Source organism: Hypanus sabinus, chromosome 4, assembly GCF_030144855.1.
Source record: "Hypanus sabinus isolate sHypSab1 chromosome 4, sHypSab1.hap1, whole genome shotgun sequence".
NCBI lineage: Eukaryota > Metazoa > Chordata > Chondrichthyes > Myliobatiformes > Dasyatidae > Hypanus > Hypanus sabinus.
In genome coordinates this window covers 12,165,464-12,453,821 of record NC_082709.1, presented here as the reverse complement: position 1 = coordinate 12,453,821, position 288,358 = coordinate 12,165,464, and the positions used below count along the sequence as shown (strand labels likewise).

The following is a 288,358-nucleotide window of genomic DNA, read 5'->3' as shown; positions in this document are numbered from 1 at the left end:
TGTGCTTTCCAAATTGCTTTCAGAAATTCCAGCCATTGCTGCTTGGCTGTCATCCCTGCCAGTGTTCTTTTCCAATCAATTCTAGCACCTCCTCTCTCATGCTTCTGTAATTCCCTTTTCTCCACAGTAATACTGATACATATGACTTTAGCTGCTGCTTCTCAGATTTCAGGGTGAATTCATTCATATTATGATCATTTATAACACCCAATAGCTGATCCTCTAGCGGGCCCAACCACTGCTCTAAAAAACCATCCCGTAGGCATTTCCCCTCCTGGAATCCAGCATCTACCTGATTTTCCCAGTCTATCTGCATGTTGAAGTCCCCAATGACTATTGTAATGTCGCCCTTTTTGACATGCATTTTCTATCTCCCATTGTAATTTGTAGGCCACATCCTTACTACTGTTTGGGGGTCTGTCTACAACTTCCATCAGGGTCTTTTTACCCTTGCAGTTCCTTAGCTCTATCCACAATGATTCAACACCTTCCAACTCTATGTCTCTTCTTTCTAATGATTTGATGTCATTTTTTACCAACAGAGCAACATCTCCCCCACTGCCTTCCTATTTGTCCTTTCAATACAACGTGTATTCTTGGATATTAAGCTCCCAGCTACAATCTTCTTTCAGCCATGATTCAGTGATGTCTACAAGATCATAACTGCCAATCTGCAACAGTGCAGCAAGTTCATCTACCTTATGGCATATACTGTGCACATTCAAACACATCACTCTTTTTGAATTTGTCTGCATTTTATGTTGTGAATCCTGTTAACTGCAAACTTTGCCCAAATAACAGCCTCTCCTCAACTTCTTCACAAACAAGATAAAATCTGCAGAAGCTAGAAATCTGAGCAACACACACAAAATGCTGGAGGAACTCAGCAGGCCAGGCAGCATCTATGGAAAAACATACCGTTGATGTTTTGGGCCAAAACCCTTCAGCAGGACTGGAGAAAAAATGCTGATGAGCAGATTTGAAAGGTGGAGGAGGGAAGAAAGAAACACCAGGTGATAAGTGAAACTTGGAGGGGGAAGGATAAAGCAAGGAGCTCTGAAGTTGATTGGTGAAAGAGACAGAATGCTATGGAAGAAAGAAGAAAGGGGGGAGGAGCACCAGAGGGAGGTGATGGGCAGTCAAAGAGATAACATGAGAGAGGGACAAGGGGATGGGAAATGGTGAAGGGGGAGGTATTACTGGAAGTTTGATAAATTGATGCCATCAGCTTGGAAGCTACCTAAATGGAATATAAGTTATTGTTCCTCCAACCTAAATGTGGCCTTATCATGACAGTGGAGGAGGCCATGGATTGACATATTGGAATAGGAATGGGAAGGGGAATTATAGGAAAGATGTCAACGAAATAGAGAGAGTACAGAGAAGATTTACTAGAATGTTACTTGGGTTTCAGCATCTAAGTTATACAGAAAGCTTGAACAAGTTAGGTCTTTATTCTTTGGAGCATAGAAGGTTGAGGGGGGACTTGATAGAGGTATTTAAAATTATGAGGGGGATAGATAGAGTTGACAAGGATAGGCTTTTTCCATTGGGAGTACGGGAGATTCAAACAAGAGGACATGTGTTGAGAGTTAGGGGGCAAAAGTTTAGGGGTAACACGAGGGGGAATTTCTTTACTCAGAGAGTGGTAGCTCTGTGCAACGAGCTTCTAGTTGAAGTGGTAGAGGCAGGTTCGATATTGTCATTTAAAGTAAAATTGGATAGGTATATGGACAGGAAAGGAATGGAGGGTTATGGGCTGAGTGCAGGTTGGTGAGACTAGGTGAGAGTAAGTGTTTAGCATGGACTAGAAGGGCCGAGATGGCCTGTTTCCCTGCTGTAATTGGTACATGGTCATATGGAATTAAAGTGGGTGGCCACTGGGAGATCCTGCTTGTTCTGGCAGATGGAGTGTAGCTGTTCGGCGAAGCGGTCTCCCAATCTATGCCAGGTCTCACCGATATACAAGAGGTCACACCACGAGTACCAAAGACAATAAATGACCCCACTCACAGGGTCAGTCACAGGTGAATTGTCAGCTCAACTGGAAGGAATGTTTGACACCCTGAATGGTAGTGAGTGAGGAGGTGCAGGGGCAGGTGAAGCACTTGTTCTGCTTGCCAGGAGGGAGATCAGTGGGGAGGGACAAGCGGAAAAGGGAGTCGCATAGGGAGTGATCCTTGTGGAAAGCAGAAAGTGGGGTGAATGAAAGATGTGTTTGGTGGTGGGATCCAGATGGAGGTGGCGAAGGTTTCGGAGAATTATGCTAGACCCGGAGGCTGGCGGGGTGGTAGGTGAGGACAAAAAGAACCCTATCCCTGGTAGCATGGCAGGAGGATGGGGTAAGGGCAAATGTGAATGAGATGGAAGAGATGTGGTTGAGGTCAGCATTGATGGTGGAGGAAGGGAAGCCCCTTTCTTTGAAAAAGGTAGACATCTCCTTCATTCTAGAATGAAAAGATTCATCCTGAGAGCAGACAGAGGAATTGAAAGAAGGGGATGCTGTTAACTACACATTGCCTCTGTTTGTAAACCATCTATTTCATCTTCAGCACTATTATCCGCCTTTCCTACAATACTTCTCATATTGAAATATATGCAGCTCAGGACACCAGTCACACTACACTCAACCTTGTGGTTCCTAACTTCATCTGAGCTCTTACCAACATCTGCTTCCACAAGCTCTCCACTACCGTTCTGGCACTCTGGTTCCCATCCCCTGCAACTCTAGTTTAAACCCCATCATGCAGCATTCACAAACTTTCCTACCAGGATATTAATCTGCCTTCAATTCAGGTGCAAACTGTCTTTTCTGTACAGGTCCCATCTTTCCTTGAAGAGAGCCCAATGATCCAAAAACCCTATGCCCGCCTTCCTATACCAAACTCTTTGGCCACATATTAAACTGTATAATGTTCCTAGTTCTGTCCTCCTGAGATAGCAGCCCTGGAGGTCCTACTCTTTAACTTAGCACCTACTCCCTGAACTCCCTATGCAGAACCTCGTCACTCACCCATTTAAGAATACTGAGGACTCAATCCAAAAAATCGCAGACCCTGACGCCCAGAAGGCAACATACCATCCGAGAATCTCATTCTCACCCACAGAACCTCCTGTCCATTCCCCTAACTAACAAATCCCCTTTCACCACAACTTGCCTCTTCTACCTTCCCCCCTTCCTTCCTGAGTCACAGAGGCAGACTCAGTGCCATAGACTCACCCACTGTGACTTTCCTCAGTTAGGTCACCCCCCCCCCCCATATCCAAAGTGGTATACCTGTTTTTGAGGTGGATGGTCACAGGGGTGCTTGGCTCTTTAACCCCTCTCCCTTTCCCAGTTTCCTGTGTCCTGCACCTTGGGTGTAAGTACTCTATATTTTTATAATCTATCACCCCCTCAGCCTCCCGAATGATCTGGAGTCCATCCCGTTCCAGCTCCAACTCCTTACCGCGGTGTATAAGAAGCTGCAGCGGGATGTACTTCTGACAGTTGTAGCATTCAGGGAAACACACACTAAATGCTGGAGGAACTCAGCAGGCCAGGCAGCATCTAGGAAAAGAGTACAGCCGACGTTTGGGCAGAAACCCTTCGGCAGGACTCTCTTTACCTGCAATCTTTTCCCAGATGTTAAATTCCTCCGGCATTTTGTGCGTGTTGCTCGGATTTCCAGCAGATTTTCTCTTGTTTGTGTAGCGTTCAGGGATATTGAAGGTCTCCCTGCCTTCCCACATCTCGCAAGGGGAGCATCCGACTATCCTGCCTGTCATTTCTACCGTCCTAGCTGAGCAGATAAAAAGGGGGGGGGGGGGGGGGAATTGAGTTTTTCTTTCCTTTCCTTTCTCTGAGTGAAGCTGATCGTAGTTCCCTTCTCTCAAACTTCTGATGTCCGGATTGGCCGCTGGTCAAAACCCAAAAGTTTAATCTGTCAAATGCCTGTTATTTTATTCCATTACCGCTAGCTGCCCCGTCCATGTTATACCATCTGCAAACTTTGAGATAATACGGCAGTTTTTCCAAGTCTAGGGCATGAATGAATCTGGCAAAAAAAAACAATCACCAGTACAGATTCAGTGGAAATCCAACAAAATGCGTTCACGTTCCTGCGTCAGAACGTAGTCCCTAACATCCACACCACCCGTCACGTTCCGTCTCAATGTTGCATCCCCGCTACCGTTTGCCCTCTAGTTGGAGATGTATTGATTTCGCCAACAGATCCATTACTATGCCTCAAAAAATGCGGCGTCCATCGCTAAGCACCCTCGCCTGGGTCATACCTTGCTCCCATTGCAAGCATCAGGAGCCTGAAAGCACACTCCCAACAAAAGGAACACACTCAGGCACGGTTCCTTCTGCTCTGCCATCCAATTTCTGGGCTTTGAACCCACGAATACTTGTTTATTTCCATTTTCCACTATTTATTTAATTTAACTATTTCATATATATTCTTAATTCAATTTTTTTCTCTACTATTCTGTATTGTATCGTACTGCTGCCGCAAACTCAACAACTTTCACGACATATGCCTGATTCTGATTATTTTATAAAATTTTGTAAATGGAGCAGATAATCACACTTTTGCTGATTATTATGCTCAGATTTACGCCGCAGTCATTCATAGATCTCTTCGTTACAGAATCACATTTCATTTTCACTCTTCACGGCAATACTCTTTCACTGTTTCAAATACTCATTTCAAAGCACCGGGGTCCCTAAACAAAAGAAAGCTCGGAGTTACTGGTTTGGGTGTTTCTGATACTACAACGAGCCGAGCGTCAACCTCCTGGAGTAAATGTCATACTCGACTCCCGGTTGCTGGGACAGGTGAATAGCTGTGCACTAACGTAGAACTAAACCGTTTTTTACCAATGATCGCAGAGCCCATCATCGAATTGACGACGTTGAAGGCGGCTGTAAAAAGGTTACTTTTCTCTTCTTCCGTTGCGTTCCATTTCGATTCCACCGTCTACAAAAAAAAAAGCCGGTGTATAATTGATAATAGCAGATCAAATAAAATTATGTATTTTATTTATTTCAGTCTTACATGGCTTTTGAACTTTTAACTTTTTTAAGTGCCAATAAGCAGAAGTTCCCAATGTTCCAGGCAGCGCTAAGGCGGTTGAATGGATGTTACCTTAACGACCCGTTTTAATAACCGTTGCATCTTGCATTTTAGCCAACGTTGTTTCTGGGGGGTTTTTTTCGGTCTTGTGGATTAACACTGTTCCACTCATAAATCTTCGTTAACTTCTACGGCGAGGCTTTCAAAGCATCAAGTTATCGGATATCCCAGTATAAGGTCATAGCAATTTATCAGATATCAATATTGGTCGAGTCTTTTAAAAATACTAAGGCTCACCTTACCTCATTATGATTTTCCTGCACGATTTGTCTTTTATCCCCCATGTTTCCTGCTCGCACAAACTAAAATGTATTTGGAGGCTTTAAGTTTCCAGTGCTACCAAATTGAATTTACTGTTCCAAATGGCTGTACACACACCTTTCCGATGCCTCTCAAATAAACCCAGCGCCTCCCAATCACCTCCCTTTACGGATGCTGCTATCCGGGGTTCCAACCTCCAACGTTAATCTTATGACTCACTATTCCACAACACAAGGTGCTTTTCTTAATCTCCACGAGTTCGCGTTCAGTTTTGTTCAAGGTAGTAACACTGAACACGCTAATTCCATTTTCTCTGCACTGAGCTGAGTGTATGGTCTGTAAGGAGCATGGCGTCGTTTTCAGCTTCATATTTGTAGGTTGTGGAATTTTCTAGGCGTCTCGGATTACAGGACACAGCCCCAGAATTGAGGGGCGTCCTTTTAGAACTGAGATGAGGAGGAATTTCTTTAGCCAGAGGGTGATGAATCTGTGGAATTCTTTGCCACAGGCAGGAGGCCAAGTCTTCATGTATATTTAAGGTAGAGGTTGATAGGTCAGGGCAAGAAAGGATATGGGGAGAAGGTGGGAGATTGGGGCTGAGAGGAAAATTGGATGGACACAATTAAATGGTGGAGCAGACTCGATGGGCCAAATGGCCTAATTCTACTCCTATATCTTATGGTCTTGTGGTTTTCTAGTCATACAACAAGGCACATAGTGATGATGATGCATCATGTTCTGTTCTGTACATACTATAATTGGTCAGCAAATAAAACAGAGCATTCATGCAAGCAGCAGTTTGTAGGTATGGACTCTAGTGGCAAATCATATTGACAACACAGGTGAGAGGCATTGACTGCTTGCAGCAAAAAAGTATATGGCCATTTGCTCTCGACATTCAATGACACACAAGCACCGAGACTCCCACCATAAGCAACCAAGGTTTGGTTATCTCTCATCAAAATCTTAACAGAACCAGGCACGTCAACATTGTATCTATAAGCACATATCCAGGTCTGATATCCTGTAGCAAGTCACTTACCCCGATTCACCAAAAACTCTGCAAGCATACTGGGAGTAAGAACATACAGAATTCTCACAGGGTTTCACTGTCAAACCCTGTGAGAATGTTGTAATTTTTCCCTGGCTGGGATGTCTGGAACCTGTCAAAATAAGGGATCAGCCATGACAACCGAGATGAGATGAAAATTCTCCAAGTAGAAACTTTCACATTATCTACTTAAGTGGGCCGTTATGCTCAGGTACTGAGTGTGTGTGAATCAGAAGTTGGTAGATTTTCGTATATTATTTGGGATAAGGGAATAGTTTAGCGAAGTGATAGTGACATCATCATCATCACTATGTGCCATGTTGTATGATGTGGGTGATCATGGTCTCATGACCATGTTTGTCCTTGGCAAATTTTTCTACAGAAGTGGTATGCCATTGCCTTCTTCTGGGCAGTGTCTTTGCAAGATGGGTGACCCCAGCCATTACTAATACTCTTTAGAGATTGGCTGCCTTATGTCAGTGTTCACATAACTGGAACTTGTGATATATACCAGTTGCTTGCACAATCATCCAGCACCTACACCAATGGCTTCATGTGATGCTGACTGGGGGGCTAGCAAGTGTTACACCTTGTCCAAGAGTGAAGTGCAGGATAGCGGAGGGAAGGACTGCCTTACACCTCTCTCGGCAGAGATGTGTCTCCACCCCTCCACCCAATAGTGAGAGTGAAGGTCATAATCATATTGAATGGCAGAGAGGTGTAGATGGCCCAATCCTGCTTTCAATTCGTGTGGTTTTATGTTATTATTCTTTCGATGGGCTGTGGTGTTCTATGAATTCCAAAAATTCTATTCCTGTCCAAGAAAAAGCAAAAAATTAAAAATATAATCCCATATGATTCTTGAAGTTCGTCTGCAGTGCAGTATGTTTGTTGTGTACTGCCTGTAGCTTATTCTGAAGGAGATGGTCCATGTTCTCTCTCAACCTTTCCTGTTATACCTTAGCTCTCTTCAGCATACTGATTCTCTGCAGGAACATCTGATAGTGTTGACCCTCTGTGCAGAATACCAGCAGGACTTGACAGTGAAACCTTATATCCTTTCCAACTTACTGTAGTTTTCTTGTCCTATCTAGGTACCTATGCCAAGCCAACCATAATGGCGTTCTTAGTCCATCTTAATCCCAAATTTGAAACTTAAATCGACAATGGTTAATTTTTAAGTGGAAGATTATGTTAACTCTCCAGCGATCTGTGTCCCATGCTTTGAATAAACACGTTTGTATGACATTGTATCATTTCAATAAGATAATTAAGGTAATTAGGCTTTGATGTGGGACAATAGAACAAAGTAAGGATATATAGCATGATCACAGTGAATATAAGAGTGGCAGAGTTGCCATTTCCTGCTTCTAGCCCTTAAGTTTTAATTTGAATACTCTAAAACAATTATGCAGAATTACGTTGGGTGGCGGGGTGGAGATATGTCTCTACCAAAGGATTTGAATTAAGTTGACTTTATTATTGCTTATGTCCTTCTACATGAGGAGTAAAAATCTTTACGTTAAGGCTCTGTTCAAGTGTAAGGTGCTCCTTCCCTCTGCGAGCCTGCAGGTCACCCTTGGGCAAAGGTGTAGCATCTGCTTAGCCCCTCCTCATCAGGGTCACATGAAGCCATGGGAGCAGGTGGTGGATGGTCGTATGAGCAGCTGGTGTAACTCACAAGTCCTGGTTATGTGAGCACTGATACCAGGCAAACAATCTCAGAAGAATATTGATAATGTCTGGGGTCACCCATCTTGTAAAGACACTGTCCAGAAGAAGGCAACAGCAAACCACTTCAGTAGAAAATTTTCCAAGAGTAATCATGGTCACAGAAGACCCCGATCACCCATGACATAAATCATGGCACATGACAAATGAACAGTATTATCAGGAATGCCATGCTGTTTGTGTTCATTCTAATTGCTTTTCAATTGTTTTCAGCTTTAAACAACAGTGGCAAAGTAAAAGTTAGTTACTCTACAATATTTCTATGACAAATAATGAAGCAATATTGCTTACGGTATACCATATATACATAACATCCTCTTGAATAAGGTACTGATGAACCCAAACTGAGCACTGGTGAGCAGAAAAATTGGGTGAATGCAGAACTGATAATGCCAACAATTGCACTTAGCATCACTCTGCCAATGTTTCAGGAAGCAATGATGGCAGAGTACTTGAATTACATTATATGGCCTGCTTTCTTGTGGGAACTTCTTCATCTTGTTGGGTAAATGCAACAGTCACTGCTATTTTGGACCAACTTGATCTGAGGTGCAGTATATTTTGGACCATAACTCTTCCATATTATAACCCAATGGTTTCAATTCCTACGGCTATTCTGTGACTGGGCATTCAATCATTCCTTGAAATGGGAAGGAATTAATCACAATACTGGCATCTATGCTGGCAAGTAACTGTTCAGTACCTATGGATAAAGGTGCTGGCAGATGTTACAAACCTGATCTTTGCAGTATTTGCCATCACTGGAATGTTCTTGGGGTCTCCAAATGATTTTTTAAAAGTTGCCGTTCAGATTTCACTCATATTTTGACAGGGCGGCAGGTCTCTGAAGGAACACACAGCGTCAGATTGTAGGAAATATATCTGAAGGCAGTCGAGATGCGATTGACCATGGTTAATAGGATCTCATGGATATAAGACCATAAGATCACAAGATACAGGAGCAGAATTAGGCCATTTGGCATATCGAGTCTGCTTCATCATGGCTGATCTATTTCCCTCTTAGCCCCAATCTCCTGACTTCTCCTCGTATCCCTTTATGCCCTGACTATTCCAGAATCTATCAACTTCTGCCTTAAATATACCAAGTGATCTTCACAGCCGCCTTTGGTGAAGAATTCCCCAGATTCACCACTCTCTAGCTAAAAAAATTCCTCCTCATCTCCGTTCCTCATCTCCTCATCTTCCTCTATGCTGAGGCCGTGTCCTCTGGTCTTAGACATCGCCACCATCGGAAACATCCTCTCCACATCCACTCTGTACGGGGATGTGGGACTCAGAAGCACTGAAGACATACAATATTGAAGAAAGTCTGTCACAGTTGTTGGTTATTGAGTTTGCAAGAAACAAAGTGGAAGAGGAAAGAGGAAACGATATGTGGTGTTACGAGTTTTGAATAAATAATGGACTGGGCTGGAGAACAAGGTCAGAGTGCACTGAGAAGAAAAGATATTCAGCAGTGAGAGACATCTCTGAGTTTGCTGCAACTCCTTGCATCACTTAGGCTGGTTTCTATTATCATCACTAGGCAACTGCTCTGATACAAATGGCATGCCACATTGCACTTTGGCGAAACTTAATAGGATAGCTTGATGGCATGTTTTCTGACCACCTAATCTCAAAAACAGCTCTCTTTCCGGGCAGCTGAGCAAAGCCAATGAAAGTGAAGCACTAATTGCTTCTCTATTTCTCCATAATGCAGCAAGCCTTGGAAAATTAAAACTGAAATTTACTGCAGTGCATTTCAACATGAAGTTTCTGGCATTCAGTTTTGTTTCTCAATTGATGTTCATTCCATTTGATTGACTTTTATGCAGTGTAGAGAAAATGCATTAGCACGGCACAGAAACCTTGCAGATTGTTTGATTAATTCTGTTAAATGGGATGTGAAAGTCTTTTCAGTTTACTAGTACCACAGTCAGTCATTTTGATTGGGTGTAATATGTGTCAAAATAAAAGAAAAATAATTGATTGGTGTACTGCTGGGGATAAATCAAGACACTGAATGTATTTAAATAATTTGAAAGCTAGACATAATCAGAAACAGAATCACTTTATTGCCAACATGTGGAACATACCAGAATTGATTGCGGTTCAGTGCCAGGCATAAAACCCAGGATAATACAGCCAACAATTTACGAGATTTGCGGATGACACCAAGATTGGGGGTGTAATGGACAGTGAGGAAGACTATCAGAGCTTGCAGTGGGATCTGGAACTGTTGAAAAAATGGCCTGCAGAATGGCAGATGGAATTTAATGCAGACAAGTGAGAGGTGTCGAACTTTGATAGGACCAGCCAAGGTAGGTCTTACACAGTGAACGGTAGGGCACTGAGGAGTGTGGTAGAACAAAGGGATCTGGGAATACAGGTCCATAATTCATTAAAAGTGGCGTCACAGGTAGATAGCGTCATAAAGAAAGCTTTTGGCACGTTGGCCTTCATAAATCAAAATACTGAGAAAAGGAGATGGGATGTTATTATTGTATAAAACATTGGTGAGGTCTGATTTGGAGAATTGTGTGCAGTTTTGGTCACCCACCTACAGTAAGGATGTAAATAAGGTTGAAGGAAGATGGAGAAAATTTACAAGGATGTTGCTGGGACTGGAGGACCTGAGTTATAAGGGAAGATGGAATAGGTTAGGACTTTATTCCTCGGAATGTAGAACATTGAGGAGAGATTTGATAGAGGCATACAAAATTATGAGGGATATAAATAGGGTAAATTCAAACAAACTGAGGTTGGGTGGGAATACAACTGGAGGTCATGGGATGAGGGTGAAAGTTCAAAAATTTAAAGAAAACATGAGGGGAAACTTCTTCACTCAGAGGGCCATGAAAGCAGAGGTGGTGCATGTCAGTTGGTTTCAACTTTAAACAGAAGTTTGAATAGTTAATGGATGGCAGGGTTACAGAGGGCTGCGATTGATGGGAGTAGGGAGTAGGGATTTTAAATTGCTCAGCATGGAGGGCCAGTTTCTGTGCTGTAATTTTCTATGACTCTAAGACAATAGTGCAAACAACCATTAGCAATCAAAAATTAGCATAAGCATCAATAATCAAATTTAAATAAATGTGAACACATGAACAGACTCAATAATTATTAACAAAACGAGGAAAGCAGGAAAGACCATTTAACAGATGTTGTGCAAGGAGAATTATGGTACTATACCTGAGTAAGTTTTGTTGAGAAGTTGGATAGCTATGGGGAAGAAGCTTCAGAGATGATCTCTAGTCCTGGTGGTGATAGACTTTTAGCATCTCCCTGATGCCAATGTGGTGAATAGGTGACTGCCAAGGTGAATGGAGTCCATGGTAATTTTTCAACTGTTTTCTTTGCACTGGTGATGAGCAAGTCTTTTAATGTTGGTAGCAGACATTGGAAGATAGGTAGGAATAATAATTAATATTTAAAAAAAGATAAGTATTACAGTAATCTCTAATGAAATATCTTAAATCTCTTTACCAAGGAAGAATTGGAAGTGTTGACATCACTGCGCAATTGTTATAGCTTTAGCTTTATACTTTTGGGCCATATTTCTGAGTTACTATCTAATAACAAGAAGATGTTTTGGTTGTATATAAACTTTAGTTGCTTAACATTCCTCTCCAACTACTGTGGCAGACCCTAAAGACAAGGATCACTTGCTTCCTTCCATTTCTATGATACTTCAGGAGCCTGATGAGGTCAACATGAAATCTATATACCCTGCCACAGGTGGAGCAGCTGGTGGAGAATGAGATGGATGTGTGGCTACTATAGCATATGATGTCCTTCTTCTGTCACGCATTCTGTATTCTGTGTTGTGGATAGTGTGCAGGGCTGTCAGAGGTTACAGTGGGACATCGATAGGACGCAAAACTGGGCTGAGAAGTGGCAGATGGAGTTCAACCCAGATAAGTGTGAGGTTGTTCATTTTGGTAGGTCAAATATGATGGCAGAATATAGTACTAATGGTAAGACTTTTGGCAGTGTGGAGGATCAGGGGGATCTTGGGGTCCGAGTCCATAGGACACTCAAAGTTGCTGTGCAGGTTGACTCTGTATAGTGTTTTCTATAGAGAGTGAGTCTAGGACTGAGGGCACAGCTTCAGAATTGAGGGATGCCCATTTAGAACAGAGATGAAGAAAAATTTCTTTATCCAGAGAGTGGTGAATCTATGGAATTCATTGCCAAAGACAGTTGTACAGGCAAAGCCATTGGGTATACTTAAGTTCAAAAATTCAAAGTTCAAATTATATTTATTATCAAAGTTCCTATAAATTATACAACCTTGAGATTCATTTCCTTACAGCCAGGCACAAAATAAGAAACCCAAAAACACCATCAAAAAATACTTACAAATGCCCGTTGTGCAGAGAGAGAAAGAAAGCACAAATTGTGCAAACGAAGAAACAAGCATCAGCATTCAGAATGAAAGTGAATCTGTGGACATGAATCTTGGAGCAGCCTCAGTTCATCACACAGCGGGGCAAATTGTTGTGAAGCTTGCAGACACAAAGCCCAGAAAAGCTGGAGCAGGTTCACAGCCTCAGTGCTACGGAGAGAGAAGTGAATGTGACAGAGCAGTGAGTAGAACTGGCCGGATCCTTGCCTATGGGCCCAATTCTCTGCCTATTCAAACCATCCAGCCCAGCGTTTAAATCATCCAAATGTCTGGTCAACCCACACACTAGGATTCAGACCCTGTCACATCATTACACTCTAGGCCTCAACCCCACTGCCACATTCTGGCCCATACCTCACCTCTCCAAATCGGCCTGGTGCATAGTACAATTAAACTTCACTCTAGATTTAGGTGGATATCCTCTGAATATCCTCTGCTCTGACTTTTCTCCGACATGCATGCCCCGACTCACTCTTGACTTTACTCCGACCACTTATCCTCCAACATGCCTCTACCTCACTCGGACTTTGCATTGCACCCACACGCCTCAACCGTCACGTCAGCCTATTTTTACAAGGATCACCAATTAAATCTGTTTCACCAAAGATGTTGCAGTTTCCAGAAAACTTGAGGAACACACTTAAAATGCTGAAGGAACTCAGCAGGTCAGACAGAATCTATGGAGGGAAATAAAGAGTCAATTTTCAGGCCAAGATCCTTCATTGGGATCCATTCAGTCCTGTTGAAGGATCTTGGCCCAAAACTCCAGTTGTTCATTTTCCTCCTTAGGTGCTGCCTGACCTATTCAGTCCCTCCAACATTTTGTGTGGATTGTTCAACTAAATCTGTTTATCTTGTAGACTGATACCTACCTTTCAAATCATTTAAAAATATTTAGTATCATGACTCATTCCCATCAATACACCTATCAGTAATTTTTCTCGTGATTTGACACTGCTTTTCCCCGATTTATTTTCCACTATTACCTAAAGTAATGGCATATTTCTTTGAAATGCAATTGCCAGTATTAACATGATAGCTTTTTTTCCTGACATAAGGTGTCAGTTATTGGCTGGAGAACCCAAATAAATCACATTACTCTTCCAAATTCTTAAAAATTTTTGTACAATTATAATACATGCATTTGGACAATTGTTCATGGTGACGTATGACATTTAATACTCAGATCCAGAATATCCCCCTCTCCTATCCTTACTTTGCATCCTCTTTTGCCAACTAAGTCATCTATTCCCTTCTTCTATTCCACACCTTGACATTTTACCTTCTCTCACCTATCTACCACTTCCTTCTGGGTCCCCTCCTTCCCTTCCTCCTATGGTCCACTCTTATCTCCCATCCGATTCTTTCTTCTCCAGCCCTTGACCTTTCCCACCCATCTGGCTTCATCTATCACCTTCCAGCAGGCCTCCTTCCCTTACCCCATTTTTTTATTCTGGCATCTTTCCCCTTCCTTCTCAGTTCGAAAGAAGGATCTCAGCCTGAAACATAGACTGTTTATGTATTTACATAGATGCTGCATGACTTGCTGAGTTCCTCCAGCGTTCTGTGTGTGTGTTGCTTTGGATCTCCAGCATCTGCAAACTGTCTCATGTTTATATCTGGAGGTTACCTAGTTTTCTAGGTAAACATAGAACATAGAACAGTATAGCACAGAGACAGGCACTTTGGCAAATAATGATGTGCCAAACCAATTAAATTAGTCATTAGCGTATTAACTAAACTTCCTGCTTCTGCCAACACCACGTCTATATCCTGCGATTTTCCTCAAATTCCGATGTTTCTGCATCTGTCACCACCCCAGGCAGCATGTTCCAGCACCCTCTCCAAAGTCTTGACATCTTTCCTATAATGGGCAATACTCTAGATGTGGCCTGACTAGAGTTACATAAAGCTGCAACTTACGGTCTTGACTTTTGAACTCAATGCCTCGACTAAGCATGACACAGGCCTTCTTAACCACCCTATCAACCTATGTAGCCACTTCCGGGGAGCTCTGAGCTTACAGCACGGGACTGCTCTGCTCATCAACATCATTAAGGATCGTGCCCTTAACAGTGTACTGTCTCTTTACATCGGACCTACCAAGGACACTTCATATTTGTCCGGGTTAAACTCCATGTGCCACTTCACAACTGATCTGCATTCCATTGTGTTATTTGCCTGTCATATTTGCTATCCACAACACCACTAATCTTTGTATTTTCTGCAAGCTTACTTAGCTACCAATCTACATTTTCATCAGGTTATTTGTATACATCACCAAGAGCAAAAGTCCCAGTACAGATCTCTGCAGAAAACCAGTAATGATTGTTCTCCTGCTAGAATAAGTCCCTACAACAACTATTCTCTGTCTTCTATGGGTAAGCTAGTTTTGAATCCAAACATTCCTATTCATCATGTATCCCATGGACCTTAATCTTTTGGATTAGCTTCCTATGAGGGACCTTGTTAAAAGCTTCACTAAGATCCATATAGACAACATTCATAGCGTAACCTTCATCAATCACCCTGGTTATGTTCCAAACTTTACCTACCTACATACAGGCATAAGCAAAAGAACAAGGCTCCAGAAATAAAGACAACCAAGAGGTGGTCGCAGGAGGCAGAATATTGGCTATGGAGTTGCTCTGAGTTGGTGTTCTTGGCAGTGTACAGGGACATCAGAGGACGTGAATGAATACACTATTGTTGTCACAGACTTTATAAAAACAGCCATAGAGAAGTGTGTCCCCACAAAATCATTCAGGGTCTTCTCCAGCCAGAAGCCCTGGATGAACCATGAGATGCACAATCTGCTAAGGGCCAGATCAGTGAAATTCAGATCTGGCAAGCAAGTAAGATACAAGAGGTCCAGGTATGATCTCTGGAAAGACATCTCACAGGTCAAGTAGCAATTCTGGACTAACCTTGAATTATTGAAGTGTGCTGGACAGCTGTGGTAGGGATTGAATGCTTTCACTCTTACAAAGTGAAACCAAATAACATAGGCACCAACAAGGTTTCGCTTCCAGATGAGCTCAATGCCTTCTATGCTCAGTTTGACCATCAAAACATGGAGGAACCTTCTCAAGCTCCCACTTCCCCCCATAACTCTGTGATTTCAGTCCCTGAGGCTGATGTGAGAGCATTCTTCAGGAGGGTGAACCCACAGAAAGCATCCTGCACAAGTGAGATACTTGGCTAAGTACTAATGAGCTGTGCTGAGCAATCGGCTGGAACATTCACTGAGATCTTTAACCTCTCTCTTCAACAGTCTGAGGTACCCATCTGTTCAAGCATGCTTCAATTATACCGGTGCCTAACAGCATGGTAACCTGCCTCAATGACTATCATCCAGTTGCACTTACATCCACTGTGATGATGTTCTTTGAGAAATTCTTTGGTGATGAAACATATCAACTTCTGGTTTCTTTATAATCTTCAAGGACCTGTTTGATTTGAGTTTCCTAAGCATTACACACTTCTTTACTTAACTCATCACCTCTCTCGACATCCAAGGCTTTCTTACCTTACCTTCCTTGCTCTTCCTTCAGATTGGAACATATCTGTCCTTTCCTCTGTGCAGTTGGTCTTTAGACGCCTTCCACATGTCAGATGTGGACTTGCCCAAAAACAACTATTCCCAATTAACTCTCCTTAATTCTTGCCTAATGCTCTCAGAATTTCCCCTGCTCCAATTTAATATTCTCCCACAAGGTCCATTCTTATCTTATCTATAGCTATAGTAAAAATTAAGAAGCTGTGGGCACTCTTCCGTTACCGCTCACCCATTGGAAGGTCAGTCACCTAGTTAGGCTCGTTACCCAACACCAGGTTCAGTACAGCCCCTGCTCTTGTTGATTTAAGAAACTCTCCTGCATGCACCTAGCAAATTCTGACCTATCAAAACCTGTTGCAATGTTAAGGTCCCAATTTATGTTAGGGAAGTTGAAATCACCCATGACAACAATCGTATTGTTTTTACACCTTTCCTGAACCTGCCTACAAATCTGTTCCCCAATGTCCTGGTAGCTATCGGGAGACTGTAGTACAATCCCATCAGAGTGATTGCACCCTTCCCCTTTTCTGAGTCCTACACATATAGACTCAGAGCACAAGCCCTCCATTATGTACCCTCTGAGTGCAATAATATATGTAGTGCAACTACCCCCTCTTTTACTTCCCTCTCTATGTTTTCTAAAACACTCTGGTCAGACCCCACTTGGAGTACTGTGCTCAGTTCTGGTCATCTCACTAGAGGAAGGATGTGGAAACTATAGAAAGGGTGCAGAGATTTACAAGGATGTTGCCTGGATTGGGGAGCATGCCTTACGAGAATAGGTTGAGTGAACTTGGCCTTTTCTCCTTGGAGCGAAGGAGGATGAGAAGTGACCTGATAGAGGTGTAAATATTGATGAGAGACATTGATTGTGTGGATAGACAGAGGCTTTTTCCCAGGGCTGAAATGGCTAACACAAGAGGGCACAGTATTAAAGTGCTTGGAAATAGGTAGAGTGGAGAGGTCAGGGGTAAGCTGTTTATGCAGACAGTGGTGAGTGTGTGGAATGGGCTGCTGGTGACGGTGGTGGAGGCGGATACAATAGGGTCTTTTAAGAGACTCCTGGATAGGTACATGGAGTTCAGAAAGATAGAGGGCCATGGGTAACCCTTGGTAATTTCTAAAGCAGGTACATGTTTGGCACAGCATTGTGGGCCAATGGGCTTGTATTGCACTGCAGGTTTTCTATGTTTCTGTGTTTCTACATCATAACCCTGGAACATTAAGCAACCCCTTCCTGTCCCTCTCTCAACCAAGTCTCTGTAGTAGCCACATAATTCCATGTACTGATCCGTTCTCTAAGTTCATCACCGTTACCCATAATACTCCTAGTATTAAAATAAATGCACTTCAAACTATTCGTCCCATTGTAAGTATTACTTTGCCCCCACCTGTTTTTACTACCTTCCTCTCCATCCCTCCACTTTCTGACCTGGTGCTCTGGTTCCCAACCCCCTGAAAAACTCGTTTAAACCCTCCCAAGTAGCATTAGTGAACCTTCCAGCCAGGATATTTTTCTGTCCCTCTTGTACAGGTCATCCGTGCCCCGGGAAAGTTTCAATTATCCAAGAACCTGAAATCCTGCCCCCTGAATTAGATCCTCAGCCATTCATCATCCTCACTAACATCCTGTCCCTGCCCTGACTAGCATGTGAGTAATCCGGAGGTTAATACCTCAGAGGCTCTGCTCTTCAGCCTCTTTTCTTACTCCCTATACACACCACACAGGAACTCTTGCCCCTTTCTACCAATGTGCACCATGACCTCTGCCGCTCACTCTCCCACTTGAAAACGTTCTGCAGCCACTGACACATCCTTGACTCAACTCACCATCCTGGCGTCACTCTTGTGGCCTCCCAATCTGTTGTCTGTCCCCCTGACCATCAAGTCTCCTGTTGCTATCAGCCTACCTGACTACCCTTCCTTGCTGAGCCTCAGCAGCGGCCATAGTGCCACTGGCCTGGCTGCTATTGGTGCACCCGATGGGTCATCCCACCTCCAACTGTATCAACAGTCAAATACTTGTTGTTGAGGGGAATAGCCTCAAAATAAGGCTTACTCCCATTAGTTCTTTTTCTTTTTCAATCTTTGTATTAATGTCAACATGGTACGATTGATGCATAATTATTGGGATTACAAAATTACAAAATTAAAATGAGCATAAAAGGATACATAAGCAATAAGTGCAATATAGTTAAGTCTTCCCAAATCATACGTGATACAAATATAATATGGACAAGACAAAAAAAAACAAACTAGATACATCCATATAAAAAAAAAACAGAAAAAGAGGAAAAAAATTATTACCCCAAAAGACAAGATCTAACAAACTAACCGCTAATTAAAAAAAATGAAAAAAAAATGGGCTGTTTATAGTATCTAAGAAAAGACAAAGACTCATCAGTGTCACCAACTCCGATCAGAACCAGAAAAAAAAATAGGATCGGAACAGGGTCAAATTACATCGTGTGAAAATATTGAATGAATGGCCTCCAAGTCTTTTCAAATTAATAGAAGGGTCATATATGACGCTTCTAATTTTTTCCAAATTTAAACATAACATAGTTTGAGAAAACCAATGAAATGTGGTAGGGAGATTAATTTCTTTCCAATTCAACAAAATAGATCTTTTAGCCATTAACGTAAGAAATGTAATCATCTGACAAGCAGAAGGAGATAAATGAATTGACTCCATCATTGGTAAACCAAAGATTGCAGTAATAGGATGAGGTTGTAAATCAATATTCAATACCGTGGAAATAATATCAAAAACATTTTTTCAAAGATGGACATGGCCAAAACATATGAGTTAGAGAAGCTATCTCAGAATGACATCTGTCACGTATAGGATTTATGTGGGAATAAAAATGAGCTAACTTATCCTTGGACATATGAGCCCTATGCACAACTTTAAACTGTATCAATGAATGTTTAGAACATATAGAGGATGGATTAACTAGTTGAAGAATTTTATCCCAATTCTCAATTGGGATAGTAAAGTTAAGTTCTCTTTCCCAATCATTCTTAAGAACCATTAGTTCTCCTGGTGGTCACTCATCTACTATCTGAAGCCTGCACTCTGGGTGTGATCATCTCAGTAGAAGTCTCATCAATGAGGTTTACAGCCTTGTGGAGGATCCTGAGTACAGCCAGCTCTGGTTCCAGTTTCTTGACCGTCTCAGTCTGGAGCTGAAATCCTACAATCAATTAAATGATACCAAATTGACTCAGCACCCTTAACCTCTGCCTGATTTTGATTGTCTGTTGAGCCTGACCACTCTAACACTGGCCCACTCACACAATGCTCCCTCCCAAAATGGCTGCCTTGCTTAAACCTCACTTCTTTTTATTGACCCTTATTGAACCCTTAATAACCTAATTAATCTCCTGCTCTGTAGACAAGTCCTGACAGGCCCCAATCAATTTTTAAACCTGGCGAGTAAAGTCCACAAGGAACTGTCTCCAACTCACTCCAACCCACTCCATGATATCCTCAGACCAAATATATAGGGAATAATTCTATGATCTTTCCCATAGCTGATATATGAACCATTTTGAAGTCCATCCTTAAAATCTGGATTGTTAGGAGACTAGTGATATCAGCCTTGGAGGTAGTTTTGATAAACACCAAAGTTATGGTCGTTAAATTACTGATGACACCTAACTAGTAAGTTGTGATTAGGAGATAAGGATGTTAAAAAGGGGTACAGATAGGTTAAGTGCAAAGGCAAAAGATCTGGCAAAAATACTGTTACTTGTGAAATTATGAAGTTAGTTATTTTGGCCCAAACTATAAAAAAGAAGCATGTTGTGTAAATGATGAGAGGCCACCGGGAACGAGACTGATGGAAAGGGATCTGAATAATCTCATGCATGATTCATAAAAGATAAGCATTCAGGTACTGTATGCAATTAGGAAATGCTATTTCAAGTCAAGTCAAGTCACTCTTATTGTCATTTCGACCATAACTGCTATGTACAGTACATAGTTAAAATGAGACAACGTTTTTCAGGATCATGGTGTTATATGACAAAGTACAAAAACTAGACTGAACTACATAAAATACAACAGAGAAAAAAACACTTTTTTATTGAGATTACAGCAATTATGCTTCAGTTACAGAAAACATTAGTAAGTCCACATCTGGATTATCATTTATTGTATTGGTGTACCAATTTAAGGAAGTTCAAAAGTTCAAAGTAATTTTATTATCAAATTACACATATGTCACCATATACAACAGCAAGATTCATTTTTTGCAGGCATACTCAATAACTCTATAGCAGATATCAATAAAAGACTGCACCAACTGGGCGTTCAACCAGTGTGTAAAAGGTAACAAACTGTGCAAATTCAAAAGCAAATAATTATAATAATAATAACAAATAAATAAGTAATAAATATTGTGAACATAAGGTGAAGTGAGTCAATTGGTTGTGGGAACATCTCAATGATGGGGCGTGAAGTTGAGTGAAATGATCCTCTTTGGTTCAAGAGCATGATTGTTGAGGGGTAATAACTGTTCTTGAACCTGGTGGTGTGAGTCCTGAGGCAGCGGTACCTTCTTCCTGATGGCAGCAGCGAGAAGAGAGCATGGCTTATGTGGTGGGGGTTCCTGTTGATGGATGCTTCTTTCCTGCAACAACACTGCATGTAGATGTGCTCAAAAGTGGGGAGGGCTTAACCCATGATGGACTGGGCCTTATCCATTTTTGTGGGATTTTCCAGTCAAGGCCATTGGTGTTTCTGTATCAAGCGGTGATGCAGCCAGTCAATATACTCTCCACTACACATCTATCGAAGTTTGTCAAAGTTTTAGATGTCATGCCAAATATACACAAATTCCTAAGGAAGTAGAGACACTGCTGCAGTTTCTTTGATGCTTAAGTGCCGGGCCCAGGACAGGTTCTCCAAAATAATAACATTGAGGAATTTAAAGCTGCTGACCTTCTCCACCTCTGATCCTCCAAAGAGAACTGGCTCATAGTCCTCTGGTTTCCTCACCCTGAATTCAGTAATCAGCTCCTTAGTCTTGCTGGCATTGAGTGAGATGTTGTTATGGCATACCCAGCCCGATTTTCAACTTCCCTCCCAAATGCTGATTTGTCACCATCTTAGAAATGTTTTATTTATTTATTTTTTAAATTTTTGACAGTGTTGTCATCAGCAAACTAGAATATGGCATTGGAATTGTGCTTAGCTACTCAGTCATAAATTTCAAGAGAGCAGAGCAGGGGGCTAAGCACACTTCATGTGGTGTACCTGTGCTGCTGGAGATCACGGAGGAGATGCTGTTGCCAATCCAAACTGACTGGGGTCTGCAAGTGAGGAAATTGATGATCCAATTGCACAGGGATGTATTGAGGCCAAGGTCTCAAACCTTATTGATTACTTTTGAGGGGATGGTGGTATTGAATACCAAGTTGTAGTTGATAGAGCATCCTGATGTATGCACCTTTGCGCTCCAGGTGTTCCAGGGTTGTGTGAAGAGCCATTGAGAAGGAATGAAGTGTGGACCTGTTGCTCCCATAAGAAAAAAGGAGTGGACAACAGTGAACAGTGAATTCTCTGCCCTAAAGAGACATAGAAGCTTAATCATAAACTTCATTTATGACCTAGAAGAATAGACTTCTGCATATTAAGGGAATCAAAGGTTATGGGGATAGCAAAGGAAAATGCCACTGAAGTCAAGACCAGCCATGATGAATGTTGGAGCAAATGAAGAGGAAAATGACCTACTCTTCCTCTTTATTCTACTTGTTGTCTTTGTAAATCACTAATATTTTAATAATAGAGACCTGTCAATTATATTGTCCATTTTTATTAAAATTGATAAAATAATAATGCTTATATTTTTGGTCATTAATTGACTACTTGGAAAGTCTTGTTGCTTTTGGCTGATTTAGTTTGAATTCAAGCTTCTTGCAAATTCAAAAACTCTTGTCACAATGGCATAGCAGGTGGTGACAGTGTTTCACAGTTCCAGAAACACGGGTTCAGTTCTGACAATGGTGCCGTTTGTGCAAAGGTTGTATGGCTTCCATGTTACAGCACCGGTTTTCCCAGTGTACTTCAGCTTCCTCCCATATCTCAAAACAATGGTAACTGGCAGGTTAACTGATTACCAAAAAATACTGCATCGGGAGACTAGGGGAAGTTAGTGGAACTGCATCGGTGTGGGAATGAGATTGGCGTCCTCCAAGAGGACCTCAGCCTTGTCATAGAGTTTTGGAAGATTGTGTGCCTCAAGGAATTGGGGAGCTATGTTGATCTTGTGCTTTAGCTCTTGATCCAAACAGATCAAAAGATCAGTGGTTCGCCGGTCCTCCAGGTTCAGGGGTTCAGCTCAGGGCTAACAAACCTGGCTGGTCCAAAGAAATTGTTAGTAAAAAAACAGCAATAAAGAATGCTTCTATATCTGTGTGTGACGGTCTGGACAGACAGAGATCGAGGACCTTCATTGCTGCCCTAAATGCTAGTAAAAAAAATAAAATTGGGATGATAGTTCTGAGAGTTAGCATGAACTTGATGGGCAGAATGGCCTCCTTTATCTCATAATAAAAAAATTAAACAAAATATACAAAATATGCTTCAATTGCTTTGATAACAGGTAAAATACTGAAGTATGTATAAGGTAATCAGCAGTCAGTCTGTTTTTAATTCAGATTGTGTATTTTTTCAAGAATCCCACTTGCATTCAATAGAGGGCAGAGTAATATTAAACCAGATCCCCTTTCGAGCTTCAGAAACAGAATCAGAACTAGGTATATTATTAATGACATAGTGTGATGTGAAATTTGTTGTTGTGCAGCAGCAGAGCAATACAAAGACACAAAAATACATATTGACTCAATAAAGGAATAATGAGGCAGTGTTCATGGACCATTCAGAAATCTATCTGATCAATAAGGGGGACAAGATGTTCTCAAGTTGCTGAGTGTGGGTCTTCAGACTCCTGTAATTCCTCCCTGATGGTAGTAACAAGAATAAGGCATGTCCTGGAAGGTGACTTCAATGATGGGGAGGGGTTGTGCCCATGATAGAGCTCGTTGAGACTACAGCCCTCTACAGTATAATACTGTATAATTCATACTGTATAATGAACGGACTTAATGACTACAGACCAATTGTTCTCACATCTCATGTGATGAAGGTGCTGGAGAGGCTGGTCCTGACTTACCGTGGACCACAGGTGATATCTTCATTGGGACCCTTTACAGTTTTCCCTACCAACCTCATGTGGGAGAGGATGATGCAGAGCTCTCTCCCACTTGCATGATGCTGGTGGCATAGTGAGAATCATATATTTTTTTATTTCTCTAGTGCCTTCAAAACAATCCAGTCTCTTCTTCTGAGTGGGAAGCTGCAAAGGAGGGGTGTAGACAAATCCACTGTCTCCTGGGTTACTGACTATCTGACAGACAGATTCCAGTTTGTACAGCGGGGTAGTTCTCTGTCTGAGATGGTGGTGAGTGGCACTGGAGCAGCACCAGGGACTGCCTTGTCTCCGTTTCTGTTCACACCGTATACCTCAGACTTTCAGTACAAATCTGAGTCTTGCCACTTGCAGAAGTTCTCTGATGACTCTGTTGGGTGTATCAAAGATGAGCAGGAGTCGGAGTACAGAGGACTGGTGGACGACTTTGTGGAGTGGTGCTGGAGGAATCACCTGCTCCTGAATGTGGCCAAAACCAGGGAGATGGTGATTGATTTTAAGAGGAAGAGGTCTGTGTCCAGTCCTGTTTACATTCTGAGAGAAGAAGTTGCAGTGGTGGAGGAGTACAAATACTTGGGTGTTCACCTCGACAGCAGACTCGACTGGAAAACCCACACCAAGGCTGTTTACAAGAAGGGGATAAGCAGACTCTATTTTCTATGGAAGCTGAGATCAATGTGTGCAGCAGGATGTTGGGAATCTTTTACCAGTCTGTTATAGCGAGTGTGGTTTTCATTGCTGCTTTATGTTGGGGGAGCAGTATCGATGCTAGTGATGCAAAAAGACCAAATTAACTCCTCAAAAAGGCTGGATCCATCCTTGGCTACAACCCGGACTCTTCTGAGTTAGTGGTGGAGAGGAGGTCACTAAACAAACTGATATCCATTATGGACAATCAGGCACATCCTCTCCATGACCTACTGAATAAGCAATGGAGCACCCTTTTGAACAGACTCATTCAGCTCCGCTGTCACAATGATCGTTACAGAAAGTCTTTCCTACCAAATGTAATAAGCAGAGAGGACAGTTCATCTCTGTGCAATAGGAGAGCTCACAATAGTCTCTATTACTTCTTACATTTGTTACGAATGTGCCACAACTCTGAGGGGCCGAAGGGTACAAAGTCGCCTCCTCCTTTTTGAGAATCGCAAGATCGCTATTAATTTGGGTCTGGGACCCAGGAAATGAGAGGGAGACATGCAGAATCCACAAGGTTTGGAATGTGTCCTGGCCTCAGTGAAACAAAAACCCCTGATAACAGCTATTGTCTCTTGGAGACGGAATTGTGTATTGAGTACTGTACTATTCATTGAAACCCCTCAGGGGACAACCAGAGTGGGCTGGTTGAGGGATTGCATCATCCCAACCTGATTGACATCTGAGACCTCGTGAGTAAGGATAAAAGAGGGTCTGGGGAACACCCCTCAGACACACCAGGAGAAACGCTGGAAATCCAGTGACAGCGTTTTATAGCGAATGCTTGTGTGCGTCCTCCCTTGCCAGGGTGGCGGGCTCATCACGGAAGAACGGCTTAGCTAAAGGAGAGGCCACAAGGGAACAGCCACACCAACGAGACTCCGACGGATCGAAATCATAAAAGGAAGCCAGCAAGTTTTTCTCCCAAAACTCTCTCTCTCTCCAACCATTGCAAACCCACCGGTCCCCAAAGGCTGCAGCCTGCATGAACTGAGTGACTTTTATATTTCCATTGAAAAATACATTATTCCCTAGACAACAATAGAGCTTATTTCTTATTGATTATTATTATACCCGCACTTTTAGATTTAGTATTGACAACGTATATTATCTGTATATTTGCATTGATATTATTTTTGTGTATTTTTGCTAATAAATACTGTTAAAAATAGTATCATCAGACTTCAACAGACCTCTCTATCTTTGCTGGTAAGTGATCCAGTTACGGGGTTCGTAACACATTATTATTGCACATTGGTACAATTGTGTTTATTATTATTTTATAATATTATTAGTTAAGTCTGCACGCTGCTAAGTGTGTTTCTAAATATTGCTGCTGTAATGAAAACATTTCCTACTTGGGATCAATAAATTAAAGTTTATTATTATTATGGCCCCTTGCAATCCTGTGCATTACAGTTGCCAAACTAGGCTGTGATACAACCACTACCTTACATATTGTGTAATGACATTTGCAAGAGCCTTTAGTGACATGCCAAATCTCCTCAAACTCCTGGATTACAACCACTGGTGTGCCTCCTTTGTGATTGCCCAAACAACTAGTTATATAATCTGCATAATAAATAATTGTTTATGGGAGCTTTTTAGACCAGTGGGTGGCGCTACTGTAAATGTTATTAACTATTTCTAAACTTGAGTACTGTATTTAGCAAGTATGCAGCTGTGCATAAGTAAATGCAGTAATGCTGACTATTAATGTATGACTTGAAATTTGCTGTTTCCAGCAGCAGTGCAAAGGCATAAAAATCTATGAATTACAAAAAGATGTAATGAATTCAAAAAGAGGAATAATGAGGTAATGTTCACAGGTTCATAGGTCATCCATAGTTTATCTGATCAGTGAGGGGAAGAAGCTGTTCCTAAGTTGTTGAGTCAGGGTCTTCAGGCTCATGCATCTCCTCCCTGATGAGCCTAGTAAGAATTGGGCATGTTCCAGATGGTGAGGGTCCTTAATAGTGGATGCTGTCTCTCGAATTTGTTCTTGATGGTGAGGAGGATTGTGCCCATGGTGGAGCTGGTTGAATCTACACCCTCTTTAACTTTTGCGTTGGAGCCTCATGCTGACTGTGATGTAGCTAATCAGAATGCCCTTCACCCTACGTCCATAGAAATTTGTACAATTGTTTGGTGGTGTGCCAAGGATTCTCAAGCTCTCAATGAGGTAGAGCCACTGGCCTGTCTTCTTCAGCAATATGTTAGCTCTTGGAGAGATCCCCTGAGATGCTTATACCAGGGAAAATGAGTCTGCTCACCCTGTCCACCACTGACCCCTCAATGAGGACCCTCAACACCACCTCTTTGTTCAAAAAAGCACAGCAGTGTCTCCACTTCCTGCGGAGATCGAGGCGAGACATCCAGAGGAATGTTGTTTTGGTTGGCTGTATACATGGATATGGTTGAATGACGATAGGCTTGAACTTCAATTTGAGCTGGAATTTTTTTTGCTGTTGCTATCATTCAGTGTGGGGTTGTTGTTGCAATACCACTCAACCGGCCAATCTGTGTTACTTCTGTATGCCTGTGCATCGCCATTTGAGATTCTACCAACCGTAGTGGTGTCGGTGAAGTTGTAGATTGCTTTTGAGCCGTGCTTTGCCACACAATCATGATTACAGAGAGAGGAGAGCAGAGGACTAAGCATACATCTTTGAGGTGTGCCTGTACCACCTATAAATGTGGAGGAGACATTATCACTTACCTGCACTGGCTGTGTTCTCCTATTATGGAAGTTGAAGTTTCTTTTGCAGAGGGAGGTACAGAGGCACAGGTTATGAAGATGAGAAATTCTGCAAATGCTGGAAATCCAAAGCAACACTCACAAAATGCTGGAGGACTCAGCAGGTCAGGCAGCCTCTATGGAAATGGATAAACAGTCAACGTTGCAGGCTGAGACACTTTAGGACTGGAAAGGAAGTGGGGAAGACACCAGAATAAAAAGGGAGGGAAAGGAGGATAGAAAGGAGGATAGCTAGAAGGTGATAGGTGAAGCTGGGTGGGTTGGAAAGGCAAAGGGCTGGAGAGGAAGGAATGTGACAGGAGAGGAGAGTGGACCATAGGAGAAAGGGATGGAGGAGAAGATCAAGGAGGAGGAGATAGGCAGGTGAGAGAAGTAAGTGGCCAGAGTGGAGGGGTAGGGGAGTGAATTTTTTTTACTAGAAGGAATCAATATTTATGCCATTAGTTTGAAGAGTACCTAGACAGAATATGTGGTGCACCCTGAGAGTGGCCTCACCATGGCTCAAGAGGGGGCCACAGACTGACACGTTGAAACTGGAATGGGAATTGGAGTTAAAATGTTTGGCGGATGGAGCAGAGGTGCTCGACACAGGTACTGGTTAAAGAGATATTATGTGGATTGTAGGAGTTGGCAGAGATCATTTGAAACAATGTAATTATTCCTGCTCAATAGACTTAATATCATTCCATCCAACTTGATCTGAGTGCAAATATTACCTTGTTAATACTGTGTCTTTTTCTCAAGAGTCCACAAGTTTAGTAACTGATCTTCAAATAGCTCTCCAAAAATTTAGGGTACTCTTCAATCATCACTTCTTGGAAGCTGTATGTAACAAGGTAGTGCAAAAATAAATTTCAGATCTTCTCATATACTGCTTTCGGCTTCTATTAAAAACAGAAACGAACTCTCCTCAGAGCTGAGTTTGGTGGACTTTTTTCCAAAGTCAAGTTAGGTGAAGAACTACAAGGTGCACATTCTATTCAAGGCAGCTTAGCTATGCGAAGTGGAGGAGCCTGTGAGTCTGAAGTGCTTCAATAGTCATGCCCATAGCTGGTAATCACTTACCAAGACCTGTCCTGTTTTCATTTTTTTACACCACTTTGTCATCACATGACCACGGTTTTAATCATTACATTGTAAATAGGAATGCACCAGTTAAGAGCACACCTTTATATATAGATCTGTAACTCCAGTGAATAATGAAGCTGTATATAAATGCATCTTCTGTTATATAATATTAAAAAAACAAAGTGCCCACGTGGAGTATTATGTACATCCCTTAAGGATGTGTTCTGACATTGGAGAGGGTTTGAAAGGAGATTTCCGAAAACACTTCTAGGATTGAAAGCTTGTCATATGAGGAGTGTTTAATGGTTCTGGGCCTGTACTCACTGGAATTCAGAAGAATGAGGGGCGGTATTGCATTGAAACCTATCAAATGTTGAAATGTCTCGAGAGAGTGGATGTGGAGAGGATGTTTCCTATGGTGGGAGAGCTCAGGGCCAGAGAACACAGCCTCAGAATAGAGGGATGTCCGTCTAGAAAGGAGATGAGGAGGAACTTCTGCAGCCAGAGAGTGGTGAATCTGTGGAATTCATTTCCACCAGAGGCTGTGGAGGCCTAGTCTTTGGGGATATTTAAGACAAAGGTTGCTAGACTCTTAATTAGTCAGGCATGAGGAGTTCAGACTATTCATGAAGAAAAATGGCATCAAAGCTTTCAAGTCACCTCCTCACCAACCAGCAATGAATAGGTTAACTGAAAGGTATATCAAACCTTCACAAAACCCATTAAAGTTATTGACAAGGAGGATTTCTTTACAGCACAAGGTGGACAATTTTTGTTTAGCATATCGAAATTCTGTTTTTGCGATGACAAATTAAATACCTGCAATGCTGTTCGTGAGCCGGAATCTGAGATCTCGCATAGACCTCCTGAAACCAGATCTACAGACGGAGGCGCAGAATACACTGTTCAGCCAGTTCCCAGATAAGTCAGCAAGGAGCTTCAGGGTTGGGCAGGAATTCCTCGTGCGAGATTACTGAGCAGACAAGTGGACACCAAGCAGGATAGCTACAAGAAATGGACCAGATACTGGACGCTCAGGTGAAGAACACAGCTGGATCGATTGCATTCAACCAGACAGACAGATTACAGTCAATGGACTTACCTTCCAGTGATGAACAGGAATGTGACATTGGCAGCCATAGCGGTGTCTATGACAAGACACAGGCCAAGCCTGATGCCACTCCAGGTCCAAACGGAGTGCTGAGAAAAGACTGAATCTTTAGTATAGCAAAGTTAGTTATGAACTGTTATTGTGAAAGCACGTTTGTCTGAATATAGTCTGTTAAAGGGAAATTGAATGTTTCATTACATTAAAGGGAGAGGAAGTGTAATGTATGGATCTATTTCTTTTAGAGCAAGCATCCCCTTAGCACTAATTATTGACTGATAACTTCCACATGTGCATTGATTTATTGCTCTCTGCTAAGTAAAATATACACATTAATTTCTTCTCCAAGTGCATGCCTTTATTTGATGTATAGTTGTCCAGGCACAACACATTTAATATCAGATTATGTACACAGTATACAATCTGAAATTCATCCTCTTCACGGACATCCCCAAAACAAAGAAATCATACACAATGATAGAAACATCAAAGCCCCTGCCCCTCCCATCACACAAGCATCGAACCCCCCCCCCAACCATTTCAACAAGTGCTGCTTGACTTGCTGAGTGTTTGCACCATTTTTTTTCAACTTTTACATTTTTATGCATTTTGATCTAAATACCCTCTGCAGCCATGAATATACTTAATGACTCAATGTCAGCAGTCCTCTGGGTTACCATCCTATCCATTGGCAATTCTCAGAGAAAAAATTTATCTTCATTTTAGACTTAAGTTGGTATTCCTTTATTCTGATTCTATGAGAGAAGTTTTCTCTGATTTCAGATCAACACCAGGGAAAATATTGTTTTGATGCACCATCAATAACTCTGCGAGACGTGAGGCGAGATAATGGCTTTTATTGACTGGAAGAAAGAACAAGCAGCAATCGACCACCATGCTACATCCTGGAGACTGAGAGGCTGGGCTCAGGCCTCGATCGTCTTTATACAGGGGTCTGTGGGAGGAGCCACAGGAGCAGTCAGCCGGGGGCGTGTCCAGACAGGTATATGTAGTTCACCACATGTTTATTTACTATTTAAGTAATATTTGATTAAACTTGTATATATATTTTTTGATTAAGTATTCTTGTCTGAGTAACTCATGACAGGTAATATGTAAAACTACGTGACTTGCATACATCATGCTACCATGTGATACGTGCACGCCTGGCTGAAAGTAAACTCGAAGTTAGACCCACTTCTCAGACTCCTTTGAATTAACTTAATGTTTTGAAGTTACAAAACATAATCCCCATCAAAATCTTTTTGATAAATCAGCTTAATTTCCTTGAACTCCATCGAGAATATTCACACCTTTTTTGGACAGAGACACATCCACAAAAATCTGTCCAAAAATACAGAATGGAAATGATTAATAATTGCTGGCATTTACTTCAGTAGAAGTGGCCCTGGGTTCCATTTTAGGCCGGGTGAGTGTGTGGGCTCTGGTCAGGGGGTAAAGCAGTAAGGCTGGTACTGCAAAGCAGTAATGTTCTCACCGAAACTGAAAAAAACAGATTCCCACTATCACTGTAATGGAGGAGATAGATTCCAGTGTCAGTTTTCTTATATTATGTCTTGGGAATCAGAATCAAAGTTCAAAGTACATTTATTATCGAAGTATGCATGCAGTACACAACCCTGAAATCCATCTTCCCCGCAGACAGTTGCAAAACGAAGAACAACCATGGCACCAACCCATTCAATGACAACATCAAACCCTCCCCCATGCACAAAAAAATCTGCAAATGGCAACAAAGAAAACAAGCAAAAACACAGTATATAAAAGACAAAAGGTATATTTAAGTAACACACACAAAATGCTGATGGAACACAGCAGGTATATTTAATCTTTCAGGCTTCCTGTCACTGACATCAGTTATTAAATCTGTAGTTTTGTGATCAAGCCTACCAAGCAAAAAGCGAATCCGGATTGGGTGTTGTGCAATACATCAGAATTTATTAGGGAGCTGAAGGTAAGGGAACCTTTAGGAGGCAGTGATAATAATATAATAAAATTTCCCTTTCAGTTTGGGAGGTAGAAGGTGAAATCGGATTTAACAGTATTGCAGTGGAGGAAAGGGAATTACAGAGGCATGAGAGAGGAGCAGTCCAAAGGTGATTGGAAAGGTACACCAGAAAGTATGATGTGCAGCAGCAACAGCAGGATTCTCTGAGAGTAATCTGGAAGACACAAAGAAGGAGCAGCATTCTAAAGGGAAGATGAGGCAACTCTCGCTGACAGGGGAAGTCAGACAGCACAAAAGCAATAGAGAGGGCTGTAGTGTTCTATGGCTCCAATAGAGCAAGAATTACTTGAAATCTACAGGATTTGGAAGATTTAGTAAGCAACAGAAGGCAACTGAAAAAGCAATGTGGGTTAAAAAGATGAAATATGAAGGTAGGTTAGCCACAAGTGGATGCCAAGATTTCTTTCAGAAATATAAAGAGTAAAAGTGAGGCAAGAGTAAACATCAGACTGTTGGAACATGATACTGGAGAAATAGCAGACAAAATGATTAAGTATTTTGCATCAGTTTTCAGTATGTATGATGCCAGTAACATGCCAGAAGTTCAAGAGAGTCAGGGGTAGAAGTGAATGTAGTTACTTTGCTAAAGAGAAAGTGTTGGGGATGCAGCAAGTTCAGGTGGATAAGTCACCTGTATTAGATGGGCAATACAACAGGATTCTGAAAGAGGTAACCCAGCAGATTGTGAGAAATCACTAGTCATTCCACATCACAGGCAAATCCTTCCGCATCAATGAACCCATTTACATGGTGCACAAGAAAGTAGCATCAAAGAATGCTACCATCCAAGCCATGCTCTCTTCTTGCTACTACCATTTGGCAGCTGGTACAGAAGTCTTAGTCCCAACAGGATTAGGTTCAAGAACAGCTATTATGAGGGGTGAGTTTGTGGCCTAAGGTAGGAGTCAATTTTAGAAAACCTAGCACATTTATTTTTCAACATAGTCCCCTCCTACATTTACACACTCAGTCCAGCGGTCGCGGAGCATACGGATCTTGGACTTCTAGAAAGTGTCCACAGATGGGTGATTGATAAGTTTGTGTCCTAAGGTAGAAGGAGGTTAGTTATACAGCTCTCGTTACGTGCACATGCCGTCGACTCTGTGAGTGATTACGCAGAAAGTTTGAAGTTAATAACTCACCTCCTTCTACCTTAGGCCACGAACTTATCAATCACCCCTGCTGTAGACGCTTTCTAGAAGTCCAAGATCCGTATGCTCCACGACTGCTGGACTGAGTGTGTAAATGTAGGAGGGGACTATGCTGAAAAATAAATGTGCTAGGATTTCTAAAATCAACTCCTTCTACCTTAGGCCACAAACCTATCAATCATCCTCGTATACTACATCCATCAGGCTCCTGAACTGATCTGGATAACTTCATTCACCACAAATCTAAGCTGATTCTGCACAGTGCAGACTCACTTTCACAATGTTTTGCAACTCGTGTTGTCAATATTTTTTGTTTATTTGCGCAATTTATCTTCGTTTGCAATGTAATTGTTTATCAGTATTTATACACGGGCCACTTTCTTAGGTACTTCCTGTATCAAATAAAGTGGCTATTGAGTGTATGTATGTTCATGTTCTGCTGTTGTAGTCCATCCACTTCAAGGTTCAATGTGTTGTGCTTTCAGAGAGGCACTTCTGCCCACCATGTTGTAATATGTGGTTATTTGAGTTACTGTCACTTGCTTGTCAGCCTGAACCAATCTGGCCATTCTTCTCTGACCTCTTTCATTAACAAGGCATTTTTGCTCACAGAACTACTGCACACCGGATGCTTTTTGTTTTTCATACCATCTCTGTAAACTCTAGAGACTATGGTGCATGAAAATCCTAGGAGGTCAGCAGTTTCTAAGATACTCAAACCACCCCGTGTGCCTCAATTATCATATGGTAGGGAATGCCTACCATTCCGTGCCTAGTCCGCACTTTGGGATATCTGATCACTTGCTGTTGTTCTCCTACCTGCATACAGGCAGAGGCTAAAAAGCAAGGCTCCAGAGTTTACAACAACAAAGATGTGGTCGCGGGAGGCAGAGCAGCGACAGTGGGTCTGCTTTCAGTTGGCTGACTGGGCTGTGTTCAAGAACACTTCACAGGATCTGAACGAGTACACTATGATTGTCATGGACTTTATAAAAGTAGTTTCAGATGAGAGTGTCCTCACAAAATCATTCAGACTCTTCTCCAGCCAGTTGCCCTGGATAAACCACGATATCCACAATCTGTTGAGGGCCATATCGGAGGCATTCAGGTCTGGCACCCATGAAAGTTACAAGAGGTATGATCTCCAGAAAGCACCCTCATGAGTGAATCACTGAAGGATGCTGGGCAGGGCTTGTATGCTATTACCTCTTACAAAGTGAAATCAAGCCATATAGGTGACAACAGGGCTTCACTTCCAGATGAGTTTAATGCCTTCAATGCTTGCTTTGACCATTTGTGGTGAACTACATATACCTGTCTGGACACGCCCCCACCCCCCACAGACCCCGGTATAAAGGCGATTGAGGCCTGAGCCCTGCCTCTCAGTCTCCAGGATGTAGCATGGTGGTCGATTGCTGCTTGTTCTTTCTTCCAGTCAATAAAAGCCGATATCTCGCCTCACGTCTCAGAGAGTTATTGATGGTGCATCACCATTAAAACATGGAGGAGCCATCACGAACTCCCACAGTCCCAGATGGTCCTGTAATTTCAGACTCTTGAGGCCAACGGGAAAGCATTCTTCAGGAGCGCAAGTCCTTAGAAAGCATCCAGTCCAGATGAGGTACCTGGATGATTACTAAAGACCTGTGCTGATCAACTTGCTGGAGTGTTCACCGATATTGCTTTGGCAGTCTATGGTACCCACCTGCTTAAAGCAGGCTTCAATTGTATGTAATTGTAGCAGTTGTAAAATTGTACCATTGTGCCCAAGAAGTATTTGGTAACTTGCCTCAATGATTATCATTCAGTAGTACCTGCATCCACTTTGATAAAGTGGTTTGGGAGGTTGGTGTTGAAACACATCAAATCCTGCCAGAGAAGCGACTTGGATCCACTCCAATTTGCCTACTGGCACAAAAGGTCCACAACAGATGTCATTTCATTGGCTCTTCACTCAACCCTGAACACCTGGATAGCAAAGATACATACACCAGGATGCTCTTTATCGACTACAGCTTGACATTGAATAATATCATCCTCTCAAAACTAATCATAAGCTCCAAGATATTGGCTTTAATACCTCATTGTGCAATTGGGTCCTTGATTTCCTCAGTCAATTTGGATTCCCCATCTCCCCCACAATCTCCATCAGCACAGGTGCACCACAAGGCTGTGCGCTTAGCCCCCTGCTCTTCCTACTTTACACTTATGATTGTGTGTGTAAGCACAGCTCCAATGCCATATTTAAATTTGCTGGTGACACCACTGTCACAGTCAGAATGAAAGGTGGTGATAAACCAGTATATCTGAGAAACATTGAAAATCTGGCTGAGTGGTGCCATAACAACAACCCCCTACTCAATGTCAGCAAAACTAAGGAGCTGATTATTGACTTCAGGAGTAGAAAATGGAGGTCCATCAGCCAGTCATCATCAGGGGATCAGAGGTGGAGAGGGTCAGCAACTTTTTATTCCTCAGTGTTATTTCAGAGGTCCTGCCCCAGGCCCAGCACACAAGTTTAATTACAAGGAAAGCACTGCAATGCCTCTGCTTCCTCAGGAGCTTGCAAAGATTTGACATGTCATCCATAATGGACAAACTTCTATTGATGTGTGGTGGAGAGTATATGGACGGGCTGCATCACAGCCTCGTATGGAAACAGTAATGCCTTGAATGGGAAGTCTGTCAAAAAGTAATGAATATAGCTCAATTCATTATGTGAAGAGCCCTCTCCACCATTAAATGCCTACACCTGGAGTGTAACTGCAGGAATATAGTCAAAGACACTCCCAACCTGTGCCCCATCCCACCACTCCAGGCCCGAGGTAATGCTTCCTTCTTGCTACTGCCATTAGGAAAAAGACACAGGAGCCTCAGGACTCATGCTATCATGTTCAGCAACAGTTATTTCCCTTCAACAGGGGTGATAACTTTGCTCATCTTCACTTCCCCATCTTTGAACTTCCCATAACCCATGGAGTCACTTTCAAGGACTGTTCATCTCATGTTTTTGAAATTTATTGCTTATTTATTTATTACTAATTTTTCCTTAGTAATTGCACAGTTTGTTGTCTTTCACACACTTGTTGTCCACCATGTTGGTGCGGTCTTTCATTGATTCTGTTGTGGCTATTGGATTGACTGAATATGCCAGCAAGAAAATGAATCTCCGAGTTGTATGTGGTGACATATATGTACTTAAAAATAAACTAACTTGGAACAATCATTCTATGGTTAAAGTCACTTAGATCACATTTCTTCCCAATTCTAATGTTTGGTTTGGAAACCAACTGAACCACTTGACCATGTCTGCATACATTTATGCATTGAATTGCTGCCACATGATTGGCTGATTAGATATTTGCATTAAGGAACAGGTGTACAGGTGTACGCAGTGAAGTCGCCACTGATTGTGTATAGTTTGTTTTGTAAATTTGATTGTATTTCTTCATTCTCTTGTAAATACCTGCAAGAAAATGAATCTCAGTATATTATATAGAAACAGAGACATAATTTGACTTTAGATTCTACTTTGACTTTACAGTTCTTTGACTCTTTAAGAAGGCAGAGAGACAAAAAGAGAAATTTATAGGCCAGTTAGCAACATTTTTTGAGAGTCCATTGTAAAGGATGAATTATTGGAGTACTTTGATCTGGGGCTCCGAAGCTGGGGTCCATGGACTGTTCAGATAATAGTAGAGGTCCATTGCATAAAAACGGTTGGGAACCCCAAATTTGAAGAACGTGATAAAATAGACTGAAGTCAGCATGTTTTTACGTACTTGAGGGGAAATTTTGCCTGGTTGGAAATTCTTTGAGGGATAACAAGCAGGATAGACAAAGGTGAGTCAGTGGAGGCTGCTTACTTGGATTTTCAAAAGGCTGCACATGAAGCTGCTAAACACAAGAGAAGCTCATGATACCAGAATGGATAGAAGATTGGCTGATTGGCAGAAGGCAAAGAGTGGGGAAAAGCAAGCCTGTTCTGGCTGGCTGGCAATACTTCAGGTGTTCCCCAGGGGTCAGTGTTGGATGTGCTACTTTTCACTTTAAATGTTAATAATTTGGATGATAGAATCAATGGCTTTGTGGCTGAGTTCACAGATGATCTTAATAGGTGGAGGAGCAGATAGTGTTGAGGAAGTAGGAAAAGTGCAGAAGGATTTGTCTAACTAGAAGAATGGGCAAATTAGAGGTAGATGTGTGGGGAAGTGTATGGTCAAGCAGAAGGAATAAAGACATAGACTTTTTATAAATGGGGAGCAAATTCAGAAATTGGAGGTGCAAAGGGACTTGCAAGTCCTAGTATATGATTCTCTAAAGGTTAACTTGCAGGTTGAATGGGTAGTAATGAAGGTAAATTCACTGTTAGCATTCATTTCAGGGAAAGTCAAACATAAAGGCAAAGATGTAACGCTGAGGCTTTATAAGGCATTGGTCAGACTACACTTGGAATATTGAGAGTAGTTTTAGCTCAACAATACTCCCACTGTGGGTTGGTTAATGCCTTATAAAGACTCAGCATTACATCCTTGCTTTTATATTCTATTCCTCCTTTAAGAAAGGATGTGTGGACTTTTGAGAAGGCTCAGAGATGTATGGGAATGACCCTGGGGATGAAAGGGTTGATGTACGAGGAGTATATCAAGGGCTGATATTTGCTAAAGTTTATAAGGTTGAAGGGAGGGAAAAATAAATATTGCATTGAAACCTACCAAATATTGAAAGGCCTAAACAGAATGGATGTGTAGAGGATTTTTCTAATAGTGGGAGAGTCTAGGACCAGAGGGTACAGTGTCAGAATAAAGCTACATCCCTTTTGAACAGAGATGAGGGGGTATTTATTTAACTAGGGATGATGAATCTGCGGCATTCATTGACACAGAATCTGTAGAGACCAAATCAATGGATATACTTAAGATGGAGGTTGATGGGTTCCTGATTCATAAGGGTGTCAGACCTTGGAGAAAGCAGGACTGAATGACTGGCGTCCAGTTGCACTCACCTCAATAATAAGCAAATGCTTTGAGAGGCTGGTCAAGGACTACATCTGCAGCTTGCTACCACCTACACTGGACCCCTTACAATTCACCTACTGACACAACCGATCGACAGATGACGCAATAGCCTCTGCTCTACATACTGTCCTTACACATCTGGAGAAGAAGGATGCTTATGTAAGAATTCTGTTCTTGGACTACAGTTCACCATTGAACACTATAATTCCATCTTGGCTCGACAAAAAGCTCAGAGACATCAGCCTTGACTGTGCCTTGTGCAGCTGGATCCTGGACTCCCTGTCAGATCCCCGGCAGGTTGTAAGGGTGGGCTCCCTCACCTCCAACCCTCTGACTCTCAACACAGATGCCCCTCAGGGCTGTGTACTAAGTCCCCTCCTTTTCTCCCTGTACACCCATGGCTGTATTGCCACCCACAGCTCCAATCTGCTAATTACATTTGCTGATGGCACCATATTGATTGGCCTAATCTCAAACAATAACAAGGTGGCCTACAGGGAAGAAGTCATCTCTCTGACACAGTGGTGTCAAGAAAACAACCTCTCCCTCAATGTCCCAAAAACAAAGCAGCAGGTTGTGGACAACAGGAGGAATGGAGACAGGCTAACCCCTATTGACGTCAATGGATCTGGGGTTGTGAGGGTGAACAGTTTCAAGTTCCTCAGCATCCACATCACTAAGGACCTCACGTGGTCTGTACACACCAGCTGTGTGGTGAAAAAGGCACAACAGCACCTCTTTCACCTCAGACAGTTAATACATTTGTGCATTGAAAGATGTTGTCAATAATCTCTTGCCCCATCTTAAAATAAGATCAAGGCTTGGAAGTCAGGTGTCTTGATTATCTTGAATGTTATAAAGTTGCACCAGTGATGTACTCTGGTGCAACGTGACTGAAAATTACCATCCATAATGTGAACAGTTCTACAGCAAAAGAAACCTTGGTAAATATCTGATCATGTCTTCAGATCCCAGTACAACCCTCGTGTTAACTGTCTGCCTCTGCTGTCTTCTGCAAACCTCATTTGGCACTTGGTCTAATTTAAGCTGAACTGAGCAAAATTGCAGCATCAGTCATTAGAACTGTAATGATCATATAACAATTACAGCACGGAAAAAGGCCATCTCGCCCCTTCTAGTCTGTGCCGAACGCTTACTCTCACCTAGTCCCACTGACCCGCACTCAGCCCATAACCCTCCATTCCATTCCTGTCCATATACCTATCCAATTTTACTTTAAATGACAATACCGAACCTGCCTCTACCACTTCTACTGGAAGCTCGTTCCACACAGCTACCACTCTCTGAGTAAAGAAATTCCCCCTCATGTTACCCCTAAACTTTTGCCCCCTCACTCTCAACTCATGTCCTGTTGTTTGAATCTCCTCTACTCTCAATGGAAAAAGCCTATCCATGTCAACTCTATCTACCCCCTCATAATTTTAGATGCCTCTATCAAGTCCCCCCTCAACCTTCTACGCTCCAAGGAATAAAGGCCTAACTTGTTCAACCTTTCCCTGTAACTTAGGTGCTGAAACCCAAGTAACATTCTGGTAAATCTTCTCTGTACTCTCTCTATTTTGTTGATATCTTTCCTATAATTCAGTGACCAGAACTGTACACAATACTCCAAATTCAGCCTTACCAATGCCTTGTACAATTTTAACATTACATCCCAACTCCTATACTCAATGCTCTGATTTATAAAGGCCAGCATACCAAAAGCTTTCTTCACCACCCTATCCACATGAAACTCCACCTTCAGGGAACTATGCACCATTATTCCTAGATCACTCTGTTCTACAAACATCACTCTGTTCTATAATACTCGACAAAGAAGATCTTTACAACCAAAAATTTCTCTATTGCGTACCAAAAATCTTCTAGGAAATCCTGTTCAAAGTACATTGAATTACAACACATTTACAGGAAGGAAAGGGACTGCTCAATCCAAACAACGTGTATCAATATTTATGTTTCAACAATACAGAAGTGTCTTGATTAGGACAACACTAGCTACCCAGGTTCATTTCCCAACGCTGAATGCAAGGAGTTTGTATGTTCTCCCCATGGAATGCATGGGTTTCCTCTAGGTGCTCCTGTTTCTTCCCACAGTCCACACTGTATCTCATCAAAATATAAAAAGTCAATTAGGAGTCTCATCCAGCATAGTTTGTCCATCCCCGTCCCTAGTTGTTCGTCTGTTCATCTTGCCTGTATCTGTTTCCATTGTATTCAATTCAACAATTCTATTCCCTATTCTAATCTTTCTTTGGGTGAAGATGTTTCTTCCGAATTCCTCGTTAGAATAATTAGTGGCATCTCATTTTTTTAACAGAAGTTCCAGACGGAAAAGTTCTTTGCAACTTCCAGCCCACGATGCTCTGTTTTCAGATCCTCCAAGAGGACCACAACCTTGTCGTGGTTCGGAGGCTTGTGTGCCTCAGCAACCCACAGAGCTACCTTGGCTGCATTCAGGGTTTTATGCTTTGGCTCTTGGTAGGGTCACCCATGCCAAACAGGTTAATGGATAAAGGACAGACTAAGAGTGGTCCACTGGTCCTCCAGGTTCAGGGGTTTAGCTCAGGGCTAACAACAGTGATTGGTAAAACAAAGCTGTTATGGGAACAGCAATGAAGAATCCTTTTACATCTGCGTATGACAGTATTCCTACATCTCCACCCAGGTCTTGCATGGCTGACAAAGGGAAAACTGAGAAGAAGCTACTGACATGATGAAGGAAGCCCTGAAAACTGCCAGAGATGCAGGATCTTAATTGCTGCCCTAAATGTCTGGTTGGGTTTGATCGAGTCAGGTTTGCCTAAGCACCAGTGGTATAACAGGCAGTAAGTAACCAAGTTTTCAGAAGGAGTTTTCTATTACCAAATCTTAGCAAATTCGAAATGCATATTAAATTGTTTGCCTTGATTTCCAGCTTCCAATGCAATATTTACAGCACAAAGTCTAGACAAATCCTTCTGGGTTATGAAACCGCTTATAAATTAGTCCAATTCTAAACATTCAAGCAAACAACATAAAAAAAATGTTTCCATTGGTAGGACAAAATAGTCTAGCCATTGGCAAGAGTTTAAAACAATTACATGTATTATTTTGCTTACTACTTCGAGACAGAGCAAAAGCAGAAACTGTAAGAACTTCATACTTAGTGCCATATTGGTATGTAATATGCTTCATCAATCATAACAGATAAGATGAATGATTTCAAGACTGTAATCTAATCCTCAGGTTAGGGTGACATGCGTAAACTTATCATGTGAATCCTTGATTTGATTACTACTGTAATCGCACTCCCTGTTGTTTGTTATTATACATATTTACTGCAACATCACATCTGCAATACCATGCCAGATTATTGCATTGTTACAAAACTGCAATTAGCAAATCATTCTCTTTGATTGAAAATTTGGCTGAGTGGTGCCAAAACAACAACATTTCACTCGAAGTCAGCAAGACCAGGGAACTGATTATTTTCTTCAGGAGAAGGAAAGTAGAGATCCACGGGTCAGTCCTCAACAAGGAGCAGAGGTGAAGAGGGTCAGCGACCTTAAATTCCTGCATGTTACTATTTCAGAGGGCCTGTCCTGAGCTCAGCATACAAGTGCAATTGCGAGAAAAGCACTACAGTGCCTCTACTTACTTAGGAGTCTGCGGAGATTCAGCATGACATTAAAAACTTTGACAATCTTCGATAGATGTTTGGTGGAGAGTATATTAACTAGCTGCATCATGGCCTGGTATGGAAACACCAATGCTTGAATAGAAAATCCAACAAAAAGGTAGTAGATTTGGTCCAGTGCGTCATAGGTATAGCCCTCCCAACCATTGAACATAAAACACGGCTGTAGGAAAGCAGCGATCACCACTCGAGCATCTCACCACCCAGCCCATGCTCTTTTCTCACTGTTGTCATCAGATAGAAAATACACATTACCAAGTTCAAGAACAATCACTACCCCCTCAACCGCCAGGCTCTTGAATGAAAGGGGATAACTACTGTTGTGTCTTTGCAACTACTTATCAATTAAATTAAAAGCACGCACGCGGAAGATGGCTTTAACTGGTGTGTTCACATTACGGAGAGATGGCCATGAGTACTCACTGCTCTCATCCTCATTGATATCAATCTTGCTCGATGCTTTAATCGGCAAGGAATGCATTCGATCATGGGCTCTCACCCCCTCTCCAGGCGTCTTGGTTTCCAGACCACACACTCTAATCGAAACCTCACTGTACTCTCTTGGAGACAGAAAAGTTCCAGATCACACAATCAGCCCAAAAAAAAAACACCTTGAAAATATAAATGACAGTTGCCGGAAGTATTCCCCGAACTGCCTGAAGGGCGTCACCTTTGGTTACATTGCTCGCTGGCACCATCATCATCAGTTCATCTTCATTAACTAATGCCACCAGATCATGCCTGAACAAAATAAAATAACAGATGAGCTGCGAATCATTACACACGAGTTGCTTTCTGTACGAGTAGAATATTTTTTCTATTTTTGTGATCCAGTATCAGCCGTGTATAGCTCTACGTCAGTTGCAGCATGGATAGCAGACCTGCTTGAGGTCGGGGGGCAGAAAGGTCAGCATTTTTATTTATTTATTGAGAAACAGCGTGGAATAGGTCCTTCTGACTCTTGGAGCCGTAACGCCCAGCAACCCCGTGATTTACAGCGACCAATTAACATTCCCAACAGTACGCCTTTGGACTGTGGGAGGAAATGGGAGCACCTGGAGGAAACCACAGGGTCATTTGGAGAATGTACAAACTCCTTGCAGGCAGCTGCTGGGATTGAACCCAAGTCGTTGGTGCTGTTAGGCACCGTACTATCTATTATGCTACCATGCCACCCAATTGTCCATGCTCACTGCCCATGAGCCAGTTGTTTTTGTAATGCATTTTGGAGCAGAGCTCAGACCATGCTGAGGGCAGTCTTACCACCACCATATCCATAGGCTGCCAGAGGCTTCAAAATAAGGAAGTTCAAACATCCGGGCTTTCCAACAGTTAGTACTCAAGTTGTATTTACATCCAGTACTGTGACATTCTGGTGGGGGGGGGGGTGCGCTGGTCATGGTCAACAGATCACCCCTGCATTTCTAATGACTAGTACTGTTTATTATTCTTGTGTTAAAATGATTTTGTGGGATTATGGTTGGAAGTTCTAGTTCATATATTGTTATATTTTAGCTTGGGTTATACAGTTACTTGCTTGTGTATTTGTGGGTCACCCTAACTGTAACCGGGGTGTGCGATGGTCACCTCCCCCGTCTGTATGAGACTGACTGAGTGCACTCTCCAGGTCACGGTGCCCGGTCTGTTTTGTTTGTCACAATAAAACATTTGTTGAGTTAATGAGCTTCCTCGTCTGTCATTATGGACCAAATACTTGCCACAGTACCATGCAAAAGTCTTAGGCACATATATATAACTCGGGTGCCTAAGACCTTTGCACAGTACTGTATTTGTCAACATGAAGCAGAGAGCGAGTTTGTAAATCTGGCGGGATCAAAGAATGTTGGGAATAGCAAGTGTGGATTGCCGTGGGAGGGGTGTGGGACAGTTGGCAGAGAAGGAGTGCCAGGGGAGGGCGCTGTGGTGCAGGTGCAGAGACACCACACAAAGTCATTTCATTCCAAACAATTGGTTTACTGATCATTATGGAATATCTCTCTGGTGCTTTCTGCTCCCTCCTCTCTCCTTTCTTCTTTTCTAAACCCTGATTCCCCTCTCCCTACTCCCTTCCCACTCTCAGTCCACAATAGAGACCCATTTCAGAATCAGGTTTATCATCACTCACATATGCCATGACATTTTATTTTGTGGTGGCAGCACAATGCTATACATAAAATTACCAGAGTACTGTGCAAAAGTCTAAGCTATATTTACATATTGCCAATTAGAAGTATTCAACCCCCATTGTAAGTTTTCATGTTTTATTGTTTTACAACATTGAATCACAGTGGATCTAATTTGACTTTTTTGACACTGATCAACAGAAAAGACTCTTCCATGTCAAAGTAAAAACAATCTTCTACAAATTGGTCTAAATTTATTAAGATTATTAAACGCAAAATATTTGATTGCATAATTACTCACCCCCTTCAAGACAATATTTAGCAGATGCACCTTTAGCAGCAATTACAGCCATGCCGCAATTTTTCTCCATTCTTCTTTACAAAACTGCTCAAGCTCTGCCAGATTACATGGGGTTTGTGAGTAATAGCCCTTTTCAAGTTCAGCCTCAAATTCTCAGTTGGGTTGAGGTTTGGACTCTGACTTGGCCACTCCAGGACATTAACCATTTTGTTTTTAAGCTTTGGCTGTGTAGCTTTGGCTTTATGCTTGGGGTTGTTGTCTTGCTGGAAAAGAATTCTTCTTCCAAGTCGCAGTCCTCTTGCTGACTTCATCAGGTTTTCCTCCAGGATTTCCCTGTATTTTGCTGCATTCATTGTACCCTCTACCTTCACAAGTCTTCCAGGGCCTGCTGCAGTGAAGCATCCCCTCAGCATGATGCAGCCACACCAGCTTTAGGGATAGTGCATTTGGCTTACGCCAAACATACCATTTAGTCTGATGGCCAAAAAGCTCAATTTTGCTTTCATCAGATCATTGAACATTCTTCTAGCTGACTTCAGAATCTCACACATGCCTTCTGGCAAAGTCTAGCCAAGATTTCAAGTGAGTTTTTTTCAACAGTGGCTTTCTCTTTGCCACTCTGCCATAAAGCTGTGACTGGTGAAGCTCCGGGCAACAGTTGTTGTATGCGCAGTTGCTCCCATCTCAGCCTCTGAAGCTTGTAACTCATCCAGAGTTGTCATAGGCCTCTTGGTGGCCTCCCTCACTAGTCCCCTTCTTGCATGGTCACTCAGTTTTTGAGGACAGCCTGCTCTCAGCAGATCTATATCTCTGCCACATTCTTTCCATTTCTTAATGATTGACTTTACTGTACTCTAAGGGATATTCAGTGATGTGGAAATTTTCTTGTATTTATCTCCTGACTTAGGCTTTTCAATATCCTTTTCACACAGTTGCTTGGAGTGTTATTTTGTCTTCATGGTGTAATTTGTGTCAGGATTCTAACTCACCAGCAGTTGGACCTTTCAGATACAGGTGTATTTTTACTACAGTCAATTGAAACGCCTTGACAGCACACAGGAGATCTCCATTTAACAAATTTTGTGACTTCTAACACCAATTGGCTACACGACTGCTGATCTGGTGTATCATATTAAAGGGGGTAAATCAAATGGGATAACTTCACACAATTTCACAATGGTACAATTCAATCTGAGAAATACTGACCTTTCTGTAGGTTTCAACTACCTATGGTACCAACATGACAAGAATTGAACATTCCACTTTTATTTAATGGTTGTGTCTTAATTTTCCCTGGTATAGTCCTTTTAGTGATAGAATGGGAACTTCTCTTTGTCTTCAGGATGGTGTTACGAAATGTAATTTATCTGCATATTTAAAAATACTTAAAGCAGCATTTTCAAAAGCAAAAAAAATTCAGAAGGCCAAATGTTTCTTCCTTTGGAATGAATGACAGCTATGTTTATCCATACTCTGATGAATACTTGTGTGCAGAAAGTGGTAAATGGAACTAGGCACTAAAAAATTAATTCTCTGAAGCAAGGGGATCTCACTCTTACAAGCTGTTAGCTGCTCTTTGCAGTATGAAGGATTTCTGGGATATAACCTGCAGAATATGATCTTGGAGGAGTCAGCATTAAGTCACAGAGTCAGTGCGACTTGTGGGAAATGGGTAATCATACACAAGAGGAGAAAAAGACGCAGGAAATTCTAAGTTACTGCAGCTGTCCTACGGAATTTCAATGAACCAAACTGCTGGTTCAGCAGAGGCAAAAAATGGGGGCCTGTGTTTCATGATAAACTCTTGGCGCTGCTCGGGTGTGGTGGTTTTATCGTACTTTATCAACTTGGAACATCTAGCAATTAAGAGCTAACTGTTCTACTTAACAAGAGAGTTCTCCACCACGATCCTGTCTGCAGTTCACTTACTGCCAAAAGCTGACAGTAATCAGGCACTCGAGATATTGAATGCTGACACTTTTCAAATCATTGTTGGGAACTTCATTCAAGCTCGCTTTAAGGAATCGCTGCCCAATTATCATCAGTATATAACCTGCAGCAACAGAGGTCCAACACACTCGACCACTGTTATATTACCGTTCAGTAACAATTGCCTACCATTCCATGCCCAGACCACATTTCACGGAATCTGATCATTTGGCTGACCTTTTACCTGCATAAAGACAAAGGCTAAAGAGCAAGGATCCAGAGGTAAGGACAACAAAGAGCTGGCTGCGAGAGGCAGAAGAGCTGCTACAGGAATACTTTGTGTTCAAAGACTCATCAGAGGATCTGAATGAGTACACCACGGTTGTCACGGATAGTGGAAGAACCATTGGATATGAGTGTGTCCCCACAAAATCATGCTATCCTCCCCAACCAGAAGCCCAGAATGAACCATGAGATATGTAATCTGCTGAGGGCCAGATAAGTGGCATTCAGGTCTGGCGACCAAGTACGATACAAGAGGTCCAGGTAAGATCTCTGGAAAGCCACCTTATGGGTGACGTGGCATTACTGGACCAAACTTGTATCAATGAAGGTTGCATGACAGGCGTGGAAAGGCTTGAATGTTTTTGCCTCTTACAAAGGGAAACCAAATGGCATAGCCGATGGAAAAATTTCACTCCCAGACAAGCTCAATGCCTGCTACGCTCACTTTGACTGTTAAAACATGGAGCAACCATCAAACTCCCACAGCCCCCAACAATGCTAGACAGGTCCTCTGAAATGATAGCACCAAGGAATTTAAAGTCGCTGATCCTCTCCACCTCTGAACCCCCAATGAGAAATGGCTCATAACCCTCTGGCGTCTTCCTCCTGAGGTCAATAATCAGCTCCTTGGTCTTGCTGGCATTGAGTGAAATTGTTGCTGTGGCACCACTCAGCCAGATTTTCAATCTCCCTCCTATATGCCGATTTGTCACCACCTTTGATTCAGCCAATGACATTTGTGTCATCAGCAAACTTAAATAAAGCTTTGGAGCTGTTCTTAGCCTCACAGTCTGAAGTATAAAGCAAGCAGAGCAGGGGGCTAAGCACACAGCTTAGTGGTGCATCCCTGCTGATAGAGATTGTGGAGGAGATGGTGTTGCCAATTTGAAGTAACTGAGGAAATTGAGGATCCAATTACAGAAGGAGAAATTCATGCCAAGGTCTTGAAGCTTATTGATTAGTTTTGAGGGCATAATATTGAATGCTGAGCTGTAGTCGATAAAGAGCATCCTGATGTATGTATCTTTGTTGTCCAGATGTTGCAAGGTTGGATGAAGAGGCAATGAAAAATCATCTGCTGTTTACTTGTACTGGTAGGCAAATAGGAGCAGATCCAAGTGACTTCTGAGTCAGGAATTGATATATTTCATCACCAACTTCTCAATTGAATTTATTTTATTACTTACATCCTTCATATACATAAGGAGTTAAAATCTTTATGTTACATTTCCATTCAAATGTGCAATATGCAATTATTGTAATTTATAATAAATATTATGTACTACAGAATAGTCAATATAACATAAAAATACAGTTGCATCAGCATTAGTCTGATGGCCTGGTAGAAGAAGCTGTCCCACAGACTGTTGGTCTTGGCTTTTATGCTGCTGTACTGTTTCCCAGATGGTAGCAGCCAGTACAGATTGTGGTTGGGGTGACTCAGGTCTAAAATGATCCTTCGGGCCCTTTTTACACACCTGACTTTGTAAACGTCCTGAATGGTGGGAGGTTCACAACTACAGATGTTCTGGGCTGTCTGCAACACACTCTGCAGAGTCCGGCGATTGAGGAAAGTACAGTTCCCATACCAGGCAGTGATGCAGCCAGTCAGGATGTTCTCAATCGTGGCCCTATAGAAAGTTCTTACAATTTGCAGGGCCATACCAAACTTCTTCAACCGTCTGAGGTGAAAGAGGCGCTGTTGTGATATTTTCAGTATGTACAGACCACGTGAGATCCTCAGTGATGTTTATACCGGGGAATTTAAAGCTGTTTATCCTTCAGATCCATTGATGTCAATAGGGGTTAGCCTGTCTCCATTCCTCCTGTAGTCCATAACCAGCTCCTTTGTCTTTGCGGCGTTGAGGGAGAGGTTGTTTTCTTGACACCTCTGTGTCAGGGTGATGATACTTCATCACAGTGGTGTAAGTGCTACAGGACAATAGTCATTTAGGCAGGTTACCACATTTCTTGATTTCTTGATTGCCTACAAGAAAATGAATCTCAGGGTTGTCCAATCAAAAACAAGAGGAAATCCAAGCAACTCACACAGAATGCTGGAGGAACTCAGCAGGCCAGGCAGCGTCTGAAGAGAAGAGTGAACAGTTGGTGTTTTGGGCCAAGACTCTTCATCAGGACTGGAAAAAGATGAAGAGTAAGAAACTGTGGGGGAGGGGAGGAAGAACCACAAGGTGATAGGTGAAACCGGGAGAGGGAGATGGGTGAAGTGAAGAGCTGAGAAGTCGATTGGTGAAAGAAGTACTTGGCTGGAGAAGGGGGATTTGGCTTCAGCTACTTTCTGTGCCGGGGAATTCCAGAGGTTTATCTGACTCTGCAAGAAGAAATTACTCCTCAGCTCAGCCTTAACCCTTATCATTAGTCAGTGACCTGGTGCTGAAATCCATGGCCATTGAGAATATCCTTCCTGCATCTAATCTGTCCAGTCCTGTTAGAAATTTTTAAACACTTGGTGTACTTTCATGCTAATCTTCTGAAAATCATGCACTGGTGTAGTCAGATTCATTGGCACCTCAGAGTTCTTCAGTCTTTTACCATTTAGGTGATTTGCTTTTTTCATATTTTCCTGCCAAAAAAAATCAGTTTCACATGCTACTATGTAGGAGCCATATATCTAACAAGCCATGAAGCCATGGCTAACAAGAGAGGTCAAAGCTAACATAAAAGCCAAAGACAGAGCATATAATAAAACAAATATTAGTCAGAAGATAGAGCATTGGGAAGCTTTTAAAAGCCAACTGAAAGCAACTAAAAAGGTAATTAAGATGGAATAAAAAAGTAATCTAGCCAATAATATTACAGAGCATACCAAAAGTTTCTTCAGATACATAAAGTGTAAAAAAGATACGAGAGTGGATACTGGACTGCTGTAAAATGATGTTAGAAAGCTAGTAATGGGGGAGCAAGAAAATGGCTGATAAACTGAATAAACATTTTGCATAATTGTTCACTGTGGAAGACACTAGCAGTATGGTGGAAGTTCCAGTTGCCAAGGGTCAGTTCTTGGGAACTGAAAGGTCAGAAGGTAGATAAGTCACTTGGTCCAGATGTTGTACACCCCAGTGTTCTGAAAGAGGTGGCTGAAGAGATTTTGAAGGCCTTAGTAAAGATCTTTCTAGAATCACAATATTCTGGAATGGTTCCAGAAGACTGAAAAATTGCAAATGTCACTCCACTCTTCACAAAGAGAGAGTGGCAGAAGAAATGAAACTATAAGCCAATTAGTCTGACCTGAGCAGCTGGGAAGATATTGAAGTCGGTTATCAAAGATGAGGTATCATGGTATTTCATCAAGGGAAAATCTTGCCTGACAAATCTGTTGGAATACTTTGAAGAAATAACAAGCACGATAGACAAAGGGGAATTGGTTGATGTTGCGTATTTGGATTTTCAGAAGGCCTTTGACAAGGTGCCACACATGAGGCTGCTTAACAATCTACAAGCCCATGGTATTACAGGAAAGATACTAGAATGGTTGAATGGCAGAAGAAAAGGATTGAGAATAAAGGGAGCCTTTTCTGGCTGGCTACCAGTGTGTAGTGGTGTTCCATAGGGGTCTGCGTTGGGACCAAATTTTTTTACATTATATGTCAATGATTTCGATGAGTGAATAGATGGCTTTGTTGCAAATGTTTGCAGATGAAATGAAGATAGGTAGAGGGGCTTTGAGGAAGCAGGGATGCTACAGAAGGACTTAGACAGATTAGGAGAATGGACAAAGAAATGCCAGATGGAATACAGTGATGGGAAGTGTATGGCTATGCACTTTGGTAGAAGAACTGTAAAGATTGACTATTTTCTAAATGGAAAGAAAATACAAAGAACTGAGGTGCAAAAGGACTTGGGAATCCTTGTGCAGGATTCCCTAAAGGTTAATTTGCAGGTTGAGTCTGTGGTGAGGAAGGCAGATGTGATGTTAGCATCATTTCAAAAGGACTAGAATATAAAAGCCATGTTGAAAAGCAATGTTAATGTTGAAAACTTAATAAAGCGCTGGTGAGACCTCACTTGGGAGTATCGTGAGCAGCTTTTGCTCCTTATCTTAGAAAGGATGTGCTGAAACTGGAGAGAGTTCAAAGGAGGTTCACAAAAATGATTCCAGGATTGAATGGCTTATCATATGAAGAGCATTTGATGACTCTGGGCCTGTATTCACTAGAATTCAGAAGAATGAGGGGTGACCTCATTGAAACCTATCAAATAGTGAAAGGCATTGATAGAGTGTATGTTTCCTCTGATGGGAGAGTCAAAGACCAGAGGATACAGTCTCAGAATAGTGGGGAGTCCTTTTAGAACAGAGATGAAGAGGGATCTTTTTAGCCAGAGAGTAGTGAATCTGTTGAATTCTTTGCCACAGGCAGAAGTGGAGGCCAAGTCTTTATGTATATTTAAGGGTGAGGTTGATAGATTCTTGATGAGTCAGGGCATGAAGGGATATGGGGGGAAGGCAGGAGACTGGGGCTGAGAGGGAAAATGGATCAGCCATAATGAAATGGCAGATCAGACTGGATGGGCCAAAAGGCCTAATCCTGCTATATCTTATGTTCTGATCTATTTTTTGTCTGTATTGTATTTTGTTTTATGCTTTTATTACAGCCATAGTAATTTGTCAGGTGGGTTGAGCATGGTAGAAATGAAGACTATTGAATGCTATGTCTTAGGTTAGTTTTAGTCTGGTTAGAGCATGGGGTAGGCCAGGGGAATGATTTTTTTTGTTGACCACTTAATGCTAACATTTAAATAAGGCAAGATCACAAACACTTAAGTACACTTGAATAGGCCTAGGCTGCTTATTTTGTTATATCATTAGTTTTAATTTCATTAGTATTTTATTGTTACAAGATTGTTAATTGTTTCTGGTTTCTTAATAAAGGACTTTAACTTAAATCTTTGACTTAAATCTCTGTTATTTTTGGAACACTTCATATGGGAAGGTATTGAGAAATGTGGAGGAAAGACAGAACTTATGTCAAAGATCACTTAAAAGTAAATGGCAATGGGTGGTAGAGTGATTGAAAAGCAACAGATACTGTTCTTTCTTAATTGAGCCATCCATGTAGGTAATGTTGGAATTGTCTGCAATGCCAGGAGGCTGGGTAGAATGAATGAAAAGAATCTATTTCCTTTATTTGAAGGGGATAGAATTTTGATAATTGATTGATAGATTAGCAGAAAGATGAGGAAAACCCTTTCATCCAGCATGTGGTAAGATAGAAGAGACCAAGGCCCTCGTCATCATTCAACCAGCTGGGCTGTAGACCAGGAGCTGAAAGGTAGCTTAGGCAAGGTAGCTCTTTCTTGAATAGTGCAGATTTGATGGACCAAATTAACTTTTTTAGTGTTGTATCTTTATCATGATCTCTTCAACAAATATTTAAATAAGATGCCAACACTCAAAACTTGGCATTGGTACAAGTTATTTATAATTTCAAATGATAGTTGTAAAATGATTAACCAATTCATTTGTGATGACCAGAGAAACTTACTCTTCTCCAATATAATTTTTCTGATCTGAAAAATTCAGCAACAAAGATGCTTTGTGTGATTTTGCATGTCAACCATGGACACTCAACATATATATATGTTAACACAGACAAACTTCATTGTACCCAAACTATAAACTTTTTCTTTTTTGAAGGAAGCTTTCAAGGCTTGCACAAAGCAAATATAGTTGTTCCTTATTCAGATGGTTTGGTTTTATTTTCTGCCTGCTCCTGCCCCACTGAACTCATGCCCACATACCTTGACTCCATTTTATCTCCCCTTGGTTCAGTCTGTTCCCATCAACATCCATGACACTTCACATGTTCTTGATCTCCTCAACAATTTTCACTTTCCTAGCCCTGATTGCCTGGTTTTCACCATGGATGCTCATTTCCTATACACCTCCATGCCCCATCAAGAAGGCCTTAAAGTTCTCCACTATTCCCACTCTGGCCTCTTACGTCTTCTCACCTGGCTATCACCTCCTCCTAGGTCCCCTCTTTTTTTTCCCTTTCACATATAGTCCATTCTCCTCTCCTATTAGATTCCTTTCTCTCCAGCCCTTTACCTTTCCTACCCACCTAGCTTCACCTATCACCTTCTAGCTATCCTCCTTTCCCTACTCCACCTTTTTATTCTGGCGTCTTCCCAGTTCATTTCCAGTCCCAAAGAGGGGTCAAGGCTTGAAACATCGACTGTTTATTGTTTTCCAGAGATGCTGCCTGATCTGCTTTGTTTCTCTGTCATTTTGTGTGTGTTCTTTTGCATCTTCTGCCTGACCGGGGGGGGGGGGGGGGTCAAAGGGAAAACGTCTGGGCTGGGTGAGGTCTTTGATTATGCTGGCTGTTTTACTGAGGCAGCAAGAAGTGCAGCCGGAGCCCATTGAGGAGAAGCTGAGTTTTCCTCTGAGCTGACCTGTGCCCACAACTGCTGTATCTTGCGGTCTTGGGCAGAGTGGTAACCGCACCAAGCTCTAATGCATCAAATTAAGGTGCTTACTCTGAGCTTCATTCATCCAGGGAAGCAGAGGATGTTTCATTATGCTGCTGACTTGTGTTTGCAGTTGTTGGAAAGGATTTGGTCTACTTGGACAGAAGTCACTTGCCACAGGGTCCCACCCAGCCTTGAACCTATTCTTGTAGCCATAGTCCTGTTGAATTTTTGATCAATGATGATACTCCTTCCCCTACCTTCAGAATCTTAATGGTGGGGAGAGTTAGTGATTTTTTTTTTTGAAGAGGTGACCAAGAGGACTATAGAAAGACCTATAGACATTTTCGACATGGACCTTAGCAAGAACTTTGACAAGGACCTGAATAGTAGCCAGTCCTGCCAAAGGGTTCCGGGCCAAAATGTTGACTGTAGCTTTTTTCCATAGATGCTGCCTGGCATTTTGTGTGTGTTTACCTGAATGACAGGCTGGTTTGGAAGGTTAGAACATTGGACCCAAGGTGAGCTAGTCAACTGCGTACAAAATTGGCTTGGTGGCACAAGACAGAGAAGGATAGTGAAGGGCTACTTTCCAAAATGGTTGCTTGTGATCTGAGGTGTGCCATAGAATCAGTGCTTGGACCCCTGCTCTTTGTTAGAAGTATTTGGATAAGAATGATAAATGATCTTGCACCTTACTGATATTTGCACTGCACCTTCTAAACACTGATGAACTCCAACCATGGATGATGGAGACAGGAGATCATCAATGGCCTATGCTCCACTGGGACTAAGGACCCAATAGTTAAAACAGTATGATGTATAAAAATGGCTATGTCACAATGATAAATATAGAAAAATAAATAAGTAATGAAATAGCCAAATATTGAGGTAGTGTTCATGATAGTGTTAATGGATCATTCAGAAATCTGATGGAGGAGTGGAAGAAGTTATTTCTAAAACATTGAGTATGCATCTACAGCAGGGCTCCCAATTTTTTTTTATGCCACGGACCAAAACCATTAAGCAGAGGGGCCAAGATCCTAGGTTGGGAATCCTTGATCTGCAGGCTCTTGTAGCTCTTCCCTGATGGCAGTAATAAGAAGAGGGCATGCCCTGATTGAATTCTTGTTAACATAGAGGCAAAGGTGGTAGGTAGGCAAAGGTGAAGGTAATCCAACCCGGTAATATAGGTCTGTGCAGTGTACAGGTGAGAACATGGGCAAGTTAATCAGTACAAATAGATTAAAGTTCACAGTTCAAAGTGAATTCATTATCAAAGTACATCTACTGAATATCACCATATTCAACCCTGAGATGCTTCTTATTTACTTATCGAGATTCAACGCAGAAAATGTCCTTCTGGCCCTTCGAGCCACACTGCCCAGCGATCCCCCGATTTAATCATAGCCTAATTATGGAGCAATTTTACAATAATCAATTAACTTACCAACCGTCACATCTTTCAACTGTCAGAGGAAACCAGAGCACCCAGAGTAAACCTACATGGTCACAGAGAGAACGTACAATCTTCTTACAGGTACCAGTGGGAATTGGAGCTGGGTCACCTATACTGTATAGCGTTGTGCTAACCACTAGCCTACCGTGCTGCCAAAAGACCAGGAAACACAATAGAATCGGTGAAAGACCACACCCAACAGAATGGACTAACACCAGTGTGTAAAAGACAACAGAATATGCAAATACACAAATAAATAAATAAATAAATAAATAAGCAATAAATATTGATTATTACTATACTTTTAAAGTTGGCAATGTTGGCTATTCATCCATACTATTAAGAAACTTAAATTGTTGTGGTTGGTCAGAAGAGCAATAGGGAAGTCTAGAGATAGCAATTGCATGGAAGAGGGTTTTAGCTATGTATGAGCTGAGGCTGGAGCAGTCCTACCAGTAAAGAGATCTAGCTGATCCAGAAGTCTCATTACTACAAACAAATGGAATTGCGTTAAGTACATTTGCTCCTGCATGGTGATGTATCTAGTCCCTGTGGAAAGCTATTAAGTGCACTGATTATCTGTGGTATGCTAATATACGGAATTCATTTGGACTCCTTCCTCTCTTGTGTGGCTTCAGCCCGAAATAGATTTACAGAAACTGAACATTAACAGTGTATTTTTCTTTTAAGTTAGATATCTGAACAAGTACTCCTCATTTCTTGTTTTTAATGATCTATGACTTTTCCACCTTCCTGTTTATTGGATGTATAAATTCACAGATTTTTCTAAATCTTAACTACTCTATCACATATATGTATTTCCAGAAAATTTAGTTCAGTATTGCACCAAAGGGGAAAAAGTACCAAATCCATTTATAGCAAAATTATTCACCTCATATACTTTACCCTCCATCAACTGTACATACCAAAGCAGAAGTCAAATTCAGTATATAGTGTATATAAGTATATATAAAAAGAAACTTGGCTTCTTCACTTTGACCGAGTGGTAATACTGAATTTTAGGCGCAGCTAGAATGGTTCAACTAAACCCAAATGAACATCAACTGAACCATTCAAAACTCAACATACTTAGTTGGGTCCCATTGGCAGGTTCAGGCAGAAATTATGGAACCTGATGCTCAAACTCTGATTTCGCCATTAGAAGATGAGTGCCTTTTCTCACCAAATCTATCAGTATGCACCTATTAAGTGATTAAATCAGATTTGGAAATGATTATGTAATCAGTCTCAGTGGTCACTTTATTAAGTGCACCTGTCTATTTGCTGGTTACGTGCAGTGTTGTGTGACGTTGGCGATCATTGTTTCTCCATTACCATGCACCTGTACACCTGCTCATTAATGCAGCTATCTAATCAGACAATCATGTGGCAGCAACTCAATCTCTAACAGCATGCAGACATGGCCAAGAGGTTCAGTTATTAATGGATTTGAAACTTAACTTGGTTTTGGAATTTTTTAATACAATATGGGTTGAAAAGGTGATTTCCTGTAAATTAGCAGTTGCATTGAAACCTGGTAAGGATCAATCAGATCCTTCCAGTTATTGAATGATTACTATTTCACTAACCTCACATGTATCAGAATCAGGTTCAATATCACCGGCATATGTTGTGAAATTTGTTGCCAAGCAGCAGCAGTACAGTGCAATACATAATAAAAACTGTAAATTACAGGAAGAAGAATATGTACACTGAACAAAGTTAATTAAATAGTGCAAAAAGAGAAAAAAAGAAAAACTAGTGAGGTAGTGTTCATGAGTTCAGTGTCCATTCAGAAATCTGATGACGATGAGGAAGAAGCTGTTCCTGAATCAGTGAGTGTGTTTCTTCAGTACCTTCTTCCTGAGGGTAGGAATGAGAACAGGGCATGCCCTGGCTGATGGGGGTCCTTAATGATGGATGCCGCCTTTTTGAGGCCTCATTCCTTAAAGATGTCTTGGATGCTGAGGAGGCTAGTGCCCATAATGGAGCTGACTGAGTTCACAACTTGATCCTGTGCAGTTCACATGCCCCACCCCCAAAACAAACGGTGATGCAGCCAGTTTGAATACTTTCCACCATACATCTCCCGAGATTTGTGACTGTCTTTGGAGACATGTCAAATCTCAGACTCCTAATGAAATATAGTCACTGTTATGCCTTCTTTGTAACTTCATCGATAGGTTGGGCCCAGGATAGATCCTCAGAGATATTGACACCCAGGAACTTGAAATTGCTCACTCTTTCCACTTCTGATCTCTCAGTGAAGACTGTATGCAAGATAATGGAATGAATGACAAAAGCAAGGCTTTCTTATTTTGTGGAAATAGTGGAAAATTTAGCTGAATACATATCTGGATTTTGCAAAGGGAGAAGGACCATGGACTTGGTGTTAAGTCTGGAAGCTGATATTTGTAAGGCACAAGTTAAAAAAAGAACCAATAGTTACAGTTTTGTTTGATCTAGGGAAAGCTTTCGATATGTTATGAGCACAAGGGTTGCAGCTTAAACTGGAAAGGATGGGAATAGGTGGTAGAATGTTCAAACGGATTCAAGAATTTTATGTGACAGGACAATGCAAGTTAGGATGAAAACAACATTCTCTTAGGAGTATGAGATAGAGAATGGGACTCCACAGGGTAGTGAGTGTAGCCCACTCCTTTTTAATACCTTGATTAAAGCTATTTTCTTAAGTGTTGTCTGAGCCATTTCCAATTCATTATATGTTGATGATGTGAAAGAGAGTCAAGCATATAAAGCACATAGTTAGGAAAATTCAGGCAGCTTTTAATGAAGTAGAGGGATGGGGATTCAGCACAATCATTCCTCAGAAACTGATTGGAAAGCTGAGCTACTAGGAATGAACACCTCCCTCTGCAACTGGATCCTAGACTTCCTGACTAGGAGGCTTCAGTCAGTCTGGATTGGGAGCAGCATCTCCAACACCATCACACTGAGCACGGGGGCTCCCCAGGGCTGTGTGCTCAGTCCACTGCTGTTCACTCTGCTGGCCCACGACTGTGCTGCAACACACAGCTCGAACCACATCATCAAGTTCGCTGATGCCACGACCGTGGAGGGCCTCATCAGCAAGAATGATGAGTCAGTTTATAGAGAGAAGGTGCAGCGGCTAACGGACTGGTGCAGAGCCAACAACCTGTCTCTGAATGTGAACAAAACAAAAGAGACGATTGTTGACTTCAGGAGGGCACGGAGCAACCACTCCCCGCTGAACATTGACGGCTCCTTGGTAGAGATTGTAAAGAGCACCAAATTTCTTGGTGTTCACCTGGCAGAGAATCTCACCTGGTCCCTCAACACCAGCTCCATAGCAAAGAAAGCCCAGCAGCGTCTCTACTTTCTGCGAAGACTGAGGAAGGCCCATCTCCCACCCCCATCCTCATCACATTCTACAGGGGTTGTATCGAGAGCATCCTGAGCAGCTGCATCTCTGCCTGGTTCAGAAATTGCACCGTCTCGGATCACAAGACCCTGCAGCGGATAGTGAGGTCAGCTGAGAAGATCATTGGGGTCTCTCTTCCCGCTTTTTTTTTGTTTTTTGTTTTTTGTTCGCTTTTTGCACTACTTATTTAATTATATATACAGTACATATTTCTTATTGTGCTTTGTAGTAATTTTTATGTATTACACTGTACTGCTGCCACAAAGCAACAAATTTCATGACAAATGTCAGTGACTAAAAAACCCAATTTTGATTCTGTAAGCTGAACGGCCTGGCTGTGCAATCATGCTCGATGTTAATTACACCATTCTAGGGAAAGGATTCACAGAGATGATTTTGCACAGCTCTGCCCTTGGGATCATTAAAAATTAAAGAAACTGGGACATCCCCATTTTCAAATCTTTCTAGTTTTGTGCACAATGAGCCGACCTGTTGGCAGGGTTCACAGGTATATCACATGGACCAGAATTTAAGAAAAGGAAACATTTCCCAACCGCTGGGATGAATGATGATCTCCACAGGTCTTTCGAAAGTGTGCTTCTCTGCCAGGGTGATCGTCACGCTGCTAGCACATACTGCAGTGGGGTCGGCGTCAGCGCGGATCGAGTGCATCGGGCTTTCGACACCTGCCAGTAAGCACGGTGCTCGTATTTCAAGGTGAAAACTGAAGTCATATACGATGGCGATGGTGACCTCATCATCCGAGAGCTTTGCTAAACACAGCCGGCTGCCAGTCTCCTTGTGATGTTGGTGGTTTAAGCAGCAGTGGTCTCTATTCTTCCTTTTGAGCTGGCTTTCTGCCGTGGTCTGTGAACCGCTGCCAAGCGTAACCAGCATTGGGACGTAGACAGACGGAAGCACCAGCCGGATGGTGCCATTGGGCAAAGTCTGTAGCTCCAGCGAGGTGCTTATCAAAATGGTCCCTGTTTCCAGTGGAGTGATTGTCCCCAAATTCACTGCAAACACCGTCCTCTCCAAGTCCTCATCCAGTACAAAGTGACCTGGAGACTACCTGAGGAGCTCTTCCCACTATTATAGACATTTACACCACACGCTGCATCCGCAAAGCAAACAGCATTGTGAAGAACCCCACACACTCCTCATACAAACTCTTCTCCCTTCTGCCATCTGGAAAAAGGCACCAAAGCATTTGGACTCTCACGACCAGACTATAAAACAGTTTCTTCCCCCAAGCTATCAGACTCCTCAATACCCAGAGTCTGGACTGACAGCAACTTACTGCCCTCTACTGTGCCTATTGTCTTGTCTGTTATTTATTGTAATGCCTGCACTGTTTTTGTGCACTTTATGCAGTCCTGGGCAGGTCTGTAGTCTAGTGTAGTTTTTTTTCTGTGTTGTTTTACATAGTTCAGTGTAGTTTTTGTATTGTTTCATGTAGCACCATGGTCCTGAAAAACGTTGTCTCGTTTTTACTGTGTACTATACCAGCAGTTATGGTCAAAATGACAATAAAAAATGACTTGGCTTTACTTGAAGTAGTAAAGTTTCTAGGTATGTGGACGGACAAAAGGCTAACATGGAAAATGCATGTGAATAAAATTCTATAAAAGAGTAAAATATCTCTTAATGTGCTCAGGTGCACAGTTGGGTGTGATTTGGTGTGTGAGTGGACAGTCATTTAAACAAATGTTTATTTATTTAATCAGATTGGTCTTTGATGATCAATGTGTTACTTTTGGGTCGGCCTCACCAGTGGTCTTAAAGCCCCAAGAATAAACTCAAGCTCAAGCTCAAGCATGGAGATTATGTTGTGGTGGATGAAGTACCCTTACATCTATGCAGTTTACAGTTGTTAATAATAGTTCATTGCATTAATGTAAGAGGACCTAAAGTTGGTCACTCAATATTGGTAACATTAGTAGAGTGTTGAGAGCACTGTATTCATGACCTCTTCAGTTTTGGGTGGATGGGAAATGAATAGGCACAAATTCCTGGATTGTGTAATGTGGAATATGATCCCAGGGTATCCCCTTCTGTTGCTGCTCCATGGTTTTCCCTTTCCAGCAGTTTATTTAAGCTTTCAAGAAAAGATCAAGATCAAGATATCAGAGGTACAGAAAGTTCTGCAATATATGAAAGGTCAATGTTATGGCTACTTACATATCTACACTAACTATTTTGTGTTGGTCTTCACGGTTGAGGTCACGTCTAACATGGCGAAAAGATATGATATGGATGCGATGAGATGATGTCTATACAATAGCTATCACTAAAGAGGTAGTGCTGAGCAAACTTGCGGGCTTAAAGGTAGACGAGTCCCTGGTTCTGATGGAATGTATCCCAGGGAACTGGAAGAAATGGCAGAGGTTATAGTAGAGCTTTGGTAATAATCTGCCAAAATTCTCTGGACTCTGGGCAGGTCCCGGCAGATTGGAAGAAGGCAAATATCATGCCACTGTACAAAAAAGGATGTAGGCAAAAGGTAGGTAACTATAGGCCAGATAGTTTAACATCTGTAGTTGTGAAAATGCTTGAAGCTGTCATTAAAGAAGAAATGGTGAGGCATCTGGAAAGAAATGGATCCATCAGGCAGACTCAGCATGGATTCAGCAAAGGCAGGTCCTGTTTGACAAACTTACTGGAGTTCTTTGAGGATATAATAAGCGCTGTGGATAGAGGTGAACAGATGAATGTGATTTATTTGGATCTGCAGAAGGTGTTCAATAAGGTGCCCCGTAAAAGGCTTAGCCATAAGATAAGGATGCATAGAGTTGGGGGTGACGTATCAGCATAGATAGAGAATTGGTTAACCAACAGAAAGCAGAGAGTTGGGATCTTCTCTGGTTGGCAGTCAGTGGTGAGTGCTGTGCCACAGGGATCGGTAATGGGCCCGCAACTTTCTCAATATACATTAATGATCTGGAAGAGGGGGCGAAGTGTAGTGTATCTAAGTTTGGTGATGTTACTAAATTAAGTGAAAAAGCAAATTGTACAGAAGATATGGAGAGTCTGCAGAGAGATATAGATAGGTTAAGTGAGTGGGCAAGGGTCTGGCAGATGGAGTACAATGTTAGTAAATGCAAGGTCATCCACTTTTGAAGGAAAATGGAAGATCAGGTTATTATTTAAATAGTAAAATATTATAGCATGCTGCTATGAAGGAAGATTTGGGAGTGCTTGTGCATGAATCACAAAAGATTGGTTTGCTGGTGCAGCAGGCTATCAAGAAGACAAATGGAATGTTGGTCTTCATTGCTAGAGGGATTGAATTTAAGAGCAGGGAGGTCATGCTGCAACTGTACAGGGACTGGTGAGGCTGCACCTGGAGTACTGCATACAGTTCTGGTCTTACCTGAGGAAGGATATACTGGCTTTGAAGGCAGTTTACCAGGTTGATTCCAGAGATGAGAGGGTTAGACTATGAAGAGGAATTGAGTCACCGGGGACTGTACCCATTGGAATTCAGAAGAATGAGAGGAGATCTTATAGAAACATATATAAAAGTATGAAAGGGAGAGATAAGATAGAGGCAGGAAATTTGTTTCCCGTGGTAGGGGAGACTAGAACTAGGGGACATAGCCTCAAGATTTGGGGGAGTAAATTTAGGACGAAGATGAGGAGGAACTGCTTTTCCCAGAGAGTGGTGAGTCTGTAGAATTCTCTGTCCAATGAAGCAGTGGAGGATGCCTCCGTAAGTATATTAAAGACAACATTAGATACATTTTTGCATAGTAGGGAAGTTAGGGGTTATGAGGAAAAGGCAGGTAGGTGGCGGAGAGTCCATGGCCAGAGCAGGTTTGATGGGCCAGATGGCCTACTCCTACTCCTATTTCTTATATTTTTATGAACACAGTTGGTTCAAAAGATCCAGTGACAGGTCATTCAGGTGTTGCTGTATATGTTTTACATTTTCAGGTGACAATTAAGAAAAGATTATCAAATAAAGAATCAGTATTCACATCTGAAATAGTTGCCATCATTTTAGCCTTGGAATGGGTCAATGAAATACACCCTGATCATGTCTTCTATACTCTGAATCATTCTCAGTTTTTACCTTTATTAAAACAGGTGATTCAAATTGTAGGCCATACTTTCTTGTTGAGATTGGACAACATCTTTTGAGGCTGCAGGGTCTAGGCTTGTGTATCCATTTCTTCTGGGTCTTTGCCCATGTTTGGGCTGAAGGAAATGAGGTGACAGACATTAAAGCCGAACACTAAAAATTAAATATATAAATGTAGTTGTCCTTTTGCTCCACACTCCAACTCAGTAGGTGTCAGTAATGCACATAATGTTCATCTGAAAACCACTATTAAACTTTACAAGAAGAGGAGGAGGGTCAGTTGTTGTTCAGACCAGAATGGGTAAGAAATGTGATCTAAGTGACTTTGACTGTGAAATGCTAGTCAGCGTCAGATAGGGTGGTTTGAGTATCTCTGAAACTGCAGATCTCCTGGGATTTTCATGCACAACAATCTCTAGAGTTTACAGAGAATGGTACGAAAATCAAAAAACATTCAGTGAGCAACAGCTCTGTGGCAAAAAACATTTTGTTAATGAGAGAGGTTAGAGGAGAATGGTCAGACTGTTTAGAGCTGACAGGAAGGTGACAGTAACTGAAATAACTACATGTTCCAACAGTGGTGTGCAGAAGATCATCTCGGAAAGAATAATACATTGAACCTTGAAGTGGATGGTCCACAGTGACAGAAGGCTATGAGCATACACTCAGTGGCCACTTTGAATAATACAGAAAGTACCTAATAAATTGACTACCGAATTTAGAAATCATCTCCAAATTATAGTTAATCATTTATTCCATTAAGAATTGTGTCACAATGCAGAGTTTAGTCAATATATTGATCGATCGTTATGTGCTGTGTCGTATGATGTCAACGATCATGGGCTTTTGATGACCATGACTGTTCTTCTCAAATTTTTCTACAGTATTGGTTTGCCATTGCCTTCCTCTGGCAATGCCTTTACAAGATGGGTGACTCCAGCCATGGTCAATACCCTTCGGAGGTTGTCTGCCTGGTGTCAGTGAGTACATAACCAGGATGTGATATGCACCAGCTTCTCATACAACCATACACCAGCTGCTCCCATGGCTTCACGTGACCCTGACTGGGTGGGGTGGGGGGCTAAGCAGGTGCTACACATTGTCCAAGGGCGACCTGCAAGCTAACCGAGCGAAGGAATGCCTTACACCTCTTTTGGTAGAGACGTATCTCCATCCCACCACCTAATATAAGTTATGCCAGTTGTTTCTTGCAAGTTTACACAGAAAGCTATTTATACACAATGCATTAAAAATTTTATTTTTCACACAGCCAATAGGAAAAACACTGCAAACTCTCATTTATGCATATAATTTGCTTTTTATCAATTTGTCTTCTTTTTTTAACAAAAGTTTTGCTACAATAAGTGTATGGGACACTGGAAAAATGTTGAATTTCCCCTTGGGGATGAATAAAGTATCTATCTATCTATCCATGGAACGTGGATATAATAATGGTATCTCCTGTTCATCATTTTTCTCCCTCTGTGCTCCTCAATAAAATTATAATGTTGACCTTACTGCTATCTTTATTTAAACACCTTCCTGTAGATGTACACACGACATAAATTCCTCATCCATGATTTGCTTAAATGTGGCTTATATTACAAATGTGTTTTGTGAATGTTGCAATATTTAAATAAGTTTAGTAATTTAGGGTTAAGTCAGGATTAATAAAAATTCTTACAATTCTTACGTACTTACAATTATAAATTCTTGGCAATGCTATGTTAATTTCGGCCTTCATTGACAGAAGTCTAAGTGCTGGGCCAGATTGAAATGGTGAGTGTTGGGGTCGAAGGTGAGGGGTGGTCCAGTTCGGCTTGCTGCTCAGAGGGGTTTGCTTATCTCTGTGCTGGACGGAGGCTGTGACTTGCAACTAATGGACATCTGGATTGGCTGCAGTGAGGCCTGGCTTTGGGAACTTCAGTTTGCTTGCTTTTATTGCTTCCATGGTTTGTTTTTTCTCTCGTTCTCTGCACACTGGGTGTCCACAATCTTCTTTTGTTTTTTAATGGGTTCTATTGCATTTCTTTGTTTCATGACTGCCTGTAAGGAGACAAAATTCAAGGTTGTATAAATTATACATTCTTTGATAATAAATGTACTTTGAACTTTTGAACTTTGATTTTGCTTGATGTCTGCATTTTACGTGCTCACTATTGATGGTGACAGTTTCTCCTCAGTATTAATCATGACCAGTAATGCTTCATGACAGTGACATCGAGAGACAGCTTGACAAATAATTAAGGAGGCACTGGTCAGAAGAAACCTGAGGTGCAATTTTCCGAGATGAATTGTAGCACTATATATTTTCTTTCTGTTTGCTGTGCATAATAAATTTGAGAAGATGCTTCCCTGAATTATTTCATTCAGCAGGAGGAAGAGGAAGTACCAGTGTTTGTAGCCCTTGGGAATTATCCTTCTCTGAGTAACACTAAATGCTTCACAGCATTTCCACTGTAGAGAAGTCCAGGAAGGAGCTGCTGATAATTCAGTTCATGGTCATCTTGCTGTCATCCCTGTGAATTTACAAGAAATATGTGTTTATCTGTGTGCTACCACTGAATGATCCACAAATCACTGTATAATTCATTTGATTCTTTCACTGTTTCACTATTATTCCACCCTTTTTTTAAAATGTTAACCTGGAAGGTGATGACTTGCTTAATCAGGTCTTGCTAATCAATAGAAGCTAATGCATAATTGTTACAGGGAATGAGAGGAGGAGTGGGGAGGAAAGAGAGTATGTGTGGTGGGGGGAGGGTGGATTTTCACAGGTTTTCTGTTGATCATAAATTTGGTGGAAGAGCTGTGTAGGCAGATTTTCTAGGCTGTCTGCAGTCTATAAATAATTAAGAGCTCTTGATATTAACTAAATACAGGGCAAGATCTTGGAATATAACGGTACTGACAGAATGGAACATCAGAGGGGAGGTTTCAACCAACAGTTTCTGCCTAGGTGTCAATATTTTGTATCATTTCTTGACTTAAGGTAAGAATGGGATGATATGATAGTATAATGGGTGCCTGGGGGAATTAGTGCAGGGAGCATGGTTTCAGTTCTGTGGATCAATGGGATGTCTCATGAGGAAGGTATGACCTGTACAAAAGGGGCAAGTTACACCTGAACTCGAGGGGCAACAATATTCTTGAGGGCAGATTTACTCGAGCTGTTGGAATGCATTGGCGGTGGGGTAGGAGCCAGAAAGATAGGTCATACAGGTAGATGTGAGGAAGGACAGGCAGGGGGATAGGGCATCATTGCATTCAGTTGGATGGTTTGAAATGTGCCCATTTTAATGCAATAAGTATTATTATTATTGAGATACATTGCAGAATAGGCCCTTCGAGCTACTCAGCAATCCCCTGACTTGAGCCTGGCCTACAACGGCCAATTAACCTACCAACCAGTAGGCCTTGGTAGAAACACACATGGTGATGGGGGGAACGTACAAACTCCTTACAGACAGCAGCGAGGATTGAACCCGAGTTGCTGGTACTGTAAGACGTTGTGCTAACCACTACACTATCATGCCGACCCAAGTATCAGAAACAACCATAGAACCATAGAACATTACAGCACAGAAACAGGCCTTTTGGCCCTTCTTGGCTGTGCTGAACCATTTTTCTGCCTAGTCCCACTGACCTGCACCTGGGCCATATCCCTCCAAACCCCTCTCATCCATATACCTGTCCAAGTTTTTCTTAAATGTCAAAAGTGAGCCCGCATTCACCACTCCATCTGGCAGCTCATTCCACACTCCCACCACTCTCTGCTTGAAGAAGCCCCCCCAATGTTCCCTTTAATCTTTTCCCCCTTCACCCTTATCCCATGACCTCTGTTTTTTTTTCTCCCCTGGCCTCAGTGGAAAATGCCTGCTTGCATTCACTCTATCTATACCCATCATAATTTTATACACCTCTATCAAATCACCGCTCATTCTCCTACGCTCCAGGGAATAAAGTCTTAACCTATTCAACCTTTCGTTGTAACTCAGTTTCTCAAGTCCCAGCAACATCGCTGTAAACCTTTGCTGCACTCTTTCAACCTTATTAATATCCTTCCTGTAATTAGGTGACCAAAACTGCACAAAATACTCCAAATTTGGTCTCACCAATGTCTTATACAACCTCACCATTACATTCCAACTCTTACATTCAATACTTTGATTTATAAAGGCCAATGTACCAAAAGCTCTCTTTACAACCCTATCTACTTGTGACACCACTTTTAGGGAATTATGTATCTGCACTCCCAGATCCCTCTGTTCTACTGCACTCCTCAGTGTCCTACCATTTACCTTGTATGTTCTACCTTGGTTTGACCTTCCGAAGTGCAATACCTCACACTTGTCCGCATTAAACTCCATCTGCCATTTTTCAGCCCATTCCTCCAACTGGTCCAAATCCCTCTGCAAGATTTGAAAACCTTCCTCACTGTCCACTACACCTCCAATCTTTGTATCATCAGCAAATTTGCTGATCCAATTTGCCACGTTATCATCCAGATCATTGATATAGATGACAAATAACAATGGACCCATCACTGATCCCTGTGGCACACCACTAGTCACAGGCCTCCACTCAGAGTAGCAATCCTCCACTACCACTCTCTGGCTTCTTCCATTGAGCCAATGTCTAATCCAATTTACTACCTCTCCATATATACCTAGCAACTGAATCTTCCTAACTAACCTCCCATGCAGGACCTTGTTAAAGGCCTTACTGAAGTCCATGTAGACAACATCCACTGCCTTCCCTTCATCCACTTCCTGGTAACTTCCTCGAAAAGCTCTAATAGACTGGTTAAACATGACCTACCACGCACAAAGCCATGCTGACTTTTTCTAATAAGTCCCTGTCTATCCACATACTTGTAGATCCTATCTCTTAGTATTCCTTCCAATAATTTACCCACTACCGATGTCAAACTTACCAGCCTATAATTTCCCAGCTTACTTTTTGAGACTTTTTTAAACAACGGAACTACATGAGCTATCCTCCAATCCTCCGGCATGTGACCTGTGGATATCGACACAGGAGATGCAAGGGAGATGAACTTAGAGCATGGATCAGCACATGGAAATATGATGTCAGAGACTTGGTTGTCACAATGGCAGTAATGGTTGCTGGATGTTTCGAGGTTTCAATATTTCATAATGGACAGGGATGGAGGTAAAAGAGCAGTGGAGTGGTGTTACTAATCAGGGATAGTCTCACAGCTGCAGAATAGGAGGATGTTGCAGATGGATTGTCCACTGAGTCAATGTGGGTAGAAGTTAGAAACAGAAAGGAAGCAATCAATCTACCAAGAATATTTCATAGACAACCTCCCCAGTGGTAACAGAGACACTGAGGAGCAGAAGAGCAGCTTGGGAGGCAGATTTTGGAAAGGTGCAAAAATAACAGGATTGTTGACACCAGTGACTTCGATTCCCCTGAAATTGATTGGCACCTCCTTAAAGGGTTAAGTGAGGCAGAATTTGATAGGCGTATTTAGGAAGGATTCCTATCACAACATGTAGACATGCAGACGAGAGGAGAGGCCATATTGGATCTGGTACTAGACAATGAAGCTGGACAGGTGATAGATCTCTCAGTGGGTGATAATTTCGGAGATAGTGACCACAACTCTCTGATTTTACCATAGCCTTGGACAGGGTTAGGAACAGACAGTAGGGGAAAGTAGTTAATTGGGGGAGTGTGAATTATGATGCTATTAGGTAGGAACTTGGAAGCATAAATTGGGGAAATGCCCAACGGAAATGTGGAGATTGTTTCGGGAGCGTTTGCATGGAGTTCTGGATAGGTTTGTTCTTTTGAGGCAGGGAAAGGACGAAGGTGAAGGAACTATGGTTGACGAGAAATTTGAAACATTTAGTCAAGAGGAAGAAAGAAGCTTACTTAAGGTTTAGGAAGCGAGGATAAGATAGGACTCCGGAGAGTTGTAAGCTAGCAGGAAGGAGCTTCAGAATGGATTCAGGAGAGCTAGAAAGGATCATGAGTAGGCAAACTGAAGTGGATCCCAGTCATTCCTCAGACAGGAATTGATATGTTCCATCAACAACCTCTCAAAGCACTTGATCGTTATGGGTGTAAGTGCTACTCGACGGTAGTCATTAAGGCATGCTACCATGTTCATCACAGCAGGTAACACATACATTGAAGCCTGCCTGAACAAGGTGGGTACTCAGACTGCCAAAGCAAGAGGTTGAAGGTAGCGGTGATTGCACCAGCCAGTTGTTCAGCCCAGATCTTCAACACTCAGCCAAGTAAACCATCTGGGCCAGATGCTTTCATAGGTTCACCCTGCTGAAGTGTGCTCTCACATCTGCCTCAGAGACTAAAATCACAGGGTTGTCAGGGGCTGTGCGAGTTTGTGAAGTTGCCTCCCTATTTTGTCAGTAAAAGCAAACATGAATGGGAATGTAACAGGTTCTGCATTACATCCATAATATCTGAAAATCTGCAAGTCACATTGATAGAAAAGCCTGGCATTGCCAATACATGGATGTCTACTGCTGATAAATGAAATGAGTTCAGATAGGTACTTCAGGGTTAGCAGGGATCTACTGTGCTGAAGGGCCAACTGCTTCTTTAAATGGTTCTGTTCCTATAACTCAATGAGGAAAAAGCACGCTTGCCTAACTGGAATAATTAAGTCAAGAGCACTAATATTCAAAGAACTTAAAAAGCCACAGAGGAGAGTGCCCAAAGATTATAGCAATACCTATTTAAAAAAGATTCAGATTTGTTTTGAAAGATGAACTTCAGGTTAACTTCATTGTTCTGGACTTGGTTGATTGCTAAAATAGAGCTGAATGAACTTGCTTTATCTCATCAATAAGTGTGAGTAGCAGGTGTTCAGTTTTTTGCAAGTCAAGCTGATAATTTTATTGTTCCTTGTAAGACTTCCTTGTAAGACTATGAAGGAATAAAAGTAACTGCCTACTATAGGTCCAGACCCAGAGAGTCTCTCTCTCTCTCTCTCTCTCTCTCTCTCTCTCTCCCTCCCCCTCTCTCCCTCTCCCTCTGCCCCCCTCACCCCCCTCTTTCTCTCCCTCTTTCTTGTTAAGGAAAATATCTAATCTGCTAATCATATGGCAGCAACTCAACGTACAACAGCATGCAGATATGGCCAAGTGGTTCAGTTGTTGTTCAGACCAAATATCAGAATGATGAAGAAATGTGATCTAATTGACTTTGATCATGGAATGATTGTTGGTGCCAGACGGGGTGGCTTGAGTATCTCAGAACTACTGATCTGGGATTTTCACACACAAGTCTCTATAGTTTACAGAGAATGGTGCAAAAAAAAAGGAAAAAAATCCAGTGAGTGGCAGTTATGTGGGTAAAAATGCCTTGTTAATGAGAGGTCAGAGGAGAATGGCCAGACTGGTTCATGCTGACAGGAAGGTGACAGGAACTCAAAAAAACGTGTATTATCACAGTGGTGTGCAAATGACCATCTCTAAATTCACATGTTGAACCTTGAAGTGGATAGGGTACAGCTGCCGAAGACCATGAACGTACACTGAGTGGCCACTACATTAGGTACAGGAGGTATCTCAAAAAGTGGCCACTGAGTGTTGGCAGAAGTAACTGTGCTTTCGGTATTGTCTTTCACTCTGTTCTTTTGCATATTCTGTTATCGGACTGGCATACTAACTGATATCCAGATATGCCAGATGCAAATTTGACTGTACTAAACCCATAGAACATTATAGCACAGAAACAGGCCTTTTGGCCCTTCTTGGCTGTGCCGAACCATTTTCCTGTGGGAAATCGAACTCACTCTTCGCTATTTCAAAGCAAATATTCTCAAAGTTTGGACCCCGTGATAAGGGCTAATCGGGGGTCTACTTAAATAATCACAGAACACAGAAAACTTGTGCCATTCAAAATAAACTCAACAAGATTAAACAGAAAGTTGAAAGACTCTCATTAAGATGACAATTAATAAATACAGGTGCTCTGGAAACCTTGGCACCCAATCCTCTTTGTCTTCTTGCACAAGCCTGGAGAACTCATCACAGAATGGTTCAACATCCACAGAGTATCAGGAGGAAAAAACTCTGAGTACTTGAAATAATCAGAGCAGAAATTGTTATCGGATTCATGGCATCTCATAGTACACCCAATATGATGTATGAATACAGCTTGTAGAGTTGTTGATTGCTCTTAGGCTGCTAATTGTAATGTTATCAGTTTATGTTTCTTTGATGTAGCTGTGCAGAGTTATGAAGGTAATTGTGTTAAAGTTACACTTGCAGAACAAGATGTGATATCAGTTGTGTATAAAGTCTGTCTGGAGAAGTAATCCTTTGTAATTACTGTAAACTAGAGTGAAAGCATCAAAGATGTTGTGCAGCCTACAATGAAAAATTTTACAATTATGATGATTAGATGAGTGAGATAATTTATGCAGAGTTATGTATATATTTCACTGTCAATCAGTCAGAGGCCTCTGTTGGTCAGAGTTGACCATGGATATTGCATCCTAGCTGTCCAGATATGCAAACCTGGGCAGTACAATATGGAGAGCAAGCTACATATTTCACTGTACATATGTAATTTCTTATATATCATAAATGTGTGTAGTTATCAGATGGTATAATTTATTTGATAATGGGTTTGTGAGGAAAAAAGGACAAAAAATTCAAATATATGAGAAGGAATAAGGTACCTAATAAATGGCAAACACTTTAGTTTATTTTCTGAGCAGTGGCACTTACACTCAGTACTAGCAAGATCAAGAAATTAATTGTGGACTTCAGGAAAGGGAAATTGGGAGAATACATACCAATCCTTATTGAGGGGTCAGCAGTGGAGAGCATGAATGGCTTCAAGTTCTTGGGAATCCACATCACAGAGGATCTATCCTGGGCCCAACATGTTGGTGCAGCCCCAATGAAGGGATGTCAGCAACTCCAGTTTGTTGGGAACTTGAGGAGATTTGGTATGCCACCAAAGTCACTTACAAATTTCGAGAGATGTATGTTGGAGAACACTGAGTGATTGCATCACGGCCTGGTACAGAGGCACCATTGCCCAGGATTGCAGGAGGCTGCGGAGGGTTTCGAGTCTGTAGACTCAATTTTGTTCTGAAGGCTATTTGCTTACTTTTATTGTTTGCGTGACTTGTTTTTTTTCTTTGCACATTAGAGTTTGATGGACTTCTTTTTTAATGGGTTCTTTTGGGTTTCTTTGCTTTCTGGCTGCTTGTAAGGAGAAGAATCTCAAGGTTGTATAATGTATATATTCTTGACAATAAATATACTTTGAGCTTTGAATCCTCCTCACTATTGAGAACAGCTTCAAGAAGTTCAAGATTCATATGACCAATGAGCTGACCTCCACAGCTGCCTATGGCAACTTATTCAAATAATCCCAGCTGGAACTTTGCAGTTGGGGCCACAGAAATGCATTTTATAGGAAAGTGTGAATACAGGTGAATCCAGTGGTATGATGAGATTGTAAAGTTTAGGTCATGATGATAATTTGAATGGACTATGATTGTATTCTCCTAAGTATGAGGGTAAATTCAAGCAGGATTTTTCCATTGACGTTGTGTGGGTCTACAACCAATGGTCATGGGTTAAGGATGAAAGGTGAAAATTTTAAGGGGGACATGAGGGGAAACTTCTTCACTCAGAAGGTCATGAGAGTGTGGAACAAGCTGCCAGCACAAGTGGTGTATGCAAACTTGATCTCAATGATTAATTGAGGTTTGGATAGAGTACATGGATGGAATGGGTATGGAGGGTTATGATAGTGGGGCAAGCCAATGGGAGTAGATAGCTTAAATAGTTTTGGCATGGTCTAGATGGACTGAAGGGCCTGTTTTTGTGCTGTACTTTTCTATGACTCTATGATTCTATTAAGCAAGAATTCAATTAAGTGTTTAGGATTGAAATCCTGCATCAGTCCTGGAAACATTAATTCATTTCCTGCCAGAGAGCTGCTCCACTCATCTCAGCAGTTTGTTATGGAGGACATTTAAATAATTTTAAAAGGTAGATTTTTAAAAAAAATAGGTATTTACTCTGTAAAGGCAAATCAAAGCCGTCTAACCTGAAAGTTAGAATTGAAATATTTAAATACGATAGGAAATAGAACATTGGAGAGGGTTCAAAGAAGGTTCACAAACATTATTCTGGGATTGAAAGGCTTGTCATATGAAAAACGTTTGATGGCTCTGGGTCTCTCCTCACTGGAATTCAGAAGAATGAGAGGTGACCTCATTGAAACCAATTGAATGTTAAAATGCCTCAATAGAGCGGATGGATAGAATGTTTCTCATGGTGGGAGAGTCTGAGACCAGAGGACACAGCCTCAGAGGGGCATTCTTTTAGAATGGAGATGAGGAGAAGTTTCTTTAGCAAGAGAATGGTGGAATTCATTGCCACAGGCAGCAATGGAGGCCAAGTCATTGGGTATATTTAAAGCAGAGATCGATAGACTCTTGATTAGCCAGGGCATGAAGGGATACAGGGAGAAGTGAGGAGACTGGGGGATGAGAGGGAAAATGGATCAGCCATTCTGATATGGCAGAGCAGACTCAATGGGCCAAATGGCTTAATTCTGTTCCTATATCTTACGGTCTTACGGTCTTTTGGAAATAAAAACAAGAGCAGAGTTTTCAACCTCTTACACCCAACCCACTGTTCAATAAAAATCTGGCTGACCTCAGTACCTCAGAATCAGAATCAGGTTTATTATCACCGGCATGTGATGTGAAATTTGTTAATTTAGCAGCAGCAGTACAATGCAATACATAACCTAGCAGAGAGAGAAAAGAATAATAATGATAAATAAAATAAAAAAATAAATAAGTAAAAATTACAGTATATATATATATTGAATAGATTTTTTAAAAAAGTGCCATATTAAAAAACAGTGAGATAGTGTCCAAAGATTCAATGTCCATTTAGGACTTGGATGGCAGAAGAGAAGAAGCTGTCCTGAATCGCTGAATGTGTGCCTTCAGCTTCTGTACCTCCTACCTGATGGTAACTGTGAGAAAGGGGCATGTCCTGGGTACTGGAGGTCCTTAATAATGGAAGCTGCCTTTCTGAGACACCACTCCCCGAAGATGTCCTGGGTACTTTATAGGCTAGTACCCAAGATGGAGCCGATTAGATTTATAACCTTCTGCAGCTTCTTTTGGTCTTGTGCAGTAGCCCCTCCATACCAGACAGTGATGCCGTTTGTCAGAATGTTATCCACGGTACAACTATATAAGTTTTTGAGTGTATTTGTTGACATGCCAAATCTCTTCAAACTCCTAATAAAGTAAAGCTGCTGTCTTGCCCTCTTTATAACTACATCGATATGTTGGGACCAGGTTAGATCCTCAGAGATCTTGACACCCAGGAACTTGAAACTGTTCACTCTCTGCACTTAAGATCCCTCTTTGAGGATTGGTATGTGTTTCTTTGTCTTACCCTTCCTGAAGTCCACAATCAGCTCTTTTGTCTTACTGATGAGTGCCAGGTTGTTGCTGCGGCCCAACTCCACTAGTTGGCATACCTGTACGCCCTCTCGTCACCATCTGAGATTCTACCAACAATGGTTGTATCATCGGCAAATTTGTAGATGATATTTGAGCTATGCCTAGCCACACAGTCATGTGTATGTAGAGAGTAGAGCAGTGGGCTAAGCACACACCCCTGAGGTGTGCCAGTGTTGATCATCAGCGAGGAGGATATGTTATCACCAATCCACACAGATTGTGGTCTTCCTGTTGGGAAGTCGATGATCCAATTGCAGAGGGAGGTACAGATGCCCAGGTTCTGCAATTTCTCAATCAAGAATGTGAGAATGATGGTATTAAATGCTGAGCTATAGTCGATAAACAGCATCCTGACATAGGTGTTTGTGTTGTTCAGGGGTCTAAAGATGTGTGGAGAGCCACTGAGATGGTGTCTGCCATTGACCTATTGTGGCAATAGGCAATTGCAATGGGTCCAGATCTTTGCTGAAACAGGAGTTCAGTCTAGTCATGTCAAACTTCTCAAAGCATTTCATCACTGTCGATGTAAGCACTACTGGGCGATAGTCATTAAGGCAGCCCACATTATTCTTCTTAGGCACTGGTATAATTGTTGCCTTTTTGAAGCAGACAGACAGACATACTTCATTGATCCCTGGGTAATTGGGTTTCGTTACAGTCGCATCAACCAATAGGTAGAAATATAGCAAAATAAAAACCATAACTAATTAAATAATAGTAAGTAAATTATGCCAAGCAAGTGGGAACTTCTGCCCATAGCACTGAGAAGTTGAAAATGTCCTTGAATGCTCCCGCTAGTTGGTTGTCACAGGTTTTCAGAGCCTTACCAGGTACTCCGTCAGGACCTTCTGCCTTGCAAGGATTCACTCTCTTTAAAGACAGTCTAACATTGTCCTCTGAGACGAAGATCACAGAGTCATCAAGTGCAACATTTATCTGTTTTCCATATTCCATTGAGTAAGAAGTGAGGATTCAATTAAGGGTTTTGGATTGAAAGCCTGCATCAACTCAACCCATCAGTGATCTGGGTAAGTCAATGAGGTTGAAGAATTTCTGTCTCTTCAAAAAAGATGACAGGGATATGTTAACTGTAGATTTCAAAACGCCGATGAAAAACCTTGAGAGCCAAATTTTGTGAAGATTCAGCATACCATCTAAAACTTTGACAAGCTCCTACAGATTGTGGTGGATCAGTCCAATCCATCATAGATTAAACCCTCCCCAGCACTGTACACATCTACCCAGAGCACTATTGCAGGAAAGCAGCATCTATCATTACAGACCCCCAGCACCCAGCTCATTCTCTCTTCTTGCTGCTGCCATCAGGAAGAAGGTACAGCAGCCTCAGGATTCACAGCACCAGGTTCAGGAACAGTTTTTACCCCTCAACCATCAGACTCTTGAACCAGAGGGGATATCTTCACTCAACTTCACTCACCTCTTCACTGAACTGTTCCCACAGCCTAAGAACTCACTTTCAAGCACCCTTCATCTCATATTCTCGGTAAGTAATGTTTATTTGTTTATTTATTTATTTGTATTTGAACAGTTTGTTGACTGTTGCACGATGGCTGTCCACCTTTGTAAGTGATTAATTGATTCTATTATGGTTATTGCATTTACTGTGTATGCCTGGAAGAAAATAAATCTCAGAGTTGTATATGATGACATATGTACTTTGATAATAAATTTTACTGTGAACTTTATAAATTAGCACAGAACCAAAGATAAAGAGATGAAATATGGTGCACATTAACTTTAATCAATTTGCATGATAGAATACACTCAACTGGCTGAACAACCTGCTCCTGTTTCTGGATTACAAAGCCTTCTTGAGTTTGTCACATTTCTGAGAACATAAAAACAAGGTTATGCTTTTTAAGCTCTCAAGTATCTTTGATCATTCAGTCAGATCATGTTAAATTTATACCTCAATTCCGTTTGTCTATAAAAAGCACAAAATGCTGGCAGAACTCAGCAGGCCAGACAGCATCTATGGGAGGAGGTAATTATGACGTTTCGGGCTGAAACGTCGTTATTACCTCCTCCCATAGATGCTGTCTGGCCTGTTGAGTTCTGCCAGCATTTTGTGTTTTTTATTTATTTCCAGCATCTGCAGATTCACTCGTGTTCCATTTGTCTATATTTGATTTTGTCCCCTTAATAACAGTTTTAAAAGTCTGTGGATGATTTCATTGTATTTATTGATTGACTGATTGATTGATTGAGATACAGCGTGGAACTGGCCCTTCGAGCCACAAACCCCCAGCAATCCCCTGATTTACTCCTTGCCTGATCACAGGACTATTTACAATGACCAATCAATCTACCAACCAGTAAGTAATTGGACTGTGAGAGCAAATTAGAGCACCCAGAAAAAACCCATGGGGAGAGCATACAAACCCCTTATGGGCAGTGGTGGGAATCAAACCCTGGTTGCCAGTACTGTAAACTGTTGTGCTAACCACTATACCATTGTGCCACGCTAAAGCTCAAAATTAGCCCACGATCCATGTTCTCTTGTTCTGGGGATCCGCTTAATTAAGTTTAGGCAGTCCCGTAATGTTTCTCTAGAGCCCTGCTAACTTCATGGCATAAATGTGCAATACCAGATTCATTGTTGGCATGTCTGGAGGAAGGGAGCTGAGGGCAAAGGAAGTGCGTAGATTGGGCCTGTGCTGTTCTGTGCATGGGAGATCTCATTGATCTAATTGAAATATGCAAATTTCTCATGTGTGGCCAAGCAAGATAGATCAGGGATGATGTTTGAAGTGACTGGGGTATTTAGAAATAAGAGTCACAAAATGGGGTGCCAGCCATTAAGAAATGAGAAATTTCTTCAACTGGATCTTTGAAATTCTCACCCGATAAGGCTGTGGAAGATGAGCATAATTAGGACAGGAATCAATAGTTTCTCGTCTAATTTATCATTCCATTTAGAACACGGGTTCCCAATGCGGGGTCCATGGACCTTTTGGTTAATGGTAAGGGTCCATGGCATAAAAAAGCTTGGGAACCCCTGATTTAGAATGATATCTGGTCTCTGTAAATTACATTGGTGTTTATATTCCTTGAAATGTGAAATTTTAAGGAACAATGAATAGATTTTCAATAGGACAGATGATAAATAATTATATCTATTATTTGGGAATCCTAGTACTTGGAATTTAGTCTAAAACTAGAATTATTTTTTATGGGTGAAATTAGGAGATACTTTGACATGCCAACCACAATTCCCATCAAAGTTAGTCCGTAAGTTAGTCGGTCTCTGGCCCAGATCCTCTCAACCAATTCTATCCATGTAGCTATCCCATTACATTTTAAATGTTGTTAATGTATCTGTTTCAAACAATTCCTCTGGCAGCTCATTCCATATATTGTCCATACTCTCTCACTTCATCCACAAATCATAAGTTGTCCCTCATCATCATTGTTTTGTGAAGTGTCATATGACGTGGCCAGTCATGGTCTTTCCACAACCATGATTGTTCTTGGCAAATTTTTTCTACAGAAGTGGTTTGCCGTTACCTTCTTCTGGGCAGTGTTCCTACAAGACGGGTGATCCCAGCCATTATCAAAACTCTTCAGAGATTGTCTGCCAGTGGTCACATAAGCAGGACTTGTGATAGTCCTCAGTTTCCTATTAAATCTCTTTCCTCTCACTCTTCTTTTTGATTCTCCCACCTTGGGAAAAAAAAACTTTTGTAGGTGCATCCTATCTCATCATTTTATGTAACTCTATAAGACCACTACCTATTCTCCTATGCTCCAATGGGAAAAGTCCCAACCTGCTTAACCTCTCTCCAGAACTCAGTCCTACAAATTCCAGCAAATCTCTCCTGCACTCTTTCCAGCTTAATGTGGCATCTTTACTTTGGTAGGGTGACCAAACCCCAATGCAATATTCTAAATGTGGCCCTACCAATGTCTTGTACAACTGCAATATAACATGCCAATCCTTTCCTGATGAAGACTGGTGTACCACTGCCCTGTCTTCCTGTGGCAGCAATTTAGGGAACCATGTACATGTATTCCTCAGTCCCCCTGTTCAGGGGGTAGCAAAGTTTGTGCACCAATTGCAGTTTTTAATTAAACATCCGTAGACGTTGATAACAAAAGGCATCTGGGGTGAAGGTTGATTCGTACAGCAGATCAGATGAGATTGATGGAATTTATTTGTTTACTGAGGTACATTCTGGAATAGGCCCTCCCAGCCTTGTTGCCGAGCAATCCCCCAATTTAATCCTGGCCTAATCACAGAACAATTTACAATGACCAATGAACTTACTAACCAGTACGCCCTTGGACTGTGGGAAGAAACTGGAGCACCGGGAGAAAACCCACACAGCCAGGGGGAAGACATACAAATGTCTTTATTTATTTACTGAGATACAGCGTGGAACAAGCCCTTCCGACCCACCGAGCTGTGCCACCCAGCAACCCCCCAACTTAACCCCAGTCTAATCACAGGACAGTTTATAATGATCAATTAATCTACTAACCGGTAGGTCTTTGAACTATGGGAGGAAACCAGAGCACCCGGAGAAAACCTGCAGATTCCACGGAGAGGATGTACAAACTCCTTATAGAGGGTGCTGGGACTGAACTCCAGGTTCTGCCGCTCTGATCAGTAATAACCTCGTGCTAACCGCTGAACTACAGTGGCACCCCAATAAGTGACTATTGTAATTTGAACAATTTCCCTCCCTAGCTTTTGCTTGATTTAAAATTAGCCATAAACATCGGGGCCAGATTTACTTCCATTTAACATTTTAGCCTCCTTGAGAGAAACTATTACTTTTGGTACAAATGTCTGATACAGGAAATGGGACACGGTGAACTTTTTACTTAATTTCCTTTAAACCGAGTATATTTATTTAGTTTAATATTTACTGTTCAATTGGGAAGTAACTTAAATCAAACCATCAGCATTCTTGCAACACACAGAAAGTGCTGGAGGAACTCAGCAGGTCAGGCTGCATCTATGGAAATGAACAAAGAGTCCACATTTCAGGCTGGGAGCCTTCTTCAGGACTGAAAAGGAGAGGGAAAGATGCCAGAATAAAAAGGCAGGCGGAGGGGAAGGAGACTAGCTACGACGTGGAGAGGGGACCAGGGGAAAAGGGAAGGAGGAGGGGACGGGTATGAAAGACAGGTAAGGCGAACAGGTAAGAGGCCAGAGTGGGGAAAGCAGGAAGAGGGGAGTGAGAGGATATTTTTTTAAACCAGAAGGAGAAATCCATATTAATTTCATCAAGTTGGAGGCTACCTAGATGGAATATAGAGTGTAGCTCCTCCACCCTGAGGGTGGCACGAGAGGAGGAACGGGAAAGGGAATCAGAATCGAATCACATCACTGACTGGAATATCCTGGAGCAAACACTTGGAAGTGTTTTGTCTTTGTTACTCATTGCGGATTCCTTAGGCTTACCTGCTTTCAGAAGCAATACCTCGCGGGGTGGGGTTAAAAGCTGATCGCAACGGTTGTTTGTATGTTTAGTGGTTCGTGGAAGTTTAGTAAAGTCGAAGAAATCAATAACGTATTTCAATTCAGATAGATAGCGTTCTGACTTCAGCATCATCAGGATCACTGACGCTGGCACCGTAACAACCCGCACGGAGATCAGAAAGCCCAGCTCCAATTGCCTCGGCTTTACGTCTTCTAAGTCACTGGGACGTGAATTAACATTAAACATCCTCCCGCTCTCCCTCCCTCGCTCTCTTCGACCTATAAGGGTTTTTTTTTGGAAATAGGACCAGACGTGTTGACATGGAGATCGCGCACGTTTCCTTCACGGCTGTTCAGCGAGATGTGTGTAAAGTTCAGAGGATTCCGCGTCATTGTTACCCGGGAATGAATGACCGGAAACGACTCGGGGATGAAATTCGCTCTCCGTCTACATGAGTTGACAACACATTGTGCTGAAGACGGCAGACTTATAAATTGAATAGGCACGGATAATTTTTAAAATATATTGCGTATCAGTAGCTAATCTGCGAAAGTAAATTCTGTGAAGAAGCACATTGGGAAAGATGGTGAGTCCATTGAAGGGGTTGTTTGGGCTGCAAGGACTGGTTTTCATTCGGAGGGTGAAATCCAGGCAGGTACGTGTTGATATAACGATTAACAATTGAGAATAGGAAGAAAATGCTCATCGTACATCAGCAACACATGTGATATATAACGAAAACTAAAGAACTGTACATTATTTGCTGTACGGAGTGGGGTGTTGTTTCCCTATTGAATGAGACTTTTCGAGAATGCTTCGGGTGTGAGTTCAGAATGTTGCTGCTTCCCTTGTGGACAGTCGAAGTAGAAACACTGGTAGACATTCAATTCGTAGCTCTATTGCAGAAACTCGAGGATGTATTCATACGTGTGAGGTAGAGAGAAAAACATTAACAAATGACCGCAGGAACAATTGGGTTGCTCCTGTTAAAAGTAAGCACACTATATTGATGTATTTCTCCATATTCCTTTCAGAAGACAATTAATTTGGCAAAACATTTCGGCTGCAAGGTACCATATTTTAAATTAAACATATGAAAATACAAACACGAATCAAAATCGTATTTATTAGTTTGGTGGTTAAATATCAATATTCTGATAACTTCATTTTAACGCAACACGTTATAACAACTTGTATTAGTAAGGCGCCTTAAGCGTAGCAAAATGTTTTGACGTTTTTCACAAGTATATAATCCAACGAAATTTGATACTAAACTGCATAAAGACAGATTAGAGATGACCACAGAACTTGGTCATTGAGGAGGCTTCTTGGGGGAGGTTCGAAAGCTGGAGAAGTTCAAGCAGGGAATTTCAGAATTGAGTACTTCAGGGCTGAAGGCGCATCTGGCATCGCTGGCGGGACGAAACTTGGTGGGGGGGGGGTGCTCAAGCGCTGGGAATTAGAGGCGTCCAACTGTCACGAAAAAAATGGAATTAGAAATGGGCTTGGACTTCAACATTGTTATTTTGTTTGTGCAAACTTGAATAACTTTTCAGAATGCCTGGGCGAAACAGAATATTATCAGTTCTTATCAATTCTAAACAAGGTAGTCAAACGATTAGCTATTAATGTAACAATGCATCAAATAACCATCTGGAACATTAAATCACAGAATAGATAAAATAGAATTGGAGCCAGTTTTAATGTATGAAATGCGCGCAGATTCAACGGCCATATAGAAATGAAGATTACACGGTATGACGCTTGTTTATGTAATTAAATCATAAAATTAACAATCCAAGTATCAATATTGGCAACCATGCATGTCAATGAGTTTATTAGTAGGATTATGCAATTGTTTTCTTTCCCCTACGTATACAGTATGGTTCCTGGGGACTGTCGCTTGCTTGTGTGATGAGGCAGGGTGCGTGCGTGTGGGCAGGTTGGGTGGGGAGGCTGGAGAGGCGATGCTGGATTGAGCTGGGCGGCGATATTGCAGGGAGACAGACGCACCGACTGTGCGATTGAAATGGGGAAACCATCAAACATGGCGAAAGCTGCAGCCTGCTCCCCCTCCCCTCCTCAATAACCACAGCTGACTGACTGACGCCTTCGCAAACTGTAAGAAAAAAACACAGCTATTTATGTTTTTCGTAATCGGAGTTGCTTATTCATAAAGAGCCACTGATCCGTTCCCTGTCGCCGACCAGAGGTCCTGATGGTGCCGCAGGCTGATCAATATATCGCTTTGAATCCCAACCAACGTCGTGCCCGTCTGCCCCTTTAGGAGACGGACGCTTCCTATCGACCGTCTGTAAACATCTTCTTCACGAGGGTAGCAACTTTTCAGTCATTCTGCTGCTGAAGCTGTGAATTCAAACGGGTAATCTGAACGAGGTGTCAGAGCTGTACATCTTGTCTATTATTTGGATGGTAGCGTTGTCAGAATTTTTGCGGGGAAAAAAACCTATCAGGGATGCCACGCGTTTGATTTGAGGTTTTCGAGGTTGGGAAACAGCGCCCTGTTTTCTCTCTCAGCGACACTGCCACATTCAGTTGTGTCAAACATGGAAGATGTTTCTCCCCAGACTGTCTGTAGGTAATGATCGGAATTTACCGCTGCTATTCGCCATCTCGGTTCTGCTTGCATTAATGCGGTGTTCGTGCATTTTATTCGGCGAAATGCTAACCTTCCCTTTGTTATGCGAGATTCGTGAGTGAAGATTTGGATTGTTCAGAGTCTGTTTATGATTTAGGCAGATTAACACCAACAATTCATAACGCCTGTAAGTATCATTGGGTGTTTACCATTGTCGGTATGATGAGGCATCTGGGCACCGCGAGAAAATTGTTATGTGGAGCTGTCTACGTGATGCAAATTAAACCCTGGTGGTTCTGAGCATATTGATGTTTGTATGTTGTGAATGATCGCGGTTTTGAAATGGGCTTGTCGGATGTAATAGGTGTATCGTTCTCAGGCAGTGTTTAAAAAAAACCCACTGGTAATCTTGAGAACCAAAGGACTAGTTTAAAAACAAACAAGATGAGCTATTCTCCCCCCCCCCCCCCACACACCTTCCCAAACAAATGGTGATGTAAATGTATAAAGTTGAAATCACCACCCATACCTTTCTCATTTCGGGAAATTCTTGGGACAAATTGCGCCTAAAACGGTTGGGGGGGGGGGGGAATCAAGGGTGTGTAATTGTCTTCGATTTTTATGGCGATCTGTTAAGCGAGCATATTAAACACATTATTTAACGTTGAAGCAAATCACCTTGTATAAGCTATCGTCATCTACTGTGGAATACAGAGAGAAAATTCTAGTATAACCAGCTCCCAGCGACACGCATGGGCGGGATTCAAAGACAAATATTTCATTTGTATCTCATTTTGAGTGAGGTGGGTGGGGAAATTACCAGACTGTTGCTTGGTTCAGCAGTCCACAAATGGGAATATTTGGTAAACTTCAGGGTATTCTTGGGGTAAGAAACCAAAAACTACAGGGAAATGATTTGTATAGTGTTAGATAACACTAGATCTGAAATCAATTGATGAAGTTAATTAATCATTCCTTTAGTATAGGTCAGTTGTTATTTATCCGTATATTTTTAACAACAAGTCAGTCTTTGCAGATCTATTCACGTTTGGAATAGTGTTTACATAAAGGAAGGGTGTTTGGAACATTGAACATAGAACAGTACTGCACAGGAAGAGGCCTTTCGGCCCACAATGTTGTCCTGTATCAGCTAAAAGGTAAATTAAAAACACCCAAAAATGAATCCCTCCTACCTACATAATATCCATATCCCTCCTCACATTCATACACCTATCTAAATGTCTAATAAAAGCCTCTAATGTATTTTCCTCTACCAGCAAACTCGGTAGCACATTCTCATCCACCACTCTCTGAGTAAAAAACTTACTGCCCACATCCCCTTTGAACCGACTACCCCTTCTCACCTTCAGTTCATGCCCTCTGGTACTAGATATTTCTACCCTGGGAACAGACACTCTCTGCCCACTCTATGCCTCTCATAATCATACAAACCTCCATCAGATCTTCCCTCAGCTTCCACAACCCAAGTTTGTCCAGCCTCTCATCATAGCACATGCCCTCTAAACCAGGCAGCATCATGTTAAACCTCTTCTGCACTGTCATAGGCGAGTGAAAGGGTCTAAACGAATGAAAGCTTGGGGGATTTCAAGCCAGATTAGTTTTCTGCTGTGCTTAATGCTGAATTAAGAGTTGGTTTTGGATCCAGTAACAAAACTAGCCACATCCACAGAATGGGGGAGTTGAGGACCAGAGGACACAGCCTCAGAGTAGAGGGAAGTCCCTTTAGAACCGAGATGAGCAGGAATTTCTTCAGCAAGAGGGTGGCGAATCTGTGGAATTCATTGCTACAGATGACCATGGAGGCCAAGTTACTGGGTATATTTAAAGCGAAGGTTCTTGGTTAGTCAGGGGGTCAAAGGGAGCAGGCAGGCAAATGCGGTTAAGAGGGATAATAAATCAGCTGTGATGGAACGACGGAGTAGATCCGATGGGCAAGATGGTCTAATTCTGCTCCTATCCCTTATATGGTCTTATGGAAATAATGAGTGTGGTGAAATACCACAGATTGACCCTGTTTGCAGGTGTTTAAGGAGGGTCTTCACAGTGTCTCATTGCAAAAGCACTGGTGTACTCTGAAGAATGTGAGAGATAATTCAGTCATTGGTTTCAGTAATCTCTCCAGGAATAGGATGGGCTGAAGAAGGCAGCGTCTGCCAAATGAGAATGAAGGCTACTTAGTAGAGATCTCAGTAAACATGATTTGAACAAACTGGCATGAAAATGACACATTGCTGAATAAAGTTTACATTTCTCAAAGTTGTCAAGTAAAAGTATCAACAAGTTGGCAAATCAGATTTGACTATGACAAGCAAATTATTTGCATTATACAAATATTTAAAATTATATTCAACAAAATGATCTGATACTATGATATAAAATTAAACCCTTCAATATCACATTTAACTAGAATTCATTTCAAAATTAAAAAAGGGATTAATGAACATTTTTGTTGCTAGTTATGGTTCACAGTGGGAGAACTTGTGTATTTTCTTTCTAATGTAAATTAAAGTTGTTCTAACAGTTTGAAGATTTGAGAGGAAAACTTTTATGGGTTGTATTCAGTTTTTTTGCAAAATAGCTTTGGTGCCTAAACCTTTTGCACAGTACTGTATTTGTCAACATGGAGTGTAGAGTGAGTTTTTAAACCTGCTGGGAGCAAATAATGTTAGGTGGACTGCCGCAGGAGGGGTGTGGGACAGGTGTAGATACACCCAGCCCTGAGATGCCAGGTAATTTGAATATAAACAATTATGTTATTGATTGCTACTGAATGTCTCTCTGGTGCTTCCCACTCCCTCCCGTCTCCCCTCCTTTTCCCTTTTCCCAACCATGATTTCCCTCTCCTTGCCCCCTTCCCACTCTCAGCCCACAATAGAGACCCGTATCAGAATCAGGTTTACCATCACTCACATATGTCATGGGATTTGTTTTTTTTTGTGTGGCAGCAGTACAGTGCAATACATAAAATTGCTAAGTACTATACAAAAGTCTTAGTTACCCTAGCTATAGAAATGTGACTAAGACTTTTGCACAGTATTGTACTTCAAGGTGTTTTTGTATGCAATTAAAATATTGAAATATATTTACCAATGAGTCCAGTATGTTGCTATGTTGTATTCTGTGAATTAATGGATAATGTATAAATTACTGCATAATTTAGAAGCTTTGAGGGTCTTTCTTTAAAAGACATATTTTGTTTATCAATGCATTTGATCTGGGTCACGCATACAGCAGCTTTCGGAATAAAAGCAAAAATTATCAGAGATACTTCACAGGTTAGGCAACATTTATGGAGAGAGGAAAGTAGAAATAAAGATTCAGAGTGATGGCCTTTTATCAGGTTCTGATTAAATGTCACTAACATAATTCCCTCCCCTGATCAACACACACAAAATGCTGGAGGAGCTTAGCAGGTCAGGCAGCATCAATGAACATGAATAAACTGTTGATGTTTCAGGCCGAGACTCATCTTCAGGGCTAAGAAGGAAGGGGGAAGAAAAGATGGGGAGGGGAAAGATGTTGCCTGATCTGTTGAATATCTCCAGAAGATTCTGATTTTCTTCAGATATCCAGGATTTGCTGTTTTTTTTTGCTCTATAATTGCAAGTTTTTGGTATTTGTTCATAATCAGTGGGAAGTAATTCAATTATGCAACATAGAATAAACAGCCATCAAAATGACGAATGCTTGGAGAAATTTTTTTGTGGCTGTGTATTTAAAATGACCGAGGAGTATTAACTAAAATAGAGGCGGCATTATTTCCCTTGCTTCAAATGTAAATCACAAACTAATAATCAGTTTAAGTTTTCTTCTGTTGTTTAAGCTTCTAGTAATATTCCCAGATTTATTCATTCTTCCAAAGGCTTCAATTTAATAATTCTCAAAATCAAAGTCAAATAAATTTATGATCGAAGTACATATACAGTATTTCACCATATATACCTCTGAGATTCAATCTATTGCAGGCATACTCAGAAAATCTATAGAATAATATTTATAATATAATCAGTGAAAAGGCCACATCAGCTTGGGCGTTCAACCAATATAACAGGACAACAAACTATCCAAATACAAAACCAAATAAATAATCATTAAAAAATCAGCAATAAATATTGAGAACAAGAGATGAAGAGTCTTTGAAAGTGAAAGTGATATATATTACCTTGAGATTCATTTTCTTGCAGGCATTTACAAGAAAATAAAGTATGATTGAATTTATTAATAAATGAAGAAATTAATATCAGGAACATGAGTTGTAGCATCCTTGAAAGTGAGTCTATAGGTTAAGGAATCAGTTTGGAGTTGTGGTGAGCGGAGCTATCCATGTCAGTTCAAGTGCCGGATGGCTGTAGGGTAATAACTAATTCTAAACATAGTGGTGTGGGACCTAAGGCTCCTATACCTCCTGCGTGATGGTAGTTGAGAGAAGAGCGCATGGTCTGGATGGTAGGGGGTCCTTGATGATGGATGCTGCTTTCTTGTGGTAATGCTCCATGTAAGTGTGCTCAGAGGCAGGGAGGGCTTGCCTGTGATGGACTGGGCTGTACCCACTACTTTCTGTAGACTTTTCCATTCCTGGGCATTGGTGTTTCTATCCCAGGCTGTAACACAGCCAGACAGGACACTCTCCACTGCATCTACAGAAGTTCGTCGGAGTTTTATGTGACATGCTGAATCTTCATAAACCTCTAAGATAGAGGTGCAATTCTTTCAAAGAATTATTAAATCGCAGCCACATTTTAGTAAATAATTTTCATGAGTCTGGTGAAAAAGCAAATATTTAAAATATTTTTCTAGGTTGATAAACTCCAAGGTAATGAGTAATGGAGCTTTACGTATAGGAATGCAAAATTTATGTGGTTTAAGAAAATAAGATCTTACAAAAGTATTTTTGATGGTGTTGGATATAATATCTTCACTGTTCATTATTTTTCATTCTGTTCGGTTAAACATGCTTTGAATGTGTGCAAATGATTACACAGTCACTAATTGTTGTTCGTGTATACTCAAAGTAATATCAGCTGTATAATGTTATACAGACTCGAGCTGCCAAGAGACACATGATTCAGCATAAATAGATTACTCTAATTAAATAGTAATGTTTTCAAGAATATGGATACCACATGTGCTAGCTTAATACATTAGCATAATGTTAGTTATCTATCATCTATATTGTCGCTCACCTCTAGTTTGTTGGAAGTGAGTCTTATTCTTAAATTCATTGATGAAGATTGGATGTCCTATGCCTAATGATATTGATTATCACATGTAACCACATATACAGTACTGTGCAAAAGTCTCGGATGCATACACAATATATAGATAGGCTGCCTAAGAGTTTTGCTTAGTACTGTAGTAATCTTACGTTTTGCACTGTACTACTGCCAGAAAAAAGGAACTTCTGCCAGGACTCATGGGGAGGCAAAGTATGATCCTTTCAAGAGACCTAGAATATAAAAACAAGGATGTAATGTTGAAGTTTTATAAAGCACTGGTGAGGCCTCACTTGGAGTATTGTGAGCAGTTTTGGGCCCCTTCTAAGAAACAATGTGCTGACAATGGAGGGATTCCAAAGGAGGTTCACGAAAATGAATCTGGGATGAAAGGCTTATCATATGAGGAACGTTTGATGGCTCTGGGCCTTTACTCACTGGAATTCAGAAGAAAGAAGGGTGGCAAAAGACAACAGACAATAGGCGCAGATGTAGACCATTCGGCCCTTCGAGCCTCATTGAAACCTATTGAATGTTGAAAGGACTCAATATGAGTGGATGTGGAGAGGATGTTTCCTATGGTGGGTGGTGTCTAAGACTAGAGGACACAGCTTCAGAAAACAGGGGTGTCCTTTTAGAACAGAGGTGAAGAGGAATTTCTTTCGCCAGTGTGTGGTGAATCTGTGAAGTTTGTTGCCACAGGTGGCTGTGGAGGTTAAGTCTTTATATGTATTTAAGGCAGACATTGATAGATTCTTAATTAGTCAGGACATGAAGGGATACGGGAAGAAGGCAGGAGATTGAGGTTGAAATGGAAAATGGATCAGCCATGATGAAATGGTGGAGCAGACTCGAAGGGCCAAATGGCCTAATTCTGCCCCTCTATCTTATGGCCTTACGGTCCAGTTTTGTGAAGTTGTTTGTTGATTTCTCGTTCTAAGGAAGTGGAAATAAAAATACATTGTTGATGTTCTGTTCATCGTCCACCATGCTGTTTCAGAAGTGCAAAATCCAGCCAGAGATTGGATGGCACACACTGCTCATGCCTTTGTACATATTTTGAGGGAGAGCTCTGAAAGAGAGGCAGCCCCAGTGATCCGTACTAAAATTGATCAGCTGTTTAATTCAAGTAGCCACCAGCTGTGTACAGTGTTCCATGTTGCTGAAGTAGGATCTTTGTAGAAACTGGCTTATATTTTGCTAATTTAGTGCCTAGCTAAGTGCAATCTATTTCAGCATATTACATGAGTTTGACGTGCTTGCCATAGGTGGATGGAGGTAGTGGGGTTAAGCAGTACCACTGCTTAGAATCTGTGGATGTTGTGCATTGTGATCATGGTTAACTAACAAGCTACACAGAATGCAAAGAACTGGCCCATAAGCTGAGCAAACATGTGTTAGTGTCAGAAACAAGAGAAATCTTGCAGATGCTGGATGGCTTCTTTGCTGTTTTAACTCCTGTACTGTGGACATTGCATGATCGCCTGTGTGAGGTTCACTTTGAGTGTTCAGGTGATTTATGAATTTCTCTTGTGTTTACCTGCTCCCATTTTCAGGTTTGCTTAGTTATTGGGATACAACATGGACTAGGCCTTCCCAGCCCTTTGAGCCACACTGCCCAGCCATCCCCCAATTGAATCCAAACCTAATCACATGACAATTTACAATGGCCAATTAACCGATACATTTTTGGACTCAGGGAGAAAACGTCATGGGGAGAATGTACAAACCCCTTACAGGCAGCAGTTGGAATTGTACTAACTGCTACGCTACTATGCTGCCCTTTAATTCCAACTCCGTCTTGGATATGAACCTCAGTTCCAGCAGGACATCATCACTGCTGCCAAATGTTCAGTAGTTGACTGTACTGTAGACATACAACTCACTTGATAACAGTAAATATCTAAGTAGTGAACTCCCCATCGTTGTTCAGAACACCTTCGATGCTGAGAAACATCCTAGGTTGCACTGGAACACATCATCAGCGATGTACCCTGTGGTTGTCGGGGTTCCGGGGCTTTTAACATCAGATGCTGTTTCCCAGGCGACCCAGCCAGGGTTGGTCATGCCCTGGTTTGAGTCTCAGCAGCATCGGACTACCTCTTGACACATAGCCATCTGGAGGCTAATGCAGTGTGCAAGAATGTAAGTGACTTATTAATACCATACAGTTGCTTATTAGTTTTAGTTGAAAGCCAGCCCAAGAGGTCTGTGTCCCACAATTAATCTGAAAGAGCACTCAGGTTGTACATTATCAACCGTGAGCACTACGTAATCCTCAGGAGAGCCTTGTGGTCAGTACGCCTTCCTCCTCCTCACTGTCATGCATTATGCTTGTGCTGTCATTGTTGCTTTTTAAGTCTTACAACATCTTTATGATCTTCCTTCCAATCCTCCAAGTTATCGATGCTGGATTGACTTTGGCATTGCTTGCTTTATAAGTCAGGGGGTTAATTTCTACAATTGAAATTAGTTCAGAGATACAACAGGAGCTGTTTGTACAGGCAGACCTATTTTCCAGTAGCACTTGCATACACAGTGCTGAAGTGTTTTGAGAGTTTGGTGATGAAGCATTATCAACTCCTGCCTGAGAAGTGACTTGGATCTGCTCCAATTTGCCTGCTGGCACAACAGGTCAACAGCAGATGCCATTTCATCAACTTGTCACTCAACCCTGGAACATCTGGACAGTGAAGCTGCATACACCAGGATGCTCTTTATCGACTACAGCTCAGCATTCAATACCATCATCCCCTCAAAACTAATTAATAAGCTCCAAGACCTTGGCTTCAATACTGGCTTGTGCAATTGGATGCTTGATTTCCTCACTTGCAGACCCCAGTTCTTTTTAAATCAAAATATACTTTATTCAAATATAAAATTATGTACAATAAACCTTTCAATGACTCTCAGCCCTTTACAAATGTTTCTGTTACGGTCTTTATATTCCCACACTTTTGCTACCCACGCGGCACTCTGTTATTCCATATTTACATACACTTGTTCAGGGGTATACACCCCGCCTCCCTACCTCTCAATTCCTGCGGGACACTAGACTGTGGTCCTTCCCCACCGGGCCCTTGCGGTGGCTGCACCGAGTTTGAGTGTGTCCCTCAGCACGTACTCCTGCAGCATTCCCCCACGGACATCTCCGTGTGCTGGCAGACCATCAAGTTTCGGGCCAACCGAAGAGTGTCTTTCACCGAGTTGATGATCTGCCAGCAGCACCGGATGTTGGTCTTGGTTTGCGTCCCCGGGAACAGCCCATAGATCAGAGTGTCCTCTGTTACTTAGCTGCTGGGGATGAACCTCGACACTGTCGCTTCCATCCTCCTCCACACCTTCTCGGTGAACCCACAGTGTGCAAAGAGTTGGGTCACCGACTCCTCCTCACTGCAGTCCTCCCGTGGGCAGAGGGGTGTGGGGACAACGTTCCGGGCGTACAGGAGGGATCGGACTGGGAGGGCCCCTCTCACCGCCAGCCAGGTGAGGTCTTGGTGCCTGTTAGTGAGGTCTGGCGATGAGGCATTTTGCCAGATGAACTGGATGGTCTGCTCAGGGAACCACCCCACTGCAGCAACATCTCTGTGATCTCCATCAGCACAGGTGCAACAGTCTGTGTGCTTAGCTCCCTGCTCTACTCACTTTACACTTACAACCGTGTGGCTCAGCAGAGCTCCAATGCCATATTTAAATTTGCTGATGACAGTACTGTCCTAGGCCAAATCAAAGGCGGTAACAACACAGGGAGGGAAATTGAAAATCTGTCTGTGTGGAGCCACAACAAGAACCTCTTACTCGCCATCAGGAACACCAAGGAACTGATAATGAAGTTCAGAAGGAAACTTGATGTCCATGAGCCAGTTCTCATCGGAGGATCAGAGGTGTAGAGGGTCAGCAACTTTAATTTCCTTGGTGTTATCATTTCAGAGGACCTGTCCTGGATCCTACATGTAAGTGCAATTACAAAGAAAGCACAGCAGCACTTCTACTTACTTAGAAATTTGCAAAGATTCAGCATGACATCTAAAACTTTGACAAACTTCTATAGATGTGTGGTGGAGAGCATATTGACTGGATGTAATACAGCCTACAATGAAAACACTAATGTTCTTGACTGGAAAATCCTTCAAGAAGTAGTGGATGTGGCCCTGTCCATCACAGGTAAAGCTCTCTCCACCATTGAGCAAATTTACACAGAGCGTTGGCACAGGGAAGTACCATCTATCATCTGGGACCTCCCTACCACCCAGGTCATGCACTCTTGCTGCTCTCATCAGAAAGAAAGTACAGAAACTTCAGGACTCACAGCACCAGGTTCAGGAACAATTATTACCCCTTAACCATCAGGGTCTTGAACCAAAATGGATAACTTCACTCAACTTCTCTTGCCCCAGCAGTGAACTGTTCTCACAGCTCATGGAATCACTTTCAAGGTCTCTTCAGCTCATGTTCTCGATACTTACTGCTTATTTATTTATCATTATTATTCTTTTGATTAAACTTTTGTTTGCATTTGTATAGTTTGGTGAGTTTTACACACTGGTTGGCTGCCCTGTTGGTGCTTTCTTTCATTTATTCTGTTATGGTTATTTGCGTCATTGACTATGCCTGCAAAGAGTGAATCTCGGGGTTGTATATAGTGACATAAAGATACTTTGAAAATAAATTCTCTTTGAACTTTGGAAAGTCAGGTTGTAATTTTGTTCCACAGTGTCATCCAGTCAACTTATTTATTTATTTGATTGATTGATTGAGACAGTATAGGCCCTTCCAGCCCTTTGAGCTGCGCCAACCAGCAACCCTCGATTTAACCCTAGCCTCATCATGGGACAATTTACAGTGACCAATTAACCTTTTGGCTGGTATGTCTCAGAAACCAGAACACCCGGAGGAAAGCCGCGCGGTCATGGGGAGAACGTACAAACTCCTTGCAGACTGTGGCGGGAATTGAACCCTGATCACTGCTACTGTAAAGTGTAATGCTAACCACTAGGCTACTGTGCTGCCCATTGCAATTGGATGGACAAGCATTTTGGCATTTAGCCCAATTAAGCAGCAATGCTTTCATTCTCATTTACAAAATGATTTCAGAAGTTATGCATATGTCTCATGATACCATCAAGTTATAAATTCTAAAATAAAAAGGCTTGTCCACAACTTATTGTGCAGGTCCAGATGTTTCCTTTTGATTGCAAACATTGCTCCTGATTGTCTATGACTGCACTTTCCTTGCTTTTCATTATCACCACTGAACTAATCCCATCCAGCAATATCCCACAAGATCAACGATTTGCTGCCTGCTTGGCATTTGATAGAAAGCCTTTTGCTTTGAAATCAAAGTGAAATGTAGTATATTTATCTGGCTGGCTGGTATTTTGCAATTGGCAGAAAAGGGTCAGCATTCATTGCTAAAGCAAAACCCTGGCCATTCCAATAAAAGTGCCATATTTATTTGCATGAAAGTTAGAAACTGAAATATCAAACCTTTTACTTTAAAAGCCATTACTTTTAATATTTTTTCTTTGGGTATAAGATGACACACATACAATTATTTTTTTATATATGTCCAGAGAGGTTGTTGAGTAATTATGACTCAGTGTGCCTTTTGAAAACTCTCCATTCATGTTTAGCTTGCACAAAGGCTTTTCAGCAAAAATTACGAGTAAAAAGAACATTGACGTTAGCGTCAGTTTACTGATTCAGTGATGATTGAATCTGTGATTTCTGCAACAGGATATCTTGAGAAAGGTAGGTTATCACAAAGAGCAACTTCCAGATTTCTGGTCTAACTTGTCATGAATTGGAGGCTTGCGTGCCTCAGTCACCTGGAGATCTATGTTGTCTGGAGTTAGGGCTTTATGCTATGTCTCTTGGGAGGGTCACCCATGCCAAACAGTGCTCAGACTGGTCTACCGGTCCTCCACATTGGGGGGGTTCAGCTCAGGGCTAACAACCCTGACTGGTCAAACAAAATTGCTATGGAAACAGCAGTGAAGAATCCTTCTGGATCTGAGTGGCCAAGAACAGACAGATCATTGTTGTCCTAAACGCCTGTAGGCATCATGGGCGGTAAGTAAGTTAGGTACGTACAGTAACTGTTAAATATGTTTGTCAAAGGCAAATACTTGGTTAATATTTTATACTGAATACATTGATGTTAAGATGACTAGAGTCAAAGTATCTGACACCTATATTTTTAACCATCTTGAACTATATGAGGCTCAAATGTTTTTTGCAGATTACTGGACCAGGTGCAGATACTCACCGACTACATTTTTATCATAGTACTGCATCAACGAATTCCATGAGTTTATCTGCTCACAAGCACCACAACATGTGCTGTGGTGACAATCTTCCGAATGACTAACCATTCCTGCCCTAAATTTCTCATCTGTCAGATTAGTCGTCATTGTTACTTGTGTGCTGAAATATCCAGTGAAGATTGAACACTCAGTTGGAGAGCTGGTTCATTGTATGGTAAGGACCTTACCTGTACTGGAGCAGCTCGACGAGTCCTCTGTCCTGGGCCAGTCTTTCAATTTGCCGCCAGGTGTAGTCCATCTTCTTGGTGCATTCTTCTTCTTCTTCTGGGTGAGGTCTTTGGAGCTTGTGTTGGCGCTTCTCTGCACTGGGTTTTTATGGAATGGGATTGCCCACCCCATGCCCAGCCCTCCTTATGCAGCCGGGCTTGGGACTGTCGTATAGAACGGTTGGGAAAAAGAGGGACATTTAGGGGACTGACATATGGACATGGAGAATAACTGTACAGCTCAAAAGACACTCCCAGAAGTGGATATGTCAGCTAATCATTCACTACCAACAAAAGCAGAATGTATTTTCTTTAAGATCATAGAGTCTTAAAAGTACAGCATAGAAACAAGCCCTTTGGCCCATCTAGTGCATGCCAAACCATTTAAACTTGCCAGTCCCATTGACCTGCAACCCGAGCATAGCCTTCCATGCCCCTGCCATCCATGTACCTATCCAAACATGCAATGTTTTTCAACCTTTCCAAGATTCTAGCCAGGAAACATTCTCCTTAATCAGCAGAACGAGAAAGAAACTTCAAATGAAAAAAGTTAATTTCAACAAAACACCAATTTTCTTTGGTATTACCAGAAGATGACTTTGCCCAGTTCACCATGTGGGAGAAAGAATTTGGGGTGCAAGTTAGATGCAGGGAGATGATTCCCAATTGGGAAGCATTTACTTTGGATTCTGGATGAATGCCCATATGACATGTTATATTAAGCCAGAGACTGTCATCTTTGAGGTATTGTACTTCATGTAGTTCTTGTTCATAGTGTACCCAATCTGTGTTGTTGGTCTCAGCAAGGACCACAGCCATCATATCCTACACTTCCCTGCCTAAATTGCACTTCACTCTGACATCAGAGGGCATTGGAATGCTGATCCACCTTTCAGGGAATGCTCTATTCCTGTAATCAGGAAATTCCCTAAAAATTACATATTTCCTCTCTGGATAACTATTTGGTGTAAGGACCTTCTATCAGGGCTTTTCTGGTTCCAACGACTTCTCCAGCTCAACTGGCTCTACCTAGGAGTACTACTCTCCAAATTCTTGCCTGGGTTTGAAGTTCCCTGCGTCACTACATGGCATTACATTCCAAGACTGAGCCCCATGTACAGGAGTTCAGCTAAGGGCTAACAACCCTGACTGGTCAAAAAATTGTTATAGAAGCACCTTGTGGTTCTTTGATCAATTACTTTCAATCATATCTGCTGGTTCTTAACATTTCTGTCAAAGGGAACAGTTTCTGTTTACCCTGTACCTTAATGATTTAAAATACTCGCTTTTCCAAGGAGAACAACACCAGCTTCTGAAGTCTGTTCACATAATCATCGAATCATTTCTTAAATTTCTTTTTACGTCTTTACTAAGACAATGCCTTTCCTAATGTGTGGGACCCAGAATTGCTGTTGTAACCAATTCAGTGTTTTATAAGTTTCATTTATTACTCTTTATTCTTGTACACTTTGCTTCTATTCATAAAGACTTGGATCCCATATCTTTTTTTAAATTTCAAAGCTCAAAGTTAATTTATTATCAAAGTACATATGTGTCACCATGTACAACCCTGAGGTTCATTTTCTTGCTGGAATACTCAATAAATCCATTATAGAGCCAGTGAAAGACCACATCAACTTGGGTGTTCAACCCGTGTACAAAAGACAGCAAACTGCACAAATACAAAAAGAAAGAAATAATAATAATAATAATTAAATAAGCAAAAATATGAAAAACATAAGACAAAGAGTCTTTGAAAGTGAGTCCATTGGTTGTGAGAACATTTCAATGATGGGGCAAATGAAGTTATCCCCTTTGGTTCAGGAGCCTGATGCTTGAGGGGTAGAAATTGTTTTTGATCTTGGTGATAAGAGTCATGAGGCTTCTGTACCTCCTTCCTGATTACAGCGGCGAGAAGAGAGCATGACCTGGGTGCCGGGCGTCCCTGATGATGGATGCTGCTTTCTTGCAACAGCATTTCATGTAGATGTGTTCAGTGGTGGGGAGGGTTTTACCAGTGATGGACTGGGCCATATCCACTACTTTTTCGTAGGTCTTTCGTTCAACACTGCCATGTCAATGAACTGAGCATTTACTGTATATATCACCAATCATCCCGCTCTTACTCCACTTTTAGAATTGTGCCCTCAATTTATGTTGCCTTTCTCTTTCTTCCACCCAAAAGATAACACTACACATTTTCCAGCATTAAATTTCAACAGCATTTACCTGCCCTTCACAACAGCTTGTCTGCATCTCCTTGAAGTCCATTGAAGTTCAAAGTTCAACGTGCATTTATTATCCAAGTATGTATACTTTATACAACCTTGAGATACATCTCCTTACAGGCAGCCACAAAAGAAAGAAACAAATAGTAAAGAAGGTATAATATATAAATATATAATATTATAATATAATTTATATATTATGTAATATAAATATTTAATATATAAATATAATAATGTAATACAATATGAAAAATAGTAAACACTGAAAAGTCCATCAAACACCCAATGTGCAAAGAGAAAAAAAATCAAATTGTGCAAACAATAAAAACAAGCAAATAGCGTTTAGAATTGAAGTTCATGAAAGTGAGGCCACAGACACGAAGCCAGGCATCACTGCAGCCGATTCAGGAGCAGGCCACTAACTCAGTTCAGTGCAGAGATGAGTAAACCTCGCTGAGCAGCGAGCTGAACCGGCCCGTCCATTGCCTCCAGCTCCAACACCCTGACCTCTTCAATTTGACACATTGCTTAACTCAAACCTTGGATTGTTCCTTGTTGTTGGACCCAGGCCCTGCTGCTTCAGTACAGTCTCAGGCTCGGGCACCACTGCCTCGATTCAGCCCGGACCCAACTTTTCCAATTTAGCCCGATGTCTTAATCGAGCAAACACTGGGTCTTTACTTGCTCTCGGGCCCAGGGTCTACCTCAGCTATATGCGTGCTAGTTTGCTGTCATCCACCTGTTTGGAAATTCTGCTCTGTATATCAATCCCATCAAGTCATTGATAAAGAAACGGTGGACCTAATACTAACCTTTGGTGAACTCCACTGGACATTTCCTTCTACTAAAACCATCTGTTTCCCATCATTTGGGACATAAGTTACACCAAACAAGTCCATGCTGGCTTTGTCTGATCAATCCTTACTGGCCCAAGTAACTGCTAATTCTGTCACTAATTATTGATTTCAGAACATGCCCTTGTCACTGAGGTTAAATTTAATGTTCTGCAGTTGTTGGGCTTTTCTTTACAACCTGACTCATAATCAGTTCAGCTACAAGTGAATGTAAAAATGTATATATTTCTATTTTTTAGTTTTATAACTCAATCTGTGTACCTTTTAGTCAAACGTGCAAACTTACACTACATATTGAAACAATGGACAAAATCTTAAACACTTCCTGAAGGTCCATGGCCTCTATTTTCTTCCCTTACCAATTTGAAATCTTCCAAAAAACAAATTCTTGTTCTTGTTTGAGGCCAATAAATACAAACTTTTCTTTGCCTCCAGGAATGTAGAGCGGGAATGCAGATGCATCATAGACGATTTGGGAACTTACTGATGTATTTTTGATGTTGACAAGTGGTGGATAGAGATTTTTGTCACTTACAAGTAAATGGAAAATCAATCAGATCTTGTAATGATGAACTCAGACTAGTGAACCCAAGCGCGGACTAACTGGAGATTCAAGTATAGAACACTGACGAGGTTATTCACAGAAGAATCAACAAAGATACACAAGTCACTTGAATTGAATGTCACTATGGAAAGGCTAGTTCAAGAGTGAGCAACAAAACAGTACAAGAAGGCACAAGAATACTGCAGTTACCAATAAACAGCAGAGAAAACTTCAAGTAATTCACAGGTAAAACAAACCACAATTAGGTACATTAATGATATTCAATAAAGTATAGTGTCAAGATCTGGGCCCTCAAGGGTCTTCTGCTGATCCAAAGAGCTCATGACAGGAACCCCCTCCTATAGCTGGCTCCTGATGGCCCAGGGCGATCAGAATGGTGGTTGTGAAAGTCTGTTATCAATTCAGGGTCCAAAATATCCTGAGAAGCAACCCAGCATCTCTCCTCCAGACCATAACCTTCCCAGTCCGCCAAATATTGCATCTTTCCACATACTATTCAGGAGTTCAACAGTTGCCGAACTGTATGCACTGGTTGTCCATTAATAATATGGGGAAGTGGAGGAAGTTTTATGACTTCCTTTTGCTGAATACCTCAAGCAGGTATAAATATTGTGGAGCCACTCTAGACAACTTGGTTGATTTAAAGTCCATTTCTGAGGAGTCAGAAGAAAACTCAGGACATGACCAATGACTGATAATTCACAGTGGGTGTCTTGGAACCTGGGTCTGACACCTCTGAATTTGGGCTGGCATTTCAGAAACACAGGCATGCAACTCAGGAGATCTTGCAAGCAACTCGGGAGACCTTGTAGGCAACTCACGATGCAGGAGATCTAGGAAGCAAGTTGGAAGTGTTCTGAAGTCAACGCGGAAGGTAAGCAACTGGTCAGACATGAAGTCGACCAACCTTGGCTGGTGCCAGTGGGCTAATTGATCAGCGGGTTGTGGAAAGCCAGCCAAGGATGACCAAGAATGAATGGAATCTCAGAATGGATAAGATAAAATTGAACAGTTTCCACATGCTGGCTGAAAGTAAATTTGAGAGGAGAGGTAAAAAAGCAGATTTGCCCTGGAACCTGGAATGGTCTTCCATCCAGAGCTGTGGTGAAGAGTGACTGGTCAAAGGGCACTTTAAGTCTTCAGGCCAGCCCAAGATCAAGAAAATTCCTCATAGTACTGGAGTCAACAAATGCTCCAAGGGCATGCTGATATTCCCTCCAAGACATTAGGGTAGGTACCACCTCTCCTGAATTTGTAGAACCAGGAGAGAGACGAGGAGCCATCATCCTTCTTACGTTCACTGGACCATCCCAGGAGTCTCTGGACAACTTGGGACAAGGAACTCCTGAGATGTCAGGAACTAGCCTTACCTCAGTAAACACAACACTTCTCTCTACTTTGTCTCTCCCACTCAAATGGAGAGAGTCTGGTTCTGCCCGTTTGCGTTCACTCCTCAGGGGGAGGATTTGGTGGAGGCTTGGGGTTGAAGAAGAAACAACAGTGAAGGAAAGTTCTTTGGGAAAATTCACCACATCTTTCTTGCCTCCTTTTGGACAGTTGGTTATCAATCCAATTGCCAGGTCTGTATGACTCTCCAACCCTTCAACATGGCCCCTGGCCACTAAAACGTCCTTTAGATTGTTAAGACCCCGATGAATTATGGCAGCCAGCGCCTCTATGTTCCAACCGCTCTCTGCAGCTGAAGTATGGAATTCTATAGCATAGTCCGCCACAGACCGGACGCACTGGCATAAATGGAGAAGCCTGTTGACTGCTTCCTGACCATCAGTGGGGTATTTGAACCCCCTCCTCATTGTTCTACCAAAGAGGTCTCCATCGAAGCAGGTGGGTGAATTCCTTGCCCATAATACCACTGCCAAAAGAGGGCCCTGCCCGAAAGGAGTGAGATGAACTGAAGGGTACCAGGAAGACTGTAAATCAAATACTAGGAGCATTGTATCAAAAACACCCCAGCAAAACTCGAGTTTACCACTGTGCCACCCAGGGCTGGTAGGTTTAATGATCCTTCACAGGAGTGAAGGGAATCTGTGGTAGGAGACACAGGCAAGTGCTCAGAACTAGAACCAATCTCAGAACAATGTAGATCTTGTTTACCAGACTCAAAAACGTCAGCAGTGAGGTTAGTATCTCCTGGAGCATGAGTTCATGTATCCCAACGGTGTCTCTTTGACAGGCCAGTGCTGTACATAATTGATCCAATGATGCTGGTTTCTTCTGGGGTAAAAGTTCATGCTGTTCAGGTGCCTCTCTCTGGTAGGTTGATGCCGTTCATGATTGATTAAATCCTGCTGGGAAGGCTCAGTCTTGTTGCTACGGTGAACTCGGGCTAGCGAACCCAGGCACGGAGGAGAACTGGAAACTCAAGCATTAAACACCGATGAGAAGTTATTCACAGAACAATCAACCAAGACATGCAGATCACTGAGAACGAATGTCACTATGGAAAGGCTAGTTCGAGACTGAGCAATGAGTGCTCAGAGTGCATAACTTAAATAGGACAAGGTCGCATGAGGAACCACAGTTACCAATAAATACGATAAAACTCCCAGGAGCAATTAACAGCTAAAACAAGCCAAATTAGATAAATTAACAATAGTCAGATGAAGTAGAATGTCGAGGTCTTGAGCCCTCAAGAGCCTCCAGCTGATCCAAAGGGTTCATGACAGATCCGGCACAATTCGATTGAGGTATACAACTCTCATTGCCTTTGTTAGCTTATTGACATGGATAGGACAGAAAAAGAAAGCTTTACCAAAACATTCACTGCAATTAAATTTTGCAGATGAATTGCAATGCCATATAAATTAATACAGGTTATAGAATGCACAATTGCTTATTGAGTATCAGAGATGCCCTGTGACTCAGAGAATGATACAGCATTGGTGTTGGGATTGGAAGTGAAAGAAAATACACATACATTTCACTATTTTGTTAATTGGATCATTTTGTGGATCATTTGAGAATGAAGTAGATGTACTTTTCCGATAGGAACTGTTTATTTGAAAGACTCCAATTAGGCATCTGATGGTTTTTATGAACTTTTCTGTCTTATGACTGTACCAAGTGTGTTGGCTTGCATAAAGCTGCTGCAATCACTACTTAATCCTATTTTGATTTAGTAAATGAGGTCCTGCTTGAAAAATCTGGAGGATTCTGACTGTCTTACTGGCTGTATCCTGATTGACTTATGAAAGAATGGAAAAGCAATTCTGAAGAAAGTTAGGGATGGAATTAGATGCACATCAACTAAGGCAGGGTTTGCAGACCGTTATTTCCTACAAGACAAAACTGAACACCTTAAATGACTATGATCTTTCAATCCCTGCTAAGCTGGATATTTTTATGCACATTTTGAAAAGGAGAATTAAACTATCCCTGCAGCATCTGGTATCCCAGTGATATCTGTCTCAAAGGCTGATGTCAAGAGGATAAACCCTCACAAAGCATCAAGCGTCAATGGTGTTCCGGGCAAGGCACTGAAAACATTTGCCAGCCAACTGGCTGGAGGATTTAAATACTCACTGTTGCAGTTGGAGATGCCCTCCTGCTTCAAAAGAGCATCAGTCACATCAGTGCCCAAGAAGAGCAGGGTGAGCTGCTTCAATGACTATCACCCAACAGCATTCACATCTACTGTAATGAACTGCTTTGAGAGGTTGCTCATGTTGCCTAACTCCTGCCTAAGGAAGGACCTGAACCTTCTGCGATCTGCCTCCTGCTACAACACATCTACAGTGATACAACCCACTGACTTGGTCCACCTGCACAGCAGCAATACCCATGTCAAGCTAGTGTTTATTGATTGCAATCAGCGTTGAAAACCATCATCCTCTCAGTACTAAAAAACAGTTTCAAAATATGGGTCTGTGTATTTCTCTCTGCAACAGAATGCTCTTGGGACTGAGGAGGGGGAGAAAAAGGATCAACCATGATTGAATGGCAGGGCAGACTCAATGGGCCAATCAGCCTAATTCTACTCTTACATCTTATGGTTTTATGGTCTTATTGACTACAGCTTGGTGTTCAGTACCATCAACCTCTCAAAACTAATCAATAAGCTTCAAGACCTTGGCCTCAATACCTCTTTGTGCAACTCAATCAATTTCCTTATTTGCAGACAACAGTCAGTTCAGATTGGCAACAACACCTTCTCCGCAATCTCCACCAGGCCAGGTGCACCAGAAGTCTGTGTACAGAGCCCTCTGCTCTTCTGGCTTTACACCTATGACTGTGTGGCTAAGCACAGCTCCAATCTCATATGCAAATTTGCTGATGCCTGTGCTGTCATAGGCTGAATCAAAGTTGATGCTGAACCAGCATATAGGAGGGAGATTGAAAATCTGGCGAGTGATGTCACAACAACAGCCTCTTATCAATATCATCTGTAACTCCCCGGGTCGCCTCAGGCTCGCTCAGCTCGTTCTTGTCTAGGGGGAGCAGCCTTTGGCCCCGCCAAACTGGGTAATCAGCTGGTGTGGATGCTGTGTGATGTCCCCGCCTCACCCAAAACCAGACAGTACACCATATGCGATTAAATGAGTACAATTTATAAAGGTTACTATAACTAAGTGATTAATAACGATACAGTATATATGAAGAGAAAATTAAAGAAAAGGCGCCAAACTTATCAAAGTCCAAACCACTTGGTGCACAACCGTTGGAGCTCAATTACTGAAGTCTTCTGGCCACCATTCGATCCCCTCCGAACTCCTCGACTCGCAGCTCAGGACCCTCCGAACTCCTCAACTCTCCAAACAGCTCAGGACCCTCCGAGTGGTCAACCAAGCACATCTAGCTTCATCCCACCCCCCTCGGAGAATCTCCCGGCCTCGGACCCCCCTTTGGGGTCCGATCCTCGCCCAGCTTAGAGCATTGCGACCCCCTCGCGCCGATCTGCCCAAAAGCCCGTCAACAAAAGCTTACAGACTCAGAAGAAAGAACATTAATCCCCATTTGGTTTACAAAGGAATACCATTCTCGTTATCAGTAAATTAGCATTCCTGCTAGTTAACAAAAGGAAACCCTTTCCCAACAGTAACAAAGAAAAAAAAGAAACCCCCCCTTTACACACTTCCTCCACCAAATAAAAGTCATGTCCTCATGACTACTAAATAACTCGCCACCTTTTCTGCCAACACACCGTAACCCAAGCACAAACAGTGACATCTCCTCCCCACACAGTAACCCTCAGGCGCTACTTAGGCCAACTATCTGGGAGTTCCCTAACTCTTCTGAGGCCTCCGTACCCCCTCACCTAAACCCTTCAGGCTCGGACACAACTGGGGATACCTTGGGCCCACTACCAACTCCTCTCTCAACCTCTCACTCATGCCCCACACTGCACACAGCTAACCCTCCCCGCTACACCTGACTCAATGGGAGAAGGGCCAAAGGTCTCTTCCTCAATCGAGGGAAAGTCAGCAAAAGGCAGCATGTACCACACATCCAGCACATCATCCATCGAATCTGTATTCTTCCTCATTCCTGTGATCGGTAGCTGCTGTTTGATCTTCTCCAAACGGAAACACGTGGCCTGCACTGCTCCCGCAGTCTCTTCAGCCTCCTGTTCAGTATTCACTGCACTTCTCTCCAGCTTTTTCTTCCTCATGACTTCTTCCAGATCAACTTTCAGGTTTTGCACTTCATTTGAACTGTCGATGGTCATCTTCAGGTTCCCTTCAAGCTTCCGCTTCTCTCTTCTGAGATTCGTCTGTAATTTCTTCACCTCTGCAAACTCCCCTCTCCGGGTTCTCAGTTTGCTATTACCCTCAGTCAGACAACTTTCTTCATTCTCTCCAACTTGTAAGTCTTCCGAATGGTTCCAGATCACTTTCTCCAGTCTCTCCGTCTTCATTTCAAACTTGATTCCGTAGAGACAGTCTCTCACGAGCTGCGACCTTCGCCAGCCCTGGCACGTGTCCCGAAAACACTTTAACTCAGTAGTTCTCAGTTGCTCCTGCAACGACCTCACTTCATATTCTCCTGAGGCAAATCCAAATACCAAGAGATCATCCACATACACCAAAACTCCAAATGCCTCCACATCCCCTATGGTCTTCCACCTGCCCCGCAGGAAGGTTGCAAGGGCTCCAGATATGCCCTGTGGCATCTTTTCGGACCCGAAGACTCCTAGGGAATTTATAACGGCCGTCTTCTCCTTGTTGGCCCCTCTCATCAGGATCTGGCAACATCCACTCCTCAGATCCAGCACCTTAAACCACTTCACTCCATTCAGACAGGCCATCGCCTCTCTGGCCCTCAGGGCCATATTCTGGTCACTGACAGTGCGCCTCTTCAACGCAATATAATCCATACACACGCTGCCTACATCTTCCACGGCTGTAGGGGCCAGTCGCCGCAACCTCTCTCTCTCCGAGGTGTCTTCAGCAGTCAACTCCCCTCCCTTGTGGTATTTCGCAGCATCCACGAAGAGGGTCTCACCCTCAGATACTTCCCCCAGGCCGTACCACCACTGGCTCTTGTTTGAATTCGGTATCAGCCCAATGCTGCTACACACGTCCGCACAAGCAGCTCGAAACCCTGGGTGCATCGACAATGCCTCCAAACAGCGCTCACCCGCCTCCTCCGGGCAGGCTCCCAAGCGCACCAGCAGGATATTGGTTCTCTCTAGAACAGAAACGCTGCCCGTCTCAACAGGGTCCGGACACATCAGCATTAACGATTCATGAACCTCAGTCTCCTCCACATTTGCCTCTAAGAACTCCATTTTCACTGACCAACAACCGTTGTCTGGATAATCACCGGCACTGGTATCCCGAATCTCCAGTGTCCTCAATGTTGTCAAGGGTAAATGCTTCCAATAACGTTTATGAAACAAAATGTACAGCAACTTCACCGGCGCCCCGGTGCCGAGGATGGCTTTAACTTGACTTCCATCCATCCGTAACAACACCTGTGCGCATGGCCCCTCTAAGCCTTCAGGAATAGGGTCTGTTCCTTTCGGGAGTTCCTTGGTACATTGCTGGGAACGTGCTCCCCCAGAGACCCCAAGCCGTTCCCCCACTGGGCCTCCTCTAAGTTTCCCGACACCTCTCGAATCAACGGAACAACTGATCCCCTTGACAGATCCCCTTGGCACCACAAGCAATTTATCTGCCCCCCTAGGCAAAAAGGGATACCCTAAAAACTTCCCACCAATCTCCTGCCACAGATATAATAAGCCCCCCAGCTGCGGCATTTGACTTCCAGTCGAACCACACGCATTTTCCCACACTTTCCCAGAACTGGCAGCGGTCACTTCGAGGTAATTGAGCCTGACAGTTCTAACAAAGTCACCAGCCCGCCTACTCAAACTTTCAACCCGTCCCTGTCGCTTTTCCTCAGCCAAGCACTGCCACTCACCCAACAACTGAGAGGTCCGCTCCGCCCACGCCTCCGCCCCTTTAGGGCTGGACATTATTCCAATAACCGGGCAGAGCTCACCACTGCTGAAACATCCCAACCTGTCACTCCTCAATCTCCAAACAGTACGGACAACCCATGGTCCCACCACCATTTCGTCAGCACTAGTCGGAACTCGAACAACGACAATTGCTACCAACAGCAACCACCCCACCCAACACACACACAGCGATAACCAGCAATCGCACACCCACAAAGGCACACCAGCTCTTCGCTGCAGACACAATTTAAAGAGGGTGATCACACAGCTTCCACAGAAATCAATCCTGGACGAGCCCCCCACAATGTAACTCCCTGGGTCGCCTCAGGCTCGCTCAGCTCGTTCTTGTCTAGGGGGAGCAGCCTTTGGCCCCGCCAAACTGGGTAATCAGCTGGTGTGGATGCTGTGTGATGTCCCCGCCTCACCCAAAACCAGACAGTACACCATATGCGATTAAATGAGTACAATTTATAAAGGTTACTATATCTAAGTGATTAATAACGATACAGTATATATGAAGAGAAAATTAAAGAAAAGGCGCCAAACTTATCAAAGTCCAAACCACTTGGTGCACAACCGTTGGAGCTCAATTACTGAAGTCTTCTGGCCACCATTCGATCCCCTCCGAACTCCTCGACTCGCAGCTCAGGACCCTCCGAACTCCTCGACTCTCCAAACAGCTCAGGACCCTCCGAGTGGTCAACCAAGCACATCTAGCTTCATCCCCCCCCCCTCCTTGGAGAATCTCCCGGCCTCGGACCCCCCTTTGGGGTCCGATCCTCGCCCAGCTTAGAGCATTGCGTCCTCTCTCTCGACCCCCTCGCGCCGATCTGCCCAAAAGCCCGTCAACAAAAGCTTACAGACTCAGAAGAAAGAACATTAATCCCCATTTGGTTTACAAAGGAATACCATTCTCGTTATCAGTAAATTAGCATTCCTGCTAGTTAACAAAAGGAAACCCTTTCCCAACAGTAACAAAGACAAAAAAGAAACCCCCTTTACACATCAAGAACAAGAAGCTGATTATTGGTTTCAGGAGGAGGAACCTGGTGGACTAAAGCCAGTCCTCATCAGGGGATCAGAGGTGAAGACAGTCATCATTTCAGAGGACTGTCCTGGGCCCAGCATGTAAGTGGCATTACAGTAAAGACATGGCACCTCTACTTTGATAGGAGTTTGCGAAGATTTAGCATACTATCTAAAACATTGACAAACATCTATAGATGTGTAGTAGAGAGTATATTGACTGGCTACATCTCAGTTATGGAAACAGCAATGCCCTTGAGCGGAAAGTCTGACAAAAAGAAGTGGACACAGCCCAATCCATTACAAGTAAAGCCCTCCCCACCATGAGCACTATAACACTGAGCAGGAAAGCAGTATCCATCATCTGGAACTCACACCTCCAGGTCATGCTCTCTTCTTGCTGCTGCCATCAGAAGGGCGGTACAGGGGCCTCAGGACTCACACCACTAGATCCAGGAACAGTTACTACCCCTAAACCATCAGGCTCTTGAACCAAAAGGGATAACTTGACTCAATTTCACTTTCACTGAAATGTTCCCACAACCATTCAACTCACTTTCAAGGACTCTTCATCTCATGTTCTTGATATTTAATGCCTATTTATTTATTATTGTTATTATTATTATTATTATTTCTTTCTTTTTGTATTTCTACATTCTCTTTTGCACACTGCTTGAATGCCCAAGTTGGTGTGGTCTTTCATTGATGCTATTATGGTTATTACTCTAGTGTGCCCACTAGAAAATGAATCTCAGTGTAGTATATGGTGACATATGTAATTTGATAATAAATTTACTTTGAACTGGGTCCTTCACTTACTGGAAATCAGAGTCACTGTGGATCAGAAGTAACATCTCCTCCTCACTGGGGATCAACATCAGTGCACCTCAGTGTTCTTAGCTCACGGCTCTATTCCCTCTACACCTACATCTGTGTGGCTAGGCACAGCTCAAACGCCATCTATAAATCTGATGACATAACTATTGTTGGCAGAATTTCAGATGGTGATGAGGAGGTGTACAGGAGTGAGACTGATCAGTTATTGAGTTGTGTCACAGCCTTGCACTTAACATCAGTAATACCAAGGAATTGATGGTGGACTTTAGTAAGGGAAAGTACTCATTGAGGGATCAGCAGTGTAATGGGTATGAGCATCTCTGAAGGGCCCAACATATTTATGCAATTATGAAGAAGATACTTCAGTTGCTATAATTCATTGGGAGATTGAGGAGATTTGGTATGTCACCAAAGACTGCTATGCAGAACATTCTGACTGGTTACATCACCATCTGATATGGAGACACCAAATCACAGGATTGGAAGAAGCTACAGAAGATTGTAAACTCAGCCAGCTCCATCATGGATGCCAACCTCCCGACCATCAAGATCATCTTCAAAAGACGGGCCTCATTTAGGACCTTCACCATCCAGGACATGCCCTCTTCTTATTATTGTTATCAGCGAGGAGGTACAGGAGCCTGAAGGCCCACACTCAGCATTTTAGAGACAGCTTCTTCCCTGCTGCCATCAGATTTCTGGATGGTCCATGAACTCATGAACATTACCTCACTAACTGCTCTCTCTTTTGCATTACTTTTTCTATATTGCAATCTTTTTAATATATTGCACTCTACTGCTGTGGCAAAATAACAATTTGGAATCAACTCTACTTCTCATTTAGCTTGTCATGAATTACAAACATAGCTAATTAACTATGTTGAAAATTGATCTGTTAATAATTTTAAATCTTTCATCAATGGATGTTTGCTGTCATTTTAAGTGATATGGAACAATGGTGGGTGAATAAAATTAGGATATAAATTATCTGTGATTATGTTGAATGATGGAACTGATTTGAGGATGAAGCAGCCTTTTCTATAAGAGGTAATTGGGAATCAGAATCAGCCTTAATATCATTGGCTTATGCTGTATAATTTGTTGTTTTGAAGCAGCAGTACAGTGCAAAATATTATTTAAAACTATATACTATAAACTTTTAGTTTTTAGTTATAAAACTAAAAACTATATCATTAAATATGTAGTGCAAAAAAAGAGCAAAAATGATGAGGTACTGTTCATGGTTTGGATCTTTGTTCAAAAATCTGATGATGGAGGGAATGAAGCTGTTTCTAACATGCTGAGTGTGTGTATTTAGGCTCCTGTACCTCCTCCCTGATGGTAGCGATGAGAAGAGAGCATGTCCTGGAGGTGGAGGTCAGTCAACACCAGCACACCTCAAGGATGCATGCCTAGCCCACTGCTCTACCGTCTGTACACCCATGACTATGTGGCTAGACGCAGCTCAATCACCACTTGTAAATTTGCCGACAGGCATACAGGAGCGAGATAGCTCAGCTGGTTGAGTGTTGTTACAGCAATAACCTTGCACTCAACATAAGTAAGACCAAGGAATTGATGGTGGACTTGAGGCAGGGGATGTAGAGGATACCCACACCAGTCATCATTGAGGGGTCAGCATTGGAAAAAGTGAGTAATTTCAAGTCTCGGGTGAGGAGACATCTGGAATACTCTGGACTGCTTCTCTTCTGGCACATCTTGTTTCTTGCAAATTCTAGGAACAGCAATTAGATGCATGATGACTTTAGAAAAAGCTCAACAAAAGTTTTACTAACGATTTCTGTAGGACTTCAAATAATTTTTGAGTAATGTCAAATAGTTAGATTTGTAATTGATAGCAAGGTATGCGAGAAGTGAATTTTGAGAAAAGAGCTTGTAAAGTACAAAATGATTTGATAAAAAAAACACTAACATTTGATGTTATCCTCATTTTTAGATGGGTGCTATAAAAGCATTTGGAATTGAATGTGCATAAATGGAAATTTGATTTCATAGAGGAAGAGGGAAATGGACAGTTAAATGTTTGTCTAATGGTACCATGACTTTGAAGAAATCAAGTAAATTCAGTAATCAGTAATACAAGCAGGAGAAAATCTGCAGATGCTAGAAATCTAAAGCACACACACAAAATGCTGGAGGAACTCAACAGGCCAGACAACACCTTGGATAAGTCTAAAGAGACGACATTTCAGGCCGAGTCCCTTCATCAGGACTGATGAGTTTCAACAACATTTTGTGTGTGATGCTCAGTAATCAGTATGTTGCGGTGCAATTAGTAATAAGAATGCTTCACAGTTTTTCCTGATTAGTCCATTATGAATGTTGTGTCCAGTCCAGATTTAAAGGAAACATTCAGATGTTGAGGGTGCTCAGTGAAGAGCCATAGTCTGACCTCCAGTGTTTGTGAGAAAGGCCATAAGAAATGATTCAAAAATATCAGAATCGGGGTAAATATCACTGGCATATGTTGTGAAAATTGTTGAGAAAAAATTGAAGGTAATAAATAGTGGAGAAAAAGTTGCACTCTCAAAATCCTTGAATTTAAATAGTTGTACTTAGGCAAGGAGACACAAAGGATAAACTTAACCCATTTAATCAATATAAACCAGAATGGTTTTGCGATAGCACTCAACCAGCTGATCTCTGTATGCCTCCTCATCACTATCCTGATGTCATTCACCTGCACAGTTTGTTTTCAAGATATATGGGTGGACCAAATCACAGATATGTTTCCACTTCTGGTCCTGAGAGGATAAGACTATGTGTTCTCACTGTTAGATCTCCAAATTTGGAGGAGAAGCCAAGGAAATATTAAAAGGGTTCACTTTTCTTGAATTTCAGTTATGGTAGAAATACTTCTTTAGCTCCAGCAAAAAAAAAAGCATAGGACCCTCTATCAAAGCTCACTAGATCTGTACCATAGGTTATTATTCCACATTGCTCTTGGATGAAAATTATTGAGTTGTCTACAGCTTAAAGTGACTAAATTCAATAGTACTATCATAGAATCATAGAAATCTACGACACATTACAGGCCCTTCGGTCAACAATGTTGCACTGATCATGTAACCTACTCTAGAAACTGCCTAGAATAACCCTACAACATATCCCTCTATTTTTCCAAGCTTCATGTACCTACCTAAGAGTCTCTTAAATGACCCTTTTGTATCTGCCTCTATCACTTTCACTTGCAGTGCATTCCAGGCACCTACCATTCTGTCCACATGGTCAATGCCTCTCATCATCTTATGCACCTTGATCAGGTCACCTCCCATCCTCCGTCACTCCAAGCAGAAAAGGCCAAGTTCACTCAACCTATTCTCATAGGCACACTCTGCAACTCAGGCAATATCCTTGTAAATCTTCTTTGCATTCTTTCTATAGTATCCTCATCCTTCCTTTAGTGAGGTGACCAGAACTGAACACAGTACTCCAAGTGGGGTCTTATATATCTTTAACATTACCGCATGGCTCTTGAACTCAATCCCACGGTTGATGAAGCCTAGCATACCATAAGCCTTCTTAACAACACTGTCAACCTGTGCAGCAGCTTTGAGTTGTCTACACAGACCCCAAAATCTCACTTACCTTCCACACTGCCAAGAGCCTTACCATTAGTATTATATTCAGTCTTCAAATCTGATCTATTGAAATGAACCACTTCACACTTACCTGCATTCAACTCTGTCAGCCACTTCTCAGCCCAGTTCTGTATCTTATCAATGTCCTGCTGTAACCTCTGACAACCCTCCACACTATCCACAACACCCCCAACTTTTGTGTCAACAGCAAACTCACCAGCCCACCCTTCTACTTCATCATTCAGGTCATTTATAAAAATCTTGAAGAGGAGGGGTCCCAGACCAGATCCCTGCAGAACATCACTAGTCACCATCCACCAGGCAGAATATGAATTATCTACAACCACTTGGATCCCATGCCTCATTACTTTCTGAATTGAGCCTTGCATGGAGAACCTTATCATATACATTATATCCACTGCTCTGCCTTCATCATTGTGTTTTGTTACCTCCTCAAAGAATTCAATTAGGTTCGTAAGGAACAACCTACCCTTGACAAAGCCATGCTGACTATCCCTAATCAGATTGTGTCATAAATGCTGCCTCTAAGGATCTTCTCCAACAACTTTCCCACCACTGAAGTAAGACTCATTAGTGTATAATTTCCTGGGTTATCTCTGCTCCCTTTCTTGAACGAGGGAGCAACATCTGCAACTTTCCAATTCTCTGGTATTTCTCCTGTCCCTATTGATGATGCAAAGATCATATCCAGAGGCTTACCAGTCTCCTCCCTCACTTCGCAGAGTAGCCTGGGGTATATCTTGTTCAGTCTCAGTGACTTAACTAACTGAATACCTTTCAAAAGCTCCAGCACATCCTCTTTCTTAACGTCTATACACTCAAGAGTTTCAGTCCGCTGAAAGTCATTCCCACAGTTGCCAAAGTCTTTTTGAATGGTGAATACTGAGGCAAAGTATTCATTAAGTACATCCACAACCTCCTTCAGCTCCATGCACATGCTTACACTCTTCCTCCTGATTGGTTCTATTCTCACACAGCTCATCCTCTTGCTCTTCACATACTTATAGAATGCCTTTTCTTTAATCCTGCTCACCAAGGCCTTTTCATGGGCCCTTCTAGCATTCCTAATTTTATTTTTCAGCTCCTTCCTGGCACCCTAGCAATTTTCCAGAGCTGTAGCAGTATCTAGTTTCTTGAACCTTTTATACGATTTTCTTTTCTTCTTAACCAGATTTACTACATCCTTGTACACCATGGTTTGTTTACCTTATCATCCCTAAATATTTGTCAAATTTCAGCCATGCCTTTCTCTGAGAACATCTCATTCCAATTTATGTTCCCAAGTTTCTGTCTCATAGCTTCATATTTCCCCCTACCACAATTAAATATGTTCCCAAATTGTCTGTTCCTATCCCTGTCCAGCGTTGTGGTGAATGACATAGAGTTGTGGTCACTACCTCTAAAATGCTCTCCCGCCAAGAGATCTGACACTTGACTAGGTTAATTTCCCAATATCAGATCGTACAGCCTCTCCTCCAGTTGGCTTATCTACATATTGCATCAAGAAACCTTCCTGAACACAGGTAACAAACTCCACCCCATCTAAACTCCTTGCTCCAAGGAGATGCTAGTCAATATTAGGAAAGTTAAAATCACCCATCACAACAACCCTATAATTATTGCACCGTTCCAGAATCTGCCTCCCTATCTGCTCCTCGATGTCTCTGTTACTATTGGGGGTCTATAAAAAATATCTAGTAGAGCTATTCTCCCTTTCTGTTTCTGACTTCCACCCACAATGACTCAGTAGACAATTCCTCCATGACTTTCTCCATTTCTGCAGCCATGATACTATTTCTGATTAGCAGTGCCACTCCCCCACCTTTTTGCCCCCCTTTCTATTATTGATCTTGAAACATCTAAAGCCTCGCACATTCAGCAGCCGTTCTTGCCCCTGAGACATCCAAGTCTCTATAATAGTCACAATGTCAGAGTTCCACGTATTGAAGATTATTCCAAAATGGTGCTGGTGAGCCATGGTGACATGTTGCGGGCTGCTTACAAATTTCTATATATATATGTACTTCTGAGTTAATCTCAATACAATCTGCAGTCTGTAATTTCCCATGAGGCAATGTACCTTTGAACCATCTTAATGAACGAGCAATTTCATGATTTTCTGAAGGACTCAACAGACTTAGCTTAGAAGTTTACCAAGATTCCACATGTCATCTGAAACTTTAACAAGCTATTATTGCTGTGTGGTGGAGAGTATATTAACTGGTTGCATCACGGCCTGATAAGAAAATACCAATGCCCTTGAATGGAAAAGCGTACAAAAAATACTGGATATAGCCCAGTACATCACAAGAAAAGCCCAATCCACTTTTGAGCACACCTACACAAGAGTGCAGTCATGGGAAAGCAGCATCCATCATCAAGGACCTGCATCACCCAGGCTATGGTCTCTTCCATCAGGAAGACTGTACAGGAGCCTCAAGACCCACACCACCAGGTTCAGGAACAGCTATTACCCCTCAACCACCAGGCTCTTAAGCCAAAGGCAATAACTACACTCAGCTTCACTTGCACCATCATGAACTGTTCCCATAACCTATGGGCTGACATTCAAGGACTCTTCATCTTATGGTTTTCAATATTTATTGATTTTTATTTTTTTATTTGCAAAGCTTGTTCTTTTGTTTGGCTCATTGGTTGTTGTCCGTCCAGATGGGTGTGGTCTTTCATTGATTCTGATGTGGTTCTTGGATTTACTATGTATGCCCACAAGAAAATGTATCAAGGTTTTATATGGTGACATATATGTACTTTGATAATTACTTTAAACTTTAATTGATAATTTTCTTTAATCTTTTTAACTTCATGAAAATAACAATATGAAGAATAAATATACTTTTAAAATAAGAACTTTTTAACAACTTGTCCTGGTCCTTTAAAACGTTATAAAGCATGAAGATAATTGTACTGAATGAGACAACTTTTGCCCAGCAAGTTCTATCAAACAGCAATGTTAAAATGACCAGATGATTTGCTTAACCAGTGTTGAATGAGAGATAATTACTGATTCAGAGTACTGCACATGGCTCCCTTGTCTGTCTGCAAAATGGTTCCATTGGATCTTTCACATCTACCTCAGAAGGCAGATGAGGGTTTATCAGGTTTATCAGGCCAATTAACTCCTCCGATAATGCAGTACTTGCTCAGCCTAGTGAATCAGCCAAGGTGGCTCTGGACAAGTGGGTCTTCTAATGAGAGGTTTGTCTCGAAAATTTCTACAAGATGTACAGTGGAGAGCATTCTAACTGGCTGAACCATGTCCGGTATGGTGGGGGTGGGGGGTGGGCTGCTGTTGCACAGGATTGAAGTAAGCTGCAGACAGTTGTAAACATCGTCATCTTCAACATGAACACTAACCTCCGTAGTAACCAGGACCCTTTCAATGAGCGATGCCTCAAAAAGGCAGTGTCTGTCATTAAGGACCCCCATCATCCAGGTCATGCTTTGTTCTCATTGCTACCATCAGCAAAGAGGTACAGAAGCCTGAAGGAACACACTCAACAATTCAGGAATAGCTTCTTCCCTTTTGCCATCTGATTTCTGAATGCACATTGAACCCATAAACACTATTTCACTATTTTTTAAAATTTCTATTTTTGCTCTACTTACTTAATTTAACTATTAAATATATATATTTACAGTAATTCACAATTTTTCTCTATTATTATGTTTTGCTGCTGCAAAGCCAACTCATTTCACGACATATATCAGTGATGTTAAACCTGATTCTGATTTCTGTCTCAGGTGAAACTTGCCGACTGAGCCATATCTGATGCTCAGAGAATAAATAGCATGTTTGACTCGATCAAAAGTGAAAAGGTTATTGAAATTATTATAAACACAAAGACAACCATTGATTCTGATGTGCTGTTGCTCTCTATTTTTGGCATTTATCACCCTGTAAGCAAATTGAAGATGTATTATTTACAGCAAGGGCGTGGGAAGAGTGTGGTCATGCAGGGTAAATCTGTGAACACTGGGGATGCGGAGGCCTTGTCAAATCTAACTGGAGGATCTCATTATAGTTCTCTTTTGGTAGCTGGCCAAATTGACTTGTTTATTAGCTGCCAGGAATGAGAGCCAATGCTGGAAACCTGGAAATCTTTGAATACATTTTGGTAATTCTGAAAGGGAAGCCATGCTTTTCGGGTCATAGGGATCAAGAGATGGGCTATTTTAAGGTAAAAAGGGCAAGTGATTAAGAATCATAAATACAAGAAATTCTGCGGGTGCTGGAAATCTAGAGCAACACACACACAGAATGCTGGAGGAACACAGCAGTTCAGGCAGCATCTCTGAATAAACATTCAATGTTTTGGGCCGGTATCCGCCATCAGAACCAAAGGAGTATCCCAGTCTGAAATTTTGACTGTTTATTTGTTTCCATAGATGCTGCTTGAACTGCTGAGTTCCCCAGCATTGTGTGTGTGTTGCAAGTGATCAGGACTTATAGCAGGAGAAAGAGAAACTGGCAAGAAGCTGGGGATGATCAGAGAACGGTTCATGGGAGTGGGAGAATTGCAAAGAAGCAAATGGTGAGTGCCAGAGGATGGAATGTTGTAGAGTCAGGGGATAGGGGAGATGAGGAATTGGGCTGCAGGTGAATGGGCAACTGAGGGATTCTAGGCATAGTAATGCCAAGCTTTGGTAGGAAAGAGAAGGTGAGTTGGAGAGAGAGATTTGAATGGAACTGAGTTCAGGACGTCAGGACCAATGCAAACTAGAGGATTATATGTGTGTATATTAGCTGGATGGAACCAGAAAACCATAAGGTACAGGTGGAAACTACAACCATTGTAGTCTACAACCCAGTTCAGAGTAACAGTCAGCTCCACCCACTACTATCCACACATTTCACCCACACCCACCAGTTCTGAGCATATCTCTCCCCCTCCTCAACACTTTCCCATCTCATTCCAGTTCCATCTGCCCTTGTCTCTCAGCTAATGACTCCCACTATCATGTTCCTTATTTATCAGATTCTGTTTAACTCTCTAATAGCTATCTCCGTCTCCGCAACACTGTTCCTCACCTCACTCTAGATGAAACATTTGTCCACCTCTGTCTATTCTCTTTCTCCAAACTCTATCTCTTCCCCCTTCCTATCTGTCCATCATCCTTCGCTCCTCCCCAGTCTAACATTCCAGCTCTGCCTACTGTCTCACCACTCTCCCTCACTGGATGTCTTCCCTCTTCACTCTTAATCCTGATGCAGGGTCTCTCTCAACCCAGCTACTGCTTGGCCCACTGAGTTCCTCCAGTAGATTACTGGTTGCATTTAATACACAAATTTGATGTGTAAATTTAACCTGCCCTGCAAATTTAAAATTTAATATTTTGCATTTCCTTTCAAAAATTTTGCATGCTTTGAAACAGTGTAATTTTATAGAGACGATTAAAGATGTGTTCTCAAATCTTTTAAACCATCTCTTATCCACTGTCATAGGGAGCACCTAGGCCAAATGCTTCTGTTCATCTTTAAAGTTCAAAATAAATTTATTATCAAAGTACATATATGTCATCACACAAAACAGTGAGATTTACGGTCTTGTGTACTGTCTTATGGGCATACTCAATAAGTCCACAATAGGCGAGTAATCATTACAGAGTCAATGAAAGACCACACCGACTTGGGCGTTCAACCAGAGTGCAAAAGACAACAAACTGTGCAGATACAAAAAGAAATAATAATAATAATGATAATAAGACCATAAGACACAGGAACAGAATTAGGCCATTTTGCCCATCGAGACTGCCCCGCCATTTAATGATAATTAATACAATTTTTCTCACAGCCCCAATCTTCTGCCTTCTCCCCATATCCCTTCAGGCCCTGACCAATCAAGAATCTTTCAACCTCTGCCTTAAATATCCATACTAACTTGGCATCCATAGATTTACCACTCTCTGGCTAAAGAAGTTCCTCATCTCCAGTCTAAAAGGATGCCCCTCTATTCTGAGTGTGTGTTTGATGGTTGTAGACTCTCCCACCATAGGAAACATCCTCTCCACATCCACTCTATCAAAACCTTTCACCATTCGTTAAGTTTTAATAAGGTCACCTCTCATTCTTCTGAATTCTATTGAATACAGGCCCAGAGCCATCAAACAGTCTTCAAATGACAAGCCATTCAATCCTGGAAACATTTTCATAAACTTCCTTTGAATCCTCGCTGTTTCATCCTTCCAAGATAAGATGCCAAAACAAGCTCCAAGTGAGACCTCACCAGTGCTTTATTAAGTTTTCAACATTACATCCTTGCTTTTATATTCTAGTCCTCTTGAAATGAAAGCTAACATGAATGCTACATTCAAAAAACTAGGTAATGACAGAGATCTAGAAGATTATAAGGCCAGCAGGAAGGAGCTTAAGAATGAAATTAGGAGAGCCAGAAGGGGCCATGAGAAGGCCTTGGCGGACAGGATTAAGGAAAACCCCAAGACATTCTACAAGTATGTGAAGAGCAAGAGGATAAGATGTGAGAGAATAGGACCAAGTGTGACAGTGGAAAAGTGGGTATGAAACCAGAAGAGATAGCAGAGGTACTTAATGAATACTTTGCTTCAGTATTCACTACGGAAAAGGATCTTGGCGATTGTAGGGATGACTTGCAGTGGACCGAAAAGCCTGAGCATGTAGACATTAAGAAAGAGGATGTGCTGGAGCTTTTGTAAAGCATCAAGTTGGATAAGTCTCTGGGACTGGACAAAATGTACCCCAGGCTACTGTGGGAGGCGAGGGAGGAGATTGCTGAGCCTCTGGCGATGATCTTTGCATCATCAATGGGGACGGGAGAGGTTCTGGAGGATTGGAGTGTTGCGGATGTTGTTCCCTTATTCAAGAAAGGGAGTAGAGATAGCCCAGGAAATTATAGACCAGTGAGTCTTACCTCAGTGGTTGGTTAGTTGATGGAGAAGATCCTGAGAGGCAGGATTTATGAACATTTAGAGAGGCATAATATGATTAGGAATAGTCAGCATGACTTTGTCAAAGGCAGGTCGTGCCTAATGAACCTGATTGAGTTTTGAGGATGTGACTAAACACATTGATGCAGGAAGAGCAGTAGATGTAGTGTATATGGATTTCAGCATGGCATTTGATAAGATACCCCATGCAAGGCGTAGTGAGAAAGTAAGGAGGCATGGGATCCAAGGGGACATTGCTTTGTGGATCCAGAACTGGCTTGCCCACAGAAGGCAAAGAGTGGTTGTAGACAGATCATATTCTGCATGGAGGTTGGTGACCAGTGGAGTGCCTCAAGGATCTGTTCTGGGACCCCTTCTCTTTGTGATTTTTATAAATGACCTGGATGAGGAAGTGGAGGGATGGGTTAGTAAATTTGCTGAGGACACAAAGGTTGGGGGAGTTGTGGATAGTGTGGAGGGCTGTCAGAGGTTACAGCAGGGCATCGATAGGATGCAAAACTGGGCTGAGAATTGGCAGATGGAGTTCAACCCAGATAAGTGTGAAGTGGTTCATTTTAGTAGGTCAAATATGATGGCAGAATATAGTATTAATGGTAAGACTCTTGGCAGTGTGGAGGATCAGAGGGATCTTGGGGTCCATAGGACGCTCAAAGCAGCTGTGCAGGTTAAGAAGGGAAACGGTGCATTGGCCTTCATCAATTGTAGGATTGAGTTTAGGAGAAGAGAGGTAATGTTGCAGCTATATATGACGCTGGTCAGACCCCACTTGCAACACTGTGCTCAGTTCTGCTTGCCTCACGATAGGAAGGATGTGGAAACCATAGAAAGGGTGCAGAGAAGATTTAAAAGGGTGTTGCCTGGATTGAGGAGCATGCCTTATGAGAATAGATTGAGTGAACTTGGCCTTTTCTCTTTGGAGCAATGGATGATGAGAGCTGATAGAGGTGTATAAGATGATGAGAGGCGTTGATCGTGTGGATAGTCAGAGGCTCTTTCCCAGGGCTGAAATGGCTAACATGAAAGGACACAGTTTTAAGGTGCTTGGAAGAAGATACAGAGGAGATGTCAGGGGTACGTTTTTTACACAGAGAGCGGTAAGTCCGTGGAATGGGCTGCTGGCGACGGTGGTGGAGGTGGATACAATAGGGTCTTTTAAGAGACTCCTGAATAGGTACATGGAGCTTAGAAAAGTAGAGGGTTATGGGTAATACTAGGTAATTTCTAAGGTATGGACATGTTCGGCACAACTTTGTGGGTCGAAGGGCCGGTATTGTGCTGTAGGTTTTCTGTGTTTTCTATGTTTTCTATCATATTTGCCTCCTCACCACAGACTCAACACGCAAATTAAGCTTTAGGGAATCGTGCACAGAGACTCCCAAGTCCTTTTGCACTTCAGGTTTTTTTTGTATTTTCTCTCCATTTAGAAAATAGTCAACTCTTTTATTTCTTCCACCAAAGTGCATGACCATACACTTCCTGACGCTGTATTCCATCCGCCATTCCTTTGCCCATTCTCCTAATCCCTTGGAGTCCTTCTGGGCCTCTATACTTCCGCAAAACTATCTGCCCCTCTACCTATCTTCATATCAACTGCAAAGCCTTCAATTCCATCAACCAATCATTGACATGTAATATAAAAAGAATCAGTCCCAACATTGACCCCTGTGAAACACCATTAGCCACTTTGCAGCCAGCCAGAAAAGGCTCCGTTTATGCCTACACTTTGCCTCCTACCGATCAGCCACTTATTTATTCATGCTAGAATACTTCTTGTAATACAATGGGCTCTTAGCTTGTTAAGCTGCCTCAACCCAGATAAGTGTGAGGTGGTTCATTTTGGTAGGTCAAACGTGATGACAGAGTATAGTATTAATGGTAAGGTTCTTGGCAGTGTGGAGGATCAGAGGGATCTTGGGGTCCGAGTCCATAGGACACTCAAAGCAGCTGTGCAGGTTGAGTCTGTGGTTAAGAAAGCATATAGTTCTTTGGCCTTCATCAATCGTGGGATGAGTTTAGGAACTGAAGGGTAATGTTGCAGCTATATAGGACCCTTGTAAGATCCCACTTGGAGTACTGTGCTCAGTTCTGGTCGCCTCACTACAGGAAGGATGTGGAAGCCATAGAAAGGGTGCAGAGGAGATTTACAAGGATGTTGCCTGGATTGGGGAGCGTGCCTTATGAGAATAGGTTGAGTGAACTTGGCCTTTTCTCCTTGGAGTGATGGCGGATGAAAGGTGACTTGTTAGAGGTGTATCAGATGACAAGAGGCATTGATTGTGCAGATACTCAAGAAGCTTTCTCACAGAGCTGAAGTGGCTAGCATGAGAGGGCACAGTTTTAAAGTGCTTGCAAGTAGGTACAGAGGTAAGTTTTTTACGCTGAGAGTGGTGAGTGCGTGGAATGAGCTGCCGACGATGATGGTGGAGGCGGATATGATAGGGTCTTTTAAGAGACCGGTATATGGACAGGTATATGGAGCCCAGAAACATAGAGGGCTATGGGTAATCCTAGGTAATTTTTCAGGTAAGGACATGTTCAGAACAGCTTTGTGGGCCGAAGGGTCTGGATTGTGTTGTAGGTTTTCTATGTTTCTATGTGTGGCACCTTGTCAAAGGCCTTCTGAAAATCCAAGTACACAACATCAACCCATTCTCCTTTGTCAATCCTGCCTGTTACTTCTTCAAAGAATTCCAGCTGGTTTGTCAGACATGATTTACCCTGTTGACTATGGTCTATTTTATCTTGTGCCTTCAAGCACCCTGAGACCTCATCCTTATTAATCGACTCCAAAATCTTTCCAACCACTGAAGTCAGACTAACTGACCTGCAGTTTCCTTTCTTCTGCCTCTCTCCCTTCTTGAAGAGTGGAGTGACATTTGAAATTTTCCAGTTTCCCAGAACCATTCCAGAATCCAGTGATTCTTGAAATAATGCCTTCGCAGCCTATTTTGGCCACCGCTTTCAGAACCCTGACGTGTACACCATTTGGTCCAGGTGACATCTGCCTTCAGACCTTTCAGTTTCCCAATAACCTTTTCTCTAGTTACGGTAACTTCACATACTTCATGACCCCGACACCTGGAACATCCACCACACTGCTAGTGTCTTCCTTGTCTCCCATTACTACCTCTTCAGCATAATTTTCCAGTGGTCTAAAATACACTCTTGCCTCTTTTTTACGTTTTATATATCTGAAGAAACTTTTGGTATCTTCCTTAATGTTATTGGCAAATTAATTTTGTATTCCACCTGTATCTTAATGACTTTTTTAATTGCCTTCTGTTGGTTTTTAATATCTTCCCGATCCTCTAACTTCCCACTGATTTTTGCTCTATTATATGCCCTCAAACAAAGGCAGTTTGTTAGAAGCTGCAGCTGGATGCATTTCTCACGGTTGTATTGTCAGGGACACAGGAGGTCTCCCTGCCTTCCCACATCCCACAAGAGGAACATTCCACAAACGTGCCTGGCATCTCTGTCCTAGCTGAGCAGAAATAAAGAAGAGAAGAAAAATAAAACTTGAGCTTTTTCTTTGCTTTCTGTAAGTGAAGCTCTCTTCGCGGAAGCCTTGAAGAGCTAAAGCCTCAAGATCACAATTCTGACTCTGCCCACTTGTCGACAGACACTGCGATGATAGCAACTGTGCTTGCCCCTGCCTTCCTTTAATTTGCTCTTACTAATCAATCCCAGATGCCGACTGATAACTGGTCAGAGCTCTTTTCTGCTGCTGTCTTTTATCCTTGAGTAGTGGACCTGATTGAAATCCCCTCCGCTCCAAACTTACGATGTCCAGATTATTTATAATAAAGAAATAAGAAATACATATTGAGAAGATGAGATGAAGAGTCCTGAAAGTGAATCCACAGGTTGTGGGTACATTTCAGTGATGGATCAAGTGAAATTGAGTGAAGTTATCCCCTTTGGTTCAAGACCCTGATTGTTGAGGGGTAGTAACTGTTCTTGGATCTGGTGGTGTTAGTCCTGAGGCTCCTGTACATTCTTCTTGATGGCAACAGTGAAAAGAGAACATAGCATGGATGGTGGTGGTCTCAGATGATTGATGCTACTTTCCTGTGACATTATTTCATGTATTTGTGTTCAGTGATGGAGAGGGCTTCATCTGTGATGGACTAGGCCGTACGATTTTCCATTCAAGTGCATTGGTGTTTCCATACCAGGCAGTGATGCAGCCTGTCAATATACTCTTCACTTCATATCTGTGAAAGTTTGTCAACATTTTAGATTGCATGCCAAATCTTTGCAAAATCCTAAGGAAGTAGAGGCACTGCCATGCTCACTTTGCAATTGCACTTAACGTGCTGAGTTCTGGACAGGTCCTCCAAAGTAGTAACACCAAGGAATTCAAAGTTGCTGACTCTGTCCACCTCTAATCCTCCGCCGAGGACTGACTCGTGTACCTCTGGTTTCCTCCTCCTGAAGTCAATAATCAGCTTCTTAGTCTTGCTGACATTGTGTAAAATGTTGTTGTTGGGCAACACTCAGTCGGGTTTTCAGTCTCCTTCCTATTGCCACCTTTGACTCAGCCTATGTCCGAGGTGTCATTAGCAAACTTGAATGTAGCATTGGAACTGTGTTTAGCCACACGGTCGTAGCACTCAGCCTTGTGGTGCACCTGTGGTGATGGAGACCATGAGGGAGATGTTGTTGCCGATCTGAATTGACAGTAGTCTGCTAGTGAGGAAATTGAGGATCTAATTGCAGGAGGAGGTATGAAAAAGTTTTGGTATGCCCTTCAATGTCTATATATGAAATAAAAATGAAGCAATATACTGTTTATGTAATTAAATTATCATCATATTCCTTGCTCTACTTTTTGTAAATGTGATCAAATTTCTAATTTCTTTGGAATATTCTTAAGGCACAACCTTACAGTAATTGTACTAACAGCATCAGAAGGTTTGCTGGCTAACTGGAACCTGCCAATTCTATGATTTAGTCTGATGCTCAATGCTTTAGAGTCTGGCCAAAAAATATAGCTCTTGGCTAACAGCAAGCCCATGGTCTTTCTCATGGAGTAGAGCTAACACCTCATTTGCATTCTCTGCTTTGTTGACTGTGACCTGTAAATGTAAATTTGCTTCCATCGATGATGATGCCTTTCCCACCCAAATCTATGACTTTACAAATATGTAAGTCACCCTTGATGCTGTCAATAATCTAAGTGTCAGAACACTGTCTAATGACAGTTGTTCGAGCTAAAGTGCTCCCAGGCTGACTCAGACATTTTCTTTCTGAATAATATCAATACTAATCCTGAACTTCCTGTAACCAAATTTGCATCTCATAGACTTTATCCTGGACTTACCTTTTGCTGTACTTGAATTTAAAAATCACATCGCCGGAAAACTGTTGTAAAAAAACAAATGCAAGGAATAAGCACTTTGCTGAACTTGCAGGACCCATTTTGAGTGCCAGTTCTTCCACACAATGATTCCCTATTATCACTTGGGTTATTCAGCAGTAGAACCTATTGTACCGATTGGATCCATTGATTGCACAGTAAACTAGCTGCAGAATCAGGTTTATTATTACCAGTATACGTTGTGAAACTTGTTAACTTAGCAGCAGCATTACAAATGAAACAGATGATAAATAAATATAGAGATAAAGACTGAATTACATTAAGTATACTTATATGTCTACTAAATAGTTAAGTTAAAATAAGTAGTGCAAAAACAAACAAATAAAAAAGTAGTGAGGTTGTGTTCATGGGTTCAATATCCATTTAGAAATAGGATGGCAGGAGGGAAGAAGCTGTCCCTGAATCGCTGAGTGTGTGCCTTCAGGCTTCTGTACCTCCTTCCTGACAGTAACAATGAGAAGAGGGCATGTCCTTCATGGTGTGGATCCTTAATGATGGACTCTGACTTCCTAAATCACCACTCCTTGAAGATGTCTTGGATATTATGGAGGCTAGTTCCCACGATGGAAATGACCAACCTTACAAGTTTCTGCAACTTACTTCGATCCTGTGCAGTAGCCTGCTTCCCATACAACACAGTGATGCAGGCAGTCAGAATGCTCTCCACAATAAATCTGCAGAAGTTTTTGAGTGTTTTAGTTGACAAACCAAGTCTCCTCAAACTCTTAATGAAATATAACTGCAGTCTTGCCTTCTTTATAGCTACATCAAAATGTTACATCCAGGATAGATCCTCAGAGATAATGACACCCAGGAAGTTGGAATTGCTCCCTTTCTCCATTTCTGATTCCTCTATGAGTTAAGCTCTACTTCGGGTACAAGCATCAGTAATGTGGCACCCTGTCACCTCTCATCTCAGAGAAAAGTCCTTTCTTCCTGGTGTATTAGGAGAATGGCCAAAGAAGTGACAGATGGAATACAGTGTCAGGATGTGTATGGACATGCACTTTGATAGAAGAAATAAAAGAGTAGACTGTTTTCTAATGGAGAGAAAATTAAAAAATATGAGATGCAAAGGGACCTGGGAGTCCATGTACAGGATTTCCAAAAAGTTAATTTGCAGGTTGAGCCAATGGTAAGGAAGGCAAAGCAATATTAGCATTAATTTTGAGAGGTCTAGAATATAAAAGCAAGGATATAATGTTGAGACTTTATAAAGCACTGCTGAGGCCTCATTTGAAGCATCGTGAGCAGGTCTGGGTCCCTTACCTAAGAAAGGATGTGCTCACTTTGGAGAGGGTTCAAATGAGGTTCACAAACCTCATCCAAATCAACAATCTATGAAATGTTGAAAGGCCTTGATAGAGTGGATTTGGAGATGATGTTTCTTACGGTGGGAGAGCCTATGACTAGAGGACACAACCTCAGATTAGAGGGTGCCCTTTCTGAACAATGAGGAGGAATTTCTTTAGCCAGAGAATGGGGAATCTGTGGAATCCATTGCTACACGTGACTGTGGCGGCCAAGTCATTGGGCATATTTAAGGCAGAGGTTGATAGATTCTAATTAATCAAGGTGCTAAAGGTTACAGAGAGAAGGCAGGAGATCGGGGCTGAGAAGGAATTGGATCAGCCATGATTAAATGTTGGAGCAGACTCGATGGGCCAAATGGCCTAATTCTGCTCCTACATATTATGATCTAATGGCCTTCTGGTATTATGGCACATTGCAACCTCTAAAACAGGGAATCCTAATCTTTTTTAATGCTATGGACCCTTACCACCAACTAAGGGGTTCATGGATACCAGGTTGGAGCTGCTCAAGATGTCCACTTCACACTCTCATGACGCTTTGATCTTCTGTTATTAATTAGTGGCATGATGGCTGGCCAGCACAAAAATAAATCAATAAACCGTTCCATCATCTCTGACCTTTCAAATGGACAAGTTTATTGTGCCTCAAATCAATATCAATATGCTCAATGACTTCAAATCCCATTGTGGACCAGTTAAAAATAGTGCCCCACATGCTGTCTTCTGACAATGTACTATGTAAACTGTTGATCCTTAAACTAACATTGGTTTTCGATGGTTGGTAGAATATGCTGATATTGAGCATGCTAAATAAATAAAACAGCAGGCGAGGCTCTGATGTTGTTTCATCTGATGAGCATGCTGCATGTGTTTAAATGTTGCAAACAAAAGCCATCTTTTCAATTTTCCTCTTCATCCCTGTTTACTTTTGCTTCATGCCTGTCCACCTGCCTCTTTCCAAGCTTGTATCTTGAAACAATAGAGTCATGCAGCACAGAAAACAGGCCATTCAGCCCAACTGGTTTATGCTGTCCAAGATGTCCATTCAAGTTTATAACTTCCCACTGCAGCTCTCAGAATTTTCTTCTACCTTTAAATGAACAGCAGTCTAATGTCTACTTTTATCATGGTCCCAATCATTTATTCCCTATCTTGCTCCTAATTTCCTTTGATTCTGCCATGGTCCCGATTGTTAATTTCCCAATTGCTTCTAATTTTCTTTGATGATGGTAAACGTGGTTTCCATCAAGAACTCAGTATAAGAACCCCGACATCACAGCCACTAGTTGCCAGTTCGTTGGTCTTTTTCCTGTGAGTAACTATGCTTCATGAAGGCTTAGAATGGTTTGTTCTAGGTTTAGCTCCAGTTTCAAGGTTTACCTATGAGACTCTGTTTCTCTGAGTCAAGGCTCTGTGTCAAGGTTCCATATCAAGACTCCATGTCAAGATCCCTCCTGCCTGCTGTTTGGTGTTTACACCTGTGTAAACATCCAAACTCAGTCTCCGTGCCTGTGTCCTGCACTTGGGTTCGCTTCCTTCACTTGGTGTAACACCTTTTTAATTTTACCGTAATCTGTCCACTCAGTCTGGTATGGGCTAATTTTAGTAATAACATTTTTCATACCAGTTACTTATCTAAAGCCGACCTCATAGACTGCAGTGGACATATTCCTCTTCTCCTGTCAGGGAGTTCTTTCACTTGTCTTCAAAGATGTTGCCTGTTGTGGTTTATTGTCACTGGAAGAATACCATCATCACTGTTTCCGGTCAATCCTCCAAATTCGCTGGAAGGATAAGTGAATCTAAATCGATCTTCTGGCTTATCCCAACATTCCCAATTTTGAGACTTTAGTTTTCCTTGGGTTCTGAGCACTGACTCCTGGGGACCTTTGGCCCCGACTGCTCAATTTGGAGAAGGAGCCTTCAGGATGGTGTTAATAATCTCATGGCTATATTTTGAGAGCACATAGTGTATAAACAGTGTATAAACTATCCACCCACCCATCCCATCTCAGAATCTGAATCACTTTATTGCCCATATGTGAAACATACCAGAATGAATTATGGTCCGTTGCTAAGCATAAAGCACAGGGCAATACTATAAAAGACAATACAATAGCAACCAACGATTTACAGGCAGTAGTGCAAACAACCACAAGCAATCAACAATTAGCAGAACAGTCACATGCACAAATGTCAATAATCAAACTTAAATAAATATGAACATATGAACAGGCTCACTAATTACCAACAGAACAAGGTGAGCAGGAGAGATCGTTTAACGGATGTTGCGCAGGGAGAGTTAGGGTATTATTACACCTGAGTGAGTTTTGTTAAGGAACTGGATAGCTACAGGAAAGAAGCTTTGGAGATGACCTCTAGTCCTGGTGGCGATAGACTTGTAGTATCTCCCTGATGGCGATTTGGTGAGTGGGTGACTGCTAAGGTGGGTGGAGTCAACAGTAATTTTTTTCAGTTCTTTTCTGAGCTCTGGTGATGATCAGGTCTTTTAATGTCAGTATTTGTTAGCATCTCTCTCATCTGTGGAAGAGTCTACATTTGTCACACCAGCCTCCTTACACACATCAGAATTCCAGGACAAGCCATTCTCAGTCACAGAAGAGGAATAGGAAACATGACAATGCCCGAACATATTTTTGTTACGAATGAAGCTTCCCCCTCACCCCATGCTAAAATCTACATCAGCCTCCGACACAGGTACTCCCAACCGTCCCGTCAGCTGCGGTATGTCTGTGGCTTGCTCAGGTAAATTGCCCCCAAACCCAGTTTATGTTGGCATAGTTCCTATTTGTCTTGCATAACCTTCTACTCCTTCAGGCAATTTTATTTAGTTCATTGCCTCCTGGTTGCTTAATTAAACTTCAGTTTACTAATGGTTATCCACTGGGATGTAATGTAATGCTTAGCACAAAGCTTTATTGTACCAGCGGCCCGGGTGAATTTCCCACCACTGCCAGTAAGAAGCTTGCCTGTTTTCACCGTGACCGCGTGCATTTTCTCCCAGAGCTCCAGTTTCCTTCCACAGTTATCGTAAATTGTCCTGTGATCGGGGTACGATTAGATGGGGGATTACTGGGGGGATTGGCTCAAAGGGCTGGAAGGGCCTATTCTGCATTTTATCTTAATTGATAGATAGATAGATTAATTCCCTGCCTATTTCCCTCAAACCATAGACCACCTCAGTAATTTCCATCTCTCTATCACCTCTTCTTGTTCCTTCAAGTTCACTTTCCTCCTTCTATTAATAAATTTCGTCTCCCTGTAAATTTAACGGCTGTGGAATGAAGCCCTCTCTGCCATCCTCATTCTCTTCTTGCATTACTTTGGCATTTCCTGCAATTGATTGTAACATTTCTATAGCTAAATGACACTTCAGTTTCCCTCAGTTACTTTGTCTTCATTACTTTTTGTCCATTAGATGTATATCTCAATTGCTAGAATTGGTTGCACAATAAAAAAAAGCATAAAGCAACACACTCAAATTGCTGGAGGAACTCAGCAGGTCAGGCAGCATCTATAGTAATGAGAAAACAGTCAATATTTCAGGCCAAGACCCTTCTTCAGGACAGGCAAAGAAGGAGGAAAATGTAGAATACAAAGTGGGGGGGGGGAGAGGAAAAAGGATAGCTAGAAGGTGATAGGTGAAACTGGGTGGGTAGGAAAGGTAAGGAAGAAATTTGTCAGGAGAGGAGAGTGGACCATAGGAGAAAGGGAAGGAGGAGGGGACCCAAGTGAGGTGATAGGCCAGAGTGGGGAATAGAAGAAGATGGGAGGAGGAGGGAAAAATTTTTATTGGAAGGAGAAATCGATATTCACCATCAGGTTGGAGCCTACCAGAATGGAATATAAGGTATTGTTCCTCCACGCTGAGGGTGGCCTGATGTGGTACAAGAGAAGGTCATGGTCCAACAGGGTCCCCCAATTTACAACGTGTCTCACCAGTGCAGAGGAGGCCACATTGGGAGCACCAGATACAATAGACAGCCCCAGCAGATTCGCAGGCGAAGTGTTGCCTCACTTGGAAGGACTGTTTGGGACACTGAATGGAGGTGAGGGAGGAGGTGAATGGGCAGGTATAACACTTTGCCAGCTTGTCAAAATAAGAAAAATCGGATCCTGGTCAACTTTGCTAAAATGTTCACTATTTGAAAGAAATTGCAGGAGCTTTAATATAACTTCCATCAACCTCTACATTTCCCGTGCCTCACTGGAAACAACAATGAAAGGAGCTCATTAATATATTTAACCATGAAGATTGAGACAAACATTCAGGAGCTTCTGTAACTTCCTTTTTTAACCCTAACTATCTGAGACAACTTTTATCTAATGCTAGTAGAACACAAACATGAGAAAATCTGCAGATACTGGAAGTAGATGCTGCCTGACCTGCTGAGTTCCTCCAGTATTTTGTGTGTGTTGCTTTTTTCTAGTGTTCCCTGCTTCAATAGCCCTAAACTTCCATCCTGAAGTCACCTTGTCCATAAGGTCCATCTACCACCCTTTTGATTTTCTTCCCACCATACTGATAACCACTCAACTGCTCTTCCTGGTCCCTGAGTCAGCAAAAGTTATTACTGGGGTAACTTCACTCAACTTCACTTGCCCTATCATAAAACTGTTCCCACAACCTCCAGACTCACTTTCAAGAACTCCTTATCTCATGCTCTCGATATTTATTGCTTATTTCTTTGTTATTATTATTTCTTTCCTTTTGTATTTGCACCGTTTGTTGTCTTTCGCACACTAGTTGAATGTGCAAGTTGGTGTGGCCTTTCATTAATTCTATTATGATTATTATTCTATTATGGATTTATTGAGTACGCTTGTGAGACAATGATTCTCATATATGCATATGGTGACATATATGTACTTTCATAATAGATTTACTTAGAACTTTGGTTTCTTTTTCTCAGGTATTTCTTAAGTTCTTCTTGAAATCTGCATCTTTCCCCAACTTGAAAGACATCCCCACACTGGACCCTTCTAATTGCTTCTTCAGCAATCTTCCTTCTTCGTGAATGCTTGAATGTAATGTCACCAGAACTCATCCCCCTCTTTCCTGCCATTCTGTGACTGAATTAAAGTGTTACTGTATTAAAATAGTCCCAATCAAAGTCAGAATGACGTCCATTGTGTTGTCCTACGTGACCGAGCAGCACCCATTATTGTAGATGACTGTGCATTCCTCCTGGTGCACGTCTCTCATCCAGTTGCATTGAACTGCCTTTGCCTGATTTGCACATCAAAGCCGAGTTAATGCAGGTACTAAATTAAAGCAACAAGTTGCCGGACAGTATCACAACAAACAATGACCAAAAACCTGATTTTAAAAAAAGATGTAAAATTAACTAGCAATGGACATATAAATAGACAGTAAAAGCTTCTGTTTGAACAAGGGAAATATTAAATAAAATGGAGATGTGCAGACAAGAGGAACAGCTCCCCATATTCTGCCTGGGTTGTCTATAACTCGATGGCTTGAGCATTGAATTCTCCAAGTTCTGGTAAACTGCTCCCACTCTGTCCCTTTTCTTTGCCCTCCGCCACTGTTTCCATCTGTCCTCCCAATGTCCCTCACATGATCACATGCCTCACCTTCCACCCCAGCAGATTCCATCATCTTTAGCCCTTTGTTACCTCCACCTATCACCTCCTAGCTTCTGCTGTTTTTTCCACTCTCCTCTGTCTGCCTGTCAGTCCCTCCCCCCTTTACTTGGATCGACCTTTTGCTTGCTCACTCTTCCTCTATCCCAGGGATTCCAAAATTTTTTTATACTTGGGACTAAAACCATTAAGCAAGGGCTCTCTGGACTCCAGGTTGGGAAATCCTGCTTAGCCCTTTCCTTCCCTTTTAATACTGACTATCCCCCCTCTATCTTTCAGTCGGGACCGCAGGTTCTCAACCTGGGGTCCACAGGCCCCTCGATTATGGCATAATAAAGGTTGCACCCCGGTCCAGATGACAGTCCATTTTTCTCTACAGAGCTGCCTGACCTGCCAGTTTCCTCCGGCATCTCGGGTGCTACATTAAGTAAAGTGGTTGTGGGTTTCTTTATTGAAGGGAAGGCATATTTGTCTTTAATGGAATGCCACAAAGTTTCATTAGACTAATTGCATGGATTTGTACAAAAAAGATTAGAATGAGAGGAACAACGCATTAATTGATGAGTCATCAGAGACTTGAATGATAGGATCAAGTTATTTACTTATTGAGATATCCACGGAACAGGCCTCTTTGGCCCACCAAGCTGAACCGTCTATCAACCCCCGATTTAATCCTTGCCTTATCATGGGACAATTTACAATGACCAATTAACCTACCAATTGGTACACCTTTGTGAGAACCCACTGATTTTGTCAAGTACCTTGACGTTACCTTGTAAAAAATGCCATCGCCTTCTCTCAATTCCTCCATTTCTGCCACATCTGCTCTGCGGATGAGGCTTTTCATTCCGGAACTATTGAGATGTTCTTCTTCAAAGAAAGGGACTTCCCTCCCTCCATCTTCAATGCTGCCCTCACCTGCATCTCTTCCATTTCACACTTGTCTGCCTTCACCCCATCCACCCGCCACCCCACCAGGGATAGGGTTTCACTTGTCCTCACCTACCACACCACCCACGTCTATGTCCAGCCCATAATCCTCAGTAACTTCTGCCATCTCCAGTAGAATCCCACCACCAAGCAAACCTTTCCCTCCGCAACTTTCTGCTCCCTATGCGACTCACTTGACCATTCGACCCTCCCCACTGATCTCCCTCCTGGTATTTACCCTTGCAAGTGGAACAATGCTACACTGGCCCCTTCTCCTCCTCCTTTTCTACCATTCAGGGCCCCAGACAATCCTTCCAGGTGAGGTGACGCTTCTGTTGGGATCATCTAATGCAGCGGTCCCCAACCACCGGGCCCCGAGGAAACGGTATGATTTGGTGGTACGAAACGATATGAGTCAGCAGCACTGCAGCCCCGTTGCACATGCTTTGCAGCCCGGTGGTTGGGGACCACTGATCTAACGTATCCGGTGATCCTGGTGTAGCTTCCAGTATATCGGTAAGACCCAACATAGCTTGGGAGATCACTTCGCTGAGCACCTAGAAAGAGCAGGATCTCCCAGTGGCCACCATTTCAATTCTACTTCCCATTCCCATTCCGACATGTCAGTCCATGGCCGCCTCTAATGCTGTGATGAGGCCACACTCAGGTTGGAGGAGCAACACCTTATATTCAATCTGAGCAGTCTCCAACTTGAAAGCATTAACATCGATTTCTCAAACTTCCAGTAACTGCCCCCCTTCACCATTCTCCGTTCCCATTTCCCTCACACGTCTTGTCTCCTTGCCTGTCCATCACCTCCCTCTGGTGCTCCTCCCACTTCCCTTTCCTCCATGGCCTTCTGTCCTCTCCAGTCAAATTCCCCCTTTTAACCCTTTCACTAATTCACTTCCCAGCTCCTCACCCCTCCTCCTCTCCTGGTTTCACCTATCTATCATCTTGTATGTCCTCTCCTCCCCCCACCTTCTCCCTCTGACTTCTCATCTTTCTCTCCAGTGCTGATGAAGGGCGAGGCCCGAAACATCGACTGTTTACCCTTTTCCATAGTTGCTGTCTGTCCTGCTGAGTTCCTCCTCCGTTTTGTGTGTTACAGTACCTGGGTTGCTGGTCCTGTAAGGCATGGTGCTAACCACTATGTCACCATGCCGCCCCAAGTTTGCAGCTGATGCAAAACTAAGTAGCAAAGTTGACTATGAGTTTTGAAATGGAGATTGTTTAACAAATTAAATGCTGATGCTGAAGTTCTTAAGTTTCCCACTTGTCACAGAAAATGGATATGAAGGCAGGGGAACCATCAGGAAAGTAATTGTTAACATTAGTTTTGTTACAAGTCAATATTCAAAGATTCAAAGTACGTTTATTATAAAAGTAACTATACAAAATACAGCTCTGAGATTCGTGCTTCCACAGGCAGCCACAAAACAAAGATACATCATGGAACCCGTTCAGGAAAACATCAAACGCTAAATATGCAAAATAAAAGAACAAATAAAAGTACAAATGGCAAAAAGCAAACGAGCTGCACGTTGAATATCAAACAAAACCAGTAGTATTTAGTTTAGTTCAGCGCTGCATCGCTAGCCGGTGCAGGCCACAGGGCCATTCTTCCCTGAAGCAACCCAGTCCACATCGATCGCCTCGATCAAAAACAGCAAACAAACCCAGAAAGACATGCAACATGCACCTCAATGTCCCACAAAGCAAGTCAACAACCTCACCAATCCTTCCTGGCGATATGGACCCCGAGACTCCTGTACTTTCCTCTGTGGGTTGTGGCTAGCAAGAGGGAGGTGAAGACCAGTCAAACGCAGGCAGATGGGGCTGAAGCGTGGAAGAGAGACTAATTTCATAGGGCTTTGGCAAGACATTTATCTGCAGTGTTATGCATTGTTTGGGTCTCTTTACAACATTAAAAATTTAATATTTAAAAGAAGTTTGGATAAGCACCAAGGTGTTGTTATTGTTGGTTGTCTGTCATTTCTGACAGTGACGTAACCTCTGGGACAGGAATTTTATAGTGAAAGAATCATTGCACTGGGGCATTTCCACTCTCTTGGACTCAAAAATTGCCATGACTGGAGACTTCCTTGGCTGCAGTGGATAGCCATGATGCCTTTTGTGCCTTGTCATGCCCTTTGCTCTCCACAACGTGTTGCAGTACAGGCTTCTTGGCCATTGGATCTTGTAGTTGATCTCATTTGCCCGAACTGGTCAGCCAGAACTGGCTTCGCATGCTGGAGTAGGCATATCCCTGTCTCGCTGGGGTTGGAGGTTCCCAGCTACACTCACCTGGTTTAGCCTGCCCGTCGAACTGGTGTACTGGGGTGTGGCCACTGCCATGTGCAAACAGTTACTTGGAGACACGGATGAGGGCTGGGTGGCACGTGGATGAGCTGCCCTTGGGTGGAGCACAACAAGCCCACCACCAGAGGTGCTACCTCTTTCTGGACACCCCCATACACCCCAGTACCAGGATGCTGCCTGGTTTAGGGGGCATGCACTATCATGAGAGGCTGGGCAAATGTAATTTGTTTTCTTCAGGGCAGTGGAGGCTGAGGGGTGATCTGACAGAGGTTTGTAAGGTTATGAGAGGCATAGATAGAGTAGACAGAGAGTATATTTTTCCCAGGGAAGAAATGTCTAATACTAGAGGGCATGGATTGAGGGCGAGAGGGGGTAGGTTCGAAACGGATGTGAGGGATGTTTTTAACTCAGAGAGTGGTGGATGCCCAGAATGCGCTGCCTGGTGTGGAGGTAGAGGCAAATACATTGGAGGCTTTTAAGAGAAGTTTAGATAGGCACATGGATGTGAGGAAGATGGAGGGATATTGACATTGTTCAGGTAGGAGGGATTCATTTTTGGGTTTTTTTTGATTTACTTTTTAGCTGGTTCAGCACAACGTTGTGGGCCGAATGGCCTGTTCCTGTGCTGAACTTCTTAATGTTCTAGGTACACGTGTAAGAGGAGTATGGAGGGTTACGGTCTAGGTGCAGGCTGATGGGACTGGGCAGAATAATATTTCACCACACACAAGATGGGCCAAATGGCTTGTTTCTGTGCTTTACTACTCTATGACTCTATGAACAATGTACTTGTCTCTATTGGAATGCCCTAAAGATGAGGGAATTAGGATCAGGATGTTTTTGTTTGCCTGGAACTTTGAAGAGCATGAATAGATCTCACTGGGCCAATTTAGCATTAGTGGCCAAATTGAGCTCCAGGTCTCACTGCAGAGTAGAGTATTCCTTGAGAGGTAACCAGTCCTGAGGCAGTGTTCTCAGGTCCTGCCCTGGTCCTTATATAGCTCTGTCTCAATAATCACCTACTCAAAAATAGTTCAAGTCATAGCACAAGAATTCTTAGGAGCGTAGTTCTCTTCTGATAACTCCATAAACAAACATTTCGAAATAGACACCATCTACGAACCCCTAAGTGGCAAAGAAACGCAAGCCATCAGAATTCAAAGTTGAAATGAAGAAGAAGCCAACCAAAACCAAGGCAAGAGAATGGGGGCCTACGTATATAAACATGAGCACTTCCAGAGAGAAACACCAACAGTTTGCACACTGAGAATGTCACCTCGAATGGTGATGAAATGTCTGCAGGCTAATTGCCAAGCAACGTCAAATAGTTCAAGTAAATGTAACCAATTATAAAACTATTAAAAACTAAAATGATCTTTCAAGTGCTGAGCTCTGTGATAGCACAAGAGGTCAGAGTGGTCTTTGCCATGTTCCGGTCTTCTGCGCTTCGTTGTGCAAGTATGGAAGTCAGGAACAAACTGACCTGTCCCTTCAGCGGCAGGTGGCTCAGTCTGGAGCTGCCAACTAGTGATCAGGACCAGAGCAGCTCCACACTGAGCCATGGCTCTTTGAGAGAGGAGGATTCTACAGGGATTTGTGTGAAAGATTCCTCATGAATTTTGCCCTCAAACTGAAGAAATAAACATACAAATTTTGGAAGTGTGAAATAAAAGCAGAAAATGGTGATTGCAGGTTAGGTGGCATCTGTAGGAAGGAAAGCAGTTAACATTTAAGGTCTCAGGATTGTCATTCTCTTTGGGATGCCTACAACCGGTCTTGGAGTAAGGTGCTCTTTTCTTTTTTTGGATAGATTATTCGGCATTAGAGCAATTACTGAGATTTGTTGCAAAGAACGGGCGAACCCAAACGCAGGACACTGGCACAGAGATGGAGTTAGGATGCAGGCGAGGACGTGAGCGTGTCTGGAGCTGAACGGCGAACAGGAGGGTGAACAGAAAGGCAGGAGGCAGGCAGAACTAAACTTGACACAGGGCATTGCTGGAGCTGAACAGCAAACAGGAGACAGGCGGCAGGCAACTTGACAAAGACAGACAGAGTTACACAGGGAAATCTCGTTACAGAAGTTAAACTTGGAATATACAATCCTAAGCGGCCAGGAACGTGAATTACCACACTGGCTAAAACAACGATCTGGCGATGAGTGGTTGCAAACCTGCGATATTTATGCTGTGCCACAATCAAAGAGGATTAGGAGAATATGGGGAATTAACACTAGGGACCATGACAAGATTAGGATGTGGGAAGGTAGAATTGAGTTAAAAGATCCATTGTGGGCATAGTAAATACTAATGCATGCTAAAGGAGTCAGATAAGACCATTAGACCATAGGATATAGGATATTTGGTCCATTGAGTCTGGTCTGCCATTTCATCATGGCTGATCCATTTTGCTTCTCAACCCCAATCTGCTGCTTTCTCCCCATATCGCTTCATGCCCTGACCAGTCAAGAATCTAGCAACCTCTACCTTAAATATACCCAGTGACTTGGCCTCCACAGCTACCTATGGTAATGAATTTTACAAATTCACCACTCTCTGGCTAAAGAAATTCCTCCTCATCTCTGTTCTAAAAAATTTTTATAGCCTCTATTCTGGGGCTGTGTCCTCTAGTCTTAGACTCCCCCATCATAGGAAACAAATGGCCTACTCCTTGTGCAACTACTCCTCTGCAAAACTGTACTAATAGTTTGTGACCCTTAGTTACAGTTTCTTCAGTCGCAAGTTATTTTAGCCAACCATCAGGCAGGAGTTTACTGACGAAAAGTCCAACTGAGCCCATGATTGGTAGATTGGTGGGTTTCTGTGTTACATATTCATGAATGACAGAAGGAATTCAGAACAAAGTGATGCTGATGAAAGTTTCAGGTAAAGTAACCAGCTATCAAGTTGTAAGATTATAAATCTTTGACTGTGAAAAGTAAACCTTGATGAACGGCAATGAAGTTGTGTTTGGGTTACCAGCAAACAGGAAATGAAGCATGTACAGATTTTCTGATTTTTTTATGAGGTAGCATTATTTGAATGATACAGTACTGTGAAAAGTCATGTGTGTGTGTGTGTGTGTGTGTTTATAGCTTTTGCACAGTACTATGGTAATTTTATGTATTGTACTGTATTGCTACTGCTTCTGATATGGGTCCGTCTTGTGGACTGAGAGTGGGAAGGGGGAAAGGAGAGGGGAATCATAGTTGGGAAAAAGGGGAAGGGAGAGGGGAGGGAGCAGGAAGAACCAGAAAGACATTCTGCAATGATCAATAAACCAGTTGTTTGGAATCAAATGACTTTGCCTAGTGTCTCAGGGCCGGGTGTGTCTGTACCTGCTCCACATCCCCCTGCCCCTCCCGAATCTCCTACTCTGCCACCTGTCCCACACCCCTCCTGCAGCGCTCCATCCTCTTCATTCCCAACATCGTTTGCTCCCAACAGATTTACAAATTCACTCTCTACTCCACATTGACAGAAGTGCAGAACTCTTAGGATTCCCAGCTATTATCTATCTATCTATATATATAGTAGCCTAGGGAAAAGTACACGCAGGACAACAAATACTTTTTCAAGCCTTAAACTTCTTTATCTGTTTTAGATGTTTTATTGCAGAAAGAGGATATCAAAAACGACAAAATGAATTGAAACAAATCAGTTCCCACCATTACAATCGCAGTTTAACCAGACCACGCCCTTGTTACTTGTGCAGTATGAAAATAACTGAAACAAAATATACAAAACCAACACAGTAGTGGCAAATCTAAAAAAAATACAAACAATGTTAGAATCCCACCAACCCTGTACCTTATACACAATATCGAAAATATGAATAAATACATCTCATCTTCACTAAGAGATATACTCACATTTGACACACACGTGCTTAGCTTCCAAACACATATAGGCTGGACCTTGAAATGAGTTCTCCTCACTCATGCTAGTAGGCCAATTAAGGAACTTGACAATCAGGCTGTCCAACACTGATCAGTTTAATTTCCTCATCAAACCTGGGAAAAGCATTAGTACATCATCCTTTCTAGAATATGGCAACTCTTCATTCTACTCCACCCATGCAAAATTGACATCACCATTTTCTGTTAAAGGCACAGGTAGCTATTTTAGCATTACAAAGGTACAGTTTAACCATAAAGAAAAGATATTTAACAGTCACCTGGTTACATATATATATATATATAAAACAATTGAAAAGTTTTGGTGGGAAGTATTTCATACCTTCTCACAACATTTTAGGGTCCAATTTGACCGAAATCCCCTTACTGCCTTGTTTGGTATTATTGCAAATGAAGATATAACCTTAAATACTCCTAACCTACAAGTTTTAGATTTTACCTCTCTTTTAGCAAGAGCAATCTTGCTTAAATGGAAGGAGTCTACCCCTCCTACACATCTTCAATGGCTACATGATATCATGTCTTATTTAAATTTAGAAAAGATCCGCTGCTCAGTCTTAAATTCGAAACAATCTTTTTATGGTATTTGGGGACCTTTCCTAAATTACTTTTCCAATTTATAAAGTTTAACAGTGCACAGACTTTTATGTATATTTTTATCTTCTCTTCTTAAGTGAATATGTTTTTTTTCTAATTATCCATTGTCAAAAATCAGCATTTTTCTTTGGTAGTTGGTAGGGGGTTGACTTTTTTTTATATAAAAAAATTCTTTTATGATGTATGACTTATCTTTAAATTTTTGATTACAGAGTGGTATACTTTTATGTGTTATGCTTTAACATTTTGATCAATTTTATTACAATATATGAATGTACACAAGTTATGTTGAGATGTATCTACGTGTTGCACTTTGTAAATCTTGTTTTTTTTTCCTTCTGAATAAAAATATTGTAAAAAGAAAACGTGCGTGTGTGTGTGTGTGTGTGTGTGTGTGTATGCATGTGTGTGTAAAAAATTTTTACTCAGTACTGTAGGTGCATTCTATAAGGTCTATAAGATTTAGCTTAATTTTTTTCAAAATAATTATTTTCCTTTGACAGATGTGTATATTGTTTTAATGTAGCATGTTTTTATGTACGAGGCTAGAAGTTAATCTCCAAGGTGCACGATGAAAAGATGGCACAGCCACTGCTTGCACCGCCAGGACCAGACAGCCTCGTACATTTCACCCGGGAATCTCTTGCAGCTATTGAGAGATGCATTGCAGAGGAAAAAGCCAAGAGACCCAAGGAACAACACAGTGAAGATGCTGAAAATGGCCCAAAGCCAAATCGTGACTTGGAAGCCGGCAAATCACTACCATTTATTTATGGTGACATACCTCCAGGGATGGTTTCTGAGCCATTGCAAGACCTGGACCCATTTTATAGAACAAAAAAAGTGAGTGTTTCATTAGCTTCTCAAATTGGTGATATGCTTAGCACTGTTGCCAAAACTTCTGTGATTTTCACTTTTTTTCTTCATGTGACACTTCCTGCTGTGTATGTCATATTTGAATATGGAGCTCAGTACTTTCCCTATGAAATAGAACTGAGCACTTTATTGTTTTTCTTCTCACTGCATGCTTCCAAAGTTTTTATCTTGGAAAGCAGGAAAGCTAAAGATAACTCTTGTTTCTGGCTATGATACATTTGGTCTTTTGCTTAGAATGGCAGTAGGAGGCTTGGGTGTCTTATGAACTCCTTTAAGCTCTGTTAAGCTTGATTCTTCTATAAGGACTGTTGGGTATTTGTATTTCTTTTCTGTTTGTTTTTTGTTCTGTTTGTCACTCTCTACTGCACCCGCAATGTTTCTCAAAGTACCTGAACTACTAATAATTCATCTCTCAAGTGGGATGCCAATTAGAAGAGATATAACATTACACTGATGATTCATTACTACAGTTTCTCAGGAGTGACTCAAGTCAAAATTAGTGGTGTGCTCTTGAAACTATCCCAAACTTTCTCTGCTGTTCCACTTTTTGCCATTCTTAATGAAATTTCATTTTTGATGCTCTATATTTTGCATTGTAAAGCATTCTGCAATCACATCCTTTTATAGAGGGGGCTGGAAAAGAAGCAAATTGAATGTAAAACCCACCGTAGACTACTCCTCTCTTCTTGAACAGGAATCAGACACAATCTATGAGAGCATCAATAATTCAGTGTTCAGGTTTAGTGACGGTACACAGTTATGTGGGAACGGGAATTGGAAGTTGAATCTAAAATTTAAGGGACTATACAATGGTTGGATGATAAGACAAGAAGATGGCAGATGTGTTAGGGGGGAATGTGAAAACATGCATTTTAGTAGGAAGAATGGCAAAGCAGAATGTGGGGTTAAAGGAGAGGGATTATTATTGTTGGATCTCAAAGAGATTGGAAATCCTTATACCTGAAACACGGAAGTTGATATTCAGATAGAGCAGGGGTTCCCAACCTTTCTTTTATGCCATTGACTAATACCATTATGTAAGGACTCTGTGGGCCTCAGGTTGGGAAACCCTGAGATAGAGAAAGCTGTTAGGAAGACAATAAGTATGTTAGCCCTAATTGTAAAAGACAGGAGAGTAACTATTTAGGTAATATAACTGCAATTACATGTGGTTTTGTTGAGACCACATCTCCTTAATCTCCTTATTTAGGGGAAGGCATACTTGCCTTACAAAGATGCAGTCAATGTTGACCAGGCAGATTGCCAGAAACAACATGGTATCATATCACAAGAGCTTGACTGCACTAGATCTCTATTTTCTAGAATATAGAAAGGGAGGTGGCCTCATCAAAAAAAAAAAAAATAGAATACTTGGAGGGATTACCCTAGCTTTAGCTCAAATTAAGAACCAGGGTCTATATTCTCAGAACAAGGGAATGGCCATTTAGGGATGGGTAGTTTCTTCACACTGTGGATTATAGATTCTAAAGATCAAAAACTGTTGGACATTAAGGGAGTCTGAGATTTGGGTTTAGGAATCGAAGATAGAGTAAAACCAGAAGTTTAGCTCTGGCTTTCCCTTAAGAAGCTGTTTGGTCAACTCCTACTTCTATTTCTTATGCTCCCAGGTCATTGGTCCTGATCATCTGAAAGCTACACACTTAACAGGTACGTCTCAGATAATCAGGACTAATCGATCAAGGAATTCTGAATCTAACTTAATAATGTTCACATTTGTAGTTAGAAGGTATTCTCATCATATTGTTGTAGAGAGAAAATAGTAATTATGAACAGAGAGAAAATATGATACAAGAATCAGATTATACCATTCAACACACACAAAATGCTGGAGGAACTCAGCAGGGCAGGCAGCATCTATGGAAAAGAGTAGACACTCGACATTTTAGGCGAAAACCCTTTGGCAGGATTGGATATATACTGAATATATCTGGAACAAATAATTTTGAGGATAAGTATTATGGTTAAGTTTTGCTTTAAAATGAATTACAGTGCTGTGCAAAAGTCTTAGGCACAGACAGTATATATAGCTAGGATGCCCAAGACTTTTGCATAGAACTGTATATTGGTTAAAATATGATGGTGATTGGGTAACAGAAATAAGAGTACTTATCTTTGTATTAGCTCAGTAGCATTAAGTACTATCTGGTTGGTAGGTCAGTTGATTTCTATAAATTATTTCCAATGTAAGTACAATTTTAAAAAAATGACAATTTCTTAGGCATCCTAGTTACACATATGTGCCTAAGCCTTTTGGACAGTACTGTATTCATCAGGTTTTTTCCATTTTAAATTTCTTAACTACTATTGTATTTTGGTAAACAAAAATGATTGCAGATTGTATTCATTATTTTTTCACACAAGAAGCATAACTCTTGTAAAATGTGCTTTTTACATCCAATTACACTTTACAATTATAATCATGTCATTTTTTTCCTTACAGACTTTTATAGTATTGAACAAAGGGAAGGCAATCTTCCGATTTAGTGCCACACCTGCCTTGTACATTTTAAGTCCTTTCAATCCTATAAGGAAACTAGCTATTAAGATTTTGGTACATTCATATCCTTTACATGGTGTGCTTTTGAAAACTAAAATGCTCAAATGTGTTTAAGAACTGTAGATTACTCATTTCTACGTGGAGGTAATGATATTAATAAAATTCATACCCAGTCTACATAAACAATGTGCTGGATTGGTGTAGTAACTCTTTAATTCCATATAGGATTAAATTGTATATATTATTGGATACCTTGGTGAAAGCATCTAGAAATTATGCTTCTAAGGCTTAACCTAGCGATTGTCCAGTAAAGCTGGTGGAATGATCCCAGTCCGGTGGAAGCGTGTCATTGTGGACTGCTATATCTGATGGGATTGCTACAACAGGTGTAAGAGTGAGGGAAGGCCCCTGGATAATCAAAGAGTCCACAGGTGACTGAGTCTGTAGGCTGATGTGTAAATCTTGGAAGAGGAAGAAAACTGTGAAACATAGTAAACAATAAACAAGGGAATATCTGCAGATGCTGGAAATCCAAAGCAACACCAAATGCTTGAGGAACTCAGCAGGCTTGACAACATCAAGAAACAGTCAAGGGTTTGGGCCGGACCCTTCATCATAGCTGGAAAGGAAGAGGGAAGACAACAAGATAAAAGTGGGACAAGAGGAAGGAGGATAGCTGAAAGTGATGGGTGAATCAAGGTGGGTAGGAAAGTTAAAGGGCTGGAGAGGAAGAAATCTGATAGAAGAGGAGAGTGGACCATAGGAAGAAGGGAGGAGGGGACCCAGGAGGAAGTGATAGGCAGGTGGGAAGAGGTGAGAGGCATGAGAAGGGAATAGAACAAGAAGGTAGGAGGAGGGTCTTTTTTTAACCAGGATAATTCTGATGGAGAAAACCCTGTCAGGTTGTAGATCACCCAGATGGACTATATGGCATCGCTCCTCTGCCAGAGGGTGGTGTCATCATGGCGCAAGAGGAGGCCGTGGACTGACATGTTGGACCAGAAATGGAAGCTACAATTAAAATGTTTGGCCACTGGGAAGTTCCACTTTTGACTGATGGAGCAGGGGTGCTCGACGAGGTGGTTCCACCCAATTGACGACCAGACTCATCAAGGTAGAGGAGGCCACATTGAGAACACCGGACACAATAGATGACCGCAGCAGATTCGCGGGTGAAGTGTTGCCTCAGCTGGAAGGTCTGTTTAGGACCCTGAATGGAGGTGAGGGAGGAGGTGAATGGGCAGGTGTAGCACTTTGGCAGCTTGCAGGGTTAAGCATTGTAGCTTGTTGGATGGAAGTGAGTGGAGTGAATTAACAAGGATATGAGATATTGTTGAAATATATAGTAGGTCACTGGTTTATTGATGTACCTTCCCATGATGCACCATCACCTTCTTCCAGGCACACTCAGATGGTACAGTTATGATAAGTGTAAAACATGTAGAGTAGCATGTGATTACAATGAGTACATCAGAATGTAAGTGTACACTACATTTTATATCATAAAATAAATAGCATTAGTAATTTTAGTAGAAGACAATTCTCCTAACTCACGAAGAAATTTGTATCATTACTGTGAACTTGAATCCCATGTCTTTCGGGATGTTAAAGAAGATATAATCTTTATTCTGCAGTGATAACAGGTTTTCTCTCCTAAATTTTCAGTCGTTCTTAGTTTAAAGGTCAAACAGTTTTACTGTTCAGGACTGAGATGTCACACCTGTCTATGATTGTCTTTTGGGATCAGGTTTAATCTTACCTTTCCTCTCATGTCAGTCCATTTCTCTCTTAGCATGGGTTACTGGGAATCCATTTCGGAGTTTTTTTTTTAAATTTAGGATTGGGATCTCAACTCGATGCCAATCAATGAGCCTGTCACTTTGAATAACTAACTCTTACAGAGAGCAATCCACTTTGATAATATAATTAAACTCATGCCTAGTATGTCTAGGAATTTTTCTTTCACCAAATTGGAAAGAAAGGATGTTGCTCTGATAGGATCTATCAGAAGTAGTTTTTGAAAATTACATTTACAATGATGACTATAATGGTTCTATTTTTAATTCCTCTAAAATAAACAAAAAGAACATCTTTGATTGTTATTATATCTGAAATTCAAAATGCTTTAATGATCATATTTTGTGAGATTTGCTTTTCTTGACTGAATCTTACATTGTTCAGCATGCTCATCATGTGCACTATTATGACCAATTGTGTGTTTATGACGATGCATAACCCTCCAGACTGGACAAAGAATGTAGAGTAAGTCTACACTATTTTGTGTATTTTGTGTAACATTGAGTTCTTAAGCATCTTTTTAACAAGTAAATGTTCATATTTTGGCTCAAAAATAACTTAAATATTACATTTTTTTTTTAATCCATTTAAATAGACTACTTCCCATCATGCGCATTTGATAATCCATTCTGCTGAAATTGAGCAAATGCCTTTTAGATGTCCCCTTGAGAAATGTCTTTAAACATTCCCTAACTCATCCTATCCCTGACCTACTCAGAAAAAACAAGATTGTTTATTGTGATCAGATTACTTCTAATCTCCATAAAAAGCTTGCCTTTTGATCAATTTAATACTAGTTGAGTTGAGTTGTTCTCCAATCCTGGCAATTTATTGCAAACATTTCAATACCATGCAAGGAGACACCATCAGTATGCTGTTGATTGTGCTGTGTCCTCTGAATGAAAGATATATAAAGGCCAAGCATTTGGAGGACATACCACATTCAACAGTGCACTGATGATGTCTCCTCATACGATGATGAAATGTTTGCAAGTAAGTTGCCTAGATTGGAGAACAATTCAATCCAACCATCTACGACCCAAGCTACACATTTTCTGAACTATTTCCGAATTTAATATTGTCACTTGGAATTCTTTCGTCTCCTTGACAAACGAAGCATTGAACTCATCTATTTTGAAGATATTTCTTCAGTTACTGGACATTAATTCCAGCAGAGCATTTTATTTCTCAGTTTTAATTTGGATCTAGTAGCTAAATGTTTTTATAAAAAATGAAAATACATTTATTCTGTGAGAATCATGTGGAGTAGAAATTTAACCCAGAACTTTGACTCATTCTATGCACAGCATGAATCATATGTTGGACACATAGGATGGATATTAAGTGATGCCATCTGCCAGGTAACACTGATCCAGCTGGATCAACTCTTATGCTGCCAGAATTTGAGCTGTTGTTTGGACTTGTCAAGTGCAGTGATATAATATCTTACTCCACCTCCTTCCTTAAAAGGAAAATAATCTAAAAAGTGGAAAAGGATGGCCATATCGCACCTTCAGTCTTTTCTGCCATCCAATAAGATCATGGTTGATTTAACCTTCGACTCCAGCATTACTTCCATTCCTTATCCCGTAATCCTGTTGATTTTATAGTCCAGTTGTATACTTGAACAAAGTATAGAGTTAAAGATTTGACATTCATCTCCTTCTGATTTAGAGAAATCCAAATATTTACGGCATAATCTTCTGAGAGAAGATAATCCTCCTCAGCTTGCTGCTAATTGACTGATCTCTTATTGTGAGATTGCTCCTTAGTTCCATTAGGGAAATGTCTTCATAATATACTGGTGAATCCATTAGCATCTGAAATGAAACACAATTTATTTTTCTGGTCTCTATATAGAATATAATGAAGTGATATTTTAGGTTATGCTCTTTGTGAGGAAGAATAGAAGTATGTATACTGATTAAGAATATTAACAGGGAGTCCTTACATAAGGAACACTTACCTCAAAGGACAACTGCATTTCCTCAGGAATTAATCAATTGAACTTTTGTAACACCATCTCTGAGGCAAAGAAATCTTTCCTATAGTAAGATGACTATGGAATGGCTTTATCAAAACTCTATCCTGTTGTAGCAAGGCTCCCATATTTTTGTACTCCATTCAACTTTGAAAATTAACAAAGAGAATTTACAAAGATGTTGCCGGGTATAGAGGACTTGAGTTATAAGGAAAAATTGAATAGGTCAGGACCTTATTCCTTCAAACGTAAAAGTTTGAGAGGAGATTTGATAGAGGTATACAAAATTATGCAAGGTATAGATAGATAGGGCAAATGCAAGCAGGCTTTTTCCACTGGGGTTAGGTGGTTCTACAGCCAGAGGTTGGTTAAGGGTGAAAGGAGAAAAGCTTAAGGGGAGCATGATGGAAAACATCTTCACTCAGAGGGTTGTGAGAGTGTGGTATGAGCAAGTCAATGAGTATGTGCAAGTGGTGCATGCAAGCTTGATTTCAATGCTTATGAGAAGTTTGGATAGGTACATGGATGGGACTGGTATGGAGGACTATGGTGCAGGTGCAGGTCGATGGGAGTATACAGGTTAAATGGTTCAGCATGGACTGGATGGGACAAAGAGCCTGTTTCTGTGTTGTACTTTTCTATGACTCTGTAAACTAATAACTCATTTATAGTTCTAACTACTCCCTACACTAACTTTTTCTTTCTTCTGTGAGGACATCCAGATCTGTCTTGTCATTAATATTTAATATTCTTTGCAATTTAAATATTTCTATTCTTCCTTACAAGGTTGTATATTATCAGATTTCCCTTTCTATGTGCCATCTTTGGCATCTCATGTAGTTGCAGACTTCTAGTCATTTCTCAAAACCTAACTAACTTAGTCATAAATCCAGTAATAGACTGGAAAGAAAAACTGCCAGTGTGTCCACGAGTAGGATTGAGTTGAAAAAACAAATATAGGAGTAGCTTTGGCCAGTGCAGGTGCTCCGAGTTACACCTTTGATCTGGAGAAAGTGACTGGAGTTGAGGGAGAAGTTGAATGTTTGGACTTGTTCAGGCAGGGAAATGAGTGCATTGGTGGAGAGTAACTGGTTCTGTTTCAGAAAGAGCAGAGCATGCTCCAGGCCTGTGAGGTGCAGAGGGATTCCTCATCCTAGTGAAAGGAGGGAATTGGAAATTGTCACAGTGGCAGCTAGTATCCAGAGTGCCACAGATGTATATGGAAAGTGACTGGACCAAGGAGAAAGAAGGGTGTCAAGGCAGGAAGGAATTTGATTGGGAGGGGGCGGGGTAAATGCAGGCTGAAATATGATTGGTGGAGTAAAAACAGGCTGAGTTATGATTGGTGGGGGTAGAAGCAGGCTGAAATATGATTGTTGGGGGTAAGCAGACTGAAACAATGCATCTGCAGGTTTCTTCAGCAAGTCTAGCCTTTGGTTATAGATAGGTCAGCCTCTAAGATGATGGACCAACCACTATCAAGGGCACTCTTACTTTACAAGACAAAGGGGAATTTTGGTAAGTTATGTAATTCCCAAAGTTGAATTGTTGTGAAATTGTGTGCTTGGTCTGTGTAATTCTGGAGAAATGAGTGTTATAATGCTATTTGCATTTAATGAATAGACAGGTGAAAAGTGCTCAAACAATAAGAGGTATAAGAGATTTGTCCAAGAATTTGCTGCCATTGTGGGATAGGTGGCTGTTAGGTAGGTTGAGGTGTGATGGGCGGACTGTGTAGAAAAGCTAAAGCTCTAGACATGAAAGGATAGGCTCTTGTAAGGCCACGGAGTTGCCTTCCACACTGTTTTCTATTCCAAGATGTGTAGCCAGTCATTGTGGGAACCTTCCGTAGATGTTTCCCATCACAACTCTCACACCCTGTTCTCACACCCTGGTGCAAACAAACTGCTCCACTTCCTGTCACCAGGATATGTAGACTAGAGCTGACACACTCCATCCCCTGTATTGTAGCCCCCCCATGTTTTCATAGTGCTCTGGACTGATCAAAGTGTGACCTTTGAGAGCCTGTGACCAAATCAATTCACATAGGAAAGGGTCAGCATGAATGTGGCATTAACTCACCAGTGACAGTGAATTATGCATCAACAAGTCAAAGGCAATGTTTTGGACCCAAAGCGTTTTCACACTCTGACTTAGTATTAATTTCTAACTTGCATTTTGATGAGTAAAGTCAAATTACCATGCTGTAAAGTTTCAGGATGAGAAATGATTCAATTTCTAGACATTAAACCGATAGGGCGTCACAGTAACATAGTGGTTAGCACATTGCTTTACGGTACTAGTGATCTGGGTTCAATTCTTGCTGTTGCCTGAAAGGAGTTTTTATGTTCTCCCCATGACTGTGTGGGTTGCCCTTGGCTGCTCCAGTTTCCTCCCACAGTTCAAAGACATACCAGTTGACTGGTTAATTGGTCATTGTAAATTGTCCTGTGGTTAGGTTAGGATTAAATCAGGGGTCGCTGGGCAGCGTGGTTCAAAGGGCCGGAAGGGCTTATTCCCTGCTATCTTAATAAATAAAAATAAATAAATATAATATTACAGATCTATTTCAAGAACTCCTACATACTTGGTAAACAATTGTTTTTTATTTATTTGCCATGGCAGGAAATTGTGTCCAAGATGTACTCTATAGCCTTCTCAAATTTAATTTGGGCTCAAATCCCACAAATCAACTAGAAATTTAAAAAAAAGTTTAATATAATTACAGAATTTTATAATATTTGATGTATTAGAAGTGGAAGACATTTTTGTAGTAAAAATCTTCATTAAGATCAATCTTTCTAGGTGGAAATTTACTGAAGTTTCCCTTTTTAGTGATGTTTACCAGAAAATTGCTGAACAGATTTTTTATTGTCATTCTAATAGGTATACCTTCACTGGTATTTACACATTTGAATCACTTATAAAAATTCTAGCAAGGGGCTTCTGTGTAGATCACTTCACATTTCTCCGAGATCCCTGGAACTGGCTGGATTTCAGTGTCATTGTTATGGCGTAAGTACTTACAAAAAGTCGAATATGCTCAGTGTAATTTTACTCTGGGACTATGTTCTCACTGGCATAACTGTAGCATGATGTTGTGCACTGTATTGATTTATTCCTGATAAACAGTAGCGTCATTTCCATGACAGTGGCTGCTTGGTCATGAAGAAATGAGATCAATTGTTTGAGAAATCCAAAGCAACGCACACGCACACACAAAGTGCTGGAGGAACTCGGCAGGTCAGGCAGCACCTGTGGAAATGAATAACCAGTCAATGTTTCGGGCCGAGACTCTTCTTCAGGACTGACATGGAAGGGGGAAGATGCCAGAATAAGATGGTGGGAGGAGGGGAAGAAGAATAGCTGGAAGGTGATAGGTGAAGTCAAGTGGGTGGGAAAGGTCAAGGGCTAGAGAAGAAGGAGAGGAGAGAGGAACATAGGAGAAAGGGAAGGAGGAGGGGACCCAGGGGAAGGTGATAGGTAGGTGAGAAGAGGTAAAGGGCCAGAGTGGAGAATAAAAGAAGAGGGGGAGGAATTTTTTTTACATTTCTGATTCCTCATGATTGCTTGATAACTTACTGGGTAAATGTAAAACATTGAGTCAAACAAGAAAGTCCCAGCTTTGATTCCTGGTAAATGCTAATTAAACTATTTTCACTTGGACTAGTGATGAAATGCTGAGATTAAGTCCAATGCATTTTGGTTTGGAAGGGAAACAAAACAAAATTCTTCGAATTGTTTGCTTTATCAGGTTGCTTATCAGGCATGTAGAGCCTGTATGTCTGGCATTAATCATTGTCTGGCTTTGCACATGAAAAGTCACAATACGTTTGGAGTGCCCTTGGGGTGGCAGAGTAGATATTCATCTCTACTAAAGGAGGAGTAAGGCGTTCCTTCCCTCCGCTAGTCTGCAGGTCACCTCTTGGCAAGGTATAGCAACTCCCTCCACCCTGAACCAGGGTTCCGTAAAATCTTGGGAGCAGGTGGTGGGTGGTCGTATGAGCAGCTGGTGCATATCACAAGTCCTGGCTCTGTGACCACTGATGCCAGGCAAATAATTTCTAATGGCTTGGGTCACCCATTTTGTAAAGACATTGGCTAGAAGCAGGCAATGGCAAACCACTTCTGTAGAAAAATTTGCTAAGAACAACCATGTTCATGGAAAGACCGTGATTGCCCATGTCGTATGACATGACACATAATGAATGAACTAATGAACCAGAGGACTGTCAGCTTTCAGTGGACTGCTTCCTACATGAGTAGTTAATGGCTTTACAGTGCAAAATAAACACTGGAATAAAAGTTATCATGAGTACTGCCACAGGGCTGATTGACATTCAACTGTATACAATGTGCTAACACACATAGTGCAATGGAGAAAAGGCATAAAATAAAAAATATTTTTAAATAACCCGCTGTTTAAAGTCAGCATATTTAAGAAATTGTACTGAAATGTTTCTAAAGTCAAAATAACTGTGATTTAATTCTACAGGTATGTAACAGAATTTGTAAACTTAGGCAATGTTTCAGCTCTGCGAACTTTCAGAGTATTGAGAGCTTTGAAAACTATTTCAGTAATACCAGGTAAGAAGTGAACGGTGCTGGGTGCTGGTTGGCCCGTCGTCGTATACTCGTGTGCTGTTATTGTGTTTGTCCATGCCGTCGCCTCTTACAGAGCTTGTGGACCTGGGCAATGTGTCAGTGTTGTGTTCTCTGAACTTTGAAAACAATTTCAGGTGAGAGCTGGGTTAAACACTGAGGCTGATAGATCTTTATTGCAATTAAAAATAAGGTACAATTGCAGCAATCAGTAAAATATTCTGAAATTCAAAATACTTGGCTTTTCAGTGTTAACTTTGCGTGTGGCTCAGCCTTGATGTTTAACAACTTTTTGCATGAGTTATTGCCAGATCCAACTTGAGTAATTCGCTTCCTGTAATGCCTGTTCCCCTTCCAATCAATGAATTACTTAGTACGTTCTCGAAAGCCTCTCTGTTGAAGTTTTTTCAACTGCACAGATGCTACTGCTTTTCATTGTTGTTGCAAAATATCCAATCATTTATTCCACATTTGCCTGCTTTCTGCAAATTCTCACAAATTTAAGTTATTTCTTGCAACACAATATTTGCATGAGATTGGCAAATGGATTAAAATAAGAAAACATTGGAAATACTCAGCAGGTCAGTTGAAGACCTGAAATGTTAAGTCAGTTTCTCTCTCCAAGTGCAGTCTTACTTACTTACTGCCCATTACTCTGCTGTTGTTTAGGGCAGCAATGAAGGTCCTCCATCTCTGTCCGTCCACACTGATGAAGGATTCTTCATTGCTGTTTCCTTAACAAATTCGTTGACCACACAGTGCTGTTAGCCCTGAGCTGAATCCCCAAACCTGGAGAATCGGTTGATCACCCTTAGCCAGGCCTCCACCCTTTGACATGTTTGGCATGGGTAACCCTCCCAAGAGCCAAAGGAGAAAGCCCTGATTCCAGCTAACATAGCTCACTGGGCCAATGAGGAACACAGGACTCCAAACCACAACAAGGTTGTGGTCCTCTTGAAGGAGATGCTGTCTGACTTGTGGTATATTTCCAACATTTTCTGTCTCTATTTCAGGTTTACATCATTTGCAATTTTTGTTGTCTTTTCAATTATGGGAAGAATTGGTATTTCCTTGTTTTAACTAACAAGCATGCATACATTAGCTGAAGGACTGGTGGGTTTTGTTTTGCAGGTCTCAAGACCATTGTGGGTGCGCTGATCCAATCGGTGAAGAAGCTGTCCGATGTAATGATCCTGACTGTTTTTTGTTTGAGCGTATTTGCACTAATAGGGCTACAGCTGTTCATGGGAAACCTAAAACATAAATGTGTTCAGTGGCCACCTGAGTTCAACTTTAGTACAAGTAACAGCTCATTTGTTCTGAATGACACCATGGCCAATGAGACAACGAACACATTTAACTTTGACAAATACATCCAAGACACGAGTAAGCACCTGATGTTCACATTAGTTAATTTATTTGGACCAGATTAAGTCAAGCATCACCTCTGTATTTGTTGTTATTTTTAAGTAAACATTTTATTTTATTATTTATTGATGTGGAAGAGTAAACAATAGAAGTGATAAGGGTATATAGCCAGAATGTATATCTATGATGGTCTATTCAGTTTCGGTGTGCCCTAAAAATTTAACTAAGTCTGTAACCTCACCACTCCACCAAATACATCCTATGTTGCAGCTACCCAAATCAGAACCATTACGTTCCACTTCCTGAAAGAGGGAACAAAAGTTAGTCAGTGTAAAAGTGTAAAGTACCCAGCTGGCCACTGGATGTTGTGGGGAGAGAGAGAGAGAGTGAGGGAGAAAATCAATATGGTAGTGTTCTTGAAAGCTTTCAGAATCAAAATCAGAATCAGGTTTAATATCACCAGTTGTGAAATTTGTTGTCTTTGTGGCAGCAGTACAACTCAATAGAGAAAAAAATGTGAATTACAGTACATGTGTGCATATATTTAAAATAGTTAAATAGGTAGGAAGAAGCTGTTCCTGAATCATTGAGTGTGTGCCTTCAGGCTCCTGTAGCTCATTCCTGATGGTACCAATGAGAACACAGCATGATCTGGGTGCTGGGGGGTCCTTAATGACGGATGCTGCCTTTTTGAGGTATCGCTCCTTGAAGATGTCCTGGATACTATGGAGGCTGGTCCTGCTGATGGAGCTGACTAAGTTTACAACCCTCTGCAGCTTACTTCTTCCTATACAATAACCCTTATCCCCCCCCCCCATATCAGATGGTGATGCAGCCAGTTAGAATGTTCTGAAATGATGAAATTTCACTGCCCTGAACTGTTAATTTTCTTTCCAAGACCCTGCTGAGTACTACCAGTATGTTCTGCTTTTCAGCCAGATATAAAGCATCAAAGGTATTTTATGTTTTTAAAATGCATTTGCCCACGTACTCAATTCCTTCCGAATATAGAGAAGAGAAAATTTGTAAAGAATATTATTTATCAAATTATCTCCTGTTTGGAACAAGTATCTGATAATTAAAACATCTGGTGCACTGACATTTCATATATTTTAACAGATGTTAAGAGCATAGTTTATTGAAGATCTTTAGAGTTTCTCATCAGAAATTCTACGAATCTTATCCACATATGAACCTAACTCCTGGTGATGAAAAGTAGTGTGCCACATGATCCAGCCGGTGGTGCAAGAAATCATTTTTATATATATTGTTTGCTTTTGCACTATTTTTCTCTCACACACACACACACACACACTTTAACTGTATTTATTTATTTATTTATCTATCTATCTATCTCTTTCTTTCTTTCTTTCTTTCTTTCTTTATTTATTTATGCATTTCTTCATTATCATGACACAAGCCTGTGATAATAACCCTGATCCTGATAAAGATGGTGTCCAGAAGTTGGGCTATCCAAGAGTTGCAGCTTCACCAGAATCAGTCTAAGATGGCTTTGGATTTTTGTGCGAGCAACCTATGGAGAAAGACAACTTGCTTTTATGGGACGATTTTGTCTCATTATTGTTACTTAGTCACTCACTTACTTTGTATAATTTCCCCCACAACTTTTGTACTGGATCCCATACTGGAACTCAGTGTAACAGGCGTCAGCTCTCCAGAATATTGCAAGGCTTGGGCATTCCTATCTGCATTCAATATCTATATCTCTGATTGCAGCAGAGATTTCTGATAGTTTATGAAACCAGGATCATCTGCCTATGATGAGCTTATTAATTATAAATTGAGAATTCAATTTGGAATTTTCTTAGTTTATATATTTCAGCTGCACATCTGATAAACTTAATGAATTATTAGGTGAAATATGCTTCAAAGGTTCAAGATTCAAAGTACATTTATTATCAAAGTATGTATGCAGTATACAGCCCTGAGATTTGTCTTTCCACAGACAACCACGAAACAAAAAAAAACTGTTCAAAGAAACTTTTTTATGTATCATGCAACTTCCCTTAAAAGTAATTTCATTATTACAGTGCCCTTAATATTTCATTAATTTGTAATTTTTCAATATTTAAAAATTAATTTTAATATTTTAATATATGTTTGAAGGATAGCTGGGCTTCAGAGCTTGATGTTTCTATCATCCAGTCTCTGAAGTTCTTGTTTCACAGATATCTTTGAAGAGTATGAATTTCAGGCTGTATATTGTATTCACTAATTTAGGTATCTCATTTGTAATAGCATCAATGATAAATTTGTGCTGCTTTTATCTGCTTTGTTTAACATCAAAGTTTTAAGAAAACTAATGAAAATGCCAAACAGTCAGTTCTCATTCTCTATTACTTAAACACAGCACAGAATTGACAAAAACTTTAATCTACATATATAGGCAAGTGTGTTTCCCAGAAAAAAAAACAAATAATATTTTGTTATCATTTAATTAACAGAAAATTACTATTTCTTGGAAGGATCCAAAGATGCATTGCTTTGTGGTAATGGCTCAGATGCTGGGTGAGTTATCACGTTTAATTTTGCTTTGGTTTTAGAACAGATGAATAGTTATGCTTAAAGAAATGAATAAATAATAAATTTGTTAAATAAATGCCATTTATAATAGTGGGATTAGGATATAGAAAATTGTAATAAAATTGGGCAAATTAATTGAAATCAAAAAAGAGAGCTTGCAAATATCAACTTGATTATTGATGATAGATTAAGTAGCAGAGCTCTGTCTGAGTGCATTTCCATTAATGCCATTTCAAAGTTTCAAAGGTACAATTTAATGTCAGAGAGATGTATACAGTATACATCCTGAAATGCTTTTTCTTCGCAACCATCTATGAAAACAGAGGAGTGCCCCAAGAATGAACGACAGTTAACCGGTAGAACCCTCCCTCCCTCCCTCCTCTAAAGATCCCCTCCCTCCTGCGCGTAATTGGCAGCAAGCAACAATCCCCCTCCCCTCACCAGCAAAAATAAAGCGTACCTGCTACCTCCACTCAAGCGTGAGCAAAACAATAGGAAGGACACAGACTTGCAGTTATGCCAGAGACTGTATTGTTCACTTGATAATTTGGAACTTATACAGTTCTGTGCAGAAGTCTCAGCCACATATATGTATATTACAATGATGCCCAAGACTTTCGCACATTTCTCTATTTGACAATGTGGATAGGAGAGAAAATGAGTTTGTAAATCCGGCAGGAGCAAGGGAGGTTGGGAATGGTGAGCTGAAGCACCTTGGGAGGGGTGTGGGACAGGTGGCAGAGGAGTGCCAGAGGAGGAGGTAGTGCAAATGCAGACACACCCAGCCTGGAGACACAGAGAAAGGTCATTTCATTCCAAACAATTGGTTTATTGATCATTACAGAATGTCCCTCTGGTGCTTCCTGCCCCCCCCCCTTCCTCTTGTCCCAACCATGATTCCTGATGCACCATCAATAACTCACTCTGAGACGTAAAGGCAAGATATCGGCTTTTATTGACTGGAAGAAGGAACAAGCAGTGAGTGACCACCATACTACATCCTGGAGACTGAGAGGCCTGGCCCAGGTTAAGATCGCCTTTATACCGGGGTCTGTGGGAGGAGCCACAGGAGCAGTCAGCTGGGGTGGGGGGGGGGGTGGCGTGTCCAGACAGGCACACGTAGTTCACCACAATTCCGCTCTCCCTGCCCCTTCCCACTCTCAGTCCACAATAGAGATCCATATCAGAAACTGGATTATCATCACCCATGAAATTTGATTTGTTTTATGTGGCAACAGTACAGTGTAATACATAAATTCACTAATTCTGTGCAAAAGTATTGGACACTCTAGCTATATTTACAGCGCCTATAAGAAGTATTGAACCCCCCCCTTGGAAGTTTTCAAGTTTTATTGTTTTACAATATCGAATCACAGTGGATTTAATTTGGCTTTTTTGGCATTTATTAACAGAGTAAGACTCCTTTGTGTCAAAGTGAAAACAGATCTCTACAAATTGATCGAAGTTACTTAAAAATATAAAGCACAAAGTAATTGATTGCATAATTGATTCCAACTCACTGACCTCCGTTGATACCCCTGCCCCCCACCCTTACCCCCATCCCTATCTATTATTTTAGTCTGGTTCTCTTTCTCTCTCTTTTTCCCCCCTCACTATAATCTCTCTGCCCAGCCCTACCTTTCTTTCTCTTTTATTTCCCATAATTCTCCACCTTCCCCCAAGCCCATTTCCCTCCAGCCTATCATTTCCCAGCTCTCTACTTTATCCCTCCCCCCACTTCTTATCCCCCCTCGACCATCCCATATTACTTCACTCCTGATGAAGGGTTTCGGCCCGAAACGTCGTTATTACCTCCTCCCATAGATGCTGTCTGGTCTGCTGAGTTCTGCCAGCATTTTGTGTTTTTTATTTTTTTTGATTACATAAGTATTCATCCCCTGCAAGTCAGTATTTAGTAGATGCACCTTTGGCAGTAGTTACAGCCTTGAGTCTGTGTGGATCGGTCTCCATCAGCTTTGCACATCTGGACACTGCAATTTTCCCCATTCCTCTTTACAAAACTGCTGGAGTTCTGTCAGATTGAATGGAGATCATGAGTGAACAGCCCTTTTCAAGCCCAGTCACAAATTCTCAATTGGATTGAGGTCTGGACTCTGACTTGGACATCCAGGACATTAACTTTGTTGTTTTTAATCCATTCCTGTGTAGCTTTGGCTTTACACTTGGGGACATTGTCTTGCTGGAAAACAAATCTTCCAAGTTGCAGTTCTCTTGCAGACTGCATCAGGTTTTCCTCCAGGATTTCCCTGTGTTTTTCTGCATTCATTTTACCCTCTACCTTCACAAGCCTTCCAGGGCCTGCTGCAGTGAAGCATCCCCACTGCAGTATGCAGCCACATCACGGCTTTTGATGTGCAGTGTTCAAACATACCATGTAGTCTGATGGCCAAAAGCTCAATTTTTGTTTCATCAGACCGGAGAACCTTCTTCCAGCTGACTTCAGAGTCTCCCACATACCTTCTTACAAACTCTAGCCAAGATTTCATGATTTTTTTTCAACAGCGGGTTTTTCTTTGCCACTCTCCCATAAAGCTGCGACTGGTGAAGCACCTGGCCAATAGTTTTGTGCACACAGTCTGTCCCATCTCAGCCAGTGCAGCTTGTAGCTCCTCCAGAGTTGTCATAGGTCTGTCGGTGACCTCCCTCACTAGTCCCCTTCTTGCACAGTCACTCAGTCTTTGAGGACGGCCTGCTCTAGGCAGGTTTACAGCTGCGCCATTTACTTTTCATTTCTTAACCATTGACTTAACTGTACTCCAAGGAATATTCAGTGACTTGGAATTTTTCTTGTATCCATCTCCTGACTTGTGCTTTTCAGTAACCTTTTCATAGAATTGCTTGGGGTGTTCTTTTGTCTACATGGTGTAGTTTTAATAGGATACTGACTCACCAGCAGTTGGACCTTCCAGATAAAGATGTATTTTTACTACAAGCAATTGAAACACCTTGACTGCTCACAGTGATCTCTATTTAAATAATTTTGAGATTTCTAAAACCAATTGGCTTCACCAGTGATGATTTGGTGTGTCATATTAAAGGGAGTGGGGGGTGAATACTTATCCAATCAATTAAATTTTGGTTTATATTTGTAATTAATTTAGATCGTTTTGTAGAAATCTGTTTTCACTTTGACATGAAAGTGTTTTTCTGTTGATCAATGTCACAAAAGCAAAATTAAATCCAATGTGATGCAATTCTTTAAAAAAATTAAAACATGAGAACTTCCGGCGGCGGGGGGGGGGGGGGGGGTGCAAATACTTTTTTATAGGCAGTGCATGTCCTTAAGAGTTTTGCACAATATTGTAAGTAGTTCTGTTTTTGAAACATCAGCAAGGCAGTGTATTCTGGTATTCACAATGATAATCATGAAAGGCATATGAGTTTTTGAGGTACATCAACTTGAATTAAGTTTTCTGACAAAGGGTCTCCTGCAAATTGCTTCAAATGCCAAGCAACCCAGCAATGTGGGATTGCTTTTATGGGTGTGAGATTAAAAAAAAATCAACATGATAGCTGTAAATTATAAAAAGTAAAGGTATTAAATATTTAAATTGTGCTTTCCATTATTTCACATTTTATTTTTTTCAGTCAATGTCCTGAGGGCTATATATGCCTGAAAGCTGGAAGAAACCCCAATTATGGTTACACCAGCTTTGACACATTCAGCTGGGCATTCTTATCATTATTTCGGCTGATGACTCAGGACTTTTGGGAAAACCTTTACCAGCTGGTAAGCATGATTTATCATGTAACATCAATGTTAGTTGCAAAATATTGTCATTGTTTTTCAGTAGTACAATCTACAGCACATTTCACTCATATTAAATTAAACATAGTCAAATTAAAGGCAATTAAAATCTCAGAGTTCACAACAGAATAAAATCCTGATGCTTCGTCAAGCACCTCAGCATCATCCACCACAAGCAGGATTTCCTGATGACCAACCATTTTAATTCCAGTTCCCATTACCGTTCCAACATGTTGGCCAAGATGGATGGGCAACACCTTATATTCTGACTGGGTACCTTCCAACGTGGCAGCATGAATGTTGACCTCCTTCCAGTTAAAATTCTCGCACCCTTCTCTTTTCTTCAATTTCCTACTCTGGCCTCTTACTACTTCTCACCTACCTGTTACTTCCCCTGGATCCCCTCCTCCATCCCTTTCCTCTAAGGTGCACTCTTCTCTCCAATCAGATCCCTCCTTCCCCAGCCCTTGACCTTTCCCACCCACCTGGCTTCACCTATCACCTTCTAGCCATCTCATTCCCCTCCCCCACCTTTATATTCTGGCACCTTCCCCTTTCCTTCTCAGTCCTGATGAAGAGTTCTGGCTCAAAACTTTGAATGTTTATTATGGATGCTACCTGACCTGCTGAGTTCCTCCAGGATTTAGATTTCCTGCACCTGCAGACATTCAGGAGTTTGAGAATAAAATCTTGATTATTTTTGGTCATCTCTAAAAATACTATCAGTAATTCTTTCCCTTTTCATGTATTACAGGCTAAAATATTGAAGGTGTTTCCTGTCCCCTAATTCTATATTTCAATTTACCTCTTAATGACTGATTCCTTTATTGATCATGCATATAGGCGCAGTATGTCCCTGAGTTTGTATCCAGAAGTTCAGTGGTGTTTGACAGCTGACAGATATCCACCCCTCTCTTTGGAGAAACTGGTATTTTAATTAAGATTGAGATTGAGAGGAGATCTGATAGAGGTATACTAAATTATGAGTGGTATACACGGGGTAAATGCAAGCAGGCTTTTTCCACTGAGGTTGGCTGGAACTATAACCAGAGGTCATAGGTGAAGGGTGAAAGGTGAAAAGTTAAATGGGATATGATGGGAAACATCTTCACTCAGTGGGTCATGGGAGAGCGGAATGAGCTATCTGACCTGCAGAGGAATTTGCAGTGGGAAGGGAAAGATCCAGTTGTCGTGGTCCATTTGGGTATCAACGACGTAGCTAGAATGAGGGAATTTGAGTAGCTAGGGACTAAATTAAAAAGCAGAACCAAAAATGTGATCATCTCTAGATTACTAGCTGAGCCACATGCAAATTGGCACAGGGTTAAGAAGATAAGGGAGTTAAATATTTGGCTCAAAGACTGGTGTTGGAGAAGTGGGTTTGAATTCCAGAGAAAATGGCACTGGTATTGGGGAAGGATGAAGCTGTTCCATTGGAATGGTCTCCACCTGAATCGTGATGGGACCTGGATCGTGGCAAGTTGTGGATAGGGCTTTAAACTCGATAGCAGGGGGTGGGTTCAACAGAATAGAGAAATGTGGATAAAACAAAAGAGAAACGTGTGGATAAAAATAAAGTAAAAGCAAAAGGAGAAAAGTAAGGGTGGAGTGCAGAAAAGTCAAGTGCATCAGAGACAAAGATTACCAGATTTTGAAGGCACAATAAGTGTGAGGGTACTTTATCTGAATGCCCATAGTATTCGTAACAAGGTCAGTGAACTTGTGGCACAAATCAGTACAAGGGGATCTGATTTAGTGGCCATCACAGAAACGTCGTTGCAGGGTGGAGAGAATTGGGAATTAAATATCTAAGAATATTAGGTAAAGCGGAAGGATAGTCGGGAAGGTAACAGAGGTTGGGTAGTACTCTTAATTAAAGATGAGATCAGGGCGATAGCGAAAGGATATAAGATCTAAGGAGAAGAGTGTTGAATTCATTTGGGTAGAGATTAGGAATAGTAAAGTGAAAAAAAAATCACTGGTGCGAGTTGTCCATCGGGCACCAAATAATAATGTTACAGTGACACAGGCAATAAACAGAGAAATATCTGAGGCATGCAAAAGTGGAATAGCAGTTATCATGGGCACTTTAACTTGTACATAGGTTGTTGAATCAAGTGGGTCTTGGCAGTCTTGAGGAAGACTTCATACGTGATTAGATTACTGAACCTACGAGCAAACATGTTATCTTATATCTGGTCCTGTGCGATGAGACAGGTAAAATTAGTGATCTTGTAGTTAGGGATCCTCTTGGAAAGAGTGATCACAGTATGATTGAGTTTCTCATACAAATGGAGGGTGCAATAGTTTGATCAAAAACCAGTGTATTATGCTTGGTCTCGTTACTTAAGGAAGGATGTACTGACTTTGGAGGCAGTGCAGAGGAGGTTCACCATTTTGATTCCAGAGATGAAGGGGTTAGCCTATGAGAAGATATTGAGTTGCCTGGGACTGTACTCGCTGGATTCCGGAGGATGAGAGGAGATCTCGTAGAAACATGTAGAATTATGAAAGGGATAGATAAGATAGAGGCAGAAAAGTTGTTTCCGCTGGTAGGTGAGACTAGCACTAGGGGACAGCCTCAAGATTTGGGGGAGTAGATTTAGGTTGGAGATGAGGAGGAGCTGGTTTTTCCAGAGAGTGGTGGATCTGTGGATTTCTCTGCCCAGTGAAGCAGTGGAGGCTACCTCAGTAAATATTTTTAAGACAAGGTTGGATAGAATTTTGCATAGTAGAAGAATTAAGGAAGGTAGGTGGAGATGAGTCCATGGTCAGGTCAGCCATGATTTTATTGAATGGCAGAGCAGGCTCAACGGGCCAAATGGCCTACTCCTGCTATTTCTCATGTTGTTGTGTACTAGCGCAAGTAGTGCATGCAAACCCGACTTGAATGTTGAAAAGGAGTTTGGATAGGCAGGGATATGGAGGGTTACAGTCCAGGTGCAGGTCAATAGGAGCAGGCAGTTTAAATGGTACGGCACAGTCTAGATGGGCCAAAGGCCTGTTTTTGTGCTGTACTTTTTTCTGACTCTATAAATTGATGGTGTAGAAAGATACTGCCCAGAAGAAGGCAATGGCAAACTAATAAGACCAATCATGGTCATGGAGTCCATGATCAGCCGTGTGATACGACACGGCACATGATGATGATGATGGTGTAGAAATTAAGGAAGTGATAAAGAGCAAAACATCCTCAAATAGCAGTCATTTGAATGGCATGATGACAAACAAGACAGGGAACTAATTATCTTAGTTTAATCAATGCCTAGCTCTTAAATGTAGTCCTGAAGCAACCTGTTTTTGATTTTATTTATAGTGATGGACAACAAGTAAGGTGAATGCATCTACCATGAGTGAAGTGATCACATGACAGTGATGGTCACATCACTCAAAGGGTGGTGAGAGTGTGGGATGAGCTGCCAGCACAAGTGGTGCATGCAAGCTCAATTTCAACACTTAAGGTAGAAGTTTGTATGTAGGGGTGTCGTCCAGTGCAATTTACATGATTTGGCATGGACTGGATGGGCCAAAGGGCCTGTGTCACTGCTGTATTTTTCTACGACTCTATGACAGGGAATGATCTAAGTATTTATTCTGTGAAAAGAAAGGAAAACACCAATGTTGTAAATCAATGCATATTTAACATTAATGAATTAATCTAGGGTGGAGAAGGTGAGAATAATCCTTGTGCATTTTGTTTGAATGGAAAATGCAGTATGGTTGAGTATATTTTTTATGAATCAGTAATGCAGACCACAACATCCCAATGTAACAACTGCTTGAGAGCTGTTGTCTTTCAGGACCCCTATGACATATTCCATACATTTACCTTGCTCTTTAATAGTACAAGAGTGGGTATTGCCCTAGAGCACAGAAATAGACTGTTCAGCACATTGTGCGCAGGCCAACCATTAAGTATATATCTGTACTAATCCCATTTTCCAGAACTTAGCCTGTCACTTTCTTTGTCATGGCAATTTGAGTACTTGTCTTGATACTGGAAAGCACCAAGAGAATCTGTCTCCACCATCTCCACATACCCTGTGTTCCCAAAGTCCGACCCTCTCATTGTGAAAAATATATTTCAGATCCATTTCCTTAAACTTACAAATGCTCTCTGATGTATACACTTGTGCTGTGGCAAAAGCTTCCTTCACTTTATTTATGCTTCTCAGTTTCTCAGATCTTTCAGAGGTTCCCAACCTGGTGTTCACTGACCTCTCAGTTAATGGTAGGGGTCAATGGTGTGAAAAAAAGTTTGGGAACCCCTGCTCTATGTGAAATAAACCTGATCTATCCAGTCTTTCTTCATCACTGAAATATTCCAGCCCAGGCAACATCCTAGTGAATCTTCTCTGCACCATCTTCAGTAAAATTACCTCCTTCCTGGAGCGTCATGGGTGGAACTCTTTATCAAACTACATCTGTGACCTAACCAATCCTTCATAAAGTTGGCTACAAGTTCTCTGCTCCTATATTTTTCTGTCTAGTTTATGTCAGCAAATACCACATCTATCTTCTAATTCAATATATTTACCTGCGCAGCTGCCTTCATGTATCCCCGGATTTGTGCACTGTTTGTTCTATTATTCAATATTTTATAGGGACTTACTCTTAGGTGTGTATGTCTAGCTTTATTAGCTCTTCCAAAATATATCACCCAGTACTCATCAGGATTAAATTAAATTCTATTTGCTGTGACTCTGCAGGTTTTACTAACTCAGCAATATAATCCTACGGGGCCGGGGGGGGGGGGGGGGGGCTGAGACTATCCCCTGCTCCAGAATTCCCAGCCTCTTCCATGCCATAGACTCCTACCATTAACTAAGAGCACTGTGGACCCTGGACTGGGGACCCCAGCCCTAAACGGACAACAGCAGAACCAATAGATTATTGCGACGTGATACACCAAGATCACAGGCTTCCGCTCACAGAACATCATCAAAATCTTTCTATTTCCAAGCCAGTCATGGATTCATTTTGGGAAGGAGACAGCTGGAGTTTGTTGAAGCTAAGCGTTCTTTGTTTTTGTAGAGTTTGGAAAGAACTTCCTCTGTCCAGATTAGAAATGGGCCAGCTAACAAGGTTCATTAGCACCCAAGTTATGTTTAACTTCTTGGAGTTGAAACCAGAGAGTGATTTTGAGCAAGGCTTTGTCTTTGGGCATGAGTATGTGGTAAATTGCCAATATAATGCTGATTCTTTGTGATAACGTTTTGCCTATCGATCATGCTTATCTTGTTTGTACTACGTATTTTCTTGTAAAAGGGTTACCATCCTGATTGTTATCAGGATGGCACATTCTTTATAGTTGATTTACAATTTATTAATGTCAGGGTCACTAGCAAACTCAAGTGCAGGAATCACAGCGACTTCGGCAACTGAAACATAACAGAAGATTTATTACAGAAATTAACCAGCAAATCTAACGAGAACTCAGGGGAACTACACCGAGCCCTGATAAACTGAAATCACTCACGATATACAGAAGGATTTGGTCGGAGTTTCACGAGACAGGAGCCAAGTAAAGAGGGGTTGGCATGCCCCCATGAAGTACACCCTGGAGCTCATAGGAATTCAGGACCAATCAGACAGCCCCACTGTCCAGACAAAGCAATAACCCCCAAAGACAACAACTACAAAATCCCGTGCAAATTTAATTACCCCAAATTGAATAAAAGTGATAAATACAAAGAGAGTTTAACAATCCCCATGATATCAAATGACACACCTGCAAAGCAACGTGAAAAACCAGAGCTAGTCCAAAGACAAACAATTAGTCATTCATAAAAGGTAAACAATCCATGGGACACTGCATACCCACAAGGCTGCACTGAGAAAATAAAGTTCACATAATAAATGACCCCTAGCTGTGACAATTCATATAATGACTATATAACTATTTTAATGACTTAAGTGGCCTTCTTCAGTGCCATAAATGTCCAAGATTTCTGTGAAACATTTTCCCAAAGAAGTTTGACTTGAACTATTCATTCTCACATAAAAGTTATAAAATAACTTTTGGCTGTAGATGTTTCATATTCTGCATGGAGGTCGATGACCAGTGGTGCTCCGCAGGGATCTGTTCTGGGATGAACTCCTCTTCGTGATTTTTATAAGTGACCTGGATGAGGAAGTAGAAGGGTGGGTTAGTAAGGTTGCCAATGACACAAAGGTTGTGGGTGATGTGGATAGTCTGTAAGGTTGTCAGAGGTTACAGCGGGACATTGATAGGATGCAGAATTGGGCTGATAAGTGGCAGATGGAGTTCAATCCAGCTAAGTGTGAGCTAGTTCATTTTGGTAGGTCCTATTTGAAGATAGAATATAATATTAATGGTAAGTCTCTTGGCAGTGAGGAGAACCAGCAAGATCTTGGGGTCCATGGCCATAGAAAGTTCCAGCACAGGTTGAAGTATTATTAAGAAGGCGTATGATGTGTAGGCTGTCATCAACTATGGGATTGAGTTCAAGAGCCGTGAGGTAATGTTATAGCTATACAAGACCTTAGTTAGGCCCCAATTGGAGTACTGTGTCCAGTTCTGGTCACCATGTTACAGGAAGGATGTGGATACTATAGAAGGAGTGCAGAGGAGATTTACAAGGATGTTGCCTGGATTGGACAGCGTGCTTTATGAGAATAGGCTGAGTGAACTCGGTCTTTTCTCGGAGGATGAAAGGTGACGTGATAGAGGTGTATAAGATGATGAGAGGCATTGATCATGTGGAAATTCAGAGGCATTTCTCCCAGGGCTGCAATGCCCGATGCTGGCCCCCTTGGCCTGAGTCGATGTAGTAATAGTGCAATGGCTAATAGGAGGGGGCATAGTTTTAAACTGCTTGGAAGTAAGTACAATGGGAATGTCAGAGGTAAATTTTTTGTTTGTTGTTTTTTTACACACAGGGTGGTGGGTGTGTGGAATGCACTGCCACCAATGGTGGTAGAGGCAATTACAATAGGATCTTTTAAGAGACCGTTGGAAAGGTACATGGAGCATAGAAAAATTGAGGGCTATACAGTAGGGAAATTCTAGGCAGTTTCTAGAGTAGGTTACATGGTCGGCACGATATTGTGGGCAGAAGGGCTTGTAATATGATGTAGATTAATGATTCTATGAAAATTTATATTGCTATAAATTATTCTGCCAGACGCAGATATGCTTACTAAAATAATGAAATGTTACAACTTTTTGAAAAGTCTAGTTTGTATGCACTTCTGATATCTTTTATTTGTTGGAACCATTATTATTTAAATGAAATATTGAGAATGATCTTAATGTTATTCTTTGATTATTTTATGTTTTTAATAAAAATTCTTATTGAATTTTCAAATGGTTACAGAAGGAAAAAAAAATTATCAACCCTTCCCCCCTCCCCTTAACCCCTCCCCCCCTAACATATCCCTGTAAAAAGAGAAAAAAAAAGAAAGAAAGAAAGAGTGCCTGGATATCGGAAGATCCCCGCATGCTCCATGGAGTTCATAGTAGCTTTAGTATATATATTTATTTCTTTCCCCAAGTAACCAATAATTTTATCTTCGGAGCACCTATATATTTAATCCTATCTTTTGTAAATAAGGGCGCCAAATTTTCAGAAATATTTCATATTTATCTCTTAAATTATAAGTAATTTTTTCAAATGGAATGCAGCTAAAAGCTATATCTATTTTCAGTTTCTTAATGTATGTTAAAATTATTTTTCTTTTCACCGGTCCATTAAGCCCATTAACATTAAAACTTAAAAAATTCAGTAAATTAATCATTATTTTTAACAGGGTTACTCCAGTCTATAGTAATACCTAACTTTTCAACTTTCGTAGTACCTTGGGGAATCTTTTTAAAATTCTCTGTGTTGCTATGTGTCTTCCCCCCCCCCCCCCCAATTGTCCAGGCAAAGAAAGAAAGATTAAAGAATAATAGATTATAAAGAAAAAAAAAACAAAATACCCCCCTACTAATGTTGTGAATAAAAAAACCCACAACATTACCCCCCTCCGTTGTACAGGTCATGGCAGTCGCCATGATTACACACATGAATCCCATAGCAATCAATCTGAAGTCCCCCCAGCTCCCACGTAACATAAAAAAATATATATAAGAGAAGAAAAAATAATATCAGTACTCTCGATTAATATTTCTCAAATTTTTACCTTTCTCCCCCTGTATCATATAATTAAGAATATATTTAAGTATTCTTCTGTCCTTAAACATCCATCAACTCCATTCACTGTCCCTGTCTTCATCTTTAATCCGTTTCACTTTGAAATCTTTGTCTGTGGTTTGCGAATATTTGGGAGTTCTTGTGCAAATTCTTCCGCATCCCGATAATCAGTAAAAGATCTTTTTCCGTCATCCAAATAAATGATCAGGGTTGCTGGGTGGTGCAATATAAATTTATAACCCTTTTCCCATAAAACTCTTTTCGCTGGGTTAAATTCCTTCTTTCTCTTCAAAAGGTCATAACTTATATCAGGATAGAAAAGAACTGTTTTCCCTTCTATCATCAATGGCCCGTTTCTCTTTCTGGCACGTTGGGCAGCCGCCTTCAGGATCTTTTCTTTATCTTGATATCTTAAGCATTTTATCAAAATTAATCGTGGATTTTGATCAACTTGAGGTCTTGATCGTAAGGCTCCGTGAGCCCTTTCAATTTCAATTAACTGGGTTCCTTCTTCCATTTCCAAAATTTCCGGAATCCATTTTTGAAAAAAATTTATTGGATCCTCTCCCTCTATACCTTCTTTAAGTCCAACAATCTTAATATTATTTCATCAGCTAAAATTTTCAAGTACATCCACTTTTTCCAATAACCATTTTCTTTCTGATATCCAGGCAGAAATATTATCTTTCCATTTTATTCACTCCATCAATGGTGTCTCCCGTTGTTTCTTCCAAGTTTTTCATTTTCTTGTCCATTTTGTCCTGTCTTTTCATCATTTTATCAAACAGAATCTTCATATTTTTAATAACTTTTAAAATTTTAATTTTAAACTTTTAATGCTTTTAATTCATGCATTATTTGCACCAAAGTTTTTTATATCTCCACTATCACCTCCAACCTCTTACTGTTGCTCTTCTTTGTTTGTCTCTTCATCTTCATCTGATTTATCCAGAGAATCTGATTCCACCTCATATTCACTTTCACTTTCAGTTCCGATCATAGCTGGGATTTGTAGTTTGGGTTGCTCGTGTTTGCGCATGGCCCTTCCTTCACGCATGCGCAATTCCTGTTGCTCTTTTTCTTTTGGAAACGGTTGATGTTGCCGTAGTTTCCTGTTCTGTATCGCCAGAGGTAAAATGCACTTGAGCACGAGGCTCTTTCATGGTGGCCGGCCTCGATTCTTTTCCAACTTGTGTTGTCTTCAAAGTAGTAGTTTTCTTCTGCTTCTGTTTAGGAGACATATCTTAAGACAATCCTGAGTAGCTTATAAGTAATTTTTAAGAAGTATTTACTAACTTTTCTTCACTTAAACATTATTTTACTGGTTTTTTTACGGGAGAGCTGGATTTCCATGTCTCGATCCTACGTCATCACGTGACGTCCCCCATTTTGTTTATTATTAATCATTTTTTTAGAAACACGGAAACAATCACTGAGTTTACGTGATTAATTTTTGGTCAATTTACCACCAGTGTCATAATGCATTTCACCATAATGCAATCACCAATCCCCAGATTTAATCCCAGCCTAATCACGGGACAATTTACAATGATCAATTAACCCTACCAACTGTTATGTCCCTGGATTATGGGAGAAAGCCGGAGGACCCAGAGGAAACCCACGTGGTCACAGGGAGAACGTACAAACTCCTTACAGACAGTGGCGGGAATTGAACCTGGGTTGTTGGCACTGTAAAGCTTTGTGTTAATGATTACGCTACTGTGCCACCACAAGTTTGAATTCTTACGAAGGAGTATGTTGTCTTTATGTAATCTCTGATCTCTGAGTAAAGACAATCTAAGAGTAATGGGGAGTTTAACACTTTGTTCTGTCAGACCCTGAGAGCTGCTGGAAAAACGTACATGATATTTTTTGTGCTGGTCATTTTCCTGGGATCTTTCTACTTGGTCAATTTGATTCTGGCTGTTGTTGCAATGGCCTATGATGAGCAAAACCAGGCCACCTTAGAGGAAGCAGTACAAAAAGAAGCAGAGTTTCAGCAAATGCTTGAGCAACTGAAAAGACACCAAGAAGAAGCTCAGGTAAGGTTTTCATCATGTCATTTCCTAGCACTTGTTGAAAAGGCCTTGTTGCACTTTAGTAATGATCAGTATAGTATTCTGTATTGGTCAATTTCCTGACTGTAAGCTTTTTGAAATTATTGTAGTATTATAGACCATAAGACATAGGAGCAGAATTAGGCCACTTGGCCCATTGAATGCTCCGCCATTTCATCATGGCTGAATTATTATCTCTCTCGACCCCATTCTCCTGCCTTCTCCCCATTACCCCTGAAGCTCTGACTAATCAAGAACCTCTTTGATATTATTGGCTTGCTTACCTCCATATTCTTTTCTTTCTGTATGGTTTATTTGGTTGCCTTCTGCTGGTTTTTAAATGCTTCCCAGTCCTCTAACTTCCCACTATTTTTTGCGATATTATATGCCCCCTCTTTCCCTTTTATACTGTCTTTGACTTCCCTTAGCAGCTACAATTGCTGCATCCTCCCTTTAGAATGCTGCTTCATCTTTGGGATGCATTTGTCCTGCAACTTTCAAATTGCCCCCAAAAACTCCAGCCATTGCTGCTCTGTTGTCATCCCTGCTAGTGACCCTTTCAATCAGCTTTGGCCAGCTCTTGTCTCATGCCTCTTTAATTCCCTTTAGTCCACTGCGATAATGATAAATCTGACTTAATCTTCTCCTTCCAAACTGCATAGTTAATTCTATCATATTATGATCACTGCCTCCCAATTCCGGTTCACCACAGAACACTCAATCCAGAATTACCTTCCCCCTAGCGGGCTCAACCACAAGCTGCAATAAAGAACAATTTTGTAAGCATTCTACAGCCTCCCTCCCTTGGGACCCAGCACTGACCTGATTTCAGAATCCACCTGCATATTGAAATTCCCCCATGATTATCGCAACATTGCTCTTTTTACATGCCTTTTCTATCTCCCATTGTAAGTTGTAGCACACGTCCTGGCTAATCTACAGAGGCCTGTTTATAACTCCCATCAGGGTCTTTATCCTTGAAATTTCTTAATTTCACTCACACAGGTTCTACACTTTCCAATCCTATGTCAACTCTTTCTATGAATTTGATTTCACTTTTTTACCAGCAGAGCCACTCCACCCCTCTGCCTACCTGCCTGTCCTTTCAATGCAATGTGTATCCTTGGACATTAAGCTCGTAACTATAATCTTTCATTCACAACTCAGCAATGCCCACAACATCATATCGGTCAATCTCCTACGGTCAATTCACCACCCTTTATGATTTTGACCCCAAGTTACACTTCATCTCATCTCACTGACTGAACTGTTGCCCTTTTTGCCTGTTCTTCCTCAGAGCTTAGTGACATAATGCATTGACTAGTATATAAACTACCCAGTCCTCAGCCCGATCATTCTAGTTCCTATTCCCTGACAACTCCATTTAAACCCTCCAACAGCAGCTCTAGCAAACCTGCCTGTAAGGTTGTTGGTCCCCTTCGGGTTCTGTGGTAGCTTATCCTTTTTGTACAGGTCATACCTTCCCCAGAAGAGATCCCAGTGATCTAGAAATCTGATACCCTTCCCCCTGCATCACTTCCTTAACCACTCATTCATCTATACTATTATCCTTTCCCTGCCTTAGCCAGCACGTCGTTCTAGGAATAATCCAGAGATTACTACGTTGGAGGTCCTGTTCTTCACTTTCTTTCTTAAATCCCTATACTGACTGCGTAGGACCTCCTTCCCCTTTCTACCCAGCCTCTGGCTGCTCAGCCTCCCTCCTAATCTTCTGCAGCTGCTCTGAGCATCCTGTACATGAGCACGTGGCTGCTGCTGCAGTTCCCCGATTGGTCACGACCCCCCTCCCTCAACGGTATTCATCTGTGCAGTAAATTAGATGCTGAAAACTTCACAGACACAACGTCCTCCTTCTGCGAGTTTTTCACTTTATATAAGTACATTTTTTCGATTTTATATAGTACTGTATTTGTCAATATGGAGCAACGAATATGGAGTTTAAATCTGGCAGGCTCAAAGAATATTGGGAGCGGTGAGGGTGGAGTGCCATGGGATGGGTGTGGGACAGGTGGCAGAGAAGGCATGTCAGGGTTGGTGGGAGGTGGCGTCGGTGCAGACACACCCACCCCTGAGACACCAGGCGAGGTCAATTGATACCAAACAATTGGTTTATTGATCTTTACAGAACGTCTCTCTGGAGGATCCAAACAATTGATTTATCGATCATTACAGAATATCTCCCGGGTGCTTCCAAACAATTGGTTTATTGATCTTTATAGAATGCCTCTCTGGTGCTTCCTGCTTCCTGTCCTCTCCCTTCCCCCTTTCACAAACATAATTTCCCACTCCCTGCCCCTTCTCTCTCTCAGTTCACAATAGGGTCCCATTTCAGAATCAGATTTATCATCATTGACAGATATCATGAAATTTGGGTTTTTTTGCTGCAGCAGTACAGTGCAAAACATAAAATGACCAGAGTACTGTGCAAAAGTCTGAGGCATCCTCGCTATGTGTTTAAGAGTTTTGCAGAGCGATATACCTCTTGTATGATTTGGTAAGGCGCTCACTAAAAGCAGTGGTGCTTTTTTCCCCGATGCACAGGCTGCTGCAGCACTAGCTGCCGAGGAGGAGGATGGAAGTGGAAGAGTTGGAATATGTGAAATGTCACAGAGTTCCTCAGAAGCATCAAAGCTTAGTTCAAAAAGTGCCAAGGAAAGACGAAACCGACGGAAAAAGCGGAAACAAACGGAACTGGGAACTGAGGATAAGGATGAGGAAAAGATGCACAAATCAGAATCAGAAGACAGTGGAAGAAAAGGGAATGGCTTTCGATTTTCCATTGATCGTAACTGCCTTTCTTATGAAAAAAAGAACTCCTCTCCACAGCAGGTATGGAAATAAATTAAAGTATTATGCCACTACATATATTTCAGTGATAATCCTACTATATTTCAAAAGAAAGACTATAATGCAGAGGTTCCCAAACCTTTTTATGTCATGGACCAATACCATTAATCAAGGGGTCCGTGGGAACCCCTGCTATAATGGAACAACTGATGGATTCACTGTAAGTGTTTCCAGTGACTCATTCTTAACAAGTAAAACAATTAAGATGAAAGTGGAAATGCTTCAATAGAGGGGATGTGGAGGGGGTGTTTCCTATGGTGTAGGGAGTTTAAGACTAGAGGACACAGCCTCAGAATAGAAGGATGCCCTTTTAGAACAAAGATGAAGAGGAATTTCTTTCACCAGAGAGCAGTGAGCCTGTGTATTTGATTGCCACATGCAGCTGTGGAGGCCAAGTCATTGAATACAGTGCCTATAAAAGGTATTCACACCCCTAGGAAGTTTTCATGTTTTATTGTTTTACAACATTGAATCACATTGGATTTAATTTGGCTTTTTTGATACTGATCAACAGAAAAGACTCTTTTATGTCAAAGTGAAAACAAATTTCTACAAATTGGTCTAAATTTATTACAATTATTAAACACAAAATAATTGATTGCATAGTTAATCACCCCCTTCAAGTCAGCATTTAGTAGATGCACCTTTGACAGCAATTACAGCCTTGAGTCTGTGTGGATAGGTCTCCATCAGCTTTGGACACCTGCACTCTGCAATTTTCTCCATTCTTCTTTACAAAACTGCTCAAACCCTGTCAAGTTGCATGGGAATCGTGAATGAACAGCCTTTTTCAAGTCCAGCCACAAATTCTCAGTTAAATTGAGGTATGGACTCTGACTTGGCCACTGCAGGGCATTAACTTTGTTGTTTTTAAGCCATTCCTGTGTAGCTTTGGCTTTATGGTTGGGGTCATTGTCTTGCTGGAAAATAAATCTTCCAGAGGTTTATAGATTCTTGATTGGTGAAGGGATATGGGGAGTGTTACGTATCCCGTAACTGGATCACTTACCAGCAAAGATAGAGAGGTCCGCTAAAGTCCGATGGTTCTATTTTTAACAGTCTTTATTTTATAAAGGGACACAAAAGTAAGGTTAATGCAAACATACAGATAATATACGTCGTCAATACTCAATCTAAAGCGCGGGTATAGTAATAATCATCAATAAGAAATAGTTCTATCGTTTGTCTAGGGGATAATACTGAGTCCGATGGAAATATAAAAGTCACTCAGAAGTCAGCAGGCTTTTTGCCTTTTGGGAACCGCTGGGTTTCACGTGTTGGAGAGAGAGAGAGAGAGATTTCTGGTGAGAAAAGAAACTTGCCAGTCTTTTTGGATGCAAACCATTGAATCGGGAACGTGGGTTCCCCGTTGTCAGTTCGAAGTCCTTTTCGGTGTTATCAGCCACTCGTTTCCTAGGCCAGGGGAAACGGACCACACGTGGCTTCTGAATAGCTTCCCGTTATCACGGGAGCGATGGGCGATGGTGTCTCCTTCTGTTGCGTCGCTGAGAGACTGTCCCCTGCAGCCTACCTTTTATCTGGACTTGCAGGGTTTTAGATGTCAATCGGGTGGGGTGATGCAATCCCCCAGCCCACATCGCCTGAGGGTGTGCACGTAGCCCAGCCCACGTTGACCTGAGAGCTGGCACGTAGTATAGGATCGTAATTCACCAAGGTGTCTCCAAGAAACAATGGCCAAATGCGTTGCTTTGTCCTGCTGAGGATTCTCTCACACTTCCTGGGCCCAAAACCCGAATTAATAGCGATCTGGCGATTCTCAAAAAGGAGGGGGCTGGGATCATAACAGGAGAAGGCAGGAGATTGGGGCTGAGAGGGAAAATGGATCAGTCATGATGAAATGGTGGAGCAGACTTGATGGGCAAAATGGCCTGATTCTATTCCTCCATCTTATGGTCTTATGGTCTAATTTGAGGAAGGATTGGGAAATGGTGATCTCAATGGTGGTAACAATATGTAGTAATGTGAAAAGAGCAGGGAAACTTAGATGAATAAGGTTATGAACTTTTTTTCCCATAACGTGCATGAACCACTAAGCTGCAAGGACTGGAATAGGTATTGCATGATCTGCCTTTCACTGTAATTACCATTGCGAATCCCATCTCACCAAGCTGTCTCTTGTATACTCAGATATGTCGGGCTTTCCTGGTATCCTACAGTAAGATACTGTCAAAAATGTATTATGATAAATTTCAACTTCATAACTCAGCAATGAATCCACAAAAAGTACCAGAAGATATTAGTCAAGCTAAATAAGAGGGGCAAATGGGAGAAAAGAACACAAAAGTAATTCATAAACATGGACATGTTAAAAGGATGGTCAAAGGAAAAGTTGTTAGGGGCAAAAAAATAATATTTTCTTGCTGCACAGCATTCGTCTTCAATAGAAGTGAGTATTGTGTAACCAGCTCACTAGAGAAGAGGCTGGTGCCAAAACCAAAATAAATGTAGAGGAGATAATAGTGGTATTAGATCAGATGAAAACTAAGAGGCAGTGATCACATAAGTGGCATCATTCAAAGTAATGCTACCATTATGTGAGTCTGATTGATGTAAAAGATTCATATCATTATGATCATGTACAACTTCAAAGCGACATAGCAGACAGCAGACATTAGCGTAGCAGTTCTCTACCACCATCCTGATTCTAGTCAGTTCCAATGCGATAAAATTTCAGAATCTACAACATTGTGTCTTGTGTTAGTAACACATTGTGTCCCATTGTGTACATAAATTGATTTCATAATCGGTTTGGCATGGTAGTGTAATGGTTAGCTCCACTAGCCACAAGTTCAATTCCCGCTGCTGCCTATAGAGAGTTCGTATGTTTTCCCTGTGACCGCGTGGGTTTCCTCCCACAGTCCAAAGATGTACTTGTTATGTCAATTGGCCATTGTAAATTGTCTCATGATTAGGCTAAGATTAAAGCGAGGTATTGTGGGGTGGTGGGCTGGAAGAGCCACTATCTCTCAATAAATAACTAAGTAAATGAATAATAAAATGTGGCATCGGCTACAGATAATGGATATACATACTTCCTTGTACATTTTGTCATACTGTTGCCTTTGCTTTTCGAAGCATGCCCAATTTCTGTGTCACAGTTTGCACATATGCAAGTAAATGTGATTATGCTATTGGGAAAGTTCAGTTACATGAGAAAGAACTTACAATCAGTCTCCTGCCACCATAATGTCCACTACCAGTCACACTGCACAATTGGCAATATTTCTGTGATGACAGTGTGATTTCTCATTGTACAAAAGTGACGTAAAACCCTCATTCTGACATACTGTATGATATATCAGAGCCTTGCTTCTGCAGTTTCACATTTGGCACTTTGGCCACTGTCATACTATTTAAATTCGTAGAAAAGAAACAAACAGAATAGTGTGCCTTTTGAAGTATCAATTTAGAATGAAAATTTCTATCAACTGCAGTGACTAATGCCTCTTTCTTTACAACATTCGGTAACCAGAATGTATTTTCTTAAATAAATCAGATGGTGGCAGAAATCTTCAAGCCTTAGGTATTTTAAGCTGAATAAAGAACTGTGTTATGAGCCATATCCAACTATTTAAAATGCATATGCTTTTCAAATGTATAGACAGTTTGAAAATGTGTGTATGTTAATATCAAGATGACTGTAATTTTTGCTGTTGTCAGCACTATAGCTATTCACATTGAATTGAACTTACGATCAAGGAGTTGAATGTGAAATCGTGCCAAACAACTACTGAAGTGGTGCTGGATTGTTACGAAAGTCCATTGGTTAATTAATTTCCCATAGTTTCTAAGGAAAAGTTATAATCTCCGCCCTTATCACCTAATCTGCAGAGATAGGTGCAGGTAGTGTTGAGGATCAGGGAGTTTACAGAAGGAGATGAACAGTTTAGGAGAATTGCCCAGCCTAACAGTCTATGATTCACCAAATTGCCATCAGGGAGATGCTACAAGACCATCACCAACAGGACTACATGTCATCTTTCCTATAGCTATCCAGTTTCACAACAAAATTCACTCACGTGTAATACCCTAACTAACCCTGCACAACATCCACTAAGTGGTCTTGCCTGCTCTCCTTGTTCTGTTGATAATTATTGAGTCTGTTCATATCTTCACATTTATTTAAGTTTCATTATGGACATTTACACATGAACATTCTGTTAATTGTTGATTGCTCATGGCCGTTTGCACTATTGTCTTGTAGATTATTGGTTGCTGTTGTGTTATTCATTGCTGTACTGTACTGTGTTTTGTGGTTGGCACTGAACCACAAGCATTTCAGAGCAACACATACAAAATGCTGGAGGAACTCAGCAGGTCAGGCAGCATCTATGGAAAAGAGTAAATAGTCGATATTTTGGGGCAAGACCTTCTTCAGGACTGAGTGGGAAGGGGAGATGCCTGAATTAGAAGGTGGGTGGAGAGGGAAAAAGGCTAGCTGGAAGGAGATAGGTGAAGCCAGGTGGTTGAGAAAGGTCAAGGGCTGAAGGAGAAAGAAACTGATAGGAGGGAAGAGTTGATCATAGGAGAAAGGGAAGGGAAAAGGAGGAATTAAAAGGCAGGTGAGGAGAAATCGAAGACAAGCTCCTGGAAGGATACGTGGCTGTGTTCTGGGTGGGCACATGGTCGAGCACATCTTTCCTCTCAACCATCTTCCAATTCAGGCATCTTGCCCTTCCCTCTCAGTTGTGAAGAAAGGGCCTTGGCCGGAAACGTTGACTGTTTACTCTTTCCCATTTGTCAATAGAGTGAGTTTGATTCTGAAAAGGCAAAGAAGATGGAATACAATATATGGATGTGTATGTATTTCTGACAGGGCAGACGTAAAGTTTTGAATACCTTTTAATTTTGCCATTTGTGCTTAACATCATGATTATTCATGAGTTTTCTATTTATTTTGAAAACAATTCTGCTGGACATACAAAGGCAAGATATTACCTTTTGATTAGAAGGTTTATTCAGGTTAAAACAGTGCTAGCCTTCTTGCCAAGTCCCAGAGTTACAAGAAATTTCTAGTTTAAGTAACTAAATACTGAATAAAAAGGTGCTGTGGTGAACTACATATATCTGTCTGGATACGCCCCTCTGCTGACTGCTCCTGTGGCTCCTCCCACAGACCCCTGGATAAAGGTGATTGGAGGCACTGCTCCCCCCTCAGTCTCCAGGATGTTGTGTGGTGGTTTCTTGCAGCTAATAAAAGCCTATCGTTTGCCTCCCGTCTCCCAGAGTTATTGATGGTGCATCGGGTGCTGATAATGTTCAAGAGTTTAAAGTTGACTGAAATATATTCTTGTTCTTTTTCAGTCTCTACTAAGTATTCGTGGATCTATCTTTTCGCCCAGGCGTAATAGCAGAAGCAGCATCTTCAGTTTCAAAGCTCGGACTAAAGATATTGGGTCAGAGAATGACTTTGCTGATGATGAGCACAGCACTTTCGAAGACAACGAAAGCAGAAGGGGCTCACTCTTTATCCCACGCAGGCAGGGTGAGAGACGCAGCAGTAACGTTAGTCAGTGCAGTAAGTCCTCCAGGATGCTGCCAGTGCTTTCAGTGAATGGGAAGAGGCACAGCACAGTGGATTGCAATGGAGTGGTTTCACTTGCCGGTGGACTTTCAACTCCAACGTCACCTGTTGGACGCCTTCTGCCAGAGGTGATAATAGATAAGCCAACTACTGATGACAATGTAAGAAAGTTTTATATAGTTAGGTATGATGGCAAACATGCAGTGAGTACAATATATGATGAGTACATACAATGAATACGATGTACTTACACAGTGCGATGACAGTGAGGATGCAGAGGAGAAACACAACGCTTATCTTGCACCTGGTATATAGTTTTTAAAAAAAAAAATCAGAAAATTATATATGAAGGGGTTTTGCAACTTCAGCAATGTACGTTACATTTGCAGGTCGATGGGAGTTTGCAGTTTAAATGGTTTGGCACGGACAAGATAGGTCGAATCACCTGTTTCTGTGCTGTACTTTTCTGACTCCGTTTCTTAGCTATAGCATTTCAGTTTTGTTTCACAATGTACCTTTCATGATCATCTTATCCCAATACATTAAAAGTTAGCACTTGTCACTCTATCTCTCATAACATACATCAAATTCAGTAACTCATTATGAGCAGTGCCGAGGACAAATGCATCAGTTATGTGCAAAAGCATTGAATAATTTATTTAAGTGTTAAGTGTCTTCTACAAGGTACATTTATTATCAAAGTATGTATGCAAGTGTACAACTCTGGCATTTGTCTTCTCCAGACTGCCACAAAACAAAGAAAACCATGAAAGCCATTCAAAGCAAAACATCAACCTCCCGCCCAGCACTAAAAAGATTGCACAAACAGAAACAAGAACTCAAACCCCTCCCACACCAATCAATCAATGAGGCGTGGACAATTAGGTGGTACAATGCTTTACAGTACATGCAGCTTGGGTTCAATTCCCACTGTTGCCTTTAAGGGGTTTGTATATTGTCTCCGTGACGTACAAACATGGGTTTTCTCCAGGTGCTCCAGTTTCCACCCACAATCCAAAGGCATACCAATTATTAGGCTAATTGATTATTATAAATTAACCCGAGATTAGGCTAGAATTAAATCAGGGGATTGCTGGGTGGCACGGCTCAAAGGGCTGGAAGGGCCTGGTCTGTGCTATATCTCAATAAATAAATATAAGTAGCAGCTTTAAAAAGTTCAAAACGGGGAGAAACTAAATGAACCCTCCTTGTCATATTGTGGTTCATCTTTGTCCTCTTATTATCCGCATCTAAGAAGGAATAATGAAGATAGCAAGGAATAATAAGAATAATCTTACTCACTATCGCTATCAGCCCTAAGTATCTTTATTGATAAGCAATAAAAATCTCCCGAGGAAGAGATGTTCTGTAACCATATGAATAAAGCATTTTTTTCTCATCTCGTGACTTTGTCCATGTCTTTGTCCAAGCCTGTGAGGTCCAGACAGACAAAGGAAATGTCCATGAACCATTTATCCTGCCAAATCTAAGGAGAATCTTCCTGCTTCACTGAGATAGCTCTCCTTCCAAACTCAGCGAGTGTGGGCCCATTGTACTTAAATGTCTCATGGGATATCTCTCCTTTTCCAGCTTCAATCTGGCGCTCAAGAATCCACTTAGTGTATAAAAGTGAATGATGTGCTGTGACAGATTTGGATAAATGTTAATAATAGATATAGAAGAAAGATCAAAATAACGTGGATTATCACACTGTTCAGTGGCCTTCCACTGCTCCATATCAAATGCTTTCTGGGTAATTCACCAAAAGAATGCAAATTAGGACTGGGAATTTGCTGCTTCTAGCGATTACCCATCTAGTGATTGGTTTGTGGGCATCCTACAATGGAGGTCACATACATCTATCTATCTATCTATCTATCTATTTATTTATAATTATTGAGACACAGTGCAGAACAGGCTCTTCTGTGTTGCAAACTCCAGCTTTAAAAGGCAACCCCAGATTTAACCCCAGCCTAATCACGGGACAACTTATAATGACCAATCAACCCACCAATCGGTAGGTCTTTGGGCTGTGGGAGGAAACTGGAACACCCAGAGGAAATTCATGCGGTCATGGTGAGAACATGCAAATTCCTGACAGACAGCAGGGAGAATTGAATCCTGGTTGCTGGTACTGTAGAGCATTGCACTAACCATTACGCTACTGAGCTGCCCCAGTTCTTAAGCTATTCTGAGATCTGCTGTCTGTCCAGTGGAGGGTGGTAAATCCAGCAGTTCATGAAAATGTTGAGATATGTAAATATTTTTGACCTTTAGGAAATGACTTTTTAACTGATGCTGAAACTTCCCATAGATCAATTGTTTATAGCCGATGTGATAATGACAGCAATGGTTCTTCTTGGGGAAAAGTTATGATGAATTATAGTCTAGTCTTACATAAAACCAATGCAAACAGTATAACTGTAATTCATTTTGGTTAATGTTATAAGCTTAGTGTATTTTAATACTATACTTTGTGCTTTATTTTTAAGCTATCCTACTTAGACATGTAATTCTCTGTAACAAGGCACACGATTCTTTTTACTTGTGAGACAGTGGTAGCCTGAACTCTGATAAAGTCGCTCATCATTGGTAATGTAGCAGTTAGCACAACACTTTACAGTACAGACAACCCGAGTTCAATTCCTGCCACTGAGTGTAAGGAGTTTGTATGTTCTCCCTGTGATCATGTGGGTTTCCTCTAGGTGTTCTGGTTTCCTCCCACAGTCCAAAGACGTACCAGTTGGTAGGTTAATTGGCCATTGTGAATTGGCCCTGTGGTTGGGCTAGGATTAAGTCGGGTGTTACTGGGCAGCGTGGCTCAAAGGGCCAGGAGGGCCTATTCCAGGCTGAATTTTAATTAAAAAACCATCGAAATGGTAGTGCATGGCAATTATCAAAAATGAACCCAGCAACAACTTGTATCTTCCCCACAATGCTTTTACGAAGATTATTGATTTATAATGTAGTTGCAGACTCAAATCCATACTCTGACACTGCTTGAACAGTATTTCGAACTCCAAATGTTTTGGAAAAGGCGTTATAGATTCTGTTCATTGAAATAGCCAGCTGTGTCGTATGGTGACAAGCATGTACTTTGAGAATCAATTTACTTTTAATAAAGCAACAATGACATAACAGACACATTGGAGTAGTGGACGAAGTTCAAAGTACATAAATGTCATCGTATACAACCCTGCGACTCATTTTCTTGTGGGCATACACAGTAAATGCAAGAAACACAATAGAATTGATGAAAGACCACACCCAACAGGGTGGACAAAGAACCAATGTGCAGAAGACAACAAAGTGTGCAATGCAAATGAAAACATACATAAATAAACAACAGATATCAAGAACATGAGATGACGAGTCCTTGAAAGTGAGTCCATGGGTTGAGGGAATATTCAGTGATGGGGCAAGTGAAGTTCAGAGAAGTTATCCTCACTGGTTCAAGAGCATGATATTGAGGGGTAATAACTCTTATAAAATAGCATAAGAAAATGTTTTCTTTAAGTCATCTTATTAATGATGCCGTCAGGATAAAATATTCTATACATTAAGACATATTAAATATCATACTATAAAAGCAGTCTCCAAATTAATGAAATGGTTTCATATGTTACAGTCTGGCAGATTTGGATGTTTCCAGGTGCTGACTGACGCTCAGAATTGTGGTCCTGTATGATATCTGAATATTACTTTCTTGACATGTAATATGATATGTAAATAAAATCAGAAATACTGAAAACACTCATCATGTCAGCATTGTCTGTGAAGAAATAAACAAGTTCAGCATTTAAAAGGCAACACGAGTGAATCTGGAGATGCTGGAAATAAATACAAACATTTCATACAAAACATAAATAAATACAGCATTTCAAACCAGTTTTTTTTTCTGAACAGAACTACCTGGTTCTGAGAACTCATCAAAGTGAACCATTAACTGACCTGATGAGTGTTTCTAGCATTTCATGTTTTCATTTCAGATTTTGAGCATCCAAAACATTTTGGTTTTAAGTGTTTAATTTAAGCATGCTTGTTACTGTTGCTGTCAGATTTGTAAGAGGATTGTTTCAATCAAATAGTTAGTGGGTCATATGTTATCTTGCTAAACATGTACGTCAGCAAGGCTCATCAGTTGCTATTGAACTGCCGTCTCTTCCTTGCTCCATGCAGCATGTAATTTGAGTTGTCTGTTGGGGAAGAAAACACATTCGTAGAAGAGAACAGTCTGCAAACTAGTTAACTGCAGGTATCAGAGGTACAAGCCGTGAAACCAGCTGACCTTCATCAGATCCATCAACAAACCTTGTCTTCTTCCTGGGTTTCTGCCATTGTCATGGAAATTTAAAAACTCAATCACATGTGGTGGTATAACACATGTAACTTACTTACTTACAGCCCGTCGCCCCTATAGAGACAGTATACACATAATGCTGGAGGAACTCAGCAGGCCAGGCAACATCTATGGAAAAGAGTAAACAGTCGACATTTTGGGCTGAAACCTTCATCAGTCCTGGAGAAGGGCCCTGGCCTGTTCACTCATTTCCATAGATGCTGCCTGAGCTGCTGAGTCCAGCATTTTGTGTGTGTTGCTCTGGATTTGGAGATTTTCTCATGTTTGTGAAACCCCTATATATGTCCCTTGTCTCCCAAGGATGAGATCTTCGGAGCTTCTGTTGACATTTCTGTAGCTCTGGGTTTTTGTGGGGTGTAGTTGCTAGCCCCATGCCCAACCCTTCTCCTTTTGCAGCCGGGCTTGGGACCATTCTTGGTAGAGTTAACATGTGTAACTACTGAGAAGTTAATTCCAAGATTAACTCTGCCATGTCAGCATCAGATTTCAATCCTGTGTGTTTGTTTCTTTTTTATTAAAAACTTCTCCAGAACAAATGTAAATGTAGAACAAGAGAAGTATGGGCCAAGTCTGTTAGCTACTGCCTGAATTCTTATTTCACTGTTGATGCTGTTTTTCAGAAATGTATTTGAAAGCAAAAATACATTGAATAAATCAGAGTAATTGAGGTATTTGTAATTTGCAGAGCACCAATACAGAAGCCATCTTCAAGAAGAGGAGGTCAGGATCTAACCAAGTTTCAATGGATTTTCTGGATGATGCTATACAAAGGCAGAGAGCTTTAAGCGTGGCCAGTATTCTCACAAATACTATGGAAGGTTTGTCAGGAATTTTTATTCCACTTTAGCATCTCCTAACAGCTGTATTGGAAAACTGCAAACTCATTAGTCAAAAACAAATGAGGCAGAGTTTCCTAAGAGTATGTTTGACGTACCGGATCACTTCAGTGCATTTCATGAGGAAAACCTGTCGGCTGGGGAGGAACACGCGTTGCTGTAGAAGCCCTGTTGGTTTGCTTTCCATTAATTAAAATGATTTGTGAAATCAGGTGAGCACCTTTATTGTTCTGATTTCCCTCTAGGCACAAGTATCAGAGAAGATCCAGAATGCCGAGGCACTGCAATAACAGTTCATGAAAGAACTACCAATTTAATTCTCAGAACATCCAGGTTTTGTATTGGTCACTGTGCTGCTGTGTTTGTGATTGAAGAGGGTAGTGGCAGAATGTAAGAGTATACTGGATTTGGCCTGTTAACTTGGTGCTGGTTCCTGATCTCCCAGGAGGGCAAGGTCAATTTCCTGATGCTATGTGCTGTGCCTCCCTTGGTGAACAGATGAGACCGCCTCGGGGAGAAAGACAAATTGGTGCACATCATGTTCCCGCAGTATCAGTGCAATTTTCTGACTGACCCATCTATTAATTCTGTCCGTAAGTTATCAGCAATAGAAAATGTTAGGTGGTCATTTCAAAAGTAATTTAAAGAGTTCTTCACTGTTAAATTTCAGAGAGCTAAGCAGTAAATCTCCTCCTTGTAATTAATGCAGCTCCCAGCACAGACTTAATGATGATTCCTGCAATGTCTTAGAATGTAGTTTTTAGCAGCTCTTTAGTCGCCATCATCATTATGTGCCATATCATATGGCATGGGCAAACATGGTCCCATGACCATGATTGTTCTTGGCAAATTTTTCTACAGAGTGATTTGCCATTGCCTTCTTCTGGGCAGTGTCTTTACAAGATGGGTGAGCCCAGTCATCATCAATACTCTTCAGAAATTGTCTGCCTGGTCATAAAACCAGGATTTGTGATATCCACCAGCTGCTCCTATGACCATCCACCACCTGCTCCCATGGCTTCACGTGACCGTGATCAAGGGGCTAAGCAGACGCCACACTTTGCTGAAGGATGACCTGCAGGCTGGTGGAGGGAAGGAGTGTCTTACACCTCCCCTTTGATAGAGACATATCTCCACCCTGGCACCCAGCTCTTTCATAAAGTCTGGGAAACAGCTTAGCTTGAATCGTAATTCAGTTATTTAAATAGTGGGAATATTTGCTCCATTGCGAAGATTCGTAATTCCCCTATGTAGACCAGAGATAGGCATTTGTTATACCCAAGATTAAACTTACTGTAAAAATATCATAGCATCTGAGGATTCTACCACATGCTGAATTTTTCAGTTATTAATTCTTCTGTGCAAATCAGTAAGCTTACTATGACAATAATTGAGGGCAGGCAGACCTTAAATTTGTTTTAACTGCCAATTGATTTCTGGGACTAATCCAATAATTTTGCTGGAAGTGAACCAGTTAATTCTGACTGTGCCTGTGATATATAATCAGTGAGGGAGCTGATGGAAGTGTAAATGTTTAAGAATCCAATGTAGAGAGAAAAGCCCTAATCAGGCTAACTTGTAGGCAAGGACTAAAGTTTCAAGATTCGAGGTACCTTTTTGTTAAAGAATGTGTGCAGAATACAACCCTGAGATTCATCTTCCCTCAGACAGCCACGAAAGGAGGAAAAACATCAAATGCCCAATACACAAAAAAAGATCAGGTTGAGCAACCAGCAAAAGAGAGAAAAACACGGAAATATAAAATATCAAACTACTGAATCACTGAACAGAACAGGAAAGCTGAGCTTCAGCTCAGTTCAGTTCAATTCAATGATGTGTTGTTTGTTGACTGCAGGCCACAGTGCCAGGCCACCCTGATCAAAAGCACTCAAGATAGCAACAAAAAAAAAGGAACAACCAGAAATCAGAGTTGCAGAGGGAATTGAACAAGGACTGCTAGAGGAAGTCAGTGTGTGTTGGGAGGGGCTGGGGGTGGAGTGCTGGTGAAATAGGTTGAAATGGAAAAGGAAAGGGCAATTGAGCTGACCCAGTCAGACTAGGGAAGGAACATGCAGGTTGCAGAAGGTGAGATTGAATTTTCCAATGTTCATACCAAGTAGGCTGGAGGCCACCTAAGTGGAGTAAGAAGTGTTGTTCTTTTATTCTGTGTCTGACCTCACCATGGCAGTGGAGAAGGCCAAAGACAGACAAGTTGATGTGGGAATGGAGAGTTGAAATGAAACCAGAAGCAAGCTCAAGTCGAGTTCCTTTCCCATCCCTACCTCCATTTTCTCTCCCTTAGTTCGCTTTTTCCATTCCTTCTCCAACCCTTCTGGCACTGTAGCATTGTGGTTAGCACTTTACATTACTGGTGACACAGGTTCAATTCCCGCCACTATCTGTAAGGAGTTTGTGCGTTCTCCCTGTGATCACGTGGATGTCCTCCGGGTGCTCCGGCTTTCTCCCGCAGTCCAAAGGCCTACTGGTTGGTAGATTGGTTGGTTTATTGTAAGTTGTCCCGAGCCTACTTTTCGTCCATCCTCCCTTGCCTGGTTCCATCTGCCCAATTTTCTCTGTCTCTTTCCACCTTCCATTGACTTCTGTCTCAAAACTCCCCTCTTACCCCACAAACCCCACCCCCTCCATCCCTAGTTCACCTGATTCCACCTACCAGCCCTATCTTATCCCTCCCTCTTACCTCTTTATACGGACTCTCTTCCCCGTGCACCTCAATCTAGACATGGGGTCTTGACCAGAAACGTCGACAACCCCTTTGCATCTGCAGGTGCTGCTCGACCCGCCGAGTTCCTCCGGCTCTTTGTTCAACATCTGCATTCCTCGTGGTTCCCACAGGGAATTGTTTGCTATCTGTATGTGCTAGTGCAGGTTGCTGGACTGAGGGTAGGTGTTTCCATTTGTGCCTCTCCCTGAGACAGCGATGTGTGATTCTTGTTGTCTTATCATGGATCTGCATCTACAGTACTGTGTAAATGTCTTCAGCACACCTATATATAGCTAGTTTGTCAACGTGGAACGGAGAGCAAGTTCATAAATCTGGCGGGATCAAAAGCTTTCAGGAATAGCCAGGGTGGGGTGCCATTGGAGGGGTGTGGGACAGGTGGCAGAGAAGGAGTGCCAGGGGCAGGATAGGGTGCCCTTGAACTAAGGACTACATGGATCTGTGACAGAAGAGGAGTTCAGGTTTGGGGAGGGTGGATCAGCTATGATCACTTTGAATGGCACAGCAAGCTGGGAGAGGTGGTGGTGGGGAGGGCAGGTAGCCTATTCCTGCTCCTTCCTGCCACTAGACTGCTGATCACCTTTAGGCAAGGTGTAGCACCGGCTTAGCACCTTCCCCATCTGATCAGGATCACGTGAAGCCACGGGAGCAGGTGGTGGATGGTCGTATGAGCAGCTGGTGTACATCACAAGTCCTGGTTACGCGACTACTGAGGCCAACCAGACAATCTCTGAAGAGTATCGTTAATGGCTGGGGTCACCCGTCAGAAGAAAGCAATGGCAAACCACTTCTGTAGAAAAATATGCCAAATGCAGTCATGGCTCTTCTAATGGTGGTCTTGCTTGAATCAGTGCATTGGAAGGTACTGCATGGACCAGGGCTTTACTTCTCTTGGGGTGAGTATGGTAACTCCCCCGGCACGCACACAGAACGGTGGAAGAACTCAGCAGGTCAGGCAGAGTCTGTGGAAATCAATAAACAGTCAATGTTTCAGGCCAAGAACCTTCTTCAGAATTGAGAATGGGCGGGGGAGATGCCAGAATAAATTGTGGGAAAGAAAATCAATATTCATGCCATCTCTCTTTCCTGCAACCTTTCTTCCATGGCACCTCCTGTGTGTACAGCTGCTATCCGGCTACTATGGGGAGTGTTCTGATAACCTTTAGTCGTTGGTGTGCAGCAGAGTATACACAATATTGAGTATCATGATTTTAGGAAATGCATGTTCCTTTTAATGCATGTTTTTGGAGTAAACGATGCAAACAACTTTTGTCCAGTTTTATAATTTTTGAGGAGCCCCATGAAGACACTAATGTGAAATACAATTGAGGTTTTGAACACCACAAAAAAGAGTGAAATCCAATGCTCTGGCCAGTGCATAAAATTCTAGGCTGCTCTTGGCACTTTCTAAGCTACCTCTTTGCTTGAATGGCATTTTTATAACCATACTCTTGTCTGCATTTTGTAGAATTGGAAGAATCTCGACAGAAATGTCCGCCCTGCTGGAACAAATTTGCAAATTCGTTCTTGGTCTGGGACTGCCATCCACATTGGCTAAAAGTGAAGAAAGTTGTCCATTTAATTGTGATGGACCCCTTTGTGGATCTCGCCATCACGATTTGCATTGTGCTGAACACTCTTTTTATGGCTATGGAGCATTACCCCATGACAAAAAACTTTGAAAATGTACTCTCATATGGGAACTTGGTATGTATTCACCTGACCTAGCTGCCTTACAAGGTCAGATTTTTAAAAAAAAATTTTGTTGGCTTTATTTGGTAGAAAGATAATAAGTTCTTTATTGTTGAATAATCCATTAGTGTAACAGCATAATATTCTAAAAGTGTGGTCAATCTATATTGAAACATACAAAAAATACAGAACTGCTGTATATCATCATGATTTAATACTAAGAAGCTCTCAAGCCTTCTGAATTTGTCCTATTTTAGTATCAAATACATTAAGGCAATGGGATTGATAGCCTATCATCAGAGCTTCTCCACAGATGCTCAGTATTTTCCCCTATATTTCTGCTTTTGTTTCAGATGTCCTGCATCTGCAGAATTTTAGTTGTGCATTAATATAATTCAGCTCATTCCAAATATAATCAGTATGTTACTGTATGTGACATTGGGCCATGTTGCATGCTATAGTGTAGACTTTTGTTCCATGCTTAATTATGTTCTTGAGTCAGAATCAGAATTAGGTTTATTATTACCGGCATGTGGCGTGAAATTTGTTAACTTAGCAGCAGCAGTGCAATGCAATACATGATAATATAGAATGATAAAAAGTAAATCAATTACAGTAAGTATATATGTGTATACTAAATAGATTAAAATAGTGGAAAACAGTAATAATATGTATATATTTTTTTAAAGTGAGGTAGTATTCATGGGTTCAATGTCCATTTAGGAATCGTGTGGCATAGGGGAAGAATCTGGTCCTGAATTGCTGAGTGTGTGCCTTCAGGCTTCTGTACCTCCTTCCTGATGGTAATAATGAGAAGAGGGCATGCCTGGGTGATGGGGGTTCCTTAGAAATGGATGTCGACTTTCTGAGGCACCACTCCTTGAAGATGCCAACAAGAGAAAATCTGCAGATGCTGGAAATCTGAGCAACACACATACAAAATGCTGGAGGAGCTCAGCACGCCAAGCATCATCAATGAAAAAAGTACTCTCAACGTTTAGGGCCGAAATCCTTTGGCAGGACTGGAGAAAAAAAAGCTGAGGAGTAATTTAGAAGATGGGGGGGGGGGGGGTGGGGGGAGAGAAACACCAGGTGATGGGTGAAACCTGGAGGGGAAAGGATGAAGTAAAGAGCTTGGAAGTTGATTGGTGAGATGAAGTGAGGGAGGGAAAAGGGGATGGGAAATGGAGAAGGAGGGGGAGGGATTGGGAGGGCATTACCAGAAGCTTGACTGAGCGGAACAAGTGCTACACCTGCCCCTACACCTCCTCCCTCACTACCATCCAGGGCCCTAAACAGTCCTTCCAGGTGAGGCAACACTTCACCTGTGAGCCTGTTGGGGTCGTTTACTGAGTTTGGTGCTCCCAGTGAGGCCCCTTGTATATTAGTAAGACCCTATGTAGATTGGGAGACTGCTTCACCAAGCATCTATGCTCTGTCCACCAAAACAAATGGGATCTCCCAGTGGCTAACTATTTTAATTCCACTTCTCATTCCCATTCCAATATGTCCATCCATGGCCTCCTCCACTATTGTGATGAGGCCACACTCAGGTTGGAGGAACAACACCTTATATTCTGTGTGGGAAACCTCCAACCTGGTGGCATGAACTTCAGTTTCTCAAACTTCTGGTAATGTCCCCAAATTCTTCTCCCTTCTCCATTTCCCATCCCCCTTTCCCTCTCTCACTTCATCTCACCAATCAACTTCCCTGCTCTCTACTTCATCCCTCCTCCAGGTGTCATCCATTACCTGGTGGCCCTCTCTCTCCTCCACCACCCCCCGCCTTATAAATCTACTCCTCAGCTTTTTTCTCAGTTGGCCCGAAACGTCGACTGTACTTTGTTCCATAGATGCTGCCTGGCCTGTTGAGTTACTCCAGCATTTTGTGTGTGTTGCTCTTTGAAGATGTCTTGAATAGTATGGAGGCTAATACCCAAGATGGAGCTGAATGATTTTACAACTCTCTGCAGTTTCTTTCGGTCTTGGGCAGTAGCCCCCCCCCCCCCCCCCCACCACCCCAATACCAGACAGTGATGCAGCCGGTCAGAATGCTCTCGGCACTACATCTTTAGAAGTTTGCGAGTGTATTGGGTGCCAAACCAAACCCTAATGAAATATGGCCTCTATCTTCCCTTCGTTATAGCTGTTTCAATATGTTGGGGCCAGGTTGGATCCTCAGAGATCTTCATACCCTGGAACTTGAAACTGCTCACTCTCTCCACTTCTGATCCCTCTATGAGGATTGGTGTGTGTTCCTTCAACTTACCCTTCCTGAAGTCCACAATCAGCCCTTTCATCTTACTGATGTTGAGTGCAAGGTTATGGCTGCGACGCCACTCAATTAGCTGGTATATCTCATCCTGTATGCCTTCTCATCTCCATGAGATCCTACCATCAATGATTGTATCATCAGTGAATTTATAGATGGTAATTGAGCTATACCTATACATGAAGGAGTCTTTTTCTGTTGATTAGTGTCAAAGAAGCCAATTTAAATTCACTGTGAATTAATGTTGTAAAACAATAAAACATGAAAACTTCCAAGGGGGTTGAATACTTTTTACAGGCACTGTATATATAGTTTGTGTAATTTAGTTTTTTTCTATTATTATATATTGTATTGTTTTGTTGCCACAAAGTCAACAATTTTAATGACATATGCCGGTGATATTAAACCTGATTCTGATTCTAATTCAACACCCACTAATCTGTACTTCCTCCACCCATCTTCTTCAGGTATTTACCGGAATCTTCACTGGAGAAATGATTTTCAAAATCATTGCCTTGGATCCTTTCTATTACTTTCAAGAAGGGTGGAATATTTTTGACAGCATTATTGTAAGCCTTAGTCTAATGGAACTTGGTCTGGCTAATGTGGATGGCCTGTCTGTGCTACGATCATTCCGATTGGTAATTATGTATATTTTATGTTTCCCTATTTTACATTATCAACATTATAATATACAGTGCAGTGCAAAATTAGGCACATGTATATAGCTAGAGTGCATCAAACTTTTGCACTGTACTGTGGTAATTTTATATATTGCACTGTCCCAAAAAAACCCACAAACTTCATGACATATGTGCGTGATGATAAACCTGATTCTGATATGGGTCTGTACTATGTACTGAGAGTGGGAAGAGGGTAGGGAGAGGGGATGGATTAGGAAGCACCAGAGACATGTTCTGTAATGATCAATTAACCAATTGTTTGGGAACAAATGACCTTGCTTGGCATCTCATGGCTGAGAGTGTCTGCACTTGTGTCACCCTCCATTCCGCCCCCCCCCCCCCCACAGCACTCCTCCTCTGTCACCTGTCTCACTTCTCTACTGTGGTGCTCCACCCTTGCCATTCCCAACATCTTTTGCTCCCGCCAGATTTACAAACTTGCTCTCTGCTCCACGTTGAGAGATACAGTATTGTGCAAAAGATTAAGGCACCCTAGCTATATATATACTGTATGTGTTTAAGATGTTTGCATAGTACTCTATCAGCATTACCGCTGATTAAAAGTGTATTATTTTGCTTAAGTGAGTTTTATTCAAACAGATAGGAATGTAATAATAGGATACTAAACTATTGACACAATTAATATAATGCTGGTTTTATTTTAATCAGAAACTATTGTTTTTTCAGCTCAGAGTGTTCAAATTGGCAAAGTCGTGGCCAACACTGAACATGCTAATTAAAATTATTGGCAACTCAGTAGGTGCTTTGGGAAACTTGACTTTGGTATTAGCCATCATTGTCTTCATCTTTGCTGTGGTTGGCATGCAACTCTTTGGTAAAAGCTACAAGGAGGGCGTCTGTAAAATTCAGGAAGAATGTAAATTACCTCGCTGGCACATGAACGACTTCTTCCATTCCTTTCTCATTGTGTTCCGAGTCTTGTGTGGAGAATGGATTGAGACGATGTGGGACTGCATGGAAGTAGCGAGTCAGTCGATGTGCCTCATCGTCTTTATGATGGTCATGGTAATAGGTAATCTTGTGGTACGTAGTAAATTATTTTTAAAACTACTCTTTTTGGTAATTCTTGTAAATGTCAAGTTAAAAGCTCAAAAGGCAGAAACATTGATAGTGTGTTTCAAACATAAGTTTTTAGATGATTATCAAGACTGCTCACCGTTGATGCGTCTGCAAGTTATGGCTCATCATGTTGCATTGTGACATACAATCATTTTGGAAATAACACCGGAAGAATCTTTATTGTCTATTGTCGGATCTCCAGTTATTTTCAATCCCTGGATACTTTTAGGAATCCAGGGATGAGCGAGAAATTTTGACTCATTGATTCTCCATGATCGTTTATTTTAATATTCGAACAAAGATGTAGAGCATTTGAAACTACATAAGGAGCCGAGAACAAAGCAGAGATTCAATAGGTTCAATAAAAAGATGGCACCTTTGAAAATCTATCACCTTTATACAGAAATTCTCCAGATAAGAATAAACCAATCAATGGTTGCACAATTATAGCATATGGGTTATGGGCAAATACTCAGCCCATTACAAAATGAGAAGGAATATGGAACTGCTATAATGCCTCCTGCCAGTAAGTGGGGGTGAACCACCACATACAGTGAAAACTACACAAGGTGAAAATGTTAGTGAAGATTACGATTTTGGTCTTGCATTAATTCAACTGATAGCTTCAATGGTTCAATTTAATATAAGAGAAAGTATACAGTATACAACCAGCAATTCTTACTCTTCACAGGCATCCACAAAACAGGAAAAAAAACCATGAATGACTGACAGAAACATCAGAGCCCCTAAACCACCCCTCCCACCTCCCATTCACAAGCAGCAGCTGAAGCATCAACCCTCCCACCACTTGCCCAGCAAAAGTACCAACCCCACCCCCCACCATTCAAGCAATAGCAAAAGCCCCCAAAGAGATCAAAGGGGTCCATCAAAAAATACGGTCCTTCCTAGTACTTCGGTGTCTCAGACAGGCTCTCTCTCACCAGTGGGGGAGAGAGAGGTCGATCCTGCAATGAGAGCAGGAGATCAGAAGCTCGCTTGCGATGTTACAGTCTTCTCCGTCACTTCTCGGAGTCTATCAAATCGAAGACCAACAGGCTCTTATTCACCGTCAAAAAGAGTAAGGGGGGGATTGCTCAATTAGCATGTAAAAAAAGAACGGATTCCAACACTATGCATGAACGATCAGTTATAAGATTAACTTATTTTTTCTTTCTTTGATCTTCAGGTACTGAACTTATTTTTGGCCTTGCTATTGAGCTCATTCAGTGCTGACAATCTAGCTGCTACAGATGATGACAGTGAAATGAACAACTTACAGGTTGCTGTGGGGAGGATACAGAGAGGCATTGCCTATGTCAAAAGAAACATGCAAGAATTCTTTCAGAAAGCCTTCATCAAGACCAAAGTCACAGAAGACATCAAGCCTCTTGATGAACTACACAGCAAGAAAGATAACTATATCTCCGATCACACAGGCATTGAGATTAGCAAAGACATGAACTACCAGAAGGATGAAAATTGCACCACCAGTGGGATTGGCAGTTGTTTGGTGAAATACAATATAGATGAAGGAGACTACATGTCCTTTATTCACAATCCAAGCCTGACTGTTACTGTGCCAATAGCTGTGGGGGAATCAGACTTCGAGAACCTAAACACTGAAGACTTCACCAGTGAATCAGACCTAGAAGGAAGCAAAGAGGTAAAGATATTTGCTATTTTTCTGTTGCATTGAACAAATTGAGGTTCATGAAAATGATTCCAGGATTGAAAAGCTTGTTATCTGAGGAGCGTTTAATGGCTTCAGGCCTGTTCTCACTGGAGTGCAGAAGACTTCATTGAAGCCTATTGAATGTTGAAAGGCCTCGATAGAGTAGATGTGGAGAGGATGTTTCCTACGGTTGGTTGTTGGAGGGGTGGTCTAAGACCAGAAAACACAGCCTTGAAATAGAGGTGTATCCTTTTAGCATGGAGATAAGGGAGAATTTCTTCAGCCAGAAAGCAGTGAATGTGAAATTTGTTGCCATAGTTGACTGTGGAGGCCAAGTCATTGTGTATATTTAAGGCACAGGTTGATAGACTCTTGATTGGTCAGAGCATGAAGGGATGTGGGGATAAGGCAGGAGATTGGGGCTGAGATGGAAAATGGATCCAGACTCAATCGGCCAAATGGTCTATTTCTGCTCCTATAACTTACGTTCTTCTTGTTCTATGGAATGACTGTTCCAATGCCATTATCATTCATATCAAGGTAAGACTTCTATAGATACACTTTCCAGTATTTATGAAGAACATTTTAGATCATGCCACTGAAAACTGTTTAAACTATGATATCTGATTGAAATACAATAAAATCATAGCTGGGATTTAAATGTATAGCTTTATTTTAAATAAGAAATTTGAATGCATTTATAGAATGAGAATATTTGTCTTCAATTCTGTGAGATGTGGTGGCACGGTAGCGTAGTGGTTAACACAACGTTTTACAGCACAGGCAGTCTGGGTTCAGTTCCCGACACTGCCGGTAAGGAATTTGTACATTCTCCTTGTGATTGCATGGGTTTCCACCCACGGTCCAAGGACATACTGGTAGACAGGTTAGTTGGTCATTGTAAATAGTCCCGTGATTAGGCTCAGGTTAAATCACGAGATTGTGGGGCGGCGCAGCTTGAAGGGCCGGAGGAGCCTATTCTGTGCTGTATCTCAATCAATAAATAAATAAATAATCATGCAAATACACTAAGTTACAAGTTACATGAGCTTTCATGCAATAATGTATTTTTTAATCTTTACAATATTACTTTTTAGAAAGGTGATAAGATACAGGACTAGTGAGTGAGTGAATAGTTAATATGATTAAGTGATACAATAATGTATAGGTTCCAGTTTTTTGTCTAGCCATGATAGAAAAAAAAATGGAAGATATTCCTGATGTTACAATAATGACTAACTTATAAAGTAACTTGTAGAACAGGGGTTTTGTGGCATAGAGCCCAACCATTAACTAGGGAGGGGTATCTGTAGACCCCAGGTTGGAAACCCTCTTACAGATGTGGCCTTGCTCCTGAAATCATGGGTTTGGGAAGTGTTGTCAAATACACATAGCCTGTTGCTGTTGGTATTGCTCTGAACTGATGATTGATCAAGTTTTAAAAGTTTTTGATGAATGAGCTGCGTAACTCAGTGTTCAGGAAGACAAAGCACATGGGATTGAGGGAATGGTTATAAAAAAAAGACGCCCGCAGCTCAGACAGACAGAAGTTTTAAAGGTAAATCTGAGACATTAGAAAGAGATGGAATTGAGACTAGCTCAAGGAGACCAAGATCTTTATTAGGATCGGCATTTTGACCTTTTGTTTTTTAAAACATTTATGATCTCTGCTGTCCAATCCCACTTGGCATCAATCACATAACAGCTCAATCTCACAACTACTAAAGGGGAATTAAATTTTTTGACAATAGATGGAAAGAATAACTTGAGTTCAAATCAGATGCCGGATGTTACTGATCTAATCTCATGCCAAACCTGCAATATCAAAGGAGATAAGAAGGACTGCATGGCATACTGCCTGAAGCCTTTCATTATCAATGTGAGAAATTACACTGTGGCCTCATGAATTCTTTCCTTAAATATGGAATAATGAATAGATTGCTTTAGAATTGAGGAATTCCAACCTTAAAGGTCTTTTTCAGGACAGTACACCAATTATTGCAAGCTATTACTCTGATGGCTATCCAGGGGAAAAATATTGCCTGTATATTTTTGAACCACCTCTGGGTTGTCAAGGTCTTGCCAGAAACTTGGTCTACATTTAAAACCAATTTTCAAAACAAAATTATGTCACCTTCATTATCCCGGAGATAGTTACAGAAACAACACCAGAACCTTAGTAAACTTTTTAATCAATTTGACGCACTTTCTCCCTTGAGGCTTCATGATTTATGTAGTTGCTGGCTAGATTTAGCAGACCACCAAAACTTGTTTAGTTTTGAAGCTCTTGCATGGCCAAGTTATTTCCCATATACACAGCTGCAAAATGGAGTCAGGGAAGAGCATACAATTAAGTCGATCTTGAGGAGGGCATAGATGAACACGTCTGAAAGGGAATGGGAATCAGAATTAAAATGTTTGGCCTCCAGTAAGTTCTGCTTGTGGCAGGTGGTGTGGAGGTGCTTGATGAAGCAGTCCCCCAATTTAAAATGGGTCTCACTAGTGTAGAAGAGGCTGCATTGACAACCCCGGCAGATTCACAGGTGAAGTATTGCCTCACCTGCAGGGCTGTCTGGAGCCTTTCATGGAGGTGTATGGGCAGGGTAGCACTTTGACTGCTTGCAGGGATAAGTGCCAGGAGGGAGATTATTAGGGAGAGGCAAATGGACAAGGGAATCACAGAGGGAGCAATCCCCATGGAAGGTGGAGTGTGGGGAGTAAAGATATGTTTAGTGGTAGGATCTGTTTGGAGATGGTGGAAGTTGCAGAGGAAAATGTGTTGGATGTGGAGGCTGATGATAGGCAAGGATAGTGTATATTTCAAGGACACAGACATGGACAATACATGGTGGGAATCAACTGACATCAGTAGCCCTCTTGAGTCAGTGAACCATGATAGATAGTGAGGTTTTTTTGATAGGAGAGTCACTCAATCTAATGCAGAGAGTCCTGATGGGACCATAATGTCCCATTGAACAGTACTGCACTGAGAATGGTCTTTAAGATGATAACACAAGCTACTGTAGATGCTGGAATCCGGAACAGCAGTCAGTCTGCTGGGGGAACTCAATGTCCTCTACTCCCAAAGAGGCTGCTCAACCAGCTGGGAAAATCGGCTGATAAATGGCAGATGGAATTTAATGCAGACAAGTGTGAAGTGTTGCACTTTGGGAGGACAAACCAGGTTTAGGCTTACACAGTGAATGGTAGGGTTCTAAGTTGTGCTGTAGACAAAGGGACCAGGAAATACAGATCCATAATTCCTTGAAAGTGGCAGCACAGGTAGATAGAGCTGTAAAGGGAACTTTTAGCACATTGACCTTCATAAATCGGGACATTGAGTACATGAGTTAGGATGATATGTTGAAACTGTACAAGATGTTGAGGTTGAATTTAGAGTATTGTGTGTAGTTCTGGTCATCTACCTACAGGAAAGATATCAGTAGATTTGTAGGAGTACAGAGAAAATTTACAAGGTTATTTCTGAGAATTGAGGACCTGAAATAGCGGGAAAAGTTAAATAGGTCAGAACTTTATTCCTGAAGTTCAGGACAGAGAGGATAAATCTTTAGAGGTATCCTAAATTATAATGATGTGGCGACCCACTTTCTGTGCAGGCGAACCAGCTCACAAATAGCCAGCGCGTGGGGGGAGACTTTGGTAATGCACCTCTGACGTCATTTCCGCCCGGAGAGGGCGGGCGCTAGGGATTAAATGCCAACACCACAAAGTTTGAATAAACTAGTCTCGAAACGACTTACCGACTGCGTGTCGTTATTTCAGCGCTGTGTGTAGCACATCGTTACATTGGAGACCTCATCCGGGGATACCATCAAATCCCGGTGCACCCTGAAGACATCCCAAAACAGCATTTATCACCCTGTTCAAGTTCCTCCGAATGCCATTCGGCCTGAAGAATGCCGCACAGACGTTCCAGCGGCTAATGGATGCGGTGGGACGCGACCTGGACTTTGCATTCATCTATTTGGACGACATCCTTATAGCCAGCAGTGGTCGTCAGGACCATCTGTCCCACCTCCGCCAGCTCTACTCCCGCCTGAGTGATTTCAGCCTCACGATCAACCTGGCCAAATGCCAGTTTGGTCTCGATACTGTTGACTTCCTGGGCCACAGGATTACCAAAGATGGGGCAACACCTCTGCCCGCCAAGGTAGACGCAATCTGCCACTTTGCCCGGCCCAATATGGTCAAAGGCCTGCAGGAGTTTGTTGGTATGGTAAACTTCTACCACCGTTTCCTCCCCTCAGCAGCCCGTATCATGCAACCTTTGTACACTCTGATGTCGGGTAAAGGCAAGGACATTACTTGGGACGAGGAGGCCGCGGCCACTTTCGTTAAAGCCAAGGAAGCCTTGGCAGATGCTGCGATGCTGGTGCACCCCAGAACAGACGTTCCGACCACCCTCATGGTGGACACATCCGACACAGCAGGTGGTGGGATGCTGGAGCAGCTCATCGAAGGGCGCTGGCAGCCCCTGGCATTCTTCAGCAAGCACCTACGACCACCCGAACTCAAGTACAGTGCTTTTGACCGGGAGCTGTTGGCACTGTATCTGGCATTTCAGGTACTTCTTAGAAGGCAGGCCGTTCACCGCATTCACGGACCACAAACCATTGACCTTCGCATTCATGAAGGTGTCCGACCCCTGGTCGGCTCGCCAGCAGCGACATCTGTCCTACATCTCCGAGTACACGACGGACATCCAGCATGTCTCAGGAAAGGACAACGTAGTGGCAGACGCATTCTCCAGACCAGCTGTCCAGGCCCTGTCCCTGGGGGTGGACTATGCAGCACTGGCGGAGGCGCAGCAGGCAGATGGTGAGATGCCCAGCTACAGGACCGCAGTCTCGGGTTTGCAGCTGCAGGACTTTCTCGTAGGCCCAGATGATAGGACCCTCCTGTGCGATGTGGCTACTGGCCAACCTCACCCCATTGTCCCGGCAGCCTGGAGGCGGCGAGTTTTCGACTCCATACACGGTTTGGCGCACCCATCTATCAGGACAACCGTCCGGCTGGTCTCCAGCAAGTTCGCGTGGCATGGACTTCGCAAGCAGGTCAGTGAATGGGCCAGAATGAGCACGCAGTGCCAAACAGCCAAGGTGCAGCAGCACGCTAAAGCCCCGCCGCAGCAGTTCGAACCCACCCACTGGAGGTTCGACCACATTCACGTGGATATCGTGGGCCCCCTACCAGTGTCCCGAGGAGCGCGGTACCTCCTAACTATGGTAGACCAGTTCACGAGGTGGCCAGAGGCAGTCCCGCTCACCGACGCATCTGCTGATTCCTGCGCCCAAGCACTGATCGCAAACCGGGTACCACGCTTCGGGGTACTGGCCCACATTACCTCCGACAGAGGCGCCCAGTTCACCTCCAGCCTGTGGTCGGCTCTGGCCAGCCTGTTGGGAACGCAGATACACCACACAACTGCCTACCACCCACAGTTGAGCGGACTGGTGGAACGCTTGAAGTTGAAGTTCACTTGAAGTTGGCTCTCATGGACCTAACTGGGTGGACGAGCTTCCCTGGGTCCTGCTTGGAATTCGCACAGCGCCCAAAGAGGATCTGCACGCCTCGTCGGCCAAGTTGGTGTACAGCGCGCCCCTGGCCGTCCCGAGAGAGTTCATACCAGCCCCAAGGGGGCAAGAGGAAGAACCTGCAGCAGTCCTGGACAGGCTACATGAAGGGCTCGACAACCTGGTCCCCGTACCAACTTCACAGCACAGACGGACCCCGACCCATGTACCCAAAGAACTGCAAAACTGTTTGTACGAAGGGGCAGACATCGGGCACCGCTACAGCGGCCATACGAGGGGCCGTTCAAGGTGATCAACAACAATGGGTCCACATACGTTCTGGACATTGTGGGGAGAGAGGAGGTTTTTACAGTGGACCGACTCAAACCAGCCCATGTAGACTTGGCACAGCCGGTCGAGGTTCAGACCTCCCAAACAGAGGCTGATCCAGACTGTGGACATTGGGGAGTGTATCGCCGGTTCTGGGGTGTGGGGGGGGGGGTTTATGTGGCGACCCACTTTCTGCGCAGGCGAACCAGCTCACAAATAGCCAGCGCGCGGGGGGAGACTTTGGTAATGCACCTCTGACTTCATTTCTGCTCGGATAGGGCGGGCGCGAGGGATTAAATGCCAGCGCCGTGAAGTTTGAATAAACTAGTCTCGAAACGACTTACCAACTGCGTGTCGTTATTTCGCTACAACGGGTATAAAAATGGTGAATACATGCAGGTTTTTCTCCTCAGGTTGGATGAGACTAGAATTAGAGGTTATAGATTTAGGATGAAAGGTGAAATATTTAGGGGCAATCTAAGGCAAAATTCACTCAGATGTGCTACCAACAGAATTAGTAGAGAAGGATTCAATTGTAACATTTAAAAGTTTGGAAAAAATGCATGAATTGGAGAGGTTTATGGGGGAAAAGTCTGGGCACAGGTACATGAGACTAGATAGAAAGTCAGTTTGGCATGCATTAGATGGGCCACAGAGTGTATTCTTGTGCCATTCTGCTCTATGACCCTATAAACCAAACATATGCAGCAAATGTTATTCTGCCGAACTAGAAGAAAACTATCCGCAGGGATTCATGAATATCAACTGCCAGTAAAGCACATGACCAACTCACCCTAATCTCCTCCCATGAAGATCAAGAGGGGCACAAGTTCGACTGGGCATCAGTGAAAGTCATGGCACAAACAAACACGCGGCTTGCAAGAGAATTCCTGGAAGCTTGGTTTTCCGTGGACAATTCTGTAAACAAACACGTAGACCTCAATTCTATTTGTGAGTGATGCGGGCAAAATTCCAGACCACAATGCATGAAGTTCACCACACAACCAGTCAGCGGTATGATTTCTGCCCTGCATCACAATTGAGTTTCTGAAATGATACCCAATCTGCTGATTGAAAAATATATGAAGGCCAAGGTTTCAGAAGACACACCTCAGTCAACGGTGCATTGACAACGTCGCTTCACATGGTAATGAAACATTCGCAAGTAAATTGCCAAAATTGGAGAGCAACTCAACCCAAGTCTATGAACCATTGAGTTCCTCCAGGAGATATTCGGTCTTTTACATCACCAGGTCTCTTCCAACTCTGTAGAACAACTTTACAACTAAACTCAGTGAATGTTTTCCCAAGTATTTATCTAGTCCTATTTCCAAAGGCTAGTCTTGAACCAGCAACTATTCACGTTATATGCCCGGTAGCAATAACTTGCTGTATAACATCATCTGCCTCACTTCACCAAAGGTTGTTTTGCTAATTACCTTAGATCCATGTGACCCATCTTTTATGGGATCCATTTTTTTCCCTGATTTAGCCAATCAATATCCACTCAGGTATAGCACAATTTCTTTCATTGCTTGTGTGATGAACATCCCAAGTGTATCAGGTCTGCCCATTTATCAGAAGCTACCATTCTGGTAAATTCTCCTCTGACCTCTTGACATACTTTCTGAAACATGACACCAATACCACAGATTGATGAATATTAATCATGAGAGCATTGATGAGATTGATGAATATTTAGACTTGTTTCTCTGCTTTTGCATCCAGTGCCCAATCACACATCACATGGAATTGTTTAACATGCTGTCTCTCCAGGGATTTGTCTCATTTGGCCTTTCTTCATTCTTCTGCAATAAACTTGATGTAACACCAGATTGGCTGGCCAGTGGTATAGTGGCATCAACACCAGACTTCGAGGAGAGTGGTCCCAAGTTCAAATCCAGCACGCTGTCCATCCGTGCTGGGTTGAGCATTGACCAAGCATAGAAACATAGAAAACCTACAGCACAATACAGGCCCTTCAGCCCACAAAGCTGTGTCCTTACGTTAGAAATGACCTAGGGTTACTCATGGCCCTCTATTTTTCTAAGCTCCATGTACCTATCCGGGAGTCTCTTAAAAGACCCTATTGTCTCTGCTTGGCCTTGTAAAAAACAGACAAATGCTAAAGAAACGGGAAGGTTGCCACCCAAGGTGCCACAAGATGTGGAAAGGAGCAACAACAGAAATACCATGTTAAGAGTCTGCTGCCGAACAATTTCACTCTGTCAGTGAAGGCTACAGGAATTTCCCTCAATATTTATGTGACTTATTTTGATGTTTCAAAAATATTGAAAAGAGCTACAGAAGTTAAACCATTGATCTGATTAATACCCAGCAGCAGTGGCTTGTTCAACCACTACATGTTCTCTGCTTGTTGCAAAAACCACATACTCTTTTATTCTGTCCTTTCAATGAATTACATACATTTAGCGTTTTGTCAAAATGGCTTTCATTTTGCTAATGTCTCTTAATGGTTGTCCTATCAAACATCTTTGGAATGATGAGGCCACATTCAGGGTGGAGGAGCAGCACCTTATATTCTGTCTGTGTAGCCTCCAACCTGGTGGCATGAACATTGACTTCTCAAACTTCTGGTGATTAAACCATCTGCTCCTTTACCATTCCCCATTCTTGTTTCCCTCTCATATCTTTTCTTCTTACCTGCTCATCACCTCCCTCAGCTGTTCCTTCCCCTTTCCCTTCATTAATGGTCTGATGTCCTCTACTATCAGATTCCCCCTTCTCCGGCTCCTTATCTCTTCCACCAATTAACTTCCCAGCTTTTTACTTCACCCCCTCACCCTTTCCCAATTTCACCTTGTACTTCTTCCTCCCCTTCCCCCACCTACTCCTCCCTTCCCTTCCAGTCCTGATAAGGGTCTCAGCCTGAAATTTGGACTGTTTATTCCCATCCACAGAAGCTGCCTGACCATCAGAGCTCCACCAGCACATTGTATGTAAATATCTTTGGAAAATTCATATACATGTAAATAATGATATTTTCATCACTTTTCTTTGTTGCTTTTTAAAAAATGCATTAAAATTTGTCAATCATAATTTACTTTTCATGTTTGTGCATTGAATTTTAAATCTGTTTTCAAATGATTTGTAGGCTTAGTGACAAGTTAGTATCTAAATTAAGTAAGAAATCTTTCAACTGAAGGCTGTGTGGGACTTCAATTAGATGTCATGGGTTAAAGGTGAAGTAAAAAGTTTAAAAGAACAGTAATGTTTTGTAACTTCCAAAACATTAGGCTAATTCAAAGAAAACACAGAGTCTGGGAATATAGACTTAGTTTGTTCTTTACTTATATCCTATCGTAGTGTGATAACTTATTTTTACATACAACCCGTAGTTAATTATTTAAAGGAGCAATGATGCATAATCAAACTCTATTTATTTTGTGTGTGTGTGTGTGTGTGTGTGTATATACACCTATATAATACAATATTACTCAAATACTATTGAAGTATTAAATACACAAGAGGAACATGAGGGGAACCTTCTTCACTCAGAGGGTGAGTGTGGAACGAGTTGCCAGCACAAGTGGTGCTTGTGAGCTCGATTTCACTGTTTAAGAGAAGTTTGGACAGGTATATGGATGGTAGGGCTATGGAGGGCTGTGGCCCATTTGCAGGTTGATGGGACTAGGTAGTTTAAATGGTTTTGCACAGACTAGAAGGGCCGAAGGCCTGCTTCTGTGCTGTACTCTCCTATGACTTTTTTTTATCAGCAATGAACTGATGGGTATTTGATTTCCCATGTGAACAAACAAAAACAATATTCAGTAATGAAACACTCTGTTGATTATGTCAGAAGGCATTAGTGACACACAGCTATTTGTCACGTTCTTCACTTGAAAGAGTTTTGACTTCATCACCCGTCAGATAGACTCATACAGGAGGATGCAGGCCATGTGCAGGCAAATGGGATTAGTTAGATTGGCATCATGGTCGGCGCAGACATGAGATAAAGGGCCTGTTTCTGTCTGGTTCTGTGTTCTATGAAATTAGTTATGAGAAATCTTTTAAAACAAAAACATCTTGGAACTTTGATAGCTAATTTGCAGATTTTATTGATTATTGAATGAAATACAATTAATATTCATATGGATTTTAATTCACTGATGTAATAAATTTTCTACTGATCCAAGTGAATTTAAATCAGGGGTTTCCAACCTATTTTACACCATTGACCCCTACCCTTAACTGAGGAGCCTGTGGACCCCAAGTTGGGAACGCCTGGTTTCAATAGTGAGCTAGAATGGTGCCCCTGTGAGTTTAAAGGGAGCACAAGGCAATCAGCCCAGGTTAGCCAGATGCTGAAACACCAGGACTTTTGAACAATTTGATACAGGACTATCACGTTTTGTACTATCAATCAACATACTAGCTCGCTGACAACAGGGGGTAAATTTGAAGGAATAAATAGAGGCAGTGAAGTTCATGCATTGCAGAGATTAAAAGCTTTAAGAACATCCCCCCCCCCCCACCAGACAGTGATGCAGCCTGTCAAAATGCTCTGCATGGTACACCTATAGATGCTTTTGAGTGTTTTTGTTGACATGCCAAATCTCTTCAAACTGCTGATGAAGTATAGTCACTGTCTTGCCTTCTTTATAGCTGCATTGATATGTTAAGAACAGGTTAGGTCCTCAGACATCTTGACACCCAGGAACTTGAAATTGCTCAGTTTCTCCACTTCTGATTCCTCTATACGTCCCTTCGTCTTACTCTTCTTGAAGTCCACAATCAGCTTTTTTGTCTTACTGACATTGAGTGCAAGGTCATTGCTGCAGCACCACTCCACTAGTTAGTATACCTTGCTCCTGTACACCCTCTCATCTCCATCTGACATTCCTGAGTTGTGTTATGGAAGCTATAAAGCTATATGATCTCACATAAACAGAAGATGGTTGGTGTTATGTTTTGTAACTTCATAGCTTAAAACTAATTCAAAGAAGACACAGGAGTCCAATATGTGGGTCTAAGTTCGAGTTTACTTAAAGCAAGGTGCACACGTATTATGTGGTGGTGTGATGAAATTAAAATATTTTTACATATTACCTGCAATTAGTTATTTAAACTAAAGAATTTCAAATATAACTGAAATATTAATGCATCACAGTTGGATAATCAACAAGCTAGGCAGCATCCATGAAGAGGGAATAAAAGTGTGCTGAGCTTTGGAACTGGATTGGCTGGTGATTTGAAATTATTTAATTTGATGAAAATTGTTGCCTACCACTTTAGATTTCATTTCTACTCTCAATGCAAACTCTTTGGCCATCTGCACTGTTTCAATGAAGCTTAATGCAGACAGGTTAATATGGAAACACAGCCACTGGTTAATGTGGTTAATGGCCCGTTTCTTTGCTGTATGATTCTATGTCAACATAAAAATAGGCCTTTCCACACATCTATACCTATTCCATTTACCAAACTTGGTCTGTAACCTTCCATGTATGGCAATTCAAGTGCTTGTCCAAATACTTCAGTGCCTCTGTGATTCAAGTGCTCTTCTTAATAAGTTGACCCCAAACAGTTCACAAATGTTTGTGATGCAGGTTATCGATGAAATGTTTGTTTGTTCACAAAACCCTTGATTGAGTTTCAGTGTTAAAAGTTGGTATAGAAGCCAACTGGTTCCAATTAAGGCTACATTTCTGCCACCCACTTTGTGCTGTTAGTTTGTGCTGCAATTTTTCTTTTCAGGATCAGAATCACTTTATTGCCAATATGTGAAACATACCAGAATTAATTGTGGTTCAGTGCCAAGCATAAAACATTGGACAGTACCATAACAGATGATATAATAGCAACCAACAATTTACAACAACCATGAGCAATCAGCAATTAGCAGAATGGTCACAGGCACAAATTCAGGGATTCAAAGTGCATTTACTATCAGAGAATATATAAACTATACAACCTTGAGATTTGTCTACTTACGGACACCCACAAAGCAAGAAACTCGACAGAACCCAATTAAAAAAATAAAGACTGACACCCAATGCGCAGGGAAAGAGAAAGCACAATAGAAATGAGCAAATGTCAATAATCAAACTCAAATAAATGTTAGATAACTAAAATCAACTTCACTTGCCCATCCATTGAGATATTCCCACCACCAATAATCTCACATTCAAGGACTCTATCTCATTCTATCTCATCCTTTACCAGGATGTTGCCTGGTTTGGAGAACAAGTCACATGAAGCATGGTTAGCAGAGCTGGGACTTTTCTCTTTGGAGTGTAGAAGAATGAGGGGGGACTTGATAGAGGTCTACAAGATTATGAGAGGCATAGATGGGGTGGATAGTCAGTACCTGTTTCCCAGGGCACTGGAGGGCATATGTACAAAATTAAGGGAGGGAAGTTTAGGGGAGACATCAGGGGTTGTGAGTGCCTGGAATGACTTGCCAGGGATGGTGGTGGAAGCTAAAACATTAGGGGTATTTAAGAGCCTCTTGGACAGGCACATGGATGAAAGAAAAATGGAGGGTTATGGGGTAGTGTGGGTTTAGTACTTTTTTTAAGGATTATATGGGTCGGCACAACATGGAGGACAGAAGGGCCTGTACTGTGCTGTAGTGTTCTATGGTTCTATTATCTCATGTTCTCGTTATTTATTGCTATTTATTTATATTTGTATTTGCACAGTTTGTTGCCTTCACTCCGGTTGATCTGTCATAGATCCTGTTATAGTTACTATTTTATGATTTGCTGAACATAAGCAACACACTATCCACCCCATCAACCACCCAGCCATCCCATCTCAGAATCAGTATCACTTCATTGCCAGTCTGTGAAATGTACTGGAATTAATTATGGTTCGTTGCCAAGCATAAAGCACAGGACAGTACCATAAAAGACAACACAATAGCAACCACCAATTTACGGACAATAGTACAAACAGCTATGAGCAATCAACAATTAGCAGAACAGTCACATGCACAAACGTCAATAATCAATCTTAACTAAATGTGAACATATGAACAGACTCAGTAATTATCAACAGAACAAGGAGAGCAGGAAAGACCAGTAACAGATGTTGTGCAAGGACAGTTACGGTATTAAACCTGAATGCAGTGCAGGCTTGTCCAGTCACTATCTCTTTGTTCCAATTTCAGAACACCAAAATTCTCTTTCTCAAATTATTTGCATTTTCCCTAATTTCAAAAGTACCACAAGCCTAGTACTTTTACCAAAATATTCAGAAAACTAGAAATAGAAAATAAAATAGAAATCACTTGTTTATTAAGCAATGAGTTCCAATTTTTCTGCACATCATGTGTGCATTTTAAATCAAATTGGTAAATGGGAATTATATTGATTGGTATTTTGTTCTGTTGGCAGACTGCACAAGAGCAAATCTTGTAAAATGTACAATTGTAATTAATGTATTTATTCCAATGAAACACTCCATTGTAAATTAAGTCAGTTTCATAGGCTACAGGATAGTGTTCAAGTATATTTTAACAATGTTTTAGCAACATTCAAGTGCGCTACAGTAACATTGCGGTTTACACAACATGATTTCAGTTTAGGGTGTCGGAGTTCAGAGTTCAATCCTGGCGTGCTCTGTAAGGAGATTGTACATCCTCACCGTAAAATGCGAAGGTTTTCTCCGGATCCTCTCAGTTCCTTCCACAGTCCCATGACATACTGGGTAGGCTAATTGGCCATTGTATATTGTACTATGATAGGGTGAGGGTTAAATCGGGATTGTTGGGGTTTGCTGGGGTGTTGCTGCTCGAGGGGTTGGAAGGGTCCATTCCACGCTGTGTATCTACATATGTACACAATTAAATAAACAAACAGAAGTAGATAAATAAATGTTTTTTTTCTTTTTGTCATATCATTTTACTACTCTGCTGATCTAAAGAAAAAAAGATCCAGATGTAGTGATGTACTGCTTAGGAAGTTTAGGAACAATTTCTTCCCCTCTGCCATCAGATTTCTGAACAATCCATGAATACTGTCTCATTATGCCTCTTTCATACTGTTCATTTGATTTTGTAGCTTATTTTTATGTCTTGCACAGTACTGTTAACAGAAAGCAGTAAATTTCATGACAGACAGTACTCTTGTCCTCTGGAACCAGTTATTGAATACATTACACAGTACTGTGCAAAAGTCTTAGGCACATACTAAGACTTTTGTACAACGCTGTACTTGTCAACATGGAGCAAGGAGTGAACTTGTAAATCTGGCGGGAGCAAAATATGTTGGGAATGGTGAGGGTGGAACACCGCGGAAGGGGTGTGGGACAGGTGGCAGAAAGGGAGTGCCACGATGGGTAGCTGGCACAGGTGCAGACACACCCAGCCCTGAGACACCAAGCAAGGTCATTTGATTCCAGACAACTGGTTTATTGATCATTACAAAATGTCTCTCTGGTAGTTCCTGCTCCCTCCCTTGTCACTTCCCCTTTTCCCAAGCAAGAATCCTCTCTCCCTGCCCCCTTCCCACTTTCTGTCCACAATAGAGACCCATATCAGAATCAGGTTTATCATCACTCACATACGTCATGAAATTTGTTTTATTTTCGTGGCCACAGTACTGTGCAAAAGTCTTGGGCACCCTAGCTAAATATATGTGCTCAGACGTTGCACAGTACTGTATCTCAATGATTCTGTTCTGATTGATGGAATCCATTAAAGTTTTGTCGCATTTGCAAAAAAAAGTTCACTGTAATGCTTTAGTTTGGTGATGGTCATACATTACATTCATATCTCCCAGGAACCTGCAGGTGACAATGTTCCCATTGATGTCCTTTGCCTTTTTTGTGGTGTGTCGGTCAGGGGTTTAGGTCAGATTGACTTGGCGATGAAATTTGTTTGTTAACCAGACTGGATCCAAAATGTGCTGCTGGTGGAAGGAATGAATGTTATGAGCAGGGGTCCCCAACCTGGGGATCCACAGACCCCTCAGTTACTGGTTATAGTTCATGGCATAAAAAAGGTTGGGGGCCTCTGGTTTAGAGTGATGGTTGGGTTGCTCATCAAGCAAATTGTCTTGTCCTGCTTAACGTTAAATTTCTTGAAAGTATTGGAGTAATCCAAAAAAATTAAAGGCCTTGGGGTATAAAGGACTATGCTATTTAACACAGCTTATTTACCCTGTCCCTAGTAGCCACAGAATTTATGTGGCTGTGCCATATTTCAGTCTACTTGACATTTAATTTTGAAATACATGTCAGTGAGCAAAAAAAGCTTATTGTTATAGTGGTATTGATATTTTTGAATATTTCCCAACTTAAAGCCAAAAATAGCACTATCCAGAACCAAAACTATATGACTTAGATAATAAGTTATGGATTTTCTTTTTAAAGTTATATTTCTTCAGAATATTTGCCACCTTTACAGTTAATATTATCTATTAATATTTGAATAATGATTTTTCTTAATTTCTTTGTATAATACAGGCAAACTGTGAATAAGAGCATAAGATATAGGAGCAGAAGTAACCCATTTGGCCCATCAAAACTGCTCTGCCATTCGATCATGGCTGATTCAATTCTTCCAGCCATCCCAACTCCCGTGCCTTTTCCGTGAAGCCTTTCATGGCCTGGCTAATCAAGAGCCTATCTATCTCTGCCTTAAATACATCCTATGACTTAGCCTCCACAGCTGCTCTTGGCAACAAATTCCACAGATTTACCACCCTCTGACTAAAGTAATTCTCCGTATCTCTATTTTAAATGGACGTCCTCCAATCCTGAAGTCGTGCCCTCTTGTCCTCGACTCCCCTACCATGGGAAATAAGTTTGCCATATCTAATCTGTTCAGGCCTTTTAACATTCGGAATGTTTCTTTGAGATCCTCCTTCATTCTCCTGAAATCCAGGGCACACAGCCCAAGAACTGCCAGATGTTCCTCATATGGTAACCCTTTCATTCCTGGAATCATTCTCATGAATCTCCTCTGAACCCTCTCCAATGACAGTATATCCTTTCTAAAATAAGGAGCAAAAATGTACACAATACACACTTGGTCTCAGAAATGCCTTAGAGAGCCTCAGCATCACATCCCTGCTCTTATATTCTATACCTTTAGAAATGAATGCCAACATTGCATTCATCTTCTGCACCACCGACTCAACCTGGAGGTTAATCTTTAGGGTATCCTGCACAAGGACTCCCTAGTCACTTTGCATCTCTGCGTTTTGAATTCTCTCTCCATCTAAATAACATTCTGCCTGTTTATTTCTTCCACCAAAGTGCATGACCATACACTTTCTAACATTGTATTCCATTTGCCACTTCTTTGTCCATTCCCAAAAACTATCTTAAGTCTCTCTGCAGGCTCCCTGTTCCCTCAACACTACCTGCTCCTCCACCTAACTTTGTATCATCGGCAAATTTAGCCACAAAGCCATTAATCCCATAGACCAAATTATTGACATACATCATAAAAAGTAATGGTCTCAACATCGACCCCTGTGGAACTCCACTGGTAACCGGCAGCCAGCCAGAATAGGATCCCTTTATTCCCACTCTCTGCTTTCTGCCGACCAGCCAATGCTCCACCCATGATAGTAACTTCTCTGTAATTCCATGGGCTCCAGTGCAGCACCTTGTCAAAGGCCTTTTGAATATCCAAGTACACCATATCTACTGTATCTCCTTTGTCTACCCTGCTTATAATTTCGGATTTTCCTTTCAGGAAACCATGCTGGCTTTGGCCTATCTTGTCATGTGCATCCAGGTACTCCGTAATCTCATCCCTAACTATTGATTCCAACAACTTCCCTAACCACTGATGTCAAGCTAACAAGTCTATAGTTTCCTATTTGCTGCCTCCCACCCTTCTTAAATAGTGCAGTAACATTTGCAATTTTCCAGTCATCCGATACAATGCAGAATCTGTCGATTCTTGAAAGATCATTGTTAATGCCTCCGCAATCTCTTCAGCTACTTCCTTCAGAACCGAAGGGTGCATTCCATCAGATCCAGGAGATTTATCCACCCTCAGACCATTAAGCTTCCTGAGCACCTTCTCAGTCGTAATTGTGACTGCACAGACTTATTGAATGTTCGGTACACTGTAGATGCCTTCCACTGTGAAGACTAATGCAAAATACACATTCAGTTCCTCTGCCATCTCTGTGCCTTGCATTGTAATATCTCCAGCATCATTTTCTATTGGTCCTACATCTACCTTCAACTCTGTTTTACCCTTTATATACTTAAAAAAGCTTTTAGTATCTTCTTTGATATTATTCGCCAGCATCCTTTCATGATTCATCTTTTCCATCCTAATGACCTTCTTAGTTTCCTTCTAAAAGTTTTTGAAAGCTTCCCTCCCAATCCTCTATCTTCCCACTAGCTTTGGTTTCATTGTATGCCCTCTCTTTTGCTTTTACTTTGGCTCTGACTTCACATGTCAGCCATGGTTGTGTCCTTCCTCCATTCAAAAATTTCTTCTTATTTGAAATATATCTGTCTTGCACTCCCTTCATTTTTTGCAGAAACTCCAGACATTTCTGCTCTGCTGTCTTTTTTGCTAGTGTCTCTTTCCAATCAAACTTGGCCAGTGCCCCTCTCATGCCATTGTAATTTCCTTTATTCCACTGAAAGCATTTTCTCCTTCTCAAATTTCAAAGTGAACTTGATCATATTGTGATCACTGTTCCCTAAGGGTTCCTTAACCTTAAGCTCTCTTATCAACTCTGGATCATTGCACATCAGCCAATCCAGCACAGCTGGATTGTGGCTCAACAACAAGCTGTTCTAAAAAGCCACCCCTTAGATATTCTACTAATTCTCTCTCTTGAGGTCCAATACAGGTCAGGTTTTCCCAATCCACTTTTATGTTAAAATCCCCAACAATTATCATGATATTGTCCTTCTGACATGCCTTTTCTATCTCCTGCTGTAATTTGTAATCCCCATCCTGGTTGCTGTTTGGAGGCCTGTATACAACTGCCATAGGGTCCTTTTATCCTTGTCATTTCTTAACTCAATACATAGAGACTCTACACCTTCCAATGCTATGTCATCCCTTTCTAATGATTTAATGTTATTTCTTATAAGCAGGGCCACACCACCTCCTCTGTCTAATAAACTGTCTTTCTGATGCACTGTATATCCTTGGACGTTCAGCTCGCGATGGCAGACATCCTTTAGCCAAGTTTCAGAGATGGCCACAACGTCATACTTGCTGATCTGTAGTTGAATTTCAAGATTGTCCATTTTATTTCTTAAGCTGCGTGCATTCAAATATAACATTTCTATTCCAATAGAGGATTTATTGCTGAACATGAAATTGTCCAGGCAGCAACAACAAAATAATGGTGGTATCCATTCATACCTTCATGGATGTTAGTAAATAACTATTTCAGAAGTGTTTTCGTAGTTATTTCTTTTGTGTTCTCCCACAAAATTATTGAATCTGATTCATGAACTACATTATAGAATATAACCTTTGAGCTACTAATATATTTCTGTGCCCCAAAAAAGTTCTGGCTATACGTGACAGATCAGGCAATAGCAAGGGAAACAGCAATAGTTCTATCATTTCATTTCTCATTGCTATCATCAGGAAGGAGGTTCAGGGGCCTGAAAGCACACTCTCGACGATTAAGGAACAACTTCTTCCCCTCTGCCATCTGCTTTCTGAATGGACATTGAACTCATGAACACTGCCTCACTACTTTTTTTCTCTTATTTACACTACTTATTTAAGTATGTATACATATACACTTACTATAATTTAGTGTTTCTTTTTATTATGTATTGCAATGTACTGCTGCTGCACAACAACACATTTCAGAGCATATGCCAGTGATATTAAACCTGATTCTGATTCAAGTTTGCCACCCTCCATCAGAATTGTACCTGCTTGGTCCTACAATCTAAATTAGAATATCTGTAGTTAATACAAAAGCACTTACGTCATTTCTGGATGCTGTAATCTTTTTCTGTTCAGTGGCTTTACCTGCACTATCTTATTTTCTACGTACTGAGGGTATAGTGAGAAAGGATTGTGGCTAGGAATGGTTAGAACAGAACAAATGGACACAATAGAATCAAATCCTGACAAAATCAAAGAGGAGGGATAAGAATGAAAGCAATACTGGAGCTACAGCAGTCAGAGAAGGGACAGAGTTGCAAAATAAATGGAACATAGAGGGAATCACATTCAAATCATGTAGCACAATTCAGAAGATGTGAGAACCAAAAACACATGGTTAGTTGAAAAATTATCAACGAAACAACATTAGTAGCTGCCCAGTATTAAACACTTCGTAGAACGAGCCCAGCAATTTACACAATATGAATTGATGAGAACAGACACAGCAAATCAGTTTTGAAAAGGCTTCTTCCAAATCAAATTGGCAGAAGATATCTGAAATCACAACAATCTCAAAGTGTGACATTTCTGAATTGTAGCAGCATTTTATTTAAAGATGAAGCAAGCTTTCGGAATAGATTATTGAATAGTTTGTGATCAGATGCAGTCTAATGTGATGTAACTCTTGTGGAATGTTTTTATTGATTTTGTTTAATATTCTATCCAGAATTCAATGTGATTCATGTGATTATTGAGACCAGTCAAGAAAAGTAAGAAAGTGGGTATTATCTTTAACTGAGTTTTAAGTTGTGCAGTGCATGCTCAGCTTATATTTTAGAATGGATTTTGATGAATACTGCAGCCTTGTGGAAGAAAAAAGCACTATATGTAGTTGAAATTGAGCGGAATGCAAGTTGTGATTACATAGCATTATTTAATTTTAACTTTGCTAATGTTAACAGTATACACAGGGGGATAAAGTAGGAGTCTCTGGTACTTCAGATGATTCTGCTTTTTATGCCTTGTCATCTTGCCTTGTTCCTTCACTTGCCATAAACTGAACAAGGATTGTAGTATAAGTGAGTCTTGAGAGCAGAAGTTATACTATCTAATGAAACAAATCGGGTAAAAGCAGTGTAGACATTACACAAGTTTCCACTCTATGTTAGAAGATGGAAAATGTTTGGCTCATTCATGGTGTGGCATAACAAGTTATTGGGTATAAATTAGCCAATAGATGACTATATACATGAAAATTCTATGTTGCTGTATTTTACTGATATTTTATATGGGTTTGTTGACTCATAGTGCAAGAGCTGAGCATGAAGCTGTGGAGTCATTGGCGGAGTGACTCTCATTATGTAACTGTGATCTTGTGTGTGGCTGTTTATAATATGACACTGTATAAAGCTGTCTTGTTTGGCTGTATTCATAAGTATTCATGGTTAAATGACAATTAAACTTGAATTGAATTAATTAATTTAGTTAGTTATGATAACAAAATGTGAAATTAGAAGTAACAGAAATATTTTAACTGTGTAAAGAAATAAGACAAATCTTGTGCTTTTGCGACCAAAGTAGTTCAACATACTATGTGCAGTGTACAATGTATAAATCCTTTAAACTTTTAGTGGAAGATCATCTTTAAAAATTCTGTTTCAATTATACTAATTTATGAGGAAAGAAAACTTGTAATTTTTTTCCTTTTCCTTGGCTGGCTAAATAATGTAGAGTCATATGTAGTAAAATCCAAGATTTGAAGCGACTTAAAATCTGTGTTGACTTCAAGTCTGCTGGTTTAATCTGAGAGCTATAATGAACTCAGCATATTTAGAATGTAGCAACTTTAAAGACACATTTTGTATTTTCTTTTCCAGCCTTAGTATTAATCATTTCTTTATTAATGATTATTGTAAAGTGCACAGGTATCTTTCCCTCTGCCACTTATCCAGCCTAATCTATTTGGTTATTATTACAGCTCTATTCCAGAAGCAGACCTGTTTTCATTAAGAAGAGAATTGTAAGACCAATTTGTTGTACCTGAAAGATAATTGCTGCTCATTGCTATGAAAGTTTAAAAAACATTGCTAAAGGTTATTAATTCTTGTTATCTAACTAAATAACATTTGATTTACTTTAATCTTTATTTCCTTCTGATGGTCCTGCGTTTTAGACATCAGATGACTTTAAGTTCAGCATTAGCTTCTTGGCATTTTCAATTGACTCTGCAAACAGTGAGTGTTGTTTCAACTCACCCACTGTGTGCAGTTTGCAACAGATCTGATTTGTAACAGATTTGGTGTCCTGTATTTATGTACAATGATATAGAAAGTCTATATATCAATAAATTCTAAATAATATTATATGAAACATCTCTGCAAAAATTGAATTACACAGAAAGAAATCCTACTATTATGGCCATTCAGCATTGAGACATGGGCAGCTGAACCAAATCTTCCACAAAGCTGGCATAGGATTTGTAAATTGGTTATTTTTGCAAAAACTAAAGATCAAATTACAGTGAAAGAAACAGAATGCCCATATGCTATCTGGCTAGTGCCAACTTAAACTGCATATTTTGCACTTTAAATGCAGGCAACAAAAAGATCAGAAACATTTGATCTTGGACAGAAAGTAGAACTGCAATGTTTTTGGCACATGGAGCTTCAGATTACCCATATACAGTAGAACCTGATGGAATGATGCATGCGGTGCTGGTAATCTAAAGACATTGTGGTTCCGTGAGTTTTTTGCAGCAACGTGCGCGTGTTAAAACGTGTCCTCATCTTAAGTCAAAAGAAGAAAGTATATTTAAAGCAGTGGTTCAGTTGAGTTATTATGCAGGAGTCAGTAACAACTTTACAAGTCATTTCTGAACAACTGCTTATTTTGAACATCATATAATTTCAATTCCTCTTATGAAGATTAAAGACAAACTTATAGCAAAAATGCATGGTTGAGTTTACAGCTATAATCAAAGAGAATAATTCAAAATTTTCAGAAAATTGTAAAAATGATTGCAGTATGCTGTTTGTTTTTAAATAGATTAGCATATACACATGGACCACTTTTTATATATATAAAGAAAATGCCAAATGGATTTACTTGTACAACATTCTTTGAAATTTGAGAAATCTTCAATGATTCAAAGATTCCATTTAATATCAGAGAATATATACAGTATACAGCCTGAAATTCCTAGTTCACAGACATCCACGAAATAGAAGAAAAACCCGAAAGAATGAATGAAATGAAAACGTTAGAACCTTAAGCCCCCCTCTTGCCTCCCGCGTACAAACAGTAGCATGAGCATCAACCCTCAACCACCTGATGCAAAAGGCATTAGCATACCCCCCCCCCACCACCACCACCACCACCACCCATTATGCAAGGAATAGCAAAACCGCCAAAGAAACCATGATCTAAAGTCTATCAAAGACCACGGTGCATCCCAGCAGTTCGACAAGCCACAGGCTCCCTCTCATTCCAACTAGGGAGAGAGGGTGTGGTTCCTGTCGCAGCAAGAGGGAGTCCAGAAACTCACTGTTTCAGTGTTACAACCTGAATTCATTTGTAAATTCAGCCAGTTTTACGTGTAGTGTGTCACAGCAAGTACAAATAGAATTTTAACATAGAAAATAACCCTTAGGTTAAAATATACTTGAGTGACTAGATTTAAGGGTGTTAACATTTTAACATAATGTGCAGGGGTACGTAAAAAAATCACTAAATTATTTTAAATAGGCTAATTCAAAAATCCCAATGTCATTCCTTCTTCTTTTGCCCATTACACACTGACGCTCAGGGCAGCAATGAAAGTCCTCCATCTCTGGCAGCAGTCACGGCTTCCTTCATCGTATCAGTAGCTTCCTCTCGGTTTGCTGTTAGTCATGCAAGTCCCAGGTAGAGACACAGATTTAGAAGGATTCTTCATTGCTGTTTCTGTTACAGTTTTGTTTTACCACCCAGGGGTGTTCACCCTGAGCTGAACCCCTGAACCTGGAGGACCTGTGGACCACTCTGAGTTTGGCCTCTACCCTTTGACCTGTTTGGCAAGGGTGACCCTACCAAGAGCCAAAGCGCAAAGCCCTGACTCCAGCCAACATTACTGTCTGGGTAACTGAGACACGCAAGCCTCCAAACCATGACAAGGTTGTGGTCCTCTTGGAAGAGGTGCTGTCCGGGAGAGTACAGCTGTAATTCACAAACACTTCATTCCCAGTACTTAGCGCTCAAATCTCACCAGCCTCATGTACTCCAATGATTTGCAAGTTAAGTGAATGAAGTTTTATATTTTTTTTCTATTTTGTTCAAATTAAAACACCCTATTTCAGCAGGGTTCGCTTACGTAAACACATTCAGATTGCTTTCAGCCATAGTACTGTGGAACACTACATCCTCAAGATGTCCTCTCATGTTGGTTTTGAAGCTCAGATGCAATTTGGCATAATAATAGTGGTAAATGAAAAAATAAGAGGACATCATTATTACAGATGACAAGTGTTGATAGCTTAGTCGAAAAAGTTGCAATGATAATCAAAATTACTTGTTGCAAATTGGAAATTCCTGCTGGATAGAAATGGAGGGTGAAATCTGCACATGGGTCAAATTTGTCTTATCTGGCTTATTTGGAGGGACTTAAAATTTCTAGAGCAAAGTTGTAAAAAACCGTATCCATGTCCATTTTGAGATCAAAATAGCAGCATTGTCCTTCCTTAAGCTTTAATTTTACAGAACATTTTTTGTTGTACTGGCTCCCATTTTGAAATTTTTGAGGAAACATAGATTTTATTTGACATGATTAAGTAGCAATCTTCCATGTATTTGCCTGCTTACATCATCTTTTTTGTTCAGTTTGTCAGAGCAGTCATGAATGCTGTAAGAGATAAATGTGTGCAAAATATCTTTTATTCCACAGTACACAACTGGAATGCCAGCTACTAATTCTCATATTTCAGAGTGGTACCCAGGTTTGTTCAGACATTTGTTTTGTCATTAAATAAATTGAAACAGAATTGAAATGGAAGTAAGTTTCCTATATCATGGAGATGTGAGACTCCTGACAGATAAGTGCACTTTGTGTAAAATTGCCGAACAGGTGTGTGTACCACTTTGATTCATGAAAACTGCTGCCTTAGCTCATCCATCTTAGTAGCAAGCAAAACCGTGTCACAATGATCCTAAAGCTAATCTACTGATCTTCCTTCCTGGTGCTCAGAAAATGCAGAAGCTTGGAGTCCTTTACACACTGAATGGTAAAGTGTATTTTCATGTCACTGAAGATTACACCTGGATTGTCAGATTAAATGCATATTTTTCATAAATAATTCATGCTGCCTTCAAAATTGCTATAAATGTTCTTTTGGATTTAATGACTATGATATGTCTATCAATTTCTATTATGCATATTCCCACAAGCAATTTCATTGTGTTAAAAGCTTTTATATAAGTCATTTCAACTTAATTGCAATATAATAATTGAAGAGTCAGCAACTTCCAACCTATGGAGGCAATCACCAGTTTGGCAGCTGGATACTTGTGACATATCACAATAAGTAACATGAATTTGGGTTTCCTTGACAGAAATTGGCTGAAAGCAGCTCATCTGAAGGGAGCACAGTTGACATCAGTCCTCCTGGACAGGGGGAACAGCCAGAAGAAACACCAGAGGAATCCATGGAGCCTGAAGCATGCTTTACTGAAGGTATGATATTGATAATGTCAAAGATTATTTTAATGCCTGGATGATAGGGTGGAGCTAAGTCTCTATCAAAGGAGGTGTACAGCGCCCCTTGCCTCTGCTGGCCTGCAGGTCAACATTGGGCAAGGTGTAGTACCTGCTTAGTCCCTCAACCAGGGTCACATGAAGCCTTGGAAGCAGGTGGTGGATGGTTTTATGAGCAGCTGGTGCACATCACGACTCCTGGTTATGTGACCACTGACGCCAGGCAGACAACCTCTGAAGAGAATTGATCATGGCTGAGATAGCTCATTTTGTAAAGGCACTGCCCAGAAGAAGGCAATGGAAACCACTTCTGTAGTAAAATTTGCCAAGGACAATCATAACCATGAAGCCATGTTCACCCACATCATACAACATGGCATGTAATGATGTTGCTGTTTTAATGCCTAAGTATATAAAGCGGATATTTACATTCTTTATATTTAAGATAACATAGAAATAGGTATGTGTTCACTTCCTCATGTAAATGTGACTACTGTTGGCTGTTCTGCTGCTGAGAATATAATCAAGTGTATTTGTCCCAATGATCTGGACATTTATTCTGCTTTTTAAGATTCAAGATTATTTCATGTCATTTCCAGTACACAGATGCAAACAGGAGCAAAATAATTGTTACTCCAGTTCTGATGCAGCACAAAAAAACAAATAAGGCAAAGAATATGCTAAAAAAACAATATATGTAATTACTTAAGGAAGCTTACATACAGTACGTAGATTGATTGTATGTCCATAAAGTGACGCTAGGCACAGTTGTGTCTGTACATAAGGTAACTGATAGGAAATGGTAAAGTAGTGGTGGTTGGGGGTGTGTGGAGGGCTGGGTCAGTGGGCGAAGGTGGATGCTACGTAGCCTCTTCCTTGTTGGAAGTGGGACAGACAGTCCATAAGCAGGTTGGTGGAATCCTTCAAGATGTTACTGGCACTTTTCTGTATATATATCCTTGATGGTGGGTGGGCTCGTGCTGGTAATGTGTCAGGCAGTTTTGACTGCACATTTTACTGCCTTCTTGTCCTCCGCAGTGCATTTCTGTACCATGCAATGAATGACTATTTCGTGGTGGCTTTCACAGTGGAGGACACATCTAACATGCCAATGAGGGATATTACTAACAGGTAGAAAGTAGAGAGCTGGGATACATGGGCATTTCTCTGGCAATCAGTGGTGAGCAGTGTGTCGCAGGGGTCGGTGCTGGGTCCACAACTGTTCACAATATACATTAATGATCTGGAAGAGGGGACTGAGTGTAGTGAATCTAAGTTTGCTGATTATAATGAATTGAGTGGAAAAGCAATTTGTGCAGAGGAGATGGAGAGAGTGCAGAGAGATATAGATAGGTTAAGTGAGTAGGCAAGGGTCTGGCAGATGGAGTACAATGTTGGTAAATGTGAGGTCATCCACTTTGGAGGGAAAAATTGAATATCAGATTATTATTTAATTGGTAAAAGATTGCAGCATGCTGCTGTGCAGAGGAACTTGGAGTGCTTGTGGATGAATTACAAAAGATTGGTTTCCAGGTGTAGCAGGCTATGGAATGTTGGCCTTCTTGCTAGAGGGATTGAATTTATGAGGAAGGAGGTTATGCTGGAACTGTACAGGGTACTGGTGAGGCCACAACTGGAGTACTGCGTGCAGTTCTGGTCTCCTGACTTGAAGGATATACTGGCTTTGGAGATAGGGCAGAGGAAGTTCACCAGGTTGATTCCAGAGATGAGGGGGTTAGTCTGTGAGGAGAGATTGAGTCGCCTGGGACTGTACTTGCTGGAATTCAGAAGGATGACAGGAGATCTTATAGAAACATACAGAATTATGAAAGCGATAGATCAGATAGAGGTAGGAAAGTTGTTTCCTCTGGTAGGTGAGACCAGGGAAACATAGCTTCAAAATTCGTGGGAGTACATGGAACATAGAAATCTACAGCTCATTATGGGCCCTTTGGCCCATAATATTGTGCTGACCATGTAACCTACTCTAGAAACTGCCTTGAATTACCCTAGCACATAGTCGTCTATTTTTCCAAGCTCCATGTACCTATCTAAGAGGCTCTTAAAAGACCCTATTGTATCTGCTTCCATCAACACCATGGCCAGCAGTGCATTCCACGCACCCCCGACTCTCTGTCTGAAAAAACTTACCCCTGACATCCCCTTAGTACCCATTTTCAAGCATCTTCAAGCTATGCCCCCTCATGTTAGCCATTTCAGCCCTGGGAACAAGCCTCTGGCTATCCACATGATCAATGTTCCTCATTATTTTATAAACCTTTATCAGGTCGCCGGTTATCCTCTGTCACTCCAAGAAGAAAGGCCAAGTTCATTCAACCCATTCTCTTAAGATACGCCCTCCAATCCAGGCAACATCCTTGTAAATATCCTCTTCAATCTCTCTATAGTATCCATGTCCTTCCTGTAGTTAGGTGACCAGAACTGAACACAGTACTCCATGTGGGGTCTGACCAAGGTCTTATATAGTTGTAACATTACCTCATGGCTCTTGAACTCGATCCCATGGTTGATGAATACCAACACACTATTTGCCTTCTTAACAACACTGTCAATTTGCAACTTTGAGTGCCCTATGGACATGGACCCCAAGATCTCTCAGATCCTCCACACTGCCATTAATATAATATTCTGCCTTCAAATTTGACCTAGCAAAAGGAACCATATCACATTTATCTGGGCTGAAGTCCATCTGCCACTTCCCAGCCCAGTTCTGCATCCTATCGATGTCCTATTGTAACCTCTGATAGATCTCCACACTATCCACAAGAAGATTTAGGACGGAGATGAGGAGGAACTGCTTTTCCCAAAGAGTGGTGAATTTGCAGAATTTTCTGCCCAATGAAGCAGTGGAGGTTACTTTGGTAGATATATTTAAGAAGGTTGGACAGATTTTTGCATAGTAGGGGAAATAAGGGTTATGGGAAAAAGGCAGGAAGGTGGAGATGAGTCCAGAAACCTACTTGTGCTCCTATTTCTTATGTTCTTGTGCAGTGATGCAGCTTGTTAGGACGTTCTCTACTGCACATCTGTAGAATGACAGAAGTAATGATGTGCATAGGCCAGCTCTGTTCAGCCTCCCCAGAAAATAGAGGTGTTGGTGAGCTTTCCTGATTGTATAGAATGGTCATACGTGTAGATTTCGTTCAGACTGGAAAAAAAATCTGACCAGTAAAAGCTAAGTAATACTTAGAGAATGTAGTGGACACTAATGGGTTGTCAATAACAACCTTCCAGTCACTGTCAGTAAGTCCAAAGTACTGATTGTGGATTCCAGGAAAGGGAAGTGAAGGGAAAAGACACACTAGTCTTTATCAAGGGATCAGCAATGGGAAGGGTGAGCAGTTTCAGGTTTCTGGGTGTCAACACCTTGGAAGATCTACTTTGAGCCCAACATATTGATGCAATTACAAAGAAGACACAACAATGTCTATATTTCATAAGGAGTTTGAGGAAACTTATTATGACACGAAAGACTCATTGATTTTTATAGATGTACTGTGGAGAGCATTCTAACTGGTTGCATCACCTACTGATATGGAGGGGCCACTGCACAAGATTGGAAAAAGCAGCAGAAAGTAAAATTCAGTTAGCTCCATCATGGGCATTAGTTTCCCCAAGATGGCGGTGCGACACAGTTTACAGCAGTCACTCCGGAGTTGATAACTGTTATTTGTTAAGTGGGGTGCCGTGCACAATCCTAATCAGATGAAAAAAAGACATGGGAGCACGGAGGAACATCTGAAAATCTCCGGGAAGGCCTTCTTTGTTGCTGCTGCTGTTGTGTGGTCCGGGTCTCTGCTGGGAAGAACAGGCCCCCAGTCCTCGGGGTTGCGTTGCCGGTGGCCATTGGCGGGGGCACTGTAGTGCGCTCGGCAGAGGATGATGCTCAGAGAGGCTGTGCCAGAGGTGATGGTTGGAGGCTCAGAGGTTCGACGGACTTGGAGTCCTCTGCGGTCGGGGTGCTTTCACTGCGTTCTGCGTCTGCGAGGCTGAGTCCTGTGCTGTGGAAGTCCATGGCGAGGGTATTCCTTTCTGCCACCTGTGTGGAATGACGAGTCTATCGGGACCTTGAGGGCTTGTGGAAACTGTGCGGTGGTTTCTTTCGAACTTATAGTCTTTTAACATCTTTGGACTATTTTTATTGTGCCCATGGTCTGTTTTTTATCAATTATGGTATTGTCTGCTCTGTTGTAACTATATGTTAACTATAACTATATGTAACTATGTGGTTTTGTGTAGGTCTTGTAGCTTTAGTTTTTGGTTTGTTGGGTGGTAGAGTTGGTCTCCTGACTTGGTGTGTCTGGGTAGTCTTGTTTTGTCTGGTGGGTTTGGAGTTCCTTTCCAGGAAACGCGCTAAGACGGTAGTGCGATATTAATACACAGCAGCCTCTCCGGACTCTGGATTTGGGGATGACCAAACATTACGTGGATTTTCTGGTGTAGTCTGTTTTGTTGTGTGCTTTTGTGATATCATTCTGGAGAACATTGTCTCATTTTTTAACTGCATTGCATTTGTGGTTTCTAAATTCAGATTCAGATTCAGTTTATTGTTAGTTAGAAACCACAAATGCAATGCAGTTAAAAAATGAGACAACGTTCCTCCAGAATGATATCACAAAAGCATATGACAAAACAGACTACACCAGAAAATCCACATAACGTTTGGTAATCCCCAATCCAGAGTCCGGAAAGGTTGCTGCGTATTAATATCACGCTACTGTCTTAGCGCGTTCCCCAGGAAGGAGCTCCAATCCCACCAGACAAACAAGACGAAAAACTAAAGCTACAAGACCTGCACAAAACCACATAGTTACAACATATAGTTACAACAGTGCAAACAATAGCATAATTGATAAAAAAAAACAGACCACGGGCACAGTAAAAATACTCCAAAGATGTTAAAGGACTATAAGTTCAAAAGAAATCACCACACAGTTTCCACAAGTCCCCAGGGTCCCGACAGACCCGCCATCCCATGCCAGCAGCAGAAGGGAATACCCCCGCTATAGACTTCCACGGCGCCGCCCAACTCAGCCTCACAGACACAGCACACAATGAAAGCTCCATCATAACCAGCCTCGCAGACACAGCGCACACCGAAAGCGACCTGACCGCAGTGGACTCCGAGTCCATTGAACCTCCGAGCCGACAACCATCCCCTCCGGCACAGCTTCTCCGAGCACCATCCTCTGCCGAGCTTATTAAGACGGCCCCGCCAACGGCCATCGGCAACGCAACCCCGAGGACTGGGAGCCTGTTCCTCCCAGCAGAGTCCCGGACCTCACAGCAGCAGCAGCAACGAAGAAGGTCTTCCTGGAGATTTTCCGATGTTCCTCCATGCTCCCACGTCCGTTTTCAATCGATTATGATTGCACACAGCACCCGACTTCACAAATAACAGATAATCAGCTCCGGAGTGGCCGCTGCAATCCACATCGTGCCGCCATCTTGGAAATCCATGTTGGTATAAATTCTGTTGGTATAAATGACAATAACTGAAACTGAATTGAACTGAACCCAGCATCCAGCGCATTTTCAAAGGGCAATGCCTCAAAAAGGCAGCATCCATCAATAAGGACTCCATTACCCCGGACATGCCTTGTTCTCATTGCTACCATCAGGGTGGAGATAACGGAGCTTGAAGATAAATACTCAATGTTTAAGGAACAGCTTCTTCCTTCTGCCATCAAACAATGAGGCACACTGCCTCATTTTTTTTCTTTGCTCACTTCTATACTACGTATTTAACTTTTTAAAACATATTTATTGTTGTATTGCAGTCTGGTGATGCCACAAAACAACAACTTTCACAATATATGCTGTTGATATTAAACCTAATTCTGATTCTGATTCTAATGGGTATTTAAAGTGTAATAGTGCCACTGATAGCAGTTGAAATGGAACAAAAATAGAATTATCAAATATCAAATCAAAATTACATCATTCAGATTTTTGTGATTTTACTCTCAAGCAAGCATACCCAATCTGGTATCTATGGACCTCTCTGTTAATGGTAGGGGTCCTTGGCATAATAAAAAGTTGGGAACCCTTGGTCTAGTGCCTGCGGATCTCTGCGTGAATAAGATAGTGGAATATATAAGGATTTTGTGAGGTGAGAACAACTGCCCTTGGTTTCCAGGCGGAGTTCAGCTGAGAATGGTACAAAGAAACTTGGTAAAATTGAAGTCAGTGGGAAGCAAAGTGAAAACACATCAGTGGTTAGTTTGATATCTCAACACACAAGGAGAGGGTTGTAGTTGTTGGAGATTAAGCAGCCTAATATCAGATAATTTTGGCAGGAGTGCATCAGGCAATTTCAGAGGCAACCTCATCTATTCCATCAGTAATTTTCCTTCATCAGTGACTTTCCTTCCATCGTAAATTGGAAGTGAGAATGCTTATTGATGCAATTTTCACTTCCCTTAGCATCTCTTTCGTCACCTCGAATAGTGACCGCATGTACAAAAGTGATGGCAGTTATTAGTCACACTAATCAAACACCTCACAAATTGATGAAAGGTCTCGGCCTGAAGCATCAACTGTTCCCTTCCATTGGTGCTGCTTAACCTGTTGAATTTCTCCAGCATTTTGTGTGTGTTGCTTAAGATTTCTGGCATCTGCAGAATCTCTTGTGTCATCATTCAGTGTGACATCGCATTTTTTCAGTATTTCTGGCTGAAATTTAATGATCTCTCCCTCTGAGAGGTTTGGAGTTAGCACCTCACCAACCAGCCAGTTTTTGACAGTGCTCCCTGACTGTGTAACTTCTCACTTCCAGTTTCAACATTTCGCTGCACTATATTTTGTAAAATGGCTGCTTACTCTGAAACCTATACTCAGCCATTATCATCATTACTAGAGTCATAGACTACTACAGCACAGAAACAGGCCGAACCCTTGCTCAGCCTGGTCCCATCAACCTGTACCTGGACCATAGCCCTCCGTATGGGAGGATGTGGCCACTGTGGCTGACATGGGAAGTCAAAGACAACTTAAGAGCAAAAGAAAGAACATATAATACAGCAAAAATTAGTGGGATGATATAAGATTTTCTAGACACCGTGGAAGACACTAGCAGCATGCCGGAAATGTGAGAGTGTCAGGGGGCAGAAGTGTGTGAAGTTGCTATTACTAAGGAGAAGGTGCTTAGAAAACTGAAAGGTCGGAAGGTAGTTAAGTCACTGGAGCCAGACGGACTACATCCCGGGGTTCTGAAAGAGGTGGCTGTTGAGATTGTGGAGGCATCATGACGATCTTTCAAGAATCACTAGATTCCGGAATGGAAAATTGCAAATTTCACTCCACTTTTCAAGAAGGGGGGGAGGCAGAGAAACGAAATTATAGGCCATTATAGACCATGTTTTAGTGGTTGGAAACATGTTTATTATTAAGGATGAGGTTTCACGGTTCTTGAATGTACATGATAAAATAGACCAAAGTCAGCTTGGTTTCTGTTGGAATTCTTTGGCAAATAGCAGGCAGGATAGACAAAATAGAGTCCGGTATTGTTGGTAAAATGGAGTTTGGTATTGTTTATTTGAATTTTCAGAAGGTCTTTGACAAGGTGCCACACATGAGCTTGCCTAGCAAGATAAGAGCATGTGGTATTACAGGAAAGATGTTAGCATGAATAGAAGATGGCTGACTGGCAGGCATCAAAGAGTGGAAATAAAGGAGGCCTTTACTGGTTGGCTGCTGGTAACTAATGGGGTTGATGTTGGGACTGCTTCTTTTCATGTTATATGTGAGTGATTTGGATAAAGAAATTGATGGCTTTGTGTCCAAGTTTACAGATAATACAAAGATAGATGGAGAGCCAGGTAGTTTTGAACAAGCAGGGTGTCTGCAGGAGGACTTAGACAGATTGGGAGAATAGGCAAAGAAATGACAAATAGAATATAGTGTAGGGAGGTGTATGGCCAAGCATAGACAATTTTCTAGTAGGGAAATATTCAAAAATCCAAAGTGCAAAGGGGCTTGGGAGTCCTCATGCAGGATACACTCAAAATTAACTTGTAGGTTAAGTCGGTGAAAAGAAAGACAAATGCAATGTTAGCATTCATTTTGAGAGGACTAGAATACAAAAGCAAGAATGCATGTTGAAGCTTTATAAGGCACTGGTCATATCGTACTTTGAATATTGTGAACAGTTTTGGACACCTTATCTAAGAAAAAGTGTGCTGACATTGGAAAGTGTCCAGAGGAGATTCATGAGAATGATTCCAGGAATTAAAAGGTTAACATATGAGGATCGGTTGATGACTCTGGGCCTGTGCTTGCTGGAATTTTGAAGAATGAGGGGGATCTCATTGAAACCTATTGAATATTGAAAGGCTAGTTAGAGTGGCTGTAGAGAGGATTATTTCTTTAGTGGCAGAGTCTAGGACCAGAGAGTGTTGAATAGAGGAACATCTATTTAGAGCAGAAATGAGGAGGAATTTCTTTAGCCAGAGGGCAGTGAATCTGTGGAATTCATTGCCACAGACAGCTGTACAGGCCAAGTCATTTGGTATATTTAAGGCAGAGGTTGATAGGTTCTTGATTAATCAGGGTGTCAGAGGTTTCGAGAAGAGGCAGGAGAATGGAGTTGAGATGGACAATTGATCAGCCATGAGGGAATGGCAGAGCAGACTCGATAGGCTGAATGGTCCAATTCTGCTCCTATATCTTGTACTCATTGTAGTCCTCCCATTTGTTCACCTGTCCAAATTTCTTTTAAATGCTGAAATCAACCTGCATCCACCACTTCCACAAGCAGCTCGTTCCACACTCACACCACCCTCTGAATGAAGAAGTTCCTCCTCATATTTCACTTAAGCATTTCACCTTTTACCCTTAACCCATGACCTCCATTTCTAGTCTCAGTGGAAAAAGCCTGCTTGGATTTACCCTCTCTGCACTACTCATTACTTTGTATACCTCTATCAAATCACCCATCACTCCCCTATGTTCTAGGAAATAAAATCCTAACCTATTCAATCTTTTCCTATAATTCAGGTCCTCAAGTAAATTTGCTCTGCACTCTTCCAATTTTTTTTTTGATATTTTGCTGTAGGTAGGTGACCAGAACTGTAATATTACTGCAAATTAGGCCCCACCAAGGTCTTATACAATTTCAACATAACATCCCAACTTCTGTACTCAGTACTTTGATTTATGAAGGTCAATGTTCCAAAAGCTTTCTTTTTGACTCTATCTACCAGTGTTGCCACTTTCAAGGCATTACTTTGTTCCCAGATCCCTCTGTTCCATCGCAGACCTCAGTGCCCTACCATTCACCATGTAAGACCTACCTCAGTTGGTCCCGCCAAAGTGCAACAATTCACACTTGCCACATCAATACTGAACCACTGAATTTCTTTCAGAACTTCCAACAATGAGTTCTTGGATAGTGCTCTTCCTATTTTTACTGAAAGTTGTAAAGCTGCATAAAAATAATGGAGATACTAATGCCTTATACAATAGATACTCCACTGAGTTCCTTACTCTTATCTTGACATTTCTGCTACCATGGTGCCTATGAATTTGCAACATATTCGCCTCAGGCTTCTACAGCTCTCTGGGTCCTGAACTCTAGTCTTAACTGTTCAAACATAGAACGTAGAGCAATACAGCGTAATATGTGCCCTTTGGCCTGCAATGTTGGGCTGACATTTTAGTTGCTCCAAGATCAATCCAACCCTCCTCTCCTTTGCAGCCCATAACCCTCTACAATTTTTCTTTTTTCTATGTGCTTACCTAAGCATCTGTTAAATGTTAATAATGTATCTGCCTTTACTATCATCTCCTGCAAAGCGCCTACGAGTCTTAGTTTAACAGGAACTACCTCTGACATCTCCTCTTTCCTCTAATGTTTTCTAGTATGAGCTGGGATTAGCCATTGCCACTCTGGGATAAAAATGGACTGGCTGTCCACTCGATCTATGCCTCTTATCATCCTGTACACTTCCATCAAGTCACATCTCATCTTCCTTCACTCTTTGGAGAAAAGCCTAGCTCACTCAACCTGTTCCCCTCTTCCAGATTATGGTTGCTGATGTGATCACCTTCCTAGCCTTAGAGTCATTCAAAGTGGTCTCAGCTGATACTATATGTCATTTCTCACCTTAGTTCACTCCTCACTGAGGTCTGGAGTGCAGGAGAAAGAACGCTTCTGTTTCAGGGGAGAATATGAAGCAGGTTTTGCCAAAATTGTCAGATTCTGTAATTCAAGTCATAAGAAACACTCATCATTTAATGCAGCAGGCCAGGCAGCATCTATAGGAAGAAGCACTGTCAACGTTTCAGGCCGAGACCCTTTGTCTGACGAAGGGTTTCGGCACGAAACATCGACAGCGCTTCTCCCTATAGATGCTGCCTGGCCTGCTGCGTTCCACCAGCTTTTTGTGTGTGTTGCTTGAATTTCCAGCATCTGCAGATTTCCTCGGGTTTGAGTCATTTAATGCTGTGTTTCCTTTCAAAACCTGGAGTTCATCTTAAATCACAGGGACTTCCACTCTCTCAATATTCAGGCTATCGTCAGCCATTAGAAGAATTAAGTGAACTTCAGTGGCTGAGGAGGAGAAGATGGTGAGACATCACTTTCAGGGAGTGTTGGAGAATGAGGACAAGGGTTGTTCACTTTGATAGTCATTGGCTGGCTGGTAGGTTTGGGGGCTCTGACCGGCTGGTTAAATATGAATGGAGGAAGGGAGAAGGATTCTGCCTCTAAATTGCACATAACCACATAACACTAAAGTCCTTTTGGCCCATCAAGTCCATGCCAGATTTTCACAAGAACAATTCCACCTGCTCCCCAGAGCCCTACAAATGATTTATTTTCAAGTGCTTATCCAGTCCTTCTGGAGCTCTGAATCTGCTTCCATTGTTAGCACTGTCAGTGCATTTCTGCTTTGAATCATCTGCTGTGTAAAATGATCTTTCCTTAAGTCACATTTGACTTGTTTGTCAATTACTTTAACTTCAGGTCTCCTGGTTCTTCAACCTTCCTCTGTCTTTTCTGCCTCGATCCTGTTTGATTTTGAATATTGCCAGTCCCGCTCAATTCCTTCAGCTGCAATGTGACCAGCCCCAGCTTCTCCAGTCTATGACATTAGTGCCATCACTCTCATAAGGATGCTGTCTACGCTCTCTTAAAATGTGTTGCCTAGGACTGGGTGCAGTACTCTAATAATGGCCAAACTAAATGGGTCACCACCACAACTTCCTTACCCCGCATTAAGGAAACCCAAAATCAGTGACGCTCTTTAATCATTTTAATTGCCCTCACTGTTACCTTCAATGAACCGTGGCCATTTGCCCAGAGGCCTTTCTGTTACTTAATCCCTTTTAGAGCTGTGCTGTCTGACTTCTATGTCTCGCTGTTGTATTAAAGTGTAACACTTCAGTTTTGTATATTAAATTTCATCTTCCATGTGCCTACCCATTTCACCAACCTGACTATATTTTCTTTAATTCTATTAGAATTTTCTTTATGAATGTCCATACTAGCATTTTCCCTCATAATTTGTGTAGCCTCACAGAGCAATCCATGTCCCATGCAACCTATTCTCAACACAATTTCCCATCTACCCCTTACAGCCTCTTTGAACTATGCACCTGTATACTGGGGTAGTTACCAAGCCTGCACATCATTATGATGTAATAGGGAACCAAAATACTTGGAGGAAATCCCCATGGTTACCAGGAGAACTTACAAACTTCATACCAACACGCTCAAGAGGGCAGGATTGAATCTTGGCTACTGCTGCTATGTACTACTGAAAAACAATGCACTGTGCAACCAAGTAATGTCATTAAAAGAATACCACAATATACACAAGTGAATCTGCAGATGCTGGGAATAAATAAAAACACAAAATGCTGGCAGAACTCAGCAGGCCAGACAGCATCTATGGGAGGAGGTAGTGACGATGTTTCAGGCCGAAACCCTTCATCAGGAGTGAAGTAACATGGGATGGTCGAGGGGGGGGATAAGAAGTGGGGGGAGGGATGAAGTATGGAGCTGGGAAGTGATAGGCTGAAGGGAAATGGGCTGGGGGAAGGTGGAGAATTATGGGAAATAAGAGAGAAAGAAAGGTAGGGCTGGGGGGAGATTATAGTGAGGGGGGAAAAGAGAGAGAAAGAGAACCAGACTAAAATTGTAGATAGGGATGGGGTAAGGGGGGGCAGGGGTATCAACGGAGGTCTGTGAGTTGAATGTTCATGCCGGCAGGTAGGAGGCTACCTAGGCGGGAGATAAGGTGTTGCTCCATCAACCTGCGTGACAGTAAAGGAGGCCATGACAGACATGTCGGAGTGGGAGTGGTCTGTGGAATTGAAGAGTGTGACCACAGGGAGAGCCCGCCACTGTTGGAGGACCGAGCGCCGGTGTTCGGTGAAACGGTCTCCCTGTCTGCGGCGGGTCTCCCCAATGTATAAGTGGCCATATCGGGAGCACCGGATACAGTATATCACCCCAGTTGACTCGCAAGTGAAGTGGTGCCTCACCTGAAAGGACTGTCTGGGGCCTGGGATGGTGGTGAGGGAAGAAGTGTGGGGGCAGGTGTAGCACTTCTTCCTTTTGCAGGGATGAGTGCCCGGAGGGAGGTCAGTGGGGAGGAATGGGGGAGATGAATGGACAAGGGAGTCACGTAGGGAGCGATCCCTGCAGAAAACTGAGAGTGGGGGGGGAGGGGAAGATGTGGTTGGTGGTGCGATCACGTAGGATGTGGCGGAAGTTACAGAGGATTATACATTGGATCTGTAGACTGGTAGGGTGATAGGTGAGGACCAGGGGGACTCTATCCCTGGTGGGCTGGCGGAGGATGGGGTGAGGGCAGAGGTGCGTGAAATACGGGAGATGTGATGGAGAGCAGAGTTGCTAGTGGACGAAGGGAAGCCCCTTTCTTTAAAAAAGGAAGACATCTCCTTTGTCCTAGAATGAAAGGCCTCATCCTGAGAGCAGATGCAGTGGAGGCAGAGGAATTGAGAGAAAGGGATAGCATTTTTGCAGGAGACAGGCTGGGAGGAGGAATAGTCTAGGTAGCTGTGAGTTACAATATACCACAATATACCTTGTTCTGTCTAAAAAATAACTATAGGATCATAGGCCATTCGGCTTATTGACTCTGCTCCACCATTACAACATGGCTGGTTTATTATCCCTTTCAACCACATTCTTCTGCCTTCTTCCCATAGCCTTTGATGCCCTGACTAATCAAGAACTTATCAACCTCTGCTTTAAATATGATTTGGGCTCCACAGTCATCTGTGGCAATGAATTCCACAGATTCACAGGCTAAAGAAATTCCTCCTTATCTCTGTTCTGCATGGGCATTCCTCTATTCTGAGACAGTGCCCTCTGGTCCTACACTCCCCCAATATAGGGAACATCCTCCCCACATCCACCCTATCTCGGCCTTTTAGTATCCAATAGGTTACAATGAGATAACTCCTCATTCTTTGAAACTCCATAAGTCCAGGCCCAGAGCCATCAAACGCTCCTCATACATTAACTTTTTCAATACCAGGATCATTGTCATGAACCGCCTTGAGACCATCTCTTTCTTCTGCCTCCCTCCCTTCTTAAAGAGTGGAGTGGCACTCAGCATAATCAGCAATTCATTAATCCTCTGTTTTCAATCTTGATGATAAGCCTTGAAAGGAAAAAAATACTCTAGAAAGTGAAAATCGGACACAGAAACAGAAAATGCTGGAAATGGATATAGAATTAATATTTCAGATGAATGCTTAATTCTCTGTTAAACAAGATAACATTTCATTTTTGAAAAAAATTGTAAACATTCAAATTTATAACATTAAAATGTTGAATGTTAACTCCCTACCCTGTTTAGATACTACCTGACCTGCTGGCTATTCCCAGCATTTTTAGCTTTCATTTATAATAGTAAGATCTTAATTTTGTTATGAAACATTTATTTTCAATTACAAGTAATTTAATGTTAATTGTTGAAGTCGTCTGATGAATTAACCAAACATTGTTGTTAACTTTTAAAATCAGATTTTTAACTTTAATTTAAAGGCAGTTCAAATCATAGCTCTACCATTATCTATTACTATCTTTCCTTTCAGTTAGTCCAGACGAAGGGTCTCAGCCCGAAACGTCGACAGCGCTTCTCCCTATAGATGCTGCCTGGTCTGCTGTGTTCCACCAGCATTTTGTGTGTGTTGTTCTACCATTATCTTACTTGCTTCATAAAAACAGTTTTTAACCTGTATTAGGCATATCACAAGTCCTGATAGGCAACCACTGATGCCAGGCAGTCTCTGAAGAGTATGATAATGGCTGGTTGTAAAGATGATGCCCAGACGAAGCCAATGGCAAATTGCTTGCATAGAAAAAATTGCCAAGGACTATGGTGGTCATAGACCCTCATCACCCACATCATACGACACGGCACATAATGATGATTAGGCATAAAATTAGTATCTAATTCAGTATACAATTGATACTTTATTCACTACCTTATTAACAAGGAAATGCTTGATTGCTTTGCTTATTCATAATTGTAAAGATTATGATAGAACAGGAAGACGGTAGTGTTCGCTCTCAGTGTACCTCTAAGCTAAGATGCTGTGCCTGTTCATGTCATCATTTATATGTTCTAGCTGACCTACTTTCGCAAGCATTTCAGAATGTGTCATTTTCTGTAGTGTGTAAGAATTACTTGAGGCGAGTAACATTTGTAATGTTAAAGTACAATATATATTTATAAACTGAGCCAAAATCATTGAAAATGTAAATATGAAAAATTGCTGAATCTATACCAATGAAACAAATATGTAATGGCCATCTCTGAGAAGTTCAACTCTTTGTGTCAGCCTTTCAACAGCTGATATTTGGGATATTGTTTGCACGTTCAATGTATCCGGGTAATTTCAGTTCATCGGAGGTGGCGATTAGGTCATTTGGAACAAACTCAATTAAGGGAGCCTTTTTTGATGTACATTGCATTGAGGTGGGGGTAGTTTAAAACATTTGATTTGATTAAGTAACTGGAAAACAGATGAACTGAAAGGTGGCAACAACTTCAGAATAAACCAGTGTGTTTCATCCTGAAGCTGTGTATTAACACCTGCTGGAGATCGCCATAGTGATTCATTGGACGTGTGCAAATAAATGAAACCATTCTTTAATTTTTAATAACTTCTGCTTCTCTTTCATTTTGGCCATTTGCTTTCAAGTGCAGCAACTTTAATTGGAAATAATTCAAAATGTATTGCTCGGGTGGTTAACTTTAATTTTTAGGTCTGTCACATCACTACACTTCTGTCTTTTTATCATTGAATTTGTCAAAAAACATTCACATGCTGACTTTTTAATATTGATCAATGTCCATTTAAAAAGGCAGGTTAATGTAGACTCAGTGGCCACTTTATGTACCAATCCAACAGTCTTTTATAGGACCCTATTGTGTTCGCCTTTACCGCTGTTCCACGCACCCACCACTCTCTGTGTTAAAAACTTACCCCCTGACATCCCCCTTGTACCTACTTCCAAGCTCCTTAAAATTATGCCCCCTCGTGTTAGCTATTTCAGCCTCTGGCTATCCACACAATCAGTGGCTTGAATTCTTAACCTGCAGCAGGATCCTGTGATCTTAAAAAATACATTTAAAAAAAGGCAATAGCACTTTGGCCCCGTAGAAGCCACTGTGACAGAGCACACCGCCCTCTTCCCAGAACCCAAGCAGTTATCTCTATCTTACCATGTGGTTTCCCAACCATATTTATTACTTTTTTTGGTTACATTATCAGGCCATCCTTTACATAAGTGTAAATTACTTATTTTATAGGAACTTGTTAATCATTGCTAGGCTGTATCTGGCACTTAGACCTGTTTATTCTTGATGTGTCCCTGGTTGTCTTGGACTGCTCCATTATAGGAAGAAAGTATTCTCCATTGGTATTAATTTGAAGGGAGATGTCAGAATTTTACTGGGTGACAGTGAAGGTATGATAATAGCAAGAACGGAAGGGAACTTAAATACTATAAATGTGAAGTGGCTTTAACTGAAGAAGTGCATTATATTAAGCCTATAATAAAGAATTATCGATGTGCCGGACAATCCAGACAGCCTGGTTTAAATGCTAATAATTTAATTTGTATTTTTAGATGTCCTGAATTTTCGGAACTGCCATGTCTTTTTGAGAGCTTTTAATATGGCCTTACTTAATATCAGAACTTTAGCTAATAAGACATTTTATGTAAAGGAACTTATTACTGTAATTGAGTCAGAGTCATAGAAAAGTAAGCATAGAAACAGGCCTTTTGGCCCATCTAGTCCCTGCCAAACCATTTAAACAGCTTGCTGTCATCGACCTGTACCTGGACCATAGTCCTCCATATCTCTACCAACCATGTACCTATCCAAACTTCTCTTAAACATTGAAATCAAGCTCACATATACCACTTGTGCTGGCAGTTCTCACTAACCTCTGAGTGAAGAAGTTTCCCCTCATATGCCCCTTAAAATTTTCACCTTTCAACCTTAACCCTTGACCTCTGGTTGTAGTCCCACCTAACCTCAGTGGATAAAAGCTTGCTTGCATTGAGCCCATCTATATCAATCATAATTCTGTATATTTCAACCAAATCTTCCCTCAACTTTCTACTCTCCAAGGAATAAAAGTCCTAACCCATTCAGTCTTTCCTCAGGTCCTCCAGACCCGGCAACATCCTTGTAAATTTTCTCCGTACTCTTTCAATCTTATTTACCTCTGTGTGGAACTTGGCACAGTAGTGAAAGTGCTACTGATTCAACTTAAGCAACCCCCATGGATTATAATTTTGTTCATTCTGTTCATCAAGGGGTGTGGTGGCAAGGTGAATGTTTTCTGGAGCCGCCTAAATTATAAAAATATCAATCTTGGTAGCTTTTGCGTCATTTTGAGTATCTCGCCATAGTTATTCAAGGAGTGCCACATTCTCTCCTTACTTAACATTTATCATCCACCAAAATATAATGTCTCTTTGAGTGATGGTTCGCTCATTTATTTTCTATAATAATACCTAGTTATGATAGGTTTGTAATATAAATGACTTCAATTTCCACGTAGGTAATCAATGTGACTCTAAAGCAAGAGAGTTCATGAACCTTCTGCAATTTTTTGACCTTATCACATCACTCAGCCAACACATAAGGAGGCCATTAGTTAGATTTTGTCAATATAAAACGGAGTTAACAGTAACATGACTCAAACCTAGACACTGGCGTTTTGGATCACTACTGTGCTTTCTTTAACATAATAATATCTGTTACTAAAACTAAACTGGAGCGAGTTGTAAGATATTTTTGATACCACAGCTGCTTCTAAGGTTTTTAATATTCTCAACAGTCAGTCTGAATTCACAAGAATGATTCCAGAAATGAAGGCTTATCATGTGAGGAGTGTTTGATGGCTTTGGTCCTATACTCACTGGAATTCAGAAGACTGAGGGGGGATCTCATTGAAACCTCTCTAATGGTGAAAGGCCTTGACGGAGTAGGTTTGGAAAGGATGTTTCCTATGGTGGGGGAGTCTAAGACCATTGGACAAGACCTCAGAATAGAAGGACATGCATTTAGAATGGAGATGAGGAGGAATTTTTCTAGCTAGTGAATGGTAGATCTGTGGAATTCATTGCCACAGGTGGCTGTGGAGGCCGTCATTGAGCATATTTAAAGCAGAGATTGATAGATTCTTGATTAGTCAGGGCACGAGGGTATACAGGGAGAAGGCAGGAGACTGGGGCTGAGAGGGAAATAGATCAGCCTTGATGAAATGGTGGAGCAAACTCGATTGCCCGAATGGCCTAATTCTGCTCCTATATCTTATGGTTTTATGGTCTAAAAATAGCACTTAAAGTTGATGCTTCAGCCCAGAAAATACCCATGGTTAAATTTTCAATTAATAAAATTACAAAGTGCAAAGTAAATTTATTATCAAAGTACATATATGTCACCATATACAACCCTGAGGTTCATTTTCTTGTGGGCATACTCAGTAAATCTGTAATAAAATAATAAACATAACAGAATCAATGAAAAACTGCACTGACTTCGGCATTTAACCAGTGTGCAATAGCCAACAAATGGTGCAGATAGAAAAAGAAAGAATCATAAATAAAAGGATGTCCCTCTATTCTGATGCCATGTCCTCTGGTCTTAGACTCTCCCACCATAGCAAACATCCTCTCCACATCCACTCTGTTGAGGCCTTTCAACATTCAATGGGTTTCAGTAAGGTCACCTACTTCTTTTGACAGATTAAGACCTAAACTAAACTATCACTGAGAAGAATCTAATGATTTATTTGTATTTAGCTTAAAGGGAATTCATATGTGATGTGCTCTGCTGTCACGTGTAATATCTGACACTGATTAGCATAGAATAATTTATGAGTCCTGTGTTTCTGAATCATGCAGTACTAATTGGGAGAAGAATGAAATAATTTACTATAATACGTGCTTTGCATATTCTTAAAGTATTTGCAAAAAGAGTTTTGTTACTGTGTGGCAAATTAGCAATCAAATGGCATTCCATAACCGACTTAAAATGCATGGTAGCAAGAGAAAAAAAATGCAGGTGCAGAAAACCTGTTCCCATGAGGTCGTTTGTATTTCTGAGATATGTCGTGTTATATTGTTTAGTGTTGTGTATGGTGACATATATGAATTTTGATAATTTCCTATCAGCGTGTACAACGGTGCTACATGTTTCCACATGATTCCAATTTGTTGTCGTTTCTTTTCACACCTTGTGGTGTGTTGAGCGGCATTGTTTTGCAATTTCCTTTGCATTTCTCTGTTCTTTATGAGGCCCAGTTGCTAGCTTAACGCTCACCCCAGCACAGATGGAAAGTGTGCAAGGAGCCAGATGGGTTTGAACCTGGGGCCGTTGCCCTCAGAAATCCAGTGCTGATGCTACTACACCACCAACCGGCTGTAGTTTGCAACAAATCCTCCCAAACTAAGTGCATGATTGGTTTATTTTTTATAACTTGAGCATTTGGAAGGCATATGATGTAATAAGCACCAGGCTCAGATTTCAATATAATATCAACCTGTTCACTTTCATGAATCATTTATGTAATAATGAACAAATCTAATCTTTACTCAAAGATCTTAAAATTGCCAAAATAAAATTAAAGTAATACGAGTATTATTTCATCATATCAAGTACTTTATACTTACACTAGTAAGTAGCCATCAATGGTGAGAACTGTAAAATTAAGAGTGCTGTGTATTTCATCATCATGTGCTGTGTCTTATGACATAGACAATCCTAGTCTTTCCACATCCATGGAGTTCTTGCAAATTTTTCTGCAGAAGTGGCTTGCCATTGCCTTCTTTCAGTAATATCTTTCCAAGACGGGTGACCCCAGTCATTATCAATACTCTTACGCGATTGTCTGCCTGCCATCAGTGGTTATGTAACCAAGACTTGTGATATGATCCAGCTGCTCATACGACCATCCACCACCTGATCCCATGGTTTCACATGATCCTGATCAGGGCAGGGTGGCAAGGGGGGAATACTAAGCAGATGCTACATCTTGCTCAAGGGTGACCTGCAGGCTAGCCAAGGGTAAAAACACTTCCCCACCTCCTTTGGTAGAGATGTAGCTCCACGCCAGCACCTGTGTATTTCCTATCTGTCAAATATCCAAAACTAAAAATAACAGAAGTAAAATCCTGCATATGGTGAAGGTCTGAAACTAAAACAAGAAATGCTATAAATGTTTGGCTGCTCAGTCAATATGTACTTTACAGTGAATGATTTGGCCACACTTCAGTTTAGCATATGTTAAGTATGAAAATCAAACTGCTTTATGGAATATCTTCATTCAGTTTAGAATTTTGATTCCAAATATCCGGGTTATATTGAATGGAATTGACTTTATTACTTACATCCTTCATATACATGAGGAGTAAAAAATCTTTACATTATGTCTCTGTCTAAATGAGCAATGTGCAATTTATAGTACGTAATTTCTAATGAATAGTATGTGCAACAGGACAGTCAATATAACATAGAAATATGCTTGTGTCTGTATGAATTAATCAGTCTGATGGTCTGGTGGAAGAAGCTGTCCTGGAGCCTGTTGGTCCTGGCTTTTACGCTGCCGTACCATTTCCCAGATGGCAGCAGCTGGAACAGTTTGTGGTTGGGATGACTCTGGTCCCCAATGAACCTTTGGGCCCTTTTTACACGTCTGTCTTTGTGAATGTCCTGAATAGTGGGAAGTTCACATCTTGTCCGCACCACTCTCTACAGAGTCCTGCGATTAAGGGAGGTGCAGTTCCCATACCAGGCAGTGATACAGCCAGTCAGGATGCTCTCAATTGTGCCCCTGTAGAAAGTTCTTAGGATTTGGGGGCCCATACCAAACTTCTTCAACAGTCTGATGATGAGAAGAGAGAAACAGTATTTTTTCAAGTCAAAGGCCTTTGATCGGGACATGATAAAAGCCAGGCAATTAATTGTTTACTTTCAAGGACAGAGCCAGGAGAAAAAGGAAAGAAGAGAAGGGAAGATGCCAAGTGGGATTTAAAAATAAGAATGATGAAATAAAAGAAGTAATAATGATAGCCCAAGGTAGAAGGGAGGTTTTCATGGGTATCAATCTGGAGGAAGTAAATAAAAGAAGGAATTTCATTTCCTCATCAAAAGGAAGTGTGGCAACTAGAAATTGAAGTTAAAAGCCCCAAATTCTGGAAGACACTGACTATCTGACTTTGAACCCAGTACTGAGATGAGAGTGATATAATGTATCTAGTCAGTGCAGAGCATACTGCAGAATGGGTTTACAAAGAATAGGATAGAAAAGAATTTTATTGTCATTGCTCAAGACAACTGGATTGTGGTGCTACTCCAGTCCATGCAAAGCATATATTTACAATGCATACAGTATAGCTTAATAATAAAAATCCAATATTTACATGGAAAGTTGACTTTGATAATCCATAATGCTCAAAGGCCATTGGCAAACCGGGGTGTAGCCTTATTCAGCTGCACAACAGCCCTCGGGAAAATGCGGGAACCGCACCTGGTCTAACTGTCTGGAGTAAGATGTTTCTGTAAATCCCACCAGATGGCAGGAGATTGAACAGACGGTGTCTGAGACAGGATGGGTCTTTAATAATGTTATGAGTGCACCGTAAGCATGGAGAGTTTTAGATTGTTGGTCTGTCCGATAGTTGAGTCACAATGATGGAATCACCCATTAGAGTGCTTTGTGATCTGTTCTGCCACGCTGTCATTCCGTATGCCAGTATGCCGTCTATCGCACACTGATTAAAGATGACCAGCAATTCTGGGGCAGATTAGCACTCCTTAAGCATCTCAGGTAGCATAACCACAGTTGTGCCTTCCCTACTATTGAGGTTGTGTTGATAGATCCAGAGAGAGCTCCATGAAACAGGAGACCCTTTCCACTACCTCACCATTTATGACTGGTGGAGCTTTTTTGGAACCTCTTGCCTCCCCAAATCAATTATCATTTATTTTGTCTTCTTGATGTTGAGTGATAGGTTGTGTTTCCTGCACCAATCGGACAGTTTCAGCACCTCCTCTCTATATGCAGATCCATTATTGTTTGTGATAAGGCCAATCACTGTTGTGTCATCTGCATATTTGAACTTCATTGGAAATGTGCAGGAGACCAAGGACAGCAGAGGCTGGGAAATTTGAAGCAAATTCGAATGTTTGTGATCATCTTTCAAACCAAACAGCAGGTTCCACAAAGCAATTACCCAGTCTTTGTTTGGTCTTCTCAATGGCCATATTGTGAGCAGAGTGAACACAAATAAAGGTAAATGAAGTACAAATAAATCAGTGCCACACCTGCTGAGGATGTTTGGATTTTGGGAAGGTGAAAGAGCAGGTGTTGCATTTCCTGCAGTTACATGGGAAGGTGAGTTATGATCTAGTGCTCCTGTGGGAAGGTATCTCCCTTGGGAAGGAGATTTAGCATGACATCTAAAATGTTAACAAAATCTGTAGTTGTGCAGTAGACAGTGAATTGAGTGGCTGCATCATGGTCTGGTATAGAAACACCAATGCCTTTCAACAGAAAATCCTCCAAAAACTAGTGGGTTTGGCCTAGTACATCATGGCTAAAGCCTACCCAAACATTGAGTACATCAACATGAAACACTATCGTAGGAAAGCAACATCCAAAATCAGAGATCCCCACCACCCAGGCCATGTCTTTTCTTGCTGCTACCATCAGGTCGAAGGTACAAGAGCCTCAGGACTCACACCACCAGGTTCAAGAACAGTTACTACCCTTCAACCATCAGGCTGTTGAACAAAGGGAATAACTATACTCACTTGCCCAACCATTGAGGTGTTCCCACAACCAATGATCTCATTTTAAGGACTCTTTATCTCATGTTCTCGTTATTTATTATTATTTGTTTATATTTGCATTTGCACAGTTTGTTGTCTACTGCACTGTGGTTTATCCTTCATTGATCCTGTAATTGTTACTGCTCTATAGATTTACTGAGTATGCCTGCAGAAAAATGACATATGTGCTTTGATAATAGCATTTACCTTGAACTTTGAACTTACCTATGGAATACGTAGAGGAAGGTGTGTTGATAGTGACATCACATTCGAAGTACCAGGAAATGACACTATAGCAAAAAAACATAAGTTGTGAATTGAAGTATTACTGTACTTGTGGTATGTCTTGTGCTAACATTTATACTCATTTTTGACAGGATGTGTGAGGAAGTTCCCATTTTGCTATGTCAGTATAGAAGAGGGCTCAGGCAAATCCTGGTGGAACCTGAGAAAGACCTGCTACAAAATAGTGGAACACAATTGGTTTGAGACATTCATTATATTCATGATTCTTCTCAGCAGTGGTGCCTTGGTAAGAGGATTTTACAATTCCTATATATGCATTTTTGTTCTATTTGTGCCTGCTCCTGTTGTATGCATTTTCAAAAAAAAGAAGGAAAATAAACTGTACACTACATATTGAGAATTAGTATTCTATTTTTTATTTATTTATGTTACTGTCATTCAAACCATACCGTAAAATTCCCCAATTTTACTCTCAGCCTAATCACGGGGCAATTTACAATGACCAATTAACCCAACAACCAGCACAGCTTAGAAATGTGGGAGGAAACTGGAGCACCCGGAGGAAAGCCATGCTGTCACAGGGAGAGTGTACAAACTCTTTACAAGACAGTGGTAGAAAATGAACCCGGGTTGCCTGTACTGTAAAGTGTTGTGGTAACCTCTACACTACTGTGCTTTTCAGAATGTAATAGTGGGGATAATTCATTTGACGTAAACAGAAGGAAAAATAAAAGGGCGTGAGACTTGATTAGAAAATTCAGCTTAATCTTTATTAAAGTACTTACATTTTTATAATTTGTTTCAGGCTTTTGAAGATATTTATATCGAACAACGGAAAAACATCAAATCAATGCTTGAATACGCTGACAAAATCTTCACTTACATCTTCATTCTGGAAATGTTGCTGAAGTGGGTGGCTTATGGATTTGTGAAGTACTTCACAAATGCATGGTGTTGGCTGGACTTCCTCATTGTTGATGTATGTATCTTTAATATCTTGTTTTGCTGATAACCCATGGTATGATGACAAAACATGTTTGATTTGGCATTACCGTTTTAGCTGTCTCAATGCTTGGGTGCAACTGTGTGTCATTAAAATTTCTTGGGGGTGTGCCAGAGAAAGCAGTTCCAAGATGTTATGCTGAAGTTGTTTTAAGACCGTGGTGAGGCCTAATTTGGAGTATTGTGTGCAGTTTTGGTCACATACCCTACGGGAAAGATGTAAACAAGATTGAAAGAGTACAGGAAAAACTCACAAGGATGTTGCCAGGCCTGGAGGACCCAAGTTTTGAGGAAATACTGAATAGGTTAGGACTATATTCCTTGGAATGTAGACAATTGAGAGGAGATTTGATAGAGGGATATAAATAGAAGCATAGAAACATAGGTGCTGGAGTAGGTCATTCAGCCTTTTGAGCCTGCACCGCCATTCAGTATGATCATGGCTGATCATCCAACTCTGAACCCTGTGCCTGCTTTCTCTCCATACCTCTGATCCCTTTAGTCCTAAGGGCCATATCTAACTTCCTCTTAAATATAGCCAATGAACTGGCCTCAACTGTTTCCTGTGGCAGAGAATTCCACAGATTCACCACTGTCTGTGTGAAGAACTTACTCCTCATCTCGGTCCTAAAAGGCATCCCCTTTGTCCTTAAACTGTGACCCCTCGTTCTGGACTTCCCCAACATCAGGAACAATCTTCCTGCATCTAGCCTGTCCAATCCCTTTAGAATTTTATACGTTTCAAAAAGATCTGCCCTCAATCTTCAAAATTCTAGCGAATATAAGCCCAGTCGATCCAGTCTTTCTTCATATGAAAGTCCTGCCATCCCAGGAATCAATCTGGTGAACCTCCTTTGTACTCCCTCTATGGCAAGAATGTCTTTCCTCAGATTAGGGGACCAAAACTGTACACAATACCCCAGCTGTGGTCTCACCAAGGCCTTGTACTACTGCAGTAGAACCTCCCTGCTCCTGTACTCGAATCCTCTTGCTATGAATGCCAACATACCATTCGCTTTTTTCACTGCCTGCTGTACCTGCATGCCCACCTTCAATGACTGGTGTACAATGACACCCAGGTCTCGTTGCACCTCCCCTTTTCCTAATCGGCCACCATTTGGATAATAATCTATTTTCCTATTTTTGCCACCAAAGTGGATAACCTTACATTTATCCACATTAAATTGCATCTGCCATGAATTTGCCCACTCACCTAACCTATCCAAGTCACCCTGCATCCTCTTAGCGTCCTCCTCACAGCTAACACCGCCGCCCAGCTTCGTATCATCCACAAACTTGGAGATGCTGCATTTAATTCCCTCGTCTAAATCATTAATAGGGTAAATGCAAGCGGGCTTTTTCCACCAAGATTGGGTGGAACTACAACCATAGGTTGAGGGTGAAAGGTGACAAGGTTAAGGGGAACATGAGGGAAACTTCACTCAGAGGGTCGTGAGAGTGTGGAACGAGCTGCCAGCATAAGTGGTGTGCTTGATTTCAACACTTAAGAGACTTTGTACAGGTACATGGATGGTAGGGGTATGAAGGGCTATAGTCACGGTGCAGGTTGATGGAAGTAGGCAGCTTAAAGAATTTTGGCAGGTACTAGACAGGCCGAAGGGCCTGCTTCATTGCTGTACTCTTCCATGACTCTACGACTGTATGATTCATCAGATTTTTCTGAGATAGTGGAATGAATTATAAAAGTCTAGGAAACAAGTTCTCTGGAGATGCTTGATGATGGCAGTATTACTAAAAGTGGGAAAACGTCTCAATAACTATTGTCAACAATGACGATTCTTGAGATTCATAAATAGAAGAGTTACAGTAGATGTTTCTGTAGATGAAAACTATGCCAGTTAGAAACAGTAATTTAAGATGGCCTGAGTAATGGCTGTAGGTCAGGTATAAGGTACAAATTTAGAATGTTAATTGAAAAATTTTGCCCCAACCTTGTAAATTTCAGATATATAATATCTGATCTCAGACTTTGGGTGACAGGGCAGAGATATGTCTCTACCAAAGGAGGTGTAAGGTGCTCCTTCATTCTGCTAGCCCGCAGGTCACCCTTGGGCATGGTGTAGCACCTGCTTAGCCCCTCCACCTTCCCCCTCCCCAATCAGGGTCATGTAAAGCCATGGGAGCAGGTGGTGGATGGTCGTATGAGCAGCTGGTGCATATCACAAGTCCTGGTAATGTGCATACAATCTCTGAAGGGTATTGATAATGTTTGGGGTCACAAGTCGTATAAAGACACTACCCAGAAGAAGGCAATGGCAAGCAACTTCTGTAGAAAAAAATTGCCAAGAACAATCATGGTTATGGAAAGATCAGAATTGCCTACGTCAAGTGACAGACTACATAATGATGGTGATCACAGACTGTTGATGATAATACAAAAGGAGCTATTAATATTTTACATGCTTTTTAATTCTGTGCTGTTTAGATAAACATTTGGTTCACTAGAGGGAAGCGTGTTGTAGGAATTTGGCCCAGTCCATCACGGGTAAAACCCTCCCAACCATTGAGCACATCTACATGAAACATTGTCACAGCGTCCATCATCAGAGATTCCCACCATGCAGACCGTGCTCTTTTCTCACTGCTGCCATCAGGTAGAAGGTACAAGAGCCTTAAATCTTGCACCACCATGTTCATGAACAGTTACTACCCCTCAACCATCAGGCTGTTAAACAAAATAGGATGACTACACTCACTTGCCCATCCATTGAGGTGTTCCCACAACCAATGATCTCACTTTAAGGACTCTTTATCTCATTAGCTCATGTTCTTGTTATTTATTGCTATTCATTTATATTTGCATTTGCTCAGTTTGTTGTCATCTGCACTCTAATTGAACTTTCATTGATCCTGTTATAGTTACTATTCTGTAGATTTGCTGAGTATGCCTGCAGGAAAACATATACGTATTGTACCTCTACCTTACTGTATTTGAGCATTTGACAGGAAGCTCAACTTGACTTACAGAATGTTCAGTTTTTGGTGATATTACATAAAACTATTGTGGAATCCAACCAATTTTAATGCTATTTTTATTTATCTTCTGTAAATTTGTTGCAGCCAATTCAAAACAAAATTGCCAATGCTGGTATTGATGGGCTAGATAATTTTCTGAGAAGTATATGAAAAATTTACAGCACGTAAACTTTTATAGCATGTAAACCTCTTTCACAGTTTGAAAAGCTTCCTCACTCAAATCTGCCCCTCCATCTGCTGTAGCAGAAGGGGCCTATCCAGTGGTCCTTCCTCACAGAGCCTCAGCAGTGGCTGCACCGTGTTTCAGTCTATCCTTTAACATGGCATGGTAGCATCACTTTACAGTACCAGCGACATGGGCTCAATTTCAGCTGAAGTCTGTAAGGAGTTTGTACTTTCTTCCTGTGACCATGTGCGTTTCCTTTCCAGTACTCCGGTTTCCTCCCAGAGTCAAAAGACGTACTGTTTGATAGTCTAATTGGTCGTTGTAAATTGTCCCGCGGTTAGGCTAGAGTTAAATCGGGAAGTTGCTGGGCGGCATGGCTCAAAGGGCCTGTTCCGTCTATGCTGTATTTTAATACATAAATAAATAAATAAAATATACACCTGCAGCATTCTCTTACAGACATTTTGTTGTGCTTGAAGACCAACAAGTTTCTGTCAGACTGAAGGGTTTCTTTCACCAAGTTGATGACTCTCCAGTAGCACCAGATGTTTGTTTCATTGTGTGTCTCTGGAGACAACCCATAAATCAGGGATTCCTCTGTTATGCAGCTGCTCAGAAAGAACCTTCCCATCTGTCTCCATACTCTCTTAGCAAATCCACAGTACGCAAAGAGATGGATGATTGTTTATTTCCCAGCAGAGTCACCCAAAGAGCAGCTCTCATCGGGAGTGATATATCATCTATAGAGAAAGGCAATAACTGGGAGGGCACCTCTCAGCACCAGCCCAGAAAGCCCTTGGTGCCTGACGGTCAGATCTGTCAGTGAGAACGTTCTTCCAGATAGATTGGGCCATTTGCTCAGGGAACAGAACCACAGAATCCATATTGTCCGCGTCCTGCAGAGACAGCCATATAATCCGTGTTGACCACTGCCTTGGTACACACACACAATGCTGGAGGAACTCAGCAGGCCAGGCAGTATTTATGGAAAAAGAGTAAACAGTTGATATTTCAGGCCAGGATCCTTCTCCAGACCTGAAGAAGGTTCTCAGCTCAAAATGTCGACTGTTTCCTCTTTTCCATAGAGGCTATAATGGGGCCGAACATCCGCTATCCTGTCCATGCTCGATGATGATGGAAAGCGATAACGGGAGTCACAGTAAATAACTGCAATACACAGTGAAACAGTGGTAGTGAGAGTGAATATTAAGAGAATGGATGGGCTGCCAATCAAGCAACCTGCTTTTTTTCCTGGATAATATCAGCATAGCTGAATGGTGTTAAGCTCCACTTGCCCAGACAATTGAAAAGCATATATAAAGAATAAGAAAGAATAGGAAACATATACACTTTATATGCTTTCCAACCGTCTGGGCAAGTGCACTGCTTTTGCGGTGTATATGTCAAATAATCTCTTCTCGGGCTTCCAGCTGGATACAGGTATCAATTTTAACTGATGTTTCAAAGACATCAGGGATGATGCCTGGGCACGGGGGTGGGGTGGTGTGTGTGTGTGTGTGTGTGTGTGTGTGTGTGTATCCTGATTAGTTAATCCTCAACTTAATCAGGTTTCTACTGTTCCACCTTGTTAACAATCAAATTCCAGTTCTTACTTCAAGTGAACCCTTCATCCTTCATCTTTGTTAAAATTCTTTTTCTCCAGTTTTATTTCAATGGGTTCCTTTACCAGGCGGTCCCAAAAGCCATGGACACAGCACAGTATTTACGTGCTGTCAAAGTCAATCCTATGGCCATTGTAAATGCAGTGTTCTACTACCGCCAATTTTTCTTTATGAAAAATCTTTATCGTTCTTTATAGCTAGTGAAAGACTTTGGGACAGTGTGACTGAGTCACTTGCCAAAGCATATCCAGCCTCTGATGCATTCTGCTGGCTGTAATATAACTGGTATTTGTTTCTTGTCATTGGGGATTACCACAGTTGTTGAGAATGGGAGACTCAGCTATTGTAAAACCATTGAATGTCGAGGGTGGTGCACAATCTAATTGAGGAACTCGGCAGATCAGGCACCGTTTACGTAGGGAAATGGGTGGTCAACGTTCTATTCAGTAGACTGGTTTACTTGTTCTTTCATTATGTTGTTTCACTAATTGTATTAACTGCTTTGAATTATTTTATGTTTTCTTTTTTATCGTTAAGGTCTCTTTGGTGAGCCTCACAGCTAATGCCTTGGGCTACTCAGAACTTGGTGCCATTAAATCCCTCAGGACACTAAGAGCTTTGAGACCTCTAAGAGCATTGTCGCGATTCGAAGGCATGAGGGTAAGATGGAACTCAAGTTATCTCTGTTTGAATAATGCATGATCAGAACAAACAGGTGAAATTAGATCAAGTTACAGAAGTGTCCCTTTCACAATTATACATCATCTTAAATGCATTTGAACATTCAATTATTAGTATCACAGTGCATAAAATGAGCAGATGCTCTTTGATTTAGCAGTCTTTTCAATGGGCTGTTCTGTTCTCAAATAATTTCCAAGTACCTGTAAAATGATTAGAAAGATACTAGTTTTTTCCTTTTGCTTGTTTATTCTTTCCGCTCTTTTCTATAAGTGTATACTCCAGATAAATACTTTGTGGAGATTTGTGATATATATGATTATATGACATATGTATAATGTCGGAAATACATCTTATGGAAATGTTTGATGATGAACTTCAATAAAAAATAAATTACAAAAAAAAGAAAAATACTAAGAAAATTTTGATTTGAGAAAGTAAATCATCAGTAGGAAGGAAAATGTCATTTTTTTGTGTCAGTGTAGGGGGGGTCGAGTACTGAGGAAGGATATCTTACTGAGATTGTCTAAGAATTTGCTTAGAGCTCAGCAAGATCACTATGTGCTTCTTTATAACTAAACTCTGCAGAATATCTTTGCAAATGCCACACGCTTTGTAGCATGACTTTCCTGTGAGGTCGCTAAAATAATTAACATTAGTTTTACACCTGCCAAACATGATATCACATCTGCCAAACCAAGACAGCTCCTTGTTTGATTTCATTTTCAATATTATGTCTCTACCTTTGATTTTATGGTCTGCATTTTACTTATAATTTTGCTTTTCTCTTCTTCACAGTAATCAAATTCTGTGACATCATCGGTCCACCACAAGGTTTTTTCTTTCTTTTGCTTTTTGATACATGCATTACCATTTAGCAAATGTCTTCCGTGAATTAATTTATATTGTTTCTTTGATCTTATTTGTGATTGCTTTGTCTGTTCCTTTTCACAACAAGTTTTATTTCCATGGAATAATTTTTTTATCAGCTGCAAGTATAAATTGTAACATGCAGCAAGTGCTTTAAAAATCAGTTATATTGGCTATAAAATGAACAATATAAGTGATTATTATATTGTAATATAATTACAATATAATAATGTAATATTATATATTAATTATAATTAATTCTGAAATTGACATGTTGACTGATGTATTTTTCCTCAAAACATTGACTTTTAGGTGGTCGTGAATGCACTGCTTGGGGCAATTCCTTCCATCATGAACGTGCTGCTTGTATGCCTGATATTCTGGCTCATTTTCAGTATAATGGGTGTGAATCTGTTTGCTGGAAGGTATTATCACTGTATCAACACCACTGATGGAACTACGTTCCCTATCGAAATTGTTGACAATATTACAGATTGCCTTCAGCTTAACGCATCTGCACGGTGGAAAAACGTAAAAATAAACTTTGACAATGTTGGATTAGGCTACCTTGCTTTATTACAAGTGGTAAGTTAACTTTTAACCTCATTAAATAGTTTAGAGGAGTAAACACACTATAAGCGCAGTACTGTACAAAAGTCTTAGGCACATGAATGTGAGGTCCTTTGGAGTGTGCAGGCCTCTCTTTCACATGTTTTACCAGCCTGTTGTCATCAGTACAATCTTCTATCTGGCAGTGTGCTGGGGCAATGGCATCAACACGGGTGATGCTAACAGGCTCAATAAACTGATTAGAAAGGTTGGCTCTGTTACAGGAGTTAAACCAGACACACTGGAGGCTGTGGTAAAAGAAAGGACCACAGAAAACCCTGGCAATTCTGGACAATGTTTCTTACCCTCTGCATGCCACCTTGGCTGAACAGGGGAGCAGTTTGGGTACTGGACTAAGACAACTTCACTGCTCCAAAGAGCACTATATAAGGTAAATCTTACCCTCAGCCATTAGGCTCTGTAATGAGTCAACCCATAGCCAGGAAAGTGATGACTCTCTCCTGCTAGACTGTTTGTGGAAATTTATTTTTTTATCTTTTCTACTTCTCTTTTAATATTTATATCTGAGCACTTCTAATGCTGACACTGTAATTTCCTTTGGGATTAATAAAGTATCTATCTATCTCTATATAGCTCAGGTGCCTAAGAATTTTGGACAATACTGTATTTGTCAATGTGGAGTGGAGAGAAAATTTGTAAATCTGGCAGGAGCAAAGGATGGTGGGAATGGCAAAGGTGGAGTGCCACGGGAGGGGTGTGGGACAGGTGGCAGAAAAGGAGTACCAGGGGTGGAAGGTGGCGTGGGTACATACACACCCATCCCATCCCTGAGACACCACCCAAGGTGATTTGATTCTAAAAAATTGGCTTATTAATCATTACAAAATATTTCTCTGGTGCTTTCCTCTCCCTCCCCTCCCCTTGTCCCTACTGTGATTCCCCTCTCCCTGCCCCCTTCCCACTCTCAGTCCACAATAGAGACCCAGATCTGAATCAGGTTTACCATCACTCACACATCATGAAATTTTTTTTTGTAACAGCAGCACAGTGCAATGCATAAAATTATGACAGTACTGTGCAAAAGCATATATATATATATATATATATCCTTCGTCAAGTCTCAGCCCAAAACGTCGACAGTGCTTCTTCTTATAGATGCTGCCTGGCCTGCTGTGTTCCACCAGCATTTTGTGTATGTTGTTTGAATTTCCAGCATCTGCAGATTTCCTCGTGTTTGCCAGATAAACTTTGGGTGAATTTTGCTTCTCAGCAAGATCTGCTTCAGATTGTGTTTCTAGCTTACCTTGTTGATGCTCTCAGAATAACAAATGTGTGGAATTACTGGGCCTTACATTCAGTATGGAAGATCTTATCGGAACGTGCACAACTTCTACATTTGGGATTTGCTCTGTCTACTTTTTGCTGATGACTGCAACTGGATGAATATATATCGACTGGTATGCCACGGCCTCTGGATCTTCTAGCCCATTACTTCCCCTCTGAGAGTGAAAGACCATATTGAGCCGCCATTGGAACAAATTCTTTTGTAGCTTACAAGTGGCATCACAGATAGTTGGGATCATAAAGGGAGTTTTTGGCTCATTGGGCTTCATAAATTAGAGCACTGAGTACAGGTATTGGGATGATAGAATATAAAGCAAGGCTGTAATGCTGAGGCTGTAAAAGGCACTGGAGAGGCCTCACTTGGAGTATTGTGAGCAGTTTTGGGCCTGTTATTTAAGAAAGGATGTGCTGACAGTGGAGAAGGTTCAGAGGAGATCTATTAAAAATGAAAGGGTTATTATATGAGTAGCAATTGATGGCTCTGGGCCTGTACTCACTGGAATTTAGAAGAATGGGGAGGGGTGATCTCATTGAAATGTCGAATGTTGAATGGCCTAGATAGACTGGATGTGAAGAGGATGTTTCCTTTGGAGGGGGAGTTAGGTCCAGAGGGAACAGCCTCAAAATAGAGGGATGTCCATTTAGAATGGAGTTGAGAAAGATTTTTTTTTAGCCAGGCAGTGGTGAGTCTGAGGATTGCTACCTGTGCCACGTGCGAGTGAGGCAAGGAACAGAAAGATTATACAGATTAATACGTGGCTGAGAGGATGGTGCAGGAGGGAGGGCTTCAGGTTTTTAGATAATTGGGCTTTGTTCCAGGGAAGGTGGGATCTGTTCCGAAGGGACGGTTTACACCTGAACTGGAGTGGTACGGTGGCGACCCACTTCCTAGCGCACTCGAACCGGCTCACAAATAGCCAGCGCGCCAGCACAAAGGCCAGTCCCAAAAGGGCGCCAGGTCTGCTTCACCAACAAAGGGAAAAGCCTGCGGGGGATTGTGAGTACGTGCACCTGCAGCATCCGCGCCCGGGGAGGGCGGGATCAGGGAGGCTTTAAAGCAAGGCTGTGAAGTTCGAATAAAATCTTCTTTAACTGCAGTTTACCGACTCCGTGTCATTATTTTAGCACTGCGTGTAGCACACCGCTATAATTGGTGACCCCGACGGTCCAAACGATTTTTGGACCGGAGATAACCGACGCCGCATCTGTTCATGCGGTTTTATTGAAACTGCCAAGCTTCTGGACGCTGCGACCTCACCTATGGTTCCAGCAAGCAGAAGCCCAATTCCACGTTCGGCAGATAACCTCAGAGGACACACGTTACTACTACGTGGTGAGCTCCCTCGACCAGGACACAGCAGCCCAGGTTGAGGAGTTCGTACAGTCTCCTTCAGCGGATGGCAAGTACACGGAATTCAAAGCCCTGCTCATAAGGACTTTCGGACTCTCACGGCGTGAGCGGGCTGCCCGTTTACTGCACCTGGATGGCTTGGGAGACAGACCCCCATCGGCTTTAATGAATGAGATGTTGTCTCTGGCCAACGGACACAAACCCTGCCTCATGTTTGAGCAGGCATTCCTGGAGCAACTGCCCGAGGACATATGCCTGCTGCTGTCCGACGCGGATTTCAGCGAACCCCGGAAGGTGGCAGTCCGGGCGGACTTGCTGTGGAAGGCCAAGAAGGAGAGTGGGGCGTCCGTCGCACAGATCACCAGGCCACGCTCCCAGCAGCAAACTAGACCAGGCCCGGCCACAGAGCCCACTACCACTTCCTAGCGCACTCAAACCGGCTCACAAATAGCCAGCGCGCCGGCACAAAGACCAGTCCCAAAAGGGCACCAGGTCTGCTTCACCAACAAAGGGAAAAGCCTGCGGGGGTTTGTGAGTACGTGCCCCCTACAGCATCCGCGCCCAGGGAGGACGGGATCAGGGAGGCTTTAAAGCAAGGCTGTGAAGTTCGAATAAAATCTTTCTTTAACTGCAGTTTACCGACTCCATGTCATTATTTTAGTGCTGCGTGTAGCATACCGCTAGAGTACTAACATTCTTGCAGGGAAGTTTGCTAGTGCTTCTTGGGGGGGGTTTAAACTAAATTTGCAGGGGGCTGGGATCCAGAATGAGAGACAGGATAGCGAGATGAAGAATAAAGGACAGGTGGGGACTACGCGGTTCCAGAATATTAAGTGTGTAGTGGAGAAAGGCGAGGCGGAACAAGTGATAGGGAAGACACATGTACAGAGGGATGGTCTGACAGAACATGGAGTTAAATGTGCAGAAAGAATAGGCAAATTTAGGAAGGACAACAAAATTCTAGGGGTGTATAGCCTGATGGGAGTTCAGGGAGCTGAGTTAAGTACAATAGGCAGAGATTCAAACAGAGAGAGGATAAATGGGCTAAAAATTCTATATCTGAATACATGAAGTGTCAGAAATAAGGCGGATGAGCTTGAGCCCAGGTGCGAATGGGTAACTATGAAGTTGTTGGGATAACGGAGACATGGCTGCAGGGGGATCAGACCTGGGAAATGAATGTACAAGGGTATACGTGCTATCGTAGGGACAGAAATGTGGGCAGAGGGGGTGGGGTTGCCCTGTTGGTGAGGAATGAGATTCAGTCCTTTGCAAGGGGGGACATAGGATCAGGTGAAGTGGAGTCTGTGTGGATAGAATTGAGGAACAGTAAGGGCAAAAGGACCCTAATGGGTGTTGTCTATAGGCCACCAAACAGTAACATGGATATTGGGTGCAAGTTGAATAGGGAGTTAACACTGGCATGTGACAAAGGTAATGTCGCAGTAGTTATGGGGGATTTCAACATGCAGGTGAACTGGGAGAATCAGGTTGGTGCTGGACCCCAGGATAGGGAGTTTGTAGAGTGCCTAAGTGCATTCTTGGAACAGCTTGTACGAGAGCCGACCAGGGACAAGGCTATTCTGGATTTAGTCTTGCGTAATGAACAGGATTTGATAAGCAATCTTGAAGTAAAGGAGCCATTAGGGGGTAGTGATCATAATATGATAAGTTTTTATCTGCAATTTGAGAAGGATAAGGGCAGCTTGGAGGTGTCAGTGTTTGCAGTTGAACGAAGGAGACTATGGAGCCGTGAGGGAGGAGCTGGCCAAAGTTAACTGGATGGATATCCTAGCAGAAAAGGCAGTGGAACAGCAATGGCAGGTATTCTTGGGAATAATGCACAAGGTGCAAAATCAGTTCATCACCCAGAGAAGGAAGGATTCAAAGGGGAGAAAGGGGCCACAGTGGTTGACAAAGGAAGTCAGAGATTGCATAGCATTAAAAAAAAGGAAGTATGACAGAGCTAAGGTGAGTGGGAGGACAGATGATTGGGAAATTTTTAAGGAACAACAGAACTTAACTAAAAAGGCAATACGGGGAGAAAAAATGAGGTACGAATGCAAGCTAGCCAGGAATATAAAGGAGGATAGCAAAAGCTTCTTTAGGTATGTGAAGAGAAAGAAGATAGTTAAGAACAATGTTGGGCCCTTGAAGAATGAATTGGGTGAAATTGTTATGGGAAACAGAGAAATGGCAGAAGAATTTAATAAGTACTTTAGATCTGTCTTCACTAAGGAAGACACAAGCAATCTCCCAGATGTATGGATGGGCCAAGGACATAGGGTAACAGAGGAAATGAAACAGATTGACAATAGGAAGGAAACGGTGATGAGTAGACTGATGGGACTGAAGGCTGACAAATTCCCAGGTCCAGATGGTCTGCATCCTAGGGTACTAAAGGAGGTGGCCCTGGAAATTGCGGATGCATTGGTAATCATTTTCCAATGTTCCTTAGATTCAGGATCAGTTCCTGAGGATTGGAGAATGGCTAGTTATCCCACTTTTAAAGAAAGGCGGAGGGAGAAAACAGAGAACTATCGACCTGTCAGCCTAACATCAGTAGTGGGGAAGATGCTAGAGTCCATTATTAAAGATGAAATAGTGGCATATCCAGATAGCAGTGATAGGATTGGGCCGAGCCAGCATGGATTTACCAAGGGTAAATCATGCTTGACTAATCTATTGGAGTTTTTCGAGGATGTAACCAGGAAGTTAGACAAGGGAGATCCAGTGGATGTAGTGTACCTCGATTTTCAGAAGGCATTTGATAAGGTCCCACATAGGAGATTGGTGGGTAAAATCAAAGCTCATGGCATTGGGGGGAAGACATTGACATGGATAGAAAACTGGTTGGCAGATAGAAAGCAAAGGGTAGCGGTGAATGGGTGTTTCTCGGAATGGCAGCTGGTGACTAGTGGGGTGCCACAGGGCTCGGTATTGGGACCACAGCTGTTTACGATTTACGTCAATGATTTAGATGAAGGCATTGAGAATAACATCAGCAAGTTTGCTGATGATACTAAGCTGGGTGGCAGTGTGACGTGATAAGGATGTTAGGAGAATTCAGGGTGACTTGGATAGGCTGGGCAGATACTTGGCAGATGACGTTTAATGTGAATAAGTGTGAGGTTATCCACTTTGAGAGTAAGAACAGGAAGGCAGATTATTATCTGAACGGTGTAAAGTTAGGTAAGGGAGAAATACAAAGAGATCTAGGAGTCCTTGTTCATCGGTCACTGAAGGTGAATGAGCAAGTGCAGCAGGCAGTGAAGAAGGCTAATGGAATGTTGGCCTTTATTAGAAAGGGAATTGAGTTCAAGAGCAAGGAAATCCTCTTGCATTTGTACAGGGCCCTGGTGAGACCACACCTGGAGTATTGTGTACAGTCTTAGTCTCCAGGGTTAAGGAAGGACATCCTGGCTGTAGAGGAAGTGCAGCATAGATTCACAAGGTTAATTCCTGGGATGTCTGGACTGTCTTATGCAGAGAGGTTAGGGAGACAGGGCTTGTACACGCTAGAATTAAGGAGATTGAGAGGGGATCTGATTGAAACATATAAGATTATTAAGGGATTGGACAAGATAGAGGCAGGAAATATGTTCCAGATGCTGGGAGAGTCCAGTACCAAAGGGCATGATTTGAGAATAAGGTGTAGGTCATTTAGGACAGATTTAAGGAAAAACTTCTTCTCCCAGAGAGTTGTGGGGGTGTGGAATGCACTGCCTCAGAAGGCAGTGGAGGCCAATTCTCTGGATGCTTTCAAGAAGGAGCTAGATAGGTATCTTATGGATAGGGGAATCAAGGGATATGGGGACAAGGCAGGAACCGGGTATTGTAGTAGATGATCAGCCATGATCTCAAAATGGCGGTGCAGGCTCGAAGGGCCGAAAGGTCTACTTCTGTACCTTTTGTCTATTGTCTATTTCTTTACCACAGACAGCTGTGGAGGCCAGGTCACTGGGTGCATTCAAAGTGGAGTTTGATAAGTTCTTGATTAGTCAGGTCATGAAAGAATATGGGGAGAAGGCAAGAGATTGGGGCTGAGAGGGAAAATGGATCTGTCATGTTGAAATGGTGGAACAGACTCGATGACCGTATGGCCTAATTCTCCTCCTGTCTCTTATGGTTGTGTAAGTTGTTGGTGAGACCAAGTTGGGACTATTGTGTACAGTTCTGTTCACCTACCTACAGAAAGGATATCAACAGAGTGCCAGGAAATTTGACAAGCATGTTGCCAGGACCTGAGGCCTGAATTATAAGGAAAGATTGAATAGGTTATTACCTTATTACCTGGAGTACAGGAGAAGGAGGGGAGATCTTATGACGGTCAACAAAATTATGAGGATGAATGTATGCCGGCTTTTCCCTCCTCAGGTTGGATGAGACTAGAATAGGAAGTTATAAGTTTAGGGTGAACACTGTAATATTGAAGGGGAAGTTGAAGGAGAATTAGTTCATTCAGCAGGTGGTGTGAGTGTGGAATGGGCTGCCAGCAGAAGTTGTGGATGTGAGTTCAATTGTAACATTTAAGACAAGTGTGGATAGTTACATGGATGAGAGGGGAATGGGGGGTGCTATGGTCTATATTCAGGTAAATTGAACCAGGCAGGATACCTGGCTGGTACAGACTAGATGGGCTGAAGGGCCTGCTTTTGTGTTGTAGTGCTGTATGTCTCTGTGATTCCAATTAGTTCAAATATATATTATTGTTGCATATAATTCTATGTTGACGTGCAGTAATGAGCTAGGCACATATACATCCGTGGAATTCTTTGCCACAGGCAGCTGTGGAGGCCAAGTATTTCTGTATATTTAAGGGAGGGATTGATAGATTCTTGATTGGTCAGGGCATGGAAGGATACAGGGAGAAGGCAGGAGATTGGGCTGAAAGGAAAGTTGGATCAGCCATGCTGAAATGGCAGAGCAGACTCAGTGTGCCGAATGGCCTAATTCTGCTCCTATATCCTATGGTCTTGAATAGCCAGAATGCTTATGACTTTTGCACAATACTGTATTTATTAGTGTGGAGTGGAGAGTGAGTTTGTAAATCACGCAGGAGCAAAAGATGTTGGGAATGGTGAGGGTGCAATGCTGCGGGAGGAGTGAGGCACAGGTGGCAGAGAGGGCATAATAGGGGTGGGGGTTGGGGATGGTGCGGGTGCAGGCATAGATACTGGGCAAGGTCATTGGATTCCAAACCAGTGGTTTCTTGATCATTATGGAATGTCACTCTGGTACTTCCTGTTTCCACTCCCCCTCCTTTCCCTTCCCCTTTTCCTAGCCATGATTCCTCTGTCCCTGCCCCCTTCCCACTCTCAGTCCACTATAGAGACCAATATCAAAATCAAGTTTATTATCACTCACATGTCATGAAATAATTTTTTTTCTGTGGCAGCAGTACAGTGCAATACAGAAAATTGCCACAGTACTGTGCAGAAGTCTTGGGCGCCCTAGCTAAATATATGTGCTTGGACTTTGCACAGTACTGTATCTCAATGATTCTGTTCTGATTGATGGAATCCATTAAAGTTTTGTCACATTTGCAAATAAAAAGTTCACTGTAATGCTTTAGTTTGGTGATGGTCATACATTACATTCATATCTCCTAGGAACCTGCAGGTGACATTGATGTCCTTTGCCTTTTTTGTGGTGTGTTGGTCAGGGGTTTAGGTCAGATTGACTTGGCGATGAAATTTGTTTGTTAACCAGACTGGATCCAAAATGTGCTGCTGGTGGAAGGAATGAATGTTATGAGCAGGGGTCCCCAACCTGGGGGTCTACAGACCCCTCAGTTACTGGTTATAGTTCATGGCATAAAAAAGGTTGGGGGCCTCTGGTTGAGAGTGATGGTTGGGTTGCTCATCAAGCAAATTGTCTTGTCCTGCTTAACGTTAATTTTCTTGAAAGGTATTGGAGTAATCCCGACAGATTCAAGGCCTTGGGTATAAAGGACTATGCTATTTAACACAGCTTATTTACCCTGTCCCTAGTAGCCACAGAATTTATGTGGCTGTGCCATATTTCAACCTTCCAAAAAGCCAATAATGACCTTTAATTACAAACATATTATTTTTTACAAGATCTTTCCAAAGCAGACTTTTACAGTACTGTGCAAAAGTCTTAGGCACCATAGTTATGTATATGTGCCTAAGACTTTTTCACAATACTGTAAATGTCTGCTTTGGAAAGACCTTATAAAAATATAGTATGTTTGTAATTAAAGGTCATTATTGGCTTTTTGGAAGTTTGTAAATATCTTTTCTGTTAGGTACTTCTGCAATTTTCAGTGATCAGGATAGAAAGTAAGTACAACAAACCAAGAAACCAGATATGAAGAGAATTCAAGGGTGGATGAATGTGGCGGCATGTGTCAGATATAGAGAAATGATACAGGAGACATTTCTCAGAGAGGTAGAAAGCAGGGGGAGTATCTGTGGAAACATGACACAGCCAAAAAGGGCATGAATATCAGTGGCTTCAACAATGTAAGGAGAATCCTAAATCATTTTATGAGTATATTAAGGGCAAAAGTCTAAGCATTGAAAGAGGAGTGTACATTAAGGACTTAAAATCAAGTCTGGGTGTTAAGCAAGAGGACATGGGTGGGGCCTTAAATAAAAAAAGAACGTTGTGACTGGAGAACTCAGAAGGGAGACTAGTGAAATTCTAGAGCAGGTTACAATTAAAAAGGAGGAGGTTTAAAGGTGGACACATCTCCAGTGCATTATCAGATGTATTCCTCTCTGCAATCGAATGTAAGGGAGGAGATGGAGAGGGGTTGACACAGATTTTCAAATCTTTGCTCCCCACAGGTGAGCTGTCAGATAATTGAAGGATTGCAAATGTGCCATCTATAGCTAGGAAGGGCAGTAGGGTTAAACCAGTTAGTCTGTCTTGAGTGGTAAGGGGGTTAATGGCACCACCCTGCACAAGAAGGCATGGCAGTGTCTCCACTTCCTAAGGAGATTGAGGAAAATGAGGCTCCCCCCAGCTTAGTAACTGCATTTTATAGGAACACCACTGACAAGTTACATCTTTATCTGGTATGAGAGCAGCCAAGCATTGGAATGGAAGTTCCTTCAAAGGACTGTAAGAACGGCTGAGAGGATCATAAGACCATAAAAACATAGGAGAAGAATTTGGCCATTCAACTCAGTTCCACCATTCCATCATGGCTGATCACCTATCACACACGACCCCACACACCTGCCTTCTTGCCATATTCTTTGATGTTCTGACTAATCAGGTAAAACTATCAATTTTAGCTGTAAATATCTCCACCGTCTTGGTCTCCACTGCAGTCTGTGGCAGAGCATTCCACAGATTCACTACTCTCTGGCTAAAAAAAAATCCTCCTTAACTGTTCTAAAGGGTTGCCCCTCAATTTTAAGGCTGTGCCCTCTAGTTCTGGACACCCCCACCACAGGAAACGTCCTCTCCACTTCCACATTATCTAGTCCTTTTAACATTTGGTAGATTTTCAATGATATCCGCTCTCATTTTTCTAAATTCCAATGAGCACAGGCTCAAAGCTGCCAAACATGCCTCACATGTTAACCCTTTCATTCCCAAAATCATCCTCATGAACCTCCTTTGGACTCATTCCAATGCCAACACATTCTTTCTGAGATATGGGACCCAAAATTGTTGACAATATTCCAAGTGCAGCCAGACTAGCGTCTTGTAAAGGCTTATCAATTATTAAGGTTAAGATTTCAGGGTACTTGGAGACTAATGATAAAATAAATCAAAGTCAGCATGGTTTCTGTGAAGGGAAATCTTCCCTGACTAATTTGTTAGAGTTCTTTGAAGAAGTACCAAGCAGGGTGGATAAAGGAGAGGCAGTGGATGTTATTTATTTGGATTTTCGGAAGGCATTTGATAAGGTGCCACAGATGAGGCTGCTTAACGAAGATAAAATCCCATGGCATTACAGGAAAAGTACTGGTGTGGATAGAGGAATGGCTGACAGACAGGAGGCAGTGAGTGGGAATAAAAGAGGCCTTTTCTGGTTGACTGCCAGTGACTAGTGGTGTTCCTCAAGGGTCAGCATTATAACTGCTACTTTTCACATTGTTTGTCAAAGATTTAGACAGTGGAATTAAGGGCTTTGTGGGAAAGTTTGCAAAGGATATGAAGATAGGTGGAGGGGTAGGTAGTGCTTGGAAGCAATGCCAACTTGCCTATAATTTCCTTTGCCTTCCACCGTTCTGGAAACGTGGAGTGATGTTTGTTACTTTCCAGTCCTCCAGAACCATGCCAGAAATATGTGATTCTTGAAAGATCATAACCAAAATATCTGCTATCTCTTCAGCAACCTCTTTCAGAACTCTGGGATGTAGTCCATCTGGTCCAGGTGATACATCCACCTTAAGACTTCTCAGTTTGCTTTACATATTTTCCTTTGCAATAGCAATGGCACTCACTCCTGCTCCCTGACTCTCACAGACCTCTGGCACACTGCTAGTACTTTCCACAATGAAGACAGATGTTAAGTACCGATTAAGTTCATCCGCCATTTCTTTGGCCACCATTACTACCTCACCAGCATCATTTTCCAGGGTCCAATATCAACTCTCACCTCCCTTTTACTCTTTATATAACTGAAAAAACTTTCAGTATCCTACTTTGTATTATTGGCTAGTTTTCCCTCATATTTCATCTTTTCCCTTCTTTTGGGTTTTTTGGTGCCTTTTGTTAAATTTTAAAAGCTTCCCAATCATCCAACTTCACACTCACTTTTGCTATCTTATATACCCTTTCTTTGGCTTTTATGCAGTCCTTAAATTCCCTTGTCAGTCTTGGTTGCTTACTCCTGCCATTTGAGAACAACTTCTTCTGTGGGACATATCCATCCTGTGCTTTGGGATTTATTCCCAGAAACTTCAGCCACCTCTGCTCTGCCATCATTCCCACCAGTATCAATCTCCATCCTCTCTCATGCCTGTGTAATTCCCATTATTCCATTGTGATACTGATACATCTGACTTATGCTTAAACCTCTCAAATTGCAGTATGAATTCAATCACCTTATGATCACTGCCTCCTAAGGGTTCCTTTAAATTCCCTAATCAAATCTGGATTATTACAAAGCACCCAATCTAAAATGGCCTTTCCCCTAGGGGAGCACAAGCTGCTCTAAAAAGCCATCTCATAGGCATTCAACAAATTCCCTTTCTTGCGATCCGACACCGAACTGATTTTCCCAATCCCCTTGCATATTGAAGCCCCCCATTACAGTTGTGACATTACCATTATTATATGCCCTTTCAAACTCCCTTTGCAATCTCAACCCCACATCTTGGCTACTATTTGGAGGCCTAAGTATGATTCACATAATGGTTTTTTACCCTTGCAGTTTCTTAACTCCATCCACAAAGATTCAACATTCTCTAACCCTATGTCACCTTTTTCTGAGGATGTAATTCCATCTCTTACCATCATCGATGCCTTCCTGCCTGTCCTTTCAATACAAAGTATATCCTTTGATAGTAAGGTCCTAACTATGATCGACTATCGACTCAGTGATGCTGATAACGTCGTACCAACCAATCTGTAATTACGCCACGAGCTCATCCACCTTATTCCAAATACTACGTGCATTTAAATACAGCACCTTCAGTCAGTCCTGCATTTTTCACCCTTCTGGATTTTGCCTCTGAGGTGCAATTTAAATCTTTGCATTTGTCCCCAGGCATTGGCTTGCCCTTCCTTACATTCATGTTATGTATTACATCATTTCCTTGTAAACCTGCCGCTTCATCCTCAGCTCTATCTTTCTGGTTCCCATCCCTCTGCTGTATTAATTTAAATGACTACCAATAGCTCTAGCAAACCTGCCCGCAAGTATATTGGGCCCCATCGGATTTAAGCAGCCCATCCCTTTTGTAGAGGTCCCACCTGCCCAAGAAGAGGTCCCAGTGATCCAGAAATCTGAATCCCTGCCCCTGCTCCATAGGGGTCTTCCTATCATCCATCAGTGACATTTATCAGGAGCATTCTGCACACAAAACCCTTGGTATTATCAAGGATTTCTCCCATCCGTCCAGCATCCTCTTTGACTTTCTACCATCAGGCAGGAGACTCCGATGCATAAAACCAAGAGCAGTCAGGATGAGAAACAGTTTCTTCCCTCAGGCCATTGGGCTTTTGAACTTGCTGCCGCATCACTTTCAAATTGTCACTGGTTAATCTGCTCTGTACCTTACAATATTTAATTTGTGTACATTAAGTTGTTTATTTATGTGTAATTCATCTGTAGATTTCATTCTTAATTTCATAAGTTATTTTATGTTATGTGTACTACAGTGCATTACATGCAGGTTCGGAGTAACATCTTGTTTGACAGCATACATGGTGTATAGTTAAATGACAATAAACTTGATATAAGTGAATTTTAGAGACGAGATTAATCTTCATTTGAAAAGGCAGGGATTAATCGTAGATGGTCAGTGTGGTTTTGTTAGGGGTATATCCTGCCTAATTAATTTGATTGAATTTTTTTTCTATAGATATAGTAGCACAGATAGAAATGAAAGCTCTTACAGAAATTAGAAAAGAGTTTTATGATAGGGTTCCAGGCTGATTTTGTTAAATAACTAAAGGGACACCAGTGAAATGGAGAAGAAGGTGGTAATTGGATAAGGGAAAAGCAAGAGGAGGCTTAAATGGAAATGATAAGATTATTATTGAACTCAGTGGTTAATCTCAAAGATTACAATACCAAATAAAAAAGTGATATTCTTCAAATCAACACTGAAATTCACTGGAACAACTGACAACAGAGGTTGGAGTGGGAGATGGAGAGAGAACTGAACGAGTCACCAGAAGTTCAGCAACAAACGCAGCTGTTGTGCAAAGCTTTCACCGAATAACTCCATCGTGAAGGAGATTCATTCAGTACCGTGAGGAGGGTATATTAAATTAAAAGAAGCAGAAACAAATAGCTGTCTCAATTGGAAAGAGATCAATAATCATTGCTCAATGAGGAAGAACAAAAGGCTAGTGTGGAATCTCCTGCATTTCCACGGAAATGAGGCAATGGCAGAGTGGGTGTTGGCGGCAGAATGCTGGAGAGCTGGAAGCAGAAGGGAGGGAAACATAGGTCTGGTGGTGACTCACTAGATATATTAGAAATCCAGAGAATGGTTAGTTACATGTAAAACATGGGAGCAGAATTAGGTCACTTACTCCACCAAGTCTGCTATGCTATTCCATTATGCCTGATATCCAATCCTTCTCAACCCCATTCTTCTACCTTCTCCCCATAATCTTTAACACCCTTACTAATCCAGAACCAATCAACCTCCGCATTAAATAACTGCTCACAATACTGTGGTCGGATCAATGCCTTATCAAGCCTCAGCATTACATCCTTGCTTTTATATTCCCGTTCTCTCAAAATAAATGATTACATTAATTTGCCTTCCATGCCATTGCTCAACCTACAAGTTAGCCTTCAGGAAACCCTGCATAAGAACTCCCAAATTCCCTTTGCATATTTGATCTCTGTGTAGAAAATAGTCCATACCTTTATTACTTATACCAAAGTGCATGACCATACCTCCCAACACTGCTTTCCATCTGCCACTTCTTTGCCCATTCTCCTGATGTGTTTAAGTCCTACTCTATACTCCCTGTTTCCTCAACACTGTCAGTCCCTCCACCTCTCTTTGTATCATCCACTAACATGGCCACAAATCCATCAATTCCATCATCCAAATCATTGACATATAATGTGAAAAGAAGTGGTCCCAACACCGACCCCTGTGAAACTCCACTAGTCAGCAGAGGCCAACCAGAAAAGGACCCCTTTATTCCCACTCTTTGTTTCCTGCCAGTCAACCAACCGTTTATCCATGCCAGTATCTTTCCTGTAATACCATGGGTTCTTGTTAGACAGCCTCATGTGTGGCACCTTGTCAAAGGCTGTTCAAAATGCCAAGGAAACAACATCTACTGACTCCTTTTTCCACCCTGCCTGTTATCTCCTCAAAAGAACTCCAACATATTTGCCAGACAAGATTTCACCTTAAGGAAACCATTGTTGATTTAACCCTATTTTATCATTTGAATCCAAATACCCTGAAATCTCATCCTTAATAATGGACTCTAACATTACGCCAACTACTGAAGTCAGGAGAAGTAGCCCTTCTTGTTTTTACCTCTCTCTTCTTGAAGTCTAGAGTGACCTTTGCAATTTTCCAGTCCTCCAGAACCCATGCAGAATCGAGTGACTTGTGAAGCATCGTTATTAATGTCTCCACAATCTTTACAGCTACCCCTTTCAGAAACCTGGGGTGTGGTCCAACTAGTCTAGGTGACTTTTCTACCTTCAGATATTTCATCTTCCCAACCAACTTCTCCTTTGTAATAGCAATTATGCTCATTTCTGCCCCCGGCACACTTAAATTTCTGGCATACTGCTGGTATCTTTCACAGTGAAGACTGATGCAAACTGCCTATTGAGCTTGTCGGCCATTTTTTTATCCCCTTTCTAATGATGTCACCATATACAACACTGAGATCTATTTACTTGCGGAAATACACAGTAAATCCAAGAAACATAATAGAATCAATGAAAGACTGCATCAAACAGGACAGACAAATTGCAAATATAAAAGAGAAAGAAAGAACTAATAATTAATTCATTAATTGATTAATAAACAAAAACAAACAAACAAGCAAGCAAGCAAAAAATATCAAGAATATGAGATTAAGAGTCCTTGAAAGTGAGTCCATAGGATGGCTGCCATTAGGAGCTGAACATCCAAGGAGATACAGTGTATTGGAGAGATAGATTAGTAGACAGAGGGGGTGATGTGGCCCTGTGTATAAGAAATAGCGTTAAATCATTAGATAGGGATGACATAGGATCAGAAGGTGTAGAGTCTCTATGGGATGAGTTAAGAAATGGCAAGGGTAAAAGGACCCCAGTGGCAGTTGTATACAGGCCCCCAAACAGCAACCAGGATGTGGATTACAAATCATAACAGAAGATAGAAAAGGCGTGTCAGAAGGGCAATATCATGATAATGGTTGGGGATTTTAATATGAAAATGGATTGGGAAAATTAGTTCAGTACTGGACCTCAAGACAGATAATTTATAGAATGTTTAAGGGATGGCTTTTTAGGACAGCTTTTTGTTGAGCCCACTAGGGGGATCGGCTGTGCAATGATCCAGAGGTGATAAGAGAGCTTAAGGTTAAGAAACCCTTAGGGAATGGAGATCACAATATGATCGAGTTAACTTTGAAATTTGAGAAGGTAAAACTAAATTCCAATGTGTCGGTACTTCGGTGGAATAAAGGAAATTACAATGGCTTGAGAGGGAAACTGGCCAAAGTTGACTGGAAAGGGAAACTAGCGGGAAGGACAGCAGAGCAGCAATGGTGGAGTTTCTGCAAAAAATGAGGGGAATGCAATATTCCAAATAAGATGAAATTTTTGAATGGAAGAAGGACACTACTGTGGCTGACAAATGAAGTCAGAGCCAAAGTAAAAGCAAAAGAGAGGGCATACAGTGAGGCCAAAGCTAGTGGGAAGATAGAGGATTGGGAAGCTTTTTAAAACTTGTAGAAGGAAACTAAGCAGGTCATTAGGAAGGAAAAGAGGAATTATGAAAACAAGCTGGCAACTAATATCAAAGAAGATACTGAAAACTTTTTTAAGTATATAAAGGGTAAAAGAGAGTAGAGTAGATATAGGAGCAATAGAAAATGACGCTGGACATATTGTAACGAGAGACGCAGAGATGGCGGAGAAACTGAGTGTGTATTTTACATCAGTCTTCACAGAGGAAGACCTGTAGTATACTGGACATTCAAGAGTGTCAGGGAAATGAAGTTTGTGCAGTGAAAATTACGACTGAGAAGGTGCTCAGGACGCTTAATGGTCTGAGGGTGGATAAATCTCCTGGACTTGATGGAATGCACCCTCGGGTTCTGAAGGAAGTAGCTGAAGAGATTACAGAGACATTAACTATGATCTTTCAAGAATGGATAGAATCTGGCATTGTACCGGATGACTGGAAAATTGCAAGTGTTACTGCACTATTTAAGAAGGGTGGGAGGCAGCAGAAAGGAAACTATAGACCTGCTAGCCTGACATCAGTGGTTGGATAGTTGTTGGAATGGATAGTTAGGGATGAGATTACGGAGTACCCAGAGGCACATGGCCAGCATGGTTTCCTGAAAGGTAAATCCTGCCTGACTAACCTATTGCAATTTTTTGAGGGAATTACAAGCAAGGTTGACAAAGGAGATGTGGTAGATGTGGTGTACATGGATTTTCAGAAGGCCTTTGACAAGGTGCCACACATGAGGCTGCTTAGCAAGATAAGAGCCCATGGAATTACAGGAAAGTTACTAGCTTGGGTGGAGCATTGGCTGATTGGCAGAAAACAAGGAGTGGGAATAAAGGGATCCTATTCTGGCTGGCTGCTCATTACCAGTGGAGTTCCACAGGGGTCAGTCTTTGGACCGCTGCTTTCTACGATGTATGTCAATAACTTGGACTATGGGATTAATGGATTTGTGGCTAAATTTGTCGATGATACAAAGATGGCTGGAGGAGCGGGTAGTGCTGAGGAAACAGAGATCCTGCAGAGAGACTTAGATAGTTTAGGGGAATGGGCAAAGAAGTGACAAATGAAATACAATGTTGGAAATTGTATGGTCATGCACTTTGGTGGAAGAAATAAACAGGTAGACTATTATTTAGATGAGGAGAGAATTCAAAATGCAGAGATGCAAAGGGACTTGGGAGTCCTTGTGCAAGATACTCTGAAGGTTATACTCCCAGGTGAGTCGGTTGTGAAGAAGGTGAATGCAATGTTGGCATTCATTTCTAGAGGTATAGAATGTAAGAGCAGGGATGTGATGTTGAGGCTCTATAAGGCACTCATGAGACTACACTTGAGGTATTGTGTGCAGTTTTGGTCTCCTTATTTTAGAAAGGATATACTGACATTGGCGAGGGTTCAGAGAAGATTCACAAGATTTATTCCAGGAATGAAAGGTTTACTGTATGAGGAACGTCTGGCAGCTCTTGGCCTGTATTCCTTGGAGTTCAGGAGAATGAAGGGAGGATCTCATAGAAACATTCCGAATGTTAAAAGTCTGAACAGATTAGATTTGTCAAAGTTAATTCCCACGGTAGGGGAGTCTAGGACAAGAGGGCACGACTTCAGGATTGAAGGACGTCCATTTAGAACAGAGATGTGGAGAAATTACTTTAGTCAGAGGGTGGTAAATCTGTGAAACTTGTTGCCACGAGCAGCTGTGGAGGCCAAGTCATTGGGTGCATTTAAGGCAGAGATAGAATTGGTCTTGATTAGCCAGGGCATCAAAGCCTATGGGGAGAATAGAGGGGACTGGGGATGACTGGAAGAATTGGATCAGCCCATGATTGAAAGGCGGAGCAGACTACATAGCCGAATGGCCTACTTCTGCTCCTATATCTTATGGTCTTATGCTCTTATAGTTTTATGATGAATGCTACTTTCCTGGGACAGCACTCCATGTAGATGTGCTCCATGGTTGGGAGGACTTTACCCATGATGGACTGAGCTGTATCCATTACTTTTTGTAGGATCTTCTATTCAATGACTTTGGTGATTCTATACCAGACTGGATTATAACCACCAGTCAGAATACTCTCCACCACACATCAATAAAAGTTTTGATGTAATACCAAATCTTTTCAATCTCCCTCCAAACTGCTGATTTGTCAGCACCCTTTATGCAGCCTACAACAGTGCTGTCATCAGCAAATGTAAATGTGGCTTTGGACTGTGCTTAGCCTCACAGTCATAAGGATAAAGCAAGTGCAGCAAGGGGCTACACACATAGACATGTGATGCACCTGTGCTGATGGAGATTGTGGAGGAGATATTGTTGCCAATCCCAACTAACTGGGGTCTGCAACTGAGGAAGTCGTGGAACCAATTGCACAAGGAGTTATCGAGGCCAAGGTTTTGAAGCTCATTGATTAGTTTTGAGGAGATGATGGTATTAAATGCCGAGCTACAGTCGATAAAGAGCATCCTGATGTATGCATCTTTGCTGTCCAGATGTTCCAGGGATGAGTGAAGAGCCAATGAAGCGGTAACTGCTGTGGACCTGTTGTACCTGTAGGCAAACTGGAACAAATCCAAGTCACGTCTCAAGCAGGAGTTGATATGTTTCACCACCAACCTCTTAAAGCACTTCATCACTGTGGATGTAAGTGTTACTGGATGATAGTCATTGATTCAGGTTACCACATTCTTGTTAGGCACCGGTATAATTGAAGCTTGCTTGAAGCAGTTGTATACCTCAGACTGCCAAAGCAAGAGGTTAAAGATATTGATGAACAGTCCAGCCAGTTGATTAGCACAGGTCTTTAGTAATTACCACATCTGGGCTGGATGTTTTTCATGGGTTCATCCTCATGAAGGATGCTCTCACATCAGCCTCAGAGACTGAAATCACAGGGTCATCAGGGGCTGTAGAAGTTCGTGAAGGTTCCTCCATGTTTTGTCAGTCAAAGTGAGCTTAGAAAGCATTGAACTCATCTATAAGCGATGACCACTGTCACCTATGGTGCTTGGCTTCACTGTGTAAGATTTGATTCAAGTTTAGTCCAGAATTGGCACTTCACCATGAGGTTGCTTTCTGGAGATCATACCTGGAACCCCTTGTATCGTACTTGGTCACCAGACCTGAATGCTACTGATCTGGCCCTCAGCAGATTGCAGATGTCATGGTTCATCCAGAGCTTCTGGTTTTGAATGATTTTGTGGTAATACACTCATCATTAACTGCCTTGATCAAGTCTGTGACAACCATAGTGCATTAATTCAGATCCTCTGATGAGAGCTTGATCACAGCTCGGTCTATGGACTCATAGCAATCCCACAGCTGCTTCTCTGCTTCTCATGATCACCTTTTTGTTGTCCTTATCTCTGGAGCCTTGTTTTTCAGCTTCTACCTATATGCTGGTAGGAGAACAAAGACAAGTGATCAGATTTCCTGAAATACAGTCAAGACGGTAGGACTTCCTTATCATAGCATTGCAGTGTCTGCATGTGTAGGGACTCCTAGTGTTGCAGGTTCCTAGTGTTGATGATAATTGGTTAGAGATTTTTTCAAACAAGCATAATTAAATCCATAACTATAATTTGAAATGTATCAGGTTGGGCTTTTTCTTGGTTGGTGATGGCAGCATCCAATTTCTCAAATGCCTGATTAACATTGTCTTTTGGCGATATGTAAACTGCAGTCAGGATCATGGAGTAGAACTCTCTTGGTAAGTAAAACGGTCAGCACTTAATTATTAGAAGTTCCAGGTCAGGGGAACAAGAGTACAACAAAACCACCACATCCAAGCACCACAAAGAGTTTATCATGAAACACAGACTTCCACCTTTTGCCTTCTCTAGATCCGCAGTTCAGTCCATCCTGTGTATCAAGATACAGTTGGGTTTTACCAATGCATCCATGAACCAAGCCTCCATGAAACACAGTACACAGCAATGCTTCATTTCTCTCCAATACAGATATCTTACAGGTCCTCAATTTTGTTCTGTGACTGCACACTCTCTAACAAGATGCTGGGTGGATGGAGCTTAATTCCTCTATGTCTCAACCTGGCTTGGAATTCTTCCCTCCTCCCTCTCTTCTGGCTTGGCAATGTACCTTTGTCTGCTTAAAGTTGCTGTACCTGGTTGCTTGAGCGTTAATCTGCCAAGTTTCTCAGAAGATAATGAAATCACTAGCTGATCAAGACGGTTCAAAAGGACACTGCTTAAAGAGAAATTACAGGCTGCAGATTACATTGAGTGTAATTCAAAAGAAGTAGCTTTAGAAGCAGCCCACTACACGCCACCATGATACATGGGCACCATCTCATTTCACATGATCATGATCATGTTATGATCACTGTCTCCTGGGGGTTCCTTTACCTTAACCTCCCTATGAAGGCTGATGGGCTGATATTGAGGGCAAGGACAATACATTGTGAGACTGGGATGGATGGAAATGGAACAGTTGTGGTCAAGAGCTCTTCCAACCATACTGCAACAAAATCCTTTATTGGCAAAAAAAAAGAAGTCTGCAAGTCGTCTGCTATACTTTTCTTTCCCCTTATTCAACTGAATAGCCATTTGGGCCTGGCATATCATTATGCAGAACGTTTGTCTCAATGTTAGATTACATTCAAATGACATTCCATGTCAGCATTCAAACTGTGAACTTCAGCCCCAGACTCTTGATCTTTGGTCACCTGGTGTGGAGAGTGGGTGGGTCATCTGGGAGATTTTGTTGTCAGTTTGCTCCTGGGCTTGGCCAAAGTGGTCATTCATGGGTGGAGGCAAAAGGCAGTCAAGTTCTGCCCAAGTTGGTTGCTTGACCGTATTCCAAGTCACGTTCATGCCCATATGTCCTGGTGAAGGTGCATAAGGCCATAAGATATAGGAGCTGAATTAAGCCATTTAGCCCATCTATTCTCCTCCACTATTCAACTCTTAATCTCTTACCCTCTTCCCATAACCCTTCATGCCCTGACTAATCAAGAATTTATCAACATCTGCCTTAAATATACCCAATTGGCCTCCACAGCCACCACAACAACTTCCACAGATTCACCATTCTCTGGGTAAAGGAGTTCCTCCCATCTCCATTCTAAAAGGACGCCTTTCTGTGGTGAGGCTATGTCCTCTGGTCTTGGACTCCCCACCATAGGAAACTCCACTCTATATCCACTATTTTGAGGCCTTTCAACTTTTGATGGGTTTCAATGAGGTCACACATCATTTTTCTGATTTCCAGTGAGTAGAGGCCCAGAGCCATTAAACACTCCCCATGTGGAGTCCAGGACTGGTGAACACCACAAGAGCTCAAGCTAGGCCTTCTAATATACAGTAACAAATGACAACAAATTCAGAGTGGATCAAATTGTAGTGCGTTTATTATTTTACTTGCAAGGGCAACTAGTCCTCATGCGTTATCATCTGGAAATAGCTTCAGTCATAAAGTTAAAAGCAAACCACTTTTATTCTCTTTACAGAGAATAGTAATTTCTTCCATTCTATAACGTTCCTCCATTATCTGCATCTTTATCTGGTTCTCACATTCATTCTTTAGAAGCTGTGTCCTGTTTACATCCTCCCAGCCATAAAACACACATTCCCTGTTGTAATGCACGCACAACTTCCTATGCCACCATCCAAACCAGCTAAGCAGCAAAACACCCTGAGATTTCATAGCTTCCATTTTGTCACTTAACATTTTACAGAAGTTACAAATTCATAAAGATTTCAGGGTTACAGGTATATGTCCATACCTGTTAGCTTACCATTCCTCCAATGTATGGTCACATGGGAGTTCTTGGATATCTGAAATAAGAAAAAGCAAGGCTAGATATAACCATATAACAATTACAGCACAGAAACAGGCCATCTCGGCCCTTCTAGTCCATGCCGAATGCTTACTCTCACTTAGTCCCACTGACCTGCACTTAGCCCATAACCCTCCATTCCTTTCTTGTCCATATACCTATCCAGTTTTTTTTTTCATGACTAAATCGACCCTGCCTCTACCACTTCTACTGGAAGCTCATTCCACACAGCTACCACTCTCTGAGTAAAGAAGTTCCCCCTCATGTTACCCCTAAACTTTTGCCCCTTAACTCTCAACTCAAGTCCTCTTGTTTGAATCTCCCCTACTCTCAATGGAAAAAGCCTATCTACGTCAATTCTATCTATCCCTCTCATAATTTTAAATACCTCTATCAAGTCCCCCCCCCCCCAACCTTCTACGATCCAAAGAATAAAGACCTAACTTGTTCAACCTTTCTCTGTAACTTAGGTGCTGAAATCCAGGTAACATTCTAGTAAATGTCCTCAGTACTCTCCCTATTTTGTTGACATCTGTCCTATGATTCGGTGACCAGAACTGTACACAATACTCCAAATTTGGCCTCACCAGTACCTTGTACAATTTTAACATTACATCCCAACTCCTATACGCAAATCTTAGGGTGAGGGACTTTGCAATGGGTGCTTCTTACTTCATTTGTTGCTTACAAAATTGAAGAGATTAGAGAATGAGGGGGAGGGTGGTGGAGAATTTGGTAAAAGAATATGCCATGTTCCCTTGTTTTAACTCTTAGTTTCACTCCATAGAACAGTTCAGACAAATAGGTGCATGTGATCCATTTCTGCTCAGGCACTGCTGCATCCAGTTATCACCACTTTGTTTAGAAGGAGAGAGGGAGACTCCTGTCAGGACTGTGATCTGGATGTCATTATTGAGTAAATGGCACTGTGTGAAGGATGTGAAATGTGGGTGTGAGGTTTGTAGCTGTATGAGTAAAATGGAGCATGTGAATGCCAGGAATGAGTCATAGCATCCTCAGAATTTACATTGCAAAATGAGACCATTTGGTCAATTATCTCTGTGCCAGCAGTGTCTTGGGAAACAGTGAATGCTGAAAACGATAGTGATGCAGTGAACAGTATGTGGAGATGGTCGTGCTATTGGCAGGAAATGATCTTTTCAAGATATATTCCCAAACCCAAACCGTATAAACTTACTGGGTCACGATCAGATTAGAATCAAGTTTAATATCACCAGCATATATCATCAAATTCGTTGTATTTGCAGCGGCAGTAGGGTGCAAACATAATAATGTATGCAAAAAATACAAACTACAGTAAGTATATGTATATTAAATAGTTAACTTATATAAGTAGTGCAGAAATAGAAATTAAACAAAGTAGTGAAGTAGTGAGTAGTCATGGGCATAATGTCCTTTCAGAAATCGGATGGCAAGAGAGAAGAACCTGGTCCTAAATCATTGAGTGTGTGCCTTCAGGCTCCTGTACCACTTTTCTGATGGTAGCAATGAGAATAGGACATGACCTGGGTAATGGGGGGTCCTTAATGATGGATGCCGCCTCTTTGAGTCTTTGCTCCTTGAAGATGTTCTGGGTACTTTGCTTCAGTATTCAGCAATGAAAAGGACCTTGGCATTTGTGGGGATGACTTAAAGCAGACTGAAATGCTTGAGCATATAGACATTAAGAAAGAGGATGTGCCGGAACTTTTGAAAGGTATTAAATTGGATAAATCACCAGGACCGGATGAGATATACTCCAGGTTACTGTAGGAAGTGAGCGAGGCGATTGTTGAGCCTCTGACGATGATCTTTGCATCGTCAGTAGGGACGGGTGAAGTACAGAGGATTGGAAGGTTGCAAACATTGTTCCCTTGTTCAAGAAAGGGAATAAGGATAGCCCAGGAAATTATAGACCAGTGAGTCTTACTTCATTGGTGGTCAAGTTGTTGGAGAAGATCCTGAGAGGCAGGATTTATGAGCATTTGGAGAGACATAATCTGATTAGGGATAGTTAGCATAGTTTTGTCAAGGGCAGTTCATACCTTACAAACCTGATTGAATTCTTTGTGGATGTAACAAAACACATTGATGAAGGCAAAGTAGTGGGTGTAGTGTATTTGGACTTCAGTAAGGCAGTTGATATGGTTCTCTATGTGAGGCTCATTCAGAAAGTAATGAGGATTCAGAAATTAATGAGGTATGGGATCCAAGGAGACCTTGCTTTGTGGATCCAGAATTGGCTTGACCACGGAAGGCAAAAGGTGGTTGTGGATGGTTCGTATTCTGCATGGAGGTCATTAACCAGTGGTGATCTGTAGGGATCTGTTCTGGCAACCCTCCTCTTTGTGATATTTATAAATGACCTAGATGAGGAAGTTGAAGAGTGGGTTAGTAAGTTTGCTGATGACACAAAATTTGGGGTTGTTAGGGATAGTCTGGAGGGTTGTCAGAGGTTACAGCGGGACATCGATAGGATGCAGAATTGGGCTGAGAAGTGGCAGATGGAGTGCAACCTGGATAAGTGTGAAGTGGTTCATTTTGGTAGGTCAAATTTAAAGACAGAATGTACTATTAATGGTAGGACTCTTGGCAATGTGGAAGATCAGCGAGATCTTGGGGTCCATGTCCATAGGACACTTAAAGCTGCTGAGCAGATTGACTATGTTGTTAGGAACAAGTATGGTGTGTTGGCCTTCATCAACCGTGGGACTGAATTCAAGAACTGTGATGTAATGTTACAGCTATATAGGACCCTGGTTAGACCCCACTTGGTGTACTGTGTTTAGTTCTGGTCACCTCATTACAAGAAGGATGTGGATTCTACAGAGAGAGTGCAGAAGAGATTTACAAGGATGTTGTCTGGATTGGGGAGCATGCCTTATGAGAATAGGTTGAATTTGGCCTTTTCTCCTTGGAGGATGAGAGGTGACCTGATAGAGGTGTATAAGATGATGAGGGGCATTGATCATGTGGATAGCCAGAGGCTTTTTCCCAGGGCTGAAATAGCTAACATAAGGGGGCATAGTTTTAAGGTGCTTGGAAGTAGGTACAAGGGGATGTCAAAGGTAAGTTTTTCACACAGAGTGTGGTGGATGCGTGGAGTGTATTGCCATAGAAGGTGGTAGAGATGGATCAATAGGACTCTTGGATAGATTGACTATCCAAGAGTATATGGAGCTTAGAAAAATAGAGGACTATGCAGTAAGGAAATCTTGGGCAGCTTCTAGAGTATGTTACATGGTCAGCACAACATTGTGGGCCAAAGGGCCTGTAATGTGCTGTAGATTTTCTATGCTCTAAGTACTACTATTGTCCAGGTGATCCAAATCCTCATGAAGAGTCAATGAGATTGCATCTGCTGTAGACCTACTGTGGTAATAGCCAACAGGTGCATGCTGAGATAGGGGTTAATTCTAGCCACAACCAACCTCTCAAAGCACTTCATCACGGTGGATGTCGCTGCATCTAGATCCTCGTGATTTTTCCCCAGCTGTAACTTTGTGGTCCTACAGCCATCTGGATATAGTTGTAAAGCTTCTTGTATCTTTGTGAATCCTTCCTCGACTTCCTACTTCCAGTTACTGTGCTGTGACCTCCATTTCACTAGCTGGAAACTTTGGAGACTGTTTTTTTTTCCCAGATTAAATAATTTCTTGTTGACAATTTTATTTTCAAAAATGCTGTTATTGCCCACTTGGCTTTATGCAGATTTTATTGGTGCTCACCACTCACAATGAATGCATCTTGCCATTGTACAGTGCAGTTTGTCTGGGTTGGATGTTGCAGCTACAAATATACATAGGCAGCTCCTGAATTGCACATGGCCAATCACACAACAAGCCTCTTTTCTGAGATAACACAGTTCGGCCCACACAACATCAGTTTGACCTTTCGAAGGCAGCAATGTAAATAATGGCACATGGAATGATATATCCGTGAGAAATACTTCACACAGAGTGCTGATGACTAATCAGTAGGCAGTTTTTAATGTTAGCTTTGGTATATCTGCATTGCTGTTAGGATACTCCTGTTGATTGGAGGAGCTGCTTACTGATTCGATGAAAGTAATGATGCCTAACACCTAAAGTTTCATGAGGTGTGTTATCATGTTGCAGTTTTTATTTCCCTAAGGAAATATGCCCAGGTTTTCCTTGAAATCTTGTGCAGATATAAAAGGAAGCAAATTTTTATTGTTTTATTATAAGCCCGGAATAAGCCCTTCCGGTCCTTCGAGCTGCACTGGCCAGCAATCCCCTGATTTAATCCTAGCCTAATCACAGGACAATTTATAATGACCAATTAACCTACTAACCAGTATGTCTTTAGACTGTCGGTGGAAACTAGAGCACTTGGAGGAAACCCGCACTGTCACGAGGTGAATGTACAAACTCCTCACAGACAGTGGCAGGAATTGAACCCACGGATCTGGTACAGCAAAGCGTTGTGCTAACCACTAGGTGACCATGGTGTCCTAGAAGCATAGAACCACAGAACACTACAGCACAGTACAGGCTCTTCAGCCCTCCATGTTGAGCCGACCCATATAATCCTTAAAAAAAATCCTACTGTCAGACCCAGCAAAGAGTTTGAGTACATGCTGGAAGCTGATTATGAGAAAAAGCTTTATGATCATTTAAGTTGCCTATTCACTGGCTTGGCAAACGCGATCATGGTTCTATCCGTGAGCATGATTGTTCTTGGGCAGTGTCTTCTACAAGACAGGTGACCCCAGCCATTATCAGTAGTTTTCAGAGATTGTCTGTCTGGCGTCAGTGGTCACATAACCAGAACTTGCGATATGCACCAGCTGCTCCCATGTCTTCACGTGACCTAAGCAGATGGGACACTTTTCCCAAGGGTGTCCTGCAGGCTCGCGGAGGGAAGTAGTGCCTCACACCGCACCTTTCACCTTATACGGCATACCATGATTTATTGGCTTGGAACAGGATTATAATTTCTTTCTTTGCCCCATAATGGAAAGCTGCAGAATTGAATGATGCTTGAATTAAACAAGATAGATCTTACATGTAGCTCAGTCATAAGACGATTAGATATAGGAGCAGAATTTGACGATAAGATATAGGAGCTATTTCATCATGGCTGATCCATTTCCCTCTCAACCCCAGTCTCATGCCTTCACCCTGTATCCCTTCATGCCCTGACCGTTCTAGAATCTATCAATCTGCTATAAATATACCCACTGACTTGGCCTCCACAGCTTGGTATTGACTTTAAAACATACTTCTTTTAAATTTTTGGTGAAAACACTAAGTCTGTTAATCCTGATTATGCAATTGTGAAATTTTAGTTATTGCACCACTGCCAGTTATCTGTTTGTTTTGTTTACTTAGGCAACTTTTAAAGGATGGATGGACATCATGTATGCTGCTATTGATTCGAGAGATGTAAGTGGATATTAATTAAATAAAGTTATGGATATTTAATCACCATTCATTCAAAAATGATGTCTGATTGTTTAATATAATGGCCCTTAAGAAAATCCTAGAAATTAATTTTAACTGTGGAATTTTATATTGTCCCTAATTTTCATTATTTAAAGGGGTTCACTGATTGTAATGAACATTTTATTGCATGAAGTATCAGAATTATTGCGTGCATTTCAGGTTGATACATCTCAGATGAATTACAAATAAAAGTGTGTTTTGTTCATGTGAATTTTTAGTTGCTTTAAACATTAATGTAAGAGATCAGAATCAGGTTTAATATCACTGGCGTATGTTGTGAAATTTGTTGCTATATATATTTTAGAAGTTAAATAAGTGCAAAAAGAAAGATTAAAAAAAACTAGTGAGGTAATGTTCACGGGTTCGATGTCCATTCAGAATTTGGATGGCAGAGGGGAAAAAGCTGTTCCCGAATCATTGAGTGTGTGTCTTCAGGTTTCTGTACCTCCTCCCTGATGGTAGCAATGAGAAGAGGACATGTCCAGGGTAATGGGGATGGGGATCCTTAATGACGGATGCCACCTTTTTGAGGCATTGCTCTTTGAAGATGCTGGGAAGACTGGTGCCCATGATGGAGTTGAGTGAGTTCACACTCTCTGCAGCTTATTTCAATCCTGTGCAGTGAAGATATGTGAGATGTTTAGGAGATTCGATGTTTTTGAGATGAAGCAAGTTATATTACGTGTAAAATAGCTACAGCTGAGACCATGTTTTCATGCAACAACTTGTTTTCTAACTTGACACAACTAATAACTTACCAAATTATAGAATCAGAACTGTGTAAAAGATGCTTGGACAATACATGGATAGGAAAGGTTTAAAAGGATATGGGCCAAAAGAAGGTAAATGGGATTAGCTAGGATGGGAATCGTGGTCAGAGAGTCATAGAACATTACAGCGTAGAAATAGGCCCTTTGGCCCATCTAGTCAGTGCCAAAGTATTAATCTGTCTAGTCCCATTAACCTGAAACTGGAGCATAGCCCGCCTATCCATGTTCCTATCCAAATTTCTCTTAAATATTGAAATTGAACCTGCATCTGCTACTTGCACTGGCAGCGTGTTCCACATTCCCACCATCCTCTGAATGAAGAAGTTCCTCCTTGTGTTCCCTTTAAACTTTTCACCTTCTGTCCTTCACCCATGACTTCTAATTCTAGTATCATCCAACCTCCGTGGAAAAAACCTGCTTGCTTTTAGCCAATCTATACCACTGTCAAATCTCCCCTCATATTCCTTCGCTCTAGTGAATGAAGTCCCAACCTATTGAACCTTTCCTATAACTCAAATCCTCAAGTCCTAGCAATATCCTTGTAAATTTTCTCTATATTCTTTCAATCTTATTAACATCTTTTTGAAGTAGGTGACAGTACCTCAAATTAGGCCTCACCAACATCTTGTTCAAATTCAACATAACATTCCAGCTCCTGTACTCAAGATTTATGAAGGCCAACATGTCAAAAGCTCTCGTTACACCCCCGTCTTCCTGCAGAATCACATTGAAGAAATTATGGATCACTCCTCAGTACCCTACCACTCACCGTGTAAGTCCTACCCTGGTTGGTCCTCCCAAAGTGTAACAGCTCACACTTGTCTGCATTAAATTCCATCTGCCATTTTTCAGCCTAACTTTTCAGTTGGCCTAGATCCTATGGCTAACCATGATCGTCATCCTCACTGTCCACTGCAGCCCCCAATCTTGGTGTCATCCCCAAATTTGCTGATCCAGTTGACCACATTATCATCCGGATCATTATATAGATGAAAAACAACAAAAGACCCAGAAACGATCCCTGCAGCACTTCACTAGTTACAGGCCTCCAGTCAGAGAGGCAGCCATCTACTACCACGTCAGCTACTCCCACAAAGCCAATGTCTAATCCATTATACTACCTCATCTTGCATGCCAAGCAACTGAACTTTCTTGATGAACATCCCATGCAGGACCTTGTCAAATGCCTTGCTGAAGCCCATGCCATGCCTTGTCTTCATCAACTTCCCTGGTAACTTCCTCAACAAAGCCTTTAAGATTTGTTTGAAATGACCTACCACGTACAAATCCACGTTGACTACCCCTAATCTGCCCATGTTGATCCAAATACTAGTATATTCGGTCCCTTAGAATACTTTCTAATAACATGCCTACTACAGATGTCAGACGTGCCAGCCCTTCGTTTCCTGGCTTGTTCTTAGAGCCTTTCTTAACAACGGAAAGTTATCTATCTTCCAAATCTCCGGCACCTCACCAGTGGCTAAGGATGTTTTATCTATCTCTGCTAGCCTGTCTTTGGTTTTATAAAGCAACCACCTTACTAGTTATGCCTGTGTGCCTTTACCAAAATAATAAATAGTGATATTGGGAATATCTATGCTCCTTTGTGTTTTTAAATGTTTTCTTGTTATTTGGCAACTCAGTTAGTTGATTCTGTGAGGTAATGATTATTGTTAGATTGAGGCAGCGACAGGAATTGAACCCAGGTTACTGGTACTGTAAAGTGTTGTGCTAACCACTATGCTGCCGTGCCACCCCAAAGAACACTGGGGTCCAATGGTCAGGGTCCATGGCGTATGAAGAGGGGAACCCCTGCTTCCAACTAGATATGATCAAGTAAGTGATGGATTAGGTGAGGGAGAAAACAATGGGACTGTAAAAGGTAGATTTTTTTTGAGGAAGTCAAAAGGAAGTAAGAAAGAGAGAAAGACCGGAGAGACAGAGTGAGAGAGGGAGAGAGATTAGAGCAAGTGCCAATATCAATTTAGTCATAATACGTTTTAAGATATGATTCTGGGAGTTCTGAATTGTCTTTTATTACCACATATATCAATAAAACATTAATGTAATGTAAAACAAAGCAAATTGATTTTTTTGTTCCTGTTTGTAATCTTTGCCCTGAATGATATTTTTAGGTGAAGCAGCAACCTGACTATGAATGCAATCTGTACATGTATTTTTACTTCGTCATTTTCATCATCTTTGGATCTTTCTTCACCTTGAACTTGTTTATTGGTGTCATTATTGACAACTTCAATCAACAGAAGAAAAAGATAAGTATTTTGACTGAAATTAAACTAATATGGCTAATTTGAATTTACCCTTAAAGTTGTGCTCATAAAATGCCAATAATGCAGTAGATTTGTGCACTTCCCTCAAGGTCAGATCTGTCAAGTTACAGTGGACAACCACATGATGGGAAATATATGTGAAACTTCACATGTATCAATTGTAGAGTGTGTATTGCTTATTTTTATTCATTGGCTTTGACAGAAACATTGCTTATCCTTAAAAGTAGCCTGATGTTTCATTGTTGTTTGGACTGTGAGAGTTTGTCTGGGTGACTGCATTTTGGCATCTTTGGTGTCTCTTCTTCCCTCTTTCAATCTCACTATTTTTGGTCTTTTTTATTTCATTTCTGTTTTTGTTGTTTACATTCTGCTTAATTTGGTGATTTTTCACTATTTGGTGAAGCTGATTTGATGGTATATACAAGGTAAATGGTAGGACACTGAGGAGTGCATTAGAACAGAGGGATCTGGGAATACAGATACAAATTTCCCTAAAAGTGGCATCACAGGTAGATAGGGTCATAAAGAGAGCTTTTGGTACATTGGCCTTTATAAATCAAAGTATTGAGTATAGGAGTTGAAATGTTATGGTGAAGTTGTATAAGACACTGGTGAGGCCGAATTTGGAGTATTGTGAGCAGTTTTGGTCACCAAATTACAGGAAGGATATTAATAAGGTTGAAAGAGTGCAGAGAAGGTTTACGAGGATGTTGCCAGGACTTGAGAAACTAAGTTACAGAGAAAGGTTGAATAGGTTAGGACTTTATTTCCTGGAGCGTAGAAGAATGAGGGGAGACTTGATAGAGGTGTATAAAAGTATGATGGGTATAGATAGAGTGAATGCAAGCAGGCTTTTACCACTGAGGCTGGGGAGAAAAAAAACAGAGGACATGGGTTAAGGGTGAAGGGGGAAAAGTTTAAAGGGAACATGGGGGGGGGGGCTTCTTCACAGAGAGTGGAGGGAATGTGGAATGAGCTGCCAGTTGAAGTGGTAAATGCGGGCTCACTTTTAACATTTAAGAAAAACTTTGACAGGAGCATGGATGAGAGGGTATAGAGGGGTATGGTCTAGGTGCAGGTCAGTGGGACTAGGTAGAAAAATGGTTCGGCACAGCAAAGAAGGACTGAAGGGCCTGTTTCTGTGCTGTAATGTTCTATGGTTCTACGTATCTGATTCTGTTTGCAGCTACAATTTGAACGAGGCCTGAATTTGGTTGTATTATTCCTCCTGTATGCTTCCGCAAGCCCAACCTCAATGAGGCCCCACATACAGACAAGGAGCTATTTGCACCAAATGCATGACTCCCCAAGTGTATTAAGATAATTAATTCTAACAATATTAACGCCATCCAGTTTGCGCCAACAAGGGCAAAGGCAAGGGAATGAGTAGGGATAGTTTTGAGTAATTCGGAGCCGGTCAGAGCATTATGAAGGACTTTAGAGAAACTCATAAACGCAAGAGATTCTGCAGATGCTGAAAATTCAAAGCAACACATACAAATGCTGGAAGAGCTCAGCAGGTGAGGCAGCATTGATGAGAATGAATAAATAGTTGCTGTTTCAGGCCGAGACCCTTCTTCTGTACTGGAAAGGAAGGGAGAAGATGCCAGAACAAAAAAAGGTGCGGGGAGGGGAAGGCGGAAAACTGGAAGATGAATCCAGGTGGGTAGGAAAAATGGAAGGCTGGAGAGGAAGGAATCTGATAGGAGAGGAGGGTGGACTATAGGAGAAAGGGAAGGAGGAAGGGACCCAGGGAGAGATGATAGACAGCAAGGAAGAGAAAGAGGCCAGAATGTGGAATAGAAGAAGAGGAGCAGGTGGGGGGGGGGGGGGGGGGAATGGAAACATATTTTTACCAGAATGAGAAATCGATATTCATGCCATCAGATTGGAGGCTACAGAGCTGGAATATAAGGTGTTGCTCCTCCACCTTGAGGATGGCCTCATTTTGGCAATAGACCATAATGTCGGAACAGGAATGAAAATCAGAATTGAAATGTTTGGCCACCAGGAAATTTGCTTATACAACATCAAGCTCTTTGCTTTTCTTGGTACAAGCAAAGGATGACTGTAAAGTTCCTTGAACCATTTTCAGAGTGATTGCCAGACCTGTAAAGGAGGGAGGACGTTCTATTTGTTAGAAAATCTTCTGCTCAATGTCCTTCATTTGCTGTGGAGGCCTGACTGGCTTAGGATCTTAGTGAGGGCAAGCTGCTTGGCCATTTACACCTCAGTCTGAAAATTAACATCGTGCTGACTTTGGGCATGAACCAAGTGACCAAGGGACCCCTAAACAGCCAATTTGCAATTGTCAGTAGTCTGATTTATGAAAGAGTAGTTGCCACCATAAACTTATATCGCTATTACTTATAACTGATCATTCACATGTTATGTTTTTATACTTTGCAGTTTAAGTATTTATTATTGCTCCATTCTTCTCTCCTGGTTTCTAATTGTTTTATTTTGTATTTTGCATATGATTATTTTGTATATGGTTATTTTGCACAGTGATATCTGCATATGGCCATTTTGCATATGATTATTTTTACGTATGATTATTTTGCTTATTTTTCTCTGCTTCTGTTTCCATGTTTTCAGTGAAATGAGTCTTCATTAGACTGATGTATAATCTGTTTATCTGAATCTCTGTTGTTTCAGTGCAGTCTTCAATCTTCGAGCTTTATTCTCTGTTTACCTCCCTCCGCTCTGTTCTCGTGATCTATTTTTCCCTCTGCTTTCATGTGTTGTTTAGTTTTCTCTCCTCTTTCCAGTTCTGTGTTCTATGTGGCTGAAAGACAGTGACTGATTGCAGAATTCAGGGCAATGGCAAAAGGGAGAAGAAGTGTTGACAAGGGTAGCAACCACGAAGAACGCAATCACTAAGAAGCCGCCACATCCATTACACTGAAAAATGTGATGCACTGAAAGATGCCCCACTTCCCTTGCAAGATCATGTTTTTTGATTGGCTCCCAAATACTGCATTATAACCAGGGCATTCTGTATGTATCTCCTTTCTTTTAATTCCAGCCAAAAATTATTGATTTTTGTAATCTTACTCAGTAATGTGATAAAATTGCAGGCATGTATAGAATCAGGGAAATTTCCTTTATTCATGTGGTCCAAGATTCTTTTTTCACAGGGTCCTCTTTGAGACAAAACTGTCAATTCACATGTTGTAGGCAGCTGATTCCTCTAGGAGGGTTGTTTCTGAGATACTCAGCTGGGAAATCAGAACACCCTCCTGCTTCTCCTCTTGGAGAGCCCACATCTACATCAGGGCAAAGGTTACAGTTAAAAATATTAATTGTTTAACTACAACGAATATTGAGACAGAACTAAAAGCTAATTTGGACTGATTACCTTCAACATATTATCATTCAGGACATTTAATCGTTGTGGAAAGCTCAGTCATATTTGCATTGTAGGCCTGTAATATCCCAAACTACATCTTCTCAGGTGTGAAAGTTAAAGATGCAAAGTATTTTTATTATCAAAGTATGTTTTCAGTGTACGTCCCTGAGATTCATCTTTCCACAAAACAAAGAAACACCATGGAACCCGTTCAAAGGAAAACATCAAACCCCCGACACGCAAGAACAAACACGCAAACAGTACTAAAGTATGAGCAGAAAACACAAAATATAAAACATCAAACCACAAGTCATCAATACAGTCCTGGAATACTCAGCTGAGTATAGCTCTATTTAGTCCAGTGACACCGACTGCAGACTGCAGTGCCATTTAGATGTGAATATAAAATTTGAGTACAAATTGTTGGAAGTGTAGAGAAATTGCAGTTATTCTGTGTACTAAGCATAGGTGGTCATGAAAGTAAGCTAGGGATCTCAATAGATAAATCTCAGTCATGAAAAGAATCAAGCTATATTGACATGACATTTGCATAGTAGGGGAATTAAGGGTTATAGGGAAAAGGCAGGTAGGTAGAGATGAGACAATAGGCAGATGAGTCATGATCTTATAGAATGACGGAGCAGGCTCAATGGGCCAGATGGCCTAGTCCTGCTCCTATTTCCTGTGTTTTATGATTAAATTACAAAATGAACATTGAAGAATCACTGGAAATGAATGTCAGCAGTTTTCTTGGAAGGAGTGTTGTGTGGTTATTAATCCAAATCGATCTAAGAAAATAGTTTGGTACATGGACATTTTTTGTTTCATGTACTTCAGCGATCTCATACTTTTGATGTTTTCAAAGAAATGATATTTCTCACTACCATAACTAAAAAGACAGTTGTTTTATATGTAGTAGATATGCATTACTTGGATCCTTGATTTTGATTAATCATCTGCAGTCACATATAGATAGACTCAGTCACTAAATTTATATAAGTTGTCTTCAGTTATTCTATACCATCACAAAGGAAACAACAAACCCACATCACTGGTTTTCAACAAACCCACAAGATGCCAAGCATCAATGAAACATCAAACAACAAGTCGTCAAACCCCAGATAAGAGTGAGGTGGTTCATTTTGGTAGGTCAAATATGATGGCAGAATATAGTATTAATGGTAAGACTCTTGTCAGTGTGGGGGATCAGAGGGATCTTGGGGTCTGAGTCCATAGGACACTCAAACCTACTGCGCAGGTTGACTCTGTGGTTAAGAAAGCATACCGTGCATTGGCCTTCATCATTCATGGGATTGAGTTTAGGAGCCGAGAGGTAATGTTGCAGGTATATAGGACCTTGGTCAGACCCCACTTGGAGTGCTGTGCTCAGTTCTGGACCTGTTACTACAGAAAGGATGTGGAAACCATAGAAATGGTGCAGAGGAGATCTACAAGGATGTTGCCTGGATTGGGGAGCATACCTAATGAGAAAGGGTTGAGTGAACTTGGCCTTTTTTCCTTGGAGTGATGGAGGATAAGAGGTGACCTGATAGAGGTGTATATGATGATGAGAAGCATTGATCATGTGGATAGTCAGAGGCTTTTTCTCAGGGCTGAACTGGCTAGCATGAGAGGGCACAGTTTTAAAGTGCTTGGAAATAGATGCAGAGGAGATGTCAGGGGTAAGTTTTTTACGCAGAGACTAGTGAGTGCGTGGAATGGGCTGCCGGCGATGGTGGTGGAGGCGGATACGATAGGGTCTTTTAAGAGACTTCTGGACGGGTATATGGAGCTCAGAAAAATAGAGGGCTATGGGTAACCCTTGGTAGTTTCTTAGTTAAGGACATGTTTGGCACAGCTTTGTGGGCTATAGCATGGAGTTATGGAGACAGAAGTCTCATTATCACATAAATCTGCACACATCACGGTGCTCCTTCACCAGGAATGTTTTCCTTTCTCATCGTCTTTTGGTTCTGTAGAGAATCGCCAATTTACTGTATTAACATGGCGCATGTTCTGAACCTCATCACTGCACTAGTGATCCTTTCAATGGTACATCTGAACTCTAGCTCCATTGAGTCCAGATGCTTCCTAAGGTTGCGCTAAGGGGTCAGATACATTTTGTGCCTGATCCCTTCACATTACACCAGCTATTGCTGGTGCATCTAGCATGGTTCCATTTATTTGATCGAGCTGCCAACCTTAATTATAAAGGTAAGTCTCACTAAATATTTTGCTAGCTTTGATTCATTGTAGAATTATATTTTTGATTAATCAAATATTTAGGAATAACTTTTCAATATATTTTAATCAATTTATTTTTTCCCAAAATATACCTAATTATCAAAGGCATTTATTAACAATATGTCAGGGCTTAGAAATGGTAGGTCTGAGATGGGGGCAAGTCTGCAGGGTGTGTCATACCAGAGTCCTTCTCATCACTGCTCCACTTATTGCCCAGTTAGTAGAGTGAAAACCTCATGCTTACCGGGAATCATGTTAAAGGGTTGAAGCCCCTTAAGGTCTCGTTAGAAATGGGCAGATTGAGGGCTCAAAGGGGTGCAAGGGCCCATTCCAAGCTGTATCTCAATAAATAAAAAATAAATTATCTTAATTTACTGAACCACAGAGCAACAAGACAAATTTAACATATTTAATGTTGATAAATAAACTTTATAGAAACAAATGTCAATGTTAATGGAAAACAAATTAAATTATACAAATTAATGTTAAAAACCTGTCCTCAAGGACAGTAGGAATTCCTTATACTATGAACAATGTTTTCACCATGCACCTCCCTGAGTCTTTGTTGTCTTTTTCAATTCAGACCTGGGTGAATCTTGGAAGGAGCATCACCAGAAATTGCACTAGGCAAATCAGTGATATTTATCAAATCGTTTCTCTAAAACCATTGGGCAGTAAGTCTAAGATTGGGCCAAAACTTTGAAGTACAAAAAGTGCAAAAGTTAACAAAGTTCTATAAACTCCAATGTAAGTTGGAAAAAAGGGAAAAGTAAACTTTCATAACTTTCAAATTTGTATTTACAACTTATAAATATAGTTATGTAAAATATTTATGCTTTTGATGCAGCAATCTCTTTGTAATATAGTTCAAATAATCTGATGTTTATTGATCTAGAACAGGGGATCCCAATCTGGAGTCCATGATATAAAAAATGTTTCGGAACCCCTGGTCTAGAAGGCCATGGAAGCCTGACTGAATGTTGTAAAATTAGCATGCGTTTGGCTATGAATGTGATTATAACCAGTATGTTTTTGTCATTTTACCTTGGAGGTCAAGATATTTTCATGACTGAAGAACAAAAGAAATATTATAATGCAATGAAGAAGCTAGGATCCAAGAAGCCACAGAAACCTATACCAAGGCCCTTGGTAAGAGCCACAAATTTAGCACAGATCAAGAGCAATTCTACAATTTTCACTATAATACTGAACCTAATAGTGTAAATAGAGGTATGAGCAATTGGAATCAAACAGACAGGAAGAAGGTGACAAGGACAGGAGGAAGAAGTGATGAGGCTGGAGGAGAAAGAGCCACCATTTTGATGGCAGCAATCATCATTAATCTCCAAGAGACCATAATCTTGTCATAGGGTTTGGAGGTTTGTATGCCTCAGTGACTCGAAGAGCTATGTTGGGTGGAGAATGAGCCTTGTGCTTTGGCTCTTGGCAGGGTTACCCATGCCAAACAGTTCAAACGGTAGAGGTCAGACTAAGAGTGGTCCACCGGTCCTCCAGGTTTGGGGGTCCAGCTGAAAATTTTAGGGGACTTTGTGAGTGTATGTGTGAGAGAGAGAAAGAGAGGGGAAGAGGCACAGGTGGGGTTGTTTCAAGAGATATAATCATTTTATTTAGAAACCCATCTGTGGTGGGTTCACAGCATCTAAATTGGGGCTTAGTCACTATTGAAGCAGTCTCCAAAAGCACTGTGAGAATCTGTGCTTACACATATGACATGCTATCTGACATCTGGAGACCTAATCTGACGACGTCTAAAATGGTGTACACAATGGAAAAATATGAGATGATGTATTATGACAGACTGAACAAACATTGAGTATTTTTTAAAATGGTAAGTGATAATGATTTGTTGATGCTGAAAGAGTCCTGCACATCCTTGAGGGCAATGAAATATAACATGCAGATGTAGCAGGCGACTAGGAAGATGAATGAGACATGGTCTTTAATGTGAGAGAATTTGTACAAGATTAAAGATATCATACAGTAATTATATGGGTACAATATGACGAGATGGGAAACATTATGTACAATTTTGCTTTTCTTTCTGGGAAAAGGATACACTGATTGTAGAGGGAGTGGTGAGGTGGAAATATGTCTCTACCAAAGAAGATCCAAGGTGTTCCTTTCCTCCACTAGCCTGCAAGGTGTAGCACCTGCTTAGCACCTCTTCCTGCACGCTCAAGATCAGCTGGTGGTGGATGGTCGTATGAGCAGCTGATGCATATCACAAGTCCTGGTTATGTGACCAATCTCGCCAGGCAAAAACTCTCTGAGAAGTTTTGATACTGGCTGGGGTCACCCATCTTGCAAAGACACTGCCCAGAAGAAGGCAATGTCAAACCATTTCTGTAGACAAATTTGCCAAGCACTTTCATGCTCAAAGACCATGATTGCCTACATCATACAACACAGCACATGATGTTGTTGAGAGGAAGTGCAGTAAAGATATGCCAACCTAGTTCCTCGGATGACAGGTCTGTCAAATGAAGAGAGAACGAATTGACTATTTCAGCAAAATAACAGATGATCTCAATGAAATAAATAACTTTCTTGGAAGGTGTGATAGGATAGATATGGGGAAGATGTTTTCCTTGGCTGAGGAATCTAGAATTATGGATCATAACTTCAACATAAGGTTTAGGCCTTTTAGGATCGAGGTAATAACTCTTCACTCAGAAGGTTATACAATATGAGCAATTTCTACCCTGGAGTGCTGTGGAGACTTGTTCATTGATTTTAGATTGCTGGATACTGAAGTAACTGAGAGATATGGTGATGACAGAAGACAATAATTTCTGAAGTAGAAAATTGGCCTATATTTTATTGAATATTGGAACAAGCTTGAGGAGATTTTTGCTTGTTCTGTTCTTTCTGCTTTTCTAGCTAGAGCAGAACTTCATTTTTCTATGATGCATGTCTTTCCTTACTTATTGAGAAAACTAGCTTGGATATTTTGAAAAACATATTTTTGCAGGTGGCACCATTAGTAACTAATATATCTGATACTGTTTGTTTTATAGAACAAGATTCAAGGCATGGTGTTTGATTTTGTAACCCAGCAAGTTTTTGATATCAGCATCATGATTCTCATTTGCCTTAACATGGTCACCATGATGGTAGAGACTGATGAGCAAAGTAAAGAGATGGATAACATCTTATATTGGATCAACATGGTTTTCATAGTTCTGTTCACCAGTGAATGCGTGCTTAAACTGATTGCGCTTCGCTACTATTACTTTACAATTGGCTGGAATACTTTTGACTTTGTAGTCGTCATTCTTTCTATTGTAGGTAAGAACCTTATTAGGCTTAAGTCCCTGTTCAAAAAGTGTAATTTCTTTTTTTTTGTCTTTGAACTCGAACATAATGGCTTTGCTGTTTGACTAAATCTTAGGAATTACAGCTATTTTGTGAAAGGTATTTAGCAGCAAAATTATTCAACAAAACTTGACAAGTACTTGCATTAAGTTCAAAAGCCTATAAGATACTGTGAAACAATGTGAAACTGTAAGTGATTATTTGTCTGATGTAGATTCCAAATAGAATAGAGGTTTTGTAATATTTTCAGTGTAAAAAACATTAGGAAATATTAACAATATTTAAAGTGGAGTTTTTTTAACCATTTGTTTTATAATAGGATGCAGGTGGTGATATTTTTATATTAGTCTAGTTAGGATCACAGAAACAGGCCCTTCAGCCCATCTAGTCCATGCTGAACCATTTAAACTGCCTACTCCCATCAATCTGCAGTAGAACCATAGCCTTCCATCCATGTACAAGTTGTTTATTGTTATTTAACTATATACATGTCTATAATGTCTATAAACCATATCACGTACTATATATAGAAATGAGAAAAAGTTTCTTTGAGCCAGAGTGTAAAGCACAGCAGTACACATAACGCACAATAACTTATGATAGTAAGGATAAAATCTACACTTGAATCACACGTAAATAACGAACAAAAGTGCATTAATATTCATATTGTAAGGTACAGAAGAGATTTACCAGTGACACTTCAAATACAATGTGGCAGGGATTTCAGAAGCCTAATGGCCCGGGGGAAGATCTGTTTCTCATCTTGATCATTCTTGTTTTTATGCATCAGACTCACCTGCCTGATGGTAGAAAGTCAAAGAGGATGCGGGGTGGATGGGAGGGATCCTTAATAATACTAAGCTCTGCATACGCAGTGCTCCTGTTAATTGTCCCTGATGGATGGTAGGGAGACCCTTATGATCCTCTCAGGGTTTTCACAGTCCTTTGTAGGGACTTCCGGTCCGATGCCAGGCTGCTCCCGAACCAGATGGAGATGCAGCTGGTCGGGCATTCTCAATGGTGATCTTATCGTAATCCAAACCTCTCTTAAATGGTGAAATCAAGCTCGTGTCCACCACTTGTGCTGGCAGTTCACTCCACACTCTCATGATCCTCTGAGTGAAGAATTTCCTCTCATTTTCCCTTTAAACTTCTCAGCTTTCACCCTAAACCCTCTGGTTGTAGCACCAGCCAACCTCAGTGGGAAAAGCCTGCTTGTATTTATCCTATCTATACCGCTCATAATTCTGTAAACCTCCTCTCAATCTTCTACGTTCCAAGGAATGAAGTCCTAACCTATTCAATTTTCCATTATAACTCAGGTCCTCCAGTCCCGGCAACATCCTTGTAAATTTTCTGTGTACTCTATCAATTTTATTTACATCTCTGCTGTCAGGTGACCAAAACTTCATACAATATTCCAAATTAGGTTTCACCAATGTCTTATGCAAATTCAATTTCATTTAGTTAAAAAGATCTAGGTATTAAGGTTTGCTAAATTGTGGTGTATAACTGCAGTGCTCAGAAAAATTCATAGATCTCACACAAACCTTTGGTTTTATAAACTGTCATAAATGAGAATCATCTTTGAGCTGAGGAACCATTAAAGAAGAGGGTTTCTCTCTGGGTGCTCCAGTTTCCTCCCACAGTCCAAAGTTTTCATATGTGATAAGGATGATAAAATACAATGAAAATTGGACCAAGACAGCAAGATATTTCTATATTATAAGGTTATATAATAATCCTGATATTGATTCTTCTCATTTGTGATATTTTTTCAATCTTTCAATGTTGTGGTCTTAACGTTATATGAAATATATAGTGTATGTGTTACTACACAAAATAATTGGTAAAATCTAAATAATTTGTATTTTCTTTCCTCCAGGCATGTTCTTAGCTGACATCATTGAAAAATACTTTGTGTCGCCAACCTTATTTAGAGTGATCCGGCTTGCCAGAATTGGCCGTATCTTGCGTTTAATCAAGGGTGCTAAGGGAATCCGCACACTGCTGTTTGCACTGATGATGTCCCTTCCTGCCTTGTTCAACATTGGTCTATTGCTCTTCTTAGTCATGTTCATTTATGCCATATTTGGGATGTCTAATTTTGCTTATGTGAAGAAAGAATCCGGCATTGATGATATGTTCAACTTTGAAACTTTTGGGAACAGCATGATCTGCTTGTTTCAGATCACCACTTCTGCTGGCTGGGATGGGTTACTGGCTCCAATTTTAAACAGTGGGCCACCAGACTGTGATCCAACAAAAGATAACCCAGGCAGCCCTATCAAAGGAGATTGTGGTAATCCGTCAGTTGCTATTCTATTCTTTGTTAGTTACATTATAATATCTTTCTTAATTGTCATAAATATGTACATTGCTATTATTTTGGAGAATTTCAGTGTTGCTACAGAGGAGAGTGCTGAACCACTGAGTGAAGACGACTTTGAGATGTTTTATGAAGTTTGGGAAAAGTTTGATTCAGATGCAACTCAGTTTATGGAGTATGGTAAATTGCATGATTTTGCGGATGCCTTGGAACCACCACTTCGTGTGGCAAAGCCCAACAAAATACAACTCATTGCGATGGATTTGCCCATGGTCAGTGGAGACAGAATTCACTGCCTTGATATCTTGTTCGCCTTTACGAAGCGTGTGCTGGGTGAGGGCGGAGAAATGGATGCTCTTCGACAGCAGATGGAAGAACGCTTTATGGCATCTAATCCATCCAAGATATCCTATGAGCCTATCACAAGCACTCTGCGACGTAAGCAGGAGCACATGTCTGCAACTATCATTCAAAGAGCTTTCAGGCGATACCTGATCAGGCGGACTCTGAAGCAGGCATCTTTCATGCTCAAAGAGAAAGGGAAAACGAGCGAGTTTTTACCAGGCAAAGAAGAGATGGTGATAGATAAATTCAATGAAACCTCCACGACAGACAAAACTGATATGACTCCTTCCACCACATCCCCACCATCCTATGATAGTGTAACAAAACCAGACAGAACCAGGGAAGAGAAAGAAAAAGAAGACAGAGGCAAAGATATAAGGGATTATAGAAAGTAAAATGCAAACAAATCAAAAAGGATCCACTTTGTATGACATTGTTTACAGCTTTTAAGTGTGACTCAACCGTATCAACAGACTCCACTTGGAGATCTATGCCAAACAAACGATTAGTATATAATGAGGTCACTGACCCTCACCAGAAGCCGGTGACTCTGTATAGTGGGGCGAGGGGGGTGGTATGGTTGGAGAGTCAGCAAGTGGAGTAGGAGGTTACTGTTTTCACTACTGGTTGACGCTGCTGAAGAGGAAAGTCTAAATAGCTCCTAAGACTGGAGGAACAAGACAAAGGGACCAGAAAATTTTACATATTTGTGTGTCATTTCTTGTGTAATACTAGTGTGTTTTATCTATATATTTTGCATTCCTGTTGCCACAGTTCCACTGTTTATACCAGGCCCATAGCAATTCACACATTATTTTATAATTCATAAGTTATATATTATATGTGACTATTTTTCTAAATGGGGGGGTGGGCCTTTATGTTTTTGGGAAGAAGTTTCACGCACTACTTTTAAGGTAAGTGGATCACCCCAGAAGTTTAGGAGAACGTGTTTGACATGGACAAAAATAAAGTCTTGCATGGAAGCATGTTGCACTTGTTCATGGTGCATGAGGAATCATTAACCCACAAATCCAACAAAATATTTTATATCTATTTAGTGTTTCAGGGTGGCCCTGATGTCCAAGGTGCTTTACTAAATGTGTTGTGTTATATTTGAACAGTTCTCATATGTGCCTGTTAGTTCTTTATAACCCCTAAACTGAGAGTTGATGGGTATTTTTATGTGGGACATTTACAAACAACTCTCAGCAGCTGCAATTTTAGTGTAAGTTCTAAAAGACACAGTTACTATTCCTTTTGTACTGCCATGGGTGGATAGAAACAAGGAGACCGAAAAAGGATCTGCCCGACAAAACTGAATTGACCAAAACTGTATAAAACTGCTCTGCTTTATCCTGCAGTATTGTTTAGGCATCTTCAGCTCTCACTAAGATTGACATTGCACAAGACAAAGAAATCCCTCTGTGATGTAAATAGTTACTTCACATTGTGGTGCATATTTGAGCAAATATTTATCTCGGCACAGCATTCAATGGGTCAAATATGCATCACATTAAGTCTAGTTAGCAAGCTTTTGCCGGATGTATTCTGTATCATTATATATAGTTTGGATACTGTCACTGGTGCACGTTTATTGCTTTCGCTGCTCTACACTGTTCCTTCCACTGCCCAGAAGTGATTGAAATGTGAGAAGACATAAGCCAGTGATAAACTGAGATCTTGCTCAGTAAGAACTCACTCCTCCTAGTTTACAGTGAACGAAGAAGCATTTTTACTCTTGAGTTTCTAGATTCAATTGTATGCTGTATGACCACACTCTTACGGAATATGTTGCAGATTGCTTGAAATGCTCATAATGTGGTTGAATTTTATAAAGAGAATATAAATATTGTAAAAATTCATTTTATTTTACTTTTCAGCGTTTGTACATATAAAATGTTAATGAGAATGATTTCAGGTCAAAACTACAGACACTTTTTTTTACATTGATCCATAGCACTTTTTCATCAGTGAACTTCCCAAAAGAGAAAGAACAGAAAATTTTAGTTTACTTTTTAACAAA

General features: G+C 41.5%; 1 protein-coding gene across 11 annotated transcripts; it reads left to right on the top strand.

Moving 5' to 3' along the window:
• The first annotated feature begins 136,381 nt into the window (after window positions 1-136,381).
• On the top strand, window positions 136,382-286,730 carry scn1laa (sodium channel, voltage-gated, type I-like, alpha). Of its 11 annotated transcripts, XM_059966431.1 has the most exons (28): window positions 136,385-136,648; window positions 139,143-139,261; window positions 141,372-141,461; window positions 145,864-145,992; window positions 147,473-147,564; window positions 148,711-148,965; window positions 151,413-151,476; window positions 155,101-155,242; window positions 165,255-165,461; window positions 167,997-168,326; window positions 173,670-173,865; window positions 173,917-174,050; window positions 178,935-179,067; window positions 183,294-183,532; window positions 186,257-186,430; window positions 187,160-187,516; window positions 188,739-189,215; window positions 198,730-198,743; window positions 213,491-213,594; window positions 236,351-236,505; window positions 237,025-237,198; window positions 242,544-242,666; window positions 243,867-244,139; window positions 271,555-271,608; window positions 274,574-274,711; window positions 281,370-281,474; window positions 283,364-283,634; window positions 285,547-286,730. In XM_059966431.1, exons 1-28 carry the CDS (start codon window positions 136,385-136,387, stop codon window positions 286,728-286,730), a joined length of 5,997 nt encoding a protein of 1,998 aa, XP_059822414.1. The 11 variants fall into 11 exon arrangements, with proteins under 11 accessions (XP_059822420.1, XP_059822414.1, XP_059822419.1 ...); XM_059966436.1 differs by lacking the exon at window positions 198,730-198,743 and adding an exon at window positions 169,366-169,369 and having other exon boundaries at window positions 168,039-168,172; window positions 173,670-174,050; window positions 213,474-213,594; XM_059966429.1 differs by lacking the exon at window positions 198,730-198,743 and adding an exon at window positions 202,126-202,148 and having other exon boundaries at window positions 168,039-168,326; window positions 173,670-174,017; window positions 213,488-213,594.
• The last annotated feature ends 1,628 nt before the right edge of the window (window positions 286,731-288,358 follow it).

Excerpts from the sequence above, each read along its gene's own strand:
- scn1laa (XM_059966428.1), top strand. The coding sequence starts at position 136,385 with ATGGCACAGCCACTGCTTGCACCGCCAGGACCAGACAGCCTCGTACAT. Across the intron at positions 151,477-155,100 it reads GGTAATGGCTCAGATGCTGG|TCAATGTCCTGAGGGCTATA; the intron begins GTGAGTTATCAC and ends TATTTTTTTCAG. Across the intron at positions 189,216-213,473 it reads ACCTAGAAGGAAGCAAAGAG|AAATTGGCTGAAAGCAGCTC; the intron begins GTAAAGATATTT and ends TTTCCTTGACAG.